Genomic DNA, 288,358 nt, shown 5'->3' on the forward strand with positions numbered 1-288,358 from the left:
CCCAGAGGTGTGGGAAGAGTTATACTTATCCAGATGCCCACACAAAGTCTCTCTTAGAGTATGTCAAAACAATGACAGGTTAGAGAGCTGACAGGTGCATGCAGCAGTGAGCCTCTGAGAGGGCTCAAACACTTCAGCTGATGAAAGAAAAGTAGTAATCGGGCAAGAAAAAGCAGGCACAATAAAAGAACTTGGATAATAAATGTTCCTGCACATGTGAGTTGCTGTGCAACATCAGTAGAGACTAGAAAGATACAAAGGATTGAAAAATAAGAGTTTCTGCAGGGTCACTGACTGCTGGGCAGTCCCTTGCAACGTAGGTTCAGGCTTCTCATGCTGAAATTGGTGGGTTTTGCCAACTTAAACATTTCATACTGAGCCTGTGGTTCTGTTGCAGGGACCCAATCAGCTTCACCCAAGGAGATCCCCACCAGTTCAGTGTAGATTCCTTCCCAGGGTAAAGAGAAAGAACACTGTGCAGGTAGACCATTTGTATGCCACTTACCTCGTGATCAAAACTGAGATCTGTGCCTGTGAGAGGCCTTGAATTTAGGAATCTTTTAAGTCATCTCTTTTGCCTTAAAATACAGATGACTAAGATTCCTCTGGTCTATATGTCTGTCTAGTGTCACACACTCAATACCATCTGCAAGGATGCGAGGAATTACTCAGCCACATCCTCAAACAACATTTTGAACAACTCCCCTGTTTTGTCTTTAAATACCAGAGAGCATTGGAAGTTGTGATAAGCCACGTGGCTGATCTGCATTTTGATTCCTCAACAAGCTGCAGCAGTCAAACCACTGTCTTAAGTTTTCTCCTCTAGACCACAGGTTTGAATTCACACCACACATGGAAAGCTAAATCTCCAAAGCAGAAGAGGACCAAAGTGCTGGTGCTTAGAAAGAAAAGTCACTGCCTCTTTCAGTGAGAAGAAAAATATTACTTGAAAAATAATGAGATATGAGTTGGAGGAACTTGCACACTGGTTACTGGAGCAGAGGGTGCATGAAAACTGAATGGGAGCTCACACTGGTCTTTCAGAGCCCAGTGCTGCACCCTTCCACAGGCCAACAGCTTCCACTTTGGATAGCAGAAGTCATTTGAGTTTAGGAAGTACTGAGCTTAACATTAAAATGTACATTCATAAGCCTGAACAATTTACAGAATCAAAGGTCTATCTTTCCTACTGCACAGCTGGGGAAATGGAGCCCCAAAGAACATATCCTACGTATGGACTGATGGTGAGTCTGTGGTAGAATCAAGGGTAGCATTCAGTTCTTGCCTTATCATGATCTAGGGTCTATAGTACCCTATAGGTGATGAGGGGCAGCTGAGCGAGCTGGGGTTGTTTATCCTGTAGAAAAGGAAACTGAAGTGGGACCTTATTAATCTCTACAGCTTCCTAGAAGGAGGTTGTAGTGAGGTGGGGGTTGATCTCTTTTCCCAGGTAACAAGTGACAGGATGAGAGGAAATTGCCTCAAGTTGTTTCAGGGAAAGTTTAGATTAGATATCAGGAAAATTTTCCTCACTGAAAGAGTGGTCAGGCACTGGAACAAGCTGCTCGTGAAAGTAGTAGAATAGCAATGCCTGGAAGTGTTCAAAAGGTATGTGAATGTAGCACCTGGGGACAGGGCTTAGTGGTGAATACAGCACTGCTGGGTTAATGGTTGGACTCAGTGATCTTGGGGGTCTTTTCCAACCCTCATGATTCTATGTTTCTATGATGCTTTACACTGGATTATTGCTTCTTCCCAAAATGCATCTGGTTCAGATTCATGCTGACAACCCAGCCAACCTTTTTTCTTTGTTTTTAATTGTTAAGTTATTTTAACTAGGGAATAGCTACATTTTAATTTGGCCTTTTTTCACCAAGATTGAGACATGTTTGTTTAATTTAAGAAACCAAGCCAAAAACCCTTTGAACTATTGTAGCCTTTTTAAATAGGCATTAAATCCAAGGATCTCTTTTCAGGTTTTAATTGTTTGCGTTTCCCTTAGTTTAACTTCACTACTGAATTTTCTATTTACTTTTATCAAAGTTTAAGCTTTTGCTTCATGAAGGTATAAATCTGTGCTATTGCCTTTCAAGTTATTTTAATATATTATTTTAATTGTCCTAACTAATTGAACTCTTTTGCACACAGAAACACTATTTAATTGGTTAATTTCTGGGAAGATTTTGGGAAAGTTTCTATGGCAACGAAGATACAGATAAAACAGTGTTAGTTAGAGATGATAAAAGTCAAAGTCTGTCTCTTTCCAAGTCTGATGTGGTCGGAGCATTACTCATTAATTTCAGATTTCTGATGAATTTAAATGTTGAGTGTCATGATTTTATCTATGTCTCCTGCTGCTCTCTGCTGTCTCACTTCTTAAGCAACACGGATCAGATAGTGCCACTGTTTTCAGGGACAAAATGTGTTTCACTCAGTGAGACACCTTAGCTGTTCTTGTGAACAGACAAGCAAACTAATGTAGCTAAAGTACTTGGAAATCACTTTGCCTTCCTGGAGAACATTCTCCACCCTGGTTACTTTATTTTTTTCAAGGCTGTAACTCTAAATGGTCTTTCAAGGTTCTTTTATCACAGCTTTGTGATTATATGGACTGTACCTGTCATTCACAGAAAACTCTAAATTTGCTTAAGTCTCTTAGCATGTCCTGAGAGCCCAGGAAACCTTCTCGAGGCTTTTCTCCTCATAGAGAGTTGATGTCAAAATACAACACATGGGAAAAAAAAAAAAAGCAAATTCCATTTTGTTGGAAGAGCACTGCAGTCCTGCTGTGCTGTAAGCACTTACATTTTTGGTTAGAAATGCCATTTTATGAGTTCAGGTCATGATTACTGTCTGCTGTGCCAACCCTCCAACACAGGCACTGAGCCATATGACACTGTCTTTACCTCATCCTCAGAAAACTATGCCAAATATCTGTATATGTCCTGGTCTTTAGATGTGATTTCTCAGCTTGAGTGTGCATGAGGGAAGGTTAGTGATATATACAGGCATATTACATTAATACTTAAGGTTGGATTTTTTTGAAGCCTCTGTGTGTGTGTGTGAGAGTGTAAGACTGTGAGGATGGAGGTGACTGTTGATGTCATTGAGAAGTTTTGACATTGGAAAATTGCATGAGGAATAGAGGTGATCAGTGGTGACCCATTGAGTCAACCACAAAAACTGAGCTTAGTTGTGATTCTTAAACTGATATCCATGAGTTTTAGATGCTAAACAGATTTGCTGTTGCACAGGCCTAATTTAAAAGAAGAGTATGACAAAACTTTAGAGATATCCAGATAAAGCTTGACCCTGAGCATTGCTTCTTGGCTTTTTAGAAATGAGGGTCTCAGATGTCACCAATGATTTTGCAAATCTAAGAATGAGAGTGTACCTGAGTTGCACATCTGGCCCTGCAGCAGGGTTCTGTCTTTGAGCATAACCTCAGAAACCATGGAAGACCATGGGCTGCAGAAATGGGTACAAAAACCTGTTGAATGAACATTGCATTTGATTGTGGTGCCATATTCAGATCCCTAAACATGAGTCCCTGCCTGCAGTTTCACAGCTCAGGAGCTCGTTCTTGTGAAAGAGCCTGCCCATGGGCTCAAGTCACAGAACCTCCCTCTGCAGCTCCTCCTGGTCCTGCCCACGCTGGCCATCCATGGCACCAGGAGGAGGCAGCCTGAGAGGGGCACATCAAGCACCATGAGCCCTGCTTTCACTACCTCCTCAATCCCTCTTCCAGCACAGCACCTCTGGTCAGGGTCCACCAGCTCCCTGAAGATGAGCATGGGACATGACTGGGTGCTCTCCCCATCATCATCCAGATTGGTCCTTTCCATTTTTCAACACTAGATTCTTTCTCTTTCCTCATTAGTTCTTCAGCTGCTATTTTTTGGCAAGCCTTTTTTTTCATGTTGTTCCATGAGGGCTTAGGTGTTGGTTAGCAGAGATTAAGACCCTTGAAGGGACATGGTAAAGGATCTGTGCAGTTTGCCAGTATAAAGCTTTTCATCTCATTAAAATCACAGCTAAATCACAGGCGTGCTTTCTGTGAGAGAATGAATTTTCCTTCTTTTCTCCTTTCTCTACCTGTGACAAAGGAGACACTACTCCTGCTTTTCAGTGCCACCGCAGGGTTTTATTTCCTTATTCATAGCATTCCCCCAACCTCATTCCACCCATCCCAGGGAGCATCAGACCACCGCTATTCCACTGCAGCTCCCAGTCATGCTGTTCCCTTCATCCTCCGCTGCCTGCCTGGCTGTGAAGGCATCCCAGCAGCTCCCACAGCCTCCGGGTGCTGCAGGACGGGCAGAGCTGCTGGCAGAGCGCGCTCGCAGCTCCCGGTGCTGAAGCGGTCGACAGATGTTCGGAGGATTTCTTGTCTCTGGACCAGCACTTCATCTGTTCCAAGTTATTCAAAACACAAACAGTGGGTTGGCAGGAGTGAAATATGTTCAGAACCAGGATGTCAAAACAGGAATGTATTTTTAAAAGACAAGTGTCAAAAAAAAAAAAAAAAGAAAAAAAAAAAAAGAAAAAAAAAAGTGTTCGTGCAGTTTATAGGAAGATGTTCTTATATTCTTAAATAGTTGAGATTTTCTTCTTTTAACCCCTTGGGCTCCCATCTGACATGCTATTCCACTATGTCTATAGTGGTTTTCTTGCTTAAATGTTAACAGGGCCATTTTGGGTCCTGGGTCCCTGATTTGCTGGTGGATGGATTTGCCACATTTACAAGGTGTTTGGACTAGCAACAAAATTTGGGACTATCCTGTCAAGCATACTGTTGTAAAATTGAAATGAGATCCTGCAAATGCGTTGAGTGGTACTGTTGAACAGAGTGGTGAAGGAGACATTTAGTGAGAAAGAAAATTATGCAAAAAAAATAGGAGTAGGCAGAGATAGAGAGGAGAGCATGGCAGAAGTAAAAGACGGCTCAAATTTAGAGAAGAGAGGCAGCTCTGCTTATTTCAATTCATAGTACAGAAAGAAGAGTTTCAGAGTTTCCTGTAGCAGATACAGCTTGCCTGCAGCCTCCTTTGGCTCTGTGTGCATAGTAAGGCAGGGGTGGTAGCTGACAGCAAAATGAATCAGCACCAGAGCCCTCTGAAAAGGGCTGTGCTGCTTTGGCTGAGTTACTGCCAACCGGGTGTTAGTAACTCCAGTTGCAGGTATAAAAAGATTCCTTTGCAAAAACAGTTCTAATAAAATTTGAGAGTAATGATAGGAAGCAAGTGTTTAAATAGGCAATGGAAATACATGTCCAAAGACGGAAGACAAAAGTGAAATTATTTCAATTATGCTTTCTCTTATTTGGTGTGGTGATTACTTCAGCAAAAGAGAGGAAAAATAATATAAAAAAACTAACAGTTCAAGAATGTTGGAAGTTTTCATGTCCTATCAAAATGCTTTTTGGTCAGCCAAAGATGTGTTACTATTACAATATGGGTGTCATAGGATAAAGTTATAATCCCATTATTGCTCTGCACTAATAAATCAGCAAAATGCTGCTTTGTTGGCTTTCCCCAGTTGCAGAAATAATTCCTTCTTCAGCTGTTGATGCTGTTCATGTGATATCATCCACATAATTTTCTGTACTAGTTGTAATCCTTGTCATCACGACAGAGTCATGCAGTAACATTACCCAATCTAATGATAATCTTTGACCTGCAAATTAATCTGTTGCTGTGCTTCATTTTGGGAACACTTTTGGTGACAGTGGATGCTTGTTGTCTTATTATTGCTCATTGTCGTGACAATGTGTTTGGTGGGAATACTTTGGGGTTTTTAGAAGTTTTATGTTCTCATGGCAAATCGTACTGATGATCTGGTATTCTCCATTTTTGTTGAGATTTGATGTGAAGCTGAAAGCTCTAAATGTACATGCATGGTGGATTCATGAATTCCAGTTTTGAGCTTGCATCACTTTTATTACCTTTAAAACAGTCTGGACTGTGACTTAGTGTGCATTCCTTTTTCTTCCCAATAGATAAAAGGCTATGTGACTAGTTAAAAGTAAGGGGACTGCTTTTCTTTTTATATCTGTGCAATACTGCTTGCTTCAGCCCAGCTGAAGCTGGCTGACATTAATACTAATGAAGAATTGAGCAAAATCTGCCTGCTTTCAGTAGATGTTTTTCATATTTCTTTTACATCCTCTTTTTTTATTATTTTTTAATGCTAATGTAAGCAGATTTTGTGAATTCTTATTCATGAAGACAGCACATAGCCAGGAAAGGTACTGCATTTTTGTCTGAAATGAAAATGATGGTATTTACCCATGTTAGATTCATAATAAACATAAGTTTTTATCTGCTTCTGTGCATTTGTGGGTGGACGATGCTTAAACATTCATACTTAGAGCATTAAAACACTTTGCAAACTACTGTAGCCAAGGGCAATGCGACACCTACCTATCTTGTGCAAGAATCATGGAGTGGGTGTGGAGAGGAAAGGGCAGAAAAAGATAAAAAAGCCAGCCTGGGAGATCTGTATTTCACATAATTTAATCCAAACAATGATATGCCTTTATTCTCTCTAACCCCTGGGCTTAAGGTGTAATTGCTTTCTGTCATTGGAGGCATTTTGGTTTGGTATGTTGTAAATCTGAGGGAGAGGTGATCGGTGGCTGGCTATGCTGCCTGTCTGCTGGGTGATCCTAGAAGCATCCTGCTGCCTCCAGCTGCTCCTGCTTGTGCTGATGGACAGTTTCTGGGGCAGGCCCAGCAGGCTGAAGCCTAGATCTGAGTCCAAGGATTGAATATGAACCCATAATGCTGGGCACGGGCTATTGACGTAGGAAGTTAGAAGACATGTTTACTGTGCAAGGACATTCAGAAGAGCCCTGATACAAAACCCCTGCTCTGCCATAGACTGGAAACTGGGGGCGTTTTTAATTTCTGTCTTGATGGCCAGTAGAAAACAGATGAAATGTCACAGCCTACACTTAAAAAGCATTCTGATTTGGTTGTTGTTGTTTTTTTGTTGTTGTTGTTTTTTGGGGTTTTTTTGTTTGTTTGTTTGTTTTGTTTTGTTTTTGTGGGGGGTTTTTGTTTTATTTTGGTTTTTGGGGTTTTTTGGGGGAGGTTTTGGGGTTTTTTTGTTCCCTTTTCCTTCATCTTTGTTTTAAGAAGACTTTATTTTAAATTGATTTTGTTATTAGTGGATCTGCTCAGAGGCAGTGCACCTGTTACATATATTGAGAACCTGACTCCTGACTTTAGCTGGTGCAAGTGACAGTGTTTTAAATTAAGCTGTCCTCCCTGCAACTATTTTTCTTTTCTTTATCTCCCCACCCAGACATAAATAACCAGGCAGCAAAAGGAAGGTGGTGTTATAAATTGTCAGGCTACACAATTGCCTCATGTTTTGCATTCTGTTCTTTTCCCCATTATCATCCATTTTGAACTAAAAGTTCATCCATTTGTGGTTCTGCCTTGAGAAGATGCCAAACAAATTGATATTGTAGTGTTTAAAAAGTAATAAAGAATACAAATATATATCAATACATTGATAGTGCTCAGCAACTACAACTGTAGTGCTTTATAGCTGACATTTAAAAACCAAGGGAAGTAAAGTCTAATGCAAGGAAGAGTGATTATCTCTCACAGTGCCTAATTTAAAAGTTGAACGCTGGTTTTGCTCTCCAGTAGGCCCATGATCTATTAGTCCTCTGTTTCACTTGTACAGTAGGTGTTCCTCTAATAAAGACTTTACTATTTGCTTCTGAAACCCCAGCACGTCATCCATCCCAGGTCTTCACAGTGGTCCTGCTAAACAGTTGCTGCCAGGAATTGTAATGAGATATGGTCCTCTTGCCTTCCTAAATGCCCAGCCAGAAACGCAAGGCGCGGTGTCGGCCAGGCAGCCGAGGCAGCTGGCGGGGGCAGCATCCTCGGGGAGCCTGGCCACCTCTCTGGGGTTTTTCATCATGGCCTTTCAGGCTGCCTCACTCTATTCCTCTCCCCTCTGGCGGGTGCTTTGCTGTACTTCTGGCAGCACTGTAACAAGTGTGAGCTGGTTTGCACTGCAGCTACTTTCTTAAACATGGCTCTACTGCTGTGCAGCGTGCAAGGATCAGGTCTGAGCTGCAGAAATGTGCTTACATCATACCTAGAGCTTGTTGCCCCCACTGGGGCTGTGAGGGGATTGTGACCTCTCAGGGGCACTAACCCCTCACTGCTCCAGGCTGTCACATGCACACAAAAAAGGCTATTCCAGTTCTTCACACCAGCCCTAAGTTTTTGTCTTTATTAATTAAAACATGCAAAGGTGTGCTTCAGTTCAGTTCACAAAAATCTTGAAAGAAAGAGGCAGAGCAATATCTACTCCTGTCCAGATTGTGATGGGCGCATCTCATTCATCTCTCAATAAGTGTAAAAAGACATAAAGAGGGTCAGGACATGCTGACCTTAAAGGGTCCCTTTCCTGACATATCAACTATACCAGTGTCCCAGTTTGTAGGGGAAGGAGACTTTGGGAGAGAAGGTGGGTGGTGATTGCTTTTTGTTTTTTGTGTTTGGTTTTTCTTTTTTTTCCTTTCTTGAATCCCTAGCACTTTCTAAAATGTCTAGTCATACACTAGAAAATAAAACCTTATCTGTGTTGCCAGTTTCCTCATCGATTTGTCCAAAAGTTTCCCATTCTGTATATGCTTCAGACAGGCTGTGGGGTTCTATCAGTGCTATCAGTTTTAGAGGTGAGCTCCCCTCCCATGGCCACTGAATTTTTTTTTTTTTTTGGGGGAGGGGGTTTGCATAAAAAGCTATGACACAATATGGTCCATGATTTTGTTTTTAACAAATCAGGCTGACTTGCAAGATGGGTTTCTAATGTTGAGAGCAGACAATGCAACACTTGTGTCTGATTTTTGGAACTCTGGGGATAGAGACCAAAAGTGCTATGATTAAAAGGGCTCTGGCACTGGTCAACCTCCCTTCCCTTTTCACTCTTCTGAAAGTCCTTAGAACTCTGCTTCTGACAGTCAGTAAAAACAAAACAAACACAAAAAAAAAAGGCATCCACATACTTGAACCAAGATTTTTGGGATATTCTTTTGTGCAGTGCAAATCTCAAAAAAATTATGCAGTGCTGTTGAGACATCTCAGAAAGTCTAGAAACTAGTAACATCTAAGAGAGAGCATGGTCAGTAAACTACTCTTCAGGTTTCTCTTTTTCTTGTGATTTCAGTGGTTAAATCTTCAGATGGGATTTTCATTGAAATAGTCAATATGAAAACCAGCTTCAGCAGGAGGATGACAATAAACTTTATTATATTTATGCTGTCATCTTCCAGGAGAATACAGGACTATTTCAATAGATGGTCTGATTCCATGTAAGGAATCACTGGCTGTGAGATATGAATACCAGAGTGACAGCAATGATGTATTCCAGGCTGGAGACTAATCAGGAGGATAATATGTGTTTGTCCAGTTACGTGTTAGTCTTGCAAGTTAAGCTGATTAGTGACAGATATAGATAGGGATAGGGCAATGATTTTTTTATCCACAACAACAAATCAGTCTAAAAATAAACATATGACAGAATAAACACCATAAATCGGGGAAACTGGGTTTTTTTCAGAGAGATGAGAATGTCTCATTTTATTTGAAACTGGAGGCAGTAACGCTAATGAGTGGGAGATTATTGTGATATATCAGAAACAGAGATTTGAGTTAGTACTAATCTTTGTTTGCTCTGGTTTTTGCTTGCAAGTAGGAAGCTTTCTAAGAGGGAAACTTGGTGGTAGAATGGGAGTTGGTCTTGGTAAGTGACGCTAAGGATGAAATTGGCAACAAAATAGGATGAGCCTCACATAATTTGAGGGTGGAAGGGGGAGCCTGAGTGAGTGAAATATAATTATGACTTTCCTGGCTGGTAATGCTGCCTTGAAGTTGCTCTCCTCCCTATATTGTGAAGACATTTTCAGTGCAGCTGGAAATGTGTTGCTAATCAACACGCAAATGTGAACATTATGAATATAAAACCATTGGCATTTTTTAGGTGAAAATATAAAGGCTTTTCTTCTGGAGGATGTTTGCATTTCCTAATAGCTACTGACAGTGATAAACTTGTGGGCAGTGTCATTGCACAGATGAGAGGTTAAAATTCTGAAGGGTTTCTCCAAACGTGAACACATGAACCCAGGGTTTTTTTAAGGTTCCTGTCAGTGAAAAAGTCTAGCCCAGTCTGACTTGAGAGCCAAACATGGACTTGTTCATTTCACTGCAGATCTCCCTTTTCTTCAGCTTGGAACAGAGTATTAAAAAAAAAAAAGAAAAAAGAAAAAAATAAAGGGTTATTTCAGGAAAATATATCTTTGTTATAAAGATAGGAATTGCTGCACTAGCCATAATGATGACTCTAGTCAACCATATTTAATAAGCTCCTGATGCCCTGCTTCATTTGTGCCAGCCAGCCATTCAAGGTGCTGGAAATTAAAGTTGTCTTTCAGAGCTGGACCCCTAAACCAGAGATGAATGCCATTTCACCTGCATGTTCTGCCAAACGATCCATGATGTGCAGGAGCACCACCTCTGCAGTGGAATCTTCTTTTTTGCTACCTTGCTAGACTTCAGTGTCACCTTGCACCTCATGATTTACAGAAACTCATTCTGTGTTACCAAAACTGGAGGCTATTGCAGTGTATGGATGTCTGAAGAGCAACTGGAGATATATGTATTCCTTTTTTTAGTGTTGTTTTCCAGACCATACTCTTTTAGGGTGAGACAGAAAAGTCTCAGCATTCCCCCAAATCATCTTTGAAACCACTCAAACATGTTTTTCCAAGAGATGGAGAATTAACTAGGATTGAACTAGGCTTGGCTTGAAGCATTTTTTATCTCAGTCAGAATAGCTATTTTTACATGTTCCCTTGTGTCAAGAATATGTGTAAGTAAAAGCAAAAAAAAATGACAGATAAGTGTACTCAGACAACGATGACACAATCTTATTTCCTACCAGGCATGTTTCAGATGTACCTTTTCTAGTTAATCTCTAATCATTAGTGTCCCATCCTCTGACAATCTGGCTTTGCTAGCAGCTTGTATTGGTCAAGTGTTGAGGCCAGCATCTTGCACTGAGCTTGTTCTCCCTGCTCTCTCTGCTCATCTCTGCTTCCTCTTCTCCTCAGATGGTGCAGTTCAACACGCTCCTTCCTCCTTCTGGTAGGGCTGCAGCGCTCACTAAATCCAGGTCCAAATGGCAATCTGGGATAGCACCACAGTGCCTGCAGGGAATTAAACCAAGTGGTCGTTCCCAACCTCTGCCACGGCAGCCAGCCTGCCTGTTTGCTGAGTGTGCTGCTTTGTGAATGGGCTGGTGCAGAGCAGGCAGCCTGGATGGGGGTGTGTGTGCACAGGAACACCCACTTAGGCACCTGCGAGGGGGTTCGTGTGTCCTCATCCCTGCTCATTAGGAATTTTTAATTCTGCTTCTTGCTTCAGATAAGCTCTTGCATCATCCAGGGGCATTTTTGGGTACCTGCTTAATGCCAAGCTGCCATCTAATTTTTTTTTTTTTTTTTTTTTTAACTAATTTTTAATCTTTTCTGTTTGGGGGAAAAACAAGCTGTGTTCGAGCACTACTTCACATCTCTAAAAATAAAAGTTGGCTTTCTAAGTGCACAGCATACTCTCTCTCTTTCTGCCTCTCCATCTCCCCCCGCCTCCCTCTCCCTGCTTCTTTCTGCTGAAGAGACTGGGAGGGGGTCATTCTTGGCAACCACTGAAGATGGATTCTAAGTGGTGCACAAGCACACACATAGCAATTTGGCACACAGCAGGGGCTGGGGGCGGGAGGCATTTTGGATTTGTCAGCTCGTCGGCACAGCTAGGTTCTTGTCAAACAGCAGAAGTTGCACAAGTCCCTGGTGGCTGAGATGCAATTGGTGAAGCTGTGTTGGTCTGGAAAAGCAGAGATGTGAGGTCAGAGGATCATTTTCTCCCTTATGCTGCAGCACAGTTGACAAATTAGCTCATAATCCAGCATTACCTCTTCAACTCCCATTCCTTTTTCTGTCTTGTGTGCCCCAAATTTTATCTCAGCTCTGGTGTCTATTCTTTGCCTCTGTATATTCATTTTCCTGTCTTTATGTATCAGCAGTTCTCTTAATTTGGATTCTATGAACAGCTAGGAAATTTTAGAGACTTTATTGTGGTCAGCACAAGCTTGTGCCCAAGAAAGATTTTGTCAAGCCCAGGGATTTCTAAAAGGTGAAACACATACTGAGGGAATTACACAAGCTGCTGCAAAGCAGTACCCAATACAGGGCTGAATCAGGGGTTGGTTTTGCCAGTATTGCTACTACCACTGATGTGCTATTGATGGCCTGTCAGGAAGTTTATAAAAACTGAAATTTTATGTTCCTGGTCTAGGAGTTGAATATAGTCTGCATAGCATGACCCAGATTTCCTTTGATGAGATGCCTCACACTTTCCTAAATCCATTTTCTGAGTTAAATTTTTTTTTTCACTGTATTTTTGCATGACTCAGAGATGCCTTTTCTATTTGTGCTTGCAAGCAAAAAGCATTGGAGCTCTTTACATCTGTACTGTTTGGGAGATGTGCTTTCATCTGCAGGTAAAGATACAGTGGAGTTTTCGATAGGCTTGACTTCCTTCCATGGCTCTGTCAGTTGCTTCAGTTCATGGTATCAGAATCTCTTTAAGATATCTCAGTGACAGGTCCATGTAACTGTGTGGATTAGGTTCCTACCTTGACCTCTACTGCTCTAGATGTTGAGTCCTAATGAAGGGAGTAGGAGGATGCTGACAGATCCCTGCTTTTGTGTGCTCACAGTCCTACCCCTGGTGCAGCACTGCACTCTGATATGGTGAGGGGCTGCTTCCCTGTGAGTAGGTGCAACAAACCTCTCAGCGGTTATTTTAGAAAACATTAAGCCAATCTGTGTCATAAGGCCTGGCCTGGAATTAGTCTTGGAGTTAGCTGATGATCAATCCACCCTTCCCAGGGTGCTAGAGACTGCATAACTATGGACTTCTGTAGGAAAGGAGCTAGGATGTTCTGGAAATCTCACTTCAGGAGCAGTGCAGAGGAGCTGCTGCTCAGCCTTATCTCTCACAACACAGCCCTGCACATCACAGATTATTCTGCACACTGCATGTGTATTGCTATTTTTCAGATTAACTGATATACTTTAAAAACTGAAACAGAATGAAAATTTAATGATTATTAGTAACCAAAGATAAGAGTAGATCCAGATCCATGTGCGTCAAAACATTCAAATTTTTGTTTGGGTAAATAAAGGATGGTTGACAGAGTTCAAATAAAAGCTTCTAGTCTAGTGATCAAGGCCTTCTGCAAAGTGAAAGTCCTGTTGCAGAATACTCACATATTCCTTTGTATATACAGACTAGCTGGAAACTTGCATATTGCTTTTACCTTATAAGAATTCATTCTATTTATTCCACTAAACTAGCAACAGTTTTAAATCACAGACATCTCCCTCAGAGTGCTTTATAGCTTTAGCTGGGTGGGTAGTTTCTTGTAGATGGGGAAAGGGACATTTATTTCTTTCATACACTCTGTCACAGCTCTAACCACCAAGTGTTTTGGAAAAAAAAAACTGCTACGGCTTTGATTGGCCTAATCTTCAAGATAACCTACAGATTCAGCTTTTCCATTTTGCTATGACAAAGTACAAATGAGTAAATTCAATAGCAGATATTTGGAACAGTTGTATTGAAAACAGGAGTCATCTCCACAACAAGGCAGAAGCCAAGTGTTTCTTTTGAGCATCCAACTCTTGTGGATCTGACGGTATCTGTTTTGTCATATCCTTGGAAGTACATTTAAAAATAAGGGGTTGGAGGGGGTAGACTAAAAAAATGCTTTTCTTCCCATTATTGTAGTTTTGATTCTTCTGATTGTGCATAGCAAGCTAGGTCAACATCATGGGAGACCATGCACTCACTAGAAGTTATTTGACACCATAAAAAACAAAATCAACATATACATGAGAAAACTCGACAGTAGAGTAAAATCTGTTGTGGGATTGCACGTAGGCATATCCAGCTCCAACACTAGCCTCCTGCCAGCACCTGAACAGCTTGTTTTGTGTTTTGTGTAAGGGATTGCACAACACTGAGTGATGACACCAGCTGTGCTCACGTTCTTGAATTACAGCTCGAAGGGTGGTGGCCATCAGGGGACACACTGGGCCTGCAGGACTGATTGGCTTGCTGCTAGACTGAAAAGCAGAGGGTTGGGAGCTGAGGCTGAGAAAGAAATAAGTAGTTTCCTGAGTCTCTCTGGTTTTTACTGTAATTCTCTTGGAGAATATGGCTTCGCACATCGAATTTTTGTTCTGATATGGTTACCTCCTAGTGGTTTGTGCTGGCATGTTGTCCTGTATGCAAGAGAAACTTGAAGGAGTCAGTCACATCCCAAGACTCTTGGAGGTGAGATAGTCCCCCACCTGCACTCGAGCTTTGCAGCTAGATTTGGTTTTCATTTAGCTTCAATTATTTGTGATGAGGATTCTATCTGAGGACACACATTTCCTGAAATGGATATACAACACATGCCTCAGCCACAAAGATCCCTCACCAAACTGATCTCTGGTGCCTTCCTCTTTTAAGGAAAGCTGTAATTTTCTTCCATAGTAAACTTAATGCCTTTGATAGAAACTGAACAAAGCAAAGACCAATTTAAGTAATTTGTTTATATAGGTGGCTGCACACAGTCACTTAACAGCTTGTGTCAGATAAAGACAAAGCAGACTTCCCATGTTCCAGTTTGGCATGCATTATAAGGACTGGAAGAAGTGGATCTGAATACACATTCCTTAAGAGAAATGTTCCTTTCTCTAAAAGGCTGGATTATGTAGCTTTCATCATCTGACACCTTTTCTCTGAAAGGCTGTAAAGAAAATTTTCCAAATCTAGCCAAAATTCTATTTGAAAGATGTAAATGTTAATGCTATTTTTAATTTTTTGTTTTAAGATTTAGTTTAAAGATAGATTTTTGCTTAAATTGAAATATATTTAAGCTGAACAACTTGAACGATTAGTCATGGAATGAATAGATATTATTCAGCTATTGCAATCTGGCGAGCCCATCTTGATTTGGTCAGCTAGCAGGGAACAATACAGCTAGCAGGGAAGGAGGAACCTGCCCAGATCTTGGCCAGGTTTATATATTACTATCTGTGAGAGACTTGGCTGTGGAAATTAATCAAGTTTCTTTTCTCCGGGGATCAAAGAGGTTACTCAGAGGATGCAGGAGCAATGTAGGGATTCAGCTGTGTCACATTTTCTCTGTAATTGAGCTGTCTAGGGAGCCTCCCACGTTTTGCAGAAGTGGAAACATCCAGTTTCATTTTATCTTTCTCAGACTGCAGCAGCTCTCGTCTTTGGAAGCCAAGGTCACATTACGTTTACTTTTGGTGTTTGTCCCTTTAATTCTCCTAGTTTCACAAATGCTTCTGGTGAATTTTTGAATTTTAGCTTATAATCACTTTTTTTTTTTTAAGGCACCATCTGGTCCCTGATATGGTTTAAAATAACAATCTAGCCAGGACACAACCAGCAGAAGCACTTTACACCTTTCACAACCCAGTATGAGAGCTTCCCCACCTATATTTCTCCACAGACACTGTCACCATCAGATCCTGTTCCCTCCAGACAGGTCTTGCAGAAAGCAGGGTCTTGCTGCTCTTGCTTTCCATCCCTTTCATCTTGAACATAGTCATTTTATGGAAACAAGATGGATGCACTAGAGAAGCTTACATCTAGGAGGGTGGCAGGTCTGCTGTAAACAGCTCAGCCAGAGAATTTCTAGTTGGAGCTCACGTTTGCATTTTAGCTGCCCTCTGGTGCTTACCACTTCTGCAGTGTATGCCTTCATCGTGTCCCCTGGTGCCTGGAGACATCTGCAATATCCAGGGCGAAGAGAGAATCAAGCATTGCAAAAATTCCTGCAAAAAAACCCCCAAAGCAGCCCCATTCTGTGTTTATTTTATTTTAAGCAGGACATTAAGTTATCATTGCAGGTTATGCTGGGCAGGAAGGTATTTTGGGTTTTTTTTTTTATTGTTTTTATGAGTCACTTACAGCATAGTTTATTTTATCTACTTGCTATGTGCAACAGCACTGTCTGTCATGGTACTTTCCCAGCAGCCACAAATCAAAGCATGCCACTAAGCAGAGCGATCGTGTGACTGTCACCCTCAGCACAGCTGAGGCTCAGCCTGGTGTTTCTCCTCTGGCTGTCGGAGGAGCCGAGGTTATCAGTGCCAAGGTAGCAGAGACAAAAAATACGAATGTACCTTTTCCTGCTCACAGCCAGCAATCCTGAAAGGACCTAAACCACTGCTGGAGACAAAAGCAGGCTAATGTAATGAATGGGAAAGGAGCCTGAACAGCTCTGGAACTTCTGCGTGGGTTATCTGTCCGGCGGGACACTCACTGCTCTTTTTGGTTTGGTTTCCTGTTAACTAAAGGCGAAGCTGAACAATCATTCCTCTGCAAGCTGCGCTGTGCCCGGGCCGCGCTCCTGCCCCGCCGCGGTCCCCGGTGTGGCAGCACCGTGGTCAGTGTCAGCCCGCGGTCCCCGGTGTGGCAGTACCGTGGTCAATGTCAGCCCGCGGTCCCCGGTGTGGCAGTACCGTGGTCAATGTCAGCCCGCGGTCCCCGGTGTGGCAGCACCGTGGTTAATGTCAGCCCGCGGTCCCCGGTGTGGCAGTACCGTGGTCAATGTCAGCCCGCGGTCCCCGGTGTGGCAGCACCGTGGTTAATATTAGCCGCACAGCTGAGTGTCCCGCTCCGTGCCCTCGACAGGTGCGGGACGGCCGCCAGGCTGGAACCCCGCCCGGCCCATGCCGGCGCTGGCACAAGCCTTCCCATTATATCAGGAAGGGCCATGTCCCGCCGCTGCCATGCCCCGGCAGCCCAGGCTGGCCCCAGCTGGCTGCGGGACGCGGAGCAGGGCGACAAGCGCCCAGGGAGGCTGCTGCGGCTAGAAGCACTCCGCGATTCCTGCGGAGCGGGAAGGCGGCAGGCTCCTGGATGGCACTTACAGCTGTGTGTGCGGGGTAAGGAGAAGGTGTCTGCAAAGCCCTAGGCCTGTGGTTTTGGGGCATTGCTCTTAGAGGAGGGAAACACAAACAAATAAGCACTAAAAATCAAGTATCGCGGCTCTGAAATGAGCAAATACGAGTTGCATTTGCTCCTCGTGTTGGCCGTAGTTTCTTTACAGCACAGTACTTTGGGTTTGCATTAATTTTAATTGGCACTCTCTAATTTTAGAATGCTCCTGTGAAAAGTTACTTTCAATTCCAGTGTGATTAGATGGTGATGACGTGTTTTAATAATAAACATGGGACAGATACTGAAAAAGAAATCAAATGTGCTGGCTGCACTTCTGGGGAGGGGAAGAAGAAGTGCTATTGCTCTGCTCTAAAATTATCTGATCTGTCTCTTCTGGCATGATATCTTAAGGTCTCCCATCTATTTTTTTTAAATTTTTTTTTTTCTTTCTTACCACCCTTTTTTCCTTTTATTTTCTTAAACCATAATATCATCTTTTAGTAAGAACAAAAAATCTAGGTGGTGTTTATGTAGCTTAAATGTTAGAGGAAGGGGGAGCTGAAAGACTTGTAAGGTTTTACAGGATGGCTTCTAGGGTCCTGCTCCCTTAATGTGACCCCTCTCCACGGACTGTGGGAAGAAAGGCAGGGCTGTCAGGCAAGTCAGAAGGGATCTGTGTGACACAGTGTGACTTGTGTGTGCTGGTGCTGTGCCCACATGCATGCTCAGGCAGGATCGCTTAGGGGCTCGAGCAGGCTCTGGCTGCAGTGTGGCAGGCTGCTGTGAGCTGGAAAGCAGATGATGCTGCTGCTTCTAAATCAAGGAAAAAGCAAAGATAAAAGAGGGGCTCATCTCTAAATTCAGTGAATTCTGCTCTGATTTGGTCCACTACCCAGGGCAGTAGGTCAGCCTGAAGTAATGCTCCTGGAGAGCTAGACTGATACAAGGGACTGAAATCAGTGTGACTCTCTCACTTGACATAGGAGGTTTTGGGTCACCACAGTACTCACTATTTCTATTTCTATCTGTGTGTAGCTGTGAAACAATTTTTTGGGAGTTGTGGAATAGATAAGCACTATCTGAGCCAAATAAATACAATAGGAAACTGATGAGAAAAGTCCAACTTTGTAAGTGTCAGGTGTCTCTATGCATAGTCTAGGTTTAAATTCCTTCCAGAAGAGATTTTTGATTGAGGCCATTAAAATTTGCACATTGTTTTGACAGGAAAGATGGAAAATGCCTTTTCTTAGTATTGCATGTGGGGTTGTGCCTCAAAGTGGAGGCTCTTTGCAGTGGGGACCTAACATCTTAGGGGATTGTGAGATCCTTCCTGGGGCAGTGCCTCTGGCTGAGGACACTGCTGCTGTAACACTACTGCCGTCCTGCAGCTCCTGACCTCTCCACAGGCAGCACTGCGCTGGGGCTTTGACGTGGCCCTTTGGCAATGAGGACACTATGTAAACTATGACAACCCCGCACATCTCTCCATGCCTTGACTCATGCTTCCAGCAAAACCTTTCTCCAGCTCCCTCTCTATTTTTCCCACAGTCCACCCACACTGGTTTCTGTTCCTCTTATTTTGATGCGTGAAGCAGAATTTGCTGCACCTCAAACTAGTGCTTCAGCCATGCCTGAGCAGGAGCTCCCGCAGGGATGGGCCAGTGCCGAGGGCTGGTGCTGTGCTGAAGGGACGCGTGCCAAGGCACAGGGCAAGATACATGACTATCTCCCTTTGAAAGGCATTTATTTGAGACACTGAAAGTGCCTCACAGAGAAGTAATTTGCAAATTTGATGCCAGTTTTTAAGCGTGAGATGAAAGTGGATTTTGCTGCCGCTAAAATCGGTAGCTCCGAGTCCCTCAAGAGACGTGCAGCAGTCTGCGTCACTGGAGAGCCAGATCGGTCGCCTCGCAAAAGATCTTGTATCCAGGTAGGAAAGCACAAATGAACATGTGGATCTCCAGCAGTGCTGGGTACAGAACAACACGTTACCAAAAATGTTATTTGGTTTTTAACCGTTATGATAAAACGCTCAGAGTTACAAAAGTTTGAGAAGAATAAAATGTTTATCCCACTTTGTACACAAATCGGTGATCTTGGAGAGATGTTAGAGGGTGTATCCAAGTAAATTTTACAATTAACCTTTTGTAACCAAGCATGTCATGCAGTCATTACTGTATCTAGCAATTTTTAATATATTTTTTGTTAAAATTATGCATTATTTTCATAGGAAACTGACATTAGGGATTTATGGGCTCCTGTATAACATTATGCAGTATATCATTATCATTATCATAACTTACCCTTCCCATCATTCTACTAATTTCTTGGAAATCTAGCTTGTAATTTCACTACAGCATATTACAAGAAAACCCAGTTACATTTAGAAGCATTGTGGGAATCCTCTCTTGTACTGTAGACACATTACCTGGTCAGATTTATTTTAATTTGCTGTTGAGGAAATAGAAGAATATACTCTAATGACATACACATCTAGGCAGTGAGAAAAACAAATCCCTTTTACTTTTTCAACTATTACAAACATCTGCCTTTTCCTGTGCCCTAGAAGTATATACACATATATGCATTTGAGAATATAATTTCTGTAATATAAAGAAAATGTGCTAACTACTCAAAAATTTGACCTTGTTAGGGTCCTTACAGCACTGTTGGTGAAGCTGATGATGGCCAAGCATGCAAGCAAGGTATGCCTTGGTCACAGGCTGGCAATCTTGTACTTCTGTGAATTTATAAAGGAACACTTCCTTCTTCTGGCACAGAAAATGTGATAATGGTCTGTTCCCTCCTCACTGAGGTCTAGAGACAAAGGGCAAGGGAGAAAGGATGTTTGGCAGAGCAAATGGGAGGAGAACACTGGGACATTTTCTACTAGATGCTCTCCAGAGCAAAGGCAATATGCAGACAGGTTTGTCTACAGCTATAATTGTGTATTATTGAGAAAATGCCACCTCCTAAAAATGAAAAGAGAAAAGGGAAGTTACTGGAAATACAGAAAAAGGATGCATGAACAATCTTACTGGAGGTTGCAGAGGTACATCAATGGAACTACATGACCCATGCCTTGGGGAGGTCTGAGGAGGATACCCTTGTGGAGCTGAGTCTGTTGCTGTCCTGTTCTTGCCTGGCTTGTTATTGACCAACATCACTAGAAAACTAGGGTAATGTGAACGTGTTCTCTCTAATCATGATTACATTTAGATGTCTTTGTCTTGAATCTAGATCAGACCTATCTAATTATGGTTTTTCTCTGTTACTTTCCTGGCAAGTTCAGCCACTTCTCCCTTGCTGCTATGATGGTAACTGCATCCTTATTTACTCCTTCATCTCTTCCCGGCAGCAATTAAGAAACGTTAGGTGAAAATCTGTGTATCCCTGGGCTAAAGACATCCATATGTGTGCATGCAGGAGAGAGCAGGCAGGCACCAGAATTATTCACAGGGGTGGGAACCTCCATCCATTTCTCCTTCATGAAGAAGGAGGTGAGTTGTTCATGAAGCATGCAGGCAGGTTGGCTTCTCCTACATGAAGAGGAGGTTATAGGAAAGGCTCATAAAGAAGGTGCCCACTCAATCCTCAGCAACACGCTGGCTGCTTCAGGCAGGTCAAGAGTTAATGGAAGAATGACGAAATGGAAAGCAGCAGCAGCCCAGGCCCCTGCCCCCTGCAGTGGTGGATCCCTGTGCAGTGCAAAGGCCCAGAGCAGGAGCAGGGCAGGTGATGGATGATGGTAAGACCTCAGAGAGAAACGATATAATAAATGGTTGGTCTGACACTGTAGGAAATGTTTGCATAGTGAGGTGACGGGTAATAAATAAGATTATGTTGCTATAGGTCCTTCAGGCAATGCTGGAGCAAAAATAGTTTCTGATTTTCTTTCTCTGAGGAAAAAAGGTGCAGAGGCAAGGACTCTTATTTGTAATAGCCAGTCATGAATAAAACCGTGTTTGCTGCATACAGTCAGTGTAATCAGATGTAATGCAGAGCCAAGCCAAGTATTGCTGTAACTGTAGGTTCTCAGTTGTCATAGTTAAGGTTACAAAACAACCTCCCTCGCAGCTTGTCTAATGTCGCTGTCTGGAGCTGAAGCCCCACCACTGTATCCACGGTTAAAACATCGTCTTTTCTTGCACTTCTTTTCAGGGCTGTCACTAAGATTGGAACAATCAGACAGTTTGCCCTAGGCATTGACTCATTATATGTGATACATGATAATACATAGAAGGGATACAGACTCAACTTCTCCCCTGAAATTTCCAGTGTTACAGTTTGTTATTTACAATAGGTTTTTTTCTGGGCAAGTTGTTGTTCGGGCTTTGGTTGCTTGGTTGGCAGGTTTTTTGGTATGAGTTTTCCTCTCTTGTTAATTTTTATTTGAATAGCAAAAATAGACCTCTTTATTACTGCTGCTGCAGTGATCCATGCTAGTTTTTGCTAGGTAGATAAACACTACCTGGTTTTAGCATTGCCAATTAATAAATACTTTGATTATGAAATCTATTCATTGCTTTAGCTGTCTGGAAGGGATTATTCAAGAAACATCTCTTGCATTTGTTTGTTTGTTTGTTTGTTTGTTTTTAAATAGGAAGGCACATATTTTTGACATTTTGAGCTAGCTTCAACAGTCTTGCCCTCAACTCCCTGAAACCAGTGAAACAAAGTTCCCTGTCTTTTATTTTTACTTATAAACACCTAAGGAATGCATTAGAAATTTTATGTTGAACTTTTCTTTTAGTATGTATCTGAGGGTTAGTGTGGAGCAAGGGAATGAGAGTACTATAATTATCTGCCTAGCTGCAATTTTTAAGGTCTTGTCTGATGCACTTCAGAATACTTTCTGTGGGGAACTTTTGGTGTTTTTCTCCTCCTCAAGAATCCTCCTTTATGCAATGTCAGCTATCCTGCTATCCATGTTTAAAGGAAAACCACCCTGCAGGAAAAAATCAACACACTAAAAAATTCAATTTTACACCACTGAGTTCTAGTTTCCAAAGATTACCCTGCTGAAACTATGAGTTTTTGTGGGCCACTGGTGATTAGTTTGTGAATATGGACCAGAAGAGCATTTGAGGACCCCTCTTAGATGTGGTAGTCGTGTCTACAGTGATCACGGATGGATCACGGATCTTGGACTGTTCAAGAGAGTGAGAGTTTAGAAAATCAGGACTGAAGGTTTTTTTCATTTTTCATTTGTAATTTTAGAAGCTTTGTCATTTCAGTGCCTTCCTGTGCACCTGATTGCATATCTCCTGGTTTTCTCATCCGTGATCACGGTTTCTGGGACTTAGGGCTTGGCAGGGAGGGAGGACTATTTTGGAATAGGCATGTAGTGACCTATGATTGGACTTACAATATTAGTCAAAGACCTAACAGTTGTTGCATAGACCTAGTGAGTGCCAGTGTTTGGAAAGTGAGATCTGCAAAACTAAACAAAGCATTTTTTTCCCCAACCTATCCCTTAACTATGGTAACTCGAAATGACTGGATATTCTTGCTCTTTCCTGTGCTTCTGCAGTACACTAAGTCCAAGTTAACTGGGTTTTAGGATTACTTGCTGTTCAGTACAGCATTGACACCACAGGATTATAAGGCAGGACTTTCCAGCCACTGGAGTATACAATATTAAATCTTGCAATATAGTTTCCATAGTATTGCATTACATTCTCTCCTCATTAATCCGGTGTTCCCTAAACCCTGCATTTTTAATGAAAAAATAATTGTTCAATTACAGATAACTCTAATGGGGTCAAACTTATTTGGTAAAAAAGACCATACCATTTTACATAGGTGAAAAATAAGGGTGGAGGAAATATGCATGTGGGGAGTTGATAATTATATACAACACAGATTGCTTCTAACATCATATTTATCTTAATTATAAGAATATGTTTGAGAGATAAAGTTTCCCAAGAAGACAGCTAACTTACAACAGTTGTTTTATCTGGCTGCTCTTTTTATTTGTAGATTTCATATGCTTTACAGAATAGTTGTCTATAGGGTTATCCCCACATTACAGATGAGGCATTCAGTTTCTTGAAAATGAGAAAAAGTTAGAGGGCAGCGCCAGTTGCCAGCCATGCTGTGTCCTCTTTGACTTTCCAAAGAATATTTTTACAGCCACCCATAACGCTGCTGCCCATTGCAGGCTCCAAAGAGCACATGCACGTCTGGGGGTTGGATTTCAGCCCCACTGATCTCCCTTTGCTGGCACTGCAGTAGTGAGCTGAAACAAGACATTATTCCCAGGGCTGTGTGGACATTGCTAATGCCAATGACTAAGTAAAACTTATTTGTTGCGACAAGGTGATACTCGTGTATTACGCCAGATCTTAGGCTGTTAAACAAGAAGAGCTCTACTGATTCTCATTTCACATAGGAAATACATACTGAAGAGGAAAAAAAGGATCAATATTTTCAAACTGGGAATGTATGTTTATCAGGTTTCTGAGAGAGACTCCGCAAAAAATACATAGTCTCACATAATAATTAAGGTTGAGAAATTTTGCCTTGAAATTAGAATCTGTTTCCTTTTTCACACTTCCAGACATTGGGAATATAAAAGCAATGTCAAGTCAGTAAGTTTCAGAAGGGCAGGAGCTGAGCTGTTCATTACCCTCCCAACTCCTTGTCAAAGCCTCAACAACAGCCTGAATTTAAAGTCCCAGTGGCTGTGTGACAAGAAAACATGTGGAGGGGCAAGAGTTGTTGCTTTGGTTGGTTGTGATGGTGGCATTGGCTGGAGACAATGCCAAGAGTTTCAGGCCCCATCTTGCTGAGATGAGCAAACAGGTATGAACACTATCACTGGCTTCATTAGGACCCAGGCAAAAAGAACCATAGTCCCTTGGTAAGCCAGATTGCCAAAAGGTGAGAAGTGTGGCTGAAATGGTGTTTTAGAGAAGGATATGTCTGAGTAATCTTATACTAGAAGTCTGTCAGGAAAGCTCAGGGTTCCTCTGTGGATGTTTCAGCTGTGTTTGATTACAGGAGAGAGAGGAGATCTTTTCTTTGCCAGCCCAGGAAATGAAGAGGGGCCCTGAGAAACTGCAATATTTCAACGACCTGCTGTTAGAGCCTGAACGCAAATTCCAGGATCATATAGCATATTTGGATTATTAATACTTCTATCACCATTTTTACTTCTGTAGCATTATTTGCACCATATTTTTGACAAGTTGCAAAAGAGATTGGCTTGCCTGTTTTACAGGATGGATAAACAACTTCCCCAGGCAGTCTGATCCTCATAAAGCCTTCTTCTGCATTGCAAGGAGGCTTCAGTGAACATCTCAGCTGAGACAAGGATGGTTTTGAATGGCAGCTTATGGGACAAAATATTCCAGCCATAGCTTTCATGAACAGCATGAGCCAGTCAAAGTAGACATCTCCAGATTTGGCTCCCAGAAAGGGTGATAAATAAGTCTTAAATGAGCAATTTTATTGACAAATACCTCAGTCTGTGACGTGTGAAAAGATCTGTTGCTTTTCACTGAGTGAAAACTGATCTGTGCCATAACAGCTAGATGATTCACCACACAGGGATCAGAAAATGCCTTGTGACAAATGGTCAAATGCAGCACAGGTCTGATCCCATTGGTGTCCTGGCTATTCTTCTCAAATTGGTTAACTATGGTCAGAGGCATCTCTGCACTGCTTAGACCCAGAACCACCAGCTCCACAGCTGATATAATTTTTTCTGACTACATATTCATCTAGCTTGGGATCCTGCAGAACGGCAAGGACCAAATCCTCCTTTCCAACTTCTACAGCTCTTTTCCTTCAGGCATTGAGAAGTTTAGGAGGGACTTCCTGAATGGTGTGGCACCCTAACCATCCTGTTTGTTAGACACATCCCTCATGAATTTGTCTAGTGCTGGCACAGGCTTATTATATTCTTTATGGCCTCTGCAGCATCCTGTGGCAGTGAGTCACAACTTAATTACACCTTGTGTGAATAGGTTCAATGCTGCCCTGGAACCAGCAATTAGTACTTGCAAAGAGACATTTTCTGTGTGAAATGTACTTTTCATCAGTGCTACCCCATGAGAGGAGGTGCCTGTTGAAGCTCACAGGAGATAACAGTTTCAGGGGGAGAAGGGACCAGTGCCAGCAGTTATGTCACCGATGAGCCAGAGGAGAGAGTCAGGTACAGTCAGCGTGGTGTCACGCACCTCGCACTACCCAGCACTGGAACAATTAAAAAACCCACATTACTCACTGAACCCCAACTGCTTATTTGGTTCACTGTGGCCATGGAAACATCTGACCCATTTACACCTTCAGCAGAGTGAGTGGTGGCTGGTGGAAGAGAGGTGGGAAAAGGGGAGTGCTTTGAATTTGGATTTTGGAGACTTTTAATTGAGGTGGATGCATGTGTATGTGTGCTCACAAGGGAGAGTCAGAGGAACACGGCTGGAGCAGGCCAGGGGTTCCTGCTCCAGTGCAGCTGTGGCATTGGTCCTCCTTGAGCAAACATGCTTTACCCAGAGCCTCTGCTTTGCCTATGTTAAATGACACCCACCATTTCCAAAGGTCTTATGGAAATTCCTTCTTCTGTCACTTTGTCAGCAAAGTACTTCACACTGTCTCTGCAGCATTCTTTCCTGAAAAGGCCTCGGTAGATGGGAATCAGCTTGTTCTACCAAGGAAGGAAGGGAGACGAGTCTCACTCTGCACAAGGCTTGCCTGTGCACCTCACAACACTCATCTGCTCCTTGCCTATTTCTCAGTGCAGATGGGAAGATGGGAAAGAGCAACATAAAGGCATTTGGGCACATCAGATGCAGCAGGAGATTTCACTTAATTGCAGCTGGGGCATTTACTTAGGCTGCAGATTCCCGTGACAAGATAATGCCATGTAAATTACCAGACCAAGGGCACATATCAGACTGAGCCTCCAAATCCTAATCCTCTGAGGAATCTTCCTCTGAATTAATACAAACGAGCATATTAGCTTTTAGATAGGAGTTACCTGAAATGGACCCTACCTAAAAGGAGATCTTCTGGAGAGGGGAAAATATGAAACACTAAGTGTAAAGAAGACTTCTGCAGATAAACATAATCACAATGAGTATTAAGAATGAAAGGAACTTTAAGACTTTAAAGATCTGTTGGGAAACCTCGAGGAAGAAAGGACGTTCACTTTTGATATTAGTGAGAGAGTGTCTCTAATATCCCCAAAGCATCTGATTGATAACCATAGCATCAGACCTCAGGAATGCAAATTTGGTGGCTCTTTAAGATGAAAGCTCCCCCTCCACGTGCTTTTCAATTTTTTTATTGCACATTTCAAAACCATTCATATTCTGGCAGGTAACAGTTTTTTTATCCTGAAAGTAAGGGTTGACCAAGGAACAAACTGTGCAAATTCTGTTCTCAAACACCAAAATCAGAGAGAAAATACCATCTGTTTCCTCTACAGCCTACTTTCCCCGGTTCCAGAGATATCTTGTGGAAAAACAGCCATGAAGCTAACAACAGGACACACAGCAATGCACCATAATGCAATGGTTAGTTTGTATGGAGGGGCCATGGTTCCTCCCTAGAGGAGGTAGCTGGAAGCCCTATTCCCAGCTGGACGAGGAAGATGTTCATAATGCCCTGTGCTGCAGGGCCCCTGCCTGGGCCTGGTGGGATTCCTCTTCCCCAGCAAAGGCCTTCTGGTGGCATTCCTAAGAGTTTTCTCCTCGACCTGCTATAGCAAATTGATGGAGCTTTGACAGCAGCTGTGAGTCATTTCAGGAAGAAATCCACTTGAGTGCTCATTATCACTTCAGCATCATTTAAATTTTTCCCAGTCGGGGTGAGTATTTTGTAGTCACAGGGCACAGGCTGTTTCCTTTGTCCTGGGAAGCCCACACAAACAGACTTTCTACCTGTAAGTTGCTGCCAGAAGCTTTGCAGCTGGATGTCTTTTGTTTCTGACTTCTTTCTTTTCCCCCTCCTCCTTGTCCTTTGTAGATGAGTTACACAACACTGTTTTTTCCTCCTCCAGAATCGCTGAGCAAATTTCAAGGCTGCGGAGGAGGGGGAGGAGAGACTGATGCACCGAGCCACCTTTGCCCATCCACTTGTGACTGGGGTATAATAGGTGCAGTTGATTTGAGACTGCCAAGAGTTTGCTGCCAAATTGAATTTTTCATAAACTGATTACTGCAAAGTGCTCTTGGCAGAGGAAAGTTAACACCTTTCTAACAAGCTCAGCTCAGCACAGCTCATAAAGAGGGATACTGTAATAATAATCCTCTTCTGGATCCTTGGCCGGGATTTTGGATTTTCCGAGAAACTGTTTCCACTCCCATTCCCTCACCCATGAATAAATCCACTTAAGGCTTTTTTGCATAGCTGTTGGTGAAGGCATAGAAAGACTTCTCTGCTGGTGTAAAGCAGCCAACCTCCATTGATTGCAGCGCTCTGAGTTACTTTAGTACTGTGGGGGTGATAGTGTGATTCAGACACGGTTGGTAAAGTTAATGGTAATCTTACCCTTAATAACTTAATCTTAGCATTTTTCTCTAAAGAAAGCTATGGAGCCAGGGAAAGGCGCAGGCTGAACTACTCAAACAATTTATCTGACAATTTCTGCCTTGTGTTTTCTGCTTGCAAAACACTCATTCAGAAAGTTTTTGGTTAGTAAGGGATTTTATTCTTCATTTTGTGTTAGTGGGTTGTAAAATAGGGAAGTAAATTTAATTCCTCAAGTTGCAATGTTGTCCTTGTTGCCAGATGACTGTCACCCTACAAGCAGAGAGGCCACCCCCAAGGAAGAAAGACAGTCTGCTACCTGCAGGCAAGAGTACCTTTGCTCATTCAGAGACAAGTGCAAAGTGGACAGAGTTCCCCTGAATTTATTTAACTTTCATGAGCATTCACGAAAAGAAAAACAGAAAGCATAGGTGCATCAAAGCTGCTATTTGCAATTAGCCCAACTCACACTTAGAAATCAAAAAATACACGCCAAGAGTATCATTCTAGACAGACCGCATCCCTTTAGTTTAGTTATTAGAGGCTAAGCCTGCTCAGCCACTGTGGAGGACCTGGTTTGTGGTGGGGCCTTGATGTGAACTCCAGTCAGATATTCCAGTGGGTGGGCAGGGATCCCACAGTGTGAAACATCTGCTTCACAAAACAGATGCTGGGTGTAAGCAATGCCTTAAAATAACAATAAAAATCATCATTTCAAATCTCCCACCCCTCAGATGACCTTTCTAGCAGGTTCTCCTAGGTTAAAATAAAAAGTACTTTAGCAATGGCAACAGGGAGAGAGCATGTCCTTGTTAATCATTGTCTTTGCTAAGCTTTTCCTCCATATTCATACTATTAAAACATGTCAGAGCTTCACACTTGCCACTGACATAGATGCAGCAGAAAGCTTTTATTACTCCAAAGGAGAAGCATTTATGGAAGTGCCAAGGAGCAGACAACAAAGGCCCAATGTGCTGCTAGGTCCATCACCAGCAAGAGCTTCTGTGGAATAATCTGTGCAGTGTATGGGACACATGTGGACCATGTGGTTATGATGGAAAATCATGCCATCTGTTTAGGAAATCTGAATGGTTTTGATCTGCTTTGAAACAAACCAGAAAAAAAGAAGTAGGAGCACTGGGGCTTTGATTCTCTTTGGTGGTGCAAACAGACAAGATGTTTCCAAGTGTCTAAGCAGCTCCTCTTCTACTTGGCGAGAGGGGTGGCTGTGCTAGCCCACGGAGCAGGCAGGGAAAATAGGATCATGTTTACAAAAATTACAAACTCTCAATGTACAAAAATTGAGAGTTAATGTAGGTAATGTAGATATGTTAATATTTATAATTCAAATTTTTTCCACTATAGTTTTTTTTAATATTGCATAATTTGAATAATTTTATGGACCAAAAATTTACAAAAGCTACAGGTGGGAGAGGAAGAAACCCTTGTGAGATCAAGCAAGGGATTCTTGTTTTCATTTTGCTCCAGGAAAAATTCTTTTTTGCTACCGATTAGCATCCATTTTGAAATGAAAACTCATTTTGATTTGGAAAATGAAGCTTTGAAATCAAAAGTGAATTCCAGTTAGACATTTTAAATTCTGTTGAATGTTTGCTGAAAATTGCCTAAACCAATGCCAAATCCTCTCAAAAAACTGCTTCATCGAGTGGCTTGAGCCAGTGTGTGCCAGCTCTTCTCATCACAGAGACATTATCTATAGCAGTAGGAGTTCTGGTGTTAAAACAGAAAGGGCATATCACAAAAAACTGCCATTTCAGCCACATAATTCATAAATATTAAGGAAAAATTTTGACATGATAAATGATGTTGAAAATTACTATGTGGTAGGAGAGAAAAAATGGCAGCTGTGAATGTGTTATAGTTAAGCGTCAAAAGAATTTGGTGATAAAAAATCATGTATTCGTTGTTTTAATAAGAAAAAACTATGTTTTACTGTGATTTTAACATTTCTGAAATTGAATAGTATGCCAGTAAGGAAGAATTTTAAACAAACAAGAAAGTAATTTTTTTTCTGATTTCTCTCTTTTAATCAGCTAAGGAGTTCAGGGAAATACAAGCTGCAGTTGCAAAGTTCAGTTGCTTTGTTTAAAATAATAGCTGGAAAAGTTCTTTAATTTCTTCAAACAACTACTCCTAAAGAGGAGTATATGAAGCTGACCCAAAACCACCAGCCCTTCTCTTGCTTCTTTGCAAAAACACCTGTATCTGCAAGACAGCTTTCGTGAGATGTGTCTGTCCATCCACCTCTTTAAGCTGGGAGTCTGTTTCTTTTGGTGAGTGCTGAAGCAGGAAGATTATGGCACATTTTTCTTCTTTTCATAGCTCCTTCCTAACTTTTGCGTGATTATAAATATAAAATAAATATATTTTGATTCAGCTTCCAGAAGGAGGGTGGCTTCCAAACCCCAGTGTCAGGATCCGCCCCTCCTGTTACGTAGCTGTCATACAGTCCTTGTGTTGGAAAAGAGACTGATGCCAAAGGCTCAGATGCTCTTTCCCTCCATCCACAAACCTCCCTGCAGTGGGGGCATTGCCAGAGCAGGGGACAACAGGTTTGTGAAAGGGAGTGCAACTGCACTGATTTCTCTGTAATCTGTCCTTCATCCTCACTGCTGTCGCCCAGTAAGCCCGTTACCTCACCATTCCTAGCAGGAATGGGGGCACAGTGCCTCTCTGGACTCACCCAGGAACAGGTCAGGTGTAGCAAGGACCATAAAAACCTTTTGGGTTTTCCTACTCTGCATCCACTAAGCAAAAAAGAAGACAGTGGTTTGTTTCCTCAGGTTCATTTTAGTCCTTTCACCTTTGTTAACACAGATGCCAGATTTGCGGGGTGGTGGAGGGGAGGTGCAGGGAACAGTTCTACAATTGTTTTAGAGAAAAATCTGAAGTGTTGTTTTGATTCTGAAATGGGAGATAAAATGTTCTTGACTTTCTCAAGGCACATAATTCCAAAAAATCACTTAATGTTCTATTTTACTGGCTTTTCAGTTCTGAATTTATTTTCTGTATTTTCCTCTGGTCTGTCAATAGCTCACATTGCTGGTTTTCATCTTTCGTTTGGTCTTGTTTGCAATAGCTGAAATACTTATTTTAGTCGATTCTTTTTTTGAACATTAAGAGCAGCTGCTACTCGGTGTTGACTAGCACATCTTAACATTGCTTGTAGATCACAGGGTTTCTTTTTCAAATTCTAGCTGAAAGTGTTTTTCACTTGGCTTAATCTTTTTTATAGGTATCTAGATACCATGCTTTTGAATGATTATTTTTTTTAAATAAAACAGACTCTTTTTTCTTAATTTGCATGGCATTTTATGTTAGACCATATAATCCAGCATCAAACATTTATTTAGACACGTCTTGCCTAGATTCATTCAACTTGGAGGCATCAGGCAGAACCCTTGAGCAATTTGTTTCCAGTTGAGAGATATTAATGTTTCTGTGTGATAAAGTGTTGTTGTTTTCCTCAGTTCCATCTTTCTGTGGCATTAACACTGTAAAGGCAACAAGTGTTGGTAAACAAGGCGCTCAAAGAGCTGAACAGGAAACCCAAAAACAGGGCCAGTGAAAGCAGAGTGACGTGAATTAGAGGCAAGAGCCATAATTTGATCCACTGGTACATACTTTGTGTGCACATCTAGGTTGCTGTACAGTGCCATCGTTTACTCACTGGCTGCATGACAAATGAGGTGTCCCAGTCATCTCTGACCCGTGCCTAAGGAAAATGAGCTTTTAAAGCTATGATCTTGTGTGTGTATATACTGCCCAGTTTGCTGCCAGAGAATGTTGCGTATATGTATGGCATCATCATCTGGTAAACAAATTGTATTTGCAGTTTGGTCAGCATCATTAGTTAATTAGACCCTGGCTGTTTAGGCACCTGGAACAAGCAGTGGGAGTTTAAATTCTTCTGATAAAAGGATTTATTTATAATGAGTCTCACCCCATAATGAGTTCCAGCCGGAGGAGACTGACCATTAGCAGATGACTCACAGTATTACCATAAAGATCAGAGACACACATTCAATTTTTGTGCACACATATACAATTTTGTATGTCTTACATACACTCATCTAGAGCACAAGTTCTAAAAACAAGTGTTTTGGCTCCGGTTTTTCAGTTGTGTTAAATTTGATACACTCCTCCTATGCCTGAAAGTAAACAGGCAGGATACAGCAGACTATTTATTTTATTTCACTTTTTATTGCTCTTCCTCTCTACAGTTTCAAGAGGAAAAGAAGCTGAGTTTTTAATATTGTGAGAATGCTCAGTCCTTTTCAGCTGGGAGATGTCAGAAGCAGCTGCAGACCTAAATGAAAGGAGCTCATCTCTGAAAATTTGCTATGCTGTAATAAATGCAGGGTTCTGCTGGTGAGCTGCTGATGGCCCTTTAATGTCTTTAGCAGGACTCCAAGGCACTGCGGTTCCTCCCGATCCCTTCCCCCCCTCGCTGCCCACCCAGGCTCAGGATCTCATGGTGTGAAGGCAAAGATTTCACTGCAAAGCTCAAGGGCTGCGCTGAATTTGAAGAAAGAGGTCATGCCTGGTTTTATCATCCAGCCCGCAGCTTCCCTTCAGCCCAGACTGATGTTCTTTACTGGCACATTAGCTTTAAACATTTGGCTCCCTGAGTCACGTTCATATAATGGGAATTGTTGGTATGCAGCAACATGGGGGTTTTATCTATTTATTTTATCTAAGTGACATATGCTATTCAAGGAAAAATGTGTTTTTCCAGCATCCTTGTGACATATTTTCACGATTAGTTACAAAGCACAGTCAAATGAAATCCAAGAACCACCTTCCAGCCTCCAGGTCCCAGCTCCTCTTTCATTAATCTGTGATCATGGGGCATCTGCCAGTCTGGAGACTGGAAAAGTGCGAAGAACATGACAGATTCCCAGAAAAAAACACTTTTACTGCTGGGAAGTGAGCATAGCGTATGTGTATCTCGGTAAAAGGATCTCAGAGTTTGTAGAAGACTGAGAAATCATTTGGGCACAGTGTAACCTGCAGTTTAGAAATCTTAGAAAGCCTTTTCTCCCTGACATTTGAGAGATGTTGATTGTCATACTGTGATTATGGGGTACGTGAGGCACAGTGTTTTGGGCTGGTGGGTGCAATCCCAAGGAAAGGGGGGAGCGTGACTGATGGGCAAAGCAAACACTGCCTGGAGCAGCTCTGGGTGATGTGAAAGAGCTACTAGATACTTGTGATGGTCAAGAGAATCACTTTGAGGCAAATGGGCATATGCAGACAGATGATAAAACCACAGGACAGTTTGGATTATTTGGAGATTATCCCAGCCGAAGGGCAAGCGTACGTTCACTGCTGGGTAGAAATAGGACTAAACTCGGCATAAAACCCAAAACCTCTTCGACAGAGAAGGAAAGAGGCCAACTGTTGGGATCCCTCTCAGCCTAAAAGGGACATTTCTAGGCATTGATAAACACATGGTTTGAAAAAGAACCATATGGGGTTTATGAGACTGTAGCGAATGTGGTGCTTGGAGCCCTGCAGGAGGCACTGAAGCTGGCAGTGGTCATGAGCTGCCACCATAATCACTAAAGCTCCATGGTTAAAGGCAGCAGACCCTGCTGCTGCAGGAGGCAGGATGTTTGAAAAAGCCATGGTTTCCAGAACAGCTAAGGATATTGTAGCAAAAGAAACTGAAGATTTATAGCCGTCTCCATCATTTGTCCTGACTCAAGAGGGCATGAGTGAGAACATGCATGAGGCAGAGAGTCCCACGTGAAGGAATGCCCCCTACAGTAAAAAGAAGTATCAGATGACCCAGTGGTGATAAACCCCATTTCCCTCAGGCAGGCAATGCTCTAGTAACCTCTCACCCTGGAATTCAGCCCATGCCTGTTTGTCAGACCAAGCAACAACCACTGAAGTCAGAAGTGATCTCTGGAGTCTGGAGGAAAGGACATCAGTGACCACCCACATCCCTGTAGCCAGAAGGTGTAAAGGTGTCTCTACCTCATGGGAAAAATCTGCTGGTAAAAAGCTCATTTTGTTTTGTAAGCTTACCCAGCACTCAGCTGGCAGGTGTAGTGCTATAAAGAAAAGAATCAGCAATCATCATGATAATGAAACATCAGTTTTTCCATAGCTTGGAATATTGCACCAGAATACACCACCAGAAAACAAGTTTCTCTGAGTGACATGAGAAGTATTAACATTGGGAAATCATTTTTTGTCTTAAATTTCCCTCACATTTTTTATTTTAGATGATGCTTTTACACTAGCTTGAAGTTTTTTCAGACATAAATAGTCCATTATATAAGCCTTTAGCCACCCTTTTTCTTCTAAAGTTGCTCATTTGTTCTCCTATTGCAGGAAAACTGTAGCTAGGATATGCCAAGAAAATTAAATGGTCCTTTTGCTCCTTTTCCCAACATGCTACCCAGCTGTTCCAAAATCTCTCTGGTCTGTACTACTTCAATACTTGAATACTTCAAGGCAAAGGGAGATAAATAGAAAGAGACCCAAACTTCCTTTTTGTGGGGCAGTTTGTCATTTGGCACAAGCCTCTCTGAGTCACAGTTTAATTGTATTTGCTGATCATAGTTTTGGAATGGATATTTTCAACTAGGTGTTATCTATTGAAAAAAAAAATAAAGGAGAGGGTGTGAGAGAGGCAAATTCACACTTTAAGTTGTCTGTCTGCTTTTAATATTTTTGTCCCTTTTAAAATAAACAGCCTAGGAAACTGAGAACATACACATAATATTAAATGCAAGCAGAAACTGGAGTTCCAGTTTACCAAATACGTGCAAAATCCAATACAGTTAATCCCCAATGTTGCAGTCAGGATGAATTAATTCCAAGATCTATACAGAAGCCTTTAATTCCCTGGTTTGACAAAGACCAGCCACTTTCTCAGCCATGTTACATTAGATATTTGAAGCATTGAGGCTGTGGTTGCTTTTTTGCCTAAAGTGCCCCCAGTGCCCAAATTGTTGTCAAGTACTTTCAGTGGCATTGCACCCACGAGCCGCCAACATGGTTCCTTCAGCCTAAATACACAGCCATTAGTTAATGGTGACAAGTTTGAGGGATATTTTCTCAGTTTGTTTTGGGGGAGGGAGGAACTCCCTTATCCGATGAACCTACAATTTGAAATTCTTCTGCTCACCGTATTGTGGGAATGAACTACAAGGCTGTAAATTGGAAGATGAACTATTGAAAAAAGGAGATACTTTGGGAGTGTCTTTCTCTGTGTCATTTCTTAAGGGAGTAAAGCTGCATTGCTCAGCTTGTATTGGAAGCATGCTGTGAACGCAGGAAAGGCAGGTGTGGAGGCTGATGCTCCCACCTCCGCACTGCCCGGGAAGCAGGCACGGCTCTCTCTAATTTTGGCAGGTGAAGAAGCGCAATTCCTGGCAGCCTAAAAGTTTCTTACTGGAATTGCTCCCCTCCTCCATCAGGGGTCCCATGCAGCTGTATCACCCTGGATCAGAACAAGAATCCAGCTCTCTGTGGCCAAACTGTTTCCAGGTGCAGGCAGCAAACTTCATGCTTGTCTCCTCATGTGCCACCTTCCCCAGAGCAGCAGCAGCAGCTGTCAAAAAGTAGTACCAGTCAAAAGAAAACGCTGACCCTTTTCATAGCTCATTTTCTTTTAGAATTAATGGCCACTGTAAAAAGAAAAAAAAAGAAATATAGAAAATGCCCCCCAAAAAACCGACCCTGACCCCCACTGGGAATTTCGGGTGGAGTTTGTCATGGTTGTGCACCGGAATGGGGGCAGAATATCAAGATCTATGTTGTGTGTGTGCATTTACCATGGTAGCTTTTCCCTCTGAGAGTGATTCCCAGGTTTGTTTTATTTTTAAACTTAGCCTCTAAAGAAAGTATGAGAAATGAAATAGATCACATAGAAAGTGCCCAGGCGGTGTGTAACTGGTTTAGGTCTTTCATCCTTAAGCTGTGAAGAACGTTGTGAGTTTCATAAAACCTGAAGGATACATCTATGTTCCTCTGGCAGTGCAATAATAAAATCAGCAAAGGCTGATGCTCCTGCGCGGCTCCATCACTCACAATAAATATTTGAAAGGCATTACGGATCTGCAGTAAATGAGGCTGTCAAAGAAGGCCACTTCCAATAGATCATAGTAAACTATGGCATGTGGAAAGTACTGCAGATTAGTGGCTCTTCGTTCATTCAGCACTTAATGACCGGCAAGAAGAGGGAAGCTGGTGTCATTCAGAGATGTATTATCTATGGAAATACAGGGGAAATGTCTTGAACCCAGTTCTGCTGCCTGTCCTGAACCTTTCAAGTGCCATGGAGCTTCAGCATCTCTGAGAAGGTTGGCAGCAAATGCTTGGAGCAGTCTCCTGTGGAAGTGGCACGCTGTGCTACCCACCACACTCAATCTTTGGAGAGCATTTTCCTCTTCCCTGATGTCACTGAAGCCTGAAAATCTGTCACTTTCAGGCTGAAAATGTGTTTGGCTCTCTGTATATCTGCAGTACAACCAACATCAATGTCTCCTCACTCTTGGTGACTAGGAATAACTCATCCTTGACTGCCCTGCCTGCCTCTGCCCTCTCCCCACCCTGCCACCAGCTCTGCTTGCAGTCTTGGTCGAATCAGCTCCCTCTCTCTGCTTGCAGCAAGCACCAAATGGCACCATCAATGCTTGTTTCCATTTTTGTGTGGATTAGATGGATGACAAGTTCCATAGAAGGGAATTATTAATAATTGTAGAGTGTATTATTAGTATTTACTGTGCCTCTGGCAAATTCTGCCTTTTTAAAGGAAGTGCCAATAATTAGTTATGGTGTTTTAATTAAAGAGAGAAATCTATAATTAACAAAGGGATGCTGTATTTTTTATCTGACTTTTATTATTTTTATTAATCAGCAGTACTTCACAGATGTTCTATTTTGAATTGTTCGTACTGCTCTTTTGCGTATTTTTTCCCACTTCAAGGTGCACTGACTGAGTGAAATATTTTCATCAGGCTTTAAGATACAGTCAACCTGACAGGGGGACTGTGTTCATGTCATAGTGGTGCTTGTGTCAGTGTTGTACAAGCAACTCCAGATACTCTTCAGAGAATGGAAATTTAAGTTCCTGTGCTTTAGTTTCAGTGTTTTGCTTCCTCTGTGGTGTAAGTCACCTGCTGAGCTTAAAGAATATAGGTAATTTAGAAACTTAGTTTACTACCCTTACTTTACTACCCAAACTAGAAGAAGTTTGCTTCTTCTCTTCACATTAGTGGTCATTTCTATTAACCAAATGGTTCAGTGTCATTGTGCAGTAGTTAGATAAAAATAACTCGTACCATTGCCCATAGAAAAAAATGCTTTACAGTTTTTCTTTTTATTTCTAAAATTTAGCTATGTGGTGAACTCAAACATTCTTCATGTCAGCAAGATGTATATCCCAAATGGCCAGTTTGACTGTGAAATATATTTTGCTCTAGTAAATGGTTGTTCTTCATGTGGTTTTATCTTAGTCTGGATGGCTGAAATTGGTATTAAAACCTAGTAAAGACTGAGGGATGATATCTGAGCAACTTTCAAAGGGCTCGTATTTTTCTGTATTTTGCTTTGGAGATATATGCATTCAATTGTAAGTGTCTAGCTGAGAATGACCGTGGACATTAATTTCCTACAAGATGTGTATGACCATTCATCAGTTTGTTTGTTCTTTAGAGATATCAAGAGGCACAGTCTCCAGGATTGTATGCTCCTTAAGTAGGTTGCTGTGTCACCAAAGCCAGCAGAAAAAATCCTGAACAGCTTCTCACTGCTGGTATTAGCAGTTAACACCTTTCTTGTATATGACAGGCCATGTGAAAGAGGTGTATGGTCACCTAAGCTCACTGTGAAAAGCAGAGTAAAATGGTTCAGAGCTGTCAGTTCTATAAGATTTATATTCATTCCTTGGTGTTATGTCCTGCATGCACCGTGAGGCCTCTAAGCTGATAGTCCCCTGATTTTAATTTTCAGGCTAAAGTCCCTTGACACTTTTACAGTCCTCACAGCTTTGGTGGCAGAGCCATTCCTGCAGGATGTAGCCTGATCAAGATATTGTAACTGCAGATTTAGTCTGAATGTTAATGGATGTGGAACTGATGTAGGAGGGAAGGGGGCGGAAGATATTTTCTTTTCAAACAGAGATGCCTGTAGCCAGGTGAAATTAGTGTGATTCCACCAGTCTCCTGCTTAAAAGGCTCCTGCTGGGGCTGGCAGAAGCTGACGTGACCCCTGCCTTGGAGCGAGGACACACGTACACGTGTGTATTCATCCAGGCTTTGCAGTGGGGGCAAAAAGACTTTAGCTTTTTCCCTCCTGTTTCTTTCTCCTCTTGTGTCTTTCCTCCCCCCTGCAACTCTAGGTCTAGATGTAATTGCTATTGTTTGTTTTGAAATCATTTGGGAAACTTAAGGATAAAAAGAAGCTTGGCATATTGCTATCTTGCATCAGCCTTATTTTTCTTATTTATCCTTAAAGATATTTTTTAGAAAGAGCAGCCAGGATTTAGGATGCCCAAACTGACTTTAAGGTGAATCTTCTCAGATATCCTAGTCACCTTTCCTCTTAGCTCCCCTCCTAACCAGTGTCTCAAATAAGAGACCTTCCTTGAGGGGAGAGCTTACCTCTGCTTAATTAGAGACTTAACCATAGCCTTAAACGCTTTTCTAAACAGGAATCATCAAATGAGTCACAGACTTGTAAAAATCCCTGGCAGGGAAACGTTAGTTCTGAGGCTTCCAGATGGTTAACCGTGCCCTTGTTTTCAAATCCACCGAAGAGTGCACGAAAAGACTCACAGCTAGAAATACTAGGGCTCACATTTATTTATTTATTTTATTTTGGTTATATTCCCATGAACATAAGTTCATGATCTTCTGGAAAGGAAAGTTGAAGAATGTTGGCATTTACTAAAAAGGAAATGTTTTCTTGTGCCAATGTGTGCATGAGCTAATGCAGTTTTCTAGGGTAGTGGAGAGAATGTCCTGAATGTCCCTTCCTTATTGTTGCTGAAGGAAAGAATGGGAAGGAAGAGGGAGGAGAGCAAAAGATGGGAAAAAAAAAAAAAAAAAAGGAAGAAATAATTAAGAAGCTAATAACAGTGAAAGCACACTGCCCAGGATACGTCTCTTTCTGTACTTGAATGATTTTTCTTTGTAGACAGTTTTGCATGGCACTATTTTTAGAATCTCTTTAATAATTGAGCTCTAGTGATTGTGCTCAGCAGTTAGAACAGGCAGGGAAAATAGCATCTCAAGGAAAGTGTGCACCAGGGTAATAATTTAAATCAAACCACATTAGACTGTGCTCCCCGTTCCTCCCTCCCCAAGAAAGGTGAAATGCTGCAGAACACTGGCACAGGGGAAAAATGAAAATTGGTCAAGTTTACAACATGTAATAAAATCCATCAAGAGAGTTTATGTTTTAGAGGTGGAGCACAGGAAGAGGTGATCTGGTCAGCCATTAATGAATTGCTGTGACTAGGTGGTTTACGAGGGGAGCGCCTCCGGTTTCCACCGTCAGCAGTGAATTAGGAGAGGACAACATGCCTCTAAGTTGCAAGGAGAGGATTGTCACAGAGGAAAAACATTTGTCAAACCACTCTGGAAGAGGCACAAAGAGCAGTCCGGTGTCGTGCAGGAAGCTCCAGTGGCACTGTCACAGTTTGGTATGTTTGGTTTTTGCCTGGCTGAACAGCCAAATGCGTGGCAGTCCCAGCACAGAGCTGCGTGCCCACTCTGCTCCTACCAACTGCCTCACACAGGCAGATTTGCCCACCCTGACTGCAAAGCATTGTCCTTAACACCTCTTCTCACAAGCAGTAAACTTGAGGCTTCCACAGGAAAATGGCTGAGATGTGGGAAATAAATCTACAATCAATGAATCACTGTCCAACTTCTCTTGAAAATACAGAGACAGCAGCAACTGTGGCAACTTGTAGATTATTACCACACCCTTTGATTTTTTGTGACTCTATCCATCCTAATACTGCTATTTCAAAGACCATTTTATAATATTTTTGTTTTCATTCCATTGTGGCAATGTTTTTTAATGATATGTCCAGGCCTGACGAAATTAAGTCCTCTTTAAGAATTTCAGACATTTACCCTGCAGTTCCATGTTGGTTGCCTTGTCGTAAATTAACATGCTTCATTACTGTACAGACTGAAAACATTTTGAAACAGAAAAAAGAATATAAAGTGTTATGATTAGCAATAAGTAGTGACTGGCTTTAAAGGTACAAAAATAGAAGAAAAACTCTGTTATCGTCTCACAGTGTAATATTACAACACAGTAATAACTAGAATCAATTTTTGAATAAACCCATGGGAACTGCTAACAAATTCATAATTTCAGAAATGAAATTACAAGATTCAAGCTTCTATTCTCTAGAATTTTTCTTTATTACAGAAACTCTTTGTATTAAGAAGACTGAAACAAAGGCATTGAGAATTTCTTACCAACAAAGGTGTCTGAGTCTTGACCCGTTCTACTCGTCTGCAAACTGTGTAAACTTGAAAATACACAATAATCCATTGGGAGTGGGTGTAAGGCTGTTACAGATTATGACTATAAAGAAGCTGTATTTGCCTCTTAGGGAGTTTAATTTTCCTATCAGCACATGGAAGATTTCCTTCAGCATGTTTTTATTCAAACCTTTTACAACTACTGGAGTTTATTCTTTAATATTTCAACTCATATTCTTCTCTCATATGACCTTCTTCTTCCACTTCTGTGACGGTTTGTGTAAAATAATAATATTGACAGTGTGATATGAGAGATGTCCCTATGATAAGCTGGTGTCAAAGTTATTGGCTTCCCTTCAAATTTTAACTTGTCTGTCAGAGTGAAAAGATGCTTTTCAAAAGCAATTATAATAGCCTAAGTCATAAAGATCCACTAAAAATATTAGAAGTATCATACAAGACATTGGCCTTCTCTCCTGTTTTGACCTAATTTGGAAAGGATTCCCTTTGAAATTCAAGAAGAGTATTAAAATTAAATGACTTCTCTCTGTTGTCTTTGTTAGTTGAGCTTTTATTTCCTTAAAAAAAAAAAAACACAACAACTTTTTTTGCTTTGCTTGTAGTAAAACTTAATTTTAAAAGATATTTTACTTCTTTGTGAAAAGTTATTTCACAGCTTCAACTAAATTTTAAGCTCCTGAGTTTTGACCAAATCTGAATTGTTGTATCCTAGCTCATGAATTGTTAACTAATCAGAATACTTAGCTTAATCGCGGAGCTGTCAAGCAAAACAAAAAGTAGGGAAGTTTATTTCCCAGAATAAGTTATTCTTCAATAAATATGTAGATAAATAGATCCAAATTGTTAGCACTGAATTGTGTACTGCCTGTCTGCAGGCAAAGTAACTAAAATTAAAATAAGAATATCACATAATAAATAATGAAGAAATCCTGGCATGCTTGTAGAAGGTGTTGTGTCAAAACCTGGTAGTTTGAAGGCTAGGTTGAGACTGTGATCACTGGAGGAACTAGTGCAGGCTTGCCTGGGCTGTGACCAGGCAGGAAGTGGCACAGAAGTGAGGCCAATGCATATCTGAAGACAGATTATATATTTTCCAGTTGTCTATAACTGGTGGCTTTGGGACTGAGATGTGACTGAGAGACTTTTTGTCAAGCCTATGATCCATACTTTTCTGACCTGGCATGATGGGAAGATTAGCCTGAGAAACTCTTGAGTCCTGCACCCTGGGGGTGTCTGGAGTGAGCAAGGTGAGGTGTGGAAAATGCTTAGGACAGTCTGCTGCAGCCCAAAGGATCCACACAGAGAGGGCCCAGGAGGGGTGTGGGCTGTTCATGACAGATTCCCAAGGGGTCAAGTCCCAGGGCTAAACCCCATGACTGGTGACTGCAGCCATGGTGGGACAGCAAGGGGGAAAAGGGCAGAAATGCTTGGGGTCAGTACTCTGATCTCCCTCCCTGGGAGGACAGGTTGGATTTAGACTACAGTACACCCCTCCTTCGAAAACATGCACTAATTTTCTTGAACAGCACCTGTACTAATTCAAAATAGAAAGATTGAGCCTAAAGTGTTCAGTATCACAGCAAATTCCTTAGCACCCGAAGAGCAGAATATCTTTGCTCTGGATTTCTTCTTTGATCCTCTGTTTGCTTGCCCTGTTCCTGAAGTGCCTGCTCTGTTGTCCCTCTGTCCTCTCTCAGCATGGAAGAAAGATGTGTTTGGGGCTAGCTGAGAGCTTGCACACACACCAGCCTGGCTGCTTGGCCACTTCCCAAAAGAACTGGACACAGACAATGTTTACCTGTGTTTTCCTCAATAAAAACAGTGTCTTGGGATCTTCCTACCTGCCCTTGTCTGTAAAATTTTCAGCACCCTGAAAGTCCTCATGAGAGCTCTGTCCCAGTGGCCAGGAGGAATTCCTCAGTTATGTAAAGGGAGGTAAAGAGAAGAAAGGGAATGTTACTAGGCAGCATGCAGGTAGTACCATCACTTTATCGAGTTGGTCTCACAAGTACACTCAAACAGAAGTTTGGCCTTCAGTTTGAAAAGAAGCTATCTTAAATTTGTTAATGTCATACGTAACAGAATGTTTATAGCACTATCTAAATGCCAAACAGAGGGAAATATCATTGCCAGTCAGAGGGCTTTTATATGAATAAAGGAAGAATTAAACTTTTATTTGGAGACTTATCAACTGATAAGTAAAAGTTACTTATGGAATAACAGAGGGATAGAGATATATGAATAAGAAATAAAAATAATTATATTGCTTTCTTTTCAGCCTCATATTTGATATTATGCTTACTGGATGTTGGCTTCTATTTATTGGGGCACTTAATGTTGGAGTTATATCTAAATATGAAATAGAAAATTAAAAACAAAATGCAGAAGCATGAATTCTTTGGAACAAAAATTCATTGTTTATGGTTTACAGGTTGGCCAATATGCAAAGAATATGTGTGAGTAACATGTCTCTGCAGAAAGGTAGGAATATACATATGTCATTATATTTGGAGGCATTTAACAGAATGGTAATTTTCAACTTCACAGACTTCCCTAAAGCTCAGCTGAATGAGCCAGTTGGATCCATGAAATTGAAAATGAGCTCAGATTGGTTTGAAGGGATTAGAGCTACAAAGAGCATCCACAGAATGGTGAACTTGGCCTCTCTGAATTATCTGAATCCAACCCCAGAAATTCTAGTTGGAAACTTCATTTGATAGAATTTGCAGTGCAGTGCTGGAGAGCATCAAGTGGACCTGTAGTCCCAGAGTTGGCTTTATGGCTTAAATGTTGTGAGCTCTCAGCTCAAGCCTGACTCCTCTGAAGCTACTTAGTATTTGAGGGTATTTAGGTGGATTATATGTCAGCTGGAAAGCCCATGAGTCCTAAGTGTTCATGTAAGCTTGTAGCCCTACTTCTATTCTAACCTTCTTTTTTTCTGAATTATGAGTGATGGGAATTAGTTTTTAATTTAATAATTTTGCTTTCAGGGGTGGGAGAAAAAGAGGAATTTGAAATTTAATTACTCCTAAGTTTTTTTTTACAAAAGAAAGAGACAGAGCTAATAGTCAAATACCTGGACAATCCTTCCTGCTTCAACTTGTTGGCATCCTCAGTGTTCTCTGTATAAATACAAAGACATCTTCCACCATAGATTCCCAAGATAATAGTAATGATAATTCCTGTTTTTGCTACATCTTAGTGTCCCAGTACTATGGAGATATCTTCAATAAGAACTGTGGTGGCTGAAACACCTGTATTGAACAGAAATAAAAGCAACTTCTGTTGGGAAGGCACCCATTTCCTTTTACTGCATGTGACATTCTCATCTCCTCAGTGTTCAGCTATTAAGATATAATGAACTTCTTAATGTGCATTTGTTTACAGACAAAACTGACAGAGGAGTGATTTAACTTGGTCTGCAGTGTATTTTCTCGAAAGTGAAAGCCTACCGCTCCTCCTACTGAGATCTTTTCTTCGTGCAGGTAGCAAAGGATGCTGTTCTAGAGAGAAAAAGAGCTTTTACAGGTTTTTAGGATCACTTGATACACTGGTAGTTTTTTAAACTGTGACTGCCAGCAATTGTATCAAAGCAGAACTCTAGTCACAGACTCACTGCACCATCTGTGCATTTGGTAAAAGACATGTTCATTTAAGAATATGTTGAAAGGGAGATAGATGAAGAAATTAAATACTCCTGTATTCACGGACACTAGACTGCAGTACCGTGCAAGGATGTCCTTGTATATAATTTCTACAAAAGTATAAAATTTTGTCATCAGTAGTTTTATTTTTATAACAAGTATTCAACAATAAAATATTTTAAAATCTTTTCCACATGTAGCTAAATATCTATCTTCCTGCAGAGACTGATGCTTTGTTATTTGCTTGTGTTTTTCTCCCCTCTGGAAGCTTGAGAGAAGCTCATTTTTTTACCATAGCATATTCCTGCCATTGTTTCTGACCAGATTGTCCTCAGATAACATGCTATCATTATCCTTTATTAAGATACCCATTACAAAATGACCATTGCTTTCTGTGTCAGTCTAGAGAGACTGAAATTACAGTTAGTGTGCCTTTTAGTAGTCTCATTGTAAAAAATAAAACCTTAGAAATGGAGAGTAATGGAAGGAAAATGACCATTGCATACTAGTCAGGTAGACACAGCAGAAGGCATCTGACTTTTAATTATGTAGGAAATACAAAGCCTGTCCATTGTTATGTTATCAAAATCACTTGGGACAAGGCAACAGGCAACTGTAGGATGCTAAGTTGACTGAAGGATTCATTTCAAATGATACATTCATTTAGAAACTAATTAACAAATTTACTTGTAAACACATGGAAATACTGCTTATATTCTGAAAGTGTAAGTGCATCAACATTAAGGGGCTAAGCAATGTCCTTCTTACATGGCAATGTAGATAAATCTGGCTGGAGGAACAAAAGTCAGTTCAAACATGTCAAGGGGACATAAAATAATCTATGCATATAAATATATATTTACTGAATATATACTAGTGGTCTATTCTGGTATTTTTTCCATTTATTATTCTATTCAAAAATGTTTCTTTGAATTGAGAGTGTTTTATTAAACTAGTAAGTAATTTAAGGCTTTGCATTACATTTGGGCAAGTATGTATTTCTAACTAATTTATTTTCATTAGATACTCAGATGTATAAATGCACTTACAGCAAACTTACAAAGCCCTCAGGAAGCAAAAATTGCCTTGCATTGAAGAAATTTTATGGTGCCATTAAGGGTGACCCTAGATAACTGGTTGGGAAAGTTTTATGCTATCATTGCACCATTCAAGGTAAAGTGCTAACCTGGCATTGTTATGTCTTCTGATGTTAAATGGAGTTCCCTGATAGGTATAAGCAGCTGTTTTACAATATTTAGTCATTAATATGTACTATCATTACTTCAAACAGGAACAAAAATAAGGGTTTTAAGAGCACTGTAAATATCCCATGTTGGCATATTACAGTGCTAATACCCTGTGAGCCAAATTTTAAAAAATTTTGATGTTCAGGCTGACTTCTCAAATGAACCTAGATTACGGTTGTGTAGTTCAGTCAGACAGCAAAGCTGCAGGGGAAAATCTTGCTCCATTTACTGTTCTGGGGAGAAAACCAGTTAATGGGACTGGACCCAGTATGCCACCCCAATGTGCTGACCAACAGCACCACTGTCCAGCCTGGGGAGGAGGGAAGAATCATGGAGAACAAGGGCTACTGATGTTTGTTCATTCTGTTAAGACTAAAAGCACCTGTTTACAACCCTCAAGGCTGAAGAACAACGTTAAATTATTACGCTTCAAATATCATACTAAGTGTTCAGGTGAAATTGCTTTCTAATTCAGTGAATTCTGGAAGTTTGCAGAATATGAGGATTTGGATTTCACTGCCTTTTTGAAAAAAATGTCTTTAGACAGTGCTTGAGATAGATCAAGATTATGGCAGGATGGAAGCAAGGCTAGTAGAAAGACTTCTACATTCCTGCACTAGACTGTGGGATATAAGGGGTGAACATGTCTATATTTGAATCACCCTCATCTGACAAAAACCCGAAAAAGATAGCAGAAATCAAACTTTTAATATCTGCAACACCTTCTCTAGGAAAGCCCTCAAAGCACTGGCCCAAAACGGTCACAGCATTTCTTCAGAACCTACATTTCTTGCACCATGAGAAAGACAATCCCTAAAGCTCCTGCATGGCCACTGGCATCCAGTCAGAAACTGCTGTAGGTGGAGCAGGTAGCACAGCCAGACACTACCCTTTAAAAACAACAGCAACTGTAAATAAAGCCCTCTCTTATTCCAGTTATTTATAGTTCTGCCTAATCCTCTGCCATTCTCTCGATAGAGACTTTCTGAAGTGTATGCTTTGGGCAAAATATCATTGAAGTTTTATTCAAATGTCATCCAGCTGTTTCTAATAACAAACCTAGGCAAAAGTAATGTCTGGCTTTCCCTTAATAAAACCAAGCAAGTAGAAGAACCATTCTGACAGACTTTCCTTGAAAGCCTCCTTTCCCTGAAGACCTGAATCAGATCTTTGAAAATAGTCATTATTTTAGAGATGTGCATTTTTATTCTTCCCATGAGCCTCCACTAAAATTACATTATTTTGAAACTACTGCTCAGACATGGGCAGAAGAGATTACTCTTAATTTTATTAGGGTTTTTTTCCATTTTTTTCATGTTTTCACAATATTTTTAAAATTCTCTAAAAATTTTAGTTGTCTGAAGCTGCAGCTGTACAGTGAGTTCAAGCAGCCAGTCTTGGCAGTGTTGTGGATCTGTTGAGAAATACCAATGGACTATTGATTTTCTGCCCCTTACAGTCTGGTTTCTTCTATGTCATAATATGCTGCACAGAGGTTTTGGTTCACAATGTTAAAATCTGACATTAAATGACATGCACAGATCATATGTGCCTCATTTCTCATGAGGACCTTTTACAGGTCACTGCTTTCTCAAGAACATGATATGTGTGTTTTACCAGCTCTTTAGCATGTGGTGCTGCCTATAACATATTTAATTATCTGCAGAGTTTTGCAATTGGTCTTAATTTCATTGAAATGGTTGATCAGTCAAGTCACTGACAAGCAAACAGCTGTGTTTATTTCTGTTGGTACTTTGTTTGACCAATCTACTTTGATCTCTCTAACAAAGAAAGAGTCATTTATTCTGTTTTTTGCTCAGCAGAAAATGAGTTTGATATATACAGGCCTCTATCCTAACTAGAGTTCTGCTCCTGCAGGTAATGATGAGGAAGGTGGGTTTCAGTCTCATCCTAGTAAAGGTGTGAGGGGAGCTGCATGGGATTCTCTGAATCACCAGCAGTGACAAAAGGATAGACGGTGAGGGAACAGTCTGGATGATGAGAAATCAGTCTGCAGGCAAACCTGAAAAGGAGATATAGAGAAAACAGGAAAAGGCCAGAAATAGCTTTATAAATTATATTGGTGTGTGTACCTTAAGGGTTGTCAGGATAAGCTCACTGCACTTGGGTTTTGATGAACATTAGGATATTAAGGAAGAGCAGTGGATCTGTGATAGGTCTCAGGTTTGGAGGCTGTGATTAGCTCTGCAGGGAGAATGATCACGGAACAAGGAGTCCAACTGGATGAAGGAAGTCAAGGTCATAATCAGGAGCTTTTAACAAAGCATGACACTTGAATTCACACACATGCACTATTTCCAAAACCTGAGGAGGCTCCTCAAGGATCTTGGACACAAGCTTTGCTTTTTTGAAACTTCTGTGAAACTCTTCCCATCCCAGCCAAGTATGTGTTTAATCCCTTTTAGCATTTTTGCACCTTAACAATAGTAACCTACAAGGCCTCCACTAGGAAGTGACAGAATTAGTTTTGCCTGTGTCACTTTAATTAGCCTCTCCCTGCTCTGCACGTAAATAATTTACTCTTGGCAAAATAGACTTTAACTGCATGATGAATTTTTTCCCTCTGGACTCGTGCTTCATTCATTGCAAATAACTATTCTGATACAGCAGCAAATACAAACTATGCAGTTAAGGATGCTCTATATCTACCAATGCCCTGCCTCACCAGTTGGGAAATTTGGGATTGTACAGAGGAACTGAAAATAGAGGTAGTAAATTATCATAGTCAAATGTTTTCCTGAAGGCTTTTTTTTCCTTGCTCCTGCCATGTTGTTTTGATGCAATATTAAAACCAGAGAAAGATCTTTCACAACCAGAAAGCAGATCTTTCACAAATCCCACCTGAACAGTTCCACAAAATGTTGCACTAAATGTTTCCTTAACAGAGATTTAGTCACTGACCATGTGAAAGTTACAGTACTGTGACACTGGTTGTTTCTGTAATGGATTCAAAGAGCCTTTTCTACCTTGCACTGAAGAGGAGCTGAGTGTTAACTCATGTGGTCACTTACTCCTTCTTGGCTGAAGGTGCAGTAACTTCCATGTAAGCTGCAGGAACTGGTAGGGGAGAGGCAGGAAGACTGTTAAATTAATCTGCAGCAGCACCTGAAAGCATTCTTTCAACTGGGAGTGAAAGGTTCATTTCAACAGAAATTTGAGGGTCTGATCTCTGTGAGCATTTGAAGGACTCAGCATCAAATTCAATCTGTGAGAGATGTTCTTTGGATATAAATGATGCCATTGAATACTAGATACATTTAAACTCTCCAAGCAAGTAAAATGTCTCTTTAGCCATGCTTTTTTTCAAATCAGAGCCTCAATTCTTGTAATTTAAAATTGAGTTAGTATTGCTTTTTAACCCCACAGATGTTTGAAAAGAGAAAGTGGTATTTCGACAAGTGCTTGAATGCTTTAGTGATATGTGCCAAAATGTCTGTAAGTAAATTGTTATGTTCAGAGCAGGTGTAAAGTGTGAACCATTAGCACTGATGAGAAATGAAATACTGAACAGCTTCTCATAGCCTGGGTACCATCCATCCCTGGTTCTGTATGGTTCGAGGAATCTCCAAAGCAGACCATGTGCTTAAAAACTCCTTGCTAATGCAGCAAGGGAATAAATTGCAGCTGCACAGGTCAAGAAAGCAGGAGCTTAGGAATAGCCTTGAGAGTTAAGTGAGTAATAGGGTGGAGCTGAGCATGCTATATACAACACAATGGAGTTTATTGCATGGCTGTCATCATGCACAATTTTCTGTAATTGCAAAACAGTTTTCCATAAGAACAAGTTTCCTTTCTTATAAGAATGACCATGATTTGTCTTGTTTATTAGTTTATGTTAATTGGTACTCTTCACAGAGAGTTTTTAATGTGTTTCTCTTCAGCATCACTCATTTTTTTCTAAATGAAATTTACTGTTATATTTGGAAGAGAAATAGTACAAATTTACCTTTCTTCTAAACAGGAAGACTAGAACCTGTTCCATCTCTGCTGGAGGCAGTTTTGTAATAAAGTGTTTTAATTACAAGTAGTCTTGCTGTCCATGATAAAAGTGCACAATCATGCTTCACTGTTAGCTGTGACTGATACCTCTGCCTCTTTCTTTCCCTGATTTTGTCTTTCCCCGAACCACACTTTTGGCAAAAATACCATATATAGTTTCACTTAGTCACTTGGATATGCTGATCAGCTGGTACTCATTAGAAATAGTTTCGTAATTTATCTAGGGAGTGGATTTGTTAATTTGATTTTGGAGCTCAGTTTGTGGAGCAACACAAAGGAACCTGTGGTATGTGGGGGAAAGAAAAATTCATGAGGTAAAAGGCATAAAATGGATCAGATATGTAAAGTGGAAGTTCTCTCTTACCTCCTGTGTCAAGTCAGATTTAGGGAGACAGACTTGGAGGGTCTGCTACTGGCTGGAGAGTAGCTAGATAAAGAGATTAATAAATCTATGAAGTGCTTAAGCTGAGGTAGAACTAATTTTCTTCACAGTAGCTGGTGTGGGGCTGTGTTTTGGATTTGTGTTGAACCCATGGTTGATAATATAGACAGGTTTTGCTATTGCTGAGCCAGGCTCACATAGAGCCGAGACCATTTCTGTTTTTCCTACTGCCATGCTGGTGAGGAAGTTCGGGGTGCATGGGAGATTGGGAGGAGATGCAACCAGGACAGGTGACCCAAACTGACTAAAGGGACATTCCAGACCATCTGGCATCACACTCAGGACATAAAGTGGGAGGAAGAAGGAGGAAGAGGGGGATGTTTGGAGTGATGATGTTTGTTTTCCCAAGCCACTGTTACATGTGATGGGGCTCTGCTCTGCTGGAGATGGCTGAACACCTGTCCATGGGAAGCACTGAATTAATCCCATGTTTTGCTTTGCTTGTGTGCACAGCATTTTTTTTTCCCTTTTAAAATTTCTTTATATCAATCCATGAGTTTTCTGGCTTTTACTTTTCTGATCCCCTGGGTGGGAAGAGGAGTGATTGAGTGGCTGAGTTGCTGTCTGGGGTGAAACCATGACAGCTTGTCTCCCAGTCGAAATCTTGTTTAGCCCCTTTGAACTCTGAAGGGCCCTCTACTTTTATTAAACAACAGAAAGCATATTGGTACTCAGAATGCTGAGTTCGTATAACCAGATGTGTCTAGATTACTCCAGTTATTGAGTAAGCTAAGGTTTTTTGTTTTTCCTAGCAAACAGTAAATCCAAACACAGTATAAATCACTGAACAAAGTTTTTCTGCATTTTTTCGTGAGGTTTCTGAATCCTTCTAATTTCTAATTTGTGGAAATGTGTCCAAACTTAATAAAAAGGCTAGTAGCATTCCAAGTTTGTTCATGATCTGGGGAGACAAGAAAACCAGGGGTTGATGTGTCAGCCTGTCCCTTTTAGTGAAAGAGCTTTGAGGGATATTGTCCTGCAAGTGAGATATAAGTTTGATTGAATTCTCAGCCAAGACCACTTGAATATTTTCTGCCACTGGGTCTAGTGATAACAGGGAAAAACAAACCAGTCAACAAGAAACAGCAGGAACTATATGGGTATCACTGGTAAGCCAAAGCTGCCTCTAGGTGGTTTCCCCCCCGCAATAACTGTCTTTTCTCATGATACAGAAAGCCATCTTTGGTCAAATGAATAATGCTTGAGAAGCCAAGCCAAAGAAAGGCAGAGCCAGGGTTTTGCAATGAATTTTTTTGGCAACTGAAAGCACTTAAGGGAAAAAAGGGTTTCACAGGGAGTATATATTTATATATATAAAAGTACTCGATAAAATTGTATTATTTTCAATTAGTACCTCTTCTGAGAAACTATTTCTTTGCATAAGACCTAGTAATGTAGAAGGTTCAGGTATCTTACACTCTCTCTGGTGGTCTGGTATTACCCATAGTACAATTTTTCATTATTATGGTTATGTTTTAATCACGTTTAGAAGTTCATTGCAACTACATTTTGATCACAGACTATCTTGCGTTGGAAAGGACCCACAAGGATCATTGAGTCCAACTCCCCCTTCTTTCTTTTAGAACTACCTAAAACTAAACCATATCACAAAGAGCAACTTCCAGATGCTCCTTGAACTCTGTAGTACTCATTTATCTCAGAACTAAGGGAGAATGCATGGAAAAAAGATTGAAAGTGACCAGTTTCTAAGATACACTTCTTTGTTTTTTCTAGCATATTTTTATATCTTAATGATAATGATACGAGTAAAGTAAAAACAGGAGAACAAACAACCAGTTACTTTTCCATTCTAGTAAAATCTCTGAGTAATTTAGACAACAAGTCCTAGTTTCAGTGAACCTGAATTGTTTACCATCATAACAGGATCCAGTATCTCTCATCAAGGGGTCACTTTCACAACCAAGCCTGGTTTGAAATGTGGTCTTTCATCACCTCTATGAGAGACTCCACCTGTGATTGGAAGCAGCACTTTTTAACAGCAGGAATCCCATACTGCAAAGGATGTAATAGGATTTGGATTTTCTGTTAAATATCTTTGAAAACTTGCCTTTAGCAATGAGTCCTTATCACAACCTCAGGATAGTCTAGGATCTCTCATTTCTCTGACTTCACAGCCATAGAGGTTGCTGTGAATAGCAGACCACAAAATTTGGCTCATTCCTGCTCCTTTTGAGTTGGCCCACCCTTCCCTGTCAGCCACAGATTAGGTCTCTCTGTGGCATTACTTGGGAACTTCACTGGAAAATCTAGCCTATATAGAAGACAGCTTTGGCTTCCCGAAGTAGTAGTGTGAGACAGAGCAAGCAACTATGCTCTATCTGTTAGTTTTTGTAGGCTTTGCTTGTCAACTGCGGATTGTATTTAGGCAGCCAAGAGCGTTCTGCAGTGCACTGAGGCAGTTTAGAGCAACAATTTATGTGAAATCACCTTTCACACTTTTTTTTTTTTTTTCACGACAATTCAGATAATTTTTAACTTTCTTGGACACCCTCTGACACTTGGCAGTGTGTACCATTCAGGTGTAGCAAGTTCTGTTCCCCCTTTTTTCTGCTGGAACAGCATCCAGAGAGGCCATTCTGTTGCAGAGCATCTTTAATGTTTTCTGTCCACTGGCATTAGCACTCCTTTCCCATGGGGCTTACTTTTCTTGGCAAGACTGGTGGGCTACATCAAGTAACCTTTAGATCCCCTCTCAAGGCACATTTTTGGCCGTTTCTGTCCTTTTCATTGGGGTTTTGAAACCAGCATACGTAATTAATGTGGCAAGTGCAATTTCTCATTGCCATTGTGCTACAATATGGCATGTAGTACTGCTCAGTAAATTAAAAAAACCAAAAAAACCCCACAAAACCCCACAAAAACCTACTGGAAATTGAGAGGCCATGATGAGAAGTAAAAATACATGGATATGCTTAGTTGGTAAGCTGGAAATTATGTGCTGCAGTTGTACGCTACTACTGCTATTCCCAGTGTTCTCTCTGCTTCATTTTTCCTGTGTGTAATGCTTTAAGTGCCACCTCCATCAATTAGGAGTTTAACTGGAACTGGAAAGGTCACGTAAGGGAGTTGCAAGCTTAAGTTAGTCACAAATGAAAAGACAGGCTCAAAAGTAAGAGCAAGAATGTATGAAGAAAGAGTGTATCACAGCTTAAGATGCTTTTCAGTTGCTCAGGGAGGCAAACCAGTTCTGCAGTATTAATTAACATTTTAGGACATGCTATAGCTAAAGGAAGAGACTGTGTGTGTGTGGGAGGTGTCATTTCACCACAAAAAGATAGAAATAAATAAAAAGCAGTCATTTTCTAAAGAGTAATATTTTACTTATGTGGTACAATATAAAGGTGAAAAACATGTTTTTACTATCAGATTAAGAATTTGGGTGTTTTGGCAAAAGCCTAGCACTAAAAATGTTGAGGAGAAATACGAGGTGTACGTGCATCTTGCTCTCTCTTTCTGTTGTTAATCATTTCTCTGTGTCTCTGGCAATCCAGCTGTCCCTCCTCCACTTCAAATGCACGGAGGATGCCAAGAAAAGTTGCCTGGCCCTTTCCCCTGGACTCCACAGACACACAGTGGGGTTTCTCCTTCAGCACAGGGAGTTTAGGATTCTCAGTGAAGCCTCCCTCTGACAGATCTTTGTAGTTTTGTTCATTGCTGGTGTCTTTCATGTGGTGCTCCACTGTGTCCCAGCTGCACAGCCACGGGTGACAACCTCAGCCCCTCTGAGCTGTGATTCCTCTTTCCAGTGCTTCCCCCCAACACGTGGCACCTACATAACAGCTGGGCTCATACAGCTGCTCCCTTCTTACTGGAGTCTAGCTTCATAGGTCTCTTCTAGATGCAACATCTATTTTCTGGAAAGGCTGTGGACAGATGACGAGGCATATCTGTGATTGCAATATACCATGGGATCTTTAAAATGCCTGATTGCACTTCAGTGTACAGTTACCACCTCACCACATTTATTTGTATGCATCCCTTTCTGTGCATTGTGTGTTTTTGAGCCCCAAGCTTGCTTTTCATTATGCCAGGATGGTGATTTCCTACATTAAAAAATATTTTGTAGGTGTTCCTAATTGAGGGTGTTGATATTTTATCACCTGGCCAGTCTAATAAGCCCACCTAGGCAAATAGAAGGAATTTGGCACAAACTGAAAGAAAGCTTTGACTAAGAAAACATCAGTAACAATGAGCAATTGAAAAAAATGGATAGTAAAGGCTTGGAAGGAAATTTGTTCTGCTGGGAAAAAAGAAAAGAAAGAACCTAACTTTCCAGGGAGACCTAGGTAAATAATAAAACTAAATGGTGGAAATAATAAGTACTGAATAAAATGCCTGAAGAGAAATCCTGATATCAGCAGCAATTATATATTTTAATATGTTATCTGTAAGGTAATGGAAATTATTAGGACTGGTGTCCAGTTTTATATTCTGTTTTAAATTAAGCCTTTATTTGACGTATTTTTTAAGCCAGAAGCAGAAATTTAAGAACACAGCAGCATTTTTTTTAAGAAGTCTCTTCTTTGTGTATCTCTGTGGCCAACTGTGTATTGATGTCTACAGTTTTGTTGTTAAAGAAATCATCAATCAGTCATTATGATATAATGCTGGATGTACTTCGGGCTTACATACTGACTACTGCAGGCCAAAATATTGATAGATTTATTTTCTAAGGTTATGTGTTATACAAGTTAACTGACAGTTCAATAACTCAGCAGTATCCCTGAATATAGCTTCTTTATATTGTTTTGCTCTCACAAAGCAAAATGGAAGGGGGGAAAAACCCATCTGAGATGCACAGTTTCAGAGAGCTTTTCTGCATTTTTCAGGAAATAACCCAGAGAAATGTGTTATAAAGTTAAAATATACAATATCTCACCAACTTATCAGTTTTTGGCTCTGCCATTTTTTTGTCGCAGATTTGAGTATGAGATAAATTTTCCAACTTTTCGCAATTGTTTAAAAAAATTAGTTGGAATTTAACTGAAAATATATGCATACGGCTATCTATTATAGCTGCACTGGACATATGAAAAAATCAAAGCTTCAAGTCAGACTGCATATTTTTAATTCAGAAATCTGAACAAATTTTAATTCTGGAAAGTAGAGGAAATGTTTTTTGACTTAAGATTGTTTAAAGACAACAAAGCTAATTTAAAAGATATGAAAAGCAGTTGTCATTATCTTTAACATTTCTGATGTGTTGGACGTTTTATGAATTATGAAAACTAAAGCTCTTGTAAAGTTTCACAAATGGTGAATCTTTTTCTTTAAAAGATAAATAATAAAAGAGCAGGCTATCAAAAAGGAGGCCCAGAAATACTTCCCATCAGCATGACTCACACTCCTAAATCTCATTCTGTGTCTGATACATCAACATGTGCTACCCTGCATAAGTCTGTGGATTACCCTCCACTGAAAAAGGAAATAAGATGTTTCAGGTGGGAGATGGAAGACCAGATTTCGCGACACGTGTGACAAGATCTCTGGCTGACGGTGTTAGCAGAGATTTACAGAGAGTATGGGAGGAGTGCTGCCTGCCTGTCAGCACCAGCCCAGTGTGTTTGTGTCGTGTCTCAGAGACATTGCACAGCCGTGCGTTGGAGCACCAGCCTCGAGCAGGAGCCGCGGTCCTGCGCTTGCTGTGCTCAGGGATCCACAGAGCCAGGGCTTCCTTCGGGATGGAAAAGATAACATCATTCCTGTATTCTGTGCTGTGCTGTGCTCCCAGAGGTTTGCCTATGATGCCTGGGATTATACGATGAAGCAAGAAAAGGAGGGTCAGCTTTTAACTCATGTTTGTGCCTGCATTTGCAGGTGCACGTGCACACTTGTATATATTTATAAGCCTTTTAATGTGCTCCTGTGCCAAAAAAGCCTGAAAGTCAGAAAGCAAACCAAGAGGCATTCCTTTATCTAAAACATGATGATGTTGTTTGAAATGCTCTCATTCTGGTGCTCTGAGCATCCTCTTAGGAGGTGTCAACCTTTAGATGTATCTATAAGAGCTCCACTGAGTTCCTACTTGTGTTACCAACCGCCTTAGCTGAAGAATATGTTACAGTAAATCATAAAATTGATCATATAAATGAGTAGAGATCTATGCCAAGTTTTTTCTCCTACATGTTCCTCCAGCCTTAAATGATAGTTCCCTAGTACATACGATTGCACATGCAAGATTTCAAAGTGTCATTTAGCAATGATTAGTTTTCACAAAACAATTGAAATCTAGCAGAGCTTTCTCACTGACACTCTCCAGAGACAATCAACTGCTTCACTAGAGCTCAGTACTTGCTGTGAGTTCATTTTCCTTCCATCTTTTGCTTTATAGAATGAAATGAAAAATTGAAAAATATAGAAAACTGTAACAAAGTAAAGAACAGAGCATACAGCCAGTTTATAGGAAAGCATATTGACTTCAGGTTAAGAAAGTCACTGATTTCTAAATATTCAAAACAAACTGTTTCAAGAAAAGGCCATTTTGGCTTTTTCACTTAAAACTGTATTTTGTGTGAAGGTTAAACTCAAATCTTACTGCATTACAGACTTTCCCATGTTTGATATTAATGTACATACAAGGTTATATAGGCAAATAAAACATTTGTTCCAAATGTTTCTGTTGTAATTACATTATATATGCCTCATGATAAAATAGTAGAAGGTCTGCAAAAAGAGTTCAACTGTTATTGAAACAGAAAATTGCATCTTGATCATCTGCTAGTCTTTACCACAGAAGAGGGAGGGAGAGGAAATCACAGGGCTTTGCTAGAGTCAGGCTATGATCCTCCACAAGTCAGCTACTTGTCATTGGGAGACTGTGAAAATCTCAGGGAGAGCAGGCAAGCTTTTTTGTGTAGTTTGTGCACACTCTATCCTATCTGTTGTTTCCTTTTTTTCTTTTTTTTTTTTTGTTAATATTTGAGAACCTTGTTTTGAAGTAGAATGTTGAAATCTTGGCATTCTTTCAAAAAATGTCTCTTCCTTCCTAGACAGACCTTAGAGGTTTTTTGAATTAATACCAGCAAGATGGTAAAAGGGACATCAGCATGTGAGTTTAATATTATTATGCAGACAAGGTGCATTTGTGGCTAAAAGTATTAACTAGGAATATCATGAATTAGGAATCAGTAGGTGCTTGTGAAGAGTACAGATAAGCGTTGACATGTTGTTATGTGACTCACAAATACTTTTCCACCTGTTGTGACCCATATAGAACTGTAGGTCACTTTATTTTAGAGAGGATTCTATGAGTTTAGAGGGTGTTTCAGAAGAGAATGATGACAATGAATAAAAGCATAGGAAAGCTCTCACATGAAGTGAAAAGTGGTTACCTTAGAAATAAGAAGAGTCAGAGTTGACATAAAAGTACAAAAACCAATGAGTGGAGGCAAACAGTTGAGCCTCTATTGTGAAATTCAAATGGGGATGTTTAACACTAGAAAATGAATACTCCTCACTATGGCATCAAAATTTTATGGGGTAGTTAGCAAAATTCATACACTTGAATCTTGGTCATTTGTATGCATGTATGCACATTTTGGATAAAGAAAAATATCTCAAGTTTAGTGCTAGGAAATAGCTTATAAAGAATTATCTCAGTATTTATTTAGTATTATTCAGGATCAGAAGTGTCATCAGAAGAGCTTTTGGTAGAATCAGATCCACTCCACTGACTTCTACATGTGTATGTGTGCATATTTCTCAAATGGCCCCACCTTTACAGGAAATTTAGGTGTAGAGAAATGAAAAAAAATTCCATCACCTCACCCCTTGAAACTCACACAGTAATGGTGTCTCAGGAGACACTTTATTCTTGTAAACATTTATTTAGTGGGAGAAGAAACTTCTCAGGAAACTCATAGCTGAGCTTTGTCCTGGAGGGAAGCAGTTAATTCACTCCAGGATAAAACCATCCTTGCTTCCAGCTCAGCAGAAAAAGGCTTTCTGGTTTTAGCGATGGAAATGGAGTATGATTCCTTCTATTTCCCAGTTCTTTTGGATAGATAAACAGAAAAAAAAGGGAGATAAAAGTTCATGGCAGGACCCTTTCAAAAATGAACAGATAGGGGTAAGCTTTCTTGTGGCAACTGATATCAAACATTAACAACAAATACTTTTAGGAAGGCCTGAGACACATGAGAAAAATAAGCTGTATTTCTTCCTAACAAAAAATGTTTAGTATTATATCCCATTAATATTATGACCCTCTTAGAACATTTGAAAGAAGAATGTGAGACACATATATTTATTTTTTTTCTGCAAAATTACATGGAAAATGCTAGGATTTTCCACAAGCTGCAGCAACAAAAAGTATTAATTTGTTATCTTTGTTACATTGATTGCATGGAGTGCTTATAAGGTATACATGAAATTCCAACACATTGTTCTTTTTTGTTCTCAAATTGTTTTTTTTCTCAGCAAAGCTTGGATTGACAACAGTAACTTGTCATTTACCTGAAAGTCCTTTCTAATTTCATGATCGATTTTTTTGTCTTTGATTAAATTACATTATTGATTAAATTATATTTTAAAACATACTTTCATTTGGACTTCCTTATTTTCTCCATTCTTGTCTCACCAGCCAACTGAGGCTTTTTTAATTGGAAATTAATCCTCTCAACACCTATCACATAGTTAAAAAGCAAAACAAAAGAGAATCTAATTCACCTGTGCAAATAATCCTGGAAGCATGCCTGCTACTGAGTACTGAGTAATATATTAGTACTTCTGAAAAAGAAAATAAATTCATTTCTTCGTTCCTGGACTCCTATTTGCAGGATATCACTGGGACAACGGGGAACCAAAGTTTCTGACTCCATCAAAAACTGGGGTTTGTGTGCAAAACAGACAGTTCCTCTATTGCAAAAATGATATCACCTCCTATTCTAGCTGTTGGGTACTGATCTGAAAAAAACATTTTGTTTTTCCCCCAGTCCACCTCCACAGACATAGTGTTTTATTGTTGGAACCGAGCAATTGTTTTGGCCTGTGATCCATTGCTTCTCTTTCTGTTATTTTCCTTCTGGCTCTGAGAGAGGCTGGCAGAAACATCTGTTAGAGTTAAGATACACTGCAACGACCCAGCTGATACGGGAGCCCTGTAGCACTCTGGCTGTGCAGGAGCAAGGAGATGGGCTTTTCTGTCTACATGATCTATAACACTGTGCAGCTAATTCAAGAAGAGGGAACTATTTTTGGAGGTTACCAAATGACTCAGAATAAAGAAGCAATTGTATAACAAATGCAAAACTGAACATTCAGATTATCTGTCAGTTAAAAATGAGAAAGAAAGCAAGCTCATTTCGGTTCAGCAGTGGAGAGTAGGTTTCTTTAACAGTACCCCAAGTTAATTTAAAGCATGTTCCTGAATATACAACCTTTGCTGTTATGAGACACAGATGCTTTAAAAATTTTAAAAAAAAAAAAGTTTACCCCCTTCTGATGACAAATATGAATTCTAGTGCAAGAGATTTAAGCCAGCATTTGATTTTGACTGCATTGCAGCTAGAGTTTTAAATCCCATTGTAAAATGACTACCTTATTAAACGAGAAGTTTAATAGTTTGCTTGTATAGTTGACAGTCAAAACAAGAGCAGTAGTGTTTTCACAGAACAGGAAAAATTATTAAAATGATGATGGACTGAGTATGTACTAAGTGTCAGCTCTGTCAGGATCATGGGCTTGAGATATAAATTTTAATATAATATTTCTCAAACCTTATTGATCATCTCTACTTAAAATTCACAGATTCCCCTTATAATGCTTCAGGAACATTGCAAATGTCACTACAAATTCAACACCTGGAAAGTTTTGCACTTGATTAAAAAAAAACAAAAAACAAACGACTGCAATATTTACACTGAAAAACTGAGACAACCACATAGCCTTAATATTTCATCAGTTTTCTAAGTGTATTAGGTACACTGCATGAGGTTAGGACAGTATATAACAGGGAATAAGCAATTTTAAAACTTAGCCACCGTTGTACAACCCTCGTGTAAAATCAGGCTGAGGTGAAATCAGTGGCATGAATTCAGCCGAGCATTGTTTTCATCCCTGCTGCCAAAATTCTACTTCATTCAACTAGATCATGGGCTTAAGGGAAATATTAGTAGTGAAGTGAATCTTATTGGACTGCAAGATAGGGTAACCTGATGTGAACATGCTAAAGTGGACCTCGGGATGGAGTCAGCAGTGGTTTATCTTTTCACATGGAGCTTTGAGGAGAAAAAAACCCACATATACAGAATGAATAAGGAACATGGGCAGACTGATGGAAGACATACCCTGTTTTGGTTGCCATGAGGAGAGTCAGCAAATTAGCACTGGCTAAGTAGACAGGTGGAGCTTTTCCTGCTCGGTTGGATTTTTCAGGTTAATATGGTGGAACTCCTTACTGTTTCTGTGCTGGGGGCTGGGTGTTAGAGAAAGCAAAGCTTGCAGGGCTGTGGGGAAGGGGCAGAGCTGTGACAGTCACTAGAGCAAATCTCAGTGTGTGCTTCTCATACTTGTGACACCTACGTGCAGAGAAAACTCTGCTTGTGAAGGGGAAACAAATTCAGTTCCACTGTGTTTTTTCTCTACTTGGCTCTCCAACGCTAATGAATAAAAATTCATCTGGAGAAATCCTAATTGGGTTTGACACCACAAACGTGCAAGTAATGGGAGCGAGTTTCTCATCTAGGCAATCTGATGATCTAACAAGCTGTCTCAAGGAGAATAGCTAATTTAAAGTCTTGTGACGTTAGCCATTAGTTTTCTAACACAAATCTTTACAGTACACTTCCCAATTTGATGTTGTATCTCCTTCTCTAGCTATAGGCTCTGTTGTTTTATACCCAAGATAATGCGTCTTGCTAATTCATTGCCAATCACCAGCAAAGAATTACCACTCCCCAGCACTCCACTATTCTCACATTATCACTGAGAGTGTTTCACATCCATGTCATTTTACCATTGGTGGCAAGGTGACCAGATGAGTTGATCAAGAAGGTGTCAGTAAGTATTTATAAATGGATATCTGAGAAATTTGTCAATGCTGAAATTAGTTTTGTGCAAGAGAGGTGGTCGAATACTCCTGTGTCTTTAGGAGTGGCCAAACTGTGGGAGTGTAATAGTTGATTGTCCAGAGGAAGTATCAAAATCCTGTGATTAGCCAGTTCTTTGTTCATGACAGTGCACAAAGAACTTGAAAAGGGCAAATGGGTGAGAATGTTTGTAGTTCCATGAGCATGGCAAAATGAGAAAAACAGAACTAACATATGCGTCTTTAAATAATACTGGACTGGCATCATTAGGCTTGCAACAAAGCATCCTCTGTATCTTGTCAGACTTTAAAATCACCTACAATTCTCCTTGTACATCTGACATTTTTACTTCTTTTTGTGGTAATTCTTATCTGTGTAAACAACTCTTCTTATTGAAAGTGTGTTGTTTTCATGTCAATCTAAAATAAAAGTAATTTGCTATTATCGAATAATTGCATTTAACTGAAAGGACAAATATTAGTTTAATTTTCAGGGATACGGGATTTGCAGAGAGAAAACGTGCTGTTCCATTCCTCATCACAAAATTGTAATGTGGAGGGAAAAGCTTTTTGTATGCATAAATAAAAATCAGCAAACACAGTGCATCTAACTATTTGTCTTGGAAGTTTCACACATTTCTTCTTTTATAATGAATCATAATATGAATGTAAATATCAATTGCAATCTTCCAAAACATAGAAAGTTTCAGCTACTATTTTTGGTTACTCACTGTGCAAGTAAGCACTTTGACTATCACAGGAAAAGCTGTTCATAAATGGAGCATTTCTCAGTTTAGAAATACTTTGTCCTATACTGTTTTATTCAGGCTATACCTATATATAGAAATCAGCTGCTGAGAAATGAGTTTACTATGCTAAATCATTCTGTTGTATTTTGCTACACAGCTAATCCTGGCAAGGCTAAAAAATAGTTAATAGGCAGTCTGTAAGATCTTGTAAGATGACATTTGGAAATCCTGCAGTCATATTAGTCATTAGCCATGGCAATATTCTGCCATAAGGCAATGAGTCAGACGATTGATTAGAGAACCTCATCATCATATACCCTCCGGCATGAATATGGAGAGAGGGAAAGGAAAATGAGAAAGGAGAGCGCAGGGGACACAGAACAGTAACATGGAGGAATAGAAGAGCAAAGAAAGTATGAATTAGTTTATTTTTTACAGGTAAAGGGTAATGGAGAAGAGGGGAGCAGCATGAATCATGGATCTTGGGGACTCACAAGGTGTGCTACCATCATACTTCGTGAGTGAAGTCCTGTATCACTCGAAAATCTAATTCTTCTTACACTCCTGGCAAGACATCTTGTTCTAGACACGAGGCAGCTGTTGGCTACCTCCCTTACAGGTGGTCACTAGAAGTCTTGGAGAAGACTGGCATTGAAACAGTGTCTGCTTTTAATTCTGCGTGTTTTCTCAAGTGGCTGTGTAGATATATATGGCTTTACCAGCTATCAACATGTGTGCTAAGGAGCATCAGCAAAATGAACAGTGCACAGAAGCTGACAAAATGCCTACAGGAAACACTGGACAAATGCTCACCATTGAAAAAATTGCTAGGCACTGCAATTAAAAGAAAAGGCCTCTGCTATTTAGGAGTTTGTGATGCTTTTACTGGTGGCCCTACTATGACTCTCCTGCTGCTGTTTTGGAAATTAGCACACCACTTTTGGCTGTGATACTCAGGTATTCAAGGCTGAGTACTTGCCCCATCCTTGCAGTCAAATTTAAAAGCTGCCAGTGCCTAGTAGGAGGAAGGCATTACACAGATAATAATTTACTGTACAAACTATTGTACACACAATAAGAATGAGATATGCATCTAAGTGCAGCTAAGATTTTACTGCAGTGATTATATTTTTTTCAATTCATGTGCCTAATGTGTGCTATTCTTCACAGCAGAGCATGATTTGCAGTATTTCCAAATGACCGGGTCTGTCTTGGTTTTGTCCTGTACCAAATTATTCTAGGTTGTCAAGTGATGTGCAATTCTTTCAAAAATTGGTGAGCTTTGTAATTTTACTGCTGCATATTTAGTACAAATTGTTCAATATACTCATGCAGTCACAGGTGCTTATGTCTTCAATGCAGGAGAGCTTATAACAACATGTTCTCCATAAAGGCATGATCTTTTATGAGGCTCACTGGCTTTCCTGGCTTGCTGGGCTAATCTCTTTTCTGAGGCATTTCAGGAAAGAGCTTCCTAGTTTTATTTGTGTTTATAGAAAAGAGATTATATTTATAATACAGGGAAAAGGCTGATTTGTTGTGGGTTTTTTTTTTTTTTTTGGCTTGTTTTCTAAGTATTCTGATTTGTATGAAAATACTCTCCCTGTGATAAACACTTACTTTAACGACTTTATAAATCAAGATGAATAATTTATTGTTTGTGCTTTTTAAAACCGTGTTAATCAATACAAAACATTTCAAAAGAATACATACAGATGATGTTATTGGCAAACAAGATTGCTGCCAAGATCAATGTAAAACTGCCATAGTCTTCAATGAGATGTTTTCAGACTGGCATGTAGGAGGCTGCATTTTTGCAGACTGCCCTGACAGAAGTTCATCGTGACAGATAGTACTTTCCCCAGAATTACAATAGCCAGAAGAAACATCAGAAGAAGCAGCTGTGAAGAACAAAGGCACCAGGAAACAGGCTGAGTTTCTCAAAATGATCAATTCAATAAAAGGTGGAATCAGGATCAGTGTCCTGATATTTGAAGTCAAGACCTGGTTTCTGGCTAATGATATTGCTTCACATGCAGTCTCTCAGGCGATGCACAGCTCATCTTTCGTGGGCTCATACAGAGAGAGATCTTATACAGCATGCAACAACAAAATCAATTGTAAGAACAAGCTTCAGCAGATTAATTCCCACCACCACTAATTAGCTTTCATAGTGGCATCTTGCCTTTCTCTCTGCCCTATCCCCACTCTTCTGAAGCACTTTGCTCTCTGTCACTTCTGTAAGTTGTGAAGATCTCCTGACTTAGACAGAAAAGGCAAATGGGAAGAAGGCTTCATGCCTCACATGCTCACATAAGCAGTGGATCACAGGGCCAGGTAACAGAGTTACAAATATGAGAAAAGATTTCTGTTTGCCATACCTGTCTCACTTGCAAATTATTCAATAAATATTTCTTCTTCATAAGAAAACTTGAGGGCCTATGTCTAATTCATCTTTGGGGGAATATGGTGATATAAGCACATTTAATTATCTTAAACAGCTAGAATTTCATGACACAAATATTACAACAAAAACGCTGTTGAAAACTACACAGCATAAGGATAATGCCATATGCCATTAAAATATATTTATCCTAATTGTCATATTAATTGGTAGATCCTGTGGGTTGTAAATTTATCACAAGTCTGGCCTGCATTAAAAATGGATCATAAGATTGTAACTGCAAATCCTCATGCCACTTAATAGGTAAAATTAGGTGTCCCATTAGTCACAGTTGTGACTAATTTCACCTATTCTGACATTATTATGAACATTATGCAGTTGTTTTAATATCTTTGTATAAAGATTAGCCTAGCTGTTTTATTATGTTTGTGTCTCACTCTATGATTTCTTTTATGTAACTGCAATTACTAATAGTCAGTACATGAAGGAGTCCAAGGACTACACTCTTTTCTTCAGAGTACAATTATTCCTGTGTAACATCGGAAAACTATAGAAGTGTCTAACATAGAAACTATTTTACATGGAAACAGGCATCAAGATTAGCAGCTACTGTGGTTTACTAATCACTAAAATTTAAGGAAAATGATCTGCCGTATAAAACACCAACAAATAAAACAGAAGTTAAGGTCACACTCCAATTTTTCAGGAGCTTATCTCCTTATCCAAGGAGGATATCTCTTATGTCAATCAAAGACTTTTTGAGTGCATTCTGAAATTTGTTTATGGGCATGTAAAGGTGACTGAGAATCATAATCTGACCCACTGTGACAGCCTCACATCCTCTGCCCAAAATATCAGGAGGCTTTGAATATAGAAGATATATCCTATAGGTATCGTAGTCCAGGGCTCTTGACCCCAGAATCAGCAAAAGATGATGAACGGCAATAGCCACAGAAAGCAGATGAATCTTGAGAAAAAAAGATTTCAGAAGGACTCTATCTATTTACACAGAGCAGCTGCACAATATCTGAGAAAAAATGGTGAATCCCTGAATCACATGTTGATTAGAGCTGGAATAGTTGTCTTTTTTTCTGATTGCTAAACAAAGTAACTTTATTAGAATCAGAAAAGTAATTTTATTCTGAGACCTACTCTCTTTCTGCATCTGTGTCTCTTTTTTCCACATCTGATACTTGTTAAATTTCTGCCAGGAGCCTGCCTGCCCTCTGAAGCTCAGCTTCTAGCTATGGACTTTAAGAAATAATAGGAGCATTTTTATACCTTTTGCTTCATAATGTACCCCTAATAACTTTTTGTAACATACACAGCATGCAAAACAACATTAAAGAGAATGGAAGGACTGATTTTCAATTAATCTGAGTTTGATTTTTGTTTATAAATGACAGAACATTCTCTGATGTTAGGCGGCTTCATAATTCAAATTGCTGATGAGTAGCTGTTTTGAAACGAGAGCTTAAATGCATATAGCAGGATGATGACATGGCTCACTCTGTGGACCTAGGATCAAGCCCTGAGAAAATTTCAAGTTATTTGCTGTGTAGGACCATAGAGACCAAAGTTTGGTCACCATCCCTCAGAGTCTTCACAGTGAAGTTACATTGTATGGTTGTATTGTACTGAGCTTCCTGGGTTTTCCATGACACTGGAAAATGATTAGACATTTAAAGTGTATGGTATGTAAAAGAAAATAAACCAAAATTGGAAAAGAAAAGGCTTTTCTCACAACAAAGCAAATTTTCTTATGTGCAGCAGATCAGCAGCAGGAGTTAATATAGAGACAACATAAAGGTTAATGGCTCTGACAAGTTAATCTTCATCCTTCTAGGTGTCCCATGCTTGCTTAAATGAATATGTCATTCATAGCTGGATATCCATCAATTCATTCACTATAGCATAGGTTTTTGTCCTATTAGGAACTATATTCCTTGTATGTATTTGCATCGATACTGACTCCTGCTTTACTGACTTGGGAGAGGCATAAAAGGGAGCTTCCTTGGAATGGCAGAAAATAATTTTTTTATATGTACAGGTTCCCCCCAGTCTTAAGGTCAGGTTTACTAGCTATCAAATGGAGTAAGAGTTGCCATACTTTTTAACTAACCCATTCTTTCTCCCATGACTGTCAGTAAATTTACCTTTGGCTGCCAGAATCCAATTTCTGTTGGCAGTATAGGCATCGAGACATGTACAGCTTGTGCAGATTTCAGCCTCTATCAGTACTTAGTGAGCTCTGAATTTCATTGCTAGGCTGTTCAGTACCCCCACAATGTCTTTCAAAGTCTTCTAGGCTCTGGTTTATTGTATTACCTTTGGCAGTCTGGAGTGCAGTAATTTATATTTGTCACAACTGCCCTTCAACTGGTGTGGTGCTGGTACAACCTTGGGCTTTTTTGTCTTGTCTTTTTTTTAATCAGTGAGGGAGCCCAGTACTGTGAATAATTAAAATCACACAAACAGTTCATCTTGGTGATAAAGCATACCACACTATATGTCTTAAGTAAAAGCCATGTATTTTTACTTCTACCCTCTCATTTACTTGAACTATATTAAAAAAATTTCATCATGAAAAATTAAAGATGATAAGAATAGCCATTATTATCCTGTTTACTACATGCAGCTGATGTAGAGAGATATTTAGCTTTCTCCTGGGGAATGGTTTGATGTATATTTGTTTTCAATTAAATTTGCATATGCCATTTTAAAGAAAAAGATACTTTATTTATCTCTCTATTTGCTTTCACTGAGGAGGGAATAAAAGTTCTACGCTCCCCCCCACCCCCCCCTTTCCTGCATCACTGCAGGAGAGCTCTGTATTGTGCATCATAAAGAGATTTGGAAGCTGGGTAATTAATCATGGGCTTTTATGTAATAGAAAGTTTAAAATTCATTAGCTTTATATCAGAGCGAGTGTTATGAGGGAGAACATGTTGTGAATGAGAGGGAGAGCCTTATAATTAAGGAAGTGTGTAAATAATAATGAAAGTCATTAGTGCCATTCAGTTTCTAAGAATGTCATAATGTAATTGGAGCATTAAAGTGAAATTTGTGATGACAAACATTAACGATACAAAAGAGAGAAAATGTGGTTATCTTTAGTTTGACAGATAATGTCAGCTCTCTTGCAAGGCCCAGATGGTGCACAGGAAAATGTTATGAACAGTTTTGTTTTAATATTTTTGTGATGTGATATTTGGGGATACAATGTCACAAGCCCACTAGGAGGTTTATGTTTGTGAAGCAATAGTGCCTTTGAGTACAGAGTCCAATGCTGAAGCAATATATAGGGAAAGACTTGTCACTGATGTAAGACTTTTGTTGCAATAAAGGTGAGTTGCAGTGCAGCACTTTATTATATGGCAGTGAAGTTTCCTGTCTGTCTCTCTCTCTGGATATGCACTTTGAATCTTTCTCTCCTTTATATTAAAAAAAAAAAAAAAAAGAAAAAAAAAGAAAAAGAGAGGGGGAGGGAGAAAAGGAAGAAAATGATTTAACAATTATGCAGGAAATTATATGATGCTAAAATTGTACCATGTACTGTTCTTTCAATGAAGGGACTTTGCACATTGCAAAGGCTATAATTTTAGGGCGTGAAAAAATGTAGATTCCAAACAAAGGAAAATTTAAATATGTCTAGTGGATAAGGCAAGGCGAAACAAAAAGAAGGCAGCTGGAGAAAATTTGAGAGAACAGTATAATTTTAAGGGCAGTGACTTAGAAATAACTATGCTTAAGACTCCAAGACCTGAAAGACCCAAGACCCCAAAATCCTGGTAGCTTAAGCATCTGTCCTTGTGTTCTGTCCATGAAGTACAGTGTTGTGAGATTTCCTACTTCCCCATCACTTTGTATCAAAAGGACCAAATTTTTATGTAAGCAGTCATTCATTCTTTACTGTCTCTTTTCTGCAGCCCAGTAGCCAACACAAAAGTTGATTCCAAGTGTTGAAGATGGAGAACTAAAAACTGCTAAATTAATTCTAATTAATCTCATATTTTGTTGACAGTTTTAAGAAAAGTAACACAGGTCCAAATGAGTGAAAGTGGAGAGGTGAGGGCGGTTACCTCAGTAGGATTTTAACCCCATAGCTCCTTGAAAAACCTCTAACACTTCCAACTGTATGACAAAGGCCACATTTTTTCACAACCGACAGCACTTAAAAGGTTTTTAAATGACATAGCAAGAATTATTCTCTGCATACAGTAGAGCTGCTGTTACTTTGGGGATCTTTGAGTAAGATGGTTCAACTGACCGTACCAAACTGTGGTTACACAAATTGTGGTCTGCCTTTTCTGGTTATTTCTACTGCGGATGAGCAAAACCACCATGATGATACATAAGCTGTGAAAAGAGGTTGCCTCCAGTAGTTCGTAAAGGGCTGTTCTTGGAAAGTTTGCTTTAGCAAACTTGGTTATGCTTTTTTGGTTTGGTTTGATTAATTTTGTTTAGTTTTGTTTGTTTGTTTGTTTTTCTGGTTACTTCTGTTCTTTGACACATTTGCACACAGTTTTGCACGTAAAGCACAACATGGCCTTAAAGGGGGCAAGTTCTTGATTTCACTGTGAGGGGAACAGATCTGCCAGAAAATTATGTTACTCTCCTGATTCTCTCTGCTGTGGAGGGCACCCTCACCTCCTCTTGAAAAAGGTTCATAGCCAACGTTCGTTGTTCTCTGCTTTTCTCACTGCATGAGTTCATAAAGGTGATTAGTGTGAGCCTCAGAGCACACACTGCAGTGAGGTGGGGTGGGCAGCATGTAAACCAGCACATCCAGGAGACACACACACTGTGGCAGCAGGAAAGAAACACACCCAGCTTACACAGACACTGTGGCCAGGATTCTTTCTAGAGAAGAAAAATATTATTAAAAATTTTAAAGGAAAACTGAAAAATTATGTCTGGTTGAAGAGTGTCAATAGAGTAGCGTAGCATCAAGTTACTTGTGAAAAATACCTGCAAGGTAGGTCCAGGCCTCATGTAAATTGGGAGCGTTCTGTTAAACTCTTACATTTAAAACATTAATTTCAGAGAAGACTAGACCTTCTAGAAGCAAAGGCTAAGAGGGCATCATGTTCAGGGGAATTTCAAAGGAAAACTTGGTGTTAGTGAGTATTCAGAGTTACATTGGCACAGCAGATCATCCTTTTTTCACCTCCAAATCATCTGCAAACTTCATTCTCTAGGTTTTCATAGGGTATCAAATCTACAGCTAGGGTGATGGTCTTCTCTAAAATATACATGGTGCTGAGAGTTAAACAAAGCCTACAACTCCATGGGCATGTTTTACTGCTATTCTTAATAATGCTCTGGCAGGATTTCTGTAAGGTAAGTGGGGACTCCTGTCAAAGTTGTTTTTTCTTCTTTCCTCCTGTCATTACTGGATCCACTTGCTTGCCCATGAAGTTCCCTGGTCCCTCGGCTTCCCCTCTTCTGGGACACCTTAAGGGCAGCTGTAGGTCTGTAATATTTTAGCTGTGAGAAATACACCGTGTACCTGTGTTGAAAGCCTGTATTAGCCACATCTTTCTTGTGCAAGCTGAACATTGTCACCAAAGCTTGTCTGCTAGCCAGATGTGCTGGGAGGTAACCTATGCTTTTATACTTTGCTCTGGGCAGAGGGCAGCAATAAAGACTTTCCTTGGTAAGATCTTGATGGGAAGCTGCTTTGTGCCAGTTGGAGTTGTTTGTGACTCTTATGGCTCCTATGCCAAGGGCTGCAACTACTGTCTGGAAGATGCTGTGTCTGTCATATTTCTCCTTAGAGCCACTCGTATCTGTGAGCCAAGCACTTCCTGGGCTCTTATGTGACCCTGAGCCATTGGATTATTAAAGCTCATAAATCCTATTGAAAGAGTTTGGAATTTCCTCAGCCTGATTTCTTCCCTACAGTACTCTAGTATGTGCAGGCAGTGCACATTCTCTACAATGAATCACAGATCTCAAGATCAACTCACTGCATTCCCTGCCTGGGACTCTCCCTCCTCCTCTTTTTCTCACCATTTTCTCTCTGGCCCATTCTAACACCAGAGTTCACAACACTCTGGCTGACTCTCTTCTCTTACCACTGCATGTTTTGGAGCTTTGTCCTATTGTGCATGCCACACATACATATAAAAAGTACTACTATGCTGAGTTTCTATATCAGAAATGTGTTTCTGTCCAGTGCAACAGAGAGCTGCCCACCACCTGAATATCTCACGCTGTCACAGCTTGTTCAATGCTGTCAGCAATGTGACTGAGTCAGGATACCAGGACGAGCCCTTTCTGTGGTCACTGGATTACTTCAGAACATCCTTTTTTGAGCTGCCAGCCCATGAAACAGGCCACTGCCCCTCCTACACTGTGACCTGAAAGTTCTCTAGTCCTCCTGCCTGTAAACATAGCTTGAAGAAAATGCTACAGCACGAGAGACAATGTGCACAAATGCTAGCTGTCAAAGCCAGAGTTCAAATTCCTGCTCATCTTCTTCTGAAAGTCACAGTTGAGCAGTGTTACAATTTCCAGTCTTAGGGGGGGATCAGGCAACTTTTTCTGTGTGTGTGAGGTGAGGAACTCCACACTGTAATATCCTTTTCAAGATACACAGATATGGTACATCAAACACTTCGGGATTTCTAAAAGAAACTAAGAGGGGATATGAAATGTCAAATACAAAGAAATGATTCTTTGCTTTCAGTGGGGGAAAAAAAAGCTGCCTCAGCCCCTCTAGCAACAGATTATATTTTTAAAGGGTTGTTCACTGATCTTTCTCCAATGAAAGTATCTGAGATTTAGGTACCTGATCTTAATCCTAATGAAATCCATTGCAAAATTCTTACTGAGTTCATTGGGAAGAGCATAAAGCTTCATTTTTTTGGTCAAATCTGAGCTACCAGTACATGCTTTACAGAAATTACTTGGCTAATTCTCCTTTATTTGAGATGTTGTAGCTGGAAAAATATTTCAGCTCTTCCTGAGAAATATTTAAAACTGGATCAATTTGGCTATATTTACATATTGTAAAGTGCCATTTTAAACAGACGTGCGATATTTTTAAGTCCATCTGCAAATTATGCATGATTAATTTGTTTGTAACATGTAGGACGTAAAAGCGGAAAGAGATTTAAAAATAAATAAGAACCCCTAAAACTGATCTCTTTCACATAAGATTATGAAAAAAATACATCAACAGTTAGCTTATCATGCTGCTGTGCCTCAAACGGAATCCTTCCGTAACTCCAAAACACTACAGATTTTATATGTTAGAGGGGTTTTTTTCACTGAGAAATGACTAGAAGCAGCAGAAATGTGCAACCAGTTGTGCAAGATTTTATTAATGTATTTAGTAACACTATGTGCCTTCTCTCCCAGGAATGATTGCAGCACTGCAAGAAGCTCTGCATATTTTTCTGACATCTCATACTTCCATTCTGATACTGGGTTTTGAGAGCCCAGTAAGGTTTTCTTGATTTCTAAGTGAAATTGAGATATCATAGCTAGAAAGTATGCTTGCAGTGAACAAGTAATACAATTTATTGTCATGGTTTGGAAACACCTTGAGCTGAGGCATTTGGTGTTGTCTGTAGGAATTTTGTGTACATGCTGTTCACAAGTGCTTCACTGCTGTATGTTGGTTCTATTGCACAAGAGCACTTGGCAATACTAGAGCCCTAGGAAGCGTGTGCTACTGGTTAATCAGCGCAATGTTTTGCTCAAGAAAGTACTTGGTGAAGTAGGTCTTGTGTCTTTTTTTTTTCTCCCATTACCTTCAAAATTTGGTCACAGACAGAAAAAGGTGTCAGAGGTCTGCAGAGTTGATCAAGTTCTGTTCCTGCTTAAAAACACAGCCTCTGCTGACTTTCATGAAGAATAAATGGACAGCTATCCTTGTCCATGTTTACACATCAGGACAGGCAGCAGCAAGTCATTGCTGTGGTTTACCACCTCTTCAATATTATGATCATGCAATGATTGTGATTTTTCTTTCTACAAAAAAAGTACTGAAGAATGGGATGTAGGCTGTATATTCTGTCAGATTAGCATCTGACTGAGAAGGTCTGAGGTGACTTCTTAACAAAGGAAGGCAATTTCACTTATTTGCACATGCTGTGTTTGATGCTACTCAACATTCTGAGCTGAAAAACTACATTACATGATATTGGAGTGATACTTGGGTTTTTTCCTGATTATTTCCACTGGTGTTGCTGCAGCTGGCATCTTTTAGCATCTGGTAACTTACTCCAGGCACATCCACCCTCATAGGAGAGAGTGGAACGAACTGCCAGACTACAACTTGGATTAATTTTTATTCCCTTGCAGGTCTGACGTATAGTTTTGGGTCTTCCCACTCTGAAGACGCTCCAGTACCTCAACGGTGGGAGGCAAGCTGTGGACACGTGGCTGTTCTACATGTGCATTGTGTCCAGTGACTGGAGCAAGGTCGGAAACATCCACTGCTCTCATCCCCTTCCCTTCTGGAGGTGAGTTGCAAGGCATTTAGTGAAGGCATGAGTGAGAACTGCTTCTGTGTCCTGGTGCAGTGTGCATGTCTCCCTTCTCTGGGTACCCTGCTTGGGAGTAAAGGAATGATGGGCAGCAGCAAGGTGAGGCCATCCCCATTTCACTGTATGTTCAGAATAGTTGTGATAACCATCTTGGAAATTTAACTTTGGTCCATGGTTGAGATGGCTGCAACATCAAATGGCAAAAAGCAAAGAACTGGTCCTTGCCCCGTCACCAGGTGTAGCACACGAGTGCCTTTTACAGCATCTCTGCTGGTCCTTTTGCTTTCCCATGGAACCTGTAGCACAGTGTGGGAACATGATAAAATATGAAATTAAAAGTAGATGGAGCCGCACATGACCATCTTAGGAGGAAACCACATCGGGAGGTGCATTAGCAGAAGAGGTTTTGGTGTGCCAGGCTGAATGCCTCTGATCACTTGAAGCGTGCACCAAGAGCTGGCTAATGCACACCCTGTTGTGGCTCATCACTCCCTGTATTCTTCCAGTCTGATTCCATTCAGCAGTCCTCAGTAAAAGCAGGTGTTTGCTTCTGAGGGGAAAGAAGGGCTCCAGGGGTGCAAGGATAATGCCTACTAAAGCAAACATTTCCCTGCAACTCTCCCCTGGCCTCTTGTGTATTTGTCCATATTTACTGGTACGCAAGTTCTGCCACATTCATTCACCGTGGCAAACTGTCTTCCCTAACTAGGGCTTTCTGAAAGCACATCATGAAAGGAGTGCATTTTTAACTGTGTATTTTAAATAAGAATTGTCTGTCTGTGGGAGTTGGGTTATTTGTATCACCGTAGACAGAAACGATCTCTATATTTCATAGGACCTTGCTGCTTTGTACTTATTGACTGTTTATTTTTCATCCATAGGATTACTAATTGCAGCTAGTACCAGACACTTCTGTCTCCTTTCAGATTATTGTAGTAGAGGGCATTGTACCAGATGCATGGTTATTCACAGACATGCATTTCCAGCAGCTGAATTGCTGGATTTGCTCTAAATGATCTATGGCAATTACATTTGGCATTGTACTGCTATAATTTACTGCATATTAATAGCCACCTAGCAAAGAGGTAAATGCCCTTTTCTCGGCTGGGTGCAGAATGAATGCCTGGATGTATTCAATTGGGTAAAACGAGGCCCGGGTTTTAAATGCATAGCAGTGGTTTTATGTATCAGAAACGCGTGTGGTGGTGAATTGCCTGTTTCCCTCTGCCTTGATGGTGTGCAGCAAGGCTCCAAGAGAAATATCATCAAGCCAGATCCTAGATAGAGACATGCTGGACAGGGGAGGGGGAAGGGGATCATGTGCCCCATTTTTAGTGGCTCATCTGCTACCACCCAAAATCTGCTGCAGTCTTTTTTTTTTTTTTCTGTAATTTTTTTTTACCCCTTTCAGCAGCTCGGCTGATCAGCCTGAAGACTGTCAGGTTTCACCAGCAAAAATAATAATTAAAACCACCGTCCCTAGACCTTTCGCTTAGAGATGTCCTCTGGAGTCAAGGCCCATTTCCTTCCCTGTTTATTTTTCTTGGGGGTCGTGCGTCGGGGGCGACAGGGAGCGGGTGGGAGCAAATAACAAGGAATCGGAGGGGATTAACGAGCTTTCTCCTTATTAGCCGCGCTCGGGTGCTTTGTCTCTGCTCCTGGCTGAGGACGGGCTGACGGGGAGGGCTTGAGGGAGGGGGGAAACAATGTGACTGGAGGGGCCGGCGCGTGGGAAGCCACAGGCACGCGGGCGGGCGGGCGGACAGACAGACTGACAGACAGAGGCACCTCACACACAGACGGACACCGGCCCCGCCGGGCATCTCCGGGCCGTGCGCCGGGCTGGGTGGGGTGAGGGCGGGCAGCGCAATGGCGCCGGGGCCGGCGGCTCGTGTGCGGCAGCCGCGGGAGCGGCAGCCGGAGCGGCGGCGCTGAGCGCAGCGAGCGCGGAGCCGGCGAGCGGCGGAGCCGGAGCGCGGCGCTGCCTGCGGTCCGGGGCGCACCACGCTGCGTGGGCGGGGAGAGAGAGAAAGGCAGAGGGAGAGACTCGCAGACAGACAGTACAGCCCGGGAGCGCGGCAGATAAAGGACGGAGCACAGGGAGAGAGGAGCGAGCCAGAAGGGGATCCAGGCAGGCGGCGGGAGCGGACGGGCAGAGGCGGGCGGAGCGGCGGACCGGGCCGGGACAGGAGGCGGCCGGCGGGTCGGGCGGTGCCGCCGCGGCCACCGCGCCCGGCCAGCAGCGCGGCGCGGCGGCGGATCTCCTCCCGCGGCGGAGGCGGAGGAAGAGACCATGTCTTTCAGGAAGACAGTCACTGTACTGTAACAGCAGCGTATCCGCAGCAAAATAAACAAACCGGCCAACCAAAAATACCAAACAAACAAAAATAACCCGAGCCGCCAAGACGCTGGGGGCAGATCCCGTTTGCAGGCAAGGTAAAAAAAGAAAAAAAAAAAGAAAAAAAAAAAAAAAAAAAAAAAAGGAACGAAAAAAACCAAAACCAAAACCCAAGGAAGCCAAAGCAGAATCTGTCGACATTTGTGTGGCGTGATGTTCTTTGTTGTCGCGATTTTTTTTCTTGTCTATTTTTTTTTTCTTCCAGCATGTGTTTTCTGTCATTTCGTTGGAGTCATTCGCCCCATCCCCCCCCACCCCTCCCCGTGATCTTTTAATTTTTGAGGTCAGGGCGGCTGGAGCATGTGGAGCGGAGAGACAGGGAAACAGGAGCTGAGTATGGAACCGGAGCTTGCCTTTATTGCGTGCGATGGGCAATTATTAATAGCGGCTGCAGGATTCCGGCTCTAAGATGTGGTATTTACTAGAGGGGGAGGGAAAAGCAAAGGAAAGCAGGGTGTCGCTGGTAGTGCGGCGGGGCAGGATGCCGTCGGTGCTGGAGCCTGGCACGGGACTGCGGAGCGGCAGCGTAGCGCTGGTGACGGCCAGGTAGGGCGGGCAGGGCTCGGCGCGGCGGCGGGGCCGCCTGCCCCGCGGAGGGCGGCGGCTTCCCAAAGTTTGGGGCGCCTGGCGGTGATCGCCAGAGGCGCTGCCGGCGGGAGCAGAGGCGGGTCGGGGTCGGGCGCGGAGGTGAGGTGGCCGGCGGCCGGGAGCCGGGCTGGGGCGGGGGAGACGAGCGCCAGCGAGGGGGTCTGCGGGGGGAGATCGCCCTGCTCCCAGCCGTCATTTTAGTTAAAATGGATCAAACTCTTAGGGGAATCTCAACTTTTACGCCGGTTTGTGAACAGCATCGCAGGATCCGCTTTCAAAGCCGTGTTTGCTGGGGGGGCAAGCCTGGGCTGCTTAGGCTGGCATTGTTCGTAAGGGTGGCGATGTGAGGGCAACAGATTGACTTGATGCTTCCCTAGCATCTCTTTTTGCATGCAGTGGAGGAGGATCACCGTCCAGGAGTTACAGCCGTATTGTTAGGCGTCCTGTTTTCACAAAAAGCAGTTCATGTTACTCCGCTTGGTGTGTTCTGCCTACGTGTCTGTGCGTCTCAAACGATATCGCTTGTAAATCTAACCCCGACGTGCTCATCCAGCGCAGCCATTGCGCAGCCTGGTTTAATTGCTGTTATTTATTTTGCCTTCATTTACCGTGTCAGCCAGCGGGGGGGGGGAACACGCTCAGATTCCGGGTGCATTTTTACGTGCTAGGTGTGTCTCTGCGCTTCCAGGTGTGTGCGGTTTTGCTTAAAACTCATCCCGCCGCCGTGTCACATCATTGTAAATGTGCCGGGAGGGGAAACAAAAGCATTAGAGAGGGACACAAGTGTCTGTGACTCACCTGTTTGACTTCTCTGCCATTGCAAATGCCGAGCCAGATGCATGCCCGGTGCGCCTTCTTCTAAATGGCATATGCACATTTTAGGCAAGTACAAAGCAATTGAAGCTGAAGGGTGATGGGGAGGGGGTAAAAAAAACCAACCGAACCAAAACCGCACTGTAAACTGATCTGCAACTTTTCAGCCGCATAATTTAACCGCACGCTGGTTTTGTTTTAGCAGTCTTCGTCACGGATCGAGGCAAGTTTGCGTGCACAATTGGGCTTGCAAATTGCTAATCTCGCACTGACTTTGCCTCTCAGTTCCCAGCTGGGCATGGTTACCTTGAGAGCTGTGGTATCAGCACTGTCAGAGCATGCTCCGGTGGGGAGATCGGGTGTGTTCTATTTTTAATACTATTTAATGAAGATGCTTCTCACTCTGCAATATACGAAGCATAATGGAAGAGCAGAGCGATGATTGGTTATGGATACTGGAAAAGGAAAAATACAAAGGTAAAAACGGGAATCCCTCAAATATTTCTATTACATTAATGAAAGAAAATGCAGCTGTGCAGAAAGGTGATTAGCTCATTTTCAGCTGAAGAGTTCTCTAGTGTCTGGGATGCCTTTTTTTTTTTTTAAGTTCTTTTAAAAAGTTGCATGGAGCAGACTAGATAGATTATTTTGTGCTATTGATAAGTATTATTCTATGTCGGCATGCTTAAATTGAAGAATATACCAATTCTTTTTAATAGTGAAGTATCTTACAGTGGAGTAGCGTGAAGGAACATCTTAATTTTTTTTTTTGTGATAACCAGTTTTAATGATCAGCTCTATTTACATGCTTATTGGTAGCCTCTTGAAGCGGGAGTTTTGAGTTTTTATTCCTTGCAGTTAAAAGTTAATTCAGTTGATCTTAAAAGTCATTGTTGCATGCAATGCTCACAGAATGCAAGTGGCTGTAAATCTCTTGTGAAGTGTAAAGGAAAATACCTATAGATAACTACGATGTATGCCACTTGGCGAGATGCATGGAGATACTTTTGGAAACTGCCCTGTTATGTGCAGTGTGCTTGTAGAAATGTGTTTATTAGCTATTTGAAAGAATCCCCACACTTAGAATCATGTGGAGAAACTCGCCTCGATTAAAGATGTCTTCTCTAAATCAACTGTATTTTCTCTCTGTTGTCTGCAGTTTTACAGGATGGTGGTCTAAGAAACAGCTGAGTACCCCTCCTGCAAAATCCTTTTTCAAGCAATTATTTCTTTCTGCTATCTGCTAGTCATTTTGACTGCCCCAGGGCTAAGTGTGCAAGTGAGGATTGCTCAGATGAGTTTTGCACCACATTGTAACCATGAAGGAAAAATTACGTAATGGTGATGGAGAAAATGCTGAGAGATTTTTAACACAGGTGTAATTAAAGTTCTCAGAAAGGAAAAAAACAGTGGAAAAGTAACTTTGAAACTTCATTCTTTTGAGTAAAACTGGGGGCCAAATAATGTTTTCCTGATGGTGCTGCTTTTCCTCTGGGCTTTACTGGGGTTATTTGCATGATTACAGTAACTGGACTTGGCCTGAGAAATCACTGTTATTAAGCAGAATTTCGGGGAGTACATAAAAGAAACCTAAGAAGTTTTAAAATCTGCTGCGCTCTTGACTTCCTCCCAGGTTATGATTTTGAATAACTAACTGTAAACTTGGAATAAATAGGGGGGAAAAAGGTATACTAATTCTAGGATGGATTACTTACAGTCTGTCTTGTGTCCTGTAGGCATTGGTCTCGCTGCAGTCAGTGGGGGCTTTAAAATTGGCTCCATGGTTTAATCAGTGCTAAAGACAGACACCAGGACAAATTTTCAGCAGCTGTAAATTGATGTAGTTTCATTGGTTTTAAGAACAGTGTAGACTTACACCAGCTGATGATAACACCTTCCCGCTTATAACATACAAGATCTGTAACTTACATTGAACGGTAGTACCAATTTCAATGGCATTAATTTCAGAGTAGGGAGGTTATTTTGGCAGACTGGCAAATTCTTTTTTGTAGGGACTACTCACAAATGAGTGGATTGATCCAGTGAGTGCTCCCAGCTTAATTTCTTTTACAAGTTTTAAAGACAGTTTGTAAACTACATGATTATTTAAAGGAAACACTATTCATGATAAGTAATCTCTTTTCAAAAATATCATTAAAGATTGGCCAGTTGAGAAGTAATGTAACTACTGTGCAATAAACTTGCAAAACCATTTGTCCCTTGCTTATTCATTTATTAGATTTGAAGTTCTGTATTAATGTTCTCAGCAGGTAGTAAGTCAAGCAAATGGGTCCCTTTTTCTTCTAGAAGATTGAAACATTCATCAAACAAGTAATATATGGCAAAGACTGTACATTCTAATAGAGAGCACTTGGTTCTGAAGATTTAAAATACTGTGTATGAATAGCTGTGTGGTAACATGCATTTCTAGGACACATTCTATTTTGATGACAAACTGCAATCCAGGTAAGTTAGATTTTCCCTAATTAAGGCTGGGTAAATTGAATTGCAGATAAATTATGCAAACCATGTGAGGTCATGCATCTAGATTTTGACAGTCATCAAGTGAGACCTATTCTGGTCTCCAGGCTTGTAACTGGGTCACCCCTGGATTATAAATTTCCCTGATTAATTGCTGGTGTTTGTTTTCTAATGTTTCCACTTGATACATGAAATGCTGACTTTCAGAAACATGGAGACATAAATTTCTTTGTAACTATCAAAGTATTTTATTTTTACACAGTAATTTGATGGCAAGCCCTTCTAACAAGGAAGTAACTTCAGAACAAGTGCAAATAATGACTCATCTCTGGTTTGATTTTTGTTTTTTTAATAAATTTAAACTTGCCTATAAATTCATGTAGGCATACTGCTTACTGTTTGTGAACAGAATGTTTTTCTTGGGGTCTTTCTTAAGAAGGAGGCTTAAACCCAAATCGGAACAACAGCACTATGGCTTGCATGAGTATGCTGGTGTTCTCACACACACAGACACACAGTTTATTTGAGAAAAGAAAAAGACATTATGACACAAAACTACAATACTTTCAGTTTTAATCAAAACTGTGATTTTTTTAGTAAATAAATCTATGATGGATTCTTGCCAAGTCCTCATTTGTCACTGAAGGTCCAAACTGCCTAGTTGTAGGACTTCACAGCTGCTTAGATGTTTGAAGTGACTCTGGTTTTACGCTTCATGTTTTCTCATCTGTTGGTTTTACAGGAGGCAAACTGGATGATTGGGTAAATGGAATTTCCTTATCTTAGTTTATGAGAGCACATAAATAATCTGTATTAACGCTTAATGTGTGACATAGACAGTCCAAAGTTACGAACTGGATTGATTCCAGGGGAAGAGCACTGGAGCCCTCTGTCACCTTTAGGGAAAATACCCCAAGCAGGCAGTTCCATAATGTCCTGCCACAGCTGCCCTCTTCTGCCTGGAAGTGGTGTTGCCAGTATTTACTATTTCTTCCTTTTTCACTGTTGTAGTTTCCAGGCTTTCAGGTAATCCACCATCAGTACACTTCTCTTCGGTTCCTTGGAAAAAGTTGTGGAAAAGGTCTCCTTTCATTCAAATGTACAATTTTTTAGTCACACAGTGGGATCTTAAAACTGGGTTTGATCATTCTAGAGTCTTACATAGGTGATGAGCTGTTACATGAAAACATATAGCATTGCTTTTTTGTCCTTTTTTTCTCGGCTATTATGTGTAAATTCCCTGTTACTGAGAGGAAAAAGCAGACTAAATACAGAGAGAAATTCATAAACAAGAACTAAACAAAATTGATTTTGTAGAGGAGTGAGTTCATGATGACTGTTTAGATGAACTAATTGCAGCTGTAGTAAACACGGTCAAAAGAAATAAATAGGTTGTTTGGGTAGTGCTGAAGGAAGATGCGAAGTGCGAGAGAGCGATAATGTCATATATCATGACTAAGCTGAAATGCAGAAGGCATAGGCAGTGACAGCTGGGAATTTGAAATTTATGATTTGGATATCCAATGACTTATGAAGCAGGGGGTTTAGAGTGCTTTCTAGTTACTGGCAATGTATGGAGGCAGTAACCATGTAAGGCTGTTTCTAGGGCAGATGTTCACATAGCATATGCTGAAGTATGTAAGGTGAGAAGTGCATTTTTATAAGTGAAAGAAAAATTTCACAGGGAAATTGGGACACTTAGGGATCAGGTCAGATGTCTGATCTTGATCTTTTAAGGCCAAGAGTCACGGATAACAAAGAGTAGTACCATGAGAAAGCAAAGTCCTATAAAAGAGTTTTTGTAATTTAATGCTTTCTGCTATATTCATAATTTAGTCTTGGACAATACTATTATTTATTTATGAGCTGTTTATACAGTGCCTGTGTTTAAATTCTAGAACCTTAGTAACAACTTCCAGCTGATAAAACTACCTTTTTCCAAATTGGATGCCTTCAAGTCAAAGGAAAGCTTAAATGGTTGGCAAGATGGTGTGACAAAAAACCAGCAATTAAGAAAAACCCCAACAAATGCACCCACACCCCCTCCCCCACAATTAAATGCTCTGGTTTTTGATTTCTCAAGGTTTTTGTCTTCTGTTTGCAATCTATGCTAAAACATAGAAAGCAAATATATACAAATCACCTCCTTTCAAGCGTCTGTTTATCCCAATTTTTACAGCCATGCAGCAGGGTTTTTTACTGGATTCATAAAATCGTCAGAGCCAGTTTTATGTTCTACAGTTTGAACTCTGTCATCAAAAGCATGCCTGAACAGCTAATAATTTCGTGAGTAATGAATCTTGTTGCAGTATCTGTATTTTTATCGCCTTGTGAGTTGCAGTCTTCCTGTGCCTTCAATACAGAAAGCATTTTGTAAGTTTTCATTAATAAATATCAGTCAGATTGTGCTGCTTTTCTTCACAAAAGGGAGTGCATGCATCTTGGGTTTGGTGACCTGCAGAGCTTCTCATGGTGTAATGCTTTTTTTACTGTGAAGAAAGTTACAATTTGTTCCTGTGTAAAGAGGGATGGCAAGGCTTCCCAGTAGAATGAAGCCAATGAGGATCAACTGCAGTGATTAGAAGCATTTTATAAATACAATTAAATTATTATTAATTAACATGAACTATATATTTGATTCAATGGGAGGTTTTACTGGGGAGCAGACTTCAGTGATGTTGATGCTCTCGTGTGAAATAGGGACAGCGCGATGTTCTTCTGAAGAATATGCCTACTTTGTGCTTTTTTGGGTGTTTGTGCCATTGAACTTTATTTGAAGTGCCTGAAAGTAAATCATAAATTGTAGTGATACAAACTATACCTTGAGGTTTTTCCATTTTCAAGCGACTGTTCTGTTTCTAAGTACATTGCCATTGGCATAACATTAAGAACAGTTTAAATGAGGCTGCTTAATGCATTATAAAGTATTTGTCATGGACTCAGAAATGTTTATGGTGTCATAAAAGCTTTAAAGGAAACACATCAAATAAATTGTCCACTCTAAAGGCTCACTACAGATTTTAATGTAAGCCCGGGCAACGTCTGATAGCTTTATAATTTGTGTACTTTAAAAACCATGAAATCTGAAGTGAGAAGGTCTGACTTGCGTGCTTTCAGGTTTTGTTCCTTCAGGAAAAATCCAGAGCTTTCTTCTACAGAACAAAACAACAAAAAAAGAGGGAAATTCTGAACATTGATCTGTAAGGAAAGCCTAATGAGTGACTTAGGGCATCTTAAAGGACTGTATTTCATAATGCATACTACTGTTAGCATCTGGAAATGCTAATGAAACTATGTTTGATCCAGGTAGGATTTTTGGGGAAGCTTTAGTTCATCAAAAATGAGTGTAAGTTGGAAAACATAATGTATTTTCTAGCTTTTTGTGTCTCAATATGCTTTTCCACTACGGTGTTGTGCAACTGAGCAGCAAAATGGAATGAACTCTGGTGACAAGGGCTATGGCAAGCAGTGTAAGAATCCTGTTAGATACGGAAGACAATGAATTATTACTGAGGGATAATGCCACTTTTGTTTAGTCTATGTGCTGTTGAAAATGACTGCATTTGAAAGAAGTCCTTGAATGACCTGCTTCTTAAAGTAGCCCTCTCAAAATGGAAGGCTGAGATAAGGGAATGGTGGGGTAAGGGCGTAGTGGAAGGATTAGTGCTAGTAGTGCTGCTTGCGATGTGAAATCAGGTTAAGCGCCATCAGGAGGACAGCAAAGGGAAGTAGAACTTCCAGGAGATATTCCCTGAAGACTGAGTAATTGGAATTTTGGGAAATGCAGAGAAAATAAATGGATGTGTAGCCTCTTTTCAGTATCAGTTGTTTTCTGATTAAAAGAAAAAAAATCCTTGTGCATGTGTTGTGATGCCAATCTTTGCATGGAGGACCAAGACAAAATGACTACTCCTCTGCAACCACACCTAATCTCACTAAATCTGAGGTTACCGGGGTTGTAAATGATCTGCGTCTTCTGATTTATGCTGTTGCAGAATTGCTCCTCTCTGCCACCTATCTTCCTTTCTCTCTGCAGGAGAGAAAGGAAGAGAACAAAATTGTTGCCAAGGTCTGAAACTAGCTCCACGGCAGTGTGGGCTAAAATGGGACTTCTTAGCTTGGCTTAATGTCAGTGTAAGAGACTGGTGGGTGAGTCTCGGGGAGATAATCAGGATCCTGGATTCTCTGGTATGTAGCCAGTTGTTCTATGAAAATAAATTGGTTTCTGCCCTTGGTACCTCTTCTCTTGGCATGGCAATACCTCATAAGTTAGTCAGGTATTTGCTGGAATAGTCTAATGTGCTCTGTGAATACAAAAATCCCCACCCTTCCATAAAGGGCTTTTTATTCATGGGGAAGGATTGGGTAGGAAAGAGCAAATTGAGACACAGATCTTGATGCAGCGTTTTACCTGCCTGTGGTTCTGCTGCCAGTAACCCTGTAGGCTTGGTCGTGGGGCTGTGGTTCCACAGACCCCCGTCCACTCGTACTTTTGTCGTGATGGTTTCCGCAGTGCGGGAGGAAGATGCGGCAGGCACCTACCTCTTTTAAAGCCCACATATTTCTTTGATGTGTTTGTTACTCCTCAGGGTTTTTTCTTTGGATTTTTTTTTTCAGGAAGTAGACCAGAGAACATAATTCATACTCACAAAGGCTAATTACAATTTTTCCTCTACAAATAATTTCTTAGAGAGCTGTGTACTCAAAGAACTGCTGCGAACTATTTTCTGTGCTGTAGTTGTTCTCAATGTCCAGGCAGCGTGTGCCGAAATGTAGATTCTTTTGGCACCCATTCCTGTTTGTGTTTGTTTGAGAACATACACTTGTGTCGCATCTTTATTAATGTTTTCAGGCACATCAAACCCATCTGTAATAAAACTGCATTGATAGAAGAGCATGTCAGAAAATGTGACGGTAAGATAGCGGCACTTCTTAACAAAACTTTTATTGATTAAACAGCACAATTTATGTGGAAAAATGAAATCAGATCTAATTATTTCAGGACTTTGAGAGCAACTCCAGTAAGCCCTGAGTCTTTGGCTTCCCTATAAAATGATAAGAAACTGAGTAATTTAGAGGTACGTTATGAGAAAATTCTATGGAATGGGAGTGTGTTTGCTATGTTTGCATTGACAGAGCTCATAACAAAAGAGGAGCGTAAGTGACCCACGTATTTATGGTGCATAGTTGAATATTCTCCTGGAATCTGTCGTTCATTACCCATACTCAGTAGTTTGAATGAGGTTGGCATATGATGTAACATACCAGTGGTCTTTAGAACATCAGCTGCATGTACAAGAAATTTTAACATCTCTTCACTGCCAGACGGATGATTTTAATAAGAAGAGTTCAGGGGCTCCATTCTTGACCTAAGATGGTTTATTTTGGGACCAGTAACTTGATGTACTATTGTATTATAAAATTGGAAAAATGAAAATAATTTCAAGTAGCTTTGCCACTTCAGCAGAGAAAATAAAAAAATATGGAGAGAAGCTAATGTTCTGCTCTTTTGTCAAAGCTGAGTGTGTGAAGTAAAGCATACTGAAGTTAGGAGACTTACTACGTCCCTAGGTGTAACATAAACAAGGTATTTTCCTAAAAATCAGTCCATAGCCCTGATTTGAAGCTTGCTGAAAGTGCAGGAAGATAAATATTGAAGGAATTCACCACAGTCCAAATATAAATTCTTTTCTTGTTCTGCTTTTTGATACATGAATTTCAAGCAGTCACTGACATAGATGTCTCTGCCTCTTTTTTTGGCTGTTTCAACACTTTTCATCAGTTGTCTCTATTCTGCTCCATATATTCTCTGGCCATTCTTCATACTGAGCCTTTGCTTTTTTCTAAGTAGTGCCCCTTATGCGAACTTCACTTTGTTACACTGACCCTTCTTGCTTTTCATGGGTTTTCATCGTTTGCTCACATTTTCCAGTTGTGTTTTTTTTTTCTTGCCTTTTTCTATGTCAGTTACTTGCCCCTGTTTGCAAGAGTCAAAATTTGATTTAGTAGTCCTATTGTACTGCAGTTTTTTAAACAGCCTTTATTGGTAGATTTTTGGACCTTTAGTTCATAATAAACTTGTTATGTAAAGCGTATTATCATTATTCAGAGTATGCCAGTTCCTGGATCTCTTGAACTTTGTTCTGGCATCTCTTAAGGACAGAGTGCCAACAGGTCTGATTGCATTTGTGAAAGAAAAGGTTTTGTGGTGAAGGCCAGAAGATCCTTTGCTTTTGAACTTCATGTATGGAGCTCCTGTTGGTGTATCTGGGTCCCTTTGGGGCCTCCATGCAAATTCAGTAAACTCCATAGAATTGTGTGTGTGTTTCATATTCCTGGAAAATGTTGTGTCCTGTACTCTCCATCTCTTTATTTAGATTATTTTGGTTTTCTGGGATTAGTAGTATTTTCAATAAATTTTTGTCTGTTGCCTAGAAAATAAAGTGTAATGGAAATGACCCAGACTAAATACCTTTGACAGTGTTTTTGTTGTCAGACTGTGTTGGCTCTCTGACCTTTCAGATGGACTTCTGTCTATGTTGTGAGCACCATGGCATCAGAAATATTATGCTGGGTGCAGTTTACTGTGTTACTGGGTTGTACAATGAAAAAAACGGGAAAATGACTGGAGTTCTTACATATGGAGAATTATTTTGTATTTAATATCTGTACACCTGTAAATAAGCTTGGGAACTGCACCAAAAGCTGAAGGTCATATATTCTTGTACCTCTGATTATTATGATGGAATGGCCACAGATCCTGGAGGAAACTGATTGACTGTAAAGATTGTTACCAACTGAGGCAACTAACTGTCCACATTTGAGGACCATTTTTGTGAAATGCATGTATAGTAGCTTCTTCTAAAGACAGAAGCAAGGAAACTGTTGGCTAAAGTTTCTCACTGTTGTGTTTGGAACATGGTTTGCTGCCAACATTGGAAAGCTGAAGTTTATTTTCTCCTGTATTTTTTTTCTTGCTACTGAGATATAGCAGAATTGCCTGTATTCAGCTGCCAATTATGGATTTAATTCAGTTATTTGTTTTTCAGTAATCTGATTGCCATTAGTGCCTAGTTCACTAATTGCTCACTGTACTCCTGTCAGTTTATTATGAAAGTAACATTCTGAAATGAAACCTAATAAAGAAATGATGGCAGCAGTCTGAACAGATGATGTATAGTAGTTATGAACTGATTTTTTGTTTCTTTTGATGGGTTGATTTCCAGAATGGTGGACAGTCAACCCAGTTATCTCTCAAGTCGCATGAATTGACAAGATCTCTTCTCATTTAAACACAAAATTCTGTTGTGTGGGGTCATTCCATTTTCTAGAGCGATGTCATGTTAACAAGCTGTTTATTCCACAAATAGTGGTGCCTATGCTTTTCTCAATGTCCTTGAGAGGTAATTTAATTCTTGAATTCAATTGTTTGCCAAGGAGATGATTTGTGATTTTTAAAAGCACGAGTGCAAATGCCTGTAGTACCGTAGACTTGGAATGCAGTGAGAGGGACTTTTTTTTTCCCCATAGCCTAAGTTTAAGTTGACTGACTCTCGTTTTTATTGACTTGATTCTCTAATCCTAATGCTTGTAAATAAAGGCATGAAAATATTAGCCCATATAACCCTATTGCTGCAACTCAGACAAATATGCAGCAGGATCCTGTTTCTGTAGCAGGAAGCTGCTAAGGCAGAAGATCCTTCTAAAATCTGCATCCACATATTTTGTGGACTTATAAGTTCAAGATCTAGCATTTGTATTTCTGAGCAAACAGTTTGAATTTTCCCCAAATGTGACTACATTATCAGTCTGCTGCTCAACTGCCTTTCCAGCAGGATTGCATTTGGAAGACAGAGAGGCATAACACTTGTTTTCATCTTCAATTCAGACATTAAAACAAACGAACTTCTGATATATGGTAGTGGAAGTTGCTATAAAAGTAATGTTAATTTTGTTAAAAGTTTACGTTCTTCAGCCCAGTAGAATGACTGTAGATGCAACATGCAGTCTTAATCACCCCTACTCTTGTGCTCAGTAGTGTCAGTGAAGCAGAACTTCATTGTTGAAAACTTTTTTTTTTTGCTAGCATTTCTTTAAAGCAAGAAATGGGAAAACCCAACAAGTAAGATTTCAAGTTTAAGAAGGAGGAGGATGATGCTGGGCTACTGCTGATGCCTGGCTGTGAAGTCTGTGCATGTGGAAATGGCTGGGAGTGGTCATGGGCCACTGGAGACCTGTTCTTCTCAGCCCTGCATGGGCTGTAGGTGCTGGGTATGATGGTCATAAAATGCCTGTTTATTTCAAGAAGCAAAAGGAGACCCTTTTATAAACTGGCTCACTAGTCAGCCAAGAGAGGATGTGTTCACTGAGTCCCAAGTGGAAAAACAGGGCTGCTGCCTCTTGAAGTATTTAGTGGTAATATGGCATGTTTGGTGGGGTTTTGTTGGGTTTTGTTTCAGGAAGGGACAGATTTTCGTTACTTCCAAATGCTTGTCTGTAGTTATTTGGATAATTTAGGGTTATTCTTTTTCAGTGAAGGCTTTTGATAATCTTTATGTCTTTAAAAGGGATCTTCCTGATACAGGGAATAGCTACAAATTCAAGTGCTACAGGTAGTATAACTTGACAAGTTGCATGGCATACTAATGTCTTCACCAAAAAACAGCAGCTTTCCCCAAAAATACATTTTCCAATAGGAAAAGCAGATTAATGGGGGTGTAGTGAGTGAATACCATGAAGCTTTTCCAAGAGGAGAGTTGTTCGCCATGAGACAGTAAGTTGGAGAAAGATATGAGAACAATGAAAATTCCCATTGTTCAAGGGTTGTATTTTTGGTGTGGTTTTGTTTTTTTTTTTTTTTTTTTTTTTTTTTTTTTTTTTTTTTTTTGGTTTTTTTTTTTTTTTTTTTTGGTTTTCTTCCAAACTTAGTCCAGCAATCCAGCATTGAATTGCCCTTCCTCCCATTCAGCTTTAAAAAGCATGGATGTCCCTCTGGAAGGAGAATAGGCTGCTGGCCATCTTTCAGTCTGATCACTGTGAAGCTTTGTAAGAAAGATTAATTTGGGGAGTGAATAGAGGAAGAAAACAATACGAAAGGAACCGCTTTTAAACAAAAGATACACTTTTATCATCATTTGCACTGCTCGATGAAAACGAAGCTGTCCAACATTTAACTGCGGAGCCTCAAAATATGTCTGTGCAGTATGCTGGCAGCTGTATATAATGTGGTAGGCAGTGAAGATAGACCCCATGGTATAAATGAATAGTCCCAGCAAAGCTTTGGAAAGCACTGGGAGCGAATTCTAGGTTGGGTAACGAAAGCAGACTTGAAATGGAATGGAGCTGCTTGCCCTTCCTCATTGTCTTCAGCTTGCATTGATACCCCATAACCCTGCAGTGGGGTGAGCCTCAGGACACCCCAGAGAAATGCTTCTCCTTGTGAGACATGAAGAGATGGTTTGAGGAGTGTAGCCACTGCTCATCAGGCTAGTAAAAGAAATGTGAAAAATAGCAGTCCACTTTCAGTACTACATTTATTATAAATAACTAAAATGCCATCACTTTACTATTTAGATGCTGATGTGGTTACCTGTTTTTCCCCATCTTTAGAATCAATTTTATGATGCAGGCTTGCCTGCTGCTTACTTCTGAGTTCATTTCTCTTAGGAGGTGGTGAATCTGAGCCATTATTATAAATGGCTTGTAAGTGCTGTTTCACTCTAGTTAGATTTATAACAAAATGGATCCTGTAGACAGAGTTTTGCATAAATAAAAGAATTTGTCTTGCTCTTTTACTTTCCTACCTAGTATCTTGTAGTAGCAGTTTCTGAAACAATTTCATCTAGAGGCTGCAGTTAATTCTAATATGCTTCAGGAGGTCGTAAGAAAGAAGCAGAGAAAGCTTTTCCTGGTTGTTATTACTCTTGTTAAAAATGCTGATGCTCAAGATTTCTTATTATGTGCTCTGCATCTCTATGTATGTAGGCAAAACTATTTTTTAAAATATCCTTCAGGTTTTTTAGTGGCTCGTTCTCATGCACAAGCATTCACTGCCTGCCACAGAGGTGTCTGTTACATAGGGGGCACTGGAGAATGGAAGGTGCTGGAGAATGGTGGCCGTGTATCTGGGAAAGGGGATGCTGGTTACCCATCTAGCTCTTGTTTTGACCAACTTCATTGCTTATTTAACCTCTGTACTCCTCAGTGTCCTCACCTGGAAGGAAATACTCACTTTTTGTACTTGCAATGTTGTACTGCAACGTTGTTTTTCTCTCCCATTAATTAGAGATGATGGCATTTTAGAGCCTTTTATTATAAAGAGGCACAACAGGAATATTCACTCTGCCTCTGTTGGGCTTATATTGGCATATACAATCAAGTTATGATACCTTCACAAGTTAGCTCAGTCACAGTTGTTTGTGTTCAGTCCTGCAATCTGCAGAGAATTTGAAGACCCTCACTTGTTTTTGGCTGCAGTTACTCTCTGCTCTCACCATTGGGTGTGACAGACTTGACTTATTGGTTCTTTTCCAGACGAATAATGTGATAGCATGTTTCTGTTTTCAGCAGGTGATAATGGTGAAGAATTCAAACAGGTTCAAATAAGTATAATTTGGAAAATAAAGTTTCAACCATGTGAAAATTTAGGAGTTTCAGTGCTTGAAAGAATTATTAGATTTCTTTCAGCTGGTTTATTTTATATTTCAAATCTTGAAATATGTGCTTATATATAGCATATGTTCAAGGTTAGCTCTAGCCAGGATAGATTTAAAATGAAAAAACAATAGCCACCATTGTTTGAACCTGATGATAAGTACAAGTAATTAGAACACATCCATACCCACCAGATTGAAGTGACAGCAGACAGCTGTCACTTATGTAGGCAGTTTTTATTTTGCAGGTGAAAGTTCAATAGACAAAACATTTTGAGGGGGAAGTTTTTGAAAAAGTTACGAAGTAGACATGACCTGTTTTGTTCTAGGCATGTGACTCCCCCTCTGGTGCCTTTATTTTGATTTTTTATAGAATGTATAAAAAGTCATCCCCTTTTAGTAAGCAGTAATAATTTATATTCCCCTATGCTAAGTTCCATTCAATCTTTAAAACCCACTAGCTCTTCTGATACAGCTGTGATTCTAAAATAATCAGTATTGAAATTGGACTCTTTATTTATCTGTTTTATTTTTGGAATGTAAATATTTTTCACAACAGCTTTTTCAGAATATCATGAAAATGCATATTTGTAATGATTGTGTAGGCATGTATAAGAATTTAATTGCCTTCTGCATCTGTGTGTGGACTTTGTAACTTTTATTTTAAGACTATTACTTTGCATTAGAAGCTATTATTTTTCCCTTGACAGGGTGTTCCAGGAGGCTGGTACAGAAGTGACCTAAAAGCAGGTGTTGTCTGGTTTGCTGGGCTATGTTGTATGTGAGAGGTCCTGGCTTTTGCCCTTAAACTTTCCACTGGCTTCCACTATGGCATCGCAGTTTCACTCTTGGATGTTGCCTGGACATCACTGAAGTTTGTGACTGAGACAACCAGTTTTTCATGTCACTGACTTGTACACGTAGCTTTTGCTTAAATCAGTGGCTTTTGGATAGAAATTTAAATTTGCTTTCTCCTGACGAAAAGATTTTCTCTAACTGCTGTAACTAGTTTTTCTATAACTGCTCCATGCCTTAAGTTTCAGGCTTTTTTACAGTCTTTCTCAGTGCTGCTCTAGGTTCATTTTGAGTACCTGTACAACAGGTACCTTCCTTTGTGCCAGTTTGCATTCCGTTTCCCTGCCTATCCAAGGAGATACCAGCCACGGATGAATGGCTGGGACAAGTGTGTTAATTATTTTTCCAATTTTGTGCTCAGCATAAAAGAAGGGTTTAATTTAAAACAGTTCTTTTTCTTTTCCACTTGCCCTGGAGCATTGTGTTTCTCTGATCTCCAAATTTTCTCATACTACTGGAAACTTTATGGTTTCTTCTAGCTGCAGCTAGCCCCAGCCAGTCTTTCTCTTTCTTGTTTTCAGTAATGCCCGGTTTCTCTGTTCCTGAGTCTCTTTGAATTTTCTGATACTTTTGATATCATGAGGTTACCCATTTCTCATACCTTTGTGAACCCCAGAAGAGCCCTATCCCTGCTCTGTCTTCCCTGTCTGCATAAGAGCAGCTTTCTGGTTATACGGAGTTCTTTGTTCGCATCTTTAGTAGTTTCCTATGTTGTTAAAAAATATGTAATGCAATTTGAATTTAGAAAAAACAGATTGGCTAGAGGGATAAATTTGAAAGGTACATTTGTTAATAAAATAAGCCTGTGGCAGCAGTAAAACGTTAATGTGTTTAGCATTAATTTGCTCTTTGAGAGGGAGGAATTCCTGATAAAACCTATTACATCATCCAGAAGAGCTGAAAGACAGTCTTTTCCTGCTGTGGTGAGGTACAGATTGAGCTACAGACAGTTGTGTTGGATTTCTGATTGACAAGAATGTGTATCTGTTGTCTGAGCAATTGAAAGTACATGTGCATTCAGTAAGTTTATACACAGAGCGTGTCAGAAGCATAAACAGTCTTCCATGTGTGTCACTACCAGTCAGCATAAGTGTTTGTTTGGGGCTTCATGCTGCAAAATAAATTTGTTCTGATCTGTTAAAACATTTGTGAATGTTTAAGTGTTGGATTACATGTGCTTGTCAGTGCTTAGAGGATGTCACTACCCATTTGCCCCAGAAGGATGATACTCAGCTCACCTTAGCTTCCACAAAACCATGTGAAAATAGATGTAACTGTAGTCTAAGCAAAAATAAATGTTGTTTTACCTTGTTTTATCCATGCCCGGATTTCTTGTATGGATACACAAGTATGTTTACACAAGTTAGCTTAGCTGTATGTTCCTGCAGTTAAATTTTTGCCTTCTCTGTGGTCATGAGTAGTAAAATATAGTGAATAGAGAAGGAAACCATAAAAATGATTAGGATAAATTTAACCAAGTAATCTAATAACATTTCTCTTTCTTAAAAAATATGTATGTGCACCAGTTACACAAATGTAATATTGGTGTTTAGCAAAAAAAAAAAAAAAATCCCCCAAAAATGAGTGTTGAAATACCATTTTTCATTTAAAAAGAAGGGCCCCATCAGGTTTGTTTCTTTGTTTTCTAAAGATAGTCGAAGGCTCCAAATTGTCAAGTAAACATTCGGTGATTTCACAAAGCTGGTGCAGTTAGAAGTGTCCACATTTTGGGAGAGAAAGAGATCTCTAAGTTTTATGGTACGTTTGTGATCATGCTTCCCCAAGAGACCGTGTATAGATGAAAAACTGACTCCCTTCAGTTCCTATATAATCTCCTAAAGGACCAAGAAAACAAAAATGTGGTGGTTGTAAGGTTTTTTTACTGTCCCTAGTTCACATCTGGAACCCATAATCTATAATATAGGAGCAAACCCAGAAACAGTGAAAGAAAGTTCCAACCTGAGATACTCTCCTGGGAGGTAATTTTGAGTTTGGAACATGCTCAGAGAAGTGCTTGGCTGAAGAACTAAAGACCATTGAAAGAAGTTTTATGTTGTGTCTCTTGAAACAAAAATAAATTTAATGTACTTAAATTATCCCTTCAGACCTCAAGGTCTGTATTACTATGTAATTCTTTTCTCTTTCCTTTTTCTTTCTTCTTTTTTTTTCTCCCTGTTGTGAATTGCCAGAGATTCCAGCTAAGTATATGAAATTTATTCTTTTACTGGTTCACATGCTTGGACTAACACAACTATTTACCATATAAAGTCAACAAGCTTTTTCATAAAGGATTTTAAAAACTGAAGTGGATGTAAAGGAGAATTATGCAAACGTTTTTATTTCGAGAGAATTCAAAAAAGTTGTTAAAATACTTTGTCCTATTTTGGTTAGTTTTATCAGGTCACTCATGCATAATCTTCAGTGTTTGTATTTAAATGAGAAGAGCTTTGATTTCAGTGGAAGAAGGCAGAGTATTTTCAGAATAGAAGGAGGTAAGGTGATCTCGAGGCTCCTAGTACAACGTGTGTAATACACGGGTAGAATTACAAACTGCAACCACACAGGACTGAGGATGGGAGGGTTGCATCAATAGCTTTGCCAATCACAGCCTCAGCTGGAATACTCTTAATTCTACTGTGGCAAGGAGTCAGTGCAGTCTGATACTTGGATCAATTCTTACAAGATACTAAATGCTCACATACCGAGGAAAGCACTTCCACTGAAATTGAAACAGGTTTCTCCTATTGCATGTGAACTCTTGGCAATCCCCCAAAAAGGGGCTATCCAGAAGTTAACCACTTAGGGTATCTTTTTTACAGCTCAGAGTATAATAGTGAGGCATGTTGATAATGAATGGAAGGGAAAGAATATCCTCTAGAGGAGGTCTTCTAGCAGCTTGTTCTTTACCAGTGGCATGCAAGTTATTTTGCAGTGCTCTGTGAACAATGCTTGGACAGCCAAGTGTATTGTCATTTTCCAGGGATTAGCCTGTCAGTTGTTAGGATGCTAGTGGTGGTACTCTCCAAAAACTGGGGAACCAACTCTCTTAATTATCCCTGCTCTTTGACTTCATGCTTCAAAAGTTTTTTTATGCTGAAAAGCCTCTTGGAGAGGAAAACAAGTGTTACAAATTGTTTTAAAATTCTAGCCTCCCTTATGAAATATCCATGAGTTGTGCTTACAGTTTACTCCAAGATCCGACAGTGAAAAAAGAGTCCTTTATATTGAACAGACATAGGTGGGAGGCAAATTGAGAAATAGAGGCAGAGATCCACATTCATGGAGCCAAACAGAGCACAGGAGACATGCCTTTGTATCATCAGGGTTTTCTTGTTTCAAGAAGGTAAGTCACATTCTTCCTAACAGGGAGTGAGAAAGCATTTCCCACTGAATGCATGCCTGCAGCTTGATATGGTTATTAGGATATGGATACCGTTGTTAATGATGCTGATAAACCTAAACATAGTTCATTGATTTTCAGAAAGTTAAAGGATTAAGAATACCTTTCAAATGCTTGTTTTACTTTGTGTTTTCTTTCCTAGTTTGTATTTTTAATACTGCCCAGTATTCTTGCCAATACTCTTAGTTCTCTGTATCATTTTTTTAGGCAGCCATGTAAATAGCAAACTAATGTGTTCTGTTTATGCATGTGCAATGTACTGGGATGTCAATACACTTCATTTCTGAGGCTGTCCTAAGTATTAAAATATCTATATGCCAGAGCCTTCAAAACAGTAATATTCTTGTCATGCTGATTGTAGCCAGAACATGAGAGAATAAAGATTTTTTGGGTAGACAAAATAGCCAAGAATCAGACAAGTCCTGATAACATATGGAAATTTTCATTGTGACCTTCTGCTCTCAACAACTTGAAGGAATGTAGAGCAGAACTGCACACAGCCAGACAGAATATTTACAAGTGTTGGGCTTCTCTTTCACTGTTGGTTTTAAAGCCATTGTTGAAAAGATCCATCATGGTCTTATATTCTTTCTTTGATATTATGGAATTGGTGACAAGGCTCTTGCAGTGAATGAAGCTTGATTCTACAAGTATTTGTAGTTGGGTAGAAATATTTTGGGACATGTTTTTTTTCTAGAAGTAGAAATTTTATTAGTCAAAGGAAGTATGTTTTTTGGTAGAGTAGGATGACTGGAGCAGGTTTCACTCAGCTGGCACTCCCAACAAGTCCTGCCCCATTGTTCCATTCTGAGTTGTCAAGCCACCAGTGTGAATGCTGGAGGCTGCTTGTCTAGCTCAGTATTTTGCTGTTCTGTCAGTGCCTTGGTATTTTGATTTTGTGAGGTCTTACTGTTTCCTAGAATGGAGATTTCCAAGAAACAAGAAAGACCCTTTGTTGAACCTAGCAGTTGAAATTTGGGCAGTTCTATCAGATAATACCGTTTAGGAGACCATTAATCTTTCAAATTCTAACCTTTGGTTCAGTAACAAAAAAATCAACATTAGATATAAGGTAATATGAGAGCAATTACAGTTGGCAGCCTTTACACCTGTTTTTGGCTACAGTCATATACAAATGTAAACAACCTCAGATTTTTTTATTCCTGTATATCCCATCAGACTAGAAGCAGGCTAAAATTTGTCTGACTTTAAGATGGTAATGGTTTAGATAAGGATTGAAAAAAGCCAGATTAAGGGGAGAAAAAAAAGAAAGAACAATGAACTCCCTCTCTATTCCTTGTTCTTCAAATACACTTCTAAAAGAAAACCAGGGATTTTTTTATCCTCTTCTGGCTTTAGTGTGTTTGGATACTTTTACAGGAGGAAACAGGCAAAGAAAGATTTGTCCAGTGTCAAGAATTTTTTGCTCTTTATTAGTTGCTCTGTCTCTATATGGGTGGGAAACTCAGGTTTGGGGGATAAAATTAAAGATGTAAATTCAAAGCTCTTTGAACAAGAATTGTGGGGGGAAGGTGGGTTTGGTGGTTTTGCTTGCTTTTTTTTATGGAAATGATCTCCAAAGGTAGAAGTTACAATGATTAGTATTCAGAGTTGTAGTAGTGCTTAAAGATTTGGTCTAGTGCTACTGGTTTACCTGTTGTGTAGTCTCAGATTTCATCTATATTGAGAAGATGAAATGGGAATGGGAAAGTGATAAATATGCAAACTGAAAAAATAACACACAGCAGCAAATGTTGTAAGAATTACAAGATAATGTGATTTTGTATGTTTTAGGAAGGTAGGTTAGGCCATAGACCTCTTGTATCTCTCCTGGAGATAAAGTAAGAGGGGGCATTGCTTCCCTTTGTATTGAATTTCACAGAATCACAGAATAATCTGATTAGAAGGGACCTGCAAGGATCATTGAGCCCATCTCCTGGCTGTGCACAGGACTTGCCCATCTTCAGACCCCATTGTCACTTAGGTTTTTTTTGGGGGGGTGATCATACTGTTACAGACTGAAGGATTTCCTCTTGACTAGAGAAGATCTGGCTACTGTTAATGGAAAATGTGAGGTCTTTCAGTTGTCCAAGAGAAACAGGCCTTTTCTTGGCTGGCTCCATTCATGACTGGGGACACAGAAAGGGGGATCTAATGGTGTTGGTGTTACTGCCCATAGCAGGGCAATACATTCCAGAGATAACAGATTTGCCTGTGTGGTGTGTTAAAAGAGAATCAGTGTAAGCTCTGGTTTTCCTAATACTCCGTTCTCTCAGCCCATTTTAGATACCAAATTCACCACAGACTTACATAATTAGAACACAAAGAAATGACAATAGTCTTCCTCCTTTTTCTTGTGCTATTTCCTTGTATCTTTTGCCCCCTTTCTTTTCCTCCTTAATTTTTTAAACTAACAGGGAAATTAAGTACCAAAACTCCATTAGTGCAACATTGCAGTTGAGAATGAAATTGCCAGCATGGCTGCTTATGGTTCCCACAACCATAATAACTAGGCTAAATTGCATAAAACATAGAATATAGCAATACAGAATATTTCTTATGACACATTATGTATGTTCTGGGAGCCATCACTGAAAATCTTGACTTCTGTCATTTTTTTAAATATTTTTGAAATGTAACATTAATGTATTTTTTTCGTTTTGCATGATTTTTTTTCTGTGCCCACTGGTGTTAAAAATCAGGTCATGAATGCCATCCTGATATCCCTGTGAAAAATGCATAGCATCTCCTTTACTTAATGAAAACTGTTACAAGAAGAAATAAATTACTGTAATTTATGCAGTGAAATGAGAAGGCTAAACAGTGAGCTCCATTACAGCCACATTGCATCTCAGTACATTCTTTTAAATGATCTTGGATAAATGTTTTAGAAAAACAGGTTGAAATATTACTTCCTTGGCTTACAGACAACTAAAGGGATACTTAAATTACATTTGTATTCTTCTGACTTCTAAGTGTCATACCATTTTGCAGTCTAGCAAGCCTTTGGTTTTTGTGCTGCTGTACAGTTCCTGTGCAAGGCTGCACCATGTAGATAGCAGGAATGTTACTAAAACCCTGACCTGAGCAGAAGTGAACTCACAGTGGTTGCTGAAGCTAACCTCTGCAAGCTGCTGTGGCAGCACAGCAAGTCTTGCTCTGTTCACTGTTCCACTGTTGGAACTCCTGAGCTGTGGTCCTGTCCTTTTAGTCTGCTTTCAGTCTCATATCTCTTTGGTTTGGTTCCAATGTTTTATGTTCTAGCTGTCAGACAATGAAGGCTTCATTTGTAACTTGCAGCACCAGGAAGATTGATCTGAGACCGGCCATGTGAGAGTCTGATTATTTCTGTTTAGTTCAAGAAGATAGCTTCATTTTCAGTGTCAATATTACTGTCATTCTTCAGGTTTTCTACCATCCTCCTCCTTCTCTTATGACTCCCATTTCAATCAAGAGGAGTTTGTATGGAGCAGCAGGATCGTTTATAATCAACAGCAGAGTATTGTATTTACAGTGACTTTGTTTAACTTGCCGTAGTTGGAGTTCAAGTGCAGAAATTCTGTTTGGTTTTATCCTATTATGCTAAGAAACTGAGATTTTTGTGAGGGTCTGTGATATTTTGATGTCCAGCTGTCCTTGGAGGTTTATGAATGTTTAAGTGTCTTTGTTGTAATTCTTTATTCTGTATTCTAATTGACAGAATCTTGATAGCTATTTTACATTTTAATCAAGATTTGGCTTTCTCCCTAAACATTCTTGTCTCATTTTGGTGGATTTGCTTCTTGTATTATGGTAGCTCCAAGCAGCTCCTGTAAAATGTAGAGGATTCTGAGTAATCACACTTTGAAAAGTATTTCCCTCATCAAACAGGATGCAGTCTATTTAACTTGTTAATTCTAGCTAAAATGGCAAATTAGACTTTAAAAGCACAGTGCTATCTGAAAGGCTTTAAAAGCAGTTACAGCTTTATGTGGCTTCACAGGTGTTATCTTTGCAGCTACTGACAATCTCGAATTGGTGTTGGAAGGTGTACTGTATGAGCAGCTCTGCCAGCCCAGCTTCAAGACTCCTTGTTTAGATGGGGTTTACTTTTACCCCAACTATTTTTATGGTCCTGCTGTACTAGCGTGGAGGTGCTGACTTGTTCATTTGTTTTCCATCATGCTGTTGGTCTCAGAAACTCTTTTAGGAGAACTAAGATTCAGAAGAGAGTAGAAAGAAGAGAGACATGTTACTGTTCCTTGGGGGTTTATCCATTTCATTTTTCAATGATGCAAGAAGTTATCCCTAAATGTAACAATGAGATCACAGGCTTGAGGTTGGTTCAGGTCTCCATACATGCAGGAGCTTCTGAGGATCAGGCACAATTTTGTGGCACAATTCTCAACTTGAATCAAAGCTTTTGGGTGCTGTTGAGCCTTTAACATATTGGACTGCATGGTGCAGTTGCAGAAGATGCTGATGGACCTGTGCTTGGTCCCTTCTAAAAAATGGATATTTTCTGAAGACATTACTTTGCTTTTTAGAAGACAACCTATAGTGTGCCCACAAGCTCTCCAACTGGAGACTGCTATGGAGCTAGTTAAAAGTAAATTCCAGAACTGAACTTAGTGCTAGATAATTTATTTTTAAGATATTCAACAGTTTCATTAATTTTCAGTTGGATTTCTAGGGGAAGAAAATGAAACTGGTCAGATTACATGTATATAGTACATGGGTATAAAAGCTAATGCCCACCTGTAAGAGCAGTGAAAAATCACCTGTGCAGCATAGAAGCCTAGGCAATAGCAAAAGGAAAAACCTTCAGCCCAGTTAATTCTGATCAGCATGCAAAGAATCAGCTGACAGTTGAAGTATGAAGTTTTAAGGAGAAGAGAGAGAAGGCTGCTCAGATACAACTATTTTAATTGGATTATTTTGGAAAATAGCTAAAATACCTAACAGCTGAAGTTAACGTCAAATATATTTTCTTGTAAAATTAGTTTTCAGGTCCTCTCAAGTTTTTTTACAATATGCCATAACTTATACTGTCAGGTGATTAGTGATTTAGTCACAAAGAGATATTTCTTATGGTAAATGTTTTGAGATTTTAGACTGGGATTTTTTCATTTCCATAATGGAGTGAAAGTTTTCACTCAATCGTATGGATATTTTTTAAAGTCATGCATTACTGAAAGTTCAATGAATCTTTAGCAGAGTTGCTGGTGTGTGGTTATTTACACTTGCTTCTGATGGTATCTGCTAAAATTTGGAATATTGGTGAGCTTGCTTATAGTCAACACTTAAACGTAACAAGTCCCTGGGTGCTTTAACCCCATTTTGCAACAGAGCATATTTACTAGGGGTTTGGGCTGGGGGTGGAAGGGGAGGGTGTATTTGATCTTTTACTTACTTATTTAAAGTAATAGAAACTGGATGTCAAAATTTTGTGATTTTGAGATGTTGTGGCACTTACAGCACTGTTTGTGGAATAGTTTATTTGCTTTGTTCTTCTGTATGAAACTGCAATTCTCTTTGCCTCTTCTCAGTGTCTCAAATTGTACAGCAGGTAAAGATTTTTAATCAGTATTTGATCAGGAGATGTGTTTTGCTGTAGAGTGTGTCATAAATTAAAGGCACACAGTCAATTACTTGTATTTTGTGTAAAGTTCTCAGGCACATAAATTTTAGCATCAGAAGAAAAATGCATAAATTCTTGCCATTGCACTTTGACACGTTACAGTAAAGGATGCAAAGGATAAGGCCTTTTTTTTTCTTTCAGAAGGGTGATTTGCAAGAAGGATCACAGTTCTGAAAACTGGGTTTACAGGGACAAAAGTGGTTATTGACTTGCCCTTTCTCCTAGTTGTCATGTTTCATCAGCTTTTGAAAATCTTGAAGGTATCAAAATAAATCCTGAGGTTCAAATAACATAGCGTTACATATGAAGAACTAATTAACCAAACAGATTTTGTGTTTTACACAACAGTATGGTTTCAGTTCTTGGAAGGGCAGGGTCAGTCTAGACTCTAAATTGGGGTTCATAGGTGAAAAAAAACCTTAATTCACAGGTGAATTTCATAAAATGGTTAGAGGGAGAAAAAGAAGAGTCACTGGATTATGTAGTTGAATGCCACTAAAATATACATAAGCAGCCAAAATGAAATTTTAGCTAAATAATTTAGGGCAACTGAAGTTCCAAAGTACTCATTAAATTCTGAAATCTTAGAGATACCTTCTTCAATTATTATGGATGTCCTTTTTTTTTTCAAAAACCTTTTAAATGAAAGTCCCATTTAACAGTCTCATTTGAGGACCAGACTGGAACTCAAGCTTGGAAATACATCCTTACTTTAAAGAATTTTTAGCATAGGGCTGTCTCTAATATATATCATAGTAAATTCCTACCACCTACATTTTTCTCCTTGAAATTTCATGCAATTTATTCTCTGCGATTTTGCTGTTGTGCTTGATAATCATATTTTTGTTTTCCCTGTTACTGAGCACAGCAATGAAAAAAAATGTGATGATATGGCCATTCTGCAGTGGAAATCAAATGTATTGCAGGCTGTAGGGTTTTGGTCCCACACCTCTCTCCTGTAATTTAAATCTCAGTATTTTTAGAACATTGATGTAGTTAGTGGTTTCTAGTGCCAAGTAAGACAGATTGTTTCACCACAGGTAAACACAATTTTTGATATTATAGGAGGTTTTTTTTAAAATCATATTTGAACTTCTGAAGACTTCAATCTGTATAACAAGATTTAAAGTACTGGAAAAGCTCACTGTTTTTCTGATTGTTTTTTGAATGTCCTTTTGGATTAAATATTTTTTTTCCTAGTTGAAATTTAATAGAACATATTCCTTGGAGACATTGGCTTAAATATTTGATTTCGTCTGTGTATTCATTGCTCTTTTATTAGTTCATGTGTCATGAAGCTTTCTGCCTGAGTTTATGTGGAGTGGCCAATTATGCTTTTAACAAAACTGCTTATCTCTCTCATAAATATATCATAAGTTCTTTCCTGAAAAACACAATCAGACACTGAAACACTTTTTCTGCCTTTTCTTTTGTTCCCGGTATCACAGAGAGCCTGGAATTACCCACTGGAGAAGGCAAACATAATGTTGAAACCACAGGGTTTCTGGCAAGATCTTTTCAGAAGCCTAAGCTGCAAATCTGTGAACTGGTATTGCCTGTTCCACGAACCTGAGCTTCTGCCTTTTCTGTCTTGACTACTGTAACTCTTTCTGAAGAGGATTTCTTTCTCTTGCTGGCCTTCAGGGTGACAGTGGAAATACCTGACTGGTGTTTCATAACTGAATGTCCTCCTTTGTTTCTTCAGCAGCTGATTGCAGTGTGTATCACATTGTCCTGATGCTGCTAAGGAGGAAATGTATCAGTACATATTTTAGGATGGGTCTTAATCTCTTTTTCACATGACAAAGGAAGAGACAAAAGTTAGAAAGCTTGATTTGTTTGTTATTTCTGTAAGTGAGCATACGTTGGGGTTATTTGGCACTCCAGTGCTTGGAGCATTCTGCTACAATGTGTAATGGTTTCATTGGCTTTTGTAACATGCATTCAATCATTAGGCCTTTTGACTTCTAATTTATACTTATAATTGACCTTTTTTTAAATTTCCTTTTGTAACCATGGCAACATAGAGTACTGAATACAATCCATAGCATACTTAAGGCTTCTTTTTGTAATGTGTTGTATTTATTATTAAGTTGTATTCAACTTAACTGCGTTGCCTGAGACCAGATAAAATTGCAGCCAACAAAATGGGATTGATATATTTTTATGAAGTACAAATATGCCTATATTCAAACATAAATATGTAGATTTAATACCTGAAACATATTTTTATATAGCTATTTATATCTATTATATGTGTTTATAGTTTCTCTGTAGTATTAGGGCAGAAACATAATGCTTCTGCCTTAATTTTCTTTTTTTTCAGAAGGGCTTCCAATACTGAGAAAAAAGGCATGTGGATCTGACATGAAAAAACAGCCATTCTTTAGAGAGTCAGAGTTAAAAACAGGCCATCTCCAGACCTGATTGAAAACTATGAAAATCTTGTCCATGCATCTTGCAAGATTTTAGACGGGAGTTTATAGCAGAATGTGTGTACTTGATAAGACTTCGTCTATGTACACTGTTCTCAGTCAATGTTGCTCTTCTAAGTCTACTAATGCACAAAAGAAGTCATCAACAAAGCATTTATATTCCAATATATTTTCTGATAAACACAGTCAAAGAAATTTTGGGAATGTTCCTTTGTTGATAAAGTAAAACTAATAAAATTATATATTAAAAAGTATAAAATCATCTGGTACTGGGAACTCTCAAAGGATCTATCTAGCCTTTGTGGATTTTGATAGAGGAGACTTGGCTAGAATATGAGCTTAGAAAACTTACTCAGCATTGAAACAAGCTTGATATGAATTGTCTTTGAATTTGGAAAGTATAATTGCACTTTCTGAGCAGCACAGTATGTGGGGAGATGTCTCATAGCATATGGTGGTGCTTTTTTGATTTTGTTTTTTAATCTTTATTGCTTTTGGTTTTGTTTGGTTTTTTTCTGAAATGAAGAATATTACTTCAGCTGCAGGCTGATTTTGTTTCAGAAAATGGCCTTAGGAAAGTGGGAATAGGTGCTATGTTTAATTCTGGTAATCAAAAGAGACTTTTAGAGGAAAGTAAAGTATTTTTTCTGTTAATTCTTTTATGAAAGCTTTTTGCTGTTTTGCAGTCAGTGTTTATCTGCTAAGGCAATTGTAGTTGTTAAGCTCAGGTCTGTTTCATCAGTGTAATGCTGCTTTGCTCTTAGCAATTATTTTCTTTCAGGATTTGCCAATTAAGCTAGTGCTAGTGAAAATGCACCTAATTTGTCAAGAAATGGCAGGATGAAATATAGGGGCCATTATAGAAATTGGGAAAGAAAAAAAAATCAGAATAAGCACATGCGAGACTCAGTGATACTTGGTCAGTTCTTGATGTATTTTCGTCTGTTTATGCCTCCATCCCCTGCTGATGTTGGAAGAAGTGTAAAGCAATTGCTGATAAGTTATGGGCCATCTATTTCCTGAATGTAATGTATTTTAAAATACTGTGCTAGTAGTATACAAAATTGTTTTGTTTCTTTTGTTTAGGGATGTTGTGGGCTTTTTCCCCTCTTGGACTCAACTGTTTTGTGTTTGGTTATTAGTGAATGATGAAAGATGGCTTAGCTGGCTGCTCATTTATTACCTGCAGTCTACTTAGACTGAATTCTTCAAAGGCACATGCTCAAAATGCACAGTGCTTTGGTTTTCTAGTCAAGTCCTTAAGCTTTAGGAGGAACTGAGTAAAGAAATAAGTCATCTGGTAGTTCTGTGTGTAAATCAAAATGAGCATAATCTGTAGCTACTTGAGAGAAATGGCAAAGAGAAGGCTTTGAAGGAAAAAGGGTAAGGATGGCTTGACTTAGAAAAGCAAGAAATGTTTCAAGAACTTCTGCATTAAACTCAGTTATATGCATATATTCTATAAAAATTAAAATTAGTGTAAACAGTATATTCTGCCAGATTTCATTAGACATAGAAGTGTATCATGACATCACACCAGCAGCTTTAATTATCTCAGTGAGCTTGTGCTGGGTATCTGTATCCTCATCAGTTCAGTCCATGGTGGCTCCCACACTGGCTCTCTGCTGTAGCTCTGATTTGCCCTCAGCATTGATGAGACCCCTCTGTGGGGAGTCCAGGTTCATTTATGTGGTGCTGTTGATCAGAGTTTCATATTGAAATGACAGTATTCCTTCTGGGATGTCCTTGTGTTATTCACTGTCCTTAAATTGGTTTTAGATTTTGTGGTGCATTCCCTGCTACATATTGATGGGTGCAGGAACATCTGTGTCCAGAGTGTGGTCTTGGTGAGAAGTGAGGAAATGATGAAGCAAACTGTCGACTGAAAAAAATACAGACTGCAGGTGGATAGTAATGGAAATAATGCAGACCTGTTTAACTGGCAACTAAAAGGAATGGGCTTCTTTAAACCTAACAACAAATGATGAGGTGATGTGCAGTTATTTCCCACAGGAAGACAAAACTATTGTGAAATCAAGAAAGCTAATTAAACTGCAGGGCAGTTATTGGCACAGTAAGAAAAATGTACAAAGTATTTGATTTGTACGGTGGGGTAATGGAGAAGTTATACTGGCAAAGCAGTGAGATTCTTGAACATCCTTACAGCAAAATTACTGAAGGATCCTCCCTAGACATCCTCTAGTTGTAAAATAAAGCTATTGGTCTCTAAAGAGGACTTTGTGATATAATTATCTTTGATAGCTGAGAAATAGACTTGATTATCTGGGAAGATGTTTCAGTCCCTCTTTCCATTTGAATTGTGTATTTGCCCATGCTGGCTATTGTTTTCATTACAGGATTTAAGCAAAATGACTTTTGTGCGTTTCAAGGAGACGTGTGTGCACTGAGGATGGCTAGCAGCCTCCATGTCTCTCTCTTTGGACTCCCAAGTGTTGTGCTGTTTTCCACCACCTAACAGGGAGACCAGCTAATTTAATGACATTGATTTTAGGGAAATTTGTCAGGTTTTGTTGGGGAATGAGAGAAAATTCAGCGTATGTGTTTGAAATTCATGAGGCGGTGTTGAAGGCTGTTCTAAAGCAAACAACTCGTTCCAGGAGTGCTGATTTGTACATCTGATTAGCTTGTTAAAAGTTTGGGTGTTACTCAGTTCCTGCTAAAGTTGTGTGATTGACATTTATTAGTCAGATCACTCAGTCTCATATCTTTTCATGCTGATCCTGGAAGACTTCAAATGATCATTGTGACAGATAAAAGAGTGTGGTTTTATTCAAGCCTTTTCTTAAGTATTAAAACAAAGCAGACTCTCCCTACAGGCCATCTATATTTATTTTTCTGGGTAAAGCTTCTAGCTTTGCAGAAATATAACAGACTGGAGGGAACATCATTATTATTTGGCTGAAGATGATGACATTGACATGAGGTCGCCTGACAGGGGATTAAAGTGGAAAAATATTGGTGGCAATCTGTTAGAACCAAGAGGATCCCTTTGAAAAAAAGGAATTAGGTGTAAACCACACAAAGTTGATTTGCTTCTGGGATTTTTATTTGGTTGTTAAACTGTTCTCGAGAATCCTTGCTATTATTTGTAAATACTGAGTTTCACATGCAGAATGGGATGAAGGCCAGTGCCATTCAAAGGTAGATGTTTCAGCTGCGAGGCTGCTCCATATCATCTAATAGCCTCTTTTAAGGGACAACTGTTTTTTGTATAAGATTTAAAATCCAGTTTAGTGTGTTTCAGTCTGCCCTGTTTTCACCAAATTTGGCTGCCGCCGCCACTGCCACTGATGGTTGATTTCTGGCCTGTTTAAGCTGGGTCAGAGGCCTCTGTGCTGTTGCTTGTATGCAGATGCTCATGTTTTTTTAACTCATGGGAAAAAATGGTGTCTGCTTGACAGTCTCTGGTAAAGTGCCATCAGTAAATGAGTCTAAATAACCTTTTATTTGCAAAGGTCTGTGGCACATAGGAGCAGAAAATGTAGGCAATCACACTATTAGTTTTTTGAGTGATGATGAAGAGGGGACAATGTGAGGAGGAGGAAGAGGTGTGAAATAAGACATCAAACACTTCAATTAAAATTTTTTTGCACTGTTTTTTTAAGATTTAGTCTTGTAACAGCCAATGAATTTGTAGGATTCTGTGCATGTCACAGCCTTAAGGTTTTTTTTTTTTTCATACTAAAGCATTTTGATATGAGAACTGGTATGAATTATTATCCTGCTATGCTAATACACTGCAGCAAGCTTGGCTACAAAGTGCATTTGTGTATTTCTTTGGGAAATGTGGGGAACAGTGAAAAGGAGCACATAGTCCTAAAAACTGCTAGAACTAGTCCTAAGGACTGGGAGATGGACAACTGAGTAGTGCTTTGTTTGATCTAAAACTGTGGGATTTATTTTACTTGCCTTTTTTGTATTTGGTGGTGGTGTTGTTTGGGGTGTTTTGTTGGTTTTGTTGTTGGTTTTTATTTGTTTTGTTTTTTAACAATAAATTCAGCATTTTACGTGCTGAATGTTTTCTTTGAAGCCACCAAAGGTTTGAAACTTCTGTTTTCATTATGAAACCTGAGATTTTCTTTGATATTCTTAATGGTAGAAACCAGAATATTTGACTAAATGTCGAATAACAGGAAGCTTATGATTTAAGATATGAGAATCTGGCAAAATTGAGGGTTGGGTGTACTGATAATCTTAAGATAATGCTGGAGTCCATTTCCAGTGGCTTCTAGGAGTCTGAGTGAGTTAGTAATAATGAGTCAATCCTCTCTTGATACATATGGATGAGGTTTATATTGCCTAGTGGAAATCTGACAGCACTGCTTCCAGCTCATGGAGTCAATACCTGCAAACCATTCATGAGAGTAGAGGATCATGATGGGATGAGATGGATCCTGGCTAATAGATATGGCCAGTATAAGCAAGTTTTCAGCAGCAGGATCTATTCAGGCTTTGGAATGACTTTTACCTCTGTACTTGGCAGATCTGTTTGGAGAAAGCCCTTGGATTTCGTTCTGTCAGCGTTCTGTCCTGCCTGCTGCTGCCTGCTTGCAATTAAGAGTCCACTCTTGGTCTTAAAGCCTGCTCATCTCCTCTCTGAGAGAGGATGTTGGTAGTGTTTGGAGCATAATGATCTTGAAATGCCTGCTTCACCATGTGTACCTGTGAGGCCATCGAAACATCTCATGCATAATACAGAAGGGACTTGCTCAGCTATGGTGGCCTCTGAGGGTTTTGTCAGTTGTCTCTCTTGAATTTCAGTTGATGGGTAAGCTCTCAGGTACTCATTTCATAGGGCTTTCTAACATCATTGCTTGCTTTTCTGTTCTGTTTTTTTTGACATTTCTTCTTCTGGGTATAGTTTTTAAGCTCTTGCATTAAGTTAATTGTATTCCTTCCCACAGACTTTTCTTGGAATTTGCGTGGTATGTGTTGTATGAATGTATGTGACCATCCACGCCTTCTTCCATCCCTTTCTCTTCAAGCTCTGACTGTAGTTGTTCAAGCTCAGTAGTACCTTCAGCTTCTAAAATGAAAATCATGTTGAAAGGAAAAGCATTTAAGAAAAAAATCCTCAGCATTCCCATCCCACAGTGTATGCTGAGCAGCTGGCACTTATGAATTCTATACAAACAGATTATAGTTCCATTAAAGTGGATCTGCAAGTGGCTTGGTAGGTCCCTGTATTTTCTGTTGTATTGCTGTGTGCAACACTCGAGTTGCTTTAAGGAATTAGGGGCTGAAATTTTGCCGCAAGCTCCTGTAGACTGCTAAGATCCCAACACCCTGTGAAATTTTGCTCACTTGCATATCAAGAAGGTGGTTTTTGCCTAGCAACAAGCTTTGTGGTTTCTACCTGAGGATCAAAAACAGAAGTGCATTTGTTCAGCCTTTTGCGTCACTTCAGTGTTGAAGGTTTTGACAGTCAAATCATCCCTGACATTTCTGTGGATGCGCAAGAAAGGGAATAATCCTGTATGTTTTTCCATAGCAGTGCTGTCAGTGCAGCACTGACAATGGTAAAAAGTACATTCATAACTGAATAACGAGATATCTTGGAAACATACGAGAAACAGGGGCATATTTCCGACGAAATTGTCTCACTTTTAATGGCTATTTTCTGACTGATTCCTTTTTTGCTATTTATACTCTCCCTGAAATATTTTATGGAAACCTGAGTCCCTCTGAAACCCCACCCAAACAACCAGAAGTGTATTTTACGTATTGTAGTATGTAAATGATTAGTCATCATTTGTAAATTGCTTAATAAAGGAGGGGGAAATCTATATTAAGAGGAGGTGAAGAGCTCGATTTGATTGCTATATGTCTCACTTCTTCTTGTCTTCTTTTTTGTTTCCCAGAAGATAATTATGAAGGATTTCTTTACGAAATCATCCTAACAGACGTTTTTGTTCTGGGTCTGAGGATGGTAGCTGTACATTGTAAGATTATTTTCCACTTGCTTGTGTTTTCTTGGGGAAATTTATGGATAGCTTTATGGGTTTAATTTAAGATTCTGTGGTCTTCTTGTACATTGCCAGTGAAAAATGGTGTTATCTTCAGAAATCTTAATTGTAGCAATACAGGGAACTCATTTTATAATGAAATTTGTCTTGGGTAGAGTGTGAGAAGATGATGTTGAGCATCTGTGTACAAGACAAAGTCTTGGCAGATCTCTTCACTTGTTGCATATGATACCCTTTGGTTGGTTGGTTTACTGTCTGGTTTTTGTTTTGCTCTGTTTGTCTTATGAATAGTTAATTCACAACAAATGATCACACTGGAGAGTTCTAAGATAAATTTTGTGTGTGTTCTGATTTTGGTACAGATGTCTGTGTTAGTTTTGGAGGGTTTTGATTACAACCGTCTGTTTCTTGGATGGCTGTTTACCAGGTGGAACCTTCATGCACTGTACTTCCTTGGGATTTTTGGTTTGTGATTGATTCTGGTTGATTCCCTCTGCTAACCCCTCCCCCCATTTCTCTTTTGGAAGCATGAGGTAAACAGTTAATGGAAGATGGTTATGGAAACGATTTTGAGTCAGTGGTTTATTCACTCTTTGCTCCCTGAGTATAGGCTCCATGAGATACTTTTGCATGTGCTTGAGTACTTGGCCATAGTTTTCCATGGTGTTCTTCCACTCCCATTGTGAGCCTATGTTTGTAATGAGCTAGAATTTCCAAAAATATCCTGCAAGAAATACCAAAAACCTAGTGGAAAGGCTTACCTTTATATTACTCTCTACAAATTACTAAATGGTTTGAGGTAAAGAAATAGTTGTGTTTATAAATTTGCACCATGGCAGTTATAGTTTACAGAACTGCCTGCTGGTCTCCTCTGTGTGCCAGAGCTCCCAGAGAGAGCAGGACTGGAATATTGTGAAAGGCAAAACTCCACTTCTGGTGCAGGAAATTCAGCTCTTTTCACATGGCAAGTTCCAGTGTGCTGACACGTGCTGTGTAGCAATTGCAGCCGTGCACAATGTAAAATGCACTGCAGAAACTAGGATTCTAATAAAATCAAAAAAACAGAAAATCATCTCCCGTTGTTGTTGCTTGGCTTCCTCGCCTCTCCCCAGCAGAATGAAATGTGCTTTCTATTTGCTGGTTTTGTATGTCTGCACTGACAGCTTCAACCGTGACTCACGTGCAAGTCTTGAGAAGAGCTGCCTGTTGTACCAAGACAGTTAGGCACATGGCCATGGCCTGTAAATCAGTCCGACTCATCCTAAAATGATCATTTTCTGTTAAATCAGCTATTCACCTGGCAAGCACAATCCTGATGAACAGCTGAAATTGCATTGCTGAGGCAACTCTTTCTATAGGTTTATTTCTCAAACCATCACCTGGAAATCTCATTTTTCCTCCTCACAAAATGCTTCAGAAGGTTTTTTTTTTGGTGGGTGTTGATCAGGGAATAGGATTTCTTCCTTCTCCTCCCACTCTGGGTCATTTCAACTTTTATTCAGCTTATTAAATGAACATCTCAATTCACTACCCTGGTAAAGCAGGTCACTTTCTAAAAGCACCCACCTACCTATTTTTTCAATAGTGTTTGACTGTTGAAGTTTTAATTGGAGCAGAAGCCATAGTTAAAAAGCAGGCTAATCTTTTCTCCTCATACCCGCATTGATTTCTGTTGAAGCAAACAGATGAGCTTATATATAAATATGTATATATGCTTTTTTTTTTAATGAAAAGTGCTGGAATTCACTAAAAAAGGTTAAAATTGAAATGAGTAATCTTCAGTGCATAATGCAATTGTTAATTTTAGCTCCTTGCGTAGGAGCTGTTATGACTTGAACAGCCGGCTCTAGCCTTCATTAGAGAAGAAGCAGGCAGTTTTGAGACAGGTGGAGCTGGATCAAGCTGTGAAAGTGACTTGCTGGAAACCGGTCATTAGTGTTAGAAACCTGGTCCTGTCCGTCGCGTCCCTCCCTTGTGCCGCGGTCGTTGTCACTCACCTTTCATTTTTTCCAGGTCGGCTATGGTGCGTCAAGCTCTCCGAAGGACCGGCATGGAGGTTGGCACTCTGAACTGTTAATGGGGACATGGGACTCACGTTGCCGTTGATCATTTGTGTGGACTTAACCAGCAAAGACCAACAGAAGACGCTAGAAAGGCGGTTGGAGTTGTAGCAGCTTTTCAGGTAAATGGCTTCTTCGGTCCAGCTGGTCCCGGTGCGATTGTTTTTGTGAGCACTGTAAGCACGTAGAGAAGCTGCAGGTTGATCTGCTCACAAGGAGCTTGTGCATGCACGTGCATTTCTTGATGGAAATCCTTATCAAATTAAGGGTTATTTAAGAGACCGGTTAAAGGTCTTGCCACTCATCAGGTTTTGAATTTTCATCGAGGCGGTTCAAGTTTCGGTTGTAACTGCAGAATTGCCAAAATTATCGGCCTTCTTGGGGAGAGTGGTGGGAGAAAGGAGAATCACAAATTAGCTCACAGTAAGGCAAGTGAAGCCTCAGGTTAGTTTCATATTCCATTCAGTTTGTTTGTGAACGTTACAGCTTGATTTCTTGTGAAATTCCCAGTCCTTCTCAAACAGGAAGATTATGTGGGAAATTTTATTTGCTTACAGTGTGAAAGCAAAAGCAGAAACTGGAAGAAGTAAGTGTTTATAACTCAGTATGCCTTAGACTTTTTCACTTAAAACATGGCTTTAAAAAAAAAAAAGGTAAGTTATACTGGTTCGGTTGAACGTTTAATTTCAAACTGTAAAAAGAAAGATGGCAAAGTGTGGTTTTGCGTCATAGCTGCCGTTTCACTGTTGAGAAGTGGCAATGTGTTGCAAGAGACCCTTCTTGAAATAACTTTGTATTTCAAATACAGTTGTTTTCCGTGAAGATGCTTCTTAAGCCAAATGGATGGGGAAGGAAAAGTTAAATTATTCATGAGTCTCCTTTGACAATTGATCAGTGGGGGAGTTTTGAGGAGGGAGCTGGGGGCAGAGAAAGAGAGAGAAAAAAATAATAGGCTTTAACTCTGAAAAGCCTTTAAAGCTTCTGTACAACAACCCCATTATAAGCTGAGAGTCAATGCAGTTCAGTTTAGATTTCTTCATCAGAAGTACCTGCCAAAGACTTTTGTACAACTTCCCTAGTCCTGAAGAGTGACGTAGGTTTTGGGAAGACGTTTAAGGTTTTAATAACGGAGCTGTTGGTTTGATCCCTGAAAATGTTGACCCTGAGAGCTTTATTGCCAAATTTAAAGTTCATACTTATCTTGAATTATTACCTCTTTAAAAAAAGATAAATAAATTATAGTTGTAGTGAGCACCACGGCTTCTGCTATGCATAAAACCTACAACTGAATACTAAAACGATGTTGTTGCTCATGCTTGGTTTTTATTTCTGTTTGTTCGGCTATTATTTTTTATCAAAATAAAAGAAAACAAAAAAAGAAAAAAAGAAAATTAGAGGAGGGGAACATCAAGATGCCAGAGACCTAGAATGGGTGCTTTTTGCCTTGTACCATTGACCTTTGTGGTAGGGAATCCTTCACTGTCCCTGCCTGAACTTTGGCAGTCCTGGGGCTGGCCTGCGGAGTCACAGCACCTTACCTTAAATCTGCTGTCCACAAAGACTGTTCAAATCTGATCGTCTAGCCTGACACAGATCTGCTGTTACCCAGTATTGTTGATTTGGTGCATCTCTTCAGCTGGGACATACATACTCCTGAGGTGCACATTTGGGTTCGTTTATCAAAGAAACTAAAACTGGGAATTAAAAGAAAAAAAATAAATTTCACCCCCGATTTTTTTTTTTTTTTTTTGTGTGTGTGTGTTTGTGTCATGGTATCTTGACCTTTCAGGTCACCAAATCTTGTTATTTTAATTTCTGTCTGGAAGAATGTCTGAGCAAGGTAAATTGAACCAGGAGACAGCAGAGGAAGCTGCAAAAGAGCAGGAAACTGCCATCTCTGAAGACAACCCGGACAACTGTGTTCTTAATAAATCTGAAAGCTCAGAAATAGAAGAGGAGAAGCTCAGTGATTCCAAGACAGAGCTACAGGTAAGACCAGAATAGTGAATGGGCGTGTTAAATGTGTTACCGTTGCTTTTCCATTTCTGTGATTTCTTTCATTGCCTATACTTCCCCTATTTTTTCTTATGATTTTGAGACCATTTCTAGTTTTTTACTTCTTAAAATATTTATTTATTTATTTACTTTGGGTTCTTTTTATTTCACTATAAAATAAATACTGTTATTTGTTATACCTTTCAAGCTTTTTAGGCTGCTGTCCGTGTTGTTACTTTTTCTGAGAAGGTAATTTCTAGACATCTGTTTTAAAGCTTGGTGAGATATTTGACTGTTTTCCCTTTTTGGGGATTTAGAAAACTACCTTGATCTCATGAATTTACAGGTAATACTAACGAATAATTACTTAATGTGTGGTTTGGTTTGTAGGTGTTACTGCCAACAAAAAGTTGTTATGCAAAGCCTAAGAAGGTAATTTGATAAGAAGACTTTATCGGATGAGGGGTTTTTAATCCTTTTTGCTCAATCGAATAAAAAAAATAAAGGGGGAGACCACAGTTTAAGAGGAGTTTGGAGAGGGGGAGCATTTACTTAAGTATGCCTTTTCTTACATTTTTATTATATCCAAAATTACAGAACAGTGTTTTTTCTTGTTTGTATGTGTTTGTAAAATGAATAGAAAGGAGCAAAGATGATTCTTGGTTTTCCCTGCTTTCCAAACTGGGTTTGGGGAAGTTGCTTTTGCAGTGAGCAACTGATTTTAAAACATCAGTTAGAAGTTATTTTGTCTGTTTATTAGTAATGCTCCCATCATGCCCACTGTCCACTGAAGTGATAACTATTCTCTTTTTTTGCTATACCCAGAAACGAGGTACAAATCAGCAGAAAAAGAGATCCAAGGTAAGGGTCCATTTCTGTGTGGATTTGTATGCCACAATAGGATGAAGAATTTCAGTTAAAATGTCTGTCTGCAATCAAAATTGCATTCTTTCATCACTTGTCTGGTTGAGGTTTTTTGTTGCGTTGCGGGTTTTTTTCTTGCCTCCTATCCCATAGTCCTTTTACACAAAGGCAGAGAACTGCCTTCAGATATAATGTGTCAGGTTTCCCTTTATCTATCATAATTTTATGCTGCTGGGCTTGCTGTGTCCTTGTGTTAGACAGCATGTGTGCTTCTATGCACCACTGGAAAACGTTCACTCCTTTTGCTTTAGTAATTAATGTTTCTGTTGGAATTTGATTTTAATGGAATAATCTTGACATAAAGAAACAGAGATTGACTAGCTCCCTAAGGGGGATATGGGTAGGGGCAGGTGTGTGAAGGAGCTTCTAGAAACAAATAAAACCCTGAAAAACTTCTTTGAATTTTTCAAGTGCAGATCCGTAATACACACGCATTTTATTGTCCATGTTTCTTGGATATAATGCTACTAGAAGGAGGGGAGGGACTCCCAGAACAAACAAAAAGGACTCCAAACCAAATGACAAAAGGAACCCTTGAGTTTGTTAAATTACTTTCAGTACTAAACTATCTGTTCTCTGCTGTTACAATTTTTGGTGGAAGTGAATGAACTGTAGCTGAAGTGATAAAAACAAAAAGGAACCTACCACCTTCCCTATGTGGCAAATGTCTTGCTGCTTAGAATCCTTTTTTATCCATGTCCAAAGCCAAATGCATTTGTTTTGGACTGGGTGGTTAATAGTTATCTATTAACAAGCTGATGTAGGCAGCTTATGTATCTTGGGGTCAGTAGTAGTGTTTTCTGTTTTGTTGTCTGTCTCTTATTCAGTCAGGAGCTAAGGGAAAACTCGTGCGGAGTCTTGCTGTGTGTGAAGAGTCAACCCCTCGCCCAGGAGCAGAAAATCTTCATGACAACCAGGTACACTTGCCATCATTGCTGTTAGCTGCATGGTTGACCTCCATCTTCAGTTGCATGATTGTGTTACCTAATCGGGCATTTCACAATGTCTTCTTGGGGGAAAAATTACATCCGGCAATGAACGTGTTTTTATGGAGTTACTGGTTTAGCGTGAACTTTAATTTGAAATACCAGTTTTATACTATATCACAGGGTGTTGTTTGCTTTTTTTTCCAGACCCCCTGAAAATTTCAGCAAATGGAAAAGAATTCAAAAGAATTCAGATTCTAAAATTTAAAAAAATAGTAACAATCAAAAAGAATATAATTATGTTCTTTTATCTAAGGCTATCTCTTTTGAGGCTGCACCAAATACAGTTATGAATATGCTCTGATTGTCGTTTCTCTAAGACTTCATTTCATATTAGTGTCCCCTTTCACATAAAATTAAAAGGTCCTTCACTCTCTAAAATACCTTGGTAGTGCAAAGGATGCCTCCTACTGAGTGGCATTCATTTTTTTAAAATATTGGTGTAAATTAAACTATATCAAAAAGCGTGTATTTGAGTTTATCTGTACTAGTAGTGTTGTATTCCCAGCAGCTGGTAGAGTTCTGTCCTCTGCACTCCTCACCTCAGACAATAACGCTGGTGGCAGTCTTTGCAGACTAACTTCAAAAAGTACTCCAAAAAGCAAAAGTTAAGCCTCAATTACTCCTCTTTGCTTGCCTAGTGAGAGCAAGGCTTAAAAAAATCCCAGCTAACTAAAACCCAAAATATGATGAGCACTGCCTATAATTTATGTGCAACTGAAATCAGCCATCGAGAGAGCTTGAGTAAGTGGCTTCTTGTGAGCTTAGCACAAAAATAAAAAATGATATTTAAGTGTACTTCCTCACTGTTTCTATTGACTTGAAATGAAACAAATCTGTCTCTCCTGTTAGCTGATAAGTAAGGAGAGGTTTTTCTATTTTTTTTATTTTATTGAAAGACCAAAAACCAAGTTGTTTAGCAGCAGGACATGTTCTGCTGCTCTACAATGATGCTTATGCAGTAGATGGGCAGGTTATTTTATCAGTTGTTCTGTTGTAGGTAGACGCTTTCCGCTTGACTTGCATTACTCAAAATGCGTGGCTTTTGTTCCAATTTTGTTTGTATTTTCGATTGTTTAATGGAGAATGAAAAGGAGAAGAGTACAAAGAGATTGTATTAAGCACTGGTGGTAGTTTATAATGTACTGCACAGGACCTGTACTAAACTACAGAGGGACTGGCAGGTGTTGAGGCAAAATCCCTACCCCTTACACCAGGCCAGAGGAGGGGTTCCTGTTTCACACAGTCTTTGGTCTTACCTGACTGACCAGCCTCAACCAAGATTTCTTTGACCATCTTAAAATATTTAGGGGAGATGAAATGTCTCCCTTGACCCCAGCACATTTTCTAAGGAAGCAATTGGCTTGGTGTAGTTAATTTTATAAGAGTTGCCCTTTTGCTCTTGCTGACCTTTTACTTATGAATGTGGCTCAACTTTGCCATGGAAAGCTGGACGTGCAGGCTCCTCCTTGGGCTGGCTGAAGGATACAGGAAGTTTTTTGCCAACCAAATTGTTTTGCTTTCACTTCAGAGGAGAAGTAGCTTATTTTTGGTTTGTATTTTTTTTTAATGATTTTTTATTTTATCTTAATGGTTTATAAACCACAGGGAATTAATTATCAGAGAATGTACAGTACCTTGCCAGAACTACTGAGTATGGATTGTACTGCAGACTTGATGTTTGTACTTATATTTGAATACTTGCCTTCATTTTCCTGTATAAGGAAAAAACTTGTTTACCTGTATTACTTGATCTTGAGTGCTTATCCAATGGTTCACTATGTCCTTACTTAAAAGAAATGTTGCCTTTAATGTTATACTATAGACCAAGAAGTGTATTACTGCAATTTGAAAATCTATTTTGTTGTTCACTATACTTGTATCAATGTATTTATTAACACTGTATTTTATTATTGAGAAAAATAAATAAAAATCTAAGAAAATATACAGTAGCTTGCTTCCACGACTCTACAGCCCTTTTGTGTGTTTTTTCTAGTGCAAATACATCAGTATTATGTTACATGTAAAACAGTATTAACTGTATGTTCATATATGTGCTTTTCTGTAAAGTCTGTCATTTTCATAAGTGCATTTTTAAGAACCACTGTGAAGTTTAGGACTAACATCCTGGGAACAATGTGGCCAGTTACATTTTTCTCCTGTTGAAAAGCCAGCAGCACAATCACGCTGCTCTGGGCAGGGCAGGGAATCAAGTTATCCTTTGGGGTCATTTGACAATGGTTGATCCAAAGTTTGTTCTTTGAATGAGAAATCAAACTGCCACTTGAAGTGAAAGAAAGCAGGCACAGCATTAGTTCTCTGAGCACAACTGAGCAATTTAGGAAACAGTTCTCAATGTATCCTTACCTCAAATGACCAGGAATTCCCACTCTTTCCCTCTGTAGGCTCATATTTTGGGTAAGACTGTCAGCCAGAACTAACAGAAGTAGGGATTAAGGGTGGTAGGTCAGGTTAAATATTCGGTCCAGGTCTTTGTTTATCTTTTGCAATGCTTTTCATCTCAAGTCTTTTGTTCCACATTCAAATTTCTCAGAAGGTTAATAACGATTAAGCTGAGAAGTTATCAATTTCTGTCTTACTGTGGCATGTTTATGCTGATACCTTGTTTTGTTAGGATCTTGTCTTACATGTCTTGTGACGGCTGATTTGTAGTTCCTTAAAGAATTCAGAAACCTAAAATTTGTAATAATTACTGGAAACATCTTTTGAATTCATAATGGTTGCTTAAAAACACACCCCTTACTTTAAAGTTTTCTATTGATCTTTTGGTATGCTAGTATTTGAAAAATAGTAAAGAAAAGGAATTTACTAGCATTCAAGAAAGTCCGAAATTCTCAAGTATTGGTGAATTAGGTTTTCATTAACATGTCAAAAAATCATGAAGCGTGCAGGACTCTTCTATTAAAGAAAACTGCTTTACCAGGGAGTTTTGTGACAGCTTTCTTCAAATGTACTTTTTTCACACGACTTAAGCATAAAGATTTGTTTAATTTTTTTAGGAATGAAACACAGAAGTATGCTTCCTTCAGTTTTGTCCAACCAGATTAGGATTTCTTGAAATTCATATCTTATGCCATGGTAACTTAAAAAGAAAACAAATTGGTTTTTGTTAAAACAAAGCTAGTATAAAGTAATGTCTTGAGCAGAGAAAGCAAGTTCTTGAAAGAAAATTAGAAAATGCAAACCAGCTTGAATTCTCAGTTTTATTAACTTTTTAAAGCTGAAGCACGTTTCAAAGGGACTCATAGTGTCCAAAATACTAAAATTTGTGATACCTTAGAGAAGTTCACTTACTAAGACATCTTGGAAAAATCGCAGGGCACATTTCCCTCCTTTTGCAAAAGGTACACCTGCATATGTATACATCTGCATATGAATTACCTGATAAGTTAGTAAGCCCTCTTGTATACAGTGGAGTATAAAATTTGCTGGCACTCTTCTACTATTAGGGCCAGAAAACTCCATCTACCTGCACTTACATGTGCAAAACAATTCATATCAACCTGCAGACTTTCTAGTGAAAGGAAGTTTTATTTTTCAGGTATCTATCCATTGATCATCACTGAATACATGTAGTATTAAATTACAGAGTTAATTAAGAAAGGCCATATGAAATGTAGTTCATTCTTCTGAAAAGTCTTGAGGGAGAACTATTGAAGTGTAGAATAATATAGTCCCCTTAGTAGAGGTAGCCTAAATTTTATAATATTCAAAATATTAGAGAAGAAATACCTACTTACCACTGGAATTTGGCCTCTAAGATGTCATTCACCTGGCTAAATAATGCCATGTTTCAAATAGGAAAGAAATGTATCTGGCTTAAACTTTTCTAGCTACACATAGTTTAATACCAATATCTGCAGGGTGGAAGCCATGGGAAGCAGACTGAATCTGGCCCGTAATTTATCTATCTTTTTTCCTCAACAGGAATCAATCCAACTACAGCTTTCAAGTTTTCCTAGCTTGCAAGAAGAAGATAAATCTAGTAAAGATGACGCCGAGAAAGAAAAAGAGAAGGATAAAAATAAAGATAAAAATAGTGAAAAAAGCAAGATCAGAATGCTATCAAAAGGTGAACTTAAAAATATTTAAATTATTATAATTATCATTGTAGAAAGGGTTGTACATTTTTACCAGGATGCATTTCTTTATTTGCGTATATATACATAGCAGAAGTGTTTTCATACACTGAAAATCCAAAACCGAAAACGTATATGCATAAGAATGTTTTTCACACAAACATCAGGCTTTAAAGTGAAAGAGCTGTCCAAACTGAGCTCTTTTGTTAGATCTTCTTTAATATCAAATTGATCTTTAGAATGCTTAACAGTGTTGGTATAAATATATAAAAATATAAATATATGTGTGATTGCATAGTAAGTCTATATAGTGCATAAGACATTAATACTCTTTTGTCTAGATTAATGATACTATATTGGCATGTAACTTGTGCAGTATAGGCAGAGGGTAATCCTCTTGACTATTGCTTCTCTCTCATGGGGAGTTTATTTTAAAATGCTGTAAGGAAAATTTATCCATGACGTTTAACCTGCATTGCAATCTTCTGTTATCACCTACCAAGACTTCTGCATGAAAGATGTTTTATCTAAATTTGGTATGGCTTATTAAAATCTTTTTACTAATCCGTGGTATAATGCTGCATTGTAATCTCCCAAAAATAATCATTGCCTACCTGGGTGTGGATCTGCAGCTGGTGTGAGTTGTCATTTGGCTTCAATGGAGCTCTCTCAGTTCACGCCAACTTGAGGATCTGTGTGTACATTTGAGTCAGGAGATAATGCTGAAAAATTAATTCTGGCTACTGTCACACATCCCTATTACCTGCCTACTCCCAGGTGTCATTGGATTTCAGTCTTTTAATGCAAATGAAATTCCCACTGGCATGATTCCTCATTTGCTGAGTGTACAGCGTTTATTAAGTGACGCAGAGAGACATTGATGAATAAAACTTTTCTTTCCTAATTTTGAAATTTTTTTTATGGTTTAAAGGAAGAGCTTGGCAGGGTCTTGAATGGCATTGAAGTTTTCTGTGTTTTTAAATGACCAGCAGTTTCTGTCAGTGTTTAGTTTTGGTGATGTGTTCTCATTGGAGTTGTACAGAGGAACAATGAATGTCCACCTGATGCTTCAGAATGTGCATCTTTCTTGGCTGAACTCCAAATGAGTATGTTCTTTCAGATCATTGCTGGAAAATGGATTTTGATTTGTAGTATAGTTAATCGGAACTGTTGAAATGAAACAAATAAGTGGAGGCTGTTTTTATTTTTCAGATTGCAGTCAAGAGTACACAGACTCAACAGGCATAGATTTGCATGAGTTTCTCATTAACACATTAAAGAATAACCCCAGGTAGGTATTTCCTGCATTACAGCTGACATTCCTGAAATTATAGTTGCCAATCTTTGACTTCTTGTAACTGTACACTGTGTTTTATTTATTCTGGAGATGGTTGTGAAGGAAAATGTAAAGGAGGTAGGCAGTTAACTGAGAAAAATGCTATAAAAAGTCATCAACTTCTACTCCCCCATCCAGCCACCCATTGCTTAATTTCACTTTCAGTAACATCTGGTCTTTTTCCTTACCTTCTTTTACATGGCTCTGCGTGGTGATCACAATAATATAACTGTTGTAGTTGGAGATTTGTATATGAATATAAAGTGGCTTTCTTCTAGCAATGCTGCACACAATTAAAATCCTGTGCTCAGTGCCAAATTCTGCTCTCAGTATTCCCATAGTTTTCATTTGGAGCCACAAGCCCATCTGATCATTAAATTTGCCTCTGAACATTCAAGGAAAGATCTGTAACATTTTTATACATTGTAATTTTCAATGCTCATTTCAGTTGGATGTGTTAAATAGGTACCATGTAATTTTTCAATTATTCCCAGGAGATCTGGGAAAAATTTGGTACCTAACAGCTTGCAAAACCCCTTGTACAGATGGTGCAAGGTCCTTCAGTTGCTTTATCTGTGCAAAATGAGAAAGTTCAAAAGAGCTAAGTAATGGTGGGACTCTGTCCAGCTTAGAAATGTGTGGAAATGCACTGGAGAATTTTTGAATGTTTTTGACAAAGAAGGAGAGGGAAAAGGAACATCTGAGACATTCCAGTGAAAACCAGAGCATTTTGCCTGAGAAATATTGTGGCATTGCCTTCTGGGAACCATGGTTCAAAGGTGGTGTTCTCCATTGTGCTCTCTAACTAGATTAGATGTGTCCATCTTTCTTGCAGCAAATCAGTGCCTTGTGGAAGATATGTCTTAGGAAAAGTGTTGAAAATTTCTGTGGGTAGCAGCTCTTCTTGTGAAAGATCCAGCTTAGGTGGAAATCTAATTTTCCATCAAAAAAGGGTGAAAAAAGACCGAATCTATCCATAGCAGTGAGGGAGTCTTTCTAGGCAGCGCATTGATTGCAGCCTGTTGTGGCTGGAAGCGCTCTCAGACCATAGCTGAGCTCTTAGAAGGGTGGAATCTGTATGTCAGTGAAGGTACAGAAAAGCAGGCTTTATTCTTTTGCAGATGATCCTGGGTGAAAAAAGCATGTTTCATTTTTAATCAAGATGACTGACAACGCTTGCAAAATAGCCCTACAAACATTGTTATATGAATGCTTTCCTCTAAAATGTCTACTCATGGTTGATGTGCAAATCCTTACATTTCTTTTTGACAGGGACAGAATGATACTCTTGAAAATGGAACAGGAAATTATTGATTTTATTAGTGACAACAAGTAAGTTGAGTTCCACGCTTGGTTTATGGAGTCACGTGCGTGTGTTGCAGCGAGTGGTGTCTGAGGGATACATTCATACGGCCATAGTGCTCCTGAGGGCTGTTACTGCCACACTGCAAGAGCAGGCTTCTATTTCCTGCCACATGGTGGGACTGCTTAAAATAAAGTAGATGTAAATGAAAACCTCTTGCTTTTCATTGTGTTGTAATCGTAGTGGCTCTGCTCATCTAGATCCAAAAATATAATTAAAGCTTTTAGTGTAGAGCATAATAAAATACGTTATCTCGTGGCTTTTCGTTTGTGCTGTGTTATTCTAATGCTTTGGAAAATAAAGCTGAACTTAGGTGGAGGGATTCTTGCTGCTACGTGGTCTGTATAATAAAATATTCCTGCAGCTTTAAAAATAGTCAAAATAGCAGCAGAGGAAAAAATTATGCTGACAGAAAATAACCATTTTGTCAGTAATAGAGGAAAAAAGGAGTGTTTGCCGAACTGGATCTTTCCAGAATTGCCCTGCATCTGACCTTTGGGAGAAAGGCAGAAAGCTGTTGTCAGTGTCTCAGCAAATCTGTAGGATTGGTTGTGCAGGGAACGTGAGTGCTTGTGGGGGATTGGGGGATGAGTTCTTCCCAACACACACAATTCTGACTAGGTACCATGAAGCATGAGATTTGTTTGTCCCAATGTTGCACATGGAAATGTACATATTAGAAAATCTAAATTTAATTCCTTTTTTCTTTTCTTTCAGCCTTTCTGTAGCAAAAATTTATATGTAAATGCGTAACAGAGAAGTTTTCAGTGAGATTTCTGTCCACTGAATTGTCAAATGTGTTCCTGTTTTCATTTGTTTATAGCCTAGAGGGAGATGCAATTATCAATGCTATGTGTTTCCTTTGTTTCTAGTAATCACTATAAAAAGTTCCCTCAGATGTCATCATATCAGAGGATGCTAGTGCACAGAGTGGCAGCTTATTTTGGAATGGATCACAATGTGGATCAGACTGGAAAATCTGTAATTATCAACAAGACCAGCAATACAAGAATGTAAGTAACAAGACTGTTGTGTTTTTCCTTGTTCCCTTCTCAAGACAGGAACTGGTTTGTACCATGACTGCGTGGTGTAATTTTTTTATATATATAAATTTTTATTTGCTTTTGTAGCAGGAGTGCTGTTTATTGTTTTCTAGGTTGGGGTGGGAGGACAGGGCTCTCACGGTGAATTTTCTAAGGCTATAAAGATACATGAGGAGAAATCAACCTAACTGGTCTCTCAAGAAAGCACGGTATCTTGGAATGTTACTTTTCCAGATTCCTTAGTGCCACCACTTTGCTACAGAAGTGAGCTGTTGCTTTGCAAGTCACCTGATACCATACAGCTACATCCTAAACAGCCCAAACATATTTGGAAGACTGCCTCTTTCCCTGTTCTGGCTCTGCCTGCTTCAAGAGTCATTTCTGCCCAGCCTGATTATTTAGGATTTGGTTTCTCTCCACCACCTGCTGCCATTCATTCCCTTTTCTTCTCCTCCTGTCTTGGTTCCACTTTATTTTCCCTTCAAATCTCACTGTTTGACTACAGTGTTTCTGTGAAATGCAAATTCCTTCTGATGGTTCAAATGCATTGCAAAATTCCTGGCAGGTTTAAGCCTGTGCTTCTCCATGAACTGGTTAAAGCTGTTTAAGTTAAAACTGTATAAAGCTAACCAAAACTCGATGCGAGCTGCGGTAATGTGTCCATGCCTAATCACCATCACTTTTCCTGCCAAGTGCCAAGTGTATTAAACATAGCCTTCCTCTCCTATAAAACTACATTATGAAGAGGAAGTAATTACAGCTGGGTAATGAAGTTTTGGTATCTGGTATTGGAACAGGAAAGCCCCATTTGAAAATTGTGTACTTCCTGTATTCAATTAGTAGGAGAAATCTAAACATTTGTTTCATTTATATATCCAGTAGGTAGGTGATTTATTTGTATCCAGTTGCAGAGAGCATTTTTTTAATGTTATTAGCTTCTCCTGTAGAAGGGTGGAAGCACTTGGAATGCTGCTGTGCAGGGCTGGGAGTTGGACTCAGTGATCCTCATGAGTCCCTTCCAACTCAGCTTATTCTGTGATTTTGTGACTACTTAATTTTGCAAGATCAATACATGTTGGTATTTGCTATTTCACTGAGTCCTAAAAGTCTTCTATGTAAACATAGTAAATTTAAGATAATGGGCAATTTATTTTAGATCCTTTTCCTGGGCTGTCCCTGAGATACTTGGACATACTTGGAAACAGCACTTGGGCATTAATGTTTTTAAAGGTTTGAGTAAAGCATGTACTAACAGTTTGATCTTCAGGAGAATTACAGTAGCTCAATAAAACACTCATGCTGCAAAGGCTTAGCCTTAGGGTCTGATAAATACCTGCCCCCTGCAAAGGTTGTCTTCGGTTTTGAATAAGGAAAAGCTTGGTATGCAGCAATCTGGTGTTCAGTTTTGAGCTGAAAATGAGTTCACTCTTAAACAAAGCACAGTCAATCATATTTGAATGCTCTTTAAGCATTCTTCTCTGTTTTATAGTCCTCCCTTTTCCCTTCACATCTGTGTCACTGGTGTACTGCACCAACTGCTGCAGATTTTTCCTCACAGCATTGCCTTCTCCCGGTTGACTTGTTAATAGAATAATACTAACACATTAATATCTGTAAATGCCTTGCTGTGTTGTGTGGCTTTCATCTCAGAGATGGGTAGCACGGGAAGCACTGTTGGAAATGCTTACGTGGTGCTTCTGGAGAGGACATTGAAGCCTTCTTCAACAGTCAGAGCTTTATCTGAGTGCCCTGGTGAAACTGTGGCTTCATGCATGGTGGGAGCGAGCAAGCAAGGCTATTCGCTAGGCATGAACTGCCCTTCTTGCAAGCTCAGCAGGCAGGATGCTGTAGGGATGTAACAGATCAAATGGCCTTCTTAGCTGTGGTCTTGCAGACTGGAGGTGAGGCCATTAAAAATTGGTGCTGACACCATTCCTGTCTAGGTATTCCAGAAATAAATACAGGGCTTTGCCCCTCTGTTGACTGTAAGTACAGCTGTTTTGTAGGCACCACACAAGCCTCAAGCTGCTGATTTCTTCCCTCTTCAGTGATTTGGTGGTAGGTAACTGGATTATATGAAGCTCGTATTGCCTTGTGGTTCTTCCAGTGTGTTATTTACATTATTATGATATTACCATAAAATAAAGCTTTTGTGAAGTGGCTGTTTCTTTTCATAACTGGAGGAGATGGCATTTTTTTTTTAAATGTCCCTGGCTCTGACAGAAAATAGTTTGTTATTATATAGCATGAATAAGGGCTGATGAGATTTTATTATCCTCAGCAAATACTGTGTAAGTTCCACATCTGAAAGCGTCCAATGTGATTTCATACGTTCTGCATTTCACTGCTCTCAGAGGAGACAGTTTTTTGTGCAATTTCAAATCAACACCAAACACTGGGAATGTGTTGACTCTATTAATTACTTCTTGGACAGTGTCCAGGATACCGGAGAATCTGAAGAGCATCTGAAACGCTGTTCAACGTGGTTATGTTGTGCTGTAAGCCTAAGCCTTGATAGCTTTATGTGACTTTATGGAGAGGCCCCACAGCCAGATGTTCTGAAGATTTGCATTGTGGCAATAATTACCTCTTTATGGCATGTTGTTTCTAAACAACTTTAGCGACTGCTGTGGAGAGAGAAGAATATTCTTGCATACTCAGGAATTCATAAATTCTGCACTGGCTGTGACTTCTATGTATGTGTGCTTGTTTGAGAGGAGCGTATGATTCTGCAGTGTTGCCCTGTGGGCTTGAATGAGCACCTTGTGTTTATTTCTTCGGCTGAGAGAGGGTTCATGTCACATCTCTGCTCCTGTTTGTGGGTGATGAGTTCTTCCCTGGCTCCAGGCAGTGAGGTGCATTTATCCTGTTCAGCAGAGACCTCCCGTGCTTGCTGCCTGCAGGTGCTTGGAAGTACAAGTGTCAAAGGAGTTAATGATGCTGGGATGAAAGGGCTGGTTGGAAAATTCTGATATCAACAACGTTCCTCACGGGTGCCTGGTGAAGGACTAGTGTGTGTCAGTCAGGGGACGAGCATGTGAATGGAGCAGACCGGGGCATTTCTGTGCTTTCAGCAATTGGCTGTCCTAGGGCAATGTGGATCCCCTTTTATGTACCCGTGCCTGCAAAGTACCTACTTCACAGAGGTTTGGAATATGACAAAGTGTTTCTTGAAGAAGTAGCTGCGAGGAGGGCTGCGACTTCTCTGTTCGTCCACGCTACCTTACATAGAGGGGGGAAAAAAGGTGTTAAAAAATTCAACAGGATCTGAATCTCTGGGAGTGCAATCCTGCAGCTTTCATGAGCTCTGAGTGAGGTCTCTCTTAAGAGTACAGTCAGACAATAATGGTAATTTTTCAGACTGAAGAGTATTTGTAATGAAGAGCTTACTCTAAGAATCTAAGATGCCTTTTATTTTCTTTAATTTCATTGGAATATGAGCAAGGCCTGCTGTTTTCAAAGCTTTTTTTTTTAAGAAATGAAATTTTAAAAGACAGTGAGGACCTCAACCACCTGTTTGTTGACCTTAATAAAGTTAAGTCTCTGTACTCTAGCTCTCATTAAAGAATAGTGGATTTTAATAACAAATTTTATTTTCATATGATTTTTGAAATTAAAAGTCCTTACAAAGTCCTGCCTAACTAAATAGTTCAATTTTTGAAATCTTACTCTCAGCAGTATACATGAGAAAAATTGATTAGAAGATGAAGGAGGATTTTGTTCTTATTTTGTTTCTATAGTCAAAGAGCTCAAAGACTACTTAAAATGGGAAGTCTGCCTTGCTCAGTATGAAACTTCTCTTGTGTCACCATTCTAATTTATATTTGTCTGTCATCTGTGTCTGCCTGTCATCTATCTAAAGATACACAGAAATGTATGGGGAACTTAAGACAGTGAAATACGATATAAAGAGAAGTTTGGAGTTCAGGCAATATGTTATACAGGGCATTCCTTTTTGGAGCCAATAAATGTGTACATGCCACTGTCTGTTCTGCATATTCCTCATAATTCCTATCAAACAAGTGGAAGTACTTCAGGGTTTTTTGCAGAACTGTTCCTATTGTGAGATATATCAGTTCAATCAGATTCATTGATTTGGTTATCTGTAGCTAGGTGGAGGAGTGTAGGGGAAACATGTTTGGTGTGCTTGGTAAATTGAAAGGGTTTTCATTTGGTTGAGATCAACAGCCATGTGACAAGCATGTCTGTACCACAGCCCACACATGCATTCATGTACTTTTTAATATAAAAATGAGTGGCAGGGCTCATCAAAACTGAGAAGGTAGGATGCTTATGATATATAATGCTGTGTTTATACATTTTCATATATTCTGAGGGTGTAACATAGCTATTATGAACTTCATACCAGTTCTCACATCCTCAGTTCTGACTATTTTATTTTTCAGCAGCATTGTGAGTTATGATCCTTGTGATGCATGGGTTTCTTCCTACTCTGTTAATATTATGCTGGCTCAGTTGGAAGGTGTTTTGGTGCCCTTGAGATGCTTCAAAAACTTGAGGCAATATTAAGCTGTTATGTGCATTACAGGGGTTCCTTATCATCTAGAAATAAACTGTATCAGCAGAAGGAGACATAATGTTGAAGTTGTACACTGAATAACCTGCAAGGCTTTTGTAGTTTGGTATACAATCTATGTTATTCTGCCTCCTCTGTGTAAGAGTGGTTTGAATCAAAAGCAAAGAAGAAAAGCTCTCTTTGGGTTTCTATTGTGTATTCACTGAATGATCTTGGTGAAGATAACAGCTGTATTAGTAGAGGTGCTCTGTGACAATTTCACCATCTTGAGAGTCTGAACTTTTGTGTGGGATCCTACAGGCATGTCAGTAAAATGGCATTCACTGAACATGGCAATTTCAACGAAGAATAGATTCTAGAATTTCTTTTACCTGAGGCTGAAGTTCCAAGAAGACTTCCTTGAGATACCAAATGTTACAGCCTTTGGAGCATGCAGTAAAGTATGCCTTTTTCCCTTGACTGAATAAGGTATTCAGTGTAAGTGACTTTAATTTCTTCAGGCCATTGTTTGCATGGGACGTTAGTGATATGGGAGTGGTGACAAATGTATACCTGAATGCAAATACCTTTTCAGTCAAAGCAATTTAATATTTGCCAGAGCATTTGAAGAGCAGTTTTGTTACCCTCCCTGTTGTAAACCAGAACAGCTACCTTGCAAATGGTTTGCTTCATGGTGTTATTCCCATCTGCATTTAAGCACCTTATGCTATTCTTAATTATCATGTATGCACCAAGAGGAATGATCTCAAGAGAGCAGGATTGCATGAAAACGTACACGAACACCATTATTTCTGGTTTTATTATTTTCATTGGAGTCTGGCCTTTTTTTTTTCCTTCAGTGAACTGTGGAGTAAGAGGACCTCTGTCTCCTCTTGTAATTACCTCTTTTTTCCATCTTTGCTACAGAACGGTTATCCTTGGCTACTAAGAAATAAGCAGAAACTGGAGATACCCAGGTGTCCCCTCTGGTTTAAAATTTCTGTTGCTCAGTTGGTATTACGACATTCTCTGCTACAAATGTGTAAAGAAATAAAAGGGTGCATAGATGTATGCAACTAAAAGAAGAAACCCTGTAGCTGAGAAATAACACTGTAATTGGCTGACACATTTTGGTTTAAGATGAACTAACGTGTTTTCTGACTAATAATTTAGTAAGAACATCAATAAAAGAATAAGGCATAATAAAAACCTTGAGGTTATGTAGCTACATTGCAGCATGTAGAATTTCAGTAACAGATTGCATTGGTTTTCACAGATTTTACATTTTTTCATAAAAAAATAATCTGTTTACTTCAATTGGTGATTCAATTATTAACATGATCAGAGAAAAACTTAATGTCTGTTTTGTTAATGATAGTTGAATTAGGATGGCCTTTTATTTTCCACAAGAATTCTGTCATTTTAGTCATATTTCTCTTTTACAGGAAAGATACAGATGAAAAAACATAGATGCATGGTACAGTTGAAATTGAGTTGAAGTTGACCCTTAAATACTGGCTTCATTCTTTCTTCAGTGTAAGCTGTATACTGGACCCATAAGAAATTACTTATTCTGTAAATGAGATGTTAGGGTTAATGAACCGGTTTTAATAGCTCCCATATTAAATTTCAATATAATGTAATTTATTTAGACTAAATTGTTTATAATGAAGGTGGACATGTGCTTTTTACAGCTGTTCCATACTGTGATGAAATAGCAGTTAAGTGTTAATCAGAAGATATCTATGGTATTTCTTTTTCTGTTTTTTTTCTTTTAATCTTTTTAATCCACACCACTTAATAGTATAAATTTAAATGTGGAAGGTTACTGTCACCTGCTCTGTGTGGGTAGATGGAAAGTTGCCCAGGAGGAGAGTGCTATGGAATAGCAAGTAGGTAATTTGGTTGAAGGAAGAGCTTTCTTGCATGAGTAATTAATCCTTGTGCTCGTTCAAGCTGTAGTAAGAAAGTGCTCATTAATCAAGATGCTGTTTGGTCACTTACACTTTCATATCAGTGGGGAGAGATCTGGAAATCTGAGATGACGCCTGTGCTTTCCTCAGAGGTAACAGTGCATCGATAGTAGGTGAAATAATGGTTTTATATTGGAGCATTTCAGAAATAAGGTGTTGAAATTTGAGCAAATAAATTTTAGGGGAGGTTTATATTGGTTACATAATTGCCTTTTGCTCTTCTGTAACCTACCTCATTTTTAGCACAGGAAATAGGACTCATAGAAATATAGAAAGTATTATGAGTTTTGAGAAGTCTTTGTCCATTGTTTCGGCTTGCTGCTTCCAGGGTAGCCTTGTGAAACTGTCTCTGACAGTTTATTAAAAACAGGCCTTCTTCTTCAAGCCAGTGATTGTTCAGAGTATGCCTTCTGATCTATGAGTCTTCCTGCTAGAGATGGCAAAAATGTTCGTGGCATGAAGCAGAAGTCAGAACAAGAATTTGTTGTGGTATTCATGTGTGTATGTGAGGCATTTCAAGAAGACTGATAGCTTCTTTGTTAGCCTGCTGGTTTTTGGTGAACCATCTTCAAATCTTCAGTAGTCTTCAAGTCTTGAGTTTGCTCCCTTTTTCTCTCTTTCTTACATGTTAATTTTTGATCTTCTGAAATAGAAAAGTGTAATTTTAAATAGATCACAGCAGTTATGCAACACTGTAATTTTCAGCCACTTACAGAATATGCCACATCCTTAAAATCAGATATTAATGAATTCCATAATAAACTATGTTACCACTTTTGAGCCTCTATTAGCTGGAAATAAATTTGCACTGTGAAAGATGTTCAGTCTCAATAGACACCCTGAATATCAAGAATTAAATCCAACTGGGGAGAGAGCAGCAGAAGCAGGTCCCTCAGTAAAGAAATAATCTTAGTTTGATCGCAGGAGGACAGCAGAGCATTTTGGAGCTCCTAAAACAGTCCCTGCCTGAGAGAGGACATCGTGCTTCTGCCCCATCTATCAGAAGAGCTGGTATTTGCATGTGCCCTTGGCCTGCAGGCTTCTCCCCTGTGTTCAAAGCCTGTGTTCTGGCCCAAGGATACTGGGCAAAATACTGAAGTTTGTACTCAAGCAGATGCTCAGGGAGCCAAGAGGTACTGTTTTTGCATCCATGTTTTAAAGCAGGAGGGTTTTCTGGAAATAAGTTTTAGGAAAGCTTGTGAGGGTCGTAAGCTGTGCGATGATGCCTCAACATTAGATCGGGGTTTTAAGTACTGTGTCTTTGAAATCCCTCAGGATCTGGCCCTCTGCTTGGTCCACACACAGCATAATTTAGCATGAAAAAGATTCCTGTAGCATCTTGATGGATAGGCAAAGGTGACTAATAAAACCTCATAGTCACTGAAGGAAAAATACTTCCGTGAAGCATTCCTGCCTCTTTTTTTCAGTTCTGACAGACTCATTTGCAACCCCAATTAGAGGGAAAGAATGCCTATGAAAATAACTTGTGATTTTCCATATTCATGTTTAATAATTGCTGAATGTGTTTAGAGGCCAGCTGCTGTTCGGAAAAAAATGATATTATTTTTTACTGGGGAAAATATAGCATTTGGTTTTTCAGATTTTTCCCCCTGTGCTACAGAGAAGGCAGCACCATGAAGAACTGTCTTGTACAGGATTGATTTTTCTTTTATAGCTTTTAATGTGCTTTTACCATGATAACAGAAGTTCTTAGTGACTCATATGATAAAAGCAGCAATCTGTTAATGAGGCATTTACCTTCAAATGCTTGCAATGCCATCTTGAGTGGTTTTAAGTATTAAGTTGTGATAATATAACTGCACTGTACTTTAACGATTATCTATATTTAAATTCCCATTCTAGCTTTTTCAAACCATCTTTTAGCATCCATCAGCCCCTAAATACATGAAACATATTTGAAGGGTGTAATTTCAGGCCCTCATTCTTGAAAAATGTTGTTCTGATAGAATTTAATCCACTAATTTAAACTGATGGGCTGGAATTCTGCCTTTTTCACTGAGCTGGGTGATGAACCTTTTGACAGTGATGATATTTGCTTCCAAGTTCTGTAAATTCTCCAGCTCTCAGAATACGTTCCTTTGCCTCCAGGAACAAAACAGGCATTTGTACTGTAGATAATAGAATTTTCTCAAGGTGTAAAGCCAAGAGACAGTAATGCTTGCATAGTTTTACTAGGGTAGTAATGCAGAACCCTAGGAGAGCCTTCAGCCTAAAACCAAACAAACACACAGCGGGCAGATACAGCAGATACTCACAAACTAGAACAGCAGGAAAGGCCGCCCTACTGTGCCACAGCATGCCTTCGAAATAGAGGCCAATGTGATGCTGGACTGAGCAATCAGTTTAATTAAAGACAAGTGTAAATAGCAAGAAAACACTGTTGAACCATCAGAGCACCTGCGTAAGAGTGCCCCAAATCTTCACAACTTCTTTGAATCCTGTCTGCAGCAGCAGCTCCCTCCAGCTCTTGCTACTCCGTGGCTCTCCTCATGACACTCTTCTGTAGGATCATTTTGTCAGCTATTCATTTTGTTTGCCAGATGGTGATTCTGAGAGTGCCCCAGGTGGTGGTTTTCCCATTCCTAGCCACATGCCCCTACCTCTTGTTTGTTTCTTGTTGCCATTCATTCAGGAGAGGAATATTAACAGGTTGTCCCTTGTAATATGCACTAAATGAACATTGCACTGCAAATGCAAAGTTCAATTTTTTGGGCTCCTGCCCATCCCAGTGATCTCCCTGTTTGAACTTGCATTCCTGTGTGGAGTTCTTTCAGGCAGCTGCTTGGCTATTACCTGTGAGGCTTTTTCAGATGACATACACTAAGTGCTTGCTAGATTTTTTTAACTGCATCAGGCACTGTAATGGCAAACTCATCTTTTCCACACATGGTGAGGCTGCTGATTCTTTTCAAAGGCATCTTGCAACAGCCTGTGTGCTGTGGGACTGTGAGAAACATATGCCTCATAATAAAGATTTATGGGCTGTACAGAAGTCAGCCCTGACAATACCAGACTGTTTGTGAGCTGTGCTGATGCAGTGACTAAGTCTACAGAATTGTAACATTCAAAGCTCATGCTTGTCTCTTTCCATTTGTCCTTTTGGTGTGGAGTCTGTGCTTCCTGACTATTAGACAGTTATTTCAGAGTTAATTAACTTATTTTAAATGAGTGCAGGTTTCCCCCCTCCCCCCCAGTATTTAATTTCTTATCTCCTGTGCAAATAGAGGTCTATGAAACTGCATTAGTTTGCTTGGCAGACTCAAGGAAATGCCCTGCTCCTTAGTCTGTGTATCATAATAGCTATTACCATTCAGCAAAATGTTTCTAAAATCTGTGACTTGATTAAACAGTGAATACCTGGTTAAGGTAGTTAGGGCTTAGGGTTTTTTCATTACTACTTAAAAGGGCTGACTGAGAATCAAAAGCCTTAAATGAGCATGTAATGGGGAATTCTCCTCAAAGCATCCATGTAAAAAATATGGCTAAAGGGATGAACTCTGTTTTCTGTCATCCAGAGATAAATTGAGAGGAACTCTACTGAAGTGAATGGAAGTAGCTCACATTAAAATCACTATAATGATAGAAGAGAAAAAAAATCATCTAATGCCATCAGAAAGCTTCTTTTATTTTTTTGCTTCCTGACACACAGAAATACTTTGTTGCTTACTCCTGCTTTACCATTTCCAAAATACAAACTTAATTGTAAGGAACAATTAAGGAAAGGAAATAAGGAACAAGTCAAGAAAAGTGCTTTGGGACCTTGCTTAAGTAAGGATTGCCCATAGCTTTTAAGGAACTATAACATCAGAAAGGAAAATGGTTAACTTATAAAAGAAAGAGCAGACACAAAAAACATCTAACAGGTACTGATGGAGGTTTGTTCTGCTATGGCTTTGTCACTGTAATTGATTCAGTGTTTCACAAAATAACAGCATGTTTAAGGATGGAAGAATTCTGGAAGTTGTCCAATTCCTGGTCAAGCAGCACTGCCTGGGTGCAGTTGCCCAAGACCATGTCCATGACCATTCCTAGGATGGAGACTCCAGCAACAGTTTGGGCATCCTGTGACAGTGTTTGGTCACCCTCACAATGAAATAATTCCAAGCACAGAAATAGGAAACTTCATCCTTATCTAGAAGTGACCATTACAGTATTCTGCCAACACAAAAATGAGGGTGAAAGATTTGATATGATCATTGGCTGCCTGGGAAGGAGCATAGCCACAAGGAAGGGGGGCACAGTATTGCCCTGAGACTTTACCTGGGTACTCTCCCCAGGTCTGGGCATGATATTGTACATAACTATGTAGAAGTGCTCCTGAGCTAGGGAAAAGCTCTGGATTGTAGGATTAGTGATGCCTGTTACATACTGTGTCTGGCCTTTGGTTAAACTGATCACTTGACAAAAAGTGATCTCTTTTTATAGTGGGTGAAAAAAAAAGATTAGGAAATGGTCTTAAAGTGATGGAGACAGACTTTGCAGATGTTCACAGGTGTTCAGAGAGTTTTGGGCATCTTTTAATGGTGAAATGTTTGGGTGCTGCAGGACACCTACTGCAGTTTGCTACACGGAGATATCCTGCTGGCACTTACCTGAATATCATGGTGCTACCTTTCTGGGCAGGATGGAGAGGACAGGCTGTCTTGGCTGTTCAAAGGGCCTGTGCTTTCTGGTAGATCTGGCAGGGAGAAGGGCACTGTGCAGCTGCCTGAGGATACACTGAGTTACTCTCAGGTCCAGTCTCTGTTAAACATTTGTAAGTGCCTGATCAAAAGCTTTACAGGGAAGGAAGAAATCTGTTCCACATTTTGTTCAGAACTGCATTGCCAGAAAGGTGATTAAGGTACCTGACAACTGTTAGGAAATATGAAATGCACTCATATGCGATTGTGGTCTTGTGAACTTGCATTTTCAGAGCACAGATGTTTTGCTTCCACCCATATCGTCAAGCAATAAAAATTTGAATGATCAAAAGGTTATATTAGATAAAACCAAAACAAAAAAAACCCACACCAGACTTTACATCTTTTCCCCCCTCCCTTTGTGTTGGTTTCTGAGCCTTTAAGGTATAACTGGGTATACTTGATTTTCTCAGTAGAGTCCTCAAATTGCAAAAATCCTATTGATTTGAACGGTACTTCCTCCTTAAACTTCTGCCTCTGGACTAGTAGGCTTTGAGATTCTCAAGTGATACATTGATTCCATGGAGGGTAAATGAAATACTGAATGGGCTTAATTAAATCTTGTCATACAGGTAGACAGCATTGCTTGTAGGCAAATATTTGTACGTCTTTTTTCTTGCACATGGCTCTTAACAAGTAAATGCGTGTAGTGTTATCCATGGTCAACCCACCAGTATAGCACAAGTATTGTAGGTTGTTTTGTATGTGATTTCTAATTTTTTGGAAGATCCCTAAATACCGAAGAGTACTTGAGTTAGTGATAATGCCTTCAGAAGTTCTCAGTGTTTCTTTAAAAAGGCTGTGCAAGTCCCATTTTTAAAATTACGCAAGTTTTTTTAAGATTTGAAGACATAATTTAAGTATCCAGTGTTGTAACAGTGAAGAAGTTCCTGATTTTTTAATGGGTTTGTAGTGATAATAATAATTGTAAATCTTGCTTTGACTTCAGTAGGAACTTAATTCATGCCATACTAAAAATAATCTTGATAAATTCACTCCCTCACATGCACAAACACAATCTGATCTATTGTGCTGACCACAGTGGCAGTATCAGCTAAAAAAAACTCAAAAGAGTAAACATGATTGTTACTAATTTAAGACTCATATGAAATTAGTTCACTGCATCTGCTGTATTTTTGTAATTATATACTGTTAGTATATTGACACTACACTACACCTTATACAAAATTGTGCATTATTTTCTTCATTTTTAAGCAGTCGATTCACCTGCAAATTCATAAACGAATGTAACAGATCTCCCCAGAATAACCACAATGTCTGTGGTTCCTTACAGTGAATGCATTGTGCTGTTACAGGGAACTTTAAAGCTGGGAATGTGGAGTTTACACTGGCTTCCATCAGTGGAACAGACCCAAACCTTTTCAGAGTCTACCTATTCTCTACCCGAGTGATTCAGAACATTTGGTTTCACTGACTAGTTTTAAACATTGTTTGCCATCTGTATCTTACTAATAATTTATTTTTGCAATAGGTGTTAAAAAAGAAAATGCAGTAGACAGTATTAAAGAGAAAACCACAAGCACATGTGAATATCTTCTGTAAAATAGTTAGCCTACGTTTCTTTGTACTGGTGATTTTCAGTGTTTGAGGGAGGCCTGCAGGTTGATGTGCCTGAAGACACTTGTTGGTGTGGTATCCTAAATCTCCCATGACAGTCTTCCCTCATTAGCTCAGTTGGTTAGAGCATGGTGCTGATATCACTGAGGTTCTGTGCGTCCCTGTGAACTGAGCTGGTCGTGCTCTCTGCCACCCTGCTGGTGACAGTGGCCCAGAGCTGCAGGGATGGCTGGGAGGGGTGGACATTCTCATAGTGCTGAAGGTACCCTGCACATCTGCAGAGTCTCTTGCCCATGCAAACTTCTTTTCACAACTGGAGGTTGATCACCTACTGGGCTTGTAGATTAATTTTGTTAACAAGCACATACTGCATCATTAATTTTGACTTGTGATTTGATCTTACACTTTTTCCTTTTCTTTTATGAAAAATAGAAACATTTTATAAATAGTAAATGAAATTAAAATGGGATTTAAAATGTAAAATAATGCTGTGAAGTATGAAAATCATGGTATTGTTTAAATAAATTAGTAATTAAAGGATATATCTTTTCAAAAATTTTTCAAGCTTTCTCTATTTTTTTTCTCTCAAATGACTTTTTCATCTGAATTTTAAAATGTAATTAATTTATTTTTCTATGCATGTAGTTTATTAGATGCTCAGTAGATAGTTTACAGCTCTAAATTTTACACTGATGGTGCAAATACAGAAATTTTGTTTGTGCTTTGGGATGTAAACCCAGAAAAACAATTCTCAGATAGTCCTGTGAAAGCACAATGTTTGAGTGAATGAATTTTCATTTCTGGCTTTGCAAGCATAGTGCTCATTAATGGGAGCAAAGGAAGAACAGCCCACCTAGCAATCTATTAATGGGGCCTTGTTGCATTTCTCTTTATGAGGAAACATGATGAATGATCCATTAGATTATGAAACTGCTATACAGAGAACCATGTTCCTCTGGGCTTTTCCTAAAGAAGGCTAGTAGGGCATCCAGAGAATCTAGTGATTTGGGTCCTACAGCCATGGATGGTGGTCTGAGATTTCTTGAATTGTCAAAATCTGTGGAAATTGGGATAGCATGTTTTGTTGCTTTGTCACAAAAATGCAAATTGTGAGTGGAAGTGGAAGTGCTCAAAATTCATACAGAAAGAGAGGCAGGATAGCTGGTGTGCCTTACTATTGAATTTCTTACAGTTTATTACAAATGCTTCCTGTATGTCTGATAATGAATTGTTATGGACTGCAATTATGGCATGAATGTATGCTGTATTTTGATTTGAAATCCATAATGCTGTAACAACAGAATGGTTGCTGATTTATGCATCTGGTTTCATTTTCTGTTGTGAAATAAGATGAAGCTGAGAGTTTTTTTAAAAAAGTTTTTTTAAAAAGAGGGCTCTTATTTGCAAAAGCACTGACTTCTTTAAATTCTGAAGTTAGATTTCTTCACCATTGCTTCTGTTGATGTCAGTGGAAGCTTTGTGTCTTGTTTGTGTAGGTAGCTAGACATGAGCATCTCTACCACCACTGCTGCTGGCAGCTCTTTGAGCACTGAGCACAAGGCTTATGTTCCCTGACAAATCTCAGGGTGTATTGCTGCTTTTAAAACACAGTTTGTGCACTAATAGCCCCTCAGTTGGGTGATAGCAGCATATGAAAATGTGAGCTCAGTCCTTGAGGCCATTGGTCCCCCTGTTGATGTGGCTGGGCTTAAGATACTGCAGGTTTAAACACTGCAGGCTTGAAACATTACCACTCTGGGAGTGGTGCATTCTGGAGCGTTATTTGTTGATAGCCACAAGGCATTGGCAGTGACCAACTTGGCCACAAAAGCTGCTTCTTAAAGTTCTCTTCTTTGCACAAGGTGAGGTGATGTAAGATACTGCGTTTTGCATAAGATGAGAACATGGAACAGCATCATAACGGCTTATAAACCTGAAAATGATTAGCCAAGCCCCTGGGGTTTGGCTTTAAAAATAAATAAATAGATAAATAAATGTATGAGTTTAAATCAGTGAACTAATTGGTGCTCTATGATTGTTCTGGAGTATTTTTCCCACTTAGTGGTGATGAGATAAAATTTTGTTTAAGCAAAACACCATCAGTCCCTCCCTTTACTGGTTTTGTTTACTAGGAATGAGGAAACTCTTGGGTGTCTGGTTTTGGTTTTGTGTATTTAAGTTTTTCCTTGCTTTTCAAGATGGATAGGCTTCACTAAGTGGCAGTGTTGCCGGAGATCCCAGCTACTGAAGGAAGCAAATTAACATACAGTATGGTAATTTGTTTTCCCTGTCCTTCAGTCACAGTGAGGAGAGTCTAAATATTTCAGTGACTGAGACTTTGGATTCCCATTCCTTGCTACACAACAACAACAAAAGCTATTTATAGCAATAACAGTTAGCAGCGATACAGCAGCCTCAGACAGCTATAGGCAGCATATCACAAATGTTAACTGCTTTTGCACTGAATGCCTCTGTGAAAACAAAGAGCACTGAGAAATAAAGATCAAAGCAAAACCAAAAGAAAGATTTTTTTATTGCTATGTTTTACTTTGCTGGCAGACCAGAGCAAAGGTTTTCTGAACATTTAAAAGATGAAAAAGGTGAAGAATCCCAGAAGCGATTTATCTTGAAGCGAGATAACTCTAGTATTGATAAAGAAGACAATCAGGTTGGTTCTCGGTTCGAGAGTTGCTGACATTTGTTCTGTTTTTGAAGGTGGGCTGACTGATGTTATTGTTGTTCTTTTGTTGTTGCTCTCCTCCTCCCCTGCCCTCCTGCCCGTCCGTGCCTGCCTTCTTTGGCACACGTTCCACCGCGGGTGGCATCGAGCCCCGGGTGGCCGCTTCAGCCGTGGCAGTGTGTGGGTCTGCATGGGTGGTTTGCTTGGCACAGGACTTGCTGCATGCCCACGGGAGGGGGAATGCCGCTGGCTCTGGGCTGCGGGGAAGGCTGTGTCAGTCGCATTCCTCAGTGTCTTGCCTAACTATGGCAGTTGTTACGCTCCCTGTAGCTTCGTTCTTCCGCTGTACCCATTTGGAGTTGGATTTCAGTATGGACTAGTGATGAACTGATATAGCCCAAACAGGAGAGAGGGAAAAAAAAGTGTTAAAAAAAAAAGCCCCAAAGATGTGATGGTGAGGCCAGGTTGATTTTTTTTTTTTTTTTAACCAGCCTAAATTAAGTTTTGACCAAAAATAAGTGAGGTTCATCTTTTACTTCCCTTCCTCCTCCTGTGCCCTCACCACCTTTTACTGTCTGTGTAACTTGCTTGTGCATGTACTGTGGCAGACTTTCCCCCTGTGTTGCCTGTGCCATAACACTACCTTGACTTAGGTGAGTGAGCTTGATGAGTAGGGGAGCACCAGGGAAATGTGTGTGTTTGTGCTGCCTTTAAAAGCGGGTGTTGTGCTGTTTCAGTCCAGTGCAAGCTGTGTATGTGGAATAGATTAACCAAAAAAAAAAAAAAATCTGAAACCATTCAGAAATCATTCATGATGTGATTTGCTTTTATGAGAAAATTCTCAAAGGTAAGAGGACAGCATATGCTTTCTTTGCTAGGATTATATTTGTGGAGGAACCAACCAGTGAGTCTCTTGTTGTCACCTCCCTTCATGTTTTCAGTAAAGGACTGATTTTTTCTTTGCTTTTTTCACCCTTTTTTCCTTGACTTTCAGTTGTACACGACAGCCTTGCCAGTTGTGCTGCATCCAAGTTGACTTTGAAAACAAACCCCAAGCAATTTCAGGGTGTGGTGACCATGGGGATCAATCAAAGGAAAGCAGCATGACTTACCTCACCCGGTGCTGGGGTGCAGGGGGAGAAGGACCAGTCCTTGAAACCCACTTGTCAATGATACATTTTCCTTTGGGGCTCGTCTCCACTCTTCCTTCCCATGGCACAGCCATTTCCCACGCTGTGGTTTACCAAGAGGCAAAAATGGCCCTTCTTTTCCCAGCAAAACTTCGGAAGGGGTTCCATATGGTGTGAAAATGGTTAAAACTGTTGTGCCGAATATCTGGGACATATCCTTGCACACAGAGACTTCGTGGGTTTCTTCTAGGGTTTACAGTTTAGCTCTTGCAGCCTAGTTGCCCTCTTTATTCCTTGATTTCTTAGATAGCCCACTGCTGCCTGCCCTCCTGCTCCTCACAGCTGGTAGGAGAACCAAGAAGTGTTAGCAGCTGAGAACAGTGGCACTTAGACCTGGAGTGAGAACACTCAATTTTTGGATGGCAGGTCCACAAAAGCTGTGCAGAAAGCCTCCTTTTGGCCACCTGCTCTATGAACCTATGTGCAATATCTAACTGGAACTCCTCGAGCACCCGGTCTTGCAGGGTTCTTTGTGCAGGAACGACAGCTATAATTTTCGTGCTTCATTTGTTAAAGTGAACATTTATTATTCTCAGCTGACAGTTACTTAATGGCAGTTTTTAACAGCTCAACTTATATAACCCTCCTGGTTTTCTTTCTGCTCAGCAAAACAGAATTCTTCCATTTAGAGATGACAGACGAAGTAAATCAATTGAAGAGAGAGAAGAGGAGTATCAGAGAGTGAGGGAGAGAATATTTGCACAAGATGTGAGTAGTTATTTTAATTGCCTCTTTAGTGCCATACCTTCGCCGGTAGTCAGACAGTTTTGCCCCCCTGCTACAACAACACTGCAGCTGGACTTGCCCTGTGGAGCTGGAGGTGACAGGGAAAGCAGAGGAGCTTCAAGGGTGTGGAGGTTGGCTTCTGGAGACTGAGGTGATGAGAGTTGCAGGGAGGGTAGAGGAGAGAGCAGGCCCAGCATGTTGTTTGAGGAGTGCCTATCCTGTTTCTTTGAATGTTCATGTTCATGTGGCCTAGGTTTACTTTTTTTTCCCCCCTCTCTTCTGCTAGCCAAAGAGCAGTGATTTAAGTGGACACTCTCAATTATTTTGAATAACACAATAAAATGTGTTATTTTATATTTCTTTTGTGGTGAATCAAATCTTTATAAGTGTCCTTCTGCAGAGACTCCTCATGGGTTTTGGGTTTTTGGGCCAGTACTGTAGCATCAAGACACTGAGAACAAAGAAAGGGCAGAGGTTAAACATGGAGTTGCATCATTTTTTTGAAATGACTGATTAAAGAACTGTACTTCTACCATCAGAAAGAGTCAGTCATGCTGTTGATGATTACATTCTACAATGAATACAGTGAAGCAGATATTAAAATTCTTGCCCTTTCCAAAAAATCAGAACTTGCACGACAAGGTATGTTGCTAAGGAAGATACTTAAATCTGAAACATCTGTGAGCAATACCTAATGTTCCTGAAAAATAAGAAAATCACAATTTGCTATAATACTGCAGTGATGAGGTAATAAAAGGGAAAAAAAGGAAAAAAGTCAGCATTTTAATGTTTTATCTCATATCTCAGTGGAAGTTCAGCCATTTCGGAGGAATATGGAAATAAATCCAATTAAAACTATTTTTGAAAATCATATTGGGCAGTGTCCTTTTAAATTAAAACTGTTCATATGTTGCAGGGCTAATATTATTATTATCTGGTTTAAGAATTGCACATGTCCAAGTTGGGATTTTTTGGCAGATTATACTGTATAATTTTAAGATGTGTTGTCCTACTTCTTAGTAAATATCCAGCTACAGCTAAATGTTTTTAGCATCACTTTTTTCGTGGCTGAGATGATTCCAGTAAAAGCAGAGGCTTTTCAGTTTCTGTTTTGCTTTCAGCATGTTGGTCTGATGTAAATACTGTCACAGGCTATACATGGTGGAATTGCCAAGTTGTTCAAGAACTGCAAAAGCCTCTTTGCAACCAGTTTCTTATATGAAATATAAGAGGTTTTGGCACGTTGCAAAAGAGCTTGTGCAAAACCAGAAGAGCTTTAGGTTTTGAAGCAGAACTCAGATGAGGCAAAATGCTAAAAAGTACCAAATGGAAAGTTATTACCAAAATAGTCCAGTTTCTATCACAAACTGCAGCTAGAAATGTCAGGCTGGGAGACAGAGGTGGCTGGGAAAGTTTTCTGAGAGTGGCTTCATAGTGTGTTGCTGCTGTTACCTTTAGGTATTTGGGGTCTAAAAACAGGCAAGTGGTGAGCATTTGAATTGCCCACAGCAGGAGGCTGTTGTGGCTCATTAGGTTAGCATTTTCGAGTGGCAGGACCTAAGCAAAAGTGTGCTTTGTGGCAGACATTTTAAATAAAATTGGGAGGGAGGATTTTTAAAGATCAGCAGTATTAGATATCTCTCCCTCTCTCTCTCATATCCACTACTTTGCTCTCTCTCTCTGCTGTTACAGGTGTTAGTGAGCATCATAGTGCAGTGAATTTCAGCAAGCTGTATGTTTAATGTTAACAGCAATCTGTGTTTTAGCTGAGCTTTTTTGCGTGGAGCACCCCTTCCCAGATACAAGGTGTTTTTAGGATGATGCCAGTGGTTGTGGTGCTGGACAATGTATTTTTTCAATTTTAGGAAAGAGAGAAATGGCTTCCTGTTATAGATAGTCACTTACTGCATGTAAGACTGTGAGGTTTTAAGGCCTTCTGCAGTCATTAATTAATCCAGTTCTCCCCAGGTTTGTGTGAGGTAGGTACCTAAGCCTTGTTACTCTTTACAAGCAAATTACAGATATAGAAAGGGAGTCAAAGATGGATTAATCATGTGATATTTTTATTACCTCTATACTGTTTACACTGCTGCAGTCAAGCCTTTTTCAGTGCCTTGCTTATGAATCTTAGCAAATGGATGACAGATGCATCACTTCTAATTAGAGTATGCATGAAGAGAGCTTGCATGGGAGGTCTTCAAAGGGCAGCCATGAAGGTCAAGAGTACTGCTGTAACTTGTATCCAGCAACACCCCCCTCTAAAATATATTTGAGATACCCAAAACCCTTTAGATAACAGCCCAAGAGTCAAAACTTTAAACAAAATTTATGAGGAAAAGGCGGTCTGGTTGCAGGGGCAAAAAAATTCTATGCATGTTTCGAGTGATGTGAAAAATGTCATAACCTAGACCCCAGATACCAATATAAAGCTGGCCTGTCCTTCCTTTGATCTTGCTAGATCAGTGCACCAGATCTCCTCATTTCCAAGTGGGAAGGTTTTAACAAAAGGAGTATGTTCACAAGTAATGCCATCGTTATGATAGTCCTTATGATGATTAATCTGGTATTAGTCAATTTAAATTATGCTTTCTGGCAAGTTTTCCCTCTGCTGTGTTGGCTCTCACAAATTTTGACAAGGAGAGCTGGAAGTTTTAATGACTCCTATCTCACCGAGTGGCAGGGATTGAGAAGCATGTTAGTTTGATAATTTAATAAAAGGATTGGTGAAGAAATAAATAGTTAATAAACATGATTATTCCAGCTCACTGAATTAAGAACTGCAAAGTGCACCTCAAATTTTTCAGGCTGCTAACGGGAAAAAAGTGAAGACTGAGCCCTGTTACACTCAAAAGTATTTTCAAGGGTTTTTTTGAAATTGGAGAACTTAAAACTTTCATTTTTAAAACATGTTTTTATTGAAAACCTAGTTTTAAAACAATTTGTGAATTTATAACCAAGTACACTGGAGCAGAGGACCTGCATTATCTGGGTCTTGTGGAAAAGCTCCTTCTCTGAACTGCTTTTAATTGTGTTTGGGAAGTTGAAGAGTTATTGTCCAAGAAACACAAAGAACAACATACAGGAATAAAAATGTTGTTTCCCTTTATGTAGATTTGAAAGAGAATCCCAAATGTGTGCATAAATGATACATGATGTTTGCCTTTTAAGCATGCAGAAAATTGATTCTAGAGACTAGCAATCAAATTATGTGGGGGAAATTTCATTCTTCAAGGTCAGTGCAATGTGTAACCTCATGAGCCAGAGTCACGCCAGGACCATTCAGTGTTCATAAATGCATTCTCTGGGATCATTCTGTATTCACTGAAAAATGTAGATGTCTTCTTACTTACACAAATGCAAGAATTGCCCATGGTACATATGGAACTCATTAGAGGAAATACACCTGTTTATACACCATTAGAGGAAATACTGCTGTTTATTTTCTGTTGTCAACTGTAGTGGCTGTTTTTCACCAAGGAGTGTATCCTTTAGGTACAGTAAGTCATGGTTCCTCTAGTTAAGAAAACTCAGAGAATCTTTAATCAGTCTCTGACTAAAGAGACAAACAAAAGAAATGTCTGTAGACATGGCTTCAGCCTGTTCTATCCCTCTAGTTTGAAAAGGTTATTAAAAAGAGAGCTTAAAATTAATAAAAACAAATCAAAGGCACACCTCGTGCTGGCCACCATAAACCTGTAGATACTAAAACTCCTGTACTGGTGTACTGAGACTTTCTTTGTGGCAGCAGATCAAATAAGAATCATTAGTTGGAAGCCTGAGATCTGTCACATCTTGTTAACTGACATAAAAATTATTACCTGATGGTATCCACTGCAGGATATTGCGGCATGCTAATAGTTATCTGTGTGTGCTAATGTAATTAAAAACAAGAGCAGCAACTCCCAGTATACCTAGTGCACTGGCAGAACTGATGCACATTTTCCAGTTGAGGCTTTAAAAGGTTCTTGGAAATTGGAAATTGAAATACTAATTTCATAAATAACAATTAGGGATACATAGCACCCTAATGGAAATTTTGCATGCACAGGTCTCCAAGGACACTAACTTGTAGGTAATCTTACATAATTTTTTGATCTAGTAAGTTTGTTGCCAGTATGTTTAAGGGGTAAACAAGGGTCAAGGGTTTTAAGGATTTTTTTGACAACAGCTGTGCTGAGTATTTAAGCTTTCCTGGTGCTTTAAATTGAGCACTGTTGATGCTATACATCAGGAAAGTGAGTCCTGACCTTGTAGTAGCTAAATTTCCATCCAGAGCTGCTTAGCCATTTAATTTTTGACAGCAAGAACAAAATGCTAAAAAAGTGCCTGTCTTCTGTGCCTCTCAGCCTCACACCTGTACTGAAGAATAATTTCCAGGGATTGTGTGGCACTGTGCCAACATCATCAACCAAGAAGACAAATGGAATTATTACGGACTCCGTTTAAAGTCTGTAATACACCTGGTAGTGGTTCCCATCAAGACACTGAGAAGGCAGCAGACCTTTCTGCTTGCTTAATAAAATACAAATCCCAGATATTTATTCTGCTTTATGCTTCAGTCTCTTTAAATACTTTAATAAGATAAAATAAATATAGACAAGTGCATTACAGGCCTCTTTGTGGGTACACAGTCCAGTACTCTGGTCTAAGCAAAATTTTTTTCTGTAAGAGTAGCTGTAATCCTGTGCTTTGGAATGTAACTGCACACAAGTCAATGCACAGATGTCCATCATGAAACTCGAGATAAGGACATGACCCCACAGCTGAGGTTGTACAAGCCCATGGGGCGCTTTCAGTGTGCTTTTCTGGGGGCTTTTTGCTTCAGCATAGTTAGACTATGCTGAAGTCTGCACATTTGTTAATGAAACCTGGTACCTGAGTAAGGTACATAAAATGAGAGAAGACACTGTTGTAGTTGTACAAAGGATCCCAGTGATTTTAGGTGGAACAGTTTGTATCTTCTCCCAGGCTGGGGTGAAACCCTAGGTCTGCGGTAGCTGGTGGGAATTTGGTTCCTGGCAATGGAGAACTTGCTCCTGATGTCCTGAGGCTTTGTGCTAAGGAGAATTGTCTTTGCCCCTGATGTAGCCGAATACCTTGCAAATTTAGCAGGAGTGCAGGATGAGAGCTTGCCTGGGAAACCCACAGAACTGTCAAATGTTCCCTAATGTAGATTTTGAGTGGGTGAATTGCACTCTAATGACAGATTGTATCGCCATCTCAGGGATAAATTTCTTCCTTTTGTAGATTGATGGGGTAGCACTAGCTGTGGTGTTAAGGGAAAACTTTGTCCAGGTATCAGCTGGAGCATTAAGGATGAGCAGTGCTGGCCAGCACTTATTTGAGTGGGTCATTAGCTCACCCTTTCCAAAACAGAAACATCCAAAATCTCTGCCTATCCCATACTGTTAAAATTTGACACAGTTAATGATGGCATTTTATTATTTTTTGAGCTGAGTCCTGTTTCTACAGAAGTAATGGGCATAATCTCTGGTGCCCTCCTCCCTTTGCCTGCCTTTTGTTTGAATTCAGTGCAAGTGCTGACTGTTCTTTCTTCTGTACCTCATCGAGATACAATCCAGTGACAGCTACGAGGCATTTTGTGTAGCGAACATGAAATAGGAGGGAAATGAAAAAATCAAAGAGGGAGAATTATTCATGGGAAATTGAGCACAGCTTCATTTTTCAGCATAAAAAATTAAGTAATTCTGAAAGCATTATACACTTGCCCATAGGATTTATTTCTTCTGAGCCCTTTACCTTTTTTGGGATCTAAGTCCTCCAGCAGGGAGCCTTCCTGCTATGATTGTTGTTAATATTATTATTAAGAAGGTTATTATCATTTTATATCTCAATTTTCCCTCTCCAACTGTAAAATGTGAAGTCACACACTATTTCTAAGTACTGCAGTAACTTCTCTCCCTTTGAGGAACTTTGTCAATTCTGCATGCTTTCCTTCTGTTTGTCCTTCCTACCTTACAGCTCTGTGCTATCCTGCAATTTTATTTTGAGGTGGTAGGCCAGACCAGTAGAACCTTCTATTATGCAGGAAAAAGATTTTTCCCCTATAAATTGCCAATATTTTGCACATAGTGCCTTCTTCAGATCTCTCGACTGAAAAGTTTCAGTTTGTTCCCAAACTGAGGCACCTCATCGGCAATGTGTTGTAATGCATGGAATTTATTTTACTGGCCTGACCTTATTCTTGACCTTTTTTCCCCTCTTGTCTTCTGCAAATGCAAATGATGCATGAATTGATATCCCCTTAAGCCTGAGCAGGGGAGTAAATCTAAAAGCAAGGAAGAAATTGGAACAGCAGAGCATATCTAGAACGTCTGATACAATGCCTTTTTTATTTTTCAGTCAGTTTGCTCCCAGGAAAACCTTTTTGTGGAAAACAGGTAAAAAATAGCTTTATTTTGTGTGTGTGTGTTAAACTTAGCTGTTTCTCTTTTTTTTTTTTTTTTTTTTTTTTTTTTTTTTGTCTATCTGTAGTTCTGTAGTCATTTATCCTAATGTGAAGGCCATTGAGCAGATTTGCAATCCATATTATCTGCAGTGGTTTTGTGCTTTAAGAGGGTGTAATAGAGCTTGCCTTGCAGTATGATACCTGAGCAGATAAAGTGTTACTGCTGCTTTCCTGAGGCTTTTGCATTTCAGTTTAAAACACAGATTGTGAGAGAGAGAGGGGGAGCCACCTAAGCTTTCATTGCAAGTGACCATTCTGTCTCTGGAGTGCCTTTAGAATTTAACTTATTGATCTTTAAAAAGCACTCTAGCAGTGGCTGGATGATGGTATTTTTGAAACACCAGACTTGGGTGTTTGTTGTTTAACCTGCTCTCCTGTGGGACTGAGCAGCAGCTTTGACATCACTTGTTGCTTGTGAAGGCTCACAAGTTCCACACAAGTTCCTGCTTTATTGCTGCAGTGTAGTAATGAGATGGTGATATTTGAGCTGTTACTTTGCATTACTGCATGATAGTTCTTGTGAATGTTATCTTTGTTATGTTAAATCCACTCAGTGCAAAAGGGAAGAGGAAACTGTGTTTGAGATCTGCAAAATATGAAGTGTTGGCTTCATAGCAGCCGTAAAATAGCTCAACTGTGTTGAAAATCTTAAAAATTGTGCACCTTTATGGCAGATACCAAAAGTGGGAATTTAATTGGTGAGTGTTTGAGCAGTGCTGACCCAAGTCTGTCCTGTGCAGGTTTAAAAATTGTTTATCACTCCCATAAATAAGGGGAGGCTCTCTCTCACAGTATTTTAATCTCTGTCCATCCTTACATCTGTCAGATGCATTTATGGGTGAAGTTGTTCCCATGACTCCACAGTAATGGTACAAACCAGCTTTTCCAATGGACATACTGTAAGTGGAATGAGGGAAGGCCCTCAGGAGATCATGGCCACTGTCTAACCACCTCATCCTTGAGGAACAAGGGTGTTTCCTCAGTTGCTGCTTCTGTGTCGTGACTATGGAAATATGTTTTATCAAAATAAATCAAAATTGCCACAGAGGAACCCATAAAGCAAAAAGCAAATGCTCCCATAAACCTGTTTCTCCCTCTCAGGGGAGATTGAGGCAAGAAAGATGACACAGTTGTTCACATTTCCAAGTCAGCATGGAAAGCACTCAGAGGCTGCCCGTCCAAGGATAGGGTGGGTGCCTTTATGGGATAAACCATGAACTCCACAGCCAGGTCTCCCCTGGTTTATGCATTCAATGCCACTCCTGTGTGCAGGAGAATGTGGTCAGTTCTGGTATTTGCACATGGTTTGCTGTCCTTGGACATGCGAGCCCAGTGTGAGGATGCATACCCAAGTGGAGACCAGTAAAAGGCCAGGCTGGAGATTGTTCTGCCTGCACTGTGGCTGTCCTGAGGGAGACTTCAGCTGCCTTCTGCAGAACACTGCTTTTCCTTGCTGCATGCCCTACAGCCTTTGACAGGTGAAGCACTTATACTTGTACCTAGCCCTGTGCACATGAGCATCCTGTTGATTGGCTGTGTTGAAAGTTAGGTTTCTGTTTAAGTGCTTTGCCTTTCTTTTTTGTCAGAGGATCTGAGCATTTCTCTGAGCTGCAAAGAGTTCAAGCGACTTAGCAAGTACTTAAAATTACATATGCAGTATTTTGCTGGCTTGCATTTTTTATGTTCTTATTAGGTGATACTTTTATGAATTTTCCTTTGGATGTGGATGTGTGGTTTCTTAGCTTCTGAGAATTACCTTGCTCGGTAACAGGAAATGCTAAATGTCCCTCAGCCTCCCTGGCTGAGGTTTCTCATGTTCGGTTGACTGTGTACAGCTGTGGGAGAGGGAGGAGGGGGAAATTTTAGCCTTGGTTCTTTAAGCTGAATCTAGCACAAATTGAAAAATGTATCTAGAAATAAAGTAAAACTTTACAGATACATAAATTTGAATGACCATGTTTTTTAGCATAATCTTTCTTTTCATTTTTCAGTAGGCTGTTGGAAGACAGTAGCATATGCAATGATATGCATAAGAAAAGACAGCTGTTTAGGTTTGTATGAAATTTATTTCATATTGATTTCCTAGTGCATCCCAATTCTATCACTGATTCTATCTGTGTCCTTGCCAAGGCACACTTTGACATGTGTGGGTATGTCAATTTGCTGGTTGGAAAGGAGAATGGAGAACAGAGTTCTACCCTGCTCTTGCCATGTTGTCTGAGTGCAGAGGTAACAACAGAACCCTTTTCTTTGGTTCACAGCCTCAGGGATCACACAAGATTTTTCAGGTGCCTGGCTGCTGAGACTGACTGTTTGGGAGAGACTGAGGATAGCTCATTTTTCCTGGAGCATATATGACAGGCACGTTTCATAGACTAGTGCCCAGACTGACCTTTCTTCCTTTTGTTGGTTTGTTAAAAGCTAAAGGAAAAGTACATTGAGGCAAAACCGATTGAAGTTCCCTTATCTGAAGTATCTGTGTTTAGAAACCTTTTTCTGCTAACTTTGTCTTCCCAATTCCAATTCCTTCCGCACAGAGAGCATTCAGATTCATCCCATATCCCAAAGATCATCCCAAGCCAACAGGAAATCAGTAAGAGTCAGTCCCTGTTTTCATGGAGAGCAGTTCTCCCAATTGACACACTGGATCAATGGAAGACTGAATCTAGTGGTGACATTGTTCATCTGAGAGTTTTAGGAAGGTTGTCTTCCCCCACCATGAGCTCTTCCACGTTCAGTTCAGATCAACCAGGCTGCTTTAAAAGTCAGTCAGCTGCCACAAGTCTTAAGCAGAGGAGGCAGAATGAATGGATGCTTTCAGAAGCGTGCCCTTCATCTATTAAGGCACATGGACAGCAAGGCAGATATTTGCTAGATGTCTGTGCTTTGGCGTTTGCATATGTCACTTCAAACCTATATCATTTATATTACATCATTTTTTACTATGAGGAGAAATGGATGTGTGAGGAGAAAATTTGATGTGTGGTTGCTGAGTCTGCATGTCATCACAGCAGCCACAGAGGAGATGGAGAAATTGCACCAGCTAAGGAGCAGTGCTGGAGCATCTGCTTCTGCACTGCATGACCACAGGCAGCAGGCAGAAAAACTTCCTCATTGCTTTGGGTTAGCCTTGATGATCTGAGATCTTGGATTGGGCACGCAGGACTTAGGAGGTGTCTACACACACACTCTTAATAGCTAATGTCTGTTTGAGTTTGGGGAACTAAAAGAAATTTTTTGTAACCCAAAGCCACAGAAAAACGGGATACAATAGCATTCTATTTCTCGCTCTCTTTTTTACTAGAATATAAATAGAAGAGAATTGTTAATTTCTAAGCACAAAAGAGTCTATAAACAATATACTTTGGGTTTTTTCTTTCTGATTAATTCTTAAAGGATGATTTAATTTTTAAAATATTTTTCCTTTCTTTTGTGTTGTTGCTTCTGTGCTGTTTCTCTTCATGCTTTCCCCCTGTGTGGGCCTAGCAGAGGTCAACAGGTTTATACTGCTGATCACATCTGAGAGAGGCTCTGTTACAGACAAGGAATGCAACAGCCTGATCCCATCTTTGACACACTGCCTCCTTCATGTCCCAAGTGACACAGCTCAGCAGGTTCTCCAAATAAAGAGCAGGAACCAAGTCCACAAGGAAAAAGGGAACCAAAAAATTTAAATAGATGCAGTCACATCCTTTTGATTTGTAGAAAGAGCTTTGAGCCTGCAAGCTATTATACTGTAATATATGACAGAGAAGTGGAAAATGTCTTTTAAAATTCTTCCAAATACAGTGTTATGAGCATCACTTGAGATAAGTTATGGTACACTAAGCCATGGTAGGCATTTTGGTTTTGTCATTTTATCAGTACAATGTAAGTAGTTTACCATAAATAAGCCAAATTCTGATCCCAGAATTTACTGTGTTATTACTCACAGTACACTGGGTGCTCTGCAACTGTTCAAGGACAGGCAGCCTCTACCCAGAGAATTTCATGATTATTCTATGCAGAGGGGAAACAAACTGACTTTAAGTGAAGCATTAGCAGTGAAGAGATTGGGGTCACACTGATAGGACATGAGTAGGCAAGGCTTTGGAGCTCACAAAGCTGGGAGCAAGCTGCTGTAGAAATAAGGATATGAAGACAAAGGTAGAGTGCAGGTGAAGTTAGTGAAAAAAACATCATAGGGGATGGACAGCAAAGTGAGAAGTGGTGAGGGGCTTGCTGGGGGAAGAGAACACTCAACAGGCAACAGAAATGCTTCATCAGTGCTGCATGATACTGCTGTGTCAGCCCCATCTGGTAAAGTGCTCTGAGGAGGTACCCAGAAGGGGAGGGTGGGAAGTGCTGTGCATGTAAAAAGTGCAGTGTTTACATGTTGAAGACAGATAAGTATGGGGGTCAAAACCCATTTCAGACCTGCTTTTGTAAAGGCAGAGTATTTCCTTTTTCTTTATTAGGGTTGCTGCAGGGTGCATAAAGACAGACCCTGCCTTGACATGGTTTTATTTGTGTATAAATCTGTGTTTTGTGATGTCTGTAGGGGTAACAGAGACAGCATTGGGAAGACATCTGGCAGTCGGCAGAGCAGTACAGAGAATGAATTGAAGTGGGCAGACCACCAGAGGCCATGGAGCAGCACAGACTCGGACAGCTCAAATCGAAATTTGAAGCCAGCCATAACAAAGACAGCCAGTTTTGGTGGGATAACCGTCCTGACAAGAGGAGATAGCTCATCAAGTAACAGAAGTACCGGCAAACTGTCTAAAACAGGTAGCTAGTACTGTATTGGGTTCACAGGGTTTCTTGTGGGATGATAAGTGGCTGTGCTGGTGCTTGTCTGAGTGTGGTGTGTCATAGAATGGTTTGGGTTGGAAGGAACCTTCGGAGACCAGGTAGTCTGACCCCCATTGTTGGACTAGATGGCAGAATACATAAACAGTTGTGTTTCCTGTACACAGGAGATGTGTATGTCCCTCTGTGGGTGCTAGTATCTGGGTACCTGCTCCTGAGTATTTAGGAGTCAAGAAAAAAATGCAGTGCATAAGGTTTGCATATCATAGGAGAGGTAAGATTTCCCTTGATGTGCACACCCTGTCTGAACACCATCTGCACTTGTATCCTGAAAAGGTAGTACTCCTTTCAGAGAAAGCACAGATTTTACCTTTTTATTAATCTTAACGTTTTTGAGTTGTGAATAATTAAATGTCAGATATCTGAGGAGAAATACAAGAACATTTTGCTGTCATTGCTAAAGTGCACATCATCTCTATTTTGGAGTACAGCCTCTGCCTTGGTGGTGGCAGCTGAGGCTGTGGTGGAAGCAGGCAGACAGTGGATTCACAGAGGTCCCACAATCTTTCCGTGTTCTTGTTTAGTTCCTATTAAACAAAAGCATCCTTTAAGAAGACTATGAATATGGTGGGAATTCTGCATTTATTTGCATTAACTTTATGAGTACCTTAACATATGAGTGAGTCACAGGGTCTGGATCTAAGTAATTTCAAGCTATGCCATTAAGCTATTCTATTATACTTTAGGTTGAAAGTGCATAATAAATAATGAAGTCATCAGATGATTCCATCAGATTGGTTCATTTGATACCTATAGTACAGGGCAAATGGTAATCAATACGTAGCACTTAGTGCTCTTTCAGCTTGAGAGTGTTTTATGGATGTACTTAATTTACACCCAGTTTATCAAACCTGAGATGGTCAGATTTCACTCCTATCCCCCAAATTTTACAGTGGCTTTTGTGTCGTTCAGGATGCTGTGTAATGGAGTTTTCAAAATTAATAAATAAAACTATTGACATAGTAATTACATTTTAGATTTCTGGATGTTGAATGTATTTTAAAATTTTAGACAATCATAAAGTCTTTTGAGTTGAAAAGACCTTTAAGGTCATCAAGTCCAACTGTTAACATAACATGGTCAAGTGTACCCCTAAACCATGCTCCCAAGGGTCACATTTATATGTATTTTAAGTACCTCCAGGGATGGTGACTCAGCCACTTCCCTGGACAGTCTGTTACAATGCTTGAAAATTTTTTCAGTGAAGAATTTTTTTACCTGGTATCCAGCTGAAACCTCCCCTCATGAAACTTGAGGCCATTACCTCCCATCCTGTCACTTGTTCCCTGGAAGAAGAGAATGACCCCCACCTTGCTACAACCTCCTTTAAGGTAGCTGTAGAGAGTAAAAAGAACTCTGAGCCGCTGAGCCAGTTCTCTCAGCCACTCCTCATCAGCCTTGTGCTCCAGACCCATCACCAGCTCCATTGCCCTTCTCTGGACATGCTCCAAGCACCTATATGTCCTTTTTGTAGTGAGGGACCCAGAACTGGACACAGGATCTGAGGTGTGGCCTCACCAGTGCCAAATACAGGGGTACAATCACTGCCCTGGTCCTGCTGACTACACTATTGCTGATAACAGGCCAGGATGCCATTGGCCTTCTTGGCCACTGTGCTGGCTCATATCCAGCTGGCTGATGACCGATACCCTCAGGTCCTTTTCCACTGGCCATTCTTTCCCAAACCTGTAGCACTACATGGGGTTGTTGTGACCCGAGGGCAGAATCTGGCACTTTGTCTCACTGAATGATAAAATTAACCTCAACCCATTGCTCCAGTTGGTCCAGATCCCTCTGTAAAGCCTTTTTACCCTCCAGCAGATGAACACTCCCTCCCAGCTTGGTATCATCTGCAAACTTACTGAGGATATATTTGATCTTGTCCAGATCATGGATAAAGACATTAAACAGGACTGGCCCTAGGGAACACCCCTTGTGATCAGCTTCCAGCTGTGTGTAACTGCATTCACCCCCACTCCCCATTGCCGTCAGCCAGGGTGGACTGTACACTTATCTGGGTGATGGGCAGCTAGATTTTCCAGGAGAGTGCTGTGAAAAATAGAGTTAAAAAACAGCTTTTCTGAAGTCCAAGTATACAACATCCACAGCCTTTCCCTCATCCACTAAGTGGGTCACCTTGTCCTAGGAGATTGGGTTGGTTAAGATAGGATCTGCCTTTTATAAACTCATGTTGGCTGGGCCCTTTTGCCTGGTTGTCCTGTACATGCCACATAATAGCACTGAAGATGATCTGCTCTGTAAATTTTTTCACACCAAAGTCAGACTGACAGGCCTTTAGTTCCCCAGGGCATTAAGTACCTCAGCCTTTTTCTCAGCCTTTGGCACTGTGTTTCTCCCTCCAACCGATACAGGATGGAGATCATATTTAGCTTTCCTTTTGTTGCTAATGTGTTTATAAAAACATTTTTGTTGTCTTTTACAGCAGTATCCAGATTAAGTCCTAGCTGAGCTTTAACCTTTCTAATTTTCTCCTTGCATAACTTTTTTTTTTCTCCTGAGCCAGGGTGGCTGTGTTCCATGCTGGCTTGTCTTTTACTACATGGTTACAACCTGCTCCTATGCCTTTAAGATTTCCTTCTTGCAGAATGTCCATCCTTCCTGGACCACTTTGTCCTTCAGGGCTGCCTCCCAAGGACTCTCTTAGCCAGTTGCCTGAGCAGGCCAAAATCTCCCTTTGAAAGTCGAAGGCAGACAATCTGCAGAGCCCGCTCACTACTTCTCTGAGAGTTGAAAGCTATGTTTTCATGATCACTGTGCCCAATAAAACCTCCAACCATCACATCACTCACAAGTCCTTCTCTGTTCACAAAAAAACCAGACCCATTGGGGCACATTCCCTAGCTGGCTCCCCCACCAGCTGTGCCAGGAAGTTATCTTCCGCACACTCCAGTCACCTCCTAGACTTTCCTCACTGCAGTGTTGTATTTCCAGCAGGTATCTGCTAAGTTGAACTCATGTGCAAGAACAAGGGCCAGTGATTGTGAGACTTTTCCCATCTGCTTATAGAATATTTCATTTGCTTCTTCATCTTGCTTGGGTGGTCTGTAACAAACTCCCACCATGACACCTTCTTTGTTGGCATTTTCTCTGATTTCAACCCATAAACACACAGCCCTTTCATCACCATTGTCGAGCTCTAAACAATCAAAACACTCTCTAAGATTCAAGACATACAATCCCACCATGTATCCTTCCTTGTCTATGCCTTCAGAGGCGTTTCCAGCCATCCACTGCTGCCCTCCATTTGTGCGAGTCATCCCACGACGTTTCCACCATGTGATGGTAACTGTGTCACAGCTGTCTGGCCCTGCAGTTACTTCCAGCTCCTCCTGTTTTGTTATCCATGCTGTGTACATTGGTGTAGATGCCCTTAAATTGAGTTATTGATCCTGCTCCCTTTTTGTGGGAAGAAGCTGTAATTCCTACTGATCGTTCTCAGGCACTTCTGTCATTTCTAACATGTCAGTAACCTTTGTGTCTTCACTGCCACATGCATTTCCATCCCCTGCCTCCACTGGGATGTCAGACCAAAGAATCTCACTAGTACACCATCCTTTAAGCACCAGCATGCTGCTTTACATACCTTCTGCTTTTCAGGTCTGATAATTCTGCAAAGATGCTTTGAGACAGGTGTACCCTGTCTGTCACCAGCAGGCATGGTGTTCTGTAAAGCAGCCTGTGGTTAAAACCCCCAGAATTCGGTCAGTGACACCAGGCTCAGAGTCTGTTCTTAATCTGCTGGCTCTTCCTTCATCGATCTCTGCAATTGGAAGGTGAGAGAACACTACTTTTTCTCCTGATCCCTTAAACAATCATCCCTAGGCCTTGAAGTCTCTTGATTGCCCATAGATGTCTTTTCGGGACTTCATTGCTGCCTACCTGAAAAATCAGTAATGGCTAGTGATCTAAGAGCTGTATCATGGTAAAAAGGTTTCTTTTCACATCTTTAACTCAGGCACCAAGGAGGCAGCAGACAAGCCCAAGAAGTGAGTCTAATCAGCTTATTGGGCCTCCTGTTCCCTTCAAAAGCAAGTTTCCAATGACCATGACCCATCCTCTTTCTTTACGGAAGCAATTTTGATGCAGGGAGCAACCTGAATTAACTTCCAACCAAGTGAACCTCCATCCTTGCCATTGTTTGGTTCCACTGGCAAAGCCTCACATCTGTTATCCCAGGGCACCTGAGACAGTGACATAAACACACAAGAGACATGCATGCTGTGATGGGCAGGAACTTGTTGCCATTGCCCCCTGTCCCTTTATCCCTGTGTTCAGCCAGAACGTGACAGAATCCTCCCTATCATGTGTTCTGTCTGCCCATAGGATCTGCCCCAGGGGAGGCAAGGTGCAATTTCAGTGTGTATGTAGTTTTGAAACTACACTCTTGTGTATTTTTTATTTGAATATAGACTACATAGGTTATACAGTGGTGCTTGAAGTATGGAATAGACCATACTTCCATATTTCTTTGCCTCCCATGAATATTTCCATAGCATCAGAACTGAATTTGGTGTTCGAGAATTAAGGAGGAGGCACAGGCTCCTGCTATTTTTTTTTTTTTTTGTATCATTCTGCCTTAAGTAGAGTGTAGGTGAATGTATTTCTCTGTAACATCATGTTGCAGAGGTGCAGAGCATTTAAAATGGTGTCAGGGAAATCCAGTTTGGAGGAGACATCTAAGTGCAAGGGCAATATTTTTAAGAAGCCATTTTAGTGTTAAAATCAAGCATAGTAAAAAGGATGCATTTAGGAAATGTATTAAAGAAGAGACTTGTGAAGCATGCCAATACTCGTAAATGCATCTGCACCCTGTGGGCACCAAACCCCAAATTGCTTTCCAGTGAAAGCTCCTATAATACATTTTTAAAGCATCAGTGATATTAAAATTCCATGTTCTTTTTTAAATGCTTTTGCTTTCTGTAAGGAATGCATTTAAACTGGAAAGCTAGATGAGGCACAGGAAGAATAAAAGAGAAACAAGATAAAAGGAAGAGGTGGGGAGGAAGATCAAGACTGGATGTCAAAACAGATACCTTCAAAGCCAGGACACAAAGTTGAACAGTCAACCTGAAAAAAGTCATATGATCTACTATACCAATCACTATTTCCATCCTTCTCTCTAAAATTCTATTGAATGGCATTAAAGCAGCAAAGAATAACAATTAAAAAAACAATGGGGAAATATGTCCTGATAAAGTGTTTTCACCAAAAAAAAAGCTAAGTGCATTCACACAGTAGTCAAAACCCCCATGTGTTATTTGCATTTTCTGAGGTGCATTAGGTACCAACTTGATTGTGCATGTTTTGCATACTTTTTCTACTCTTGCCATAGGCAGCCCTGGTGTTCTGCATTTCAGTAGACATTTATAGGTTGATCATGGTTTTTATTTTGGGTGATTTTGATGGTTTTCTTCTTGATTTTACTACAGTAGTTGAAGTGGAATTGCAGAGATGTTGCTGCCCATGTTAGCCATGCTGCCCTGGTAGCATGGCAGAGCCTGCTAGGCACCAATTCTGTTTCAGTTCTCCTGCAGAAAGACTTTTCTCTGAAGAACTTCATGGTTCACAGTAATAAATATAAAATATTTTTGTCTTCCATATAATTTGCATGAAATCAGTGTGAAATCATTTGTTGATCAAAATGTTCCTCATTGGCTAAATTATGGAAAATATTTATGGTCTCTTTAAATGTGAAAATTATTCTCTCTATATATGGCAGTCATCCAGAAGCATTTTTAAACACTCTTCCTGAGCATAGGAGTATTAAAATTTTCAGGATTTCTACAGAAGGCCCACAGCTGCCTTCAGCAGGGTATACAGTGATGCAATATTAATGTTGTTCTAGCGTTTCTGGATCACTTTTCATATTCTCACCAACATTAAATGTTCTGCCCCTAACCTGTGATGAATCAGTAATTAGTGGCACATAGCTCCAGGAGCTGGAGCACAGAAAGGTGTTAGCTTCCCCTTAGGCTCACAGAAAGATCACAGAACATGCTGTTCTCTGCAGTAGAGTCCAGTAGTGACAATTAGCCTGAGACTTTATTGCATTCAGCTGCACAGGAACTGGAGCTTAGCAAAGGAATTATGTTACTTCATTTTTGCAAACTTCACAAAAGGGGCTGTTTGAAATCCATTATATGGTGATCTTATTGGTTCTGATGGTTATTTTCATGCACCTGTTGATCGTTTGGAAAACCTTGTTATACTGAAAATCACAGATTGTACACTGAAAATAAAATTTCCTTTTCTGTTATTCTGTAGTTCAGTACTACAAAGAGATGTTCTAAGCTATGATTCAGTATCAAGTGGGAAGTAAATAATTTAATAAATTTCAATCAGATTGTATTCCTGCTGCTTAGGACATCATACAAAATGTTGGTTTGCTTAGCTTTCTAGTAGTACAGTAAATTTTCCAGGGCTGACTAAGAGCGGTAAGTGAAATAGTTTTCCCTGTAGGGGCACGATGATGTACCTGTTCAGTCTGTAACAACCAAAAAGAGAAGATCTAGTGTATCAACTACCATGTTATTGTCATTGACACACTGCAACTGGTTTTAGTATCATGAGGGAAGAGGTTCTTCAAAGAAATGTTCTGTGTGTATCTACATATCTAGTTAAATAATTGTTGAGAGGCTTAAAAGTTGTAACTGTTGCACCTTTAGCTTCTCCTAATGGATTTTCCATTCAGTGGAATGCACATCTGTTGCAGTGTGTTTCTTTCCCCTTGGTTGCAAAAACCTCGTTGCATTGGGGTATTAGCTGTGTTGAGACAGATCTGTAGGGATCATTAACTTCCTTGGCAGGGCTCCAGGTAATCTGAGACACAGTCTAATCTCTCCTGTTAGGTGCTCATTGCTACTCCTGTTGGGAAAGGCATTTCAGTACATTACTGCAGGCGTTTTAATACATTAACCTTCCTTTACTGGTTTGTTTGTTTTGTTGTTTACGTTTTTGTTTTGTTTTTTTTTAATAAAGTATTAATTGTATATTATATTAATTGTAAATTATATTTTTTCTCTGAGTTTTGGAACTTGATTTCTCTTTCTTTATAATTTACTTGAATCAGGCATTAACCTGATGAATCTTGTAAGTCTAGCAAAAACTGTCAGAATATTGATGTATGGGCAGCAGGTCACGAGCCAACTGCTTCCAGTCATGACCTTCCCACTGACTGTGCTGAAACATCAGTTTTATTTTTAGAAGCGCAGCTTAGAGAGAGGTAATCATGTTCACATGAGCACATGCCATTTTCATTAAAAAAATCACTAAATATGCTGTTGCATAGAGAAAGGCAAGTGACTTACAGAAGTAGCAAATAAATATTTCTAATCCAAGAACCTATATCCAAGACAAAAATACTTCCAGAGTTCTGTTGTTCTTGGAAATGGTGGTGATCTAGAGTGAGCAGTGGTAGTGGATAGATCTTGAGAAGGTAGTTGATGAGAAAGGAGAAATTTGCCTCAGACTTGAAAGGTGAGATGAGAAGTTCAAAGCCATCAGATACTGAATGCTGATCCAAGGAAAATAGAGCAGGACATGTTGCATCATTCACTAGTGCTTAGAATATTGGAAAATTAGTGGCACTTCCATGCTCTCCCTCTGAAAACCCTCTGAGCTATTAAGCATTTTTGGTGGGTTTTCTGTCTCTTTTTCTTTACAGCTCTTTGAACTGCTGTATCTCTCAGAATACTTAAAAATGTATTAATGGAAAGTGATGAGAATGTGAAGGTTATTATTATCTCAACTGTGAAGGAGTAAAAAAATTACAGATTAATCTAGAAGAAGTATCCATCATTACATACTGAAAAAAAAGAGGTTAGATTGTGTAATGGGGGCAAAAATCTCATTTAGTCCAAGTTCCTTTCAGAAGTCTTTAGCAAGATAGTTTTTTTCCCCTTTTCTTTGGTACTGAATTCATTATAAAGTGATTTCCCACTCTATATTTAGGCAGCGTGAAAACAGCTAATCAGAGCTACAAAGACAAGATTAATTGGTGTTAATTTCCAAACATTAGTGTTGGAACTCACTTCGCTTAATAGGTCTATACTTAAAATTATAGGAAATAAGTTAAAATAATGGAACTAAATAAAGTAGATCATTCTTATACAGCATAAATGGGGGCAAAATTCGTACAGCAATAATTTCTGGAATTTTTTTTTTCTTTTTTAAATTCAGAAAATTGTTGATACAGTTTTGTGACTTATTTGTGTTATTTCAAAATCACTAATTTGATCTACTGACATGGAAGAGCAGATCTTGGAACTTTTAAGGCAGTCATTTCAAAGCTGTCAGCTTGACCAGTGTGTGGTGATAGCCTCAAAGTATTTTCCACTGCTTCCACGTGATGGGTACACCTGAATTCATTGCAGTCCTCTGGCTTTTATCGTTCAGAAGCTGGTGTAGATCAGTACATAATTCTGCCATACAAAAAGCAGAAAGGGAGGAAAGAAAAATCAAAACAGTTGGATGTCAGAGCTGCAATCTTCTTCTGTGCCAATAGCATTTCATTGGAATAGCACGAAAAGTGGAGAGAGTCAGAAATCAGGCTTGATACTGCTCACACTCCTAGAAGTAATGGGAGGTTTAAGAAATCTCATTACCACTACCATCTCCAGGTAGCTTTCTGACCCATTGAATTCAAAAGGTGAAGGAAAAGAAGAGAAAGTAAAGCGAGAACTCAGAGAAGTAACATGAAGTGCATGTAGAAAGGCCAGGGAAATACAGCAAAGGACCTTGTAACTGATGTGGAATGAAGATTGAACTCCAGCAGTTGCATTTACAATTACAAGGAAGATGCCAAATACTGCTTGCAGTTTGATGAGGATGACCTCTAGGAATAACTCTGCAATTTGTAGAAACACAGGAATCTTAAATTACCTAATAAATAAAACTATTTCTTCAGAAATAATATTTCTAAATTTCTAAGCTCAGTCTACAAATAGAGAAAAAATATAGCAACTAATATAACTTTGAAATGTATTTAATGAAACTAAAAAACTCTTTGGAAAACTTTATTACTTTCTTGATTAAATACTGGAGAAGCAGATGCAGGGTCCTACTGATGGCAAATAGCACACAGCTCACAGAGAGGACTGTGTCTGTAGTGATTGCTGTGTGAATACAGAGTTCAAAGAAGATGGATTAAAAATGTGTGTTACACAACAACCTGCAGGAATCCGTGGAAGAATCCCTTGTTAAGTAACAGGATGCTGGTGTGATTTCTTCAGAGGAAACCTCTTCTGCTCTGATTTCTCTAAATATGAGAAAATAAATGAATTTCAATTGCATTTGACTGAAAATTAATTTGAGGCTTTAAGCAGTCTGCTACAGGGTCCACCAACAGTATCCCATATCTGAAAGGCTATAATTTGCCTCAAAGAGGTTTGCTAAACTGAAGTCTGAATTCTGTCCTTGCTTTTAGTCTATACCATGCTGATGAACACTGTGCAGGTTAAATGCATAGACAGTGCACTCAAGTAAAATGGAAGAAGTTGCAATTAAAACATACTTTGCTCTGTGGAGCAACCATCCATACCATCCTGCTTCAAGGAAGCCTTGAAGCCTGATGCTTCAGCACCTAAGCCTTATGCTCTCAGAGATTCTTGTCTTTTTTCTGTAAAGCAAATTAAAATCTAATCAGGTAGTATCTCAGAAATTTGAAAATTACATTTGGGGTTTAAAATAATGTCTTCCCATTCTTCCAGGCACAAGTGCGCTTTAGCACAGTTGATTTATCTTGATTGATCAATTTTAATGGGTTTGGTGCTGAGAAACCAAAGTGGCAAAAGTCTTAGGTAGCTTTAAATTAATGTGGAGATTGCACAGCTGCCTTGTGACTAGACTGGTAATGCAGTTGCTGTTGCTTTTTACTTACAGGGAGTGTTTGGTGATTTTTTTGTGTTGCATTTTCATTTGTTTGGGGTTTTTTTTCATATATAAACACTATGTTTAGTTTTTATACCTTATGAACTGATACCTTGACTTTATAAATACATGAGGATTTTGGCTGAGGATTTTGTGTTCCTCTTTGGTAAATCTGTTAACTGACTGGGGAAAGCTGATGTTGCATGAGGAAAGTGGGCTTTTGGATTGTAAGAATTACCACTGGTCTTGGTAGGGAGTGACAATCCTACTCCTACTAGCTGGACATGGAGTGATGCATGCCTATGCAGTCTGTGAAGGCTGTCCTTGTGCATGTGCCCTGTCTGATGGGGACTGGTGTCCCTTGTAACCCCCCTTCCTGCTGTGGTTGTGTCTCCCTGTTAGGCTCAGAGTCTTCCAGCAGTGCTGGCTCCTCAGGATCACTGTCGCGAATACATCAGCCTCTCCAAAGTGCATCTCTTGTCCCTGGGGTAACAGCCAATTCTTCAGGCAGCATGTCCTACCCTGAGAACGGGATGAGTGGCCAGGTGGCCCCCAGCAACACCAGCTATATCATTCTTCCACTTGAAGCTGCAGGGATACCACCTGGCAGTATCCTTCTCAACCCACACACAGGTCAGTACAGCTCCCCCCCGCCTGATTCTGCCCTTTGGTGTTTCTGATGTCAGCTGGTGAATTGGAAATTTCTTGTTTCTAGATATATTTTTCTAGAGGTACTTTATGAACAAACACACATTGAAATGATGTTTGGCAAATTGTTATTTTCAAATGTGCAGGCAAAGCTAGATTCCATTTCTGAGGCTGTTGTGGCATAGCTGGTGGAAAGTGATACAAAACACACTTGCTCCATCCCAGACAGGATATTCATTGTTCAGCAGTCCTGGTACTCCCTGGCTCTCAGTGAATCCTCTAAAATCCCATCAGCACCAATAAGGACAGAGGCTCTTCCATATCAAGCATGCTGAGATATGGTGCAACCAAAATATAATGTCACATTCTTAGTGATGGTGACAACAGCAGAATTTCAAAAGGCCTCAAGGCTGCATTTGAATTTGCACTTCTGAATTAATTTTATGTGAGCTATATGATTAGTGTTTGTATTTAAATTGTGAAGTTTGTGATAAGAGAAAGATGTAACTCTTCAATTCCTGATTATTTTCATCACTACAGCTCACAAACAAGGCACTTGCAAGCACCTAAGTGCTGTGGGCACTTCAGAAACTCTTCAGTTTGAACTTGAGTGCTTGATGAAAGCTGAAGGCAATTTGTTACCTTCTTGGTCTGGATGGAGTGTGGATCACGTGTTGTGCTATCAGTGTTAAGAAGGTTCAGGGAGTTTGAGAATGTGGTGCTTCTTTGGTAATTTGGTCTATTCCAGTGACCATGAGTAACTATGCTGTCAACCTTAGCTGAATTATGCTGGGTTTAGAACAAGAAAGCCTGCAATGAAAGGGATCTTCCATTATACTGAGAATTGGGGATTAAACTGCAAAATATTTTTTTCAAAGTTCTTAAAGGAACATTCAGGAGCTTTTTTGGCGGGGATTTTTGTTTATGACTTGTATTTTATGTGTATTACTTCCCTTTGTTCCACTATTTGAGTGGAAATGCTTAAAGCTTGTTTATGTGTCCACTACTAAGAATAATTCTTTTGGTCATAGTTCAGCCAATAAAGTTGCAGCATTAAAGAAAAATATAGGCTTGGTAAACTCTTAAGCCAATTAGATATTTATAGATGGTGGTGTCTTGGGCTGATCAGTGTATCAGCATATTTAAAATCAAGGACGAGTTCTTGTTTGTTTAGATTCGAATGTGGTAAGTTTGATAAGTTCTGTCCAGAGAGGTGACTTAGTAACTTGCACAAACTTTTATTCTTTGAGAGCCCTTACTCTTTAAGTGTATTTTTTTCCAAGCTATTGCACTATTGATATGAGAGCCTAATACTGTCAGCGAGGAAAAGATCCATCATTATATTCATCTGCTTATTTCTGTTCTGGTAGTTGCCAGTTCTGTCTGCAACACTGAAATTTACAGAAGACACCATGTTTCTGTATGGTCCATTTCCATACAAAACTCCTCAGGCCTAGGCAGGAGTCAACTGTAATTCATGTGACAGGGCTGTGAAACAAATGAAAGGAATTGATGCTGCTTGGACCCCACAAACAGATGAGAGATATTGATTGTTCCTGGCCAGGCTTGTTCCTTGGCTGTTCCCTGGCAAAGGCAGAGACTGGAGCTCACTGCACTTGAAAGCCAGAAGAGCCATGTAAGAGGAACATCTCCTACATCTGTCTTGTCAATTTAGAAAATTGCAGCATCTAGTTCAGATTTTTGCCTGGTATGCAGGGAGGACTTTTTTTTCTGCTATAGGTATCATGCCTTTCAATACTGTCACTAGACCAGAATACCTTATCTTCCCTCCCTGTGTGCCTCTGTCTGCAGATGCATCATTGGGAAACCCATGCATGTTTCTATGTTCAACATGCAGGGAGTAAGTATTTTTGTGTATGTATTATCTTGTGTTCTTTCAAACTTTGCGTTTTGTTTCTGTGGCTCCCATGTAAATATATACATAATAAAGTAGTAGAGGGAGCAGATTGTTTAAAGGCCTCGAATTCTTGTCTCACACTCAATTCTTGTCTCACTGCTCAAGATGGCTTCATGCTGCTGCCTTGTGCTGGAAATCAGACTGTACTTGGGCATCTGCCGTGTTTTTCACATGCAGCAAAATACATGCTGCAAAATTGTCACTTTTTGGGCTCAGAATCTTTGCATCTTATTAGGGAAACATTACAAAAGAACCTCCATGGGGAGGAAATTTAGATTGCTAGATGCTGTGATCGACTATCAAAGTGATGGATGCTGTCAGAAACAGAGATGAAGAGAAGACAGTTGAAAGAAAAGGGAAAAGGATCTTTGTTTCCTGTAATGAATAGATTTTCTTTGCCTGGGTGATAGCATTCTTTAGCTCCTTTTTCTCCTCTTGCAGAGGGGCTACTTCCAGTCTTTTTTTCTCTCTTTTGATCATAACACCGTGTCCTTTAAAGATCTTTCCTTCCTTTCATGCTACATAGTCACTGACTGTGCAAGCCTCTAATGGCATCCAGAGATGCTGTCAATTTCTTCCTGCTCTGATTATAACTCTGCTCCTTCCCAGGTATTGGAAATGCACACTTTCTTTTCCATATCTGTGGTTTCCTTTATTTTCTCTCTTCTGCTTTACCCTTTCTCCTTCCCTAGATAGCCAAGCTTCTTACTTGCTTTGGCAAAGAACCATTTATGTGGCTGTGCTCTCCATTTCGCTTAGTTTATCAGCCTGCTTTACCCTTTAAAGGATTCCTCTTGACATGTTCTTCCTTAACCCCTCTGACAATTTAAGAGCATTTATTTTTCATTTGTACTCCTTGAAATGACATTGCCATCTTTGCTCCTCTATCAGGGGCACAGTTCATAACTTACAAATGTCTTCCCTGTTACCTTCTGATCTCTCATTTTCATTTCTGATTTCAAGATTTCTTCATGAGAAGTCTTCTCTTTTTTTTTTTTTTTTATCTTTAAAAGTGTTTCTGGGACTTTACACTTTCAGTTCTGTCATCTTTCACTAAGCCACAGGAAATGCTCTTTATCAGCTTCCCTTGAACATCTGACACAGGTTTTGGGAGCATGTTATCCTGCTCATGCAGTCTTCTAAAGTACTTCTGGGGCTTGAGATTCCCAGAGCTTGGGAGTCCATGCCACAGTCATCCAGTGGGTCCACAGCAAAAATCACAGGAAATCAGTAGACAGAGCTGCCCCGTGGTGGTTCTTCACTCACTCATTACCTTTCTAGGTGTGTGATGTTGAGTTCATCCAGAAACTTGATGCTTTAGAGAGAGAGAAGGCAAGGTTCTTTAGCCAGTGCTCTTCATGCATTTCTGACCATGATTCATTGGAGGGAGAAAGTAGAAGGCTGAGGAGTAGATAGAACAGGTAGAGATGCTTTGCAGGGTACAAATCAGAAGTTCATGATTTCACTGTTGCGCTAAGTCACTGAACTCCTCCAGATCTCCCTTTTTATCTCAGGTATTCATACTTTATTTACCTACATTAAAGGTTATCACATCATTGCTAAAATTAGGGTTTTTTTCTCATAGAAGCATTTATAATTTGATTTGATTTACAGATTTATGATGGAAGTGAAAAGAGAACTGAGGTCATGGAAAACATTTTTCCTACTGAGAAATACCATTTCTTTTTTGTTTTCAAGACAATGACATGGGTAACTTTTTATTTTAAACAAACATTGTTTTTGCAAGGCTATTTCCCCCAGCTTAATTACCTGAAGCAAAACGAGTTCAATAACTTAGTAGAACTCTGAATAGAATTTGTCTTGTATATAAAAGATTTTTAAATACACCTTAAGTGTTGCTTCCTTGAAAACTGGAGTGCTAGCTCCTCTAAGGGCACAGCTCTCAAAAGTACTGCTCTGTGTTATTAGAAGGTGTAAGTAAATTAGTAACAAGTGTGTTGTTTTTTCCCCCTTTCCTACAAATTGTATTGTTTCAGAAGTAGTTGTGTACATTTGACTGCTGTTGTGTGAGAGGAAAACGTAAGGGAACATTCTCTACCTTCAGTGTTTGCTCCAACGTTCAATTTTAATGTTAATTGATTCATCGCTGAATGATTTCAAGTAACCATAGCATCTGAATCATCTCATAGCCATGGTAACTTTCCACCCATTCCTTGGAAAATCATACTGCTGAAACAAATATCTGCTGGCTTGTCTGAAAAAAATAGTAGCTGTCCGATACTATAATTACTGTAATGAGATATTGAGAATGATGAACACTTTACTCTTGTAGCAGGTCAGCTGAAGACCGATCAGTTAAAACAAAATTGTTTGCTTTCACACAGAAAACAGTATGTTCTTTAAAGTGTCCAGCAAGAGCCGGGTGATTTGTTTCAGGTCAACCATTTGTAAATCCTGATGGGACACCGGCAATATACAATCCTCCCAGTGGCCAGCAGACGATGAGGGGCCAGGTGGTGGGACAGTCTCAGCAGCAGCCTTCACCCCAGCAGCCTCAGCAGGTTCAGCAGCCACAGCAGCAAATGGCAAGTCATCTTGTCACACAGGTAGGTGTGGTGTCATTGGAAAAAAGAAGGAGCTCTTGGGGATGGGAAGAGTGACGTAGAGGAAAGAAGGGAGGAATGCAGCTAGACTAAATGTCAGGATGTTCTTTTCAACATGGATCAAACAGATGGAATCTTGAAATCTTCAAATCTTCAATTGTGTCTAAAGGATGATTTCATTTCCAAAAGTACTGCTAAGTGTGTTGGTGCACATCTACATAAAATCAGTTTGCAAAATTCACCCATTAGTGGAAGCTGAAGCATTCATTCTCAAACCAGTGCAGTTTGTAATTCTCTCCAAAGAGCCAAGAACATTTCTCTTTTGTCAACACTGGATTTGAGTCAAAGAATAAAGTACAACAAGAGCTCTACAAACCCTTCATGTCCAGTTGTATTGGGCCCAGTCTGTGGGTGCTTTCCAAGCACCTTTGCCCCAGATGGGTGGTTTTCTTCCTGCACCAATATTCTGGCCATGATTCTGCTCTGAGCTGGAAGTTCTTGAGCTAGAGCAGGAAGAGCAATTTTGTTTGAGCAAGGTGTGATGGTATGTTGGCTCGCTCAGGGCTCATGGCCCTGTGCTGGCTGTGGCATGTGGCCAGATGTGGCTGAGAATGGGCAGCAGTGTTTGGGTCTGGTTCAAACTTTATTTTCTGCATTGCATACCTGTTCTCCCAGGGCAGAGCAGGTGGAGGGAACTACTCAAGCAAGAATCCTGTATCCTGCTTGGTCACAGAGCAGCCAAGATCTACTGTGGTTCTTGTGTAGCTTTGTAATTTGGCACAGCTTCATCCCAGGTTATGCAGAAATACAGTGTTTGAATTCAGTGAAGTTGCTTTCATTTTACTGGGTTTGGACTTGTATGGTTATGGCTCTTATTTCTTGATCTGGTCTTCACAGTCTTAGAAGACAGAGATAGTATCAAACCTGTAAGAAGTTATATGAGAAGGTAAAATGAAAGGAATACTAAAGCTATTCCAAGGTAATGGTGCTGTGGAAAATTGTTTTTTTCACTTAGGTAAACATCTGCTCCAAGCTGATGGCCTGTCTGTTGGTAATTCACAGCCTGTTCTTTGTCAGTTTTTAAAACTCTTGTGTTCTCCCAAAGCAGCTTTACAATCATTATTCCTTGGCCAATGACACACTTGGAGTTAAATCAGTCACTAACAGAGAAATTCAAATATACACTTATGCTATGCTGCTTTCCATTTTTATCTCTGTAAATTAAATGTAGAGTCATAATTTGGCTATGCCACATTACAAGTAAGAAGAAGGTACAGCTGTGGCTGTATTTAATCTAACAGCCATCAAATCCATTAAAAGAGGCAGAAATATCAGTAATAAATAATTGTTTGGTATAAGGCTAAAATGAAGAGTAAAATCACAATACTTGACCTCATGTGCTCAGGCTGGTGATGAGTCACCTGTCTTTTCAGAACTGTGTTTGAGATCCTTGTTCTCAGTAACAAAGGTAGTGGTGGTGGTGCTTGTTATCTTTCTCTGGTGGAATTTATTGTCTTTCCCTCTGCTTGTTTTACAGCCTGTTCAGACAATGCAGCCATCTTCTCAGTCGGTCCAATATCCAGCAGTTTCTTATCCTCCCCAGCATCTCCTGCCAGTCTCTCCAACGCAGCAATTTTCTGTGGTACTAAAGATTTCTTACTTATTTTTCTTTCCTTGAGCTAGGGTGTGAGTATGTGTGTCCAAGAGCCTCTGGGGGAGCACTGCAACAGGTGTCCCACATGAGAACTCTGCCTAAATACCTGGTCACCCCTATGCTTTGGTACTGGCAGGCATTTTGTACGAGCATTCCCAATGATTTTAGTTACCTTTCCTGAAGGGTATTATTAGAGCAGGGCTCGCTACCTGGTTAGCAGACCCTCCAGAAAGATATTTTGTTGTGCCTGCTGGTAGGAGCTTGCTGGTAGGAGCTTATGTCTCCTCACTTAGTGCCAAGTGACCTTAAATCGCTAACTTGAATAGTTGAGATTTGGGTTATCTCCCTTTCATGTCCACAAAGACAGGAGAAGAGACATCTAGAAGTCATTATTTTTTGTTTTATATTCTTTTATCTGTATACTAAATCCACTGTGAGGATTTATTCCTTGGTGATATCAGCAGACTTGGGAAGGAGAGTAACAGTGAACCATCTGCAGAAGGTGTGGTGTGCTGTACATCATGACAATGCACCAATGGACATGTATAATGAAAATAAATAGAGTGTTCTTCTGGAGTCTGATTCTGGCTTGGTGCTTACAGGGCTAAGATTATACTGTTCTAAAACGAAGCTGACATTTTAAAGAGGCACTACGAGATTTTTTTTTCTGTTGTTTTTCTCTCTTACTCTAGTAATCTTGTTTATGATTGATTTTTTTTTTCCAAAGTCACATGGTTATAATAAGATATGGAAACAGAGCTGAATGGATCCTTTCCTATAAAATAATGTTATTAATGACCAGTAGATGAGTGATACCATTTAAAGGAAAATAAATATTCCATGCTGAACAAAAGTTAAATATCTCAATGCTAATTCTCTTGAATAGTCTGTTGCAGGAATATCAGGTTGCCCTAGTGACAGTCACAAAAAGGCTAATATTGGTTAATTTAATACTTCATCTGAATTATTATCTTCAAGGTACATTACATTATACAAACACTATATAGGTTATATGTGTTTGAAGATGTTTTTCTCTTTTGTGAAAATCTAGAGGCATTCCTGGCTCAGTGAAGTTTCTTGTAGAATCTGTTTGCAGTCATTTGCCATTCTGGTAGTGAATATCCTAGCTTTTTAAAGGAACAACTTCACAGAGACCACTCATGTGTCTGAATATGAGTGTAAGATGGTGGTCAAGTTAACAGCATTAATTCATATACCACCTGATGATCTGTCAGTAGTGTTGAAAACATTGATCCATGACATCTGCTCTCAGTCGTGAGGGTGAGTCTCCATACGGGAGGATGTCTCAGAATTGCTTTCCACAAGCAAACTTTTTGTTTTGTTTTGTTTCATTTTTAACACATTTTGAAATTTCTGGACATTAAATGGATTGTGCAGGATGGTTTTGGAGAATGAATACTGCAGGGCTGCTAACAATATTGAGAGGCTTCTTTTGAAAAAACAGTAGGGATGTTCTGAGCAAAAAACATTTTTATGATGTTTATTTCCTATCTGTAATTGGCATATTAGCACACAATGGAGTTTTGTGTTGAGTATTTAAAGGTCTTATGGGCACAAATTAAGATGCCTAGAACCACACCCACACTTGTAAATCTTTGACCTTCACAGAATAAACTTGAGAGCATTGAATAGTGTGAATCTGTATGCAAGAACGAACAGATGCAGTTCGGAATGCCTGTATAGTACTAGCATGTAATGAAACTTAGGTCCATTGACTTCATATGGTATGTTTATCCTACCACAGATCTATTTTGTTTCTTTCCCCCTTCAATCAAATAAAGAACTTATTTCTCTCCAACACAGAATAAAAAACCTTGAAATAGCATTAGGCTTAGGGGTTTTTTTTTTTACTTTCTCCATGTTTATAACCTTGGATTTTCAAAGCAGTCCATAAAGGGAAAGATCTGCAGCTGAATTCTACTGAATTCCACTTGGGATCAATTTGAAACACAGGTGAAATTACCAGCATGTGTTTGGCTGACAAATTCTGTGTTTGAGGATAGAGGTATCCATAATGTTATTTTCATGCCCTTTACATTTAAAATGTCTTCTTTTGAACACTGCAAAGTTCACTTGTCATTTTGGAATTAAAGGTGAGGGTGGCAGGCAAAGAGCCAAAATAACTATCTTTTTTGCCAAATGACACCATTCATCTTGCAGTCTCGAAGTCTTTGTTCGAAGCATTTGTAGTGATTTTCGTTTCAATTGCCTCCAATTTTTGTAGATATCCTTGCAGAGTTTGGCATGGATTGGAACTGAGTGATTCCTTTCCCCCCCCCACACTCTGTACCTATTTTGTTTTGCTAATTCACGTGCCTGCTGCAGGCATCATGTCAGTATCCTCTTCTCCTGCCTTCCAGCGGGACAACATGACAGCGCAGTTTGGCCAGATGAGCTTGAGCCGCCAATCATCCGGAGACAACCCCGAGTCGCCCTCGGGCCCGGTGTACCCCTCGCCCATCCTGCAGCAGCCTGCCCAGCAGACAGGTTACATCATGGCCTCCCCGAGCCAGCAGCTTCCCCCAGGGAGCTTCTCGGGCTCAGGACCGCCGGTGTCCCAGCAGGTGCTGCAGCCGCCGCCCCAGGGCTTCGTGCAGCAGCCACCGCCACCTGCTCAGGTAGGCAGAGCCTTCGCGGCACGGCGCCCTTTGTAACATCAGGGAAGGGAATGTGAATTCCAGATATTTCTTATTTTCCCCCGGTAAAAATTTAGCGGATCTTCAGGCAGCAGGATACTTGCTAAGCCTCTGTCATTTTCTGGGTTTCACTATTTCCTTCCCTCTCCTCAAAACGTTTTCTGAACATATGTTCGTGCTCTGTGACACATCTGCACATGAATATGGAGGAGGAGGGTGAGTAAATGCCCACACTCCTTTTTCCCTGTGCATGTACCAAAAGGGTAAAATGCACATCAGCCCAGGTAGTCGTTAATCATATTTAATTGACTTGAACATGTGAGGTGTCACAGATCAGTAATTTTAACTGTCTTCCTGAAGACTGATTATGTTTTACTGTTCACTACCAAACATCTCTGCTTGTCTCCTGGGTACCTTTACAGAATATTGAAAGTGATTACTGTCAAATGTAAAATGCACAGATGACTTTCTGGCCAATTTTCAAGGCATACACATTAAAAAGACAAATTTCTTTATCCAATTATAACTAACTTCATTTAAATTCTACTTTAAATGGTATTAATAGCATTTTTCTTGGTTTGCTTTTATCCTTTGGAAGAAAAAATGTAAAAATAAAGTAAAAAAACTTCACCATTGCTTTTAACTTTATTGTAAACCCTGTTGGCAGGGGTTGGTTGGTTGGTTTTTTCTTACTGCTTCTCACTGAAAATCTCCACTTGTGTTGCAAGTGGAACCGAATGCAATTCGCTTTGGACATAGGAATGAAGAATTTTTACTGCTATAGTGTTTTAAGTGGGCTAAGGATCTAGTTAATTTGATCACTAATTAACAATAAAAGAAATATGAGGTCTACTGAATGCTGACATGACATAGAGGACCGTGAAATCCATATTTTCTGTGGTTAAAAAATATGCAGCTATTTTTTCTGACAGAAGGCTTGTCAAAAACAAGTTTGAAGGAGCTGAAGTTCAGTAAATTGTGATTTCTTTTACAAAGAATTGAAAATATGGCAAGAAAAATCTTTCTAGGGAAAATTTCACAGTTTTCCAAATGTAGCAAGTTTGGTGTTTTTTAAAAATTTGGAGAAAAAAAATGACCTAAAGAGCAAAATTCCCTGATGAATCTGTCTTCCCGTCTAAATTGTCTCCTAAGTAGAAGTTGTCCAGACTTTGACCTCATGTACAACCCCCAGGTGCCCTCAGTGTTTTCCAGCATTATTTAATCCAGCCTCATGACACTTGTAGTAAACCAGGTGAATGTGAGCACCTCGTTTGACAGGCTGCCACCACAGCAGGCACTGGTGTCTCCCAGCTCTGCCAGCCAGGGTTTCCTGTGGGAGTTGAGTGGGCTGCAGGATGGTGCTGCCTGTCCCAAGAGGGACCCCACGCCACCTCCTCACCCCTCGGGTGAGGCCAGATGTTCAGCTCACCCTGGGGTTGGCCTTGGTCAGCGTGGCATAGGCTGCATGGGGTGGGTTTGCCCACTGCTCCTGCCCCTGGCTGAGCCTTGCTGTTGGATTTCAGCCCTGTGTGCACAGCAGGACGCAAGGTTTTCACTCAACACAGAGTTGTGTTACTTGCTGAAGCTCTGTGCCAAGTCAATCCTTGTACTGGTGCTCCTGAGAGGCAGATCAACTTCTTCACAGGGCAAGTGATGAGGTGCCTTTTCACATACAGGCTGCTGAAGGGTCACTGTGTCTCTGTCCATAGCCCAGCTGCTTTCCTCCTATATTTTAACAAAGTAGAAAGTTACTGACAGCAGAGAAATATCTTTTGGCTTTGCAACAACTTCAGTCATTTCACTGAGGAATGGTTTGTCCTCAGGGGGAAGTGTAGAAAGGTGAGAAATTCAGTGCTGTCTCCTTTCTCTGGTTCTGCAGATAACATCCATCTCCAGCTTGCCGCTGTTCCAAAAAATCCTTGTCCAAAAAAACCTGTGGAAGAGGGCATGGCAGGGTTTATTGTCTGCTGCCCATACCCCTATCCCTTGAAAGCAGAGTGGCCTTGGTGTGCAAGAAGGGTGAGAGGGCAAGCACTCCCTGCATCTGCATGCACAGATGAGAGCTTCTGAGTCACCTTTCAGGTTTTAGTCCATTCACTTAAGTCCTAGAAAGTGGTTTGGATACTGCATGCAGCACGTGTAAAGCAAAGAGGGAATCCTTCTTATAAAAAGATGAGTGAATCCTTGGGAAGTAGTAGTTCTTCTGCCCTGAGAGCTTAGCTTTCTGTACACAGCAGGTAGATCCGAAATCCTTGTCCTGCCCGTGGCACAGCTCCACTGTGGCAGTGGCTGTTGTCAGTCAGAGTCAGCTGCTGTTACTCTTTGGGGCTCAGATGCAATAGTAAGGCTGCTCTCAGACACCATAGCAGGTGGTCTGAGGCAGGCTCTGGGAGAAAAAGAAAGCAATAAAGATGGTAAATGGAAGCAAAACATTATGTGATGCATTAATCAATGCAATGCAATAAATGTAAAAGCATTTCTGTATCTTAGATGTTGCTATTGAATTTATACCAGTATAAAAGAGGCAAGACTTTAATGGCTAATTAGTTCCTGTAAATGCACTGCTGATAAGGTTGGCTGTGATACCCTTGTATGCTGTTGGAAAATAGCAGTGAAAACAGGGGTGGAGATCCTGTGAGTATGATCATTTCCTTTGGGAACTGAAAGGAGGAGAAAGAAATGCTTCAAGCCTACACCCCCAATGATACTGCATTTAAATTATTAGCTTTTCTATTAAAGTTCGGTTAAATGTGGCTGTACAGCTGCTCTCCAAGATTCTTTCTCCCAGTCTGTATTAAAGCAGAAGCAGACTGAGTTTGAAATGATATGCCTAAGAAGTGGTGAAAGAAACTTCCGGGTTTCTTTTTGCTTCCTCTTTTGTCACAGATATTCCACAGCTTGATAAAAAAGTCATCATTTAATAAACTGAAAATAGAGAATTCTCTTTGTTCAGCCAATTAGGGAAAAAAAAAAAAATCCAAGCCAAATACGAAATGTTACCTGAGGTTTTCTGAAAGGGATTTTTACCAGCAAATGCCTGTTTGCTTTCTGTCATTAATATCAAATATATATATCTTTGCTTTCTTTATGTTCAGTTTCTTCTCTTTCTGATAGTTTTTCTGTAGCACTTATGGACTAAACACTTTAACAGAAGTCCACGTTCTGCTTTGTAGTACTTTATCAATGGCGCCTGTCTTTGCCTCTGTAAATGAAGAAGTGGAAAAAATGCGAATATTATGTCAGTGGGAAAGGATATCCTCCCTTAAAAGTTATTTTCTCTGACTCATTCTTTCTGGAAGGTATACTGGCAAAACGATATCCAAAAGTGAGATGGCATGAATTCTTGGAGAGGCTTGGAGATGTAATTAACATGTTGAGGGATTTTTCACCTGAATTAATTTTGTGTCATCATTAATTTTGTGTCATCTTTAATCTGCCTCTTTGCAGAAGCCTGCTCCTTGAGAGTCTGTAATGACCCTAAGACAAAATCTTTATTCTTACCATATCTCCTCTAGGAAACTTGTTATGAAAGAGGTTGGGGAGACACTGCAAATGAGCAGGGCTTTCCTTGATGATCTTTGAAAATTATATTCGAGGACATCTTACAAGGCATTATTTTTTGTTACCTGCTACTGTAATTATTGTGGAGGGGGCAGGGAGGAAAAGACCTTGAATGGCTGATCCCTCTCAGTTAGATACCGGGAAGAAATGGCACCTTCATCTGTCCATGCATCACTGGGGTTTCTCTTGTCTTCTTCACTCCCATTTATGTGACTCTTACCAGTTGCATTAGCGGTGGTGTCAGCATCTGGCTGAAGGTGCTAGTCCAGACCTTTCTGGATGTCAGCAGTGTTAAGAGAAGGCAGAGTGCCAGTCCAATGACGGAATCAAGCCGTAAGCCAGGAGGGAGGCAGTTTATGAAAGCAAAATCATCCTGAAGTGTGTGTGGACTCCTGATCCTGCCACGAGGAAATGGACAATGTTCCAGTGAATTTCATGGAGAGCAGCCAGAGAGACACCCAGCCCCATACAGGGTTCCAGGCTGTATGTGGACAAAACAGAGCAGAAATCCAGTGCTGCACTGAGTCTCTGAGTATCACCTAGGGGCAAAGCACACTGGAAGGAGGAAAAAGTAATGTCTGACTGTGCCATTTCAGGAGTGGCTTTGAAGTGATATGCCCAGTCCTGGCATTTAAGGAATTTAAGTTAAAGTGTTATGTAGGAGAGAAAAATCAGAATGCAGTGGAATGGTCAGCCTACCAACAAGGTAATTATTAAAAATCATACAAAAAAAAATTTTTAACAGTGTCAAGGATTAATATCGAAACACTCCTCTTTTAGACTAAAGGTGGCATTTTTTTAGGTTATGGTCTTAGAAACATATCTTTTGGTTAATTTATTTTACTTTTAGGGTAATTGCATAGCTGCATTGGCATGCTTGTTAATGCCATGGAAACATTCTGGTTCTGTAAATAAACTGTTTTACAAGAAAAAGGTTAAAGGTTAGATTGTGCATTTCACATGGGAATGTGACTGAAGTGTAATTTGGCATGTTGGTTGGCTGCTACAGAAATATGGTTTTGTGTTGAAGAGCACATAAGTAAATGTTTCAGTAACACTGATGTGATGAGAAACTAAAAAAATCAAGAGGATCAGAGTAGATGATGTAAGTGATACTTGTTATCTCTGATCCATCTAATTCCACTGTTCACCAAAGTAGAATCAGAAAGGAAAAATAACATTTCAATTACTGACACATAGATGTACTCAAGATAAATGAGAATGGATGCTTCCAAGCCCCTTAAGCATAAAAGACCTATTTTGGACCATGTTTATATTTTCCACTAAACCCTTTTGTGAATGTGTGAGCTTAAAAAAAAAACCCAAAAACCGGACTCACACTAAACAAAAGATGAACAAACAAAATCAAAAACAAAAACAAAACACACACAAAACCCCAAAACAACAAAACTTACCAAAAGCCAGATCTCCTGTTTTCATGTCATGTATGCATGACTGTCTAATTATTCCATTAATCTTTATAAGTGAAATAATTTTTTTTACCCCTATACTACTGACCATTTTTTCATGCTGATAGATTGTACTCTCATAAATTTTTAAGTGGGTTGATTAACAAATCACTCCAATGAATTGAGAAAATGGGAGCAAGGAAGACAACCCTTTGACTAACCCTGAGATTTTATGTGTGTGGTAAAAATAAAAAGGTGTATGCTTCAGTTTATATGTTGCTCAACATGTTCACCTGACTTCATAACAGATTTTTAGGTTATGTTTTGAGCTTAATATCTACAGAATAATTTCCCACGAGATAATTCTCATTATTGTCAAATGCTCGTGTATTTTTAAATATCTAGGGGCTTGTCTGCACTGGAAAATGAGGAAGTTGAGGGCAGATCAAATAAATGCTTTAAGTGAGATTAAGATGCTAGGAGGATAAGTTAGAGTATTTCCATGGGGGTTTAATATTCTTTAGTTTGTAGAATATGTTAATAGAAAATAAAGAATACTTGAAAGAATGTCTATTCTGTTCCTCTGCTCCAAGGCTGGATCTACTCTTTGCATTGACTTGACTTGGAGTGAATCTCCTCATTCTTTCAAGCCTCCTGTAGTAGAGTGTTGCTGAGAACAATCAGCTGTCCACGAGATGAGTTTATCACACTAAACTTTCCTGATCCACAGTTTATACTGCTTAAAGAATGATTTTGCACCTTAAATGTGGGTCCACTTTCCTATTCCTTGTGGCTTTTCTTTGCAGAGAAACAAATCCATAGTGGTGGTGTCCATTCTACAAGGGCATTTTGGTTTTGTTACGTTATTCACTTACAAAACAAATGGCTTGAGGGCAGGCAGTAGCCATTATTGTCTGGAGGGAGGGTAGCTTATAACATTTTCCAGTCGGAACCTTCTTTTTCTCATACTTGTTTGAATCAGGCTGATATAAGCAGAAAGAGGAGGGGTAGAAATCAATTCATTGAAAAGCAGATTAATGGACCTTGAAGAATTAATGGTTGTTCAGCTTCTTGATTGACAGATGCTGTTGACTCTCAGTTGGTCTGTGGGGTTAACTTCACCAACACCACCCAGTCCAGTTTGGTTAATCCTAATCCTTCTCCCACCACAGTTACCCATTCAGTAAGATTCTGCTTGCCCAAGTAGCAATCCATAGCCTATTCTTGCCTAGTCTTTTGTGTCTATGACTTTTTTTTTTCATCATCTGAGATTGGAAAATTTTCCAAGGAAAATTTCTGATCTCTCTTATGATGTCCCAGCTGTAGTTACCTTTACGCTGCTAACTTTATGGATGATCAGATTGAATGATCTGTAGCAGGGATATTTCTTCCATGCAAATAAAAGTGGCAAAACTAGTTCTTGTTTTTGCATGGAAAAAAAAGCATTTGGTCTCACTCTGTGCATATGTCTATGTAGAATAAGTGCTATGCACAAAGTGAGAAAAAAATTGTATGGTTTATTAAGAAATGCTGACAGCTGTGGCAGAAGCTGGGAGAGAAGCAATGTTCTCCCAAGCCTGTGTCCCTCTGCAGTCTGTTCATACCATCCATTGCCAAACTCTGTCAGACGCCTACAGTATCCCTGACAGCTGAAAATGAAAAATTTTGAGTGCTTTGAACTTGTGAAGGGTCAGTTGAAAACTGTTTAGCTCAAATGTCTCAGTAACAGTGGTGTGACATGTATTGGAAAAATCTTTTGCTCCAGTCACCCTCAAACTTTCACGTTCACCTGTGTGATAAGGAGATGTAGTACACGTTTCTATGTAATGACAATAATGAAAGAAAAAAAAAAAGAAGGCCATCTAGCAGAATTTGTTGACTTAATGCCCGCCTCAGCTCCTGCAAGAAAACAGCGATGATGATTTTTTGAACTGTAATTGTTTTCACACCAAAAGCGAGAAAGGCTTTAGAGGTACATGTTCATGTAAGGAGGGATGTACCTGTTAAACAGAAGCATCAATCTGATAATTTCCTTACAAATGTTAAGGGTGCACACACTCCATCTTGCTCTCCACCTTGTTTCTACATATTTGTACTCCAGGCCATTCCTTGCTTTGAATAGACCATTTTCTTCAGAGTTCCTTTAATGGTTCAGCATGCTGTCTGTATGTGTTATGTTGATATGGAAAGTGTTGTTTGCATCCATTTTTCTGCAGCTTTTGATACGTTACTGTGATAAAATGTTACTGTGATATTTTTTCTTCAGTAAATACGTTTAGCTTTTTATGACTCCTATAAGGTTTTTTTCTCTTTCAATTACAAGTCTTTTATTTCCTGTTTCTTAAAGCATCTGAAAATAAAGGTGAGCATTGATGGCCCTTTTCCTAGCACAGCTGAAAGCAAGCAGCTTTGAAGAGAAAGGAGGCAAACTTCTTGTTCTGATTGCCGTTACCACTAATATGCTTGACTTGCTCCCCCTCCCTGATTTGTTCTACGAGTCTTTGATCTCTAGAGTTTAATGTTCTCTTTCTTTGCAGATGCCAGTGTATTATTACCCATCTGGTCAGTACCCTACCTCAACAACTCAGCAGTACAGACCCATTGCCTCAGTTCAGTACAACGCACAGCGGAGTCAACAGATCCCCCAGACTGCCCAGCAAGCAGGTATGTACACCTGGTACTCATTCCTTCAGCTGCTCGCAGTGCCTGTGCTGGTGCAACCTGTTGGGTGTGAATAGCAGAGGAGAGAGCTGGTTGCTGTTCTGTTTCAAAATACGGTGAAATTACAAATTGAGAAACCCTTTACTTTGACATCCCAGGCAATGGAAGAGTAGAGGTTACATCCTCCATCGCTGCTGTCCTGCATGCAGTGCTGCTCTGTCCTCAGTGTCCATGCTCCAAGTGGCTGGGCAGAGAGGGAGCTGGTGTGAACAGTCACACTGCGCGTTCAAGCCTGTTGTTATAATTTTCAGATGGCACAAAAATAACAACGTGACTCTCTATATGATGGTAAAATGAGAGCAAACTTTATTCTTCTAAATTCTACTTTTATAGAGTTGTTCGGTATAAAGAACATGATTGGTTATTCAGAGTCTACATCCTTTTATAAACATGTTTTACCAGTAAACATGTTGGAAAAACACCACCTGCAGATGGTTTCTCACTTCCCAAGGTTTCTTTGAATTCCTCCTTAAGATTTTCCCAGGCTAGAATGAGGAAGTTCCTCACTTGCCTTTCACACAGACACTGGCAGAGCCTGAAGCCTAAATTCAGACCAATTGTCTGCACCCATACAAGCCAACTGTTGTGGTTGCCCTCCGTCATGGGAACTCCTCGAGCGGTTGTGCCACCCCCGTGGTGGGCGGGTCTGCAGTGCTGCAGAGGGGGCCGGCTGTGCCCTGGCGCCCTGCGCTGTCCCTGGGCCCGAGGAGCAGCTGGGCCGCGCCGTGCGGCTGGAAGGGGGGCCGTTACACTGTAAGAGAGTGAGTAGCAGGTCTCACAGTGAACCGGTCTCTTTTCCTGCTGCGTCATGCCACTGCGGATGACTCCAGAGTAAAGGGGCAGAGGGAGAGCTGGGCTGGTGTGTGCTGGGAGAGAGCAGGAATTGTGGTTGTCGAGGACTCGTCGCATTTCAAGGGAATAAACAATTCTGCTGTTTGAGATACTTTATTTGTTTATTTCCCGCCTGTTTCTTTAGTGTGCAGCTTCCCTCACAGGCCGTCTCAAACTCAAACAGTAACAGGGTAGGGGGAAGAGGTGGAGGGGTGGGTATTGTTTTTCCCAATGTGCCAAGTAGAATAAAGCATTCATCGTTCGATCTCAGTTCGGCAGAAACCCTTTAGAATGGCAAAGCAGATTCCCTGCAAGAGCCTTGATGTGAAAGTCATTTAAGATGCAAGTCAAGAGCCCAGACATGAGATATGAACAAGACTTATGGGGTCATCCAGCTTGTCAACCTATCTCTGTAATGTGACTGCTGGCAATTTTGTTCCTCTCTCTTGGGCACTTAAGGAGACAAAGACACAGCAAACATAGCTATAACTAAGCAATTCATTACTTGTTTTTAATGATGTTCTGTGTTCTAATAAAATTGGTGACATTTTGGTCGGTGTCAGTGGTGACTGACTGTGTCTGCTTTCATACCTTCATATTATACATTCCTGAGAGAGAAGAGGGTGAAGTATTGCACAAAGGTCATCTGTCTCTTCTTGCTTCTCCTGCTTGACAGTGTGATACCATATTCATTATCTCTATATAGTGGATCCTTGAAACAAAGTGCAAATCAACTTAGATGACATTATCTGGATCTACTGTGTTGTTATAAAACCATATTTATCAGTTTAATGCTACGTCTATAGCCTAGAGAAGATTAATGGTAAGTGATATGCACAAGAGATGGTCTGAAGTACAAGTGATGAGGAGAAGATCCAGCTGTGTGAAAATCCTAGTTTTAAAGATATATTGTAGCACAGGAGCTGTTATGTGTGAGTGCAGACAATGCAGAGATGCAAATGCTAATTTTGTTTCGGTGTTTTGTTTACTGCATCATTCTACTTACATGTTTGGAAAACATGAGTCAAGGAGTTTGTGTAAAATCTCTATTGCATCAGTCTTTCCCTGCAATTCGCTCCTTCAGCTGCCTGCTCGGTTGGAAGCATTATTTTTATCTCTTGTTTAAAAAGAAAAACATTGTGTCTACAGTTTAGTCTCCCTGCTGTGGCGATCATTTTAAGTGTTTACCTATTCTCAGATCTTGAGCCATGTCTGAAAACAATTTTGCCCCCTGGTTCATCCCTTTGGCCTCTGATACATCCCTTCCCCGAGTTACGGTCCCAGCGTGTGCTGTGTGACAGGAAGCAGATTGCAGGTCCTTACAGATCTTGACTTGGTGGTGGTGTAGGAATCGTTCAGATTTACGTTCCACTGCATCTTGTGATATTTGGGAAGCAAATAGCTGTGTATGACCAGAAAATAGCAATACACAGGACTTCCATTTTCCTTCCCACACAGACTTAGTTTCAGATCAGCACATGAGGAGCCAGGGATAATAAGGGGCCGGAAAAAGAAATTATGATGGAAAATAGTGTTGGTGAAACAGAGTGTAGTACAGGAATACTGAGGATGCGAAGGATGAACAAATGGGAAGGAGGCAGATGGAAAGATGGTTTCTGAAATGGTTTCCCCAAAGACCTCACATCACTTGCTGCTGCTTTGGAGAGAGGACAGCTGCAATGCAGGCGGGCCCATGGGAGCCCAGCTGGCTGCCTGGACCTGCCGGCTGGCTCTGACAGCAGGGTGAGCAAGGAGACAACCTCAGCCTGGCAGCTCAGGAAATACTGTATTAAAAGTTTGCCTGCCTGGAGTAGCTTTTAGAAGCTTTCAAAGAAACAACAAGGAGTTCAGATCTTACTTCCCTTGCTTTGGGATGCAGAGGTCAAACTTTGATCTGATATTAGCAATTTGTTTCCATTTTTGTTAGAAAAGGTCTCTTCAGGACGAAGCAGTATTGATGACTTTTACAGCAAACAGCTAAAGTAAAATGTCTGCACGGCATCTGTGGTGGCTGAGGGAGCCTGTACTCTCTCGTGGCTCTGGAAGGAGAGCAATATTGAGTTAAAAAGGCTCCAGGGCAGAAAAAAGGATGAGCTCACCTAAAATTAGATTAGAACTCTGGCAGGGATAAATCATTTGGAGAGAAGGCTGAAAACACTTTGTGTGTTTGTTTACCTTTTGTTATTTTTATTTGCCTACCTGCTGGCTTGTGTGAGAACCTAAGTGACCCATTTCTGACAGAAGCCTAGTACAAACAGTGTCCTCCATGAAGATTTTTGTACAAACGTCTGCCATTTGAACCATGTTCATTTCTGTTCAAGCCAAAGTGTGGTATCGCTTTAAACAGAAATACTTATGTTTCACTTGTGCCATTGTTGCTCTTCTCCATTATGCTTTTTCTGCACCATTTTAGTGCTCAGTGCAAAGTTTTTCAAAGTGCTGCCGTTGGGTGGGGCCAGGGCTGAGCTGGTGTCTGTCACACCATGGCATACCTAGGACGTCATGGGTGGATTCTCGGGGTGTGTTCAGGCAGGTATTCTCAAAAACAGTATGCTCATTTTTCAAACCATTTGGGTATGCTGCTGTTATCCATTTCAGCACTCTGTAACAGGTGATAGTATGAAGTGCCCAGTTTTGTAAGCACATGGAAGAAAGCAGTATTTCTGTATTAACATCTAGCAACACTCTGTAAATTGCATGTCTGGCATCATCAGTATTTCATTCTTCAGTAATTATCTCTATTTTGATAGACTGATCCTAGTTACTGTCTGAGTAGAAAAATAGAGATGTATTGATGATAAATCAGTAATTATTTCTATTTTTCTCATGATAGAAGAAGCCAGAAATGTGTTATTTTATATCAGTGTCTCTATTTTCTTCCATTTTAGAAAATGCTGAGCACTTTGAGGATTTTTCTTCTCTGAAGTGTTTCATAAGTATGAGCTGGATAAATACATGGGTATTATCTTCAGATGTGCAACTGTTCTTATTGCCTTTCACAAATGAACAAGCTGCAACAAATTACATGATTTTTTTTTCCTTCTCTGGTTTATTGTTGTATGTTTGTCTCATGTTCCAGATAATTTCGGAGTGCAACAGAAATTTCATGGATAAAATAATATTTATCTTCTTGCTTGGGCCTAGATCTAAGAGACTGTTAGCCTGATTTATCAGGCAGTTGTAAGGTAAAAGTCTGTGGAGTGTGTTTTGCATTAGCAATGAATTAATCTTTTGAGGAGATAAAAGCTAATATCTGTAGTACTTTGATAGTAAGTTTTCCTGCCAAAAGTTTACAATATAATATTTCCAGACAAAGTAAGATGCTCTTTGACATAATTTGTTGTTCTGTAATTCTGGCAATTAATGTAATGATTTTAGGATTTCTCATACAGTCAAGAATGAACAAATAATGCCATTATAACCTGTTTCAGGGCCCAGATAGCATGAGAAGACTCAGAGAGCACAGGAAATCTCTCTGGTTTTTTGGTTTTTTTTTTCCTAAAAGCAATATATTTGTTTGTGTACAGTAGGTAAAGAAAGTCCTTATGTGAGGAAAGTATATATCTGAACACTGTCTGGATGTACAATCCTTGCTTAATCAGGATTCATGGATCTTCTGTAAACAGCAAGTGTTTGTCTTGAAGAAAAGATTCCTGATGGAGAACAGAATTATAAGCCTTTACAGCTTTCAGTAAAGTAGAAGGGGTAATTGTCTCTTTAATGCATCTGTGAAACAAATTTTAAGTGAAGGCAAAATGTACCTTAACAGAGTCCATGAATTTGTTTAGGTAGGAATCAGAGTCAAATAGACAATGAAATACTGAATTTTTGCTTAATTTAATCATTCCAGTGTCAGCATAATTGAAGAGTGCTTACTTCAAGCCTCTTTCATCCTCTTTGTCTTCTGAAAGCATTTGTCATTATAAACTGATACTTAGTGGGAAAAAATGGGGGAAGGGAAATGTGCAGCACTAAAAAAAATTGGTTTGTTATCATGGTCATTAGAGAACCTTATAAAGAAAGATTGTTGCTTTCTACCTTCATTAGCAACCTGACAGGAGCTCATGGTCCATGATGGATTTGTTTGCATAATTCTGTCTATAATTTCACTGCTTATATAAACATAAACAACTTCAATTTTTAAGTATCTAATTATCTGAAGAAACTATTTCTCTAACAGTAATTGCTTACTGCAGTATTGAAACAGATTTGTATGGAAGGTGTCCATCTGTGTTCAATGCTGCTTTTCTCAGCAGATACTGTTGCTCCTAAAAAGCATTGCAAGGGGGGTGCATCTCATTTTCACAGAGGCTTGACAGGAATGGGAGGGACAGAGCCCTACTGTTCTAGATACTTAAGTGTAGTGCTATGCTCATTAATAATGATGGTAGGCTTGGAAATTTAAGGGAATTTTGTGAAGTAGTAGGACTAGATCAAGAAGGAGTTTGCAGCAATTTCAGTTGGACTAAGTTTGAAATGGTGATCTTGAAGTGATACACACCGAGATCATTAGTTTCTGTTCAAGTATTTTGTGTTCAAATTGTCCAGAAGCTTAGAGCTTTACCTACAAGCACACTTCCATTTAGACAGGATGTCTCAGCCCATGCTATGTGAAGTTTTGTGCTCTGGATTTCATTCTCCCTACTGCCTGAGGAGGATGCTGTGACCGAATAATTCATTCAAGACTTTCTGAAAAGATTCCTGAAAGAGTCAGGACCAGGGCTTAATTTTTTTTTCAATTTCTGGTCTTAAAAACACTAAATCCTTTTGTCTTTCTGACATTATGCAATAGTGCTGCACTAGTACTGAGTCAGCATTCAACTTTACAGAATATCTGTAATTTAAATTAATAGCAAAATTAATACTACCACACTCCTACAGCATACCTGACTCTGAAAATTAAAAGGTGAAATTACTTTTGTCAAAAAGCTTTGTTCTTCCTCACATGACTTGTTTAATTATTCAGCATTCACACCAGGAGAGAGCAAATATTCAGGGAAGAAAACACTGGTAGGTTCAGCAGCAAGAATAGTCTTAAGACAGGCACTTATTTCTGGTTTTCTGTCAAGGCTTCACAAGTTGTTTTCAACTTCTCTAATACTAATTAGAATTTAAGCCATTTCTGACAGTATTTCTAGAGTTTCGAAGTAAAATACAATTTTTTTAATTGCAATTTTGTTCTACAGAACGTGTTGGTCTCCTGTCAATTAATGTACAGGAACAACAGAGAAAGAAGATTTCTAACAGCACTGTACACTAGATAGAACTTCAAAATAGCCTCTGTAAAAATTTAAGGCCACATGAAAATGAAGGTAGCACACCAAGGTATTCAACAATGTCTACAAAGAATCTTTGTATTTCTGTCTTTTCTTTGCCAAAAAGAGTTACACATCATCTCTACTGCTGATTCTGTGTTGGATCAAGATGCAGCGCTCCCGCTTCTTGAGGTGGAATTTTCCAGCACTGAATAATTGAGGGGTTAATATTGTCGTCCTTGAGAGCAAAGGCAGATTTTTTTTTTTTTTAAATTTTTTTTTTTTAATTTTTTTTATTTTTTCTTTTCTGATACCATCCTGCCATTGGTAAAACTGGTGGAGCCCCACCACTGACAGAATTGCAAGAAAGCCTCTCTGGAGGGGCAGAGGCCATCTCCAGCTCTGCTTCAGGCACGCTGCTCACAGTAGGTCTGTAGACTTTGGGGCCCAGTTCTCTGTAGCTGTTCTGCAGATGAAAGCATGCAGCAGGATGCAGAAGCTGAGGGCTTTTGGGTCGCAGCTAATAATGCAAAAAATATTCTGAATGTACACCAGAGATCTGCACTGCGGGAAGGAGGAGCAGGGAGAGCTTCTGCCTCACAGTTGCTATTGATTGAGGATTTAGGAATCGAAGCACGCTTTGCAGTTGTAAAACTCTCTAGAGCAGGACACATATTTAGATGGGGTTGCAGTAGAAGAGTTTTGTGTGTGTGTGCTGGAGAGAGGCCCACAGCACGTGTTCAGTGTCAGGGCGGAGGAACTCAGGAATGATGTCGCAGTAACTGAAGCAGTGCTCTGCTAATCAGTCCTGATACATAACAAAGTCCCAGTGTCTTTAACTGAATTTTGTTCAGCCTTTGTCACAGGCTCTTATTGTTTAAAATTTACCTAAATTACCCACAAGAGCAGCGTTCCCCTGCAATTGCAAGCATATATTTATTTTGACTCACCAGTGGTAGTTATATAGAATGTATGAATTTATATAGCAATTGAGCAATTGTTGAAAGTTCTCCTTTGTTTGTTTGCAAGTGAAATAATGGTGACAGTATGGGTGTATGAAGGAGACAGCCCTCGAGTCTTCCCAAAGAAAGCAGCTGTTTTCCTTAGCAACTGGCAAGGATTTGCGATACCCGTGTAAATAGTTCTTCACCTCTTCCCCAAGTCCTGCTCTCTGTTGCAGCTCACTCATTACTTTCTGCACCAGAGCAGAAAGCATTCCAGCAGCATGAGCTAATTGTAATGCGTGATGGCTGGTAGCTGTCATTGGTATTGAACAGAAAATAAAAATAATTGAATTTGCTGTCTGAGTGTCTGGTTCTAACAGCTTGATTATTTCTGTTATTACTAGTAATACATAGCCCCTGCTGAGGTTTCACTTCCAGTGGGTATCTCTGGCATTTGTCATTATGAGTGATAAGGATAAACACAGGTTTCCTTACTGCAGGCCCTGGTGAATGTTCTTTCATGCCTGATAGAATGTAGATTGAAGAGGGAAAGAGGTGCTTCTTTATTTGGCCTTGGTTGCCAATCTTAAGAATTAGCTGTAAATTCGAGTCATTTTATGTTAGTTCACTCCAGAACTGGCAAATACAGCTGCTGTTTCTGCTTCCATTTATGTGTTGGTGGCAAGACATGACTATGACCCTATCAGGAATGTTATTTTCAGGATGGAGAGACAAACAAGCAACACTACTCGATATGTTGAACTGCAGTTCCTTGTTCCACAGTGCCTTTTTTTAGAAGTTTGAATCCCTAGTGCAACGAGTAATGGGAACCCAGTTTCTCTGGGAAGAGCTGAGATTAGAAGCACTTCAACACAGATTTTCATTCTGAATTTTTGCATATTTAATTTAACTTTTATTTTCAGTGCAGCTCCCAGGATCCTAGTGTCTTGGTTACAAATGTGGTCTTTTGATTACGAATAGTCTTTTGATTACTGTCATGTAAATGCTTAAGGACAAGGGAAGGAAGCCAACCTGTGCAATAATGATTTTTGTGCTGTAGTCATACCAAGTGGCTACAGCTAGTCTTAAGACACCTTTTTGCTAATAGCTGTGTATATATATGAAGAAATTTTCTTTTTCACTCCTGAGACCAAGCAGAGAGCTTGCATCCAGGCCTAAAAGAATGTTGAGGCAGCTGCCATGGAGGCCATCCAATTCAGGGCTATTTTCCACCTCTAAAAAGTATTCCTTAGCTTAGGTAAATCAAAAAGGAAAGAAAAAGCTTTTACTGTGGCAACTGTTTATTCATTCACACCTGTAAAAAGTTGGGCATCCAAAGCTCCCACTGAGTGCAGAAAACAGAAAACATATTTTTGATACTGTACACGTAGGATCCCTAAGTGTGTTTTCCTGAATGTCAGTGTTTGGAATAATTTGTGGATTTGCAACTGTTTGAATTTCTCATGGTCTTCATTCTCAGTATTCCTTAGATTGGCTTTATACAGTGAAAACCCACAACCATCATGAGACATGAGTAGTGGACTTTGCCTGTAAATACCAGTAGTCTTTTCCTTGTTGCAAATAATCTCTTTCTGAAGGACCTTAGTCCTGTGGCATTGCTTAAGGAAAAACAAAATGAAGAAAAAAAAAATTCTAAAAAGCCATTTCTAAGCAAGCAAATATTTAGTCTCTGTATATATGTATCCTTGCTCTTTTTGTCAGTCTGTATTATCAAAACAATTTGTTATGTGCTTCAGCACTGTCCTCAGGTCTTCCAAGTAGCATGCTGGTAAAACATAACATCTTCAATAGCATCTGCTCAACAGTGCTACATTTCCAGCTTTCTCTTTGTTGAGTGGTACCTTTTATTAGGTACCGAGTCTGCAGGAGTGCAAAAGACTGAATTTTTACAGGTCCCACAAAGGAAGCTCCACAAATTGAATTTTTAAGGTTCCAAAGTACTTTTTTATAGAATAAGAAAAAGAGGGGAAATGTATTAAATTATAAGAAGCAATGTGCTACTTCAAAATGATTGCTGCATTAATAGTTTGTATCAAATGGCAATTTTAATTTCTCTCTCAATTGGCGAAATAGAAAGCAATTAATCTTCTTTAGCACACTGTGAAAAATAAGGGCTTATACAGAATCTTAGTGAAGCTGTTCCTTCACTTAACCTTGAGCTGGGTAATAAATAATTATAAATGCAGCTACATCACAAGGCAAAAGTAATTTGGTGAAATAGAATTATCATCTAATGCAGGAATAAGAAATTTGAATAGGATTTCCTGATGTTCTTTGTTCCAGAAAAGTCTGAATTTGATTCTGATTTGTGCATAAAAGAGTGGAGCTGGGTTTTACAAAGCAGATTTTGTACCCAGGCTATAACTCACATAGGGCCTCTGATGAGAAACTTGTTTTACAGAGGGAAAAGGTGATGTCTGAGGTGGATGGGTGCATTAACATCTGTCAAATAATTTCCTTCTCTTCACTAAGGGCACCATACTGTCAGTACTGCCTTCCACAGAATTTTCAGTGTGTCCATCATATAAAGTTTGTTCCACTGGGGCATGCTGCTGAGGAGACTAAGGATACAACTGGGAGCTGCTTCATCCTGAGCTTCTCTCCTGCCCACAGGGCTTCCCAGGGCTTCACTCTTTCCCCTCAGTGCCACACTGCCATTCCTTACAGCTCCCATGCGTGCCTTGCAGATCCCAAAGCAGTGTTGTTAACCTCGCTTCACCTTGGGACTTTTCAGCCAACTCAGTGGAAACTGGTCAGTGGAAGGATCAATGAAGCATGTATGAATGGGTCATCAGTTCATATCATGGACCAGTGCACAGGACACTCTGATAAGGAGAGGCAGAGGATGTGAGGAAAAAAATAAATGGGGGAGTGAAAAGAGCCGTATCTTTTTAGTGCAGAACCATGCCTCAGCATACTGCTCCACTAGAGCAATAGGCAGGAGCTGTTCAAGCCCCAGGCTAACTCCCTAAAAATGGGGAGCCATAAGTTTTTATGTCAGTTTCTGTTTAGGAAGAAAGCATTCCTAAATATAATAAGGCAAATATTATTCTGCTTTTCTTTGAATTGCTCATGGCTGTTTCCCTTAAATCTGCCTTTGCAATATAAGGAACAAGAAATTTGTTCCTAGAAAACACGGCTAGCAATGGCAGTGGGTTTGCAGGACATTGTTGAGTCTGCACACTAATTTCATGGAGATAATGGATGTCTGGAGTAAGCCATATTTATACTTCTATGGTGGACACTTCACAGTGATAAAGACTCATCTACTTTTACCCATTTTGTCTAGGTGTTGATAGTATGCTGTGGAGCATTTACAAACTAAACTGAAGATTTCTTTCTTCTATAAAATTTTTAAATAAATGTGATGTTCAATTGCCCATACACTCTTTGTTTCTTCTCTGGAAAATTGAGACTAACCAAATGGCTACAAAGGCTGACATGGTACGTCAAAAGTTATGGAACCCAAGAAGATATGGAATAGAAGTTATGGAACTAACATTTTTACCTTCCCTCCCCCCCCCTCACTTTTCCCCCTTTTGATGTATTTATTTGTTCCATTATAAGGAAGAATGTAGAAGTGCAAAGCTAATAAATTTTTTATTATTATTTTTACTCAGGCTATGTGCGGTCTTAAATTGCTGACCAATTTGGAATCTGGAAGAGGGGGACAGTTCAGTTTCTGTCTGACTTGGTCCTGATTACTACTTTGCACAAGTTTAGAGGAGTATTTGGAATGCGTTAGACTGCCATTTTTGCTATAATGTAGTCCATTGTATATTTAGAAAGGTATGATTTATTGGTGAAACAGGTGTGGGCACATGGAAAAGCAATTTGTCTTAGAGAGTTATTTCTAAATGACTAGTAAAATGTTGATTCCAAGTAGGCCATAATTAATCAGCAAGAACTCTTTCCCGAGTTTCCTCCTGTAGGTAAACAGACTCAGGACATCCATCAAATGGAAAATGAGAGAATGAGGAGGGAACAGCCTGAGTCTCCAGTTAACAAAGCAGTTGTATTTCTTTGAAGCAATCCCAGCAGGGTGCTTTGCGGAATGATTGCAACGTTGGCTTTGAAAACAAATCCTGAATTTCTTATTTCTCATAGGTTTCTTAAAGTTTTAATATATTTCTGGTGGCTGCTGCAGGCCATGGAGGTGAACAATGTCACAGAAAATGGGCTGATAAACCAAATCTTTCTCTGATTTCCCCTGAAGTGGCCTCACACCTTTTCTTTCATTTTCTTTTCATTATATTGTGGTGTGCAAGAATATCAGTAGTTACTTAGTGAGCTCTAATCATGCTGAGCTCACTAAGCACAAAAGTAAATGTCAGAAACTTCTGGTGATTGTCTGTTTTAAAGCAGCTTTGTCACAATGCTTTCAAAAGCTTTGGGTCTGGAGATGTTTGATCTGGAGATGAAACAAGTGGTAGCCTAGTTTTTATGCTATACTGTAGTGATCTGAAAATCTGCGTAAGTTTTGTTAACTGTAAATGTGGTTTCTCTTGATTTATGTTTGTTTTGTGTTATGATGCTGAGAGGCAGGACTTTACACTGCACACTGTGCTGGCCATGGAGCAGAGGTGGATATTGGTGGATCTGCCATGCAGGTGGTTGATTTGTGATTTTGCTTTAGAAGATGCAAGAATATGTCATTTATATTCTTGTTCAGCAGTTTGGGAATTAGAGTTACTTTTTAATACCTAAAAGTCAAAGAACTCCCAGCTTCATTTAGGGTAAGGCCCATAGAGCTTAGTGATAAGAGAATCTGCAGGGAAGGTAGAAGCTTTCTGGATGTGGAAAAGAAGGGAAATTTTGATTGTCCATGATAGGAATCAGCCCTCAGAAAACCATCTGCTTATTTTGCAAGAGTTGACTTCTTTTCAAAAATCCGAAGAACTAGCTTGCTGGAATGAATCCCAGAAGTCCAAAAGTTAGGTGAGGTCATGCATAGTAGTAGTAGTTCCATAATTGGGTTGTGCTGTACATGAGGAAAAGCCATAAACAAAATTGCTGTTCAATTCCTTAGGTAAAGGTCGTCTGTCATATCTTTCCAGTGGTTTTGAAGCCAGGTATAACTTTAGATTAATTTTTGAAATTTGCCTGTGAATTGCTTAAGAAATTCCCTTAGTCTTGATGCACAAGACTAATGATGAAGATAGTAAAGGCACTGTTTCAGGATTCAGTATGTTAGCTGAATGTTTACCTTTGCTCAAAAATTTGCTATCCAAGCATTTCTGTTGCTTTCTAGTGCCTAAAGAAGGACAGAAGTAAGGTGCTGAATCTGTCTTTTTAAAACCTAGTTTATCTGAACACCTGTAATTTCTACAACTCACTGTATCTGTCCTACTAGAAGCACAGCCTGTAGACTGCTGGTGTCATTGGGAAGAATTGTGTTGGGCCCAAGAGCTGTCCTTTGTTGTGTGAATGTTGGGGTCTTCCTAGGCAGAACTGAGTGATTTGTTTCCTTGGAACAGTGAATTCTTCTTGGATCCCAATTGGCCAGCAGCTGATTTTTTTAACACCTTTAATATGAATGCTTTGTGGTGACCTCAAGAAAAGTTTGTGTGGAGTTTTTTTTCCAAATTGTTTCTTCAGTGTGCCTTGTGTCCATCTGTTTCTTTCCAAAGATGAACCTCTTTATATAACTCACAAAAGCCCTACATGTGTGCCTTCTGAATATGAGGAGGATGCACTTAGGTACATCTGTTCTCCTCCATGTAATTAAACAAGGAGAAAGGAGAACTTGTGGCTTCCAGCACCAGTTCTCCCCAGGGCAGGAAGTTAACATTTGACAAGATAGCTGCCCTTCTGAAGAGTCCCAGCAAAAACAGATGCAGATTTCATCGAGGCTTGATCTTTTAAAATTCGCTTTGCCTACTCAGCCTACTTCTCATGGGATTTTCCCCACAGCTCACAAAGGATCCATCTGGAGAAAATTGCTAAGCAATGTTTACCAATCCATCTGTGCTCTTGAATGTCTAGACCTGTGTAAGGGCTGAGGTAAAGTCTTTATAAGCTGTCATGCTGAAAACTTTTTTGAAGTCCTGTGGTTTGCAGTATAGGAAATGTAAAGATTAGAAATTCTGCTGAGGCATTTTTCACATTCATTCCAATTCTTCAGCAATTTGTAGGGCAAATTCTGTTCTAGTATATATGATTATTAGGTAATTAAATACTGCACCGCATTCATATGTGCCTAGGTCACTGGAATTAAGGTTGTAGGGACTACTTTTGCATTGCCTTTTTTCTGATCTCTTAATATTTAACCTTGCACCCTGGTGCTCTCCGAGGCCATTCAGACACAAGTGCATCAACCTGTATTCCCCTTTTTGAAAGCTGGAAATATGACCCCTAAAGAGAATGCAGCTATAGCCAAGCAATGACAAATTTCTTCCAGTTTTCAGTGCTTGTTTTTCATTTCAGGGATCTCTTTGTCTCTGTACAGTTGTCAATATGTGTGGTTTGCTGCAGATTTATTTATCAAGCTTTTTCTTACAGTTCATGTATCCCTAGCTTTAGGAATAATGCAGTTCTCTGCTGAATTGTCCTTCAGTAGTGAAACTGCTGTGATCACACTGTGGAAGAGTGGGTGTGAAGAGAAGCTTGGGGAGGATAAGATTTCTCTTTACCTTGGACCTTAACCTCCTGCTGGTGTGAACTGACATTTGGACAGGTGCATCTGCACCATCAGAATTCTTATTTGCTTGCAGGGTTGGGAAAGAATAGTGCTGCATACTAAAATATGTGTAGGTTTTTCATCCTCCTTCTTAAACCGTTGGTCTTGAAAAGCAGATTATTATCTATTGAGTTAGAATTGTATTTGTATTTTGGCAGTATGTTAAAATAGAGCCTTAGCAAAGAGACACCAATTTCCCTTGCCTGAGAGGTAATATTGATTCCAAGAAGATGAAGAAGCTTTTGTCTTCTTGTTACAAAAGATGGTAATATTGACATAACAGAAACTGAAAAATTGAATGTAATATAGTGGGGAATTTTCCTTTCATTTTAAGAAAAACACTGCAACAAGTTGCTTTATAGATACTCGGCTGTAAAAGTATGGCAAAATACTCTCACCTTTTATACTGTATTTACCTTTCATGACAGCTTTCCAGAAACACTGTTTTAGGCCTGGGAATCCTGCCACTATTTTCCTTGGAAACCTAAGGAACCTGGTATGAGTGGAGGATTTCTAGTTTTTGTGTCAAGTTGTTTGTGTTGCTGAGGCCACCAGTAAAGCCATGGCTAGGATATTACTGAATACCTAGTAAAGTGAAGGGGGTGGTGGGGACAATATACCTCAGGAGGTTCCAGAGACCACATTCTCACCTTTCCTTTCAATGATGCTTTCTGTGGAATCTTTCCTTGCAAAGAGAATAATGAAATCGTAAGTCCATCATGCTGTTAAAAGATGCTGGGTTTTGTTCTGTAAAGAGATCGCAGAGGCCCAGGACACAATTCCTGCTCTCCCTTTGGAAGAAAAATGAACTGCAACTGCAGCAGCTTGGCTGGTAACTGTGGCCAGAGAGGCTGGGAAGCTGTCAGAGGAGTTGGAGATGGAGCAATAGGTTTCCAGTAAATTTGGCTCTTTAGACAAAATAACATCTGTGCTCATACAGAGAAGTTATCCTTCCGGGGAAGTGTCCTGAAAGACATTTCAAAGACTGCAACATAGAAATGGGATTTTGGGAAGAAGGTAGATTTGGAACGTATATAAGAGTGAAATCTTCAGGGAGTAGGGGATAAAGTGAATATTTTCTGGGTTAGAGTATGTGGGATGAATATAAATAAACATTTTCTGGTCACTTTTACAGTGATTACTGGAATGCTGTGAGGGTTATTTCAGTGCTTCAGGACAAAAAGTCACAAGCAGGTGATGGGACAGGGAAAGGTATTGCTTTTTCTTCTAAATAAAGACGACAGGCTATAGCAGTGACTACTGCCTCCTCCCCAGTTTGCAGCAGAGGGGGAGAGTTCCTACCCTGCTCAGAGGTAAAGTTTAGTAGAATATTTTTGGCCTTTTGGTAAGGTAGAATTTGAGGAATGCTGCCAACATTCCTTTATTTAAAGAGAAAAACATGAATCTGAAAGGTATAGACAAGAAAAAGAAGGGAGGGAGTGCATTCTTATATTTTTCATATCCAAGTTGCTGTTGAAACAAAAAGGCTGTCGTTCCTCTCCCTTGCTTGAAGTAATCTGTTTATGCCTTGTATTTCTAAGAAGTGCTGTAGAAAAAATCATAATTACACTATATGAAGCTAATTTGTTTATGCTGCATTAAGTTTAAAATAATATTGAATCCATATTTCCATTAGCAAGCAATGAAAAAGCTGTTAAGACTAAGACTTGACACAAAATCAGTTCAATTCCTGCAAATGTTTCTACAGAAGCATGGTGCTGCAGAGCTGTAAATAAATGGAAGTGATAGCCTGAAATGTGCTGTACTATCTGCACCACCCAATATGTCAATTCAAGAAAGAATGCTTTTTCTTCTAACTACTAGATTAGAACTACAGAGGAGGCAAGTTCAAATAGGTACTGAACTCTTCTTTCATGTATTTTAGGAAAATTATTTTTTTCACTTTTGCATTTTCTCCAAGCCCCCATATGTAGAGAAAGCATTTAGCTTGCTTACTTTTAAAGTACCAATCTGTGTGTAGGTGTTTTATACCATTTCAGTTACGGTATCACTGTGCCATTTTTCATCCAGAGCCCGTAAATTGTGTAGAAACACAATTCTCAGACATTTACTGGCATAAACTCCAGAAATGGCCAACTTCCACTAAAAAGTTACTCACAGACTCATTCTGTGAGTATGCCATATGCCTGAGGTCCTCAGGTTATACAGTAATGGGTATCATAGAAAGAGGGTAGATACTCATTATCACTTCCCAAGGGAGTGTTTTGGATTAAGTAAGTAAAAAATACCCACCAGACAGGAAGTCATTGTTAAATGTGCTTTATTTTTTGCAGATGAGCTCATTACAGTATAACTGCTGATAAATTTCTTTTGATCTGTGGCAAGATGTAAATGCTTTGGCCTAGTCATTAATTCAGGACACAAAGATGTGCTTACTAGTGTGTCAGAATGGGAGGGCTACTAATTGGAGGCAGATAGAATTTATTAAACTTTCCCTAGTAATAAGAGAAAAGCCTGGCACATGGCTCTCCATAGCACTGCCTGGGGATGCGTGCTCTTCAAAGGACACCCCTGAAGTACAGGTTGACTCTGAAGTCAGTCTTCATCTATGCTAGTACGTCAGAGGGCAGAATTTAGCCAAAAGTGTCTTAAAATAATTTTTCAGTGCCTGACATTAGTAAAACCCTGCTGTGGGTTAAGCCTTTGTCATCGTGCTTTTTCTGTGCTTCTTTTCCAGTGCTGCTCTGAGCCACAGGAAGAGCGTGGCTTTTTCTGTAGGACTGAACTGGTGTGATCAGTGAACAAGTGTGCCCAGCAACTTGATTCCTTTGCACAAGGGGTGTCACAGGTGGTGACTGCAGTGTGCCCATCCCATTCTGAGTGTTAGCAGAGCTAAACCTCCACAGCCCTTGGGTCTCTTTGCCCACCGTGCTGAAGCCATGCAGTAGGTGTGCTGTAGGGCCACAGCCTGCAGCTTGCTTCAGTGCCTGGATGCAGCTGTTTTCCACCCAAGAGGTAGCATCGAAATTGTGAACTTCTGTGCCCAAGTTTGTTCCAGAGCCAGTTTGTGAATGCTTTGTATGTCAGCTTTAGCTGGGAAGTCCCAGCCACTCTCACCATTTTAACATTATCTTCCAAAGAGCCAAGGGGAGACAGCTTTGATGTGTTTCTTGTGGTGCTCAGATGCCATTGCATGTGAGGTATTATCATGAAAACCACATTATCACAGCAACTCGGGGCCTTTGGGCATCTGATGTTGCCAATTGCCTTCACTTCTTGCTGGTATGTAATTTATCACCGGCGTGGCCTACCCTGCTAATATGCGCCCTTTGTGGGCAGAGGCGAAGCTAATATACTTTCAAAGTGTGTTTGAATTGCTTCCATAAATCACAGCTGTCACTGGGAGCAGTTTTATCACTTGCCAGAACGATATGTTATGCCCATGCTTTATAGTCTTGGTACAATTGTGAACTTTTATCTGTGTAAATTGTAAGGCATCATAACTTACTTTATCAAAAAAACTTGAGCAGCCCCAGGTTTTTTATTGTTATTCTGTTTTTATATGGAAACTTTGTAAAGAAGAGCATTTTTATGGGACTTGCTTTATAGTTGTAATTATTACTTTTTATTAGTAATTAGCTCGAAGAACACTTGCAGTTTGCTTTCTATTTGTTAGTTTTCAAAACTCTGCACAGACACCAGCTCATCCATTATATTTGAATTCTTCTGCCGTAGTTGTAGATCTGTTTATGAGCGTGACCTGTGACTCGTTTAGGACCTCACTGCAAGGAGAGACTCTCCTCAGCTCTTCTTTCTCAGGGATGCTCTGACATTAAATGCACTGTTTCCAGAACAGTCAGTAAAATATCTCCTTTTTTACAGCCATGCCTAAAATACCAGTGAATATTTATGAACCAATTACCATGGTTTCCTGTGATGGGGAAAAAAAAAGTGTGTGTTTTTTTTTTATTTTAATTGATGCAATAGCTCATTCTAGAATATGAAAAGAAGGTCTATAAAGTAGTCAGTTTTATAATTAGAAAATTATTTATTTGCAGCAGATATATTTGCTAAAATGTGAAGAATTTAGTCCTCTGTTTTTTAATGTGAAGAAGATATGCTAATTGTTTAAAATTGAGCGGTGTCTCTAATGGAAATTTTTAGGTGTAGATCAAATTCCTTGTTGTGAAGAGTAGACTAAAGGTATGACTTAGGTTTGTCCTTTTACAAGTTAAAAGCTAGTGTTTATTCTCAAGGTTTGCACTCAGAATGAGCAGTAGTTGCTAAAGAGTGTTCTGCAGATGTGTTTGCAGATCCTGTGATTTTCTCTTTTCAAAAATTTTAGCTACACAAACATTTTCAGCAAATTGGCTAGGCGCATCAGCTACCACTTCAGAAATGCATGTTGTAAATTTTACATGAAGAGACATTTTTGGCAGCTGCTTTGTGGTTTGACTTTGAGCAGCCCCAGAAAGGGTATGTGAAATCAGTTACCCCATCCAGATCACGTAAGCAAGAAATAAGTATTTTAGCCTAAGGAAGATGGTACTGCATTAAATTCAATGATTGCGCATAGAGAAAATCATATATACTTCTGTCCATGTACATAGATTTTTTCATGGGATGAGAGGTACTAAGGGTGGTGAATAGTTCTTATTTATGTGGAAAAAAAGAGAAACCTATATTTCCCTCAGAAAACATCTCTCCCACCTCAGCCAGGCCTGGGGAGCTGGCAGATGCCTTTTAGCAAGCATTTTAAAGCCTCTGTAAACCCTTCCAGATTAGTTTGAAAACATCCGTTTGTATTGCTTTGCTGACAAATTTCTGATTCACAGAGACCTGTAGTTAAGATTTTGCTCTGGCAGCTGACTCTTACTATGTCCTCTTCTTCACCTTCCTGCCAGTATTGACCGACTTAGAGCCTTGCAGGCATTGCCAGAAAAAAAAAAACACACATCTTTTTTCTGATCAACGAAGCATTCTTCATATAACTGAAAATTTTGCAAAGCTCTGTGTGTAACTCTTAGCTAATTCAGCACTTAAAGGTCTCTTTTTATTACAGATTACATTGAAGATCAGATGTTTATTCCATTGACTTTATCAATTGAAGATATAGCACTGCTCAGCACTGCTGGATTTCAGAATGTTTTATGAAGATGCCACGCCTCAAAAAGTTATTTTACAGATGAGAAAACTAATAAGCAGAAAGAAGAAGTAATGCACTCAGAGTGTACTAGGTCCCAGGCAAGCAAAAAGCTATCAGAATTTATGATGTATGCATGGAAAAAGTTCTGCTGCTGGCTCTCAAATCTACCTTGACAACACACCCAGGCTGATCTTCAGTATTTATGCTGAGTTGAAGACTCCATATGTTTATGGTCTTTATTGTGCATTTTCCATCGCTCTGATTGCTTAGCTGGCATCCATCAGGAATTCAGACTTTGCAAATACTTTTGGCCATGAAGATTGTAAACACAGCCTTGCTGGGGTTGCAAAATATTAACTGTGCTATGTGACAGCAAATGCGCTGTGGCAGGTCTGCCCTGTGGCAGAGTTCTGAGGGCAGACATAACCCTGGAGAGACCCATGGCAGACAAAGCACAGATATTCAGAAGGCTTTCCTATATTTAAATTTGTGCTATGCTTTGGAGTATTTTTGCTAATGAAAGTAAATTTTGCATCACTTACAGCTGCACAGTTGCAGATACTTTGAGGGGAGATAAGGAAATCAGGACTGATCCTGTGGGTTTTGCAGAACAAGTCTGCATAAAATGCTCTTGCTTGGCAGATCAGCCTTCTCAGGCTGTAGCACTGGTTGAGGTAACCAACATCCTCTTGTGCAGGGATAGCACTGGACCAGCTATAGTGGGAGTTTCCTAGCAAGCATGCTGTGCAGTGAGAGCTGGGGATGAGCAAGAGCATAGAGGGGAGGTTTTCTTTCATGTGGCTGAATTAAACTCCATTCTGGCGGGACATTTTGACATCTGTTGACCATGGGCCTGATTTCTCAAGCCTGCAGAAAGACTGTCCCTAGCACAAGTGAGGCAGGGTCTGGGGGACTGATGGCTGCCCCTTTCCCAAGCGCTGCTGTCAGCCTGTTGTCCATCTTGGTAGAGACTTGGGAATGGATGCAGAACATAAGCGGTGTCTTCTGAAGTCAGCTTCATCCTCCCTCTCCTGTTTGCTTTCTTCAGCTCTCCTTGGGCCAAGATTTCTTGGCACAGCTGTCCAGGAAAGCTTACTGCTTGCTGCTGAGTGTCATTTCTATTACTTTCTTTAGAGAAAACACAAGGAATGTGTGAGTCCAGGTGTTAATCCTCTTGTTTTCAAAAGTGACACTAAACCCTTGGTAGAAAAGGCAAAGGTGAAAGTTTCCATCCACAGTGCATTCTGTTTTCTTTTTTCTTTTTTGGTTGGTGTTTTGTTTGTTTGTTTGTTTGTTTGTTTTTTAATGTTTATATTATTCTTCAGGACTTGAAAATGCATTTGCCTGTGATGTGGAGATAGGCAGGCTTTGTGAATTTAGCTGTCTGATTCATCAAAAGAGTTTGTAAAACTGTATGAACAAGTTATTTTGCACATTCCTTGCCCAATTGAAACAAAACCTCAAAATCCTGTGAGATGAGGCTCATAACCCACTCATCCTCTACACCCAAGGCAAACTAAAATATTAAACAAAATTGCCTATAGATACTAAATCAAACAAAAAAAATTCTGGAAATCGATGGTGTTATATTTGGGATGTCAGAGGGGAATGTTTTTGACTTTTCCAGACATTTTTTTCTTGGACTTATTTATTCCCTTCTTTGTAAGATGCACAGTTTGGCCACAGGGGAAGCTAACTGGGCACTGGGATTACCACACCTGTAGATTCCACCCTTCACCTCCTTCCAAGAAAATCTTTAGCTGGAAGATACAGCCCAGTTGTAGTGCAGTAATCAAATGTATTCCTTTTGTACCTATGTCAGAATTGCAATTAGTGTTTACATTTCTGCAGTGATGTGGAATGGAGTGGAACAGACAGATTGAAAGTATTTATAGGCCCCTTTACAGGTCTTTTTCCTCATACTTCAGGGGCTGAAGGAAAGGGAGGGTCTCAGTGATAGCAATTGCTTTGGCAAAGGCTTAACCCAATTTCGTTAAGACACTTTTAATCAAGAAAACAGGAAATGTAAACTGGTGTCTGCAGTAAACTAGAAAGGTTGGTAATTGCAAGGCAAACATGAGCGAGAGATTCCTGTATCTGTGCCACAGAAGTGAAGTAAGGTGGACTCACCCCTGATTGCCATTTGACTTATTATTTGCCAGTATCTCTTGGTACATAGCCACTGCTTGGCCTAATGGCTCTTTTATAAAGATAGGCACATACAAGTGCAAGGGCCATGCATAAATGCAGGCTCGGTCCCACCTTGCCCTATTTTTTCTCTTGCAGGTTAAGCAGTGGTTGTGTAGAAAGATTTGAGAAATTTATGAACTTGTTTCATAAATTGTAGAACTGGATTTTATTTGAACAGGACCTCTCTTTCCTTAGTTTGATTGCTACTTGCCTTGTCAAGTTTCTCAGAAATCTTTTAAAGCAATGATAAGAATTCAGTGTGAATAAATGTGCTTGTATCTTTCCCACTGGAGATCCTCTCTTCAAAGGGTTGAGTTCCCTGGTCCAGAAGTGTATTCAAGCCTGAAAATCATTGCTCTGAAATCAAGAAATTACCTTAAATGCTTAAAAGTTAAGCAAATCCACTAGGGCTCTGCTGTATAGGGACCAGAGTAATCACTGTGTTGCAGGCGAGTGCTTCTAATATGGTACAGAGCTGGTTAAGGTCGACTGCTAACCCCAGTAGTCTCTGGATTGCATTCTGCATGGGTGCACTTGGAAAAGATGAGATTTTTGCAGTTGGACCCATATGGGCAGACATATGCTCCATCATAGTCCTGTTGGCTTCAGTGTCGTCCCTGTGCCTGTTTGCATCCAGCTGGGGGCTGTAGTCTGCAACTTGCTGTGTCCTTATGTTACAGGTAAACAAACAAACTCTGGGCTTTTTGCTCCTGATTTGGAACCTGTAGGTGTGTGCAGATGCCGTAGGGAAGGAGAGTGCCATCAGGCAGTGGCTGTGTCTTTGTTGCAGGCAGTATTTACAGTTGATGTTGTGTTTATGAAAAGCCTTCCCGAGGCAGAGACACAAAGCAAAGCCCAGCTTGTGAAGGTGAAAAAGCAGGGTTTGTTAGTGATACAGTGCTAGCAGCCGTTTACCCCAGTCTGCCCACAGTGAAATGGAACATGGTGCAGTGAAAGGTATCACCAGAATGCTGCAGTCTTCCTCCAGTAGAGAGGATGTAGGCAGGGCAGGAACCTGTACCTGGAGTTGTGTGGAAAAAAACAGCCTGGCAGAAGCAGCGAGAGCCCATCTCCACAACCCTGCTGTTGAGGAGCAGTCCCTGCTCAGAATAGAGGTCTAAGCACTCAGCATACATATTTTGGTGTACTTTACAGAAAAATATTGTGCGATTCTTCTCTTTTTCTCTGGGCAAATTATTTCCCTTGGGTGCTTATTTTTCTCCCTGCAGTTGTCTTTTCTCATCAGGAATGCATCATCCTCACTGTAGGGACTGCAGCTATTCCTTGAAGTTTGCACAATATCTGGCATGGAGGTTCACTCTGAGCTTGTGCTTGTAGCTATTTCGCCAGTATCAAGAGCTGATGCCAAGATAACAAGCTGCTATCAAGAGCAATGTTATAGATACATCAATACAGAGGGCTTAACAATTTTTTTACTCAGCCTGCCATTATGTATTAGGGGTCAATCCAGAAAATCAAAACAGAAGGAATTAATCTGCTGAAATTCAGAGAATCTGTGGTTTGCAGCTGGCATGGAAAATTTGATCTTCCTAGTTTTGTGTTTGTGCTTTTTTTGAATCATACTGAATTTTGTTCTGGTGGTTAGCTGTCCCATCGCAGAGTTCCTTAGGGACTAACTAACAAAATCAATTATATTGCATATAACAATGCAGTTATTCCATGGCCATGAACTGTTTTATGTAGCACAGTGCAAACATAGACACAGGTACATATGGAGAGTATTGCAGCTGCTCTTCATCTAATGAGCATGTCATATGCCAAAGGAGTCTTTCTATCAACACTAATGGGTTCTCACATTGGTGTTTTAGTTGTGCATTAGCTGTTCAAAAACCTCCTAAAGAGGAGTTGCAGCAGACCTCATCAATGTAACTGTCTGTGGCTACAGTAAGGGCTGCTACCACATTTGCATCTGTTTTGGTCTTTAAGCAGTATGTCTCCCTCAAGAGCATCCTGCATTTTCTCCAGAATTGCCTATTTGCCTGCCCATGGGTCTCAGTTGACCCTCCTTAAGGTTGTTTGGATTGGTGGGCAGGGGCTGAGAGCAGGGTTATTCCTGCTTGTTTTTTAGCAATATTTCTGAACCTCCCTTTTTTCGTGACAACTGTGCACCAGCTTGCCAACAGAGCATGCCTCCACTGGCTTAGCTCTGTTGGGATGAGAAGGCTTCACCCCTTTCAGAGTAATATAGTGTCCTCCCAGGTCCTGTAGTACCCTCCCTGCAGGCAGCTCAGCTGGCTTTGGGCATCTGCAACACTCCCATGTAAACCCTTGCTTGTGGTACTGGCCAAAGGGAAATGCTGTCCAAAGCTGTTGAGCCTGTTCATGTGGCTCCATGGATTAACTTAGTTCAAAAGCATAAAATACTTTCCTTCTCTCTCTTTATTTCACCTGTGTCATTTGCTGGCTGGGTGACTTTTTTTTATTTTTCTTTTTGTTTTCTTTCTTGGTCTCCAATAATATGCAGAAGCCTCAGATTACAAAAACAGCTGCACATGCTTTGGGTTAATGCATTTAAGTCAGGCTCCAGGGCCTGGGCAAGTGCCAAGATCCTGGATCAGCTGCTTTACCGGAATTAGGCTGCTGTAATGGAGCCCTGCATTATTGTGTTGCAATTATTTTGGATTGCAGCTGGCTGTTCCCTCTATTTTTTTTTACTGAATTGAGATAAAAGGATTTGTCTTAAAAATAGAATTTTCTTTTCAGAATCTTGCAGAAGCTTTGAGTTATATACCATGTCTGTAAGAGGTGCCCCTCTGTTTATCCTTAGATTTATCTTCAAGGAGAAGAGCAAGAAATGTTTGTCACAGTTTTTGAAGAGTAGGAAGAGTGCTGAAAGGTTCCAAAACGTAAAATACATGTGTATTGGAAAGGAAATAAAATAAGTGATTAAAGTGTCCTATAATTACATGGTTTAGGTTCTCAGCAAGAACAGGTTTATTTTCAGCATCTAGCCACTCACTAGTAGCAAGTTCTTCTTAAAGCTGTTCCTATAATTTTAAAATCCATTGTATAGAAAAGTAAAGGAATGGATCCAGATTTTAAACTAAAGAAAAGCATTTCTCCAGCCTCGAATCTCCTGTATTTGTATCCATTCAAGCTCTTTTTGATGCCTATTTATATATATATTTCTTGTCAAATAACAGCTCTCTCAGGTTCTCCAATTGATAGCAAAAAGTAAATTGAATGCAATCATTTATCTTTGAACTGTTCAACTGTGCCCTTCTTCATGTTCTTGTTAATAATGCCAGGTCTCCCAGGAGCACTCTCACGCAATTTTATCACATAAGCTTTTTGTTTGACCTTACCTGCTGTTCCCCTGGAACATTAGGGGGGCAAAAAAAAAGCCAAAATGCCAGCCTGCCTTAATTAAAATTTTAGTCTCAGAAGATGTTACAGTATGTGATTTCATTAGGTATATAATGAAAGTATTTAATCATACCTCTCACTTGTCTGGGTCTTTTTACTCAGCAGTGAAGTCACTGAGTTTTAAACCAACTCTGTTCAGGTGTGGAAAAGTAACTGCGGGGTGGATATGTATCTTTAGTGATTCATAAATTCAATTTACACAGGATCTTGCATGTTTGCCCTGAAGGTAGTTTCTTGGATGACAAAGTAGAAGGCACTAAATAAATGTTCAGCACTCTTCGCAAAAACATTTTTTTCACCCATGGGACAGCAAGCCTGCATATAAATGTTTTTTAAAAGATAATGCTATTCCTCATTTCCAGGTTGGAACTTAGCATCATAGGAAAAAAAGGTAAAAGAACGGGTAAAAGGTAATGGATGTTCCTTTGACGTGTAAGAAGTGCTAAATCTTAGATTGTGATACGTGGTGTTAATTCCATCATTTCTCATTGCCATAATCTAAATCACCCCAACGAGAGGCTTTCTACCTCCCAGGTGAACTCATTTGTTTTATGCAGTGTCTGTTCTCAAGGAAAAGTCTGTGCAAAAAGCAGTCTGTCTCAGCTTTTGTAAAAATGTACCTTAGTTTATGTAGGAAAAGTAGAGATAAAAAGTATATTTTTTGAGGCTCTGATCCTGCACATCTTTTGGACCAGGAGGGTTTGCTTTGCTAGGGAAGTTGTGTTACTTCCCTAATTTTTCTTTTCCATTTTGTTAGCAGTGGAGAAATTACCCTAGTTGGCAGCATTGTCTTGAGTAGTATATGAAATTGTCTGTGCTTCAGCTGCTCTGTGCCTTGGGCTTCTTCCAGCCCCTGGGGTTGCAAAACAAGTAAAACCATGATTTCATAGAGCTTTTTGAGGAAGAATAAAGCAAGAGGACAAGGAGGGGCAGTTCACCTGGGTCGATACTGTTTTAGCACTCTAGAGGAACTCACCACATGGGCGATTTCAGAGCTGTTATCCACCAAAACAACAACAAAAAATTCTAGTGTAGCAGAGTATTTTCATCAGCCGTTTTTACTAACTCCAACAAATAGGTTGCTCTGGAATAATTCAAACTTGCAGGAAATTTCCCAGTTTTATTTCTTCTTCTGAAGCTGGATGAAGATATTTTTGCACTATTGCTTTCATGGGATTTGTAGCTTTGTAAAGCAGAGAGGGGAAGAGGGGTGGGGAGGACAGTCCACCTTCTTTTATCAAGGATTTTTGTTCTTTCTCTTGGGATAATAAATCTTACAGGCTGGTATCTCTGATGCATATACATCTTGTTGAGTTTCTTAATGCAGCTGAGTACAGCTCTTTGTGTGTGTGTCTGACAACAAATGTGGCTGTTGGTCTGTTACCAAGTTTGGGAAGCATGAATGTGTTTATTACAAAGCTATGGCCAATTTAGGGACTCAGAGCTACAATTTCAGCAGCAATTATGCTTCAAGACTCAAAGTTCAACATCCTGCATTTTTATAACCTCAGCGCTGCAGAGAATTATTTGAGTCACTGTCGTTGTAATCACTTTAGGAATACATTTGCCGCGTTGTTTCCAGTGAATGTAGCTGGAGTGCCATTAGCTAAAAATTGTTTTGATCTCACACAACTTGAAAGAATCGATGCCATTAGTTTAAAATTTTGAAAACAAATCTAACGTAATAACCCATGGTTTCCCCTGCAAGCTGTACTGCTGGAGTGGGATGTGCTTTTACCTGAAATGAAAGAAGCCAAACTGTGAGTCACTTGTGTTGAAAGGCTTCTCTTGTTTTTGGAGGGTCTGAACTTGCCGAGTGCTGTGGGTGAAATGAGTCTGTGGGCTGCTGTGGTTTTGACTTAGGCTGTTTTACGTGCTACCTCATACCTCTGTACCTTTTCTGCTACTTCTTAAGACTTCCTTATTTTAGGCATAGGTATTCTTGTTTGGTTTTTTCCCCCTTTGTATGTGAGTGAAAATGAAATAAAATAATTGCATGGTCTTGTGCTTTGAAGGGGAAGGGATGGAGTTTTAGCATTCAGCTATTATGTACTTGTCCTTCGAGCTCACATGGTGTCCAGTTCACACCCATAAATTATCTGTGATGTCTTCAAGTAGAATATAAAGCTCAAATGTCTTACTAGGTTAAGACATTTTTATGTGTATTGCGGAGAGAAAGCAGACACAGCAGGAATGGATAGATCAACTGCAGCAGGTTTGCTCTGCAGTCAGTGTGCTTTGGATTTTAGATCCAAGCCTAAACTACAAAATTGTTTACAAAGTGGTTTGAATTCCAGTTTAAATCTTCAGACTCACACAGAAAATAACACCAGAAGGGAGACGTTAATTGTGTCTTCTGTGGGAGTCTTCCAAACTGCAGACACTTTGGGGTGAGGCTAAAATCAAAATTAGTGTAAATTTATAGATTAATTTTATGTTCAGTGAGAGTTTAGTCCATCATTTGCAGTGAAACTTGCCAGATAATGGTCAACTGCATAACCAAAAAAACCCCCAAACCTTTTCCTCGGGCAACCAGGCACCCAATTCTAACACATCACACCTGGGCATGAGAAGCCAGCAAGAACACAGTGTCTTGCAGCACTGCCTTGAATTCCTGCTTGGAATGGATCTCATTCTGTGGCTCCCACAACTTGGCCAACTGACCTATGCAAGGTTCCCCAGTTAAGCTGGCTTTCCTCCTCTTTTACAGATAACCTTGAGAGTCTGTTTGAGAGTCAAAAGGTTCTTTGGGATGCTTAGGGGTGTGGTTTAGTGGTGGATGTAGCAGTGTTAGAGCAATGGGTGGACTTGATGATTTTAGAGGTCTTTTCCACCCTAAGAAAATTCTGTGATTCCATTCTGTGATTCTAAAACAGTTCTTGATCTGGCTGAACAGCTTACTTCAGTATTTTTCCTCCTTGCAGTTTTGCAGATACTTTGGAATGGACCAGCTCAGAGCTTTTGGTAAAAAGGAAAGTTGTCAAAAACTTTACCAAATACTCTGCTGTGTCTGTGAGTGAATTGTAGTTCTACAGTGACTTTTTTCTTTTCTGATTATAACTTAATCATGGGCATTGTAAATTTGTATTATTATAAAGTGGAAGCTACATCCATCCACTTTAATGCTTTGCCCATAGCTTATTTCAAAAAATAAAGGAAAACGTAGCCTAGTAAAATCGTCGAAATAGATACCAACCAAATTCTTCAGTCTATAAAGCCTACTGAGCACGACTCTAACCAGGGCAAAGTAAACTAAAATAGGCCAGAAATACCCCTTAGAATAGCCATTGTATACAGGTAAACTCTGCTTGTGGAATGAACTGGGTGGCATTGCCAGTATGTGATTAAAGGGAGGAGAGTCTGGGGAGAGGATCCTGTCTCACAATCAAAATATTAATCATTTTCCTTGAGAGAAAGGATAAGTGTTGAGCTATCAGGCTAACATTTTCCTAAGTATTTCAAATCTGGAATATATAATTTAATGGTCTGACTACTACTGGACAGTGAGCACATTCTAATAATTTTTATTACCAGAACTACTTATTAAACTGATTAATATCTTCTAGCAAGATATCCATCCTCATTTTAGAGGTTTTAAGTGATACAAATGTCCTTCCACCCTGAGTAAATTGCCTCCCTGTTAATTATAGGGTCTATTGAAACTTTGAATTTTATTTCTAATCTGAAAAGTTTTAGGTTTATCTTCCAGACGTGTAATTTTATTATATTATTTTCTGGTTTGTTCAAGAACTGTTGTTATGATTTAACCGCAGCCAGCAACTCAGCCCCATGCAGCTGCTTACTCACTCTCCCCAGCTGCACAGAGAAGAGAATGAGAAAATTAGAAATGAGAAAACTCATGGGTTGAGATAAAAGACAGTTTAATAGGGAAATCAAAAGCCGTTTTGCAAGCAAAGCAAAACAAAGAATCCATTCACCACTTCCCCATGGGCCCAGGAAAGCAGGGCTCTTTCACACCTAAGCATTACCCAGGAAGAAAAATGCCCACTCTGAGCACTCCCCACTCCCTCCTTGCTTCAGCTTTATAGGCTGAGCACGTTGTCATGTGGTGTGGAATAGTCCTTTGTTCACCTGTGTCTCCTCCCAAATTCTTGGTTCACTCCCAGCCTCCTCACTGATGGTGTGGTCTCAGAAGCAGAAACTCTGTGTAAGCACTGCTCAGCAGTACCCAAAACATCCCTGAATTATCAACACTGTTTTCAGCACAAATCCAAAACTTAATCTCATATTAGCTACTAGAAAGGAAATCAGTGCTACCGTGGACAAAACCAACACAACTGTCTATTTGCAGATGCTTCTTTGTCTTTTGAATAAAGAGCAGAGTGAGCTCATGAAGCCTTTTAGAAAGAGGTGTGCTTCCTCTTGGGTCATGTTGTTAGCTTGCTTCTCAGCTCTTACCTGTTTTGGGGAGTCTTCTGCAAATGTAAGCACCTTCTGTGTGCACAATTTGCTGCTTAAATTGGACTTTACAGAGTCCACACTAAGAGTTGGTGTTTATTCTCCTTGGCTTTTCTGTGTGAGCTCAAATTCAATCTCTTCCCAGTGCTCCAGGCAGTTGCCGCAGGGGCTGAGCTGGTCTGTACTGGGGGAGGGAGGGGAAAGGAAAGGGAGGGCTGCCTAGGGCACCAGAAAGGCACTGTGCTAGTTGCAGAGCAGGCAGGAGCTTGACCAGTTCTGTGTAGCATTCCACCCAGCCCAGGTAGCTCTGCTTGAGGTTTCCCTTTTGCCTTTCTTTTGGACTTGGCTTGCCTAGGCTGCTGCAGTGTGTTGCCAAGGTATCTGAATTTTAGGTGGCACTACACTAAATAAAGCAGAAAGGTGCAGATGAGCTCTCAAATCATGTTGCATCAAAAGCACCATGAGTGTGTGTTTGCATTGGATGGGCACGGATGCAAGAACTCTGTTCAAGTGGTAAGAGTACAGTGGGATTTGCAGTTCAGGGACTCTGGTCAGACACTCTTTACCCACAGTGCTGATACACATGTTCTGAGCATTGGTAGCACATGCTTCAAATATAAAATGAGCAATGAAACATGAATGTGCCATTCATGAAGGATGTGTGCTGAGGCCAGGAGAGCACCAAACATGCTTTAATTGCAGCTCTGTGTGACACTACTGGCAGAGATGTAAAGCTGCTGCATTTTGTCTTTTGAGCTGCATAGCCTCATTAGGAAATTGAAACATTTGTGGGTCTTTCATGCAGTCTTTCTCCCCCGGGATGTTTAAGTTAGATGACTTTTAGCATGGTGAGGCAGGCTGTAAAGGTTCAGAGAAATTACCTTGCTGGTATGACGGCCTCTTCCATTTCAGCTGGAATCCAAGGCTCATCTTCCCTCTGAGGCATTCGTTGAAATTCTGTGCATGATTTGTTCCTCTAGTTGTTTAACAATGTCTCTCATGTTTGCCCTGATTTAAAAAAACCTCCTTTGTAGCAGAGATAACATAGAGCAGGATGATATAATTGCAGTAAAGAGGCCCTGGAGCTTGCAGTTATAGGATGGTTCATCTGATGTGTACTGCCATTAGAAAATAACCCACGTATGTATGTTCTCAGGGGACAGCAAAGAGGCTTTTAAGGATTACTCTTCATGTAGTATGAAAGCTAATGAGCAGAAGAGCAAGTGCAGAGAAAACTATTGCTGCATAAGCATGTTGCCAATTCCTGTTGTCACTTTTCTTACACCTGTGTAGCTCCAAAACATCCACCTCTGCCCAGTAAAGCCTGGTTTCTCATGCACTGCAGTCAGTTTTCAAGACTTTTGAGAATACAGTATTACTTCCATGTCACTGAAAACTAAATAGCACGTGAAAAGCATGGCATAGTTTAAGATGGTGCTCTATGTGTACACATTAAGTAATTTGGTGGAATGGCACTCTCTGATAGTCTGTGCCTGAGGAAAAAGAAAGAAAAGGATGTGGTTTCACAAACAGTGCTAAAAGGTTGATATTAATTTCAATTCTCCTACCTCCATTCTTTATCCTGGCCAGAGTGCAAAAACATACAAAGATGTCAACATCCAGCAAACATTGGAGGACCTGTTCCTAATATTACATGGAGAATTTGGGCTGCATTGATAGGAAATTCACAGCAGCTGGTTTCTGATATTAACAACTTCTTGTCCGGATGGATTGCCACATAGAGTGCCAATTGTTCTACTTCCATTTGTGCTGAAATAGAAGCCATTTAGCAGAACAGATACTAGCTTTTTTGTTTTGTCACAGCATTTTTTTTCTCACTCATGAAGTTTGTTGTAGATAAAAAAATAATTCACTTTTTAATATTCTGTACCTCCCCTGTAATATTGGAATATACTTTTGTACCTTTCCATGTTTTTATGTTCAATAGAATGGATAAACCTGCATCTTTCTTCATGTATTTAACATAATAAAGGGTCAGGCTTTGCCATGAGGTAAAATGAGCTGGCTTTATTGAGATGCAGAACCTTGAAGAAGATGCTGGATTTTAACTAAGTGCTATACTGGGTTCTGCAGCATGATCTGACATCCGTAGCTTCAATTAATCCCAAAGGGTACTGATCATAAAGAGAAAAAGTCCATGAATATTAAGTATGGAAGAGATGACAGCCAGCATCTTTGTGAAGACACACAGGCCAGTAAACTTTTTAAACATCCCCATTTCTACTCACAAGTCAGGACATTAAATATTCAAGAGTACCTCCTTCTGGAAAAATAAGTGACTTATTTTCCCTTAAAGTCTAAGAGGATTCAGGATACAACCTATCTGCTCCCATCTAATCAAATATGAAGTATGTTAGAGTGCATGTGAAATATTTGTATTGGGGCTTTTCTGTGTGGTCAAAGCATTGCAAAAGGCTTATACAGGGAGTAGGAAAAGGAGTATTCTCACTTTCAGGGTTGTAACTGATGTACTCTGCAGGCTGGGACAGGGGTGAGGGGTGCACATGTCCTATGGTCAGGAGAAATTGCTGAAGTCCTTGAAGAATGTTACAATAAGATTGTTCAAATAATAACACACAGCCCAGTGGACCTCAGCTCTTCAGCCCATCTCCTTTTCATATTTCTGCACCTAAAACCTGGAGTAATTATGTCATGTACTAAGCAGTGCCTGCTAGTACAGAGGAGATTTTCAGGGTTGGGTGTTTATATGTGTGTGTGTCATTGGAACTTTAAGGTCTTTAAGGTCCCTTCCAACCAAATCCATTCTATGACTGTTTCTGTAATACCCCCAGGAGATCATGCCTGTACATTCATCATAAGGGTAGCTACTTCAGCTTTTCCATGATACTTTGTTTCAGTTTGATAGTCATGTCTGCACTGTGTCATAAATCTGTCATATTTGGAGAATATGGAACACAAAACTGAGGTGAAGAGAGAGCTGTGTGTATTCAAATACACAGTAGGGCATTAGCAGTAGTCTCACAAAAGTAATGTTAATACAATCATATTTACTAGAAATAACAGAAGAGCTGCTTTCTACTTGACCCCAGTGGTGTCTGTCTGTCTCCACAGAGCAGCAGTCTGCCACCCTGTGCTGGTGCATTACAATCCAGCTCTCTGAGCCCAGATCCGGTGTTGGATTACATTCCCACAAAACTGTCACTTGATGCCTGGCTCACTATCCATCTGTGGTTCTTCACACATCTGGGGCTTAACTTTAACAACCAGAGGTGACAGGAGATGAATTCTGTGTTGCTGTTTCTGCTGTCAGTTGACACCCCTCTATTTAAACGTCCAGTCCTGCAAATACCAGAAGAGTAATGCTGAATTTTTATTTTTATCCTTTATCCCCTCCCCCCCATAATCTGTGTACTGGAGCAGAAGAGAACTTGCAATTTTATTATTGCTGTATAAGCCTTCTGTGAACTCAGTTACAGCAGTTCTGATGTTGGTAATTTTTATAACTAAAAAATATGCTGACACAGTGTTTGGGCATAGGAGAAAAGCAAATCTGAATGTATAATAATCTGGTGAGTTTGGGAGTTATTTAATGCTATATCCCAGCCAAGTTAATCACTCATGGGATTTTTTTTTCTTTTTTTTTTTCTCAGTTGACTGGTGACATTAATCTCTGGAATGGCATCTTTAATGCCAAATACTTGACCAGAAATCTCAACATTTCCCTGGCATAAGAACAGATTTAGAAGGAAAGCTATCAATTGACAATAGACTAGCAGAAACAGAAACAATTGTTACTTTATTTCTGTTATATAATGAAGCAGTATCCAGATGATGCCTTTCACTTTGTGAAGTATATTGAACCAGGGATGGTATTCATGAATATAAATAGAGCAGACGTGACACAATTTTTTCATAGAAAGATGACACAGAGTTGCTCCTTCTGGTCGTTCTTCTTTGTCTGAAATATGCTTATTGTAAGAACATCACTACAGAGTTGATAGTGCACTGCATAACTGCATGTTAAAAATATGAGTGCTAAAGAACACAGATTATGATAAGGAGAAATTATTCATAGATTTATAATACCTGTGTCTGGCCACATTTTTCAAGGGCAGGATCTTTCTGCATCTTCCTTTCCTTTCCTGCTTTTTTTGTGAAGTTCTTAATTGCTAAATATCAGCATCACCCAGCCAGCCCAGTTCCATCTGCCTAGGCTCATTCCCAAGCAAAATCACACTGCTGCTGAGCAATTTTTTATTTGTGCTTGCCTTCCCATCCACACTGCTGCCTCATTAGCAGCTTGGCTCTCAAGATCATGCAATCTTTGCCCATTTCTCCATTAGTCCTAGAGGAGCCATCCCAGCAGAAAACCTGAAATATTGTGGTGACCTTGAACACAGAGTTAGTCACAGGTTCAAACAGAAGCATCAGCTTCTCATCCTTGTGCAGGCACTGATGTGTTAGCACTATTCCTACCAAGCAATGGGGAGGATATTCTCTAATTTGTAATTTTCCTGCTTTGGCACACATAAAAATAGTACAGTGGATTATGACCAATAATATGCTCTAATTAGATAAAAAACCTTGCAAGTGAGAGCCAGTGTGTATAGAGATGTTCTTCTTGATCAAATAAAGACTTCTCTGTTTATATCATGCTAGGGAGCTGCATTACAAGGAAGATAAGAGGGTAAGGTTAGAAATGCAACCTGACAGAAATTGTCAGGTTAGACCATGAAGGCCAAATGCTGGTGTCCTTGAAGCTGGTGGGAGTTTTGCCTCTGAGGAAATAGCCAAAAGACAGTAGCACCCTGTGTCTCTTTAGGGCTTTTCAGCCCTGTGCTGCAGTCAGACATTCCTCCAGGTGGTCTCTGCCACGGTGATGAAGAGCATAACAAAAGCCCACTGCCCACTCAGGTCAGCTCGTGGCACGTGTTTATTGCACTTCAGTTTTCGTTTGCAGTAGCATTTCTGCAGGAACGAGTGACTTTCTGACTAACCCTATTGTAAATGATGGGATCTTTTGCTGTACCTTAGAACTGTTGTGATCTTGCCCCTACAAGCAGCAGGGTGTTTGAAGACGTCTTTCTTCTTCCAGGTTACCAGCCTGTCCTGCCGAACCAGCAGCAGGGGTTCCAGGGTCTCATGGGAATGCAGCAGCCGCCCCAAAGCCAGAACCTGATGAATAATCAACAGGGAAATCAGGTGCAAGGCATGATGGTGCAGTATCCAGCCATGTCGTCTTATCAGGTATTTAGGAGCTGTAAGGAAAGACTCTTTTTCTTGGAGAATGCTTAATTGAATTAAGTTTTTGCATCACACAGTGCTCTTATAACTTCATTTGGGTAGTGTGTGGCAGGAAGCATTCTTATGAGTACATTGTTAAGTCAAATCACTTTCTTTGCTTCCTATTTACGTGGTCTTATTACTCCTGATTTTCATTCTGATTTTGGAATGCTTCAAATGAACTATTTATTACAGCCTGCAGTGAGGGTAATGTCACAAAGAACGAAGGAATTAGACTTCTTCCTGTGAAGAAAATTAATTTTAAAAAAATATAAGAACATTGTTCATTTCTTCTCTTTTTTGCCAGTGCAGTACTGTTTCCTGTAATGAAGTTGAGGGCTTTGCCTGATCCAGTTAAAAATTACTCATCTGTGCAGACTCCTGCCAAGGATCTCACCATGTCTTCTATAACAAGCTGTAGCCAGATGGATTATTGTTTATTGGGTTCTGGGGAGAGGGAAGGCAGTGGCTTGATTTTTACCAAGTCCGTAAGTTACCCAGACTTATTTCCCCACCTTCATACCTAGTTTCCATGAGTTATGCCAAGCACATGTGAGAGGTGGCCTGTGCTTACACTTCCTACTGGTCCCTCTGGAAAGTTAAGAAACTAAATGACATCTAGTTCATTTTAACAGATAGCACCGACTGAGCAGCCATTCCCCTTTTCCCTCAGCTTCTTTGCAAACACTTCAGCGACACAGATGGAAATGGGGGAATTGCTTGTGGGTAGAATTTTCCCCTTATATCTTCAGAATTACTGTCTTGAAAACGTGTTTTAAAGGTTAATGATCAAGTTAAAGGTTTAGACCTTTTAGATGGCCTAGATATACCAGGGTGGAGTCTTCTATTTGCACTGATCCCAGTAATGCATAAGCTACTAGGTCATGACAGAGACACTTTCTAGGCCTAAAAGCAGAGGGATTTCTCTTTAAAACCTTCTGTAACAAAAAAAATCCTCAGAGATGAGAACAATTCTGAGCAACAGAAAATAGCACATTTTGGCAGAACATACAGTATACTCAAATTTAGCTAGAAGGAATGTAGGGATACTGGGAACCTACTTTTACCTGCCTAGTAATTGCTGTCTTTTTTTCCCCCACATCTTTCCATGTTCCTACCTAGGTGCCAATGACCCAGGGTTCTCAAGGATTGCCGCAACAATCATATCAACAACCAATCATGCTACCTAATCAATCAGGTCAAGGAACACTTACAGCCACTGGAATGCCTGTCTACTGTAATGTCATACCTCCTGCCCCTCAGAACAACCTCCGGTTGATCGCCCCACACTGCCCCTCCAATAACGTTCCAGTAATTTCTGCCAGCTGCAGGACAAACTGTGCGAGCATCAACAATGCAGGGTGGCAGGTCAAGTACTGACACTGTGGCTTAGATTCATGAGGATAGAGGTGCATTATTTGACAAATAAATCATGGCCTTCAAATGAAGAGGAACACAACAGAATAATCAGTTGAGGACACGAGTACTGACTATGCTCAAGTGATTTGCTGCTGGAAAAACCTGTAAAAAAAAAAAAAAGTAAAATAAATTTCGAAAAAAAAATGTTTGCTGGTTAATGGTGCATATTTTTGTCATGTCTGCTAGGTATGCCTTTATAGCTTAGCTAGTGACATGAATTCATTGAGGTAAGATTTTTTCCTACCACTGAACACCACTGTGTAGATTGTAATATCCCCAATTCGGATTAGTTTTGTACTTTGTGTTGAGTTTGTGAAGCTAAAAGTATTTAAAAATATAATAAAATCACATTGTACCAAAGCTGTAATGGAAATGAAAAAAAAATTGAAAACAAAAAGAGAATTACTGAATGGAAGGAATAATTTATATACACTATAGAGTTTTTTTATGGATATATACTGTATTGTAGTGCTTAATCACAATAAAGCTATTTGACCTCATGAAGGAAGGTCATGTTTCTACCACCTGCTTGGTCTCCTCTGTTTCTGAGTGAGTTTCCCTTAGTTTCTCATTGTCTTTTTTCAGGTGAAGCTAATGAGGGAATGGTACTTAATGGGCTTAGAGGAGTTTGATGAGAAAGCAACAGAGCCGTGTCTCAGCATGAGGTACCATAACAGCTAAGACCACTTTGGAACTGTAGCATAGCCACCCAGGAAGTATTCAGTGAATGAGGTACCAGTTCACCTGAAACTGAGTTTGCACTTTGCCAATCCCTAGGACCAGGAATGTGGTAAACACAATTCATCATTGCTGCAAGCCTCTATCAAGTCACACTTCTTCAAGAGACCATACAACAGTCGTATATGAGAAAACGTAGTTGTCCCATGATATCCATCCTCTGGATGGAAGATCAGCTAATACTCATGTAGCAACCACAGTACCCAGCAGTCCTCCTACACAGAGATGCTCTACCCAGCTATTGGTGCTCCAGCTGTAAAGCCATTTTGTCAAAAGAAGATGACCCAAGAATCAGGTCTGTCATTTTCAAGTAAGTGGGGATGAACAACATATTTGGGAGGTTGCTTTTAAAACACAGTGGTTTGCCAGAAAGTTTTAGAACTTTTTTCACTTCCTTTGGGTGTTTTTTGTTGTTATGTCCATCTTCACTCAAATTCCCTGCTTGTTCTGAGAAACTGTTCTTGATTCATAAATGCTTCATGGAGCTCCTCATTTTGCTTCAATGATGACAACATTTGAGACAAAAGTCTGAGTAATTTTTCACTTAAACTTAATTTTTAATCAATTTTGAGCACCTTTACAGCAGGTAAAGTTGAGCACTCCAGAATTACACATACACATTATGAAAAAAGCCTTCTGTGTGTAAAATCTGTATGTGACATAATATGATTTTAGGTACCCAAGATTACAGCAGCCTACACAGCCCTTGACCAATGTTCATCTGAATGTGAAACAGCTTTTATTTTACCTTTAGCACATGTGGCCTTTCCTTTGGTTTCCACTTCAGCTGTGGAAACAGGAACCAGAGAAGCTACAAGCTGTATTCAAAAGAAACATTTTTCTTTTCTGTACAATGAACAGATATCTTTCAGAGTTCAGTCCTTTTTTTACATGTGTGTCTTAAAGTATGGAATCCAGTCCTGTGGGATCATAAGAAAGCCAAACACTGAATTTTATGTAGTGTAATCACGATTCATTTGCTGAGAGACAGTCAAGAGCATGAGCAGTTAAGTAAACACAATTCACTCTTCAATTAGAGGTGAAATGCCTTGGGAGAGCCTGCTTATTGATTTTTTTCTTTTTTCTTTTTTTTTTTTTTTTTAATCAAGATACTGCTTTTGAATTTTGCCTGCAAGCCCTGAGCTCTTATTTCAGATTTCCTGCATTGTATGCTTTATTTCCTTTAAGTATTTGATATCCAACAGAGGTTTCTGTCTTAGCATGGCTATAGTTATACACAATTAGTGCTGGGTTTGCTGCTGTGGCATCACTGACAGCTGAACAAATGGGTGTCCTTCCCTGTCAAGGCTCCACAATCCAGCAGGAAGGACCCACCTGCAGGTGACCTTGTGCAGGACAGGCTGTGTGTGCCCAGGCGGAAGGAGAGGGGGAGGGAGGAGCAATCTCTATGCACCCAGTGTCTGCAATGAAGAGACCCTTTGGTCATCACTATATTCAAGTCCCATTTCTTCTCTGAAGCACTACTGTTACCTTATTAATCTTCCCTCCTGTCAGGGAACAAGGAATTAATTTCCTGGTAAATCAAATCTCCCCTCATCATCATAGATCGATGGCAAGCTGGGCTGTAGATGCTCTCAGTAGAGATGGGGAAGGGAGTCTAAAAGGAAAGCCAGGAATCTTGCTTCTGTAGACAGAATTTCCTCATGTCCTTAGTCCTCTCTAGCCCATGTCCCCTTGGCAAACAGCGCATCCCATGCCTGACCATGGCCATGCTTTCCCATGATCTACCTGTCTGCTAGCACAATGACCAGCTGCCAGAAAACACCTACTTAGCTGAGGGAGCAGGGGTCCCACTGGTGGACTTCTCTCAGCCTTGTGGCAGCAGCAGCTGCCTGCACATTAATGTGCCTTCCTGCTGATGTGAGACTTGAACTTTTTATTAAAAAATCAGCAGTTTTGGTAGGCCATCACAGCCACCCACCTCAAAATACCCTACATCCCCTGATTGTCTCACTCTCCAAAGAGTTCAAATCTCCTTAGGCATGTGAGGAAACTGAATCTGATCTCCCCCAGCTATGGAAAATGCCCTAATTATTACAATATTACAATAATACAATATTATTACAATACAATGTACATGGGGGAACCATCTCATGTGGTGGTACATTGTATTTGCTTTATGCTGAAAGAACTTGTGTTTGAAGACAAATAAGTAATTTTTCTATATCAAGTGAAGGAAGAAAAATTCTCAAATTTTTAATCTCATTATATTTGCAAGTCTTTATCCTATTTTTGTTTATTAATAAAAATATTCTGAGCTGAATTGCTTAGCACCTTTCAGCTATTAAAAAAGAGATGTTTCAGCATTATCAGAGGGGGAAAGAATGAGGAGGAAAGAAGAAGCGATGTAAATACATATAACAAAAATGCATAGGTGGAGCTCAGTGCTTTTTCCTCAGTCGTTTGAAATATTTGTAACTCTGTAAAAGAAGTGCTGTTGGATTCACATGGCCAGACTTACCATCTCAGGAACTGGTCACCATGAGTTCAGAGTCCAGCTTACAGTAGTGAAATTGTTTACAGGACACGTGCCTCTCCTGTGGGGATGCTCTGTCTCTGTGGGCTTGTTTTTCTCTACTCTTTCCTTGGAATTTGGCAGACTCAGGCAGTTGCTCTGTGGCAGCCCTGTTGTGGTGTTAGGGACTGTTTGTTGCATTTTCCCTTTGCTTACTGCATACTTGCCTTGTATATTATATATTGCTTTCTCCTTTTTAATATTCTGTAGCTGATGGAAAGTTCTGCCAATGCCCCATACGTATTTAATTTGCCACATTTTTTTCTAATTTGTATTGCACTGAGAAACCAAAGAGGCATATCCTGAGTTAAGCTGACTCCATCAGATGACATTGATCAGCCTTTTGGATGGCTCTAATTCATTTGGGCTGTGATTTTCAGAGGCTGTATGTCCTAACAGAAGGCAGATGCCATTTGCTATTGTTTTGCTCTTTGTGCTGCTCAAGAAGTCAATGATTTCCTTCTAAAACTCTATTCTCTTATGTTTCTGTCTGTGTGGAAAGCTTCCTGTACTGTAGGAAGACTGCCCAAATTATCCCAGCAGCAAGGAATAGGAATGTGCTGGGGGATGTAGAGTAGCCAAAGAATCTTGTTCTCTGCTCTCTTAGCTGCTCTGTAGCATGAGGGCCTGCCCTGACATGGCCACTTAATGCTTCAATACCATTTTTTCACTTGGTGTCCCTGAAATGTGTGCACAGGTCAGTGTTATTTGAGCTGCTCTGTTCACTGGTCTGTTGAGTTGTGGCCCAACTGCAGAGAAACCAGTTTCCTCCTTTAATGCTCAGTGGAGAGGCTCTGGTGGAGGTTGATGCCCAGTCTGTGCTTGGGGTTTTGTCAAGTTGTCCTTCAGAGCTCCTGTTGACTGGAAAGGGAGAGTAGTCTTAGGTCTTCAAAAGTGTCCCACTTGTGCTTAACACAGAGACCATGCTTCAGAAATGCTCACAGCTTCAACACCTGCTTAGCCCATGCTGTCTAAAACCACATTTGGTGGTCTAGGCCATCACCATCATTTTGGGCATGGCCAGCTTAGGGCAAACACTGAGGGAAGCTCAGATTGGTGCTTCAACAGCAATCCTACAAGCTTTGAGGAGGTTGTAGAGAGGTGGGGGTCAATCTCTTTCCCATCTTGGGAAATCTATAGGACAAGAGGAAATGGCCTCAAACTGTACCAAAGTTTAGACTGGCTATTAGGAAAAATTTCTTCACTGAAAGGGTGGTCAGATATTAAAATTGGCTACCCAGGGAACTGGGGGAATCACCATCCCTGAAAGTATTCAAAAGGCATATGGATGTGGCACTTAGGAAAAGTGTTTAGTGGTGAATATGGTGCTGCTAGATCAGTGGTTGGACTCAATGATCTGAAAGGTCTTTTTCCAACCTTGATGTTCCTATGATTCATATCCCTGTAGCAGCATACAGAAATGCCTCGAGTCTTTTGGAGGAGAAGAAGCCTCACTGAATGCACATTGCCTGCACCTAACACAGTATGGGTGATGCAGCAGTTTTGGACATGCCTGCTCCCAAATCAGGGTGAAAGAACACCATTTCCAGCTGGATTTCTGCCCCTGGTTTGCTTTAGGAATTGACTGTCTTCCCTGCTGTTTCCTTTCATTCTTAAGAAAAGTGCTTATAATGACCCTTTGGGGCAGTGGATTGATTAAATATTTATTTAATGCCATGGAGTGTTTCTGAGGAGAGCTGGCCCCACATTCAGTGAGGGACATGAACTGTTGCTGCTCTCCTGTATGTTTTGCAGAGCCTGGCTGACACACGCCTGAAAATACAGCTTTCCAGTACACGTCAGAAGGGGGAATCGACCCCCAGGCTTCTGGCTCTTTTTACAATATCTCTCCAGCTGTGGAAGGGGAAGACTCCTCATTATCTCTCCTGGTATAAGGACATGAGGACACAGGAGAAATTTTGCTTATTAAACCAATACTCTCCCAACAAAGGAAACATGAGAAAAGGTTTTTTCCCCACAGTTTATTTAGGCAACCTGTGGCATTCCTTGCAGCAGGATGCTAGGTGCCATTTCAGAGATGGGTGGACATGATCAGAAAAGAAAGTTGTACTGGAAGTTGCCAGCCAGGGTTTAGTCCACAGAGGCAGAAAACAACCTGGAGAAATGTCACCATATCATTGTCCCATCTATAAATCCTTTCTTCAGACACAGTCAGAGATGAGTATGGGACTGGGAATTAAGCTTTGGCCTTATGGAATGTGCAGGTCCATAAAGCAGTATTTTTAGTCTAATAATCATAATAATAATTAATAATAATAATAGTTGGTATCATCCAACAAAGTCCATCCTGTGACAAAACTAAGGAACAGAAGGAGGGGGTGAGGCTAATCTTGGGTTAATTTTTTCATATGGCCCTGACTGCATGAGTGACTATTGTAGAATTGCATTTTATGGAAATGGTTTGCTCTTGTTCACCCCTGGGAAAATGTATGGTTTGTCCCAAGTCTGTACCCTCCCTGCAGTATCGTGTATCTGTAACCTCATTGGCTGGAGAATGTTACCGCGCCCCTTTGAACCTCTGTGATAAGAATGCTAAGGCAGAAGGCTCTGCCCTCTTTGCCCCTCTTCCCCTGGAAGCCTCTGGATGCTCCCCTTCCCTCTCTTCCCTTCCCCCTCTCCCCTTCCCTTCCCCTCTCCCTCAGTGAATAAACCCTCACCTCATCAGCACCCCACCGGCGTCTGAAGTCTCTTTGCCTGCCAGCACGGGAACACCCACAACCCTAGGACCCGGGGGTCTCCTGGGGGACCCCCCGAAATTTAAACGACAACAGACTATGACTGGCCTTACACAGTCGCTTGTTCTGCTATTCAGAGCAAGATTTATTACTACACTGAGAATGAAATAAGGCTTACAGGGGGAAACACTTCATGATCTTTTCCTCATCTTTCATTTCTTCTTTGCAGCATATACTTGCTCATTATTGTTGTAAAGGTCAGTTATTCACAAGCAATGCTTTTGTGCTAAGAGTGATTTGCTTCACTTGATAATAATTGAATTTTTTTTTACATGGTTTTTGGTATATAATGTCTTATTTCATGTCAAAAGTCCTGGCTTTCCTGAGAATCAGGTATAATTGCTACTATGAATGGGTTTGACAGTATTTTTTTCATGGACTTAAGAGGCCTTAATTGATGTAGGATTTACAGGAAAAAACTGGAAGAGAGGAACTGTGATTAGTTTTCAAGCTGAACAATAACAGGTGTTCAGGGTAGACTTATGGACAGCTTGTTGAAAAGTGATATTAAATTCTTCCCTGGTTTTCATTTGCAGAGATCAGCTGCAAAACTACACTTAATGAAGTACTATATTCTGGTTTATCCTTGTGTTGTTAACAAGTAGTTTTGGAAAATAAAAGGTCAAAAAAAAATTGCCTTTTATGTTATGGGTACAGTTTTACAAAAGGCATTTGTGAAATGGAAATGTAAAACCATGTATGGCATTGTATACCCATTGAACTCTACTAAATATATCCCTAAAGAAACGTTTGAAAAAGATCCCCTCAAAGAGTACTACTGTGTATCTTCAGATAAAAAGCACGTTTCACAGACCCCAAGTCTACATGTGTTTTTTTAACCCTAAGAATAAATCATATGGCTGTGAATCAAAACAGTGTGATTGGAAGAACAAGTGAATTGATAGTAGACAAGACTGGAAATTTTCTACTTAGTTCCCATTAACTTTAATCTCACCAGGTTCCTATGACAGGTGGAGCCTATAGGGAGAAAGGGATTCTGTGCACCTATGTGCATATGAGTAAACATTTAAGAAAATTAATTGTTTGGATTTTTCTAAAGCCTTTCAATTGAAACAAAATTTTAAAATTTTTTTCATGAACTGTGCTCCTGTCTTCCAAGCTAAGTGTTATTGATTCTTTGAGGACATGATTTAGACATGGGACACAGTGTCAGGAAGTGAGTGGTTACAGTATAGTCCTTTGATATGTGACATTTTGTGCAGATGCTGGCAGCAAAAAAATTACCTTGGAATCAAGGAGGAAACAAACTGACACTGAGATAAAACCTTAATTGGAAAATCTGGACAAATTCTGCCTTTGAGATAAAAACTTCTAAAATACATTGGAATTTACCTCCACAAGGGAAAAAGAAATTACTTTCAACGTTTCAAAGCCTGTTGTAAAGGAGATCAGATGTTAAAGCAAAGTGCTGGATCTTTCTAAGCTTCCTATAAAAGTTTAGAGCAATTTGCACATACATTCTCAGCTAATCTCATTAACAGTAAGCAAAATGGAGACCAGCAAGCATCCAGAATCTCCCTGGCCCAAATATTCATTGGGGGTCAAGTCTTGGCTACACTTCAGGTTGAGGCAAGGTTTCTTTCCTGGGAAGCAAGCAGAGCTGCATTTGCATGAAGCTCATATGTGGCACTTGAACCGAGTTCCCGTGTGTGTTAATGGCCACCCTTTCATTTTGTTTCATCTCTGCAGATGAAACACTGAGAGTGGCAGCATGCTGTAATTCAGAACTGCTTCAGGCACCCACACTCCTGCCTCCTGCTGGGTGCGTGAGCCTGTTGGGCAACATACACCCATGGCTGTGGGCTATGCACAGCTTGATGCTCCTCTTATTGGCGTGGATATCAGAAAACCACATGGCATGGGGCTTGCTGTCATCTTCCACGAGGCTGAAATTATCAAGATGTGTTTCAGAAACCACAAAGGGGTCCAAATTATATGGAAAACACTTGGGTAAATCTATATGCATGGATAAATCTGGATCTTTAGTGCTGTGCCAGAGATAGAGAAGAATAAAAAAGACTGTTTTAAGTATTTCTTGAACATCTTATATCTTCCCAGTCCACTGGGACTTGAAGATTACATGTAGTTGGCATGTGGTGGAAAGAGTTACTGCTGATGTGTGAATAAAGATGTTGCAGACATCAGAGCTGTCACACTGCAATGGAATGAGCTCTGGACACGAAGCATTCATACAGCACAGAAAAAAAAATTATCTGAGTGTTGTTCTATTATTTATTCATGTGCTTCTATGCTCCCCTGGACTGGGGCTGTATTTTTTGGAAAGCTGTCTTGCACTACAGCAGGTGTTCTATGGTTCAGGGCTAGAAGCATTGCCCCTCTTTGCTTGAGAAAAAACCTGATATATGGATTAATTTTTTATTTGGGTGGGTTTTGTGGGGTTTTTGCTTGTTTGTTTGTTTGGCTTGGGTTTTATTTTGGTTTTTTAGTGGAAAGGTGAATTTTCTGAACAGATGTGAGTATCTCTTTAGCAAAAAAATGTCTGTTAGTCAGAGTAGCATTGTCCAAGTACAAGTGTGTAAAGGGAAGCTGCAATTTTTTTAAAACCATTCACCCGATGCAGGACCCTGCTGGTATAACATTCTTCTCGTCTACAGAGCATGGGGTTTTTATAAAAGAAGAGATGGTGTTTAACTACAAATTACCACTGCTTTTTAAACATATTTTTGTGCAAATAATTTTTTTGGGTTTTTTTTTTTGAGAACTGGTAATTTCTTCTGCATTTAAAAGCATCAGAAATAGCTGACAGCAAGCTGCAATGGCAGGGCCATTTTACTCAGCTCAGTGTGATGAGCTCTTTGGATGCTGTGAGACAGGTACCACTGTCTAAAACAGAATTTTTACTGCATTGTTTTCTCCTTTTCCTTTTTTTTTTTTGCTGCCCAATTTTATTCTGGGTAAATAAGTTCATACTGCTGGGAGCAGGATATAGTCTCTGAAACACCTTACAAAAGAAACGAATGGCTTGCAGATTCAGTAGGGGAGGTGTGAGAGCAGCTGTTTTTTGGGAGTACATGAGGAGGTTCAGAGCAGATAAAAAAAAATCCTGCTGTGTGCTTCAGGAATGTGAACTTAGGCCCTGGAGCTTAGCATGACGAAGTCTCTGAGGCTGCTGGCCAAAACGAGCAGCCTGCACTTGTGATGGTTTGTGAGGATGCAGCAGCATCAGCGCTAGAGACGTGTGTGTCCTGATGCCAATGTGGTTTGCAAATGAACTCGTACTGTGGCTGCCTGTTCCCTGTGTGTGTTATGGACGGTGTGATAGTGGTCTTTGAACAGTGTGAAGAAGCCAGCTGTGGGCATACACAAGGTGCCAGGGAAAGCATTTCTAACATCAGCAATATGTATAATATCAGTAAGAAAACGATGCCTAATGCTCTGGCACCCTTGAGATCCAGAGGGGAGATGAAAGAGATGCTAATAACCACACTGCAGGACTGGTTCTGTGGAAGAGGCTGATCTTTTGAGCTCACAGAGAAACACAGGCAGAAAAGGTACCATTTGAGATTCTCAACCTGTACCAGCAACAAAGAATTTTCCTTTTGCTGATGCTGCTTTCATTTAAAAGAGCTATTCTCAGTTTTTCGTGATAAAGATGTATCCTTTACAGAGATCTGTGAGGATGCACTTTTCTAGGGTGGCATGAATTGCTCTATGCAAGTTCCCATTCCTCTCCCTAGGGAAGCCAAGGTAATCAGTGCAGCTTGACATCTAACTTCTAGCCAGCAAAATGTGGGAAAAATGATACCCAGGGCACAGAAATCATTCCAGGTACACCAACAGCAAGTTCTGGATTGCCAGTGCCCTCTGATGACTGTCGTTAGAACACACACTTCCACAGGAGCACTTTCTAAAATGAATCAGTGGAATGTGTGCCATGGGTAGCAGCTGGAGAAAAGGCCTGAAGGTATGGGATACTCTCTCACAGAAATAGTTATTTCTTCAGAAATAGTAACATCTTGGGCTGAGGGAAGACCAAGGGGAAGTGTTGGGGTGTGATTTTTGGTGCTGACAGATAATGGAGCAAGGGCTCTCCATTCAGTGCTGTGTGTCTGTGAGTCCCATAAAACCAAGGGTCACAACTGCTCTGTCTCTCAGCCTATTACCCACTGCATTTCTTCATAACAGTCATTTATCTGGATCTGGCTTCTCAGCTGGTGCATTTGAGATTGAAATGGTGGCTGTCAGCTTGTAAGAGAAACTGGGTCCTGCAGGAGTTAAAACCCTGACAGCAGAGATCCACACCGTTGGTGGCTTTCAGATAACAACGAGTATCATCTGCTGGCCCAACTGCCTCAACACATGCACATTCCTGTCAGTCAGCTTTGACTCACATCCACGTTTAGCTTGCAAATTGTGCCTAATGCCGATGGCCCCAGACATGCAGCTATGTGACCTTCTGGTCACTTGTGTGGACCAAGTAATCCTGGTATCTGTGAAGCTCAGAGCCACGATAAAACAGGCATCCTGCTCAGTAATCTGCTGCCACACTTAATCCTGCATTTGTTTCTTGCTTACTGACAGCAGCCCAAGTGGCGTTAAGAGCGCCCTGTGTCAGTGGCACTGGAATCTGGAGCTGGGCCTTGGATGGCAGCAGTGCTGCCTCCTCCCAACCAGCACTCAAAACTGCTGTGCAAAGTCCAGTGCTGAAGTGAGCAGATATGAGCAGCATAAATATTGCACGTGCTCAGCTTTTAGGAGAGACAGCACACTCTAGGGAATGAACAGCCAACTTTGCCGGTGTTGATTTTCCAGTCTCAGTCAGGGCAGATGCATTCTCCCCAGAAGTGTGTGCTCTCCTGGAAACTGGAGCAGCATCCTGATGTGTAGGTGGTGGGGCAGGCCTGATAATCTCCTGCAGAGGCATGCTACTGGAGTCCAGTCATGCCTGTCTTTGTTCAAACATGATCTCAGTACACCTTTCAGAGAACACTAACTTTATCTCCCTTCAGAGGTATTAGACTGTGGGTTAGGGGGGTAAGAGTTGTGGTGGTACACGCTTGTGTTTAATGCACTGGATGCTACTCTATGATGCAGCAGAATTTTTTATCATTGTCATTTTCATCACAAGTCTATAAAAAGAGGTAGGACACATATAGAAATCCTGAAAACCTAGCTAATTAAAACTGTGTTGTGTTCTGATTTTGTTATGTTTCTGCTACCACATGAGCTAGTGGCAAACACCAAAAGCAACATGGACAAGTGTAATTAATTAGTTAATTTAGTGGTGTATTTAATGCTTTTTATTTATTCACTCATTTTTATTTGCTTCTTCTGAGTGTTTTCACAGTTGTGTATTTTCCTTAAAATGCCATTCACGATTGCACATCGATTAGAAGAGAAGGGAGAATCTATTTTTTTAAGCATTGACACCATCTCTGACCTTCTTCTTGAAATTTGTATGTTTTAGATTCACCATCTCCTAAACTTTATTTATTTTTTTTTTCCTTAAAACAGTCTTCATAGCTACAAAATGCTCTTGGAAACAGAATGTGGTATTAAGAGTATAGAAACAGCAACTATGCTGAAAAATATGTTTTCCCATAAAATAGGTTATCTTACCTGCTGTTTGCACTCTGGCTAGCTTTTGGCTAAAATACAGAAGATACCCAATGTGACTTTAACTGGCACATTTCTTTGAATGAACGTTCTGGGTTGAATGTGTGCAGTGGAGCTGCCCATGACAGAACACAAGTGAGAAGGAGAACTGCCATGTCAGGGACTAGATTTGTAAAGTCCTTACCATTCCCTGTGTCACCCAATGTAGTACTAGTGTAAGCCAGAGCCATGAGCTTGCACTGAGGTGTCACTGATTTGCACTTCTGCTGCCATCCTTATGCCCAGACTCAACCTCTTGTGCCTGCTGGTATCTAGAAATAGCAGTAGTGGCAATGATGTACAGGAAAATGAGGATAGTTTCAAATGCTCATAATGTGGAGCTTCTTGACTGAAATATGCTTTTTCCTGTTCCCTTGCATTAAAAGTCTTAACATGTCTACCCTCTTTCGAGAGAAGTGCTGATCCTATAGGAAATCTACTCCAATAGTACCAGACTCTTGATAATAATTTTCCCCAGATGTTTCATTGTACACTCCCTGTGTAAGGAGATTAGCCTCATAATTTCTTAGCAGATGGAGCCACTCGGGTGAAGGGGTTGGACCAAGATCATGCAGAAAGTTAGCAGACAACAAAAGAAAAAACAAAAAGACTATGAGAGTTCAAGAGAAACACAAAGCTCCTCCATGTAGCTGATGTTAAAACTAGGAGACATCAGCATGGTAATGCTCAAGGCTGTAATGAATTCCTTATCCCCATGTTGCAAAGGAAGGTGCAGGATGAGTCCCAGAGGTAGGATTCATGCCTTGCTCATTCAGAGCAGCTTAACTTCAAAGGCAAGGAGTAAAACCTCTGTGGTTCCACCCCTGCCTTCTCGTGCCATTCTTTCTCACTCAATTCATTTTTTCTCCTAAGAGATGGATAGCAGATGGTTGATATATTGGTAACAGGAGAAATCCAACGAGGGTAGATTATAGAATTATAGAATCTGACTTTTCAAGGTGTCAGAAGTGTATATATATATATATATATATATATATATATTCTTTTGGTTATCACTGAAATAAAGTTGTCCAAAGTTGGTAGTGTAGAGGGCCTGAGAGAGCTGGCAAATCTCAAAAAGAAATGGATAGATCTGATTTTTTTTTAACTACCACAGCTCTAGTGAAACAAATCAAATACAGCTTTAAAACTTCCCTGCTTGAACTTCTCCTCTTCCCCTTCCCTCCCCCTGGGGTTTCTGTTTTAGAGCTCTTGAACTGATTTGTTGAGACAGATCAAAGTATAAAGTATTTCTCAGCTGGTCTTATTTGTCTCACTGGATTGTAGTGGCAGGAGACAGGCAGCTCATTACAACTGGGAGAGTGCTCCTATGAAACCAACTTCATTACAGCTGGTAAGAAAAATAAGATTCTGCTGAAGCTATAGTTCAGTCGCATCATCACAGAAATAAATTATTTTAGAATGAATAAATAATGTCACACTGCATCTCATTAGAGTATAAGGCTGAGTAATAACATGATGTTAAATACATCTGAAATGTACTGCTTCTGTCTGGCATTATGAAGACTTTGAGGCACCTCTTGGGTTTGTCCAATTTTAGCCCTATGCTTGTTCAATATCCTCCTCTTCAACAGTGCTTCAGTGAACAGGGAGGGTGGGAGGGGGTTGTGTACCTCAACAGCCTGTCAGCCTTTTCCAGCTGCTGACTGTATTTAGTAAGGCACCAGAAATTATTGGGTGAGGGTATGTGTTCAGGGTGGCTTCTGAACACAGATGTGACTCCTTAATTTTTACAAGAGTGCATCATGTATGAATCATGTAGTGCAGGGCTGTTGCCAGTTTGAGAGCAGCTCAGAACAGGCAGGTTAGGAGGCTGCTTCTTTCTACAGACCATATATGAGCTGTCTTTTCACAGCTCTTGTCAGTCAAGGGGCAGGACAAGCTTTCTGCCTTTTTCCTTCTGCTCTTTTTGTTGTTATTTCTCACAGCACTCACTCTTTACTTGCTCCCAGCACTATCCCTTAGCAATCCCAAAACCAGAAAAAAGCTTCAATCTTTTCACTTGGGTCAATGCCATAATCTGCTCACAGCTATGCAGATTTTTTGGGTAAAGCAAGGAAGAATGGTGTCTCCATTCCGCAGCAGAGCTGGTTTGTGAAATTATTCCTCAAAAGGATTTTAATCTTAGAAAGTGGAAAGAGGAGAAGAAAGAGAAGAGGTGAACAGCCTAAGGCCTTGGTTCAGTGGCAGGGATAGGAGCACATTTCAGGTGTCCTGGCTCCCATGAAATCACAGGAATTTTGAATTCATGAAATTCTGAAATACATTTGAGGTGCACATGGTAAGTTGAGAAATGACATGCGGAAAGCAGAATGGGAGTGCCTTTCATTGGAAAACCCTCCTCCTGAGGGTTTGTGCTTATGTTTCTGCTGAAAGGCAGCATAGTAGGTGTTCCAGGCTCTTTTGCCTTCCTTTCCCTTTACATAAGACAAAAGAGAGATGTCCCTGTAGGGAAGTGTAACTATATTACATGGCAGCTGGTACAACTTTTAGAGCAGCAGGACTGGTATTTTGGACAGATATGACAGGAGCACATCCTGGGCAGTGAGGTAAGAGGTACTAATGCTGGCAGAGGAGCTAATCCAGCCTAGGTGGGCATGTGGCTCCATTTAAAACCAATGTTCCATCTACAAAAATGTTAAACATTGCTCAGGCTCTGCAGCAAGTTCACTTGCAGAGTAAAGCAAGATGTGGGATGGAAGTGAGGTCTGATCTAGAGTTTGCTTGCTATAGGAAAAGGTTGAGTGTGGGCAAGAGACAGTACAGTGCTAAGACATCTTTCCAAAGCAGGACTTTCTGCCCCTTGTATGGCTGCTGGGGAATGAGAGAAGAAGAGCTGGTGATCCAAGGCCATGACTCAGTAACTTTTTCTCTGTATGCCCCAATGTTCATCTCAGCAGCAACCACTGTGTGGGTTCCTAGTTTTGCAGTGTAGAAAAACATACAGTCACTTAAGAGGATTTAAAATGAAACATGGCTGCCTGCTTTACATGTACTGTGTGTGGGGATTTTCATAATGTACCATAAATGGGGCAATTTTTGGCCAGGTTCTTGCAAGACATAGCAAAATAAATCTGTGTTTTGTGAGCCCAGATGTAGTGCACTCCACACTGGAAAGAAAGGACCAACAAGGATGTGACATGAATGTAGACTCTTGAGGAAGGGATAAAAAAATCTCAGGTTCCCTCCCCACCCTTGTCTGCATCAGACCTACCGTGAAATTAAATTTCCTCAACAAGGCAAGGTTTGAAGAACATAAAGCACATGAAGTCTCCTGGGGAGGTTGTATTTGAGAATTGTGTTCTGTTTGCTGTAGTTTACCAGCACGAGAGTGGGCTCATTGGGATTTCCTGTATGCTAATGCCAGTCTTTGATAGCTCATTCATCTTACCTTTCCATGGTGTTCCCACCCGGACACACACATTCAGTGTCTCTGTGGGGCCTGGGACCAAAGTCAATGTCCTTGTGGGACATTTTAAGTGGGTGGAATAGCTAAGCATAATGATGCATCAGCGTTTTCTTGTGTAAAAACTAACCTAAGCATGAAAACAGAGGAGATACAGCCCAAAAGGGACCTTCCACATCAGGGAACCGTGTCCAAATGACTGTGTGAGCCTGTTGCTTTCATTCATGAATGACTGTAAAACTATATAAAAATATTGTCCTCCTGTCCCTATGTGCATGGTTAGGAGCCATGCCCATCAAGGGCTTTGAGACCCCCTGTTCTCCATCTGGCAAGATTTTCTGAGGTGACTGTAGCATAGAGAGATTTGGGCTGGTATTATACACACAGGTGGGGCCCCTGTAGCAACAGGGATTGATCCAGATTTGTTTTTCTGTTTCATAGCTGGTGTTTCAATTACTTAGAGGACACCATTTCATGTAACTGAGCTGACAAGTCTGAGGTTTGAGGCTTGAATAAAGGTCAGGAACCTGTTTCTATTTCATGTGGTTTTGCTTGCCCAAACCCACTTTTTTTTTTTTTTTTAACTTTCCACAAGTCACAACCCCTTTCCCAAGCTGAAAGCTGACCTCTGTGCAGTACCCTGTTGCTTTCTGAATGGTTTCTGCTCCACAAACACTTCTACAGGGTTCTAAGGAAGGGAACAAAGATTTAGCTGGCAACAAATGTGTCAGTGTGCCCACACACTGTCAGTCCAGTGTTACAGGAATGCTCCCTAGTATGAAAGAGATGGGCTAACATCTTATTCTATTGTCATGCTTTTTGTCATTAACTAGAACTTTGGTCAGATGTACCTCACAGATAAACCCTAATAAACAAAGAAAAGTCTGTATTCCACAAACATCCTTAAGGGTTTTGCTATTAATTCAGGGGGGGCTAGGGCATGATACTCTCTGACTAAGTCTTGACTTTGTTAAAAAACAGCTGTGAATTACTTACTGTCCTTGGTGGTGGTGCTGGGTCAGCTGAGTATAATTGATCTTCCTGATAGCTTGCATTCCTTCCTTGGGAAGGAAAAAAAAGTCAATGGGCAGAGAAGAGTGCTGGGAGTCAATACTGGTGAGTACCAATTCTAGTTGCTACTGCATTGTGTAACTCTGGTGTCTGAGAAGTGGTGATTGTTTTGGATTGGTTTCCATGTTGGTAAACAGAGATATGCATTTCCTTTTGTAATGAACAGGGGAAATGCATAAATCAGTTCATAAATATTGTGAAATGCTCTAAGGGGTGAAAAGCGTGTGCTGGGGAAACCAAAGTGTGAGCAGTAGTGGTACAAAGCTCCTGCATATTGCAGAGCTCCTCTGTGCACCTCCCCAAAGTTGTCCCCCTGCCTTTTTCTCCTAGGTCCCCAGTCCTACATTTATGACACCTCAGTACAGAGGTTCTTACCCTACTGCAGGGTGTAGCCTGATTCTCAGATCAGCCCCTTTCCTGAGGCCTTGGGCTGTGACAAAGTGAAGTTCTTGCCACGTACACGCCCTGCCTGCTTGCTCTCGTTTATATTGCCTCAGTCCAGCTGCTCGGCAGAGGAACCCGCTGCAGAAGGTAGATGATATCTGCATGGAGGGTAAAAATGTCACAGCTTTGAGGGACTTGGCAACACAAAAAATTACCAATACTTCTTTCACATTGTTACTTCAACAAGATCACCTAAATGTAATGTTAGCTTAGGGAAGTACTGCTTCCCTTAAGAGCAGCATGGGAAAGCAGCAGTAGTGCAGGAAATACTTTTAAGTGCAGGAAAGTTCTGCTTGTTGTAGTTTCACTCTGTTGCTCGAGATGGTTTGGTGAATGCCACAGTGGCTGCATGCCAGTTGTACAACCTGCCCATGACTGTCTGACAGCACATTGGAAAGATTATCTGGGTCAAATAAACCTCGTGGGTTTGTTTTCTATCATGTGTTTCTATCACTGCTATTTCATGTGTTATCCATGAAAAAAGAGTTTGCTTCCACCTGAAAGTAAGGTGTTCTTCACTAACAAAGACCTCACAGTAATTGTGCTCTTTGGCATACCAAGTGCCATCCTGTCACCTATGCCCTGCTAGCTCATGCCTTTGCTGTTGAAGAATCTCAGCTTTTTTCTGATGAGCATAAGCTTCTGTAGTGAAGCACTGCAAAGGTAATGTCAGAGATGACATCTCAGCCAGGAGCAGCAGAAATAATGTTACTTGAGACAGCTGGCTGCTTCCTGTGTGCATTAGAGTTCATGAAGGGTTACAGGATTGAGACTACAAATCTATATTCACTTATTTCTTGAACATGGCATAGGATAGCATGTTGTGCTGCCATGTATCAAGTACCCATAAACAGGAGGCTTTTTGGCAACAATTTTGTTAATATTGTCTTTTCTTTCTAATATTGCAATTAGTAATTTCTTTACACAGCAGAAAATTCTATAGCTCTGTAATGTAATGAGAAGTTGATGGTAAACATCTTTCTGTCTAAGAATAATTTTTGGAGTTTCCTTCTTTGGTTGATTTCTGGTTTGGTCCAGAAAGATTTTTTTTTTTAATAATGTTAATTGAAACTCTAGGATTCTTTGCCACCTGCTCCCCATGATGGCCCAAATTTATAGGCAAAATTCTAGAAGAAAATTTTGATAACGTTTTGCCAAAGGCATTGTCTCTGGCTTGAAAAGTCCTCTGAGCCTTAGATCCTGAGGTCCTTGAAGAATATCATGGGGAAGGAATAGGATGTTTTCCCTGTCTTAGACTTTTCCCCAAATGTCTCTTTTTGGGCTCAGTCAGAGAGAGAACTAAGTGCTGGACTGACTCTGCTCTGATTCACTACAGCATTTTTGAAAATGTATAACTTTGAGACTTTATTAATGTTATCTTTTTGTCTGTAGGACACCTAGTAAAAAGATATGAAACCCCATTTCTAACTAGGTCCTCTCAAAAGTGTTTATTTATAAGTTCATGAATCTGAAAATTATCCTCCCAATAATACAGAATATTTAATTTATATAAAATAACCATAAGGGTGGTTAATAACTTTACACATCCAGACCAATCAGGGCAGCAGCTGATAAATAAGGACTGATTTCAGACCTCACTGTATTTTTGCCCTGGGTAGCAAGCAAAAGTAGTACAGTTTAAATTCATATTGCCTTTTTTTTTAAACTTCACTCCTAGCCCTTATGTTCTACCCAAATCAATAAGAGAGAGAATCACTAAACAAGATCCTGTTAAAATAGTGACCTTGCACTTCAGTGCTATCCAGATGGGTTTAATAAGTCAAGCAATTGTTTCTCTGGGGTGTTTTGACCCTGTGCTCGCAACAGGCAGGGGGAAGTACATACCAGGAGCAATCTGAAGTCATCTTTATATAAGTTTGTACTGGATGAAACTAATATGTAGGATCTTTGTAATTTTTTGGACTTGTTTTAAAACACTCAGCCTGTCATAAACCACTTCTAAAGTAATATATAACTTCAGCTTTGCAAAGGCCTCAAGTAAAAGATTGTAGAGGTAGCACTTAGGGATGTGGTTTGGGGGTACACTTGGCAGCATTAGGTTAATGGTTGAACTTCATGACCTTTAAGGGCCTTTTCCAACTGAAATAATTTTGTGAAGTATATCCAGCCAGAACTTTCCCAACAGACTGTTCTCTCATTCAAAAATGCCAATTAATCAGAGGTTGAACTAAGCCCCTGTTTGAGCTGGATCAATAAAACCCCCAAAACAAACACCAGAGCCATCCTTCCAAAGCCTCAACAAAGCCCTGTGAAATTGGGAGTTAGGAACACACTTAGAATTTTGTCTTCAGATACATGTGGCCTGAAACTTTCAAAATGTGGTTTATGGTTGAGGAAGTTTTAATCACAGTCTTGTATTTAGCTATTTTGAAAACTGAACAGTTTTGTCTGGACCTTTTATGATGAGGTGGTTGGGGTTTTTTGGTCGTTACTAATTTTATTACTTTTATGATTCTGCTTCTGGTGTAGACCTCTTTTGGGGTGGGTTGGGTTTTTTTTTTCCTGAATTTAAATCAGAGGGGGTTTGTGAAGGAGAGACAAAATATAGATCCTGGAGTTCTTTGAGTAAAGGAGACATGTATGTCTGCCTATGTGAGAGGAATAGCTATCTAGGACATCAAAGAGAGGATGTCACCAAAATGAGGGCTATTCTGCTCGCTCTTCTATAGCAATAAGCTTTTCTTGTGCAAGCAAAGCAGTGAAGGAGAAGCAGGGACAGCTATGGTTGACATGGGTGGGAAGAAGGAGTTAAAAATGTGGAGTTTTTAGCTGTGCAGGGCATGATTCTATCCCAACCTTCTTTCTTAGTCAGGAAATGTGATATGGGTGACACAGTTCAAGGACAAATTCTTTTGGTTTTGGCAACTTTTCTACCAAATAGTAGATTCACTTTTGCTGTTTTTCCTTCATAAGGCTATCCTGGGGTTCTCCTGGTTGTACTTTTGCATGCCTGGTGAGAACTGGAGCTCCCTGTCACACATCTGTGAATCATTCATGTTATGACCTTAGGTATTCTATACAGCAGTCATAAAGCAGAAAATTATAGTCTATTTCTTATCCAACTGTCTGCCTTATAGAAAATGAGTGTGTCTGTAATTGGGCATGAAGTATTTTAAATTGGCCCATCAACCAGACTGCATCTGTTGTTCTCTTTATTATTATTCATTACACATCATAGACACTGATGTTGTGTTTTCATTAATTTTTCTATTAACTTTCCCCATCAATGTGATTAAAGATTCATTATTCTGAAGCACAGTAAAACAACCTACCACCACCTCCCAAACCTGAGATCAAATCCAAACCATCCTGCATATGACATTAGACAAAAACTGATTCAGCCTTATAAAAATGAGTTCATATCTCTGAGAGCAGATATGTTAGCAAAGGATTAGCTGTTCAAATGGTCAAGTCAAACAAGGTGTAATCAGGGCTGACTTTACAGCTCCTCCTCATTTCACTTCTCCCATCTGTGATTTCACAATCCTTTAGATGGGAGTTTAACTTAGTACCAATTACCTTGTACTAATTATCTATGTATTTAATTTGGCCATGTAATTGGCAGACATTTCCAACTTAGCTAGTTTTTTAAATATGCTGTGTATTTAAAGGAGCTGAAGGACTTTTTATTCCCTCTTGTTATGATCTTTTGAGAAATATGTGAGTTCTCCTGCCTCCTCTCTTCTTCTGACTGTTATAAGCAATATTGCCTTTAAGTCTGAAAAGTACCCTTTCTAGAAGCTTAAAGAATACTCTATAAAGAATGGGAAAATAATAGAAATAGAAGTTAGATTGTCCTTAGATATGACACACTTATGTGGAGTAGCAAATGTAAAGTTTAGAAACCCATTGATGACTGTAGTTTCATCACAGTTATTGTGTTATCAGTGTTTCCACAAGCTCTTCTGCCCCCATCTTAATAAACTGCTAGTGAATACCTTAAGGATATCTACATTTTGGAAAAACACATAAAACCTGTTGATTAAATGGCTTCTCTCAACCTTGTATTGAACACTGTGTGTGTGTACAGATTGTCCTTCATTTCGAGACCCATGAGAGCACAGTGCTTTTTACTGTTCTCCTCTCCTGGGAAGCAGGTGAGAAATAAAGCCATAAAATTGGAAATGTGGTAGGAAGAAGAAAGCTTGTGTTTGGGCTGTGGCTGTAAAAGAAAGCCAAAAGGAAGAAGCTGTCCCAAGGTTGCACTGAATTGGGGAATCTGTCTGTTTAGGTGTTGTGTAGGACCTGTGCCCCAGCTTAGAGCTTTGCTCCACCCAAATACTTTGCATGTATGTAGTGGTAACTGACATGCTTTCAGGAAATAAAATCTAGCCAGATCTTAATGCAGATGTGCTTCTCTTAGAGCTCCCTGTCTTTGCCAAGTGAGTTTCCGCAGCCAGGATTTTCAAAGGGTCCTCAATTCAAAGGAGTTGCTTAAAGGACTCTAATGATAACCCGGTGCTATCAGTAATGGCCTGGCTAATAACATTGTCCCATACCAATTTTCAGACATCTCAGTGCCCAAACTGATCAGCAACTGCTCAGTGAAAGAGCCATGGCATGTTCTTGATGCTTATGAAACCTGTGAATGGTGACTTCAGCCTCTGTGTGGACCGCCCTTCCTGGGAACAGTGACCTCCCTCCAGGTCCTGTGGTTGGCACCAGCTCTTCCGTAACAACACATTAATAGATGAGCATCATAGTTCTAGAGAAGAACAAATTTAATTTGCTGTAAGGCAAAATTGGCAAAACTTAGGTCTGTAGGCAGAGACCAATGAGAAAACGGCAAGCTTGATGGCAAAATTGTTCTGAAATTATCTTTAGTTTCACCCATCTCTCTGGTTGGGATCCATTTACTTGCAAAACTTCAGATATCATTTTAGATTGTTTTCAATGACCATGTTTGGGGAGAAGCCTCTGCTGTTTTCTCCTTGGAGAGGCCTTCAGCTTTCAGAGTTTGTAATTCATGAAGGCAATATTTAATTAAGGCATCAGAAGGAGGGAGGCAAGAAAACATCTTGTTTCTTGCACTTTTCTGTCCCCAGGTGTACTTCTTGTCCCTGCTTAATTTTGAAAGAAAGAAGTGCTGTTGTCCTCCAGACATGGCTGTATAGGGCCATCTTCTGGTCAGGCAATAAATAAAACTCTTTACTGAGTGTTAATGCAGCCCAATGACTGGCTAGGCAGTAGCTTGGCAGTAAACACTGTTCTATAGAGATAAATAAATGAGACCAGTGCAGGCTTCATGTTCCTCTCTTAAGATGGGATGTCATAGTAGTCTACAGGTTTGAGGTGACAAATTCTGCATGGGAAAATTCTTTTGGGGTATCTTAGGTCATATTCATGTTATACTTCAAGTGAGCTCCATGTTTCCATTGTCATACAAGAATTTTTCATTTCAATTTTTTCAGACAAGCATGAAATTTGTGTACTGGAAGTACTCAACTGAAATTTATTCAGTCTTCTTGAGACAGTCATGCACAGTAGACCTGGAGGAAAGACAGACCTGAGGGAATGGCCTAAAACTGTGTCAGGAGATATTTAGACTGGATATTACAAAAAGTTTCTTTCCCCAGAGGGTGGTTGGGCACTGGCACAGGCTCCCCAGGGAAATGGTCACAGCTCCAAGCCTGACAGAGTTCAAGATGTGTTTGGACAATGCTTTCAGGCCCATGGTGTGACTCTTGGGGTGTTCTGTGCAGGGCAAGGGATTGGACTTCGATGATTCTTGTGGATCCTTACCAACTCAGCATTTTCTGTGATTCTGTGATAGCTTTATCTTAATTTACTGTATTGCTAATGATGAAGGAAGAGAATTGCCTGGAAACTTCTCAATTTCATCAAAACTGAGTACTGGAGAAAAGGCTACGTGGACTAGCTCTGGTCAAGTGGAAACAGCAGAGAAGTTGATTGATATATCTATATACACACACACATCTTTAAAATTTTAGTTGATCTGATGCCTGTGATTATATTTGGCACACAAATAGTACACTTTAAAGTGATGTGCCATTTAACTGGAAAGAATTACAATTCGAGACAATTGAATAGATGAGATCCAAGCAAAATTGTTTACAACTCTAAGAAAACATCTAGCACTTGGATGATGAAAAGTTAAACCACAAATTATGGGAGTAAATATTGCAGTCAAGAGAGGTATTCTTTCCCCTGGAGACAAGCCAGTAGGAATTACCTGTATGGCTCTTCAGAGATGATGTCTTTTTATACTCTTTTTTTCTTTGTGAGGAAAATGCACTGCCTGAAAAAGCCATGTCCAGCTTCAACCCTTTTAACATGATGAATTGCCTGAAATTCCATCCTCCCTAAGCCCTGACTGCACCATTTGTGTCTTACTGTGACTATGTAAATATTATGAAGTACGAGATGGGTGCATGGGAGTTTGGCACACAGTATGAAGGAAAGGAGCCCACCTCCTGGAGCAGGGAGGGCAGAGCAGAGCAGTTGCTGCAAGAGGTGCACTGATGAGGGTTGTGGTGCATGGCAAAGCCTGGAAGTCCACAATAACTAGGGATGGTGTTGTCTTCAAATTAAAGTGGTTTGAATCCAGTATCCAACTGTTGGTGTGTATGACTTTGCTTGGATTTATTGCTTTTTGATGTGGACCTGCACATGGTAAAAAAAAAAAAAAAAAAGTTGGTGCCTGACTTATTGCAGTGTTTTAACAGACAACCTGTTTAAAAGGCAGCCTGGAAAATGCTGCATCGTTCCTGTCCATAAACTCACCTCCACTCCTCCCTGCTCATCCACCTCCCTTCTTAGTGCTTTAGCAATCCAGTACCTAAACAGTTCTGTAACTTCTAAGTGCATCATAAATTACCTATTTTACAGCTTATAAAGAGGAACACAGAGGGACTCATGAATTCACAAGGATTATTTTTTGTATTTTCATCAATTGAAAGCAAATTGATGAAACAGTTTATCCAACTCATTAAATGAACTGACCCCTGAAGGTTAGTGTAGACAGTCGGAGAGTGCCCAAGTGATTAAGCCAGAGCAGTATCAGAATGACTATGGCATGTGCAACAGTTTATTGCCTCTGTGCAGAGAGGGCTGTGGGGTGAGATTCAGTGGACTGACTTCTTTGTTTTTACCTCACTTCCTGAATAGCAGAACAGTTTGTTCCCCAAAATATATCCCTGGTGGTAGTAAGCAGCTTCTCCTGTATCTCCTGTCCAGAAAGCCATAGATCTGAAACCTGATGAGTTATACTTGTCGCAGGGAAATGCATCATTTGTTGAACAGGGAAGGAAAAAAGCACACCACATGTAAAGTAATCATGGAATCATAGAATGGTTTGGGTTGGAAGGGACTTAAAGGTCATCTAGTTCAAATGCCCCTTCCATGAGCAGGGATACCTTCCACTGGACCAGATTTTGCTCAAAGCCTCATCCAGCCTGTCCTTGAACATTTCCAGGGACAGGGCATTCACAGTCCTCTGGATAGCTTCTTCCAGTGCCTTACCACCCTTACAGTAAAGAATTTCTTCCTAATGGTTAACCTAATCCTACTATCAGTTTGAACCCATTTCCTGCTTGTCCTGGCGCTACCTGCTATGATAAGAAGTCTCTCTCTCTCTCCCCCTTTCTTGTAGGCTCACTTCAGGATTCTGGAAAGCTGTAATTAGGTTATCCCAAATAATAGTGATGATAACTGTTTACTGCATATGATTAAAGGGTGAATGGCAGCATACAATGGGTGTTTCTCCTCCCAGACATCAGTTGCACAGTGGTGCAATTTTACTATATTTTCTATAAACTTAACTGTTTAATTGATTAAAAGAAATGACAGGGTATTTATTTCATGATATGCCCAACAAAACAACTTCCTACGCAGTAGGCATAACCTGAAGTTGTCTGTTTTATCTGACATGAGAAAAAAATAATCATCTCCCCATTCCCCTAGGATGTCTCTTCACAGAGATGTCCACTACCCACTAACGCTTCTAGATGTGCAATCTCTAAAAATAATTCTGGATCTTCAATTTATCAGAAAGAAAGAGGTAAAGAAAGTGTTAATGGTTCAGACTCAGCACCTGCTGAAAATGCTGCTTCAATTCAGTTTGCAGAAAGCAGGAGGTGGTGTGGGAGCAGGAAGGATGTGATGTCTCCAGCTGTTTGAAGAATTTCTGCCATTAGGCATATACCTGAGGTCTGAAGATAAACTTTTTAAAGTGCACTTCATGGTGATCTCTATTTCACTTAGGCTGATATTCAATGTTGACAACAAGCTGTTCTCTAGTAGCTCTTGTTATTTTCTCAGACAGCACCCTTAGGACTATATAAATGGCAGCCACAGGAAAAAAATATTGAGAACATCATTATTCTCTAAGTGCGTTTCTATTGTTGTTACAGAACTTGGAGAGTCAGGAGCACTGAGACTCATAAAAGTGTCTTTGATTATTAGTTCTTATGATTTCATCTTTTTTTTTCTTTCCCTGTGTTGGAAATGAGCTGGGGTCTTGAATGAAACATGCATTTAAGATGATGGCGTTTTCTGGAATTTATGGAACATACACTACAGCATGATGAATTGTTATAATATGTTTATTTGAGTTTTCATAAGATAGAAATACTTATTTCACACTTACATAAAGAAAATTAGAGGTAGTTTAGAACTAAATCTAATGCCTGAAAAATATGTATAGAAATCTTACAGGACACAAAGTAAGGAAAAATGTTGAAGAAAGGCTTTTTTTTTCTTTTTTTTTTTTTTTCCCTTAAAAACACTGAAAAATCATGGTACTCTGATTAGCTCTTTTTTCCTCACAGGTTTAGAAATATATTAACATCCCTTTGTGCAAAACCCAAATGTATGGAGTACTTAGTAATGCATCTACCTGCTTTTCTTTCCAGGTGCTAGAGATATAGTTTAAGCTAGTTTGTGATGATGCATACATTGGCCAATATTACTGATGGCGTCAGCATAACTGGCTTGAGAATTAAATTCTCTGCTTGCAAAGGATTTAGGTAAGGCTTATAATCCTGAACAAGCTACCAAATCTGTTCCTGAAGACAGAAAGTTGGGTTGTTGTGGGTTTTTTGGTGTTTTGTTTTGGAGTTTTTTGTGTGTTTTATTTTGTTTGTTTTTAAAATTTACCTGCCTGGAGATGGGGCGAGTTCTAAGGAAAGGATCTACCCATTATGACAAGAGACTTTCAGTGCTCTTGGGCACCTCACACTGTCCATAACAGATTTCGTCTGAGCTCTAACTAAACATTTGGTGTGTCCAGCCTGAGTTACAACTGGGCTGCAACTCTCTGTACATGCTCTCCTGGTGACCAGGAGATGTGAAGTGATTTACTGTTGGCTAACTTGCAAAGGAAGAGTGTATAGTGGAGCTGTATCACCTTGCCTCTCCTGTGGGCTGATAACACATGGAGCTTATCAGATCTTGGTAAGAGAAAGGTTTTTTCCTTCTTAAGCATTATCTAGGCTCTTTTAAATGCAAACCAAGAAAAAGGTGTCTTGAGATTTTCCCTGTCCTTCTCACAGGTCTTAGAGTACCTTATCATCTGATCAGGCTTTTACATGTTCATTGGTGTCATACATAGGGATGTAGTTAAATAATTATACAAATTTCCTTGGGAAAAATTAGAGAAGATTTACCAGATTTGACAGAGGATCTTAGGCTCTTTTTCTACAAGGAATTGTGGGCAGGCAAATCTTTTGCTCCATGTTATTTCCATATGAAATGCATCTCTGTGTGTGCTGCTGTCCCTCTGGCTGGAAGTTGCACTCCAAACCAGCGAGATCCAGAGCATGCTGTTGCAGCCCAGCCACAGGAACTGTCTCATTTCTGACATACAGACAAATGACTGGACTGACAGGGTGAAGCCTCTGTTACTGGGTTATAACAAACCTGATACTTCACTGTTCTCAATCTCTTCTTCACACTAAATTTATTCAGAAAAAAATGTTGGCTTATCTGCATAATTATTTCCAGCCTCATTTTGCCAGGCTTTGTCATTAAAATATTGTCACTAACATTAAATAAAAATATTGTCATTAAATTATTCAGGGTTTGTCATTAAAATACTGTCTGTTACTGAGAAGAAGTCCTGAGGACAAATCTCTTCAGAGCTTGGTTATGCAAGGGAAAGCAGTTCAGAGACTGTTGCCCTTGTACCAAAGGGGATGGATTTGAAAGCAAAACTGGCACAAGTACACCCCTAAAAGACAGTTGTTTGTCTAGGGTACAGAAATAGTCTGCTGTGCTTCTGAGATGTATATGATTGTCTGCAAAGCAGCAGTCAGGCTTTTGAGAGGGTCTGGAGAGCTTTTGTGACCTGCCACTGATGTATCTGTAAAGGTAGTTCCATCAGAGGAAAAAATTTCTAGGCAAATGTTGAACCTGAGGAAATATGATCACTGAAATTTGGGGTTGTACCAGAAGTTATTTCCCCATAAGTTTGGTGTAAAGTTGTAAAACTTAGTTACTATCTGTCACCATAGATTGCTGAAATGGCTGTTTTTCTTTAGGATGACTGCACAAAGAGTATTGATAGAACAAGGCCTTCTCAATCTGTGTGTTTCTTGTGGCCTATACATCTTAAGCTCCTGTAGTCCTTGCAATATTTCCCCATGAAAAAGCTCTAAACGGCCAACAGTCAGTCATTGCAGGAGGGATTCAGAGCCAAGGCAGAAGAGTCTTAGCTCCACACTGTAAATGTCACGGATGTTGCAGTGAGTTCCCTGCTGCAGCAAGGTACCCTGCAGAAGGACAGCTATTGACAAACAGTACTGGGGAATATGTTAATCATCATGGCATAGGAAAAGCAGCCAGCTGCCAACAAATATCATTGCAAAGCAGGGTGACTGGTGTTTCTGTAGGTGTAGGGAAATTGTCCTGTGGTACTTTGAGTGACTATTCCACATGCTGTTAAGTGCTCCATGATTAAATGGCTATCTGGGAGAGACAACTTGGTTTTTTATTATTTCCCTTGGTAAAACCCATAATTTTGTTGTATACTGCAAGGGAAATAGGTGGATAAGGTGTTGCAAAAGCTGTGCAGGAGTTGCCTTTTATGATGAGGTTTCAGCTGAAGGTCAAGGCAATACATCTACAGGAGTCTGTTAGGTGAAGTTGTTAGTAAGATGATGTTTCTTGAAGAAATTCCTGTAGCTGAGAAAGGTCAGTTGACAGTGGATATGTTTGAGAGGAGAAATTACACAACTGGAATTTATCAGGACAGGGAAACTAGAACTGCAGCATTAAGTAAATGAGTGAGCCAGACTTAAGCACTTGCTACAGTTTTGTTCCTAGAGGAAGTCTTGAGGGTGCTAAGAAAACAACTGTTATGCAAAAGCAAAGTTTGCAACGCAAACTTTCTTGACAGACAAGTACAAATGTGAATATAGCAAATGTTACTACAGAACAACATATGTTCCTCTCTATAGGAAATGTTGCTGTAGAACCCCAGACAATTGTTCCACTTGGCTAAGGGTAACAAGGTGGCTGCTGTGGTAAAATTGATTTGAGTGGCTGCCCTCTTGACTCAGTGTCCTTGAAGCTTTAGTATCAAAATTAGATCACGCCATCAAAGAGGGCAGGATGAGATGTTGCAAGGTGGTTCTGGGTGGGCTTCAGGCTCAGAGTGGAGAAGCACTGTGGTGGCATTTTCACCTGGAAAACTCTGTGAGTGCTAGACCAGACAAAATACAGCTGAGTCAACTGCCTTCCTTGCAGGGGATTCAGTGTGACTGGCAAGGCTTGGTGAGCCTGGTTCATTTCTGTAGCACACCACAAAAAGCCACTGGGTGGTGAAAGAAGGTTTTGTGTAGCCTTTCGCTGCCATCTTTAAGTTTCCATCTTCTGCTTGACCTTGTGTGCTGAAAGTGCTCTGCTGCAATCTTGGTGGATGGAAATTGGGCTGTACTTGGACACCAAATAATTTTTTTGGAGTAGCTCTGCATAAAAAGCCTTCATACAAACAATATAATGCATCTTTGCTAAACTGAAAGCTGCAAATTTCCATTTGAAGAGAAACTGAAGCACAATTGGATTCCGTGAAAGTTTTTTCCTTGTTTTAAATTTTTTGACCTTGTTTTTCCTTCAAGCTACAGAGAAACATATGGTCAAGGTGGATGACTCATATGTGTGCCCTTCATTTTCTCATTAGAAGATGTAAGACCAGAGGTCTGCTCATAATTCTTATTGGTCCTCTTATCAGCACTTCTTTTGCATAAAATATTATTACAACATTAGGATTTCCCATTACACTCCAGAAAAAAAGATCAGTTTGCTGATCAAGTTTGGGAAATCTTAGTTCTTTCTCTCAAAAGTGACGTCAAGTTCAAGCTTTTCTTGTAACTCTGTACTGTGAAGAAAGCCTGGAGTTGTCTGATTAGTTCATTCTGCTGTGCAATGACAGATATTTAACCATTTCCTGATTAAAGGGGCAACATCCTTCACACACATTCTTTTTGCTTTCAAAGACTGAGTCTCATTCATCTTTACCCTGATACATCGATGTAGTAGCTGCAGATCAGCAGGCCAGTAACACAGGAGAAAAAGGGCTGCCTCTTTCCTGGCTGTAATAATCTGCAAAGTGGTGTATGTCACTTCCAATTTTACACCAGCTGAAAATCTTTGGTGTTTTGTGTCTTGCAGTTATTCTCAGGGTGGGAATACATCTTCCCATGTATTTGTGTCTTAACTGGTAGTGGGAGAGGTTGTCTTGCTTTGCTGTTGGTGAGAAAATGGGGGCAAGAATGCAATCATTACTAAACAAGGTTCAATGCCTTACTTTCCAGGCCTTTTGATGAGCTTCTTTCCTGCCTGTATTAAGATTCCTACACCTGACCACATTAATTGTTTCACTGGGGATTTGTTGTTGTTTGGTTTTTTCTAACCTGGTGACTCATTTATCGACACTACAATCAAATAATCTCCAGGAGAATAGTGTAATTCAGCAGAAACAGAATTTAATATGTCAGTTTTTATTAAGCAAGAGTGATTATGTAGTTAAATACTAGAGTGAAGAATTCCATGTAAGGCTGAGCCCAGTGTGCTTTCCTAGAAACTGTACTCATGCCCTAATGAATGGATTTAAAATTTTAAAGTGGGTGTAATAATGGAAACAGTCTCTTGCTGCCAGGAAGGAAGAAGAGTCTGTGGTAGAGAGTATACTATAAGCAAGTCTCCTTGGTTGCCTATGAAGTAAAACTCATGCAGTACATGAGCTTGTGCTAGCTCTGTGCACAGGCTGGAGTTGAAATCTCTACCAAGAGCAGCATCTGAAGAAGCACAGAGAGCTTTTGGGTGTAAGCAGTGACAGCATTCTTGGAAATAGAATAAAAGGGTTTGGTGGGATAGCTTCCAACAGAACTGACAAAGCCACACAGTTCACCCTCCAATTCTGAATCAACCTTTGCAAGGGTCTCTTGGTCTCCATTCAAAGCAGTTGGAATCTAGACATTCAGAAGAGTGATAATAAATTATTATTATCATCATTATTTTCCCCTCCCCCACACTGGGAAACTAAAATAAGTTGAAACTGGGACTACCTCATCACAACAAAAGTTTTAAAGGATATTTCCACTGGAAGCACACTTAAAAAAAAAAAAAAAAAAAAAGGCATTTTTAATGTCTGAACACAACTATGGAATCAAATGACTAATGTTTCTTGTCTGGCAGGCTTCATGCTTGTTTGAATTCTGCATTTCCAAAGAAGCATACTGATGTTCAGATGTGGCTTCATGCATGGTTTACATGCATGTTATGCATCCTTATTCCTGGAATAAACACCATCACAAGACAGACTTACAGGCATCTAAGCATCAGGAATTTGGATGGTGAGGCCCAGGAGACCAAATCAGTCTGACACTTTAAGCCACTGGATCATACTCTGTGTCAAAGATAGCTTCTAATTTTCTCAGTAATGGAGGTCTATTGTATTAATATGTAAAACACTGAAGAAAAGCATAAGACACCCAAATTTTGTACCATTGCTTTTGAGTTCATAGATTGTCCAGATGCAGCAAGTGTTTAATCACCTTTTTCCTGTTAAAGTAAAATGCTCTCTTTGAAGTTAGCCAGTTAGAGTCAGGGTCAGCACTTCCATTTTTACTAAAAATAAGAGTGATGATCATATTTTTGAGGTTTTCTTGAGCAAGGCTCCTCTTTCTGGGATGGATGGTAGTATGCTGTGTTTCTGTGTACAGTAATCAATGCTGAACCCCAGTTCTTTGCAGCATCACTTCTGGGAATCCCATGGCAGCCACAACAACAACTGTAGCTATTGAACCAGTCTCTCAGGTAATCAGACTCTCCCTTATATCATGTGCAAGATTTCTTTTTAATTAGAAAAAAATGCTGTTTCTTACAAGCAAAAGGCTTCTGTCATTAGCAGTGTGTATCTGTCTGGGCATTTGGTCCCAGATTAATTTAGAAGCTGAAGCAGGAGCAGTCTCCTGAGTGAATTGAGGTTTTTCCCCTGTCATAGTGAAAGATCAGTACTGCTCTAAAACACTTTCAGTAAGGTCCCACTTTGAAATGGCCTTTAATACCAGTGATTTCTAATGGGATGCTGAAATATGACAGCAGGAATGTGTGCAATGAGTTCCAAAAGTCTAATGACAGTCTAACATTTATCTTTTGTGTTGCTAATCTCTTCGCTGACGGCAGAATAAATTTTGGCATGTTGAAATAAAAGCCCATTCACCCTTTCAGGTCCCAGCGCTGTATAATTGGAATGGAGGTTCTGCTTGCTCTTTTCTTTCTGTGGACGCCTTATTACTTTTTTTTTTTTTTTTTTTTTTTTTTTTTTTTTTTTTTTTTTTTTCTCCCTCTTTGTGCTGTTTTTCTGCCCTTTTTGTTCCCCTGCTATCTCTTTCACGCAGCAAATCAGTATGGATCCAGCTCAACTCATCACTTCCCAGTTTCCGGCTTGTTTTGACATTTCCCATTTACGCCTGAACCTGTTTCTGTATGGATCCACCTTTCTGTGGTGAAATCTACCCCATCCACTAGCTCCTATTCTGTGCTGAACACCAGTAGACACTGACCAAGCAGAATTTTGCCCAGGACTTACTGCAGCTCCAAATATTGCATTAGTGCATCTGAGAAATGTGGCCTCTTGCTCTCTGCTCATCTTGACCACATTTTTGTCTTCCTTCCTCTTGAGGAATTTAAATGGAAAGAGGTTAAAAGGCAGCTACAGTGTGATTATAGCCTTTTCTTCACAAAACTGGTTTACAAATCTGTGCTATGCCATGATTAAAATGACAGTATTGCTTGGCTGGGGAGACTAACAACAACGTGCTTCGCATGCAGATCATATTCTTCAGGATGTTCTCCATTTAGGTTTTCCCTGCAATATTGTCTTCCGATGTTTGGTTTCATTTGTGTCACTTGGCAGAGATTAATGACACTGCAGCTCTGAATAATTTCATTATGTACTAGTGTGTATCGACGCTAATGAATTATGCTGTTCCTGCACCATTATGTGTTATCATCCTTCAGTACAATTGAGACACAGTGTATCAGTACTTGAAAGATGTCCTGCCACTTCTTATGACTTGAACTGTATTTTATTTCTGTGGGTTTAGATCTTAAACTTTGCTTGATTTATACGGCTCATCTGATGTTACATTGTGAAGCCCCTGAATGACTGCCTAGAAACTATTTCTTTCAGAAAAAATACAGATTATGAAACATTGAAGACCATGTCCAGACTTCCCAATGTATTTCCATCAACCCAGTGATGTGAAAATGCATTCATTCTCAGAAATGGTTTTTGGAATTTTTCACTATATTTCACAGCTATATTTGGACTCACATACTAGAGATAGTTTGCAAGGTTATATGTTTTAGGCACCACTAAGTCAAATTAATTAACCAGTTTGAAGATCGTTGGGGCTTATCTAGGTGTTTAAAAACCTGAGAATAAACCAAGTTCTTTCACCACAAGTGTGACCTTGGTTTCCCTTGTAGATGCCCTTGTATGTTTGCTTGCTGTTTATTGTGGAACAAGATTTTTGCTTGTTCAGTAAACTGGAACTTAAGCATCAGTTATCTAGCACCTTCTGTCATGTATGATCTTTTTTGTACTGTGAACCCTAATCTCATTATGGTCTGCATTTATACCAAAAGATTTTATTCTTTATTGGTGTGAAAAAATGGATTTGATCAATTAGCATATAAAATCACTTATCTGGAGTCATAGTGGTCTGTAACAAAAATAATGTTATTTTTACTGGGGAAGTGGGGAGAACAGTAAATAAATTACACTGCTGATGTAATAACTGTCTTGATTTGTTTTGTTGTTGTTTAGTGTCCTTCAGAACTATGTCATTTGAGCAGTTCTGCTAGTAAGAAATCAAGTTGTTCAGACAATTATCAAATAGGGCAGTCATAAGATATGTTGTGTTGGTAGTCATAAAAAAAAAGAATGAAACGCTCTCTCTAAAGGCAATAAAAAACCATGGAAAGCCTGGCTAATTATGTTTTCCTGCAATTTCAGTTGATAAAAACACCTTGATAGGTATTAAACTTCAGAATGAGTAAACTAATTTGGGCAAGAGATTATATCCACAGGATTTACTAGGTTAAGAGGTCATATAGGGATAGTGTTAATTTTAGGTAAGGTCTGCTGTCACATGGAGTATCAGCCAATATAAGTTTGCTTAGGTGAAGTGTAAATGTTCTTGTTCAACATGACGAAATTTTTATTTAAAAAGGTGAAACCTGTAAATCACTATCTCAAACTGTCAAGCTTTCATAAATGCATCCCTACTTGTGATCCTAGACTGTACGCTAGTAATATAGTTTAATTTTTAGGATAGGTGGTCTTTTAATTCTAGATGTTTTTATTATGTTTAAGGGATGGGTTTCTTTCTGCAACCAAAATAAATGTTGTTGAAAGGCACCTGGACAGGAATCTGGGAAAAAAGTCGTGGACTGTTTCTTAGCTGCCTGTACCCTCCTAGGTCGATCTGCAAAGAGCTTTTCCTCAGAAGCTGGCATTTGCAGCATCAAGTTTCCCTGCAAATTTTCAGCTTATCAAGATGCAACATGCTAATTCTTGACACTTTCAAACTCCCCTGAACTTACAGGAGTAGTGTACCTGCATGCTATTTCAACTCCTTGTCTCTGAGGAAGGGTCAGGCAGCCTCACCTAAACTCCTGTAATCCTTAATGTCACTGTAAGTTATTTTTATTCAACTCAATATAGTCCTGACCACAGAGCTGGAAACAAAGTTATGAATTAAATAAAAACCTTCAGCATTAACCTCTCTTCAACCTGTAATTAGAATGTAATTAGCCAGATTTGAGTTTTTCCCACACCTTTTTTTTGACACTTAAGAAAAACTAGGTGCTGCCTCTGGAAGTTTTAGCATCTTTCTAAATCTGTAAGCCTGTGAATTCTACAACATGAAGAAACCTCCATAAGCTAAACAACTAATGCAACTTTTAACTGAATAAGGTGGTTTTGGTTTGGTTCTGCTTTTTTTTTTTTTTTTTTTTTTTAATTGTCTGGATGATGCACAAGCTTCTAGTTTGAAGACATTAGTATTCAAAGTTATTTAACAAGTTGTCTCTAGGAGCATATTCCAACCTGTTAGGTGTTCCTGCTACTGCATTTACAATATTATCATGGTGAGCAAGAGGCCATGTACTGAATGAATTTCCTAGCTGCAGCACTCCAGCCAACACAATGTATTATGGCTCTTTCAATGTAATTTCCCATTTGCCTGGACAGTTATGATAATTTATCTATGGATGTTCCTAAAGATGAAATCCACCAGAGAGTAATAGATACCAAATACATGAAGGAGGAAGTTCTAGCTTTCCACTAGTAAGTATTCAAAAACATTATTCTTTGCAGAATTTCCTAGAAGCATTGATAGATTTGATCTATAGGCATATATAGGTATTTCACAAAATAGCTGGATATTAAAACTTTTAAGCCACAAGTCAGAACTTCACAGATGACTGCATCAAATAAAGAGGATTTAGTGCTAAAAGAGGGATTAACTGCTAAGACTTGGAGAAGAATAAAGAACAGATAGTCTAAAAGAGCTAATCAGAAGAAAAGGAGGGCTTCAGAGGAAAGAGGGACCTGTTAGAGGACTTTCATTTTCATAAATAGTGGTACATGTAAAGTATGTCCCAGTGCAATAGTACATACATATATAATATAATTGACTCCAACACTTCCAGGATCTCTGTTTTTTAATTTTTCTGCTTCATTTCAGCAATAGCCAGCATTATCCTAGGTCCATGGACACCATCCATTCATGTTCTTCACATCCACTCACTATTGTCTCCTCATGTTTCTTTTTAAACAGGGTTGTTTTCTTTGGTTTTTTTTGGTTTTGTTTGTTTGTTTGGTTGGTTTTTTTTTTGCAGTTATCTTTCTATCTTTGTCTTTATAAACATCCATCCACCTATCTCATCCCCTCTAAAAGCCTTTTTTCTCTCTCCTCTCCTCCCATTTTTCCACTACTTTCCATGTGACTACTTTCAGTGATACCTTTCAGAGTTTCCATCTTTCCCTGCTGCTTTTGTTCACATTGCCATTGCAAATTTTTTGCCCTGCAGTTGTCTATCCCTCCTGTAGCAAATGGAAAAATCAGAGTGATGCAGAAAAGCTGTGGCATTTCTTTCATTCCTCTCCAGGAGCAGTCTGATTTCCCCACCTGATTCCCAGCATGACCCCATGAACAGTGGCATCAGCACAGCTGAGGGGTTGGAATCGCCATGCAGAGGCTTGGACTTTGCGACTGTCAGTGTCATCTTGCAGCTGGAAGTTTTCCTCTCCACCACCCCCACCTTTCAGAGTCAGCCTCCTTGACACATGGAAGACATCACTGCAGGCTCTTCTCTTGCTTTTAGTAGCGATAGAGTACAGATCCTTTTAAAGCGAGGCTAGAAATGTCTAACACTCTAGCTACCTTGATGATGAGTGCACTATTATTCTAGGCAAGGCTTTTAAAAACAGAGTTGGTTAATGTGTCTCTATCTAGACATTCCATTACATTTTTTTAACAACCTCACTTTTTTACATCCACATGTCTTTCCAATGCATAGCTATTTCTGATACACACCCTAGAAGCTCTCTTAATTAACATTTTCTTTGTGTGTATGATTAATCCCCTCTTCTTGCTTTCTCATTCCTTGCATTTGTAGCTATAGCATCAAGTCCATTTTTTTGTCCTGCTAAAACTCAACGTCAATAGGTAATGCCCAAAAATGAGCAGAAGTACCCCCCTTTCCACAGAACTTTTCCTTGACTGACAGGTCAAGGAGTGCATTCAAAGGAATGGCACTGAAACATCAGATGCTGGAAACAGTATTTCCTACTTGAATTCAAACTTTACCCTCATTGCTATTGTACTTACAACAGTAAAATAAAAAGATAAAGCACATAATGCTGAAATGGGATAGGAATAAGCATGAACATCTGATATCTCTGGAAGAAGGAAATTCAGCATAGTTCATGCGCATTTGGATACATGCCCTGGGAAACCAAAGCAAAGTCTGTGTAAGAGAAGAAAAAACAAGAGCAAAACTAAATGTTGTTATTACAGTTATTAAAGTGTTGTGGTATTCCACTGATTTATGTAACCCTGACAATAAGTAATTCACTGCAGATTTCCATAATCTTAGATTTAGGATTAAACTATGTAATAACTATTTCCAGTAAAAATTAAGTTCACTAAATCTGATCTATGGTACAGTTTTCTTGATGCTTTAAGAGATTAAAAAAAAAAACCATCATGAGTTCACAGCTGTGAATATAGCACCCATTTTAGCATGATGGTCTTTCAGTAGTAAGTCTTTTTTAGAGATTGCTATAATGTTTTGTAAGCATCATAGATTAAAGAAGTACAGAAAAGCCAAGGAGATAATACATTTATACCATTCTTCCTCTTCCAGCTCCTCCATTTCATAGCAGGCTGCATGGGAATGTGCTGTAAGTTTTAAAGAATCATGCTGCTATATGAAGCCAGGTGAAAACCAGTAGAGGGGTAGCTAAGAAGGATAACTAGATATGATCAAATAGTTGAAGCATGTCTTGTCAGGTGATCACAAATGGGAGGCTTAATGATTAAATAGTACAGGCTAAACTTGGCCCTCTTGGCTTTTCTGTATGCCTTCCTACTCTCCAAGGCTACGCAAAATCAACTTGCATCCAAAGGAAGCCTACTGCCTTCCAACTTCTCCACAGACTGAACACCCAAATAATGTGGATTTTTGGAGAATGGCTCTTTACTTCATGGAGAATGATGCTACAAGGGATCTCAAGATATCTTTCTTCTAACATCTTCTTTGAGACTAGAGAGAGATAATGCATTGTATTTTAAAGAGGGGACTTCAATCTTGGATAAAGCATGGCTTTTTTTTTCCAGCTGTACCTGTTTCTACATATGCAGAATTTTCTTATTTTTCCTTTTTTTTTCTCCTCTTGTAGGAACTCTCCTCCTTCAACATCTTCCTGTGGGAATAATTTCATTTCAGTGCATGCATATACATCTATAGTAATAGCAATTTCCAGCGTGCTTTCTAGGTTTCAACTGATTTTGAGATGGTGTTGGTTTTCCAAGAATAACAAGTTTGAGTACCTCAGGAGCTGGGAGCTTTGGGAAATTGAGAGTTTTTGGTGCTTTTTCTTTTTTTAGCAGTGGTAGTACCAGTCATTTCATGTGGCTTTGATAGGCACTAAGGGTGAATGTAAAGATGCTGTCAAAGCACAAATTACAGATCTAATGGCCACCTGTGAAAACCTACATGATTAAAAAATCTGCCACTTGATAAATGTTTCCCTAGACCTGATGACAAATCTTTCTTGTGACCTCCATCTTCAAGCACCCAGTGCAGTGTCTGGAGACTTGTGTTGTGCACCTCTGGCATCCCCAGATGTGTAAGCCTATGTTGGCCAGGTGACAAGTTGTCAGCAAGCTGTGGCCTGTGGCACCTCCTCCAGGTTCACAGGGCTGTATGTCTCACTTGCCCCACCCCCTGGTGCTCTTCCAGGCACCTCACTACCAATATTCAGTAATACTCCAAAAGTGTCCTGTACTGATTCCTCCTGCAACAATTTCTCTGTACTGGTACATTCTGTATCAGCTGCAACTTGTGTAACACAATGAGACACTGCAGAAGGCAAGATGTATGTTCCCAGCCCAGGCAGGAAGCCTTTTGTTGTCTCTCTCTTGGCCTCTTTTTCTTGTTTCTCCTTGTTTGTCTTTCCTCCTCTCCACACACTAGCAGACTTGCTGCATGGCAGTGACACAGCTGGCCAGATAAAAGGAGTTTAACGTGTACCACTTCCTCAATTTTGGGGGGGAATGGCTTCTAAGTGACCTGCCTCATGAGTTTGTTTGTCCTCCTTACTTTAGCAAATAATGTTTGTGATAGTTGCTGCACATTATTTGTGATTAATCTGTTTTGGTAGCACTGAATATCATCTTTAATCTTAACGAGTTTGCTCAAAGCATTTAAAAGTAGCAGAGAAGTCAACTATAGTTTTTTGCATACCTAATAATAAAGAAATGTAGTTTTTGTAAAACGGATTTTCCAAATGCATATATAATTCCATAGTTACACAATAAACTCAAAGGATTTAAAATGTAAATAAAAGGAAGACAAATTAATGAACTTGGAATCAAGTAGGACCAGAAGGTTATTTGACCTGGTGACACATGTTTAACAGTGAGGATGTTCTGGGTCATTTAGCTATCTGCTGACCCCTGGAAGCTGAGAAAAAGACTGGGTTGAACAGCCCCTAATGAGTGTGACTGCATTGTTTGATATGGTGCTATGATGAGGCTGCAATTTGGGTTTACCAGCTGAAAACACTCCACCAAACTGTTGCTGTTTATCTGGTCTGAGCAATCAACTTGTCACGTGAACTGAATGTCAGTAATTTTTCTTGTCATCACCATTAGGGATTATCAGCAACAGAGAGTTGTAGAAATAATTTTATGTTTGGTCTGATAAGTTTTCCTGACAGCTTGCAAGGCTAATTCAGGCCTGTAGCTGCAGTGAAGGAAGCAGTGCTGGAAATGAGCCTTCTCTCTCCGAAGCGACTCTTCTATTGGGTTGACTTGTTCTCTCTGCCAGCAGGTGTTTTGTTGTTGTTTAAATTTTGGGGGGCTCCCGGGGAGGGTCCCCTGGGAGACCCCCGGGGTCTTTGGGTGTCGTGGGGTTCTTGTGCTGGCAGGCAAAGAGACTTCAGACGCTGGTGGGGTGCTGATGAGATGAGGGTTTATTTAGAGTCCCGCTCCAGGCAGGGAGCATGGTCCTCCGGGAGAGGGGGATGTCGCGGTGTGTGACTCTCTCCAGTCCCAGGGCACACCGCGGCCAGGGGTGCGACACCTTCCCCCTGGGGAGCTCTCACCTCCCCACCCAGGGACTCCGATGTTCTCGGCAGTGTCTATTTCGGAAGCAGAGATGGAGTGGAGGCGAGACGGGTCTTGGGGTGAACTGAAGAGGTTTATTAAGGAGATGAGCAACTAAAAGACAACACCCCAAGAAGCCCCGAGCAGGGCTCGGGCAGTGGGTTTTATACAACAGGCTTAGGAGAGGGGTAAAGGGAGCGGTAAATTTAAAGCAACCAATTAGGGTCTGTATCTAGGGTGTTGCATCAGTGGGTAAAACTAACAGAAACCAATCCAGGATGTGTGGGATGGGTTTACATAAGGCGGGAAAGATAATAGAAAGATAACTGAAAGTCACATAACATAACAGGTGCACACATATCTTAAAGCAACTGAAGGAGACAAAGGAATACTAATGAGGGGGGTAGGGGTACATAGAACTAAATTAAGGGCACATAAAGAAGGAAAAATGGGGTACGCAAAACTGAGTTATTACAACAAATATGAAATCATAATAAACTAAAAATAATGTACCGCCACAGGGGGAAGGGAAGGGGAGAGGGGGAAGGGAGGAGAGGGGAGGGGAGCGTCCAGGAGCATAGTCTTGCGAGAGTAGGAGAAGGGAAGAGAAGAGAGGGAAGGGAGGAGAGGAGAGAAGAGCGTCCAGAAGCCTCTCAAAGAAAGAAGGCAAAGAGAGTGAGACCCTTTGCGTTAGCATTCTTATCACAGAAGTTCAAAAGAGCGCAGTAACATTTTCTAGCTAATAAAGTTACAGATACATGATACTGCAAGGAAGTTACAAGCTTGAGATAAACCATACATTTTCCAAGGGTGAGCTAGAACAAACCATTTCCATAAAATGTAATCCCACAGTGTTTGTTGTCTCTCATGTAACAACACAACTTTGACAGCTTTGACCACAGAATGTATCCCAAAACCAGATGTGGTTTCCTCAGCAAAATGATGGCAGAAGTGGTCATTTTCTTTTGTAGAGAATATAAGTGTAAATAGCTGGAATAGCATTTGCATCTTCAATAGACTGAATCCTAATTTCTTAAAGAGACATAGTGAATACTCTGCTGATGTCAAGTATTACATTTTTATAATCTATAGGTAGTTGTGATGTTGTAGCAGATGCCCATAGTTAGAGTTCTTCTTGGGTCCATCTGTGAGAAGAAATACTTTTTTCGAATCTTGGAATCTTTCCTCCTGCCTCGGGAGTTAAAAGTATGAGATTTGTCTTACAGTAACCAAATCAGAATGAAATATCTTAAATACCCTCAGTTGTATTGCATCAGGAATATGTACACAGGGAGAAGGGCAATACAGGGTTAGCCATAGGCTACCTCATGTTTATAAACCAATAACAAGGTGTTGCTTCCTGGCAGTGAAAGAGGGCTTGGCCTCCCTGTTTTTATTGCAGCCACACAGTTCTGTTAAACTCTCTGTTGGGAGAGCAGGTAGAAAGGCTCAGAGGTCTCAGCATGGAGGAGAACATGCATCACACTATGCAGTGGCAACAAAATCCCCTTCTCCTTCCCAGCTGTAAGCATATGAGGGCAGCTCAGATTTGGGTCTGTCACAAATTGGGGTGATTTGTAGTTTTAGCAAGTGCTGTGTACAACACTGTGAGCAGTGGTGCTCAAGGCCAGCAAATATCACCTAGCTTGTTTTCATGTATGTATCTGCAGGAATATATCCTCAGAGGTAGACAGTGTGCTATAGCCCTTGTCCAAGCAGCAGAATTTGGTTAAATTGATTATCTGGGCACAGCAACATTGCACCATCTTTCATTGGCATCCTTCTTAGGTGTACGCAGTAGTAGATGTAGCTGAATTTTGCTCTGTGCAGCAATATAGACACTCAAATTGTTAGTGGGCAAATGCTTACCCGGTATAAATTGATGTGGCTTCATTAACTTCAGTGAGACCATGCTGATTTAGAGCCATAGAGGAGCTGGTTCTGTGAAGCAGTCAGATTTATAAAGGACTGCATAATCTACTAGAAAGTCAAGTCAGGCCAACCTCTGTGCTGTGACATTTCCTCTGAAATTCACTTTAATAAGGTAATATTTTCTTCTAGTTCCATAAATGCAAATCAGCTGAACTGCACTTCACATACTTTCTGGTTTAATTAGAAACTTAGTCCAACTATACTGCAAATGCAGGTGAAAGTGAACTATTCTAACAATTTTTCATTTTAATTATCTTGATTAACTTTTCCTTCTTTGCAATTTTATTATATTTCCTTTCAGAAATGTCCTTTAATTTAAGACAATAAACTTTTATTTAGCAAGCTGGGAAAACTAGAGGATATGATGCGAAGAAGATTTAACTCATTAAGCATTAATGTTACTAATATTCTTCTACTAATTATTCGTTAAGTTGATTGTCTTAGAAGAAAGGTAGGCTTGGCTTCTCTTGTGGATCACCACATTTTATTTTTGTATGACACAAAAAAAGGTAGAAATAGCAAATCTTACCAAAGTTAATGATGAAACACTTCAGAGGACATAACACACTTAATGAATTTCTTATCACTAGATGTATTTAAGAGTTTCCATTTGATTTTTAGCTAGAAAACTCTAGATATGTCCTTCTATACACTTTTAGAGGTAGTGGTATCTCTTCCTTCTTGGTTTCTTTGTTTCAGACAAGAAAAAAGGTATATACGAGGGAAGGAGAAGGTCAGAAAAAAGAAAAAACCAAAACAAACAAAAACCAATGAAACACCTGGAGGGATGTTACTGTGTCCTCAAAGGATTTTGTTGCTGTGTATTTTACAGGGGAACTAGTGAGCATCTCTTTTCCCAGTAAGTTCACACATTTTGAATTTCAAAGACAGCTTCAATAATGGAACATGGGAAAGAAGACTAAACCTGAATTCAGCCTCTTTATGTAGTCTAGGAGAAAAGGCATGACTTGATTATGGAACCTGTAAAGCCTCTAGCTACTAAAGTGCCTGACATAGCATGCGTGTGGAATTTATACCTCTGCATCTAAACCTGCACTCTTGTAAACCTTCCTCTTACCTGCTGTAATGCTCGGAGATGCCTGCATCTTACAGACACTTTCCCTGTTCTGGTTCTAAGCTCTCCTCAGGACCGCAGATCAGAATTCTCTCTCTCTTGGCAAGAGGATGGTGCCTAGGTTGTGTCTTGGCCTGACTAACACCCTCAACATCTGATCCCACCCCTGTGTGCTCCCCAGAGGTTCCACTGTTGAGAGCTATAAGAACGATGGATGAAAGGAGCCAGCATTGGGCTCCATGTAAAATGCAGGGAGGTCCATGGTAGTGTGACTTCTTACGAAGCTGTGCACATGCCTGGGAAGTTCAGTATTGAAGTTCACTGTGATTTCATTTCCTAGAATAGTGCCATAATTACAAGAATTTCTTGAGATGTTTCTGAAGATGGGAAGCACTTTTTGCCTAGTTTCTGAAACTGTACCATTCTGTAGGAACCAATTCAAGAACTGAGAAGCTGGGGAGTGAGAAAACAAAATGGAATACTAGTTTCCATATATATCAGTCTTGGGCACATGTTTTAAAGATGAAAATATTTCTGTGAATGTGCACTTCCTCTGTTCCTCTTTGAACATCCTCCATGGATGGATTTAAGCTTGAGTTTCAGATTCTCATGTGAGCACTCAGTGAGCTGATTCAAAAGCCAGTTATCATCACTCTTGCATTCATTCTAGAAGAAAGCTGAATCTTCCATAGCTCTTCCACAAAAAAGACACTGATTTGTACCTTTAGGGAGATGATTCTTTCCTGACAAGTGTGGGGTTACAGATCCTCAAAAAGCAGAGGTGACCAATTCCCAGATATCAGAGAGACAGGTGTGACTCTGTGCTAGATATTTCCTCGTGCCTAATCTCCTATTGCAGAGCAAGAGTCTGTATTGTTCTGGGATAAGAGACTACCCCTATCTATTGTGTAGGGAAACTAATGCATTTTTCTCCCAGTTATGGCTTTCACTCTGGAAAGGATTAAGTTTTGCAACCTTTTTGTGCTTTGACTCACAAGAAAAAGCTTTCTGAAAGATAAGCCAAAGACCAAAATCTGAAATTAGCCAATATCAGTAACAAATACTGACCCAGCTGTTTCTGTTAGAGCACATAACTGCTGGAACAATTTGGGATGCTGGAGTAGGATGTCTGTGATAGAAGGTCTTTAAGCACTGGGACCCTTCCTGTGTGATTTGAGACAAAATGCTGTGAATGACAAATCCTTGGCCTCTGATAAAACCTCATATCAGAACTACTCTGAATGTGTTTATTGATTTCTGCACAATTTTATGCAGTCAGGCTTTTGAAATTTAGGCCCTCAACAGACAAAGGGTGAATCAGAATTGTTTTCTCTTGCAGTGTTTTGTAAGGTCATATTCATGTGATGCTGCTTAATGTGTCAGGGAAACAGCTGAAATCAAATAACAAAGACTGTACTCTACTCTTTGAATATGATCTCCTTTCTTGTTCTGTAATGCTGGACTCTTTTACAACTTCACATCTGTTGCTTGAACTACAATACAAGGTCTGGATAATCTGGCAAAAAAAATTCAAAACTGTAATTTAGCTATGGTGGGTGTGCATCAAGAGGGACTCTTGTCTAGCAACAGGCATAGCAACAAGGCATATCTCTTGAGATCTCATCTCACCCTTGGGATGTTCAAGATGAAGAAGGAGAGCCTTACTCAGTCTGTCTTGGAGAAATATCTTTCTAAGTTTGTTTTTGAAGATCAGGAGATACTTTAGAAAACTATCTGGATGATAAAAAGAGGTTTTTGGCTCAGTTTAAGACTGGAAGAGATGGACTAACATTTATGGAGGAAGAATGGGGGTTTTTTTCTGTAGCTGATGTTTCCCATCACTTCTAGTTTTGACTCAGTATGACTTTGTCCATAATGCCAAGGTTTCTGTGCATGTGGAAAATGAAAATGTTGAAAAATGCTTCTCATTAATTTTCTACTTTTAGAAAGCAAAGTAAACTGAAAATTTGACAACAAAAATGACATATGATTCATATACGATTTTCAAAGAGTGAAAAATAAATATGCTTTTTATACAAATCTTTCAATCCTTCTGAACATCCAATGCTCTGAAAAGCCTGCCACAAACTGGCATGATTCTTTCTCAAATGGACTCTCTTTCATCAGTATTTTACCTTTTCTCCCAACTTCTGCTACTTGCTACTGCTGGAAACAATCCCAGGCTCCTACTTAGTCTTTTCTTTGGTCTCTGTGAGACTACTTGTTTTCCCAGCTGTTGTTGGAAGCAATGCACACAATGTCATTCAATGTTTCAAATGCCTGGCCTGTCTATAGGAAAGGCACATGGAACCAATCTGGTACTTAGTCTCTGTTATTTGAATAAGGATTTATTGAGTGAAATAACTTTTCACACTGACAATATTTTTGCGTTAGTAGCCTATCAATATCCACTTGAACCCAAAGCTCATAAGGCAAGTTTGAGTTGAGCAGCTAAGAATCCATGACAGGTAGTGTTCTGTTCCATAAATCTTCACACTTTCAAACAGAAGTATCTTGACATGATGAAGTATAAATACAGCTGAAACAGAAATAAGATTTCAAAGGGACAGTACCATAAGGAATGGTGGAAATGAGATAAACTAATGGACACTAATGTGAGTAAAAAATTATCTACTGCAAACCCTTTTATTCCTGTCTTAGAATAATAAGTCAGCATGCAGAAATTAAATCTTCTAAGGAAATCTTGGCTTCTGGTACCATTGAAGGGAGTTGGAAGTTTTTTAAGAGATTCTTGTAGTGGATAGCCCTTACTCCTCTTAGGAGCTCTGAGCATGACTGGCCCTGGCCTCTGAGGTGGCCCAAAGGCATCCATTGTAAAAATGTGTCCCATGTTGCTTTTGTCTTTGAAATCTAATAATGTGTGCTGAAAGAGCTTGTAAATAACAAACTGGCCTTCATTTCTGTGGAAGAACAGAATGAACAAGTAACAGTCCTATTTAGAAATATTAATTCCTGACTTATGTAGTTTTAATTTCTGTGCTTGTCTTTGCTTTGTCTGAGTTCTCTCCCTTTATACCTTGCTGCTGTTGGTTTTTATTCATCCACCTGCTTTACAGCTTTCATCAGTGGTGGAAGAGGATCGGTAGCCCCATTTTTCTTGGACACTCTTCACCCTCATTTGATCTGTTCTTGTTTAAAACTAATTGCCCACTGACAAGGTGAGAGCAGGGCTCAGGAGAAACACATTTCTCACACAGATTTGTTCACTGAGAGGTAGCTCTCTTTTCATTTTCATATTTGACCTGGTTTTATATCATGAATTATTTCTAGAGCCATGAAGCAGCAGTTTCGGCTGGTTTTGCAGTCATGAAGGATCCCATTACACTGGGAGTTTTAACTGTAATTTATTTCAGTTAAATATCTGCTATATTAATTTTGCAGAATTGTATTAAATGTAGGTTTTAGTGCTTAGTACTCCTTGTGGTCCCCTACAACTCTTCTTTAAAGGAAGTGTTCAACCTAGGCTTTAGTTTTCTTGAAGAAAAGACCAGAAATATTTATGTGTCATGGGTGTGTTTTATTCTATATGTGCAGGGAATCTCTCTTGTGTTGTTCCTATGGGCTTAGATCTGTGCTGGGGCATCTCAGCCTAGCATTAACTTTTTACTGACTGGAAAAAATTTTAGCTCCAGGCACACACTTGCTTTCAGGAAGACCATATGTGACAGGTCAGATCCATCCAGTTATAAATATTAGCAGCTGCCAAATGACAGGTTCAGAGTTGTGCTGTGGAGCTGGCCAAGGCAGCAATTACTTGAATTTTAGCTAGATCTGTACATTGATTGTGGATACATTAGCTTTAGTGGAGATTATTTAGAGGCTCAGTGGCTTAAAAGCAGAAATCACTTACACGCATATTGGATATTATTACAGATTCAGGAGAGTTGGCCATAAAACCACTTAGCTTCCTGTAACAAAAGGACTCCTAGCCAAGCAAGTAAAATGTTAATGAGACAGCAAGCACTCATTTTCATGTCTGTAGCCTTTTTCTCCAAGGTTTTGCTGCTTCATACTGAGGTTCATTAGAGTGGAAATGGTTGACTTTAAAAAAGAAACACCAGCTAAATTGCTAGGGTGTAGAATTTCTTTTCAGATCATAATTATATGTGATCAACGGAGTGTGTAATTAGTAAGTTGGGTGAAGGATATTTCTAGAACAATCAGCAGTAATTTCCTCTCTGCTGTTCCTTTCTCTGCTCTGAGGACCTTTTGTCTGCTTTGGTAGCTGTGGCTTTATTTTAAGCCCAGAAAAAACAAAAATAAAAAAATTATGTCAGATACAAGTAACACAATAAATCATAATAAAATTAAAAAGTCCCTGCAACCGGATATTTTGTCATCATTGCAATAGGCCTTACTGATTTTCACTATGTTTCCAGCACTTGAGCACAGGGGAGAACAGACAGGCTCATTTCTAGTCTCCCTTGACAAACCTGTGAGACTCTTGTTGGAGCCTGGATTTGCAGTTGCACAGCAAAAATATGAGAAGCTGTCATTGTCTTCAAATATCATGGGAATGCCCAAGTTGTTTCTTGGCACTATGAATAATTCATGGAATAATTCAATGAATCTGTCCAGCATGGCTAAAAATAGCTGAGTAAACTGAGTGCTTTTGACCTTAAGAAACAAAATCTGTTTCAAATTCAAAATAAATAAATGAAAAGCTATTAAAAAGTCATGTGGAAGCAAAGATGTTATTCTGTAAAGATACGGTTTGGTATCGTATCCTGTAATGAAGTATCCTGTCTTTTCCATCTTAAAAAGAGGCTTTCATCAACTCCGCCCAGCTGTTTGGTTACAAGAATGAACATTTCCCATAATTAGGGTGGGTCAAGGCATTTGCCCATCTCTCCTTGTCCCTGCAGTTAACAGGCTGACTGGCAGGAGGTAGCTCTGCTGTGTCCCCTCCTCCCCTGCTGATCCTCAGCGGGGGAGTGGTGCAGGAATGATGGTTGTGAGGAGGTCAGGGATGGCACCCAGTCAGGGTCCAGTCAGAAACTCCAATTGGGAACATAACCATATTTGTACAACACAACTGACCAATCATAAAAACATAACCTTATATGGAACAACTTCATTAACATGCAAACTCCCATGAGCCTTTACTACTTGCCACAACTACAAAGGGGTTTCCCATGGCCTTAGGTTTACATTGCTTCAGCTTGGCCAACTCCCACAAGGTCAGAACCATGGATCCACCAACCTGCCCCCCGTGCTTCTGACAGCAAGCGCTGTGCCTTGTCACAGGCAGCTCTTGGGATCCTTCTGCTGTCAGGGATGTCCTGCCACTCCTTCACTGAGAGGGGCTTTCCTCATTCAGTTCCATTGGTTTCAGAAGCTATGGGTGTACCTGTTCCTGATAGATACCTTTTGTCCCCCAAACTGTTTTGGCACTCTGAATTGTATGTGACCAGGCCACAGATTAGTTGGATATTGTGGTAATAATAATGATAATAGTACTTCCTCAAGTTAAACTTTCAGTCCTTCTCTCCAGTGACATCACTGGGAGGCCTTTCATGACCTCTCCTACTTCTTTTGTAATATGGGAGTATCTTTTCTTGACACAAAGAACGAGGCCTCAACCTCGGTTTTGTGTTCAAACCTTCTTTATCCTTCTGATCAGGATATATCCTGAGCTGCTATGGAGTTTTGCCTCACTAGCATAACAAACTCTTGCAAAGCCTATGGATTGTGGAAACAGAATGCTGTAGTCCTCACTAATCTGGTTTGTGAGGTGCGCAGAAACAGACAGGCAGCTTGAAAAACTGCCCTGGACTTGCTTGTAGGAGGCCCAGATTCTGGTGTTCAAAACTAAACTATGCAACATCTTCAAATAACTCATTTAAAATTTTGTTTATGAGGGAAAATTTCAACCTTAATTATCAGGTTATGTGCTCTGAGAATACACTCCCTTAAAAATATTTTTCTGTCTGTATAAGGAGGAGCATAATTTTCGGAAATTGTATTTTGCTGTTCTAATCAATGTTGAGTGGCAATTAGTGGTTAAAAGAGAGGCTGAACATGAAGACTCCAGATTTTGCATTTCTGTATTGATACAATGGTCAGATTAAGCTTCTGCATCAGCCAATACAAGGAACAGAAATGAAAAGATCCCATATCTGATTCTGCAGAGGTGTCAGACTACTTGCAAAGGCCCTTGTGTGGGTTCCAGGAAAACAGCTGGTGCTCTTCTGCTCCTTTCTGTTCCCCTCCCATTATATACAGAGTGCACAGTGCTCAGATAAGTCACTGGTTATGAACTGCTGTAATGGTGGATTTCCTCTAATGTCTTGAAATAACAAGAAAGGAAGTGTTTGGGGCATGTCTGCCATGCTATGCAGCCAGACTGGCCTGCTACAAATGGGAACACACTGCAGTGACACCTCTTGCCTGACAGAGATAGGCAGAATTTTTCTCTCCAAACAGTTAATAAAAATCAAAGCCTATAGCGGATAAATGTTTTTTCCTAACAAAAGAGTTTCTTGCACTTTCATTGAAAGCCTAGATTCAACAAAATCCCAAAGTGTAGACTTGATTGGGAGAAAAAGTCATGCCTTCTGTGTAGTTGTTTGATTTCAACATTGAAATCAAAATCAAAACAGTTAATCTTCTGAAGACAAGGTGAATAAATTGTAGTTTCTATTGCTGTGGTAAGTCTTTGGCAGGGGGAAGGTGGGATGGGAGGGTATAGATGTACTTTGGTCACCACTCCAATCTTTATATTCTGGCACCGTGTTTTTGAGTGTGAGGTGAACAGCCAAGTGGAGCTGTATGTTCACCCTGTGGGGCTTCCAAGGGAGAGATGTTGAATATGTTTTTAAGTAAATGGCACCTTCATTATTTATTCATAACTAGCTTGCTAACTGAAAAATGAAAACAGCTACAACAATTATTTCAACAAAACTTTGGCTGATCTCAAATGCAATTTCTGTCAGTAAAAAATACAGGACCTAATAATTCTGACCACTTCAGAGCTTTGCCCAAATGATCTGTTTATTCAGTGGCTGGTATAGTTTGTAGATATATGCATTTTGTTTAAATGTGGGTTTTTTTTTTTTACATTTGCATTAATAGTTAAAACTGAGACTTTGGTACATGGCTGATTCAGCAGCATAAATTATATATATATAATTCAGCAGCTACTGATCTCTTTATGCAACAGAGGATCATGAGCTGTGTTTTTCTGCTCTGAGCTCATTGTGAGTCTCAGTCCCTCTGCCACCTTGAATCAAAATTTCTTCTTTTCCAAGGAATCAGTACGTGTTTAACCTGTTTCCCTTGAGCTAGAACTTGAGCACCTGACAGTGACAGAGCTTGACTGCATTTGTGACTTCTTTCTGGAGCTCACAGAGAAAACGTTAATATTGCTGAAACTAAGATCCAGACTGATGTCATTTAATATTTCCTGAATATCAGAGCTGGGGGGCTAACATGAACTACCATAAAATACTTTTTTTAATGTATCTGCCACTCAGAGTCAATCTTTTTGGGGCAGAAATGGCCATATGGTGATCTGAGCCACAAAAATTCTCTGAAATATGGCCTATGCTTTGAGCAGAAACTGTTTGATTATCCTTTCATGGCTCAGAGATGAACCTCTTGGACAGTGGATGTGATAGTATGGCATTAGCCCCAGGGACTCTGGAGGTGCAGGTTTTGTTCCTGGCATTGTCCTTGACTTACCTTATGGTTTTGGACAAGTCACATAGTCTCCACAGCCTTTAAATAATGAATATAAAGACTCCCCTCTCAAGTGAGAACTCTCCAACATAGCTATTTTGATGGACTGATTGTTTAGGTGGACTCTGGCTTTACATGGCAGATGTGGGAATACACACTGACCTTCTGCACTTAGTAAGATTGTTTCTTTTCTGCTTCCTAGACCCAGGCACATCTTGCAGAGGATAGATAGCCTGATCTGCAGTGTAGGGAGTGCTCACACCTGTGTCAGAGTGCCTCTAAACAGAGGGACTGCAAGAGATCTCTCTGGATTTACTGCTATTCCCCAATTTATTTTTTTTTTCATCAAAACCAGATACAACTTCCAGCACATGACCTGATGCTGCTTTTGTCTCCAGATCAAGAAAGTAAATGCTTGAGAGTCTTTCTTCAAGGTGGGCTATGTGTCAAAAACTAAACCATGAATGGCCAAGTCTCATCTGCTTCTTCTTACATAAACCCCAAAGACTTCCAGGATCTAGTGTCTTTTCCCTTGTTTCATCCTGATGGCATTCTGAGTCCAATGCATGGGTTCCTCTTAGGGGACCCAGCTGGATTCCAGACATAAGTGCTCAGCTCAGTGTGGAATTTCTGTGGTCCACAGCTGACAATGTGCCTGGTGCTCTTGGCAGTAGCATGATTCCTCATGCAGGAAGCACACAGAGCCCTCTTAGGGGGCTCAGTGCCTAGAGGGAGAGGAGCAGAAAGAGCCTCTGTGTCCCATGGTAGAAGATTGCTACCCTAGCAGACCTCAAAGCCTGCTTAGAGGGCTGGTGTGGGTTCTTTTTATTAATTGCTTTTCTGTGCATATATGCCCGTGTAAAAATAGTTCTGCATTTCCACCTGAAAAAAATTCATAATTTAACAAGGGAGAGGTGGTGTCTGTTTTGCTGCCTGAAGCCACCATTAGTCCTCTTGCTTCTGGTAAGCTAGAACACATAAAAATGTGTTGTTCCCTAGAAATAAAATTGCTGCTTTTTGCTGAAGGGAGAGCTGAGCAGCCCCAGGGTATCACATTGGGCTTGAAGCAGGTCAGGACTGTGGACAGCATGGAGGATTGCCGCCCTCTGTTGTTGTAAGGAAAAATAAATATCTGCAGCACAGCTAGTACTGTTCTTTCTCTGTCCTTTCTTTGACTTTTTTTCTTTTCTGTTTTTTTTTTTTTTTGGGGGGGGGGGGTTGTGTTTTTCTTTTTCCCTGCCTTTTGTTTTTTACCTTTTCATGCAGTGGCTGGCTGTAGATTCACAGCTGACAGATGGCTGGTTTCATCTGGCCACCTGAGGGTCTCTGTTGCCAAGTAAATTCTTGTCACAAGTGGTCAGCAGGTCAAGGCTGCTCGTCTCTGCTGTCCTCGCCGGAGCATGGGGCAGAAAATCAGTCATGCAAATCTTTGTGCATTTTGTTTCCAGCATGAGTGTGTGCTGACAGAGTTCCAGATGGCTGAGGGACACGTCCTCTGGCTTGCTGGTACCTAAAGGGCAGCATTGCCACCTGCTCTGAGAAACACAGGTTGGCCCAGGGAGTCTGGTTTGCAGGGATCAACTTTTATACAATGCAGAGTATGAAGATGACCTTGTACATCCCTCTCTCAGCGACTATTTTATAGTAGTTATTTTCTGGTGTCATTGGAGTTACTGACAGTTAATTTCTTCTCCCCTCCTGCAGCTTGTTTGCAGAAAAGCTGTTTTGTGGTTTCAAGTCATGAAGCCTTGCTTGCTCCTACTTTTATTCTGAACACAAAGCCTTGCACTTCATCAGCATTAACTGATCCTGATGCATTCCAGACAATGAAATGATGTCTGTGGGGGCCATTAGGAGAAGCCTCCCTGGGCTGCTAGATGCAGAATTTATAGAGTCTGTCTTTAACCTTTTGGAAAATGGAGAAATGTCTCATTATCTAAAATGATAGCCTTGTACACTGGAGAGTTTAGCTATTTGAACTACTTAACCAACTCTACTTCTAATATATAAGTTTCATATTTTAAAACCTGAAGCTGCAAGAATTGTTATTTCTATAGGTGAGAACATTTTCACCACACTTTCAGGATAGGGCTATACCCCTGTGTATTCCCATCTGTCATTCAAAGTGATCTCTTCTCTTGCTCTGCTTCATACACCATCTCTTAATAGCAGCACTTTCAAAATCTCACCTGCAAGAGAATAACTGTTACACAGTGAAAGTTTCACCTGCTGGAACTGAGTGATCTACCCAGGAAGAGGCACAGATAATCAGCAGGGGCATTGTTAGAGGATTGATCTAAGGAGCACACTGTCACTTTGGGGGAATTTTGTGCATGGCCAGTTTGGTGCTGTGCATGCTGTGAGGCAGCAGTGGTCACAGAGGTCAGGTACGTTTGCTTCTTGGCCAGCTTTTGTGCAGAGGAAATAAATGCAAATAATCACAGTAGAGGATAAATCCAAAGGCATGGAGTGATTTACCCAAAATCTCACAGGGAACATGTGAACTAGGAATTATAGCTCAAGCCATTGAATCTCAGGTTAGTGTCTCTGATAGCATTCCTTTTGGAACAGCATGATACACTGCAGTACAGTCAACAAGGGAGAGGTGGGGTGAGCCCCTTGGACAAGACACCGGCTCTAGTGTGCTCTGGAGAGGCTGGAAGAAAGTTAGACCTCAATGTGATGTGCCAGAGTGAAGTGCTCAGCCTGACATGTGTCTATTCTGCCTTGGCATAGGATGTACCACACAGGAGACAGAGCTCCTTCTCCTGCAATACAGCTCTGTGTGCTGTGCTGAGAAATACTAACAGGCAATGAAACTGCAGCCCTTTTCTTTCCCCTCTCCCTGGATTTATCCCTGACTGGCCTTTGTTCAGCCTTGCTGTCTTTAGAAAGAGACATCAAAATTATGTGAAAACCAGTACCTCAACAGAAAGGAGTCCAGACAGGCCATGCTGCTATTCTAAACAGGCTTAATTTTATATATTCTTTTGCTTTGTGTGCTGCAATGCTTTTTGTTTAAGGGAATTCTCGTACAACTGGTTGCTTTATTATAGTGCTCTTAGAGGAAGCTGTCAGGAGCTGCAAATATTTCATTTTCCTTTAATCCACTTTAAATCCAGCTCTTAAAACTGTTTTGCTCCCAGATACCTTGGGCAGTGGTTTTTAGATTGAGACTAGCTCCCACTGTGGAGACATCCTGCTAGCCCTGTAGCTGGAATGGCACAGGTTAAGGTAGGCAACATGTGTCAAGGTCCTCTTTCACGAGCCTGTGGGAATAGGTAATTGCTCATAAATTGTTGTTGTGCTGCTCTGATTTCCTTGCCAAGGAGCTCTTAGCTGAGAAGACTGATGCTTGCAGTGAAAAGAAAGTGAAGAGAAATGTTGCATTCTGCAGTGGAATACCATCAACCAATACTGCAGTTTTACTGCTCAGTTTTCAGACATTTTCAGAGGGCACATAACTGACAGATGCTCCCTATAGATCCACCAGCCTTATGTTGGGTGCTGGGCATTTAAAAGTAGAATGATAGTGGTTATTACCTTCTCAGGCTATGAAATAGTCTTAACTATCTTCAGTGTCAAAGATTGAAAGAATTGTTTGATATATAAGAATTGCACACCTCCTAGCTCTGCAGAGTTGAATTTTTATCTTACTAACTCATCTGATGTGAAATAATAGACTGACAACCTCACTGAGCCTTACAGAAAGGTACAGAACAAACCTGTTGTATCCCATATATATATATATGATCCCATGTTATAGATAGAATTTTAGTATGAGTGCTGTAAGGGTACAAGCAGGATTTCCACCCACATTACTCCCAGGAGGAGGTGAGAAGTCTAATTCTTGTCCAGTAAGCAGACTGTATCTTGTGGCAGAGTTCCAAGAGGGCATGAACTCCCAGCTGAAATAAATCCTCCTTTTTAACCCCTCCGAAGTTCCAAGCTACCTCAAGCCTTCTCAGGCTTTGGAGGAATATTTCATAGAAAAAGGACCCAAAAGAGGCTCTAACCCTTAGCTGCAGTAAGGTGTTTATTCCAGGTGGTCTCCAGAGGGAAAGAGGGCGTGCACAGAGGAACGGGGTCTTTTCTCAGCTCTTGCCAGGGAGGGGCATTTTGGGACACAGCCAATGGGGTCAGAAAGGGAAGGAAGGGTCAAACTACATGGTACAAGCTCTAGGGGTCCCTGAGGGGGGAGAGACCATTCCCACAGGGGAATGTAACACCCAGCAAGGGAATACTTGGTTGCCAGCATGCAAGTGCAAGCAGTGTACCACCTGCCTCTCCTGAAAGATTTAAAATGCACAGCATAAGTTTTCTTGCCTCTGCCAGCAGCCTGATGGAGAGGTATAGAATGACTGGAATGCCTCCAATCTCCATTGCAATTTATGGACAAATAAATTCGGCCTTTAGGGCCCTTTTTCTTTCTGCCAACCTCTGCCAACTTCTCCCATTCATAAGTCAGCTGCCTTCTATTTGAATGCTAGGTTATTCTGGTATAGGTTAAATGCAGGTATAAAGACATCCAAGGAGGCTGTAAATGGCAAATTATAAAGGTAGTTAATAAATAAGTAGCAAAAAGAGCTATTCAACGGCTGTGAAACCTTTCACTGTGACCTTGGAAGTCAAGTATCTTCTGGGGCTTATGCTCTTCTGTGGTTAGGAGTTGGCTGGAGGACAGCTTATGCTAGGTCCCACACACTTAGGGGAAGTTGTATTTTCTCTTACATCCTTTCAATAAGCAAAGATAAGCAGTGAGGTAAAGAGACAAAATAGCTATTTCTTTATTAATAGACTTCAATAAAAGCCTACTTGTGTAAATTTACTTTTGTCAATACTTGAAACACAGGTCTCAGTTGTCACCTAATGCTCTGAAGGTGAAGATGTCTTACAGGCACCAGAGGAGTGCAGAGTTTGTACTGAATAGGAACAGGGTCACAATTCCTTGCTAATTCCTGCACTTCAAAGAATGATGAACCTGATGAATTCACAGCACAGAAATACAGGAAAGATTGAGCTTTCCTTCTCCACTTGCATTTGCACTACTGTAAAACTGCCTTGTTCAAGGAAGTGTGCAGCTTTAAAATTTCTTAATGGGTTTGAAAATAATTACCTGAATCCTTGTGAGCCAACTTAGTTGACATGCCAATCTGTAATATACACTTGAGTCCCTTTGTTCCTTTGGTACAATCTCAGTTTGCTATCATTGTCTTGAATTCTGCATGTGGTTTGATTCTCAGCTTCCCACTTCTGGAAGCAGACTGTCTTTTAGTCTTGTCTAAAAATGCTTATTTTATCTTCCCTGCTGGAGCTGTGGATAAGAGGCTCCTTTCTGCCTTCCTGGTTGGGTAGAAGAAGAATTTCCCCACACTCTCAGTGGCAAAACAAATCCCCTTAGGCAGGTGAATTGGTAGAAGAATGAAATGATGCTGTCCTGCATGGCTTCTATGCCAGTTTTATTGTTGATATTGCACAGATAGCTGCTTGATAGGTAGCAGAGGTCTCCCTACTTGCTAGTATAGAAATATATATTGGGAAGAGAGCAAGTATTGCACCCCAGTTTCCCAACTCTTTTTGCTCGACCTCAAGGGAAAACTTTGCAATAAGGTTTATGACAACATGCCTATTGGCTTCATCTAAGCATCCAGTGGGATAACCATGTCACTGGAGAGACTGGAAAAGCAACCAACATTGGCCACATTGTGGAGCAAAAGCTTTAAAGCATGTTCCAAAATTGTGAACAAAGCCTGCTGCGTGGTACGTAGGACAGATTTATGTTCCAACAATATGACACTTTTTTGGGGGGAATGGAGAACAGCACACATCATCATTTCTTAAGGTGCTTTGACAAATAGGAGCATCTTTCTCTTAGCAGCTACTTGAATATTTTTTGCTAATGCTTCATCCCAGCAAGATAAAAAGGGTATTCAAATGTGTATATGAGAGAGATTTAGTTTTGTAGACATAAGCTTCAATTTTATTTTCTCTCTGAAGACTTTTAAAGAGCAGCTGTGGAGTGGGTTTTCCTTACTTATTTGTTTCAATCAGGATTTTGAGGACTTCTCTATGTGGAACAGGAGATGGAGCTATTTCCTAGCATGACACTTTTTTGCAGTTTAGTTAAGCACTGGCAGTAGTTGTGTGTTGTCCTCGATGCAATTCTTGCATTATCATGATTGCAGTCTCCCTCTAAACCCTCTTTTTAAAAGCTCAGTAGTAGCTGCCATCACACTAATATGACATTTTATTTGTTTTATTTTATTTTGCATTTGTGGTTAATGGAATCAATAACCAGCAATACTTTGCTTATGTAGGTGGAGTAAGCAGCTCTCAGACATGCAAACTTCTTGTTTTGAGGTGAAAGAGATTATTTGTAAGGCTCACAGTTGTGCAGCCATTTCAGCTACCAGGAAAAACATGAATTACTCTTGAAATACTTTTCTGCTTTGTTCCTAGTCTTCTTTTATACAATATCATATATTTATCCTCAAGTATCCAAATGAAATTTAAACTTTTTTTTTTTTGTTCATTTTCCTAAGGAAATGAGGCTTTCGGAGTCATGTTTCCTTTCTGGATGTCTGTCAGATTTTTGCAATTAACTTTTGAGCCACTGGTCAATTCTAGTGGCATTTGGTAGAGGGGCAGAGGTCTTGAAAACAATATCATTCCTGCAAATGGCACCGAAATTGAAGCTGGGTGATGGAGAGAAACCCTGTTAACATTCTTATAGAGGAGAAAGAGTCAGCATTCATCTGTTAGCAAACATGAGGAAACCCACTCAGAAATATGCATCTCTTGGAATACTCACTTCCTTGGTTTTACTGGCCCTGGAATGCTTTTTGTTTGTTTATTTTCCACTCAAGACATATAAAAACTAAGTGAAGTAAATATGTTTTATTTTTATGTAAAGAATTTTAAGGCTGTTTTGAGATAAAAAGCTGAAACAGAATCAATAGTTCATTTGGGGATTTGTTGTTCTTGTTTATTTGTTCACTTGGAAGATGCTTCCAAATAAATAAATCATTCTCTCTACTTCCTGGTTTTGGCAGGAAATGGGAACAGGGTAGTATAAAGGGAGACTGTCATTTCCAGTTTGCCTGGAAGCAGAAAAGCCTAAGAAGTAAGAGAATCTCTTAACATATAGCTATTCTATGATATCTCTTGTTATTCCTGGGACCAGATGCACAGACCCTGAAATAATTTCTTAGGTTATCTTCCTCCCTTCTTCCAAAGCACCCTGTGGGCTTCACCTGATCTATGAACAAAAGAAGAGCAATGTCTCACACAGGTTTATTTTCCTTTTCTTGTGCTTTACTGCAGGGTACTCATTGTTCTTGTCAGACATGGAGATGTCTCTTGGCATTGCTGCTCTCCTTGTAGCTGCCATCCCAAGTCATGCTGCAAATGGCACGGTACTGGTGCCTGCCCTGAGCACACTTTGGCTCAGGGATGAAAAGACATGCAGGTTTGGGGAGTCTGGGATACGGCCAAAGGAAGTGCTCCAGGTAGGCATATTTCTCCATCTGCTAGGAAAGATCAGCCTTGCTAAGCAAGGAAGGGTCCTGCCTCCTCTCCCTGGGGAGCTGAGCTAGGAGATAAGAAATGAGTTATTAGGTCTACTTCGTGTGCGTGCATGACAGAATAGAAAGAAGAAAACACCAACCAGTTCAATGAATTTGTTTTCCATTGGGAAATATGGGTTGCTTTTGTTTGCGATTTCCATGTGGTCATCTCAGTTATGAAGTTAGGAAACGTTCTGCTTCTTTGGATGTGTCTTTCCTCCCAGCCTATCAGTGCAGAGGCATGTCCTAGCCCTTGATATTTCCCACAGGCTGCCTCACCCACCATTGTGTCTCTTCAGCACCATTCCCAAATCTATTCTCTGCTGTTAATTGATTCTGGCTACAATACTCCAAACACTTGACAAATGCAACAAGAGTAATTCACATCTCATCTGACCAAATAAGAAGCAGCCTTTCATATCATATAAGCTTCAGTGTCATTAAACTAAAGACCAGTCTTCAAATGTTACTGGAGGCCTTCTTATTCAATTTGTGGTGGGGACAAATGATATATTTTTTTATGGAGTTTGGCATTATTCAGGCTTTTCCTGCATAATGTAGCTAGACCTCTGTTTGTTTATCCTTAGCCCAGATAACTAACTACCTTTTCAAATGTCTGGTTCATATCCATTTCAAAAGAATTTAACCAAAAATGTGCATGTATAAAGAACAGCCAAAGGGAAGAGATAGTTCATGAAAACATTTTAAGGTTGTATTTTCTCACAGATCAGTTAAATGTAGTGTACGAAATCTGTGCAATTATGGATCTTGTATTTACCATGAATTTGTTGTTGTTTTGTTGGGGTTTTAATGCCTTGAGTTAATGAGGCATTAACTTGGGAAGCAGTCCTCAATATGTGGGTAGTTCAAAAAAAAAAAGCCACCTGAAATCAGTTTGAGTAGTGGAGCATGCACAGTTTCAGCATTATTCATTAGAGCTAGTTCAGTTAACTGTAAAAAAATATTTGAGGAGATGATGAATACATATTTTCTTGGAAACTCAATGAGTATTACATAATAAGAGCACACAGCAAAGAGAATACAAGGCTTACTTTTCTCCCAGAAAACTATTTTCAGTCCTTGCTTCCACCAGTAAAGATGCTGACAAATGAACTTTTGTAAATATTCACCAGGTAATTTGACATATCCTGACACACTCTCAAAGGTGGTATCATACAGCAAGAAACAGAGTGTGTACTTTCAGGATATTTTGAGGTCACCTGTTCCTATTTCCCAGCTGTAGGGGAGAAAGTATCTCAGCTAGCCAAAATAGCCAAGATCTTGTTGATCATCCAAGTTACCAACAGTGAAGGTATCCAGCATGTGTGGTTCATGAATGCTAGAAAATATCTGATTGAGAGTAGATCTCTTGCTGCTGTTATTAAGCTGGGTAAGAGCAGATATACATTAGAAACTGTCTGAACTCCTACAATGGGCACAGGAGGGAAGGCGATAGGTGTTCACATGTGTTGTGCGAGCATATTTTATTGTTGCTGGGGAAGGAAGTCATGAAACATGAAAGCTGGAAGATGTGGAAACTGTCAAATTTGGGCTTACTGCCTTAATCAAAGATTTTTATTTTGGCAAATCCTTTCTCAAGACAGCTGAACTGTGTGACACAAGGATTGATGACAGACAGCAATCTACTTATGCTAAGGAAGCATAAATAAGCCTAAAATGAGAAAGATCACACAGCTCTCCAAGAGGCTGACCATCTTCCCTGAAGTAAAGTTTTTCCCCCTGAATCTTAGAGTTGTCAGGCTAAAGCACAGAATCTTAATGTTTTATTAGAGCTAGGTCTTAATGTGGACACAAGAATATGAATGAGATGATGCAGGTTTCCTTGCCTCATACTCTTGACCTAGTTTCCCACAAAAGCTTGGTTCTGTTATGTTTTCTTCCTTTTAAGTGGAATAACATTCCTCCCGGTATGATGGTGAATCTGCCCCATTTACAAACATGTAGCCTTTGGACAGTGGCATTACTACAGCTCAAAATTAAAATAGGTTTGAGCAGTTTCTGAAATCAAACTGATATTTTAAGTCTTGAACTCAGTTGGGATAAAATATGAAAACTTCACAGCTGTGATGTAGCTGAACTCAAAATCTGTGATGTTGCCTCCCTGACCGAAATGTTCAATTGCCCTGGCTGCTGGGGGACTGCACCATCTTTTAAGCTTCAATGTACTTAGCTCTAGCATACAGCAAATTTAATTTTTTTACCTTACCATCAACACAGTCACAAGTCCCCTGCCATTAAACATTTTCACCAAGTGAAAGCACTGGCACACAGTGATCAAATTACTTCTCAGTTTTCACTTTGATAGGCTGAATAGATTAAACTTCTTAATCTGCAAAACAGCAGTTCTGCCATCCTCTTTTGCTCTGTTTCATATTTCCACAGTTTCCTCCAGTGTGGACACCAAACCAAAATAATCTAGTACTGTGTACTTAAGCCACACCACTTCTTTTACTGAAAGTGTGATATAAAGATATCAGTAGACGGTATTGGTTTTCAGTTTTCATTTTTGAGTCACATTATTTGGGATAAATGTACAGTTTAAAAACAAAGCTATGTGCAAATGAAATTCATTGAATGAATGTGTTCTTTTAAAACAGGTCAGGGCAAACATACTGAAAAGGAGGAGGAGTGACAAATGTAACCACCATGTGTAAATGCAAATTTCACTTTTAATTACAAAACTGGTAGCTATAGAAATTTCAACTATGTTTCCTAGTGGCCCCTGAGAATGCCAGTAGTTCTGCATGGAGTTTAGCATTGGTCATATATTCAAATCATCAATAATAGCCGAAGTTATTTTGTGGATTCTGACTCTTAAAACAGTTGTCTTACTTAATACATATTTTTAAAAGTTTTACTGTGTGTTGATGCTTCTTTCCTTAAAGGGAGATCAACAGAGGTTTTCAATGCATGCTTCCAATCACTTCATGGTCTATTTATGGGTTTTGTCATTTAATTGTATTTGCCAGACAGGCTAGTAAAGCAGTATTTAGTTTTCCCAAACAGTGTATAAGATTGACCTAATATCTGTTTTCATGTCTTCTGATACAACACTTCAGGTTGTTTTTCTTGAAGTGTTACTTTGAAGGAAGAGGCTACTAATTGTTTCCAATTAATACCTCCATATTCAAATATGGCATACATCTTTCAAGTCTCTGTCACCCGAATCAAACTACTTCCTCAGCACACTTCTATGCTACTTCCACCTACTCACAAATTAAATTAATCAGAGCTTCCTCTTGTTACTAATTAAACTCCCCCTCTTTTTCGGAGGAACTGTCTTTCATGCTTATCATCATGTCTGGGTTTCTACCTTCCAAGTTTTCTATAACATCTGTTTTATTACTGTCTCATTTGATATTAAAATAGCTGTTGGTATATGTAGCACTATTCCCTGGCTGACAGTTACCTTCATGGCTTCTCCTGCCACCTCTCACAGCCACAAGTATGTCATCAGTTTGTGGTTTCCTCACTTCCCAGCTCTCCTGCCACCCCCCAGCTATACAGGAGCTGTCAGTCACACAGCAAATGAATGCTGCAGGAAATCCACAGTGCATTCTCATACAATCCAGCACTGTAATTTCCTCATCTACATCTAGTGCTGTTAAAAACCTACAAACACTATGTAGTGTTCTCAAGCCTGCTTTATTCTTGTGACTAGCCTGAGAGGGCTTTTCACTGAAGGATCATTTACTGCCTGGTGCTGTGATTTAATCTGGGTGGCTTTGACAGGGAGAGGCTTTGTGGCCCTGAAAATTAATGAAAGTTAAAAGTCCAACAAAAAAAAAAAAAAAAAAAAAAAAAAAAAAAAAAAAAAAAAAAAAAAAAAAGCTTGGGAGGTATCTGAGTAATGGGAGTCTTTTAAGGCTCTCTGTTGAGAAAAAAATTAACCCACTCAATATTTGAAAGATTTCTTCAGATAATGAGTCAATATGACTCCAGAAAGGTTACTAGTTTTTTTTTATATAGGACATCAGCATGTCAAAGACAGGTAACAATAATCAACCTTGAATTTAGAGATCTTCAGTTTAGTGTGGTCGTTGATTTGTAATCATTCTGTCTTTTTTAGCAATACTGCTTTTAAATATTGTAGCATATCATCCTTCCATGGCTATCCTTTTGGATGTCAGTTTGTTTTCCTATGACACTATGGAAAATCAGTTTAGTTGAAGCAAAACAGGAAACAATCCATTTGTGAGCCTGAGTGCATTTGAAATTATTTGTCTTCATTAGTGCAGTGCTCTGTAATTATCTTTTTCCCATTGCCAGCATTTGATTAACAATATTTCAGGTTTCAGTTTTCTTGCCACCTCCTCCAAAACCTTCAGAGTTGGTTCTCTGATGTCTAATAAGTGTGTGTGTGTAGGCAGGGGCCTATGTAGTGGTCTTTCCCACTGTGGATGAATCAGTAGGATCTTTGACTTGTTAAGGACCACCTATTTTCATTAAATAAGATTTTCGTTCCATTAAAATAAGTAAGAGTTTCTCTTTGGGACTTCAACAGAGCATTCATTCTCCAGAGATAGCTAAAACTGACATGTTAAACCATGTTTTCCACCCTTTTCTTTCTTAATATTTGTTCTATTGCTCTTGAAAGATGCTTGTACTGAAAGCAGACTGGTATATTCAGAGGGATGTTCAGAGGGAGAAGCCCCATGGATGTGCAGGAGAGGAAAGAGCTGCCCATGAAAACTAGTTTTCATATTCAGCTTTGTTATCTTTCCTCTTTCCCACTCAAATGAGAGTTTTGGGGGTTAATTACCACAGTAGGTACCTGGGACACCATACATTGTGATGTTAGCCTGAAAAGTAGCAATGTGCAGTGCATTGGTAGGTGAGGGAAGAGACTCCTTCCTTGGTCTCTGCCCTTTTCTCCCATGAAAAACCAGAGAAGTAGCTGACTTCATGCTCTTCTCACTGTACCTGCAGCCACAGGATGGGAGAAACAGTGTATGATTTGTCCTGAAAAAGAACAAGTTTGCCCACATTTTCAGTTTGTAAAATCTTATGTTTCCTCATTTCCTTATAAATTAGCTGCTGCTATTAAAGACCTATCTCTAATTACGTGGGAAGAAACAAGTCCTAACTGTACTGGTAGTGAATATTTGTCTTAAAGAGTTTGTACTGCCACCAGACATTTCTCTGTCACAGTTATTCAAACAAGAATTATCTAAATAGCAGATTGGCTACCTCAGTAATGTGCTAATTAATTTGTACTTATTTTAAAAGGGGGTATTAGTGTTACTTCCTGTGTTTTCCCATGTTCTTAAGGCTTGAATGAAAATTTTAAGGCTTTCTCTATAAAAAGATCTTTATTTGGGTTACACTGTGCCAATTAGTAGAGATTTGAAAAAAAGTTCCTTGTGTTGCTGCTTTCCTCACAATGGACAAATGCAATGACAATCACACATTTGCATCTTGTGGGTACCATGTAGCAGATTATATATGGGGGTTTTGAACAGCAGCTAACTTCCTTTCTGTGATTCCTGATATGCCTTATGTAAGATTAAATCTATTTCCTTGGTCAGCTTCTGTATAGATATAGAGAATATTTCCACCTGAGGAGTAATCCTTGTGGAGAGACAGCTGGTTTCCCTCCGAAAAACATAAAACAAACCTGATGCCCACCCTGTCCTTTCCGAAAGGCTAATGGTGCTCTGGGAAGTAGCATACTTCAGAACCTGTCAAGGATGCATAAGAGTGAGGGTCTGACTGTGAGTGTGATGTCAAGCAAAAATAATGCACAGAAAAAGTGCCCAGTGTTTCAGATAATTTGTGTAGTGAAATTGCTTGAGTGTGCACAAGTGTCATACAGAAAAATGCTCATTGTCTACCATCACCTTGCGTGAGGCAAAATGGAGTTCCAGAGATTGTTCAGAGGTTTGACTTCTCCCTACTCTCTCCCAACATGGCAAATCTACCAGGGATCATTGGTATAGCTGTGGCATTGGTGTAGCCCAGTGGTAGTCCTTGAAAACACAACTTTTAGTTGGATGGTAACTTATGGTGTTGAGAGAGATGCTGGAGCTATTGCACAGAAATTAAAATATTTATGTGTGCACACACACATACAAGTTTTTTGGGGCTGTATTCACAATCAGTTGAGATCACTTGGGGGTAATTGTTATTATCATTGCTTTCTCAAATGAATTTATTTTGTTCTAGTATTGGTCAGTCTTGTGACACCTATGGTAGAAACAAAATAACGGGGAACTGTGATATCACGTGCTATAGCTTGTGTTTTTCTTTGAGGGGCTTTTCCCCCTTTTAAAAATAGAGCTGCTCCTCAGAGTATCTTGGATGGGCTTTTTGAGGAGAAAATGTTCCTTGTGCTATTTCTTTCCAGTCTTTTTCCCTTCAGTACCACTCAAATAAAAGCCAGAGGCAGGATTGTGAAAAAAACAGCTGCTACTGAAAAAAACAGTGTGATTAGTGTGCTGGATGCTTTCCTGTTAGCGTGGAGTGAGAAACAAACTTGTTAGCAGAGCTCAGGCTGTCAGGCCAACCACTTGCTATCTATCCTGGGTATTCACAGGCAGGAGACGTGGATGCATTCTGGCTTCCAAAAAACAAGCAAACATCAGCTCCCGTTTAGAACTTCCAGGTTGTAAATCTTCACTAAAATAAGAAAGTTTGTCACTAACACTAAATAGTTTACATTATTCAACTGAACTAGCAAAATTGGTAATAACTAATAGTGAAATACTGTCTGTGTCAAAATCAACAAAGTAAGCAAATTAGTTTCAGTGCTTGATTAGTTATATCACCATGCTAATATGGCAGAATAATCAATCCTTGTTTACCATTGTGTATAAATCTCACTAGGAAACCGTATTACAGTCAATCAATCCTCTAATTGGAATCTGGAAAAGTATCTTCTTCCATCTTCAAAGGAGCTGTCATGATCTTGTCAGGATCAGATATCTTAAATTATGTTACAGTCTTGTTAAGAAATCCAATTTAAGATAACTACAGAAACATCTAAAAATATGCTGATGTAAAAAAAAACTGGCTTAATGTTCAACTGCAAACTAGAAAAGCCATCAGATTGTGATACATTTCAGCTATACTGTGTACTAAAGACAATGCTCATACCGATTTTGGCAAACAAGGAAATAAAGAAGATTTTTGAACATCAAGACAACTTTAGATCTTGACAGAGAATATTTCTCTACTAAACACATGAAGATGAAATCAATAAGCAGTAAAAAGTGTAGAATTTTGTAAGTTTGCATGCTCCTTAAGTATTTCACTCACAGCAATCAATTTGTTTGCAATTGTAAAATATGTTGTAGATTCCTTTTGGCTTAAAAAAAAATTATATCTAGCTATCTAGCGGCTTCTTATGTCTTGTATTCAAGAGAAATTAAGAGTTTTATTTTTTCTTCTTAGATCCTACTTTTAACACAGGAATTTAAAATAGTGTCTTGCATTGCCTTAGTAGATGTGAATTAAATCCAAGTTAGCTGAGCGAAGATGGCAAGCACCTGGCAAACTTGTTGAGAACCAACTGGTCATGTATTGAACATGCAGTGACAATTTGTTTTGTGCTAAGGATTTCTTCAGTAGGTTTCATGGCAGGTGAAGGTTTGGCCCTTTCTCAAAATCAAGTGGAGCTTGTTGTGCCCACATTTTTATTGTAGACAAGAGCTGACAGTGTTATTGTTGGTTTAGCAGACGGTTATAGTCAAGACAACTTTAATGAGGCATCTTCAAATTAATTGAGACGTTTGATTCAACAGGTATTTATACCCTTCCTATGTGAGCAGAGCAGTGAGTTGAAATTTTGAAAGCCACATGTAAAATATGGAAGAGAAGAATTCTATTTTGAGGGCATTTTGCACAGACTTGCTCACAAATGTACTCTTGGAGAAGTTCTGGGCTGCTGACTTGCAGCAGCAAGCAGAATGAAAAAAACACTCCTTCCTGTTTCCTCCAAAATACCATGTGTGAGAAATCAGAGTGGGGGGAAAATAGCTGCAACAAAATGTTACAATATTTTTGTCAGACATATTGTGCTTGGACTGCGTGTATTCTCTAATTTTAAAACTATGCAACGCGCCTATGTGACAATATTATTTTCTGCTTAATATAAAGAATTGGCAAAAACTAGGTATTTTCTCTCTTGTATATTACAGCTGGAGTCACAAAAATATCAGAAGTGACTGTTTAGATATAAGTCGCAGGGATGGAACACATGTTCCCTAATCTCTAGTTTCCTAGAAAGATTGGCATTTATTTAACTTCAGATTTTAAAAGGAACCTCAAAAGTTTCCATGTGACTAAGTTATGTGAAATAATCCTGAGGAATTGTTACACTTTGATGACCTGAAGTGTTATTTGGATTTTGATGTTTTTGTCATATTGCATTACAGGATTATGCTGTCAGGTTTAATTTTCCAGGAAGTTTTAACTTACTGATAATTTTTGAGGTTGTATGTAGAGTGGAGAACTTTGGATAAGAAAGTTTTGATAATGTCTTGTGGAAGGAGTATGTGGAGTGAACTGAGATATAATGTGTGATGTGCATGAAGAGGAGCAGACCATCCATGGCTGGAGTCAGTGCTGGAACTCTGGTAGGTTTAATATGCACCTTTTTAACTTCTTCTGCACCTTTGTTACATTCTAATGTGACTGATCAGCCTTGGAAAGTGATCGATAAATTAGGAAGTCAGTAGGTGAGGGAGGAGGAGGGCAGTCCCTCAGCTGACAAAACCTGCATTAACTAATTCATCATAATTCATTGACTTCACAACAATGACATCAATTTATCTAGTTGAGCACCTAAGCCTTTCTTTTAAAGATTACAGTGACTTTTGCAAAGCTGTGATGATTTATTCCTCTTTTAAATCTACCCTCTGCAACGATGGATGCCTGATCTTATCATAATATACACACAGAAACTTGTTTGAAAGGGGGAGAGCTGCTGCCGTACACTTGATGTGTAGTGACTACAGAGAAGACAGAAATAGCATGTAAGCCACAACCAGAATCTCAGTGTGTAACCTCCTTCCCATCCATAAACGTGTTTTTGTCAACTATGGCTCCAACAGTACAACTCTGTGTCAACCCAGGCCTCTTAAAAAAAAACCAAAAAACCTGCCATATTTTCTCCTTTCCTCTCAATCAGTGCTAGTTGTGGATGTTCAGAATAATCATGATTATAGCTGATTGAATTGATCCAGTGTGAAAGCCACTACTGAAGATGTCCTGGTGTGAATATGTGACTGGATTTTTATGGGTGTGGAGGACTGACCAGATCTCATCTAGCTGTACCTTTCCTCTCTGCTTCCCTGCATCACTAATGAGGTCTGAGTATGCCTGCTCTTGAATTGTCTGGTTGCACTGGTGTGGACTGGGATCAGGCAGACATTAAGTGGAAGCATTATTTATCCATCACCAACATTCAGGCCTTAAACATGCAGAGCTTGGTTTAGTGTGACCTGATGGGATGCGTCTTTCTCAGAGGGGAAAAGGGATTTTAGCAGCAGAGCTAGCAGGGCTCATCAATAGAGCTTTAAACTCAACAATAAGGTGTAAAGGGGCAAAGTGTCAATTCAGAAGGCAGACTTGGCTGAGCAGAGATTTTCTTTTGGAGATAAGGCAAATAAAAGAGGATGCCCAGTGGAAGCAAGGTCAGGTGACATGAGAGGAATACAGAGATGCTCCTTACCACTCTAGGCAGAAAATTCATATGGTCAAAACTCATTTGGAGATGAAGTTGATCAGAAGTGTGGGGGACAATATAAAGAGTTTTTTCAAATGCATTAATGGCAAAAGGCAGTGTAAAAATAACATCATCCCACTACAGAATGAGGTTGGTCACCTCACAGACAGGGACAAGGCAAGGCAGAGGTGTTTAATATTTTCTTTGCATCTGTCTTTGATACTGGTGACAGACCAAGGGGAAGTCAGTGCCCTGAGCTGGAGAACCATGATGGCAAAAAGATAATCTCGCAGTTGACCCTGAATTTGTGCAGTAGTTTTACTTGACCCTGAACCTGCAGAACCTTGTGCAGTACCTTTTAGGGTCCAGCTGTATCCCTAAAATTCTATGAGGCCTGATGGGATTCATCTGACAATACTCAAAGAGATGGCTAATGTCATTGTGAGGATGTAGGAGGATAGCTTGTATCATAAGGTAGAGCTATCCACACCTGGGCCTCAAACTAGGCCTCAGACCAGGCCTCAGGCCTGGTCTAACAGGCCTCAGTACGTTCAGCATACGTAGTAGCAGATAAACTTACCTGCTACTAGGAATGTATTAAGATAGAACAGTTACTAGCATAGAACAGTTACTGGGAAGACACGGTGGCTACCTTAAACTGCAATAGTTTACATATTTCTGTATTCTCACTGCCTATCAGAATGCACCTGTTCTTGTAAACTATTCTGTCTGTATTTAACCCACCATCTCACAGAATAAATCGAATTACGTGCTTAGAACCATATTGGTGTGGACGCACGTTATTCCAGTCCCCGATCTTTAACTGTTCCCAGCTTTCATGAGGACTCAAAGATTTTTGAACAGCCTAAGGCATCTTAAGTTGACTGACATTGTCCCAGTTTTCAAGAAGGGCAAAAACAATGACCGTGGTAACTATAGGACTGTCAGTTTCACTTCAGTGACTGGAAAATTTATGGAGAAATCACCCTGGGAGGTATTGAAAAAACACCTGAATGACAACACAGCTCTTTGTCCCAGCCAGCACAGCTTCAGGAGGGGAAAGTCCTGCTTGTCAAACTTAATTTCCTTTTACGACAAGGTAATGCACCTAGTTGATTAAGGGAAGCCAGTTGATGTAATCTTTTTGGATTTCAGTAAAGCTTTTGGTAATGTCTCTCAGAGTAACCTTCTGGACAAAATGTTCAGCACACAGCTGGATAAACACACCATGGGTAAGCAACTGGTTCATCTGTCAGGCACAAAGGGTAAATGTAGTTCCCTCAGACCAGTCACCCATGGGGTTCTGCAATGACCAGTGACAGAACCCAAGGGAATGTCGTGTCAGGGGAGATTTTGGTTGGATAGTACCAAAAGGCTCTTCACCCAGAGGGTGGTTGGGCACTGGAACAGGCTCCCCAGGGAAGTGGTCACAGCACCAAGCCTGAGAGAGTTCAGGGAGCATTTGGACAATGCTCTCAGGCACATGGTGTGATTCTTGGGGCGTCTTGCATAGGGCCAAGAGTTGGACTTTCATGATCCTTGTGGGTCCCTTCCAGGTCAGGATGTTCTATGATTTCAGTTCTCTCTAGAGTCAGAGTTGCTACTAGCCTAAGCCAAAGTCTTTAGAGATACTGCACTTAGTAACTAGGTATAAAGCTTCCTCTCATGGAACTACTAAAAGCAGACTTCACCTTGGGAAATTCTGGTGTGTCCTTGGCTAAAATGTGGTCTTAAAGGAGGAATGTTTAACATGGGAGCCACAAGTAACTGCTACTAGTGCTTTCTATCTCTGTATTATTCTGTCATGTTGTCATTTGGAAATCATGTGATGATCTAATTATCAATCCCTTTCAGAAAACCTAAGGCATCTGAATGTGTTTGGTGCTCCCTGATTGTTTAGACAGATAATATAGCTTTGTGCCCATATTTCCCCCCACCCTATATTAAGTAAGGATGCTCAGCACATGATGTGTATTACTTTCTGTCAAAATCGTTTTTTGTCTTCTGACATTTTTTTCCATGGTAATTTGTAATAATTTGTCTGGAAATGCAGCATGGCAGTGCTATATTGTCTCATCTGTCTTCAACTTTTTGTTTAAGAACAAGCTATATTCATTATTTTTCAGTATGTTTTTAAATTCTAATTGTACTCCTTCAAGTCTGAACATCCCCTAAACCTTCCTTTGTACCTTAGAAGTTAACTAGAGTGTCTCTCATCCAGTGATAGAAGAACCAATATAAATTATGATGTCACATAAACTGAATGTTACTTAGCAAGCGTCAGTTTAGTTGTCAGAATAAACTTCATCTTGACATAGTCTGTATAACCATGTCACGTTTGTCTTTGTCTGGAGGGAGTGTTTTCATTAACTTAGAAATACATAGTTGGGCACAAGATACACATAAATCTGAACATAATAATACACATAATACACATAATAAAATCTGAACACACTGAAGAAGATTTTCCTGTGGCTTTGACATTCAACTGAAGCTCTCCATTGGAAGAGAGAACCTCTTGGTTGAACTTGTATTGGGTGTTTGACTGCTCAGATGTAGAAACAATTCCCTAATTCTCATGGACAAGCAGGCTGAGCTGTTTTAACCAGATCCCTCAAGCGTTCATACAGACTAACCGGGGTGTGTGCTTTTTATATGACACCCTTTCTTGTGGTGAAAGAAGGGGCAAGAAGTCTGGAAAAAGGGTTTAACGAATTGGAGGTTGAGATATGAACTGAACTCATCACTTTCCGCAAGATCTTAATTATGCTGCTCTACCAGGGGCTGTGTTTTATGGCACTCCATTGCATCCCCTGATGGATTTACAGAAACATATGCAGCATCTGTGGAGTCATGCAAGATTTTCTTACGCAAACTGCCTCAACAAGAAGTATTTATGTTGGATACAGTTTAGTAGGGAGAAATGGATCCATTTTGTCAAGGAGGGAGTTGGTTTGTCATTATTCAAAAATCACTCAGGATGAGCTGCTGTGGGAGTAGACCCCCTCCACACTGAGGTGGCCTAAGCATTTCTCAGGAGCAGGGTTACAGTCATCAGTTTTAGCAACTTTCAGTGATAATTTCCTCTATTGTAAGCTAGATGACAATTATCACTTTTGAAAAAGCCTAGACATATTTTTTTTCTGTAATAGTTGTATTCTCTTTCACAGTGAAACATAATCAACATACATTTACATATTTCCTGTAATCAGGACAAATGGAGGTGCATCATAGAAGATGGGTATGATGGTCAGAGTGCACAGCTTCATCTTGGTATAATGCAGCTAATTACAAAAACCAACTGCAAAAATTGACAAAAAATGTCAAAAAAGCTTAACTGGTGCATGCTTTTTTATTAATTTTTACTTTTTTCTAGCGCAGTCCTTCTAGAGACTTTGGAAAAATAGCATATTCTTGCTGGAAAAACAGGCTCACACAATGCATTGTCAGATCTGCCAGCTTTAGCAGTGAAAATAATACTTACTAATTTTCACTATGTTCAGCTACAGGGAGCAATTCAGATGAGACTTAGCTGAATGCCTCTTCATGTCATGAATTATCATCTAAGCACCTAATGATTAATATTTTCAAATCCTTTTGAAGAAAATGTGCTAGGACAGATGCTGTCCAGGATGTAATTAGAATACAACAGGATTGCACAGTTATAAGTGACTTAATTTATCTTCTGTGAACTACTCTACTACTGAGAATTATGAAAGGGCAAGAAGATATTTGGTTTTCTCAAAGAGACTTCAAAAAATGCCACATAAATAATCGAGGTGTCTTATTCCTGGCAGTTCTCAAATTGATGAACAGAACAATCCGTTTCATAGGTTTGAGACAAACACAAGGTTTCTAATGATGAGAACTCTTGCACCCCTTGATCCTTGCCTATTCAAAGGTGTTTTACTTAACTATAAAAATGTACTGGACCAGAGAAAGCGATGCTTTTTTTCCTTCTGACAGCTACATTTTCTATGCATTAAAACTGCACTATCTGAGGAGCAAATAGATAAACATTTTTTAACATGTTCGGTTTTTTATATATCTGTGTATAAGTATACAAGAATCTGTATTTTAGACATATATGCTTAATTTACAAAATGTATGACTTTTATAAATATGTACATTTTTGTATAAAATATATAGACATATATCTCAGAAAATAAAACCAATCAGCACAGTCTACAAAATCTGATTAGATTTGAGCAGCCTGCCTTTAAGTCCATAACATACATCCTGGTATCTGGTCTTGGGTAGATTTCTTCAGTGGAGTAATAAATGAACTGCCACCATTTTTAATTTTTTTTTTTAAGTACACAACTCAGCCTTTGGATTTGCTGCCACAGAAGCAATGCTCCATCTCCTCAGTGTCTGTGAGCAAGAGTCAGCTCCAGCACCTGCTCCTTCCTGTGTGGATGATGTGGCTTGGGCTTGTTTCATGGGTAGGAGCCTGCCAGGGCCCTCCACGCTGATTTTGTGGATACACGTCAGCAGCCTGAATCTGCTCTCCTAGTCCCCACACAGGAACAGCTCAGCTTGTTACCATTTCTAGCACATCTTCATCTGTTGCTTGGTTTACTGCAGCTATAAAGCAGCAATTTCCTTCTATCTCTATGGAAGGCAAAAAAACAGGAGGCATTGTTACGGCTTTAAAAGTCACCAGAAGTTATTCACATCAGCATTATGCTGTGTTTTCCCATTCCTCATGTATCTGTCAAAGCAGAATACTTTCCCATGTAGGAAGAGTTTGTTTCCCACTAGCTTTCAGCACTGTTTTCTTGTAACTACAAGCAAAGAGTTTAATAGCTGTAATGAATTCTCTCATGAAATTATGGATGTAAGATCATACAGACTGTGTCCCAAAGCTCATTGAGCTGAGGTGTCAGCTGAGAAGGTAGAAACTCAGACTGTTTTTTCTCATGGCCAAAATATACCTGAGTGTGCTCTAAGGATTCTCTGCTGCATAATGAGGTGTATCCTCACACTCCAATAATTCCCTTGATTACAGCACTAAAATAACCCCTTTTCAATCTGCATGATAAGAGAATTCAATATGGTTGAGTTGTCCTCCTTGCTGATTTTTTTTTGCATTTTGGCAGCAGGTTCAGAAGCCCATAACAAATGGTGATAACACAAACACCAAAATAAAACCCAAGTCTCATAGCCTTCTTTTGAATAAGTGCTTCTCTTATTCAGGAGTTAGCAGCTTTCACTTGTGCCTGCTGTGCTTCTTGTCCCAGGATGGGTAATGCAGTGTGGAAGCAGTGAGAGTAATTAAGAATAGTTACCACCAGTGGCAATGCGTGTAACAAAGCCCTTCATTATATAAGCATGGCAGAAGTGTCCTTTCAAAGAAGGCTTTAAAAACTGAAACTAGTACAAAGATCAGAATTGGCCAAAATTACTCCACCTAATTAACATACGATGGGAATGCATGGCCCCAGTGAATCCAAAATATTTCATTATGAGGGGTGGAGTGATCCTGAAAGAAATCTGAGTTTCCTAGCACAGAAAAAAAAAAAAAAAAAAAAAAAAAAGGTTTCTTTGTATTTGTTAGAACGATTTGGTTTAAATAGGGCATTTCAATTGTTTCTTGCACAAAATTGTCAATTAAACAAATATTTTCCTTCATCACAGTTCAGTGTCACTGGATCAGCATTTTGCAGTGAAAAAGTATTTTCTTAGAAAATGTCCTGTTTTGATATTTATAATACTCTCCATCAGTCTAAGATGAGGTTTGTTTGGAGTAGGGTGGTCCAAGATTCTTTCCATAAACACTTCTTAAGTTTGCAATGCTGGTGTGAAGGAATAAGTTAGTAAATAGTCTTAAACACATTGAGGGTGGGTATTGAAGAAAAGCTTTCATATCCTTATTCTCTCCCTCTCCAATTCCTGTTGCTTCAGTGGGGAAAAGTATGCTTTTTCTTTGTGCTCAGAGGTCTGTCTCACGTAATTGTTATGAAATAACTCTGTCTGCTTTGGTTTTAATGTGGGTTTGGGTTGGGTTTTTTAATTTTTTCTTTGTTGTTTTGTTTGGCTTTTTTTCTTCTTTTTTTTTTTTTTTATCCACTTATTAGTTATTCTCCCTTATGAGAAATATGTGCACTCAGAACTGTGGGTTAAGGGATTGTTTTGATTCCTACCTACCCTGAGTCGATTTTTTTTAATAAAATCAAAGGTTAAATGAAGAGTAAAAGGCAGGCAGCATTTTAAATAGTTCATAACACTAATCATAATCTGTGGTTCTGTTAATATTTTGTTAGGGAAGAAAATAAATCCAGAAAACATGGACCAACAGGTAACAGCAGGTATTTATTAGAAGTGTTAAACTGAAGATTAATAATACTGTTGTATGCTCAGAAACCATGACAACAGTAGGGAGTAGCAATAAAGATAATTTTCTAATATCTAAATACATTATTTTAAACCTCTATTCACCTCTACTCTTGATCCTAATGGCAGATAACTCCCCTAAAATAATGCTTATGGCATATGGATGTGAAAACAGAAAATATCACTGAATAACTGGTTTAAAAAAAAAAAGTGTCAAGCCAAGGTGAAGCACTTCATTTCCTTTCCCAAAACTTTCTAAGCTAAAGATTAAAAATATTTGGAAATTTTTGGTCATAATGAAGGTACGAAAGTCTCAGCAAGCTATCTGCAGTAGTCATTAAAATCTTCTTATAGTAAATCTCAGGAATTTTTTTGCCTGAGAAAAGCATCCTTCTCTGGAAAATTATTTTTAGGAACAAGTTGTATAAACATCTGTCAGGAATAAAATACAATTTATTCTGGTTTAGGATGAAGGAATGAAGCTGATTAGCCAAGTCCAGCAGCAGTTCTTAGGTATGTTGAACCATGGATGAGCTCCTAAGGATGCGCCTAAGCTTGATTTTGAGTGTTGGCACTTGGGATAGAGGACAGTCCTTATAATCACAGGATGCCAGCTGGATACAGACAAATAGCCAGTGAAGAGTCAAACTACAATTGCTACTCATTATTTGTGTTTCTGGCTTGAATAACTATTTAGTTACTTGGCTGTGCATAGATGGTATATTCAACACTTTAAGTGAGATTTTCTTTGTCAGATCATCTAACAGCTCTGAAGGGGTGGGTCTCCATTCCTAGCCTGGCCAGGTGCATACCTCGTTGTAAATCACAGAAAAGCACAAGGGGCAGTGCAACACTAGGCTTCCTCTTTTCCTCTGTGCAATGCTTACCAATTTCTGGACAAACGCTGTGTGGACGTGGAGAGCCAAGTGATGTCACCTGTTTATACTGTGGGCAGAGGGTACTTCCTGAAGGGAGCAGAACGCGAGGGCTTGATGGCTGCTTGAGTAAACATGAAGGCAGTTAAATCTGCCTGAATTTCCCACACGGAATCTGACGAATACGTGAATGCGCTACTGGCACCAGGAAGTTAATTCTGATGGATACCAATGGAGTTTGATCAAAGATCTGAAAAATAAATTCTTTCCCCACTGGGTAGCAACCAGTTCAGTTTCAAGGTGCAGATATTGGCTACAAAGGGACCCTCTCTGCTGAGGACAGCAATGATTTCCTTGCTTCCCAAATCTGCATGTAGCATCTTAAAAATTCATGCCAATAGCCACAATCTGTATTCAAGTCACAGGCACATTTCTTCAGTGTGTCTGTCTCAAGTAGCCACCAAGGGAACGGAGTTGTACCAAATTTAGATTTGTGTAGTAGATCATGAAGGGGAAAATAAGCATCTTTTCATTTTATAGACAGCTGGTATATATGAGAAGAGAAACAAGAAAATGAAAAAGCTTTTGCTTATAAAAAAATGTGTATCTTGGTGGCCATGTAAGCTGCCATATGGAAAGAGAGGGTTGGCTGTGGAGGCACTCTTTCCCTGTTTCTTTGTGGCATAGGCCAGGAGGATAGTTCCTAGACAAAGGCATGAAGAGCATTTATTGAACCCATTTATTGAGCATTTATTGAAAAAATAAAGTGGTTAAACACTCATGCCACTAATTGCACGTGATGGACACCTTAACTAAAAAAATACTGATTTCTAAATCTAAATATCTCTTTGTTTCGTTTATCTAGTAATGATTTGCAGAAATGTAAAAATCTAACCAGCCTCTGCAGAATGCAGTCACTCATTTTCTACTACAAAGTACTTTTTCTCTCCTGCAGCATTTCTATCTCAACTTTTGCTAAATATTCTCTCTTGGGCTTTTATTCTGGTCATGAATCTCAGAAGTCATCAATACTATAGATAAACTAAATGGATATTGTAAATAAACTAAAAATCAGCTTGCATTTTGTTTGGTTTTGATTATCAGTTGAGTAATTCCTTGCCTTTTTCTTGAATGCCAACTGTTTTTATTAAGGAAATCTGCAGATATTGGGGATATAAGAGCAGAATTGTGGCATCTGTATTTTGACCCTTTTTTACTTAGAGTTACACTTCCTCCCCACCTCTCTGAAAAAAAGAGTACATCTTCCTGGATGTGGACAGGTCAGCCTTCACCTGATGTAAAGCAGCACGGTTCTAGTGATTTTTCTCCATTTTGATTTTAGCCATTTTGAGTTTGAGAAGTCAGCCTGGTGGTGAAACACCTCCTGAAATCTACTGAGCTACTAAACCTCTCTGTTCACTTTTTTGATACTTTTTTCTTCAAAAACAATGCATTATCTACTTAGTACTAGAGCTAGCTGAGTGTGCTAGTGGAAATTTTTCAGTAATAACTATTTTTGCATATTTCCTTCTCCCAGTTTGAATGACACTGTTACATGGTGAGAGAAAAGAGTCTAACCTCTTCAATGAAATTGAGGGCTATACTGTGGTTCCAGGATAGGGAAAAAAAGAAAAAAGAAAAAAAAGAAAAGGAAAAAAAAAAAAAGGAAAATACATGAAATGCATATGCAACAGATATGTGGTAAAGTGCTAAAGCTAATTATTAATACATAAATCTAAGAAGGAAATATTTATTACTGTCAGATGACTTCCAGGATATCGTGCCTAAATAGCGCTTTTCCAGAGAGTGGAATCTTTATGAAGCAAGCTAACTT

General features: G+C 39.9%; 1 protein-coding gene across 17 annotated transcripts; it reads left to right on the forward strand.

The window, feature by feature from the left end:
- The first annotated feature begins 16,946 nt into the window (after positions 1-16,946).
- On the forward strand, positions 16,947-212,899 carry ARPP21 (cAMP regulated phosphoprotein 21). Of its 17 annotated transcripts, XM_063406253.1 has the most exons (23): positions 16,947-17,062; positions 71,912-72,072; positions 109,339-109,507; positions 111,175-111,374; positions 111,771-111,812; positions 112,206-112,241; positions 113,132-113,221; positions 117,239-117,383; positions 118,603-118,681; positions 119,999-120,058; positions 120,962-121,102; positions 136,462-136,570; positions 138,379-138,480; positions 144,862-144,899; positions 146,959-147,018; positions 149,508-149,740; positions 160,109-160,339; positions 164,670-164,839; positions 166,374-166,478; positions 168,872-169,129; positions 176,655-176,781; positions 210,749-210,900; positions 212,059-212,898. In XM_063406253.1, the coding sequence occupies exons 4-23, from the start codon at positions 111,213-111,215 to the stop codon at positions 212,314-212,316; spliced, it is 2,598 nt and encodes an 865-aa protein (XP_063262323.1). In that variant the 5' UTR covers positions 16,947-17,062; positions 71,912-72,072; positions 109,339-109,507; positions 111,175-111,212; the 3' UTR covers positions 212,317-212,898. The 17 variants fall into 17 exon arrangements, with proteins under 17 accessions (XP_063262323.1, XP_063262318.1, XP_063262350.1 ...); XM_063406248.1 differs by lacking the exons at positions 16,947-17,062; positions 71,912-72,072 and adding an exon at positions 74,391-74,532; XM_063406280.1 differs by lacking the exons at positions 16,947-17,062; positions 71,912-72,072 and adding an exon at positions 74,541-75,040 and having other exon boundaries at positions 164,670-164,818; positions 212,059-212,899.
- The last annotated feature ends 75,459 nt before the right edge of the window (positions 212,900-288,358 follow it).

Source organism: Prinia subflava, chromosome 1 (assembly GCF_021018805.1).
Source record: "Prinia subflava isolate CZ2003 ecotype Zambia chromosome 1, Cam_Psub_1.2, whole genome shotgun sequence".
Lineage (NCBI taxonomy): Eukaryota > Metazoa > Chordata > Aves > Passeriformes > Cisticolidae > Prinia > Prinia subflava.

Coding starts and splice junctions, on each gene's coding strand:
- ARPP21 (XM_063406253.1), top strand. CDS start 111,213: ATGTCTGAGCAAGGTAAATTGAACCAGGAGACAGCAGAGGAAGCTGCA. Junction 111,375..111,770: donor ATTCCAAGACAGAGCTACAG/GTAAGACCAGAA, acceptor TTTGGTTTGTAG/GTGTTACTGCCAACAAAAAG. Junction 118,682..119,998: donor ACATTAAAGAATAACCCCAG/GTAGGTATTTCC, acceptor TCTTTTTGACAG/GGACAGAATGATACTCTTGA.